The sequence below is a fragment of the Rhinatrema bivittatum genome, chromosome 11 (genome assembly GCF_901001135.1).
Source record: "Rhinatrema bivittatum chromosome 11, aRhiBiv1.1, whole genome shotgun sequence".
In the NCBI taxonomy this organism is placed as follows: Eukaryota; Metazoa; Chordata; class Amphibia; order Gymnophiona; family Rhinatrematidae; genus Rhinatrema; species Rhinatrema bivittatum.
This window is the reverse complement of record NC_042625.1, coordinates 76,655,147-76,876,048: the sequence shown is the minus strand read 5'-3', so window position 1 is coordinate 76,876,048 and position 220,902 is coordinate 76,655,147. Positions and strand designations below refer to the sequence as shown.

The 220,902-nt window shown below is 45.3% G+C and overlaps 7 protein-coding genes, 1 long non-coding RNA gene and 1 pseudogene across 16 annotated transcripts; 5 read left to right on the top strand and 4 right to left on the bottom strand.

Annotated features, from left to right (window-relative positions):
* Nucleotides 1-15,324: 15,324 nt before the first annotated feature.
* Nucleotides 15,325-17,152, bottom strand: LOC115073423 (annotated as a pseudogene).
* A 54,302-nt stretch (nucleotides 17,153-71,454) lies between these two features.
* On the bottom strand, nucleotides 71,455-96,605 carry LOC115073038 (KICSTOR complex protein kaptin-like). Its single transcript, XM_029571170.1, has 13 exons — nucleotides 96,450-96,605; nucleotides 82,569-83,118; nucleotides 81,785-81,867; nucleotides 81,129-81,213; nucleotides 80,877-80,931; nucleotides 80,487-80,562; nucleotides 79,258-79,331; nucleotides 75,256-75,365; nucleotides 73,708-73,818; nucleotides 73,510-73,585; nucleotides 73,161-73,296; nucleotides 72,650-72,859; nucleotides 71,455-71,953 (listed from the first exon to the last, which is right to left on the bottom strand). The coding sequence occupies exons 2-13, from the start codon at nucleotides 82,792-82,794 to the stop codon at nucleotides 71,795-71,797; spliced, it is 1,401 nt and encodes a 466-aa protein (XP_029427030.1). The 5' UTR covers nucleotides 82,795-83,118; nucleotides 96,450-96,605; the 3' UTR covers nucleotides 71,455-71,794.
* Nucleotides 96,606-96,781: 176 nt separating this feature from the next.
* On the top strand, nucleotides 96,782-108,827 carry LOC115073041 (40S ribosomal protein S5). Its single transcript, XM_029571173.1, has 6 exons — nucleotides 96,782-96,933; nucleotides 101,378-101,483; nucleotides 105,472-105,681; nucleotides 106,610-106,738; nucleotides 108,136-108,234; nucleotides 108,705-108,827. The coding sequence occupies exons 2-6, from the start codon at nucleotides 101,379-101,381 to the stop codon at nucleotides 108,771-108,773; spliced, it is 612 nt and encodes a 203-aa protein (XP_029427033.1). The 5' UTR covers nucleotides 96,782-96,933; nucleotide 101,378; the 3' UTR covers nucleotides 108,774-108,827.
* Nucleotides 108,828-109,721: 894 nt separating this feature from the next.
* Nucleotides 109,722-148,838, bottom strand: LOC115073042 (40S ribosomal protein S5-like). 4 transcript variants are annotated; one of them, XM_029571175.1, is made up of 5 exons: nucleotides 148,701-148,838; nucleotides 144,228-144,333; nucleotides 140,029-140,238; nucleotides 138,967-139,102; nucleotides 109,722-109,840 (listed from the first exon to the last, which is right to left on the bottom strand). In XM_029571175.1, exons 2-5 carry the CDS (start codon nucleotides 144,330-144,332, stop codon nucleotides 109,737-109,739), a joined length of 555 nt encoding a protein of 184 aa, XP_029427035.1. In that variant the 5' UTR covers nucleotide 144,333; nucleotides 148,701-148,838; the 3' UTR covers nucleotides 109,722-109,736. The 4 variants fall into 4 exon arrangements, with proteins under 4 accessions (XP_029427035.1, XP_029427037.1, XP_029427036.1 ...); XM_029571177.1 differs by having other exon boundaries at nucleotides 109,778-109,840; nucleotides 138,974-139,102; XM_029571176.1 differs by lacking the exon at nucleotides 109,722-109,840 and adding an exon at nucleotides 132,263-132,467.
* On the top strand, nucleotides 127,656-137,554 carry LOC115073039 (KICSTOR complex protein kaptin-like). Its single transcript, XM_029571171.1, has 8 exons — nucleotides 127,656-128,231; nucleotides 128,933-129,015; nucleotides 129,587-129,671; nucleotides 129,869-129,923; nucleotides 130,239-130,314; nucleotides 131,468-131,541; nucleotides 136,160-136,269; nucleotides 137,510-137,554. The coding sequence occupies exons 1-8, from the start codon at nucleotides 128,006-128,008 to the stop codon at nucleotides 137,518-137,520; spliced, it is 720 nt and encodes a 239-aa protein (XP_029427031.1). The 5' UTR covers nucleotides 127,656-128,005; the 3' UTR covers nucleotides 137,521-137,554.
* LOC115073043 lies at nucleotides 140,158-141,566 on the top strand. The gene is made up of 2 exons (XR_003851924.1): nucleotides 140,158-140,267; nucleotides 140,546-141,566. It is a non-coding gene; the product is annotated as an uncharacterized LOC115073043 (long non-coding RNA).
* Nucleotides 148,839-149,027: 189 nt separating the features above from the next.
* Nucleotides 149,028-159,629, top strand: LOC115073040 (40S ribosomal protein S5-like). Its single transcript, XM_029571172.1, has 6 exons — nucleotides 149,028-149,183; nucleotides 153,020-153,125; nucleotides 157,644-157,853; nucleotides 158,058-158,186; nucleotides 158,939-159,037; nucleotides 159,508-159,629. Exons 2-6 carry the CDS (start codon nucleotides 153,021-153,023, stop codon nucleotides 159,574-159,576), a joined length of 612 nt encoding a protein of 203 aa, XP_029427032.1. The 5' UTR covers nucleotides 149,028-149,183; nucleotide 153,020; the 3' UTR covers nucleotides 159,577-159,629.
* Nucleotides 159,630-166,295: 6,666 nt separating this feature from the next.
* On the bottom strand, nucleotides 166,296-195,812 carry NAPA (NSF attachment protein alpha). The gene is made up of 11 exons (XM_029619867.1): nucleotides 195,584-195,812; nucleotides 184,759-184,838; nucleotides 179,491-179,607; nucleotides 179,170-179,216; nucleotides 178,496-178,573; nucleotides 177,930-177,985; nucleotides 177,494-177,578; nucleotides 176,462-176,566; nucleotides 176,313-176,381; nucleotides 169,039-169,089; nucleotides 166,296-168,655 (listed from the first exon to the last, which is right to left on the bottom strand). The coding sequence occupies exons 1-11, from the start codon at nucleotides 195,679-195,681 to the stop codon at nucleotides 168,554-168,556; spliced, it is 888 nt and encodes a 295-aa protein (XP_029475727.1). The 5' UTR covers nucleotides 195,682-195,812; the 3' UTR covers nucleotides 166,296-168,553.
* Nucleotides 195,813-196,373: 561 nt separating this feature from the next.
* Nucleotides 196,374-219,584, top strand: LOC115073523 (zinc finger BED domain-containing protein 1-like). 6 transcript variants are annotated; one of them, XM_029572020.1, is made up of 4 exons: nucleotides 196,374-196,578; nucleotides 200,417-200,681; nucleotides 202,551-202,707; nucleotides 210,775-219,584. In XM_029572020.1, the coding sequence occupies exons 2-4, from the start codon at nucleotides 200,478-200,480 to the stop codon at nucleotides 212,778-212,780; spliced, it is 2,367 nt and encodes a 788-aa protein (XP_029427880.1). In that variant the 5' UTR covers nucleotides 196,374-196,578; nucleotides 200,417-200,477; the 3' UTR covers nucleotides 212,781-219,584. The 6 variants fall into 6 exon arrangements, with proteins under 6 accessions (XP_029427880.1, XP_029427882.1, XP_029427883.1 ...); XM_029572022.1 differs by lacking the exon at nucleotides 200,417-200,681 and having other exon boundaries at nucleotides 196,375-196,578; XM_029572021.1 differs by lacking the exons at nucleotides 196,374-196,578; nucleotides 200,417-200,681 and adding an exon at nucleotides 201,721-202,037.
* Nucleotides 219,585-220,902: the final 1,318 nt, after the last annotated feature.

Below are 220,902 nucleotides of genomic sequence, written 5' to 3'. Positions count from 1 at the left end.
AGTAGAAATGTAGATACCTGGGTGACTGGTGGGCTTGCTTGGAAGTTGCCTGCCTGACACAAAGATAGTAGACCTCATGTGTCACCTAGATAAGATTTTTGAGAGTGCTGGGAAAAAGCCAACTGTTAGTGGTACATGTAAATACTAATGACAAAGGAAGGTGCACAAGTGAGGTTCTGGAGGCTAACTTTAGATGGGAAACTGAAATCCAGAACCTCCAGGATTGCATTCTCAGAAATGTTCCCCATTCTATGCACAGGAAACCAGAGGCAGGCTGAGCTCAAGTGACTCAGTGCATGGATGAGCAAATGGTGCAAGGAATATGGTTTCAGATTTGTTAGGAACTGGTGAACATTCTGGGGAATGGGGAGCCTTTTCCAACAGGACAGGCTCCACCTTAACCAGAATGGAACCAGGCTGCTGGCACTAACCTTTAAAAAAGAGACAGAGCAGTTTTTAAACTAGATGATGGGGGACAGCTGACAGCCACTCAGAAGCACATGGTTTGGAATGATGTAGTTTTGAAGAATACTAACAAAACAGTGAAATTAGGGCATGCTGATAGAGAGGTTGCAATAAATGCCAAATTGGAACAGGTGCCTTTAAGTAAAGAACAGACAGGGCAGAAAGATTCCAAATTACCCTTGTCAACTGATAAGCCGGTCCTTAATACAAGCAAAAAACAAACAGTTTACTTTTAAATGTCTGTATACAAATGCTAGACGTCTAAAAACAGGGATGAGAGAATTAGAATGCATAGCACTCAATGAAGAGGTAGATATAATAGACATTTCAGAGATCTGGTGGAAGGAGGATAACCAATGAGACACTCTGATACTACGGTACAAATTCTATCACAATGATAGGTGGATCAAATTGGTGGAGGGCTGGCGCTAAATGTTAAAGAGGGCAAAGAGTCAACCAGGATAAAAGTTTGGCAGAAAACAGAATGCACTGTAAAATCTTTATGGGTAGAAATTCCATGTGAGAAGGGGAATAGAATAGCAGTGGGGGTGTACTATCCATCTGGCTAGAATGAACAAACAGACAACGAAATGCTAAGAGAAACTAGCATTTCACAGTAACAAAATTAGCAACATAGTAATAATGGGTGATTTAAATTACCCCAGTATTGACTGGGTAAATATTCAGTCAGGACATGCTAAGAAGGTAAAGTTTCTAATGAAATAAATGACTGCTTCATAGAGCTGCTGGCACAAGAACTGACAAGAGGAGGAGCTATTTTAGATCAAATCATTAGTGGAACACATGATTTGGTGCAAGAGGTAACGGTACTGGGGCTGCTTTGTAAAAGTGATCACAAAATGATCAAATTTGACTTGATAACTGGAGGGAGGACACTAAAGAAATCTATTTGTGATAGCATTTAATTTTCAAAATGGAGACTATGATAAAATGAGAAATATGGTTAGGAAAAAACTGAAAGAAACAACTGTAAAAGTTAAGGGTTTACATCAGTCATAGATGTTGTTTAAAAATACCATCTTGGATGCCCAGATCAGATGACGTCCACAAATTAAAAAAGGTGGAAAGAAGGCCAAACAACTGCTGGCATTGTTAAAAGGTGAAGTGAGAAAGGCAAGTCTAGCCAAAAGAACATCTTTCAAACCATGGAAAAGGGATCTGAATGAAAAAAAGCAGGAAATAGCATAAGCACTACCAAGTTAGACGTAAAGCATTAACAAGGAAGGCAAAAGCAGAATTTGAAAAGAAGATTGCCATGGAAGCAATGTTGTGGGCCTACCCGTGGACAGGCGCGGGCAGTCCCCCTACCTTTCTTAACCCGGAACGCGGCCATCCAGGCTGCTGCCGACGGCAGGCAAAGCTGTGATGCTCCAGGCTTCCCCCCGGTCCTAGAGCCGCCGGCGGGAGTCTCTTCTTCGCGGCACAAAGCCGCTCTTGCAGCCTGTATCTTCTCCCACCTTTGTGGCAGGTCTGCCGTCGACAATGCCGCTGTTCTTTGGGACTCCCGTGCAGCAGGGACACCACCGACATGCCTGTCCTCTTCCCAGCCCCACCATAGGCGCGGGTACGTGCCTCTCGCCGGTATTTAAAGGGCCAGTGGCGGGGAAAGCACCGCGACCCTCATCGATGATGTCATCCACCTGTTCCTGCTTCAGCCCTATAAAAGGGCCCCGCTGCCATTTCTCAGGGCCTTCGGATCAGGTTTGCACAGTGTCTGTGATCTTCCTTCTGATCCAGGTCTTCCGTGGTCTTCCTGTGCCTTGATGGATCTTCGTTCCATGTCCTTCATGTTCCTGATGTCCCTGGTCTCGTCCCTCATTGGAGCTCCCTCGTCGCCTGTCTTCTGTTCCTGATGTTCCAGTGTTCCGTGTCCAGATGTCCTGATATCCCGTCTCCTGAGGTGCCATATTCCTTGTTCCTGATGTTCCTGTCTTGACTCGTCCATCTCATATTCAGCTCTTGGTCCAGTTCCCAGGTCCCTCGTATGTCCACCTCTCTTGGTGTGCCATGTCATGGTCCGTGACCAGCCTGTGGGATGGCTGTGTAAGGTGCTTCGTGGTACAAGGCCCTTCTTCTCATCTGCAGCGCTAGCCCCTGGGAGACTTCTGTTTTAAAGCCTTGCTCCTGAGTATCTTGTTCCGGTCTACGGAGTTCCCTTGTGTCTGCATCCATCCATGCCTAAGACTCTGCCAGAACCTGCTCTGCTCCAGCGTGGTCTGCGACCAGCCACAGGCGGCTGTGTAGGGCATGCCCCGGTGCAGGCCTCTACTGAATCTTCGTCATGTTCCAGTCTCAAGTTCCACGTCTTTAACTGGAGTCTGTTTCGCGTTCAGCGTGGTCCGTGACCAGCCATGGGTGGCTGTTTAGGGCTCGCTGCGATGCAGTTCTCACCCAGTACTTTCACCTGACTCTTGAATCCTTGCCTGAAACTTCCAAGCAACTTGAATCCTTGTCTAAGTCTTCTTCCGAGTCTCCTGAGTATCCAAGTCTTCTTCTAGTATCCAAGTCTACGTTGTATTCTCCGAGTATCCTGAGTCTTCGTCCGAGTCTTCATGTTTCTGCCCTCAGCCTCCGTCTGGCCTCAAGCACTCGTCATTCCCCAGCCATGGGTCCGGAAGGGCTATCGAGTGGCTGGAGGGCTACTCTCGAGATTAGCATTGCGTTGCTGGATCTCATTGATGTGTGTAGGTCCAGCGGAGGCCTGAGCCTGCCTTGTTCCTGTTCCAGAATCCTCGCCTTGTCTTCACTCCAGCCTCACTCCTGCTCCACCCGTGCTCGTATCAGCTCACCTCCCACAGTGTGTCTTAGGGCTCCTCCCTGAGCCGTGCCGCGGCCCAAGAGCTCACATCCTACCTTAGATGGGACCGTGCCTCCGAGCTCCTAACAGGGCCTGAGGGCGTGCTCCACAACAAGCAAAACTCATAATAAAAGCATTTTCAGGGACATATGAAGCAAAAATCTTTCCAGAAAGTCAGTTGGACCATTAAATGATTGATTGGTAAAAGGGGCACTAAGGGAGCACAAGGCCATTGCAGAGATTAAATGAATTCTTTGCTTCGGTCTTTACTGAGGAAGATGGAGATACCCATGCCAGAAGTGATATGTAAAGGTGATGATTCACAGGAACTGAAACAAATCTCAATGAACCTGGAAGATGTAATAGGACAAATTGACAAACTAAAGAGTAGCAAATCACCTGGACCAGATGATATACATCCCAGAATGCTGAAAGAACTGAAAAATGAAATTGTAGAATTACTATTAGTAATCTGTAAACTATCATTAAATTCAGCTATGGTATCTGAAGGTTGGAGGGTGGCCAATGCAGGTTTTTTTAAACGGTTCCAGGGGTGATCCAGGAAACTACAAACCAGTGAAGCTGACATTAGTGCTGGGAAAATGATTGAAACTATTATAAAGAACAGAATTACTGAACATATAGCTAGCCATAATTTATTGGGATAAAGCCAATACTGATTTAGCCAAGGGAAGTTTTGCCTCACCAAATTGCTACATTTTTTTTGAAGGCATGAATAACCATGTGGATAAAGATGAACCAGGTGATATAGTGTTTCTGGATTTTCTGAAAGCATTTGAAAAAGTCCTTCATGAGAGGCTTCTTAGGAAATTAAAACGTCATGGGATAGGGGGCTGGTTAAAAGATAGAAAGCAGAGACTAGGAATGATTCCTCATGAGGTAAGGCTCAAAAGGTTATGACTCTTCAGCTTGGAGAAGAGAAAGCCAAGGGGAGATATGATAGTCTATAAAATAATGAGTGACGTGGAACAGGTAAACACAGATCGGTTGTTTACTCTTTCAAAAAGTACAAAGACTTGGCAACAGACAATGAAGTTACTAGGTAATACATTTTAAACAAATAGGAGAACATTTTTTTTTTATTCAATGCATAATTAAACTCTGGAATTCATTGCAGGAGGATGTGGTGAAAGCTGATAGTGTAGCTGTATTGTAATGTAGTGTAAAAAAGGTTTGGACAAATTCCTGGAGGAGAAGTCAATAAACCATTATTAAAGTGGAATTGCAGAAATCCACTTCTTATTCCTGAGATAAGCAGCTTGGAATGTGTCTACCCCATGGGATCCTGCCAGGTACTTGTGTCCTAGCTTGGCCATTGTTGGAAACAGGATACTTGACTTGATGGATCTTTGGTCTGACCCAGTATGGCAAGTCTTCTTTTCTTATGAGTGAAGTGTATGGAGGTGTGTGGGGGGTCTCAGTACTGGGATAGCAGGAGGTATTGCAGGGACAGGATTGAGGTGCACTGGGCTGGCAGAGTCGGGTCTGACTTCACTCTTTCATGAGCTATCCAGCCCAGATGCATACCTTCATGCAATCATTAAAGATGAGCATCATTTGAAACAAAACAAGACATTTTAATGAGATTTCCCATTTTATTTCAATTTGATTTTAATGTAAAATGAAAGAAAAACAAATTGAATTTAATTTGTTTTGCTTCTTTTTGTTAGAAAAAAATGAATGCCCTCACTGCCAACAAGAAAAAATACTTCTGCCCTATGCCCCATCCCCTGATGCTCTTACCCTGTAGTTGGAAAAAGTCTTCACAAGGCAGGAGTGATCTCCATTCATTCCCGCCCTGCCTCTGCCACTACTGGAAATGATGCTGGCAGAATGAAGCCAAACACCATTGCTAATTTTTACCATAGCCGGGCTCAGGCCAGCAGCTGTGGCACCTGCCTTGGTCTGCTGGAGCCATTTCCAAAAGTGAAAGCAGTGGGAGAGGAGGGACCAGGGATTCCTCCTGCCCCATGAAGACATTTTCAACTACAGGGTAAGAGATTCTGGGGGTGGAGAGGGAGCAGAATGGGGAAGAGCCTGGGAGTGGGGGGGGGGGGTGTGAGGCTTGGCTGCCAACTCATCAACGTTTTTAGTTTAGATTTTCATTTTGTTTTAAAAATGTTGTTTGTTGTTTGTTTTTATTTATTTCAAAGGAAAACAAAATGAAAACCAAAATGAAACAAACAAAAAGGTCTGTGCATATCCCTAGCAAACATTCGTTTACCTTTTGTTGCAAAAAGGAAACATTTCCACAGTTATGGATAATTAGGTAAAGACATCTGTTTTCTCCTTCAGAGCTCTCTCTCCTTGTTTGCAGTGCATGCTACATACATATGTGTGCATCTGCGTGCATCTGTGCATGCCTGCATGCGTGTGTCTATGTGTCTGAGCATGCATGTGTGTCTGAGTTGTGTGGGTATATGCACCACTGCTTTTCAAAGGGGGAAATGGTGGCAGAGAGTGTAGCAGAGGTTTCTCTGCTCCTCACTTTCTTCTTCCCTCTGTAAGTTTTCACTAATGCAGACAGAGGTGATCTCTGCCAGTTTTGATAGTTCTTTGCCCTCTCCTGAATTATTGAGATCATACTGTCTTTACCACTTTCCCCAGTGGCAGCAGATCTGTCTTTGATTTGACAGAGTTCTCTTTTAATCTTGGTTTTGTATTTATGTTCTTGTGAAAGTGAGAGGCTTCAAGTACTATGCACAGGCAATATAATTCAGGGAAATCAAATCATTGCTTGCACTTTTGTAACTTGGTTTAACCCAGAACTCTGTAGTGGACCCCGCACACCCTCAATCCTACTACTATTCCGGTACTGAGAACCCTCCTTCCTCTCCCCCCTCCCCACACACTGCTCAATCCTGCCCTGCAGCACCTCCTGCTATTGCAATCCTGAGCACCCCCCACCTCACAACTCTGCTCTCTCTCTCTCTTTCTCTTTCATACACAGCTTGGCTAATGCCCTTCAGTTTTTCCATTGTTCTCCTGAGTATGAATCCCTCATGACCTGACAACTTTACTGGATCTCACTTCACATGTTGGAAGCCCATTTGCCTGGGTTTTCATACCATAAAATCTGATATCCTAATTCCAGCCAAACAAATCAATAGCAATTTGTTATCTACTGTCACAGGCTTCCAAGCAGCCACAAATCTGTCTGGGCATTCATCGTAAATGATGGAGAGTGAGGAAGGGAAGGGGAGCTGAAAGACTCTGCTTCAACAGCTGCAGCACAGAGTCAAGACAACCATAATAAGATAAAAGCTGAAAATGAGATGCCTGCCTCATAAAAGCTGTTCCCACTCCAACTGCACTATCAGGGCTCACCTAAATTTAGATTTCAGCGCTGGTTTGTTTGAGTCTAGCTAATCCTATTGAAACCGCCGGATCCCTGAAGTTGCAGGACTGGGTGCTTAGACATTGCCTTCAAAGTTCTCCCTTCTATCAGGTAGTGCCCCCTCCACCCCCCCCCCCCCTATTTCTGTGAGTGCAAAGGTTCCTTGTGCTTTAATAAGTCATTGCTTTCCGGGGGCTGTCTGTAGAGCCAGATTAGTCTGAGGGAGCAGCAGCGGTAGCTGGAGCACCAAAGCAGGAAACTGATGACATCAGGAAAAATGGCAAAACTTCCAGGTGCTTCACACATGCTCAGTCAGTATCTTCGGGGACAGTTTTAAATAGCCAGTTCGCAGTGTGTGGGGGACCCTGACGCTGTAGCCAGTTTTGAAAGGGAAACCTCTGTAGGTTGTTTCCCTTTAAAAATCAGCAGCTGCAGAGTAGGCATGCTAAAAGCAATGGCATACTTTACACTAGCTGTTTGATTGGCAGGCCATGGGAGGAGAGTGTAGGGGGCAAAATAGCACACATACATTTGAATATCAAATGAATACATGCTGTTTTACTCCGCTGACTTAAACACCCACCCCCACTTCCTTTTTAACCCGGATAAAACTAAGCATGCAGTGCTGGGCAGAAGAGGACAATTGTCCATCATCCCGTTTTAGCCAAGTAAATCTCTATTTACCCAGGGAAATGACTTTGAACATTGTCCTCCTAGGGACAGAGTTGTAAAGCAGGTGGGTGCTTTTAAACATGCACATTATGCTAATTTTCAAAGACAAAACTGCTTTGGTAGTTTATTTTTGAAAGTGATTAGAAAGTGCCTGCGTTGAGGGTGCCCACAGTTTGCACCTGCTGTTTCATACAGGCAGCCCAGAGGGATAAAAGAGTGCAATGGGACTCTTGAAAATGTCATGCAGTGCCTGACATTCCTCCCCAGACCTAAACACTCAAGCCAATGTTTGTTTCACTGCGTGACGGTCTTTTCAGAGAAGGTGGATCAATGAAATATCATTCTATAACCCCCCCCCCCCCCCCCATTCCCTCATACACAGTTCGGTTAAAAGTGACTTTTCTCTGAGATTTGTCAGCCCGCCTGGAGAAATGCTTTTGATTTCTGATGCACTGGTCTGGGCCACATCCAGTAGGGTAACTCATGTTTCCAAGGTAGATGAAACCAGTTCTATAGCCTTGGATGGGTAATGTAGCATCTTATTGTATTATGTGAACATGAATTTTATCATTGTTGCAGAAGAAAGGTGCTGGAGATCAGAAAATAGGGACCTTTGTCTGTATCTTACACACACACACACATATAATCTTATGCCCTTTTCTATGCTGTAACTTTATTTTGCCATTTCCCCGTGTTTTTAACGGTATTAGTGTGGCCTGCACTGTCCCTGACTGCCCGAGACGCTAGAACTTTAGTGCAGGACCCTGGACAGCTCCCCGGACCACGGCCGCTTCCCATTGCTTTCAGCTCCTTCGGACTTCACCTTCTTTTAACGCCCTCTTTTCTTTTCGCAGATAAAGCTCTGTATTAGGGATGTGAATCGTTTTTCAACGATTAAAATTATCGTCCGATAATGTTTATATCGTCTTAAATCGTTATAGAACACGATACAATAGAAATTCTAACGATTTATCGTTAAAAATCGTTAAATCGTGTTAGTGCGCACTAACTCGAGTTAGTGCGCACTAACTCGATTTAGTGCGCACTAACTGAAAATGATACAAATAAACACTTTCCAGGTCACTGAAGGTCAGTTAGGAATGAATATGTGTTCCTATTGGCTGGCTGCCCTCTTATCTATTGATGTTACCAAGGTTACCACTGAGGTGATGGTTGGGGGGATGGGAAATGGAACTGGAAACTAACGAACACCAACAGAAAATGAAACAAAGTGTTCACACTTCCCAGGTCAGTAAAGGTCACTTAGGAATGAATATGTATGTATGTATTCCTATTGGCTGGCTGTGCTCTTATCTATTGATGTTACCAATATGGTTGGGGGGATGTGAAATGGAAACAGTTGGAAGCTTGACAAAAAAAGTAATGTAATGATCAGCACTCACGTGACTAGAACTTGTTTGTTTATTATTTTTGTTAGCAGGCACCTGAAATGCTAGTGCATGTTGAATTTGCCAATCACTGTGCATTTTAGAAAGGTGGTCCTGGCTGGAACTGTACACAGTTCAAATATATGTAATTGATTGTTGGTAAGTGTATTTTTTAAGTAGCCACACTGGCACCAGTATGTTTACTTTTCCTCCTACTTAACTCACTAGCTCAGCTTTGTAAGAAGGGCTTCTCTGCTTGTGTGTTGTTTTTGTTTGGTGTGAGGAGAGCAGAAACATCAGATCTTTATTCAATCTACTACAGTCATCTCTTACAGTGCCCTATCCCTATTAATACCAGGAGTGTTGTGATCTTCCTGCACACAGTGCCCTAACCCTGATACCAGTCTGAGACAGCTCCCTCCCTGCATTACTAGTGAGAGGCTGGCTTCACAGACAGGGGGGAGCTGCCTGACCCTCACTCCTGACTTCCCCCATGTCCCAGCTAGTGAATGGTGTGTGGGTGAGGGGGGGGGGGAGGATGGTGAAGTCTGAGACAGCTCCCTCCCTGCATTACTAGTGAGAGGCTGGCTTCACAGACAGGGGGGAGTTGCCTGACCCTCACTCCTGACTTCCCCCATGTCCCAGCTAGTGAATGGTGTGTGGGTGAGGGGGGGGGAGGATGGTGAAGTCTGAGACAGCTCCCTCCCTGCATTACTAGTGAGAGGCTGGCTTCGCAGACAGGGGGGAGCTGCCTGACCCTCACTCCTGACTTCCCCCATGTCCCAGCTAGTGAATGGTGTGTGGGTGAGGGGGGGGGAGGATGGTGAAGTCTGAGACAGCTCCCTCCCTGCATTACTAGTGAGAGGCTGGCTTCACAGACAGGGGGGAGCTGCCTGACCCTCACTCCTGACTTCCCCCATGTCCCAGCTAGTGAATGGTGTGTGGGTGAGGGGGGGGGGGAGGATGGTGAAGTCTGAGACAGCTCCCTCCCTGCATTACTAGTGAGCGGCTGGCCTCACAGACGGGGGGGAGCTGTCTGTCCCTCACTCCTGACTTCCCCCATGTCCCAGCTAGTGAATGGTGTGTGGGTGAGGGGGGGGGGGGGTGGATGGTGAAGTCTGAGACAGCTCCCTCCCTGCATTACTAGTGAGAGGCTGGCTTCACAGACAGGGGGGAGCTGCCTGACCCTCACTCCTGACTTCCCCCATGTTCCAGCTAGTGAATGGTGTGTGGGTAAGGGGGGGGGGGAGGATGGTGAAGTCTGAGACAGCTCCCTCCCTGCATTACTAGTGAGAGGCTGGCTTCACAGACAGGGGGGAGCTGCCTGACCCTCACTCCTCCGGGGTATTGTGATCTTCCTGCACACAGTGCCCTATCCCTGATACCAGGGGTGTTGTGATCTTCCTGCATGCAGTGCCCTATCCCTATTAATACCAGGAGTGTTGTGATCTTCCTGCATGCAGTGCCCTATCCCTATTAATACCAGGAGTGTTGTGATCTTCCTGCATGCAGTGCCCTATCCCTGATACCGGGATGTGTGCAAGAAGATCACAACACCCCCGGTATCAGGAATAGGGCACTGTGTGCAGGAAGATCACAACACCCCCAGTATCAGGAATAGGGCACTGTGTGCAGGAAGATCACAACACCCCTGGTATTAGGGATAGGGCACTGTGTGCAGGAAGATCACAACACTCCTGGTATTAATAGGGATAGGGCACTGTGTGCAGGAAGATCACAATACCCCTGGTATCAGGGTTAGGGCACAAGTTCTAGTCACATTGACTGATCACATTACTTGTTTTGTCAAGCTACCAACTGTTTCCATTTCCCATCCCCCATATACTGTCAGTAGGAAACTTGGTAACATGAATAAATAAGAGGGCAGCCAATAGGAATACATATTCATTCCTAAACTGACCTTAACTGACCTGAAAAGTGTCAAATTGTATCATTTTCAGTTAGTGCGCACTAACTCCCAGTTAGTGCGCACTAACTCCCAGTTAGTGCGCACTAACTCCCGTTAGTGCGCACTAACTCGAGTTAGTGCGCACTAATCGGAAAAAACGATTTTTAACGATTTTTTAACTAAAAAATCGTGCCTAAGACGATTTTCTTGCCCTGCCACACAATTTCTATCGTTAAGACGATATGGAAAATGATTCACATCCCTACTCTGTATTGCCCTGGGGAGACCAGGAGAAACAGTAGCAAAATATGTGGTATCCCGCCACATAATCTGACCAGGGACAATATGGAGCAGCACCTTGTCCCTGCAAGTGACCTTTCTGTATTCTGTAATTTTACTTAACTGTTATTATTTTGTAACTTTTTTCTTCCTCTTTATTTTAAATATTTTATGTATTACTTTGGCAACACATATAAGATTGTCATGCCAATAAAGATATCCGACTCTGAATCTTTTTTTATTTGAAATAAGCAGGCAGTATGTGCTCGTGAAAGACAGCATGTCCAGTTGTCTCTCTCCTTTTAGCTTTTGTTTAGCTGGCAGTGCTAGAGAACAGCTTGGAGATTCTTGCTGTCTGTCCATCTGGAGAGCTCTCTCTGCAGCTGGCATAGGCTCCAGCTCTTAGTTCTGCTCTACAAAGCAATAGTTGAGCTTTTAGGTATTCAGAGCATGGAAAGGTTGGAAGGAGGGAGAGAGGGGGGCCTTAAATACAAAGCCTACTCACTCGCCAGGACCACCACCGAGCACATTAAAATTAAGAGTAGGGCTGAAATAATTCAATGCACCAATAAAGTCAATGCTTTGCTTTATCTTGTCTAATATTTGGGTCTCTTCAGTACAGATCTCCCTAATACCTGCATTGCCCAGTGAGATGGTCTAACTTTGCCTCTCTGGAAGCCACTTCAGCAGCATGTCAAGTCTCAAGAAGTCTCGTTTATTTTATATGCTGCAAATCCAGGCTACTAGCCCTTCTAAACAGGTTACAACAATACATAACCAGTTTACTAAGACATCTTTTAACCTTAAAATGCTCCTTGTGGTTAAGCATCTACATTTTAAGAGCAGTAGAGAGATGAAGAACCAGTGTGACTCTTTGGCCTCTGAGTTAAGTGAGATTGCATTTTCCTGTACCTGCACAGGTGTGCTTGCAGTAATTAAACCATAGCTTACAAGATTGTGCTAACAGCTGGAATGGCTCAAACTACTATGGAACAGGCATCTTAACTGCAATTTCTCCTCTTCTTTAATAGCAGGAATCTAGTCACGGTTCCAATGCTCAACAGTAAAATGCTGAGTGGAGAGCAGTAAAATGCCTCTGTGCATGACTGGTTGCTATGAGGTAAGATCAATAGCGATTCACATCTAAGTCCAGCTATCAGTGTAGTCACCAGCTGCCAGGGTCCAGAATTCCTTCTCTTCTATTTATACTCATGCCACATCCCCTATCTCTATCCCTAACTTATAGTCTGTTGGGGAGGGTTCATCAGTGCCAAGAAAGAACAGCTAGCTTCTCCCCTTTTTATTACATCTGGAAGGATTAAAGATCATTTAACAACTTGGAAGGTTTGCCGATAATCCCATCATGCTCCTCATTCATTCCACAGCCCTGCTTTGGTGTTCCATTTCAGTAATGACTCTTGTCTCAAGGTAAGAATCTTTGTCACATGTACAGACACAGAATTATTACCCAGGGGGCAACAGAAAATGGGGCTGCTCAGCCTAAAATCAGGGGATTCCTTCAGAGTGCGAAATAATGAAGCCTCCTTGTCAGGGTTTCTATGGTTTCTGAATTATCTCTTAAAGCAGCTCCACATCCACGTTTTCTCAGGCTGCAAAATGCTTAAGCTTAGAGCAGGGATTCCCAAACCTATTCTGGAAATCCCACAGCCAGTCAGGTTTTCAGCATATCCACAATGAATATGCATGATAAATTTGCATGCATTTCAAACCCAGGATATGCAAATTTATCTCATACGTATTGATTGTGGATATTCCAAGAACCCGACTAGTGGTGGAGACACCAGGACAGGTTTGGAAAGCCATGGCTTACTATATGTGAAAGGTTCAACCTGGCAGCAGTGAGTATGGTGGCCCCTGGAGAAGAGCAGATTTCTCATTAAGCAGAGCAGGCACCTGCCTAGGAGCGGCTTCTATCTGGAGCGGGTGATGTGCCTTTAAAGAAGGTAGGGCCCTCTAGAGGAAGCATTGCAATAGCTTCCCTCCTTCCCCCAGGTTCTGGGACATCACTTCCTCTATCCCCCAACACACCTTTGCCTAAGGGAGCACAAGAGGTAAATCTGGCCCTGTCCTTGAGGTTGTAGGCATTTGATGTGACTCATTGAGAACAAAATCCATGAGACTGTGTAAGGAGAAGGGAGGGCTCAGCCAGGTGGTTGTGTAGGAGGAAGGAAGGGTTCCACTCTATCAGAATAAGTATGGAAACCTAAGCGGCACTGCATGGAGAAAGGGAGGGCTGCGCTTGATCAGATGAGTACAGAAACCTACGAGAATGGCATGGAGAAGGTAGGGCTCCGTTTGGTGGCAGTGAGCGTGGGACCCACAAAGCTGTGTATAGGGAGAGTGCAACTTGATGACAGTTAGTGCAGATTAATAAATAAATACCCATAGGACTGTACCACTTGCTGGGTTCAGAGTGAGAGCATTTGGCTGGGTTCGGCTGGCATAAAACCTGCACATCATGGAAGGAGATCGTTACAGCTCACTCTGAAGTCCTGCCACTAGAGGAAATAAACAGACCTCCTGCACTATATTAGCCAAGCACAGCAGGATGTGGTGGGCTGTAATTATCAGCATTCAGATGTAATGTAAATAGTATAGCACCCCAAGGCCAATCAATAAAATAGAGGGGTGGGGGTGGGGAGCGAGAGGGTGCTTCTGTTTTCAGCTTGATAAATGTGGCTTCTAATTTGTTTATCCTCAGGGCTGTACCTTGGTGGGTTGGGATGAGGGGGATAAGGGGCCTGGGATGAATCAGTTGGAGCAGGCACTCCTCCCCCCTCAAGATTGAAGAATAGGGGCCCTCTCTGGACCACCTGCCATTGTACCTGCCTCCCATTATTAGCAGAGCTGCTGGCCTGGCCAGTGCTCAGGAACAAGAAGTGATCTCAAGTGTCAAGCAGTGCAACAGGGAATGGGGCTACCAAAGCACATGGCCTGGGATGGTTTCCCTGAATCCCATTCCCCCCTTCCTCCACCTAGGATAGCCCTGCCCAGGGCCAGCTTTTGGGATGTGCGACCTGTGCAGCTGCACAGGGTGCCACCATGCTGGCACCCCTCTTCCCTCCTCCATACCCTTCCACATCATGAAGGCAGAGGGAAAAAGAGAGGGGGAATGATACTGGATAAAAAGGTGGGGGGAAGGGAATAAAGAGGATGCTGGGTAGGAGAGAGAGAGAGAGTGAGAGAGAAAGGCTGATCACTGTGCTAGAGCCATTGCTAAAAGGAGGGAGCACTGTGCCAGAGCTGCCATCACTGAAGGGGGGAGGGGGGGGGGAGGATTTCACACAGGGCGCTGGTTATCCTAGAACTGGCCCTGGTCCTGTAGTCTAAAAGGAGGTGGATGACTTGGATTTAAAGCTATTGTTAAGCTCCACTAGGCATTCAGAGAACAGAAACAATTTAAATAAATTCCCCTGTCTATGGGGGAAAGAAAAAAAAACTTAGTGGATCAGCCCTAGGTGTCAATGATGAAGAGCAGATGTGCAGTCCCAGGACATGGACCAGGTGAAAAAGTAATCCAGTAACCTAAAACAAACACACTCATCACTTCTTGAAGAGGAAACCAAACCACAGTCTTTTCTACAATATGATTGCCTGAACAGAACTGACTGGCAGTGTCTCCAACCCTTTGAAACACCCAGCACTTTTCTCTCTTTTCTAAATGTTTGCTGCACTCACATCATGAAACCTTTCACAACGGGTGGCTACCATGGCAGATTCCCTGCTATAACAACATTTCTGAAGCCTCGTTTGCTTGTACATGTATTTCACTAAAGCAAACCCCCCATTATACTAAAGAGTCCCCCTTTATGAATTGCCACTGGGTTATCTCAGGCAAATTCTGCAGTCTAAATACAAACACCCTTCCCCACCCCACCCTGCTAATCACAGTCACATAACAACAAAATAAAACAGGAGCAATTTATGAGATGCCTGTGCAATATGTTTGTTCTGTGCAATTTCACATCTGGTATATTTGTTTTTTCTGCCACCGACACGGATTGGTGGGGAGCTGCTCACTCTTCATATGGAAAATGTTTTATAAAAATAAAACAAGAGTTTCTGGTAAGAGGGCTTCATTGTTCATTGATATGACCTTATAATGAATGCAAAGCAGGAAGATTTGAAAGATTGCACTAAAACAGAATCTGTAAATTGTAACAAGTATCAATACATAAATAAAATTAAACAAAGAAAGAACAGAAAGTAAATTATTTCATGTAGAGTGGCCAACTGTCCTACATTTTGAGGGTCAGCCTAGGTTTGGATTAAACATGAAATATTTTTTCACACTCTCTTACAAAGGACTTTAACTATTCCAATGCATTTAATTGATATTTTAAGACATTTCTCTTATCTTTGTAGACCCCAAAATGTCCTAAAAAAATAGAATTTCAAAGTTAGCTACCCCTAACCAGGTTTTGTTTACTTACACTGTTTCATCATTTTTAAACTCCAGTTCTCCATACGTATCCTCATAATCAATGCCTCCTCCTCTGGCTGTGCCCTCCATTGACCTGTAGGGCACGATCACTGTACCCCGAGCACCTGAGTTCCGCACCACTTTCACTTCCAGGATTCCCACGCTCTCACTGACATGAATTGTCTTGTCCTCAAAAGTAAAGATTCCAGCGTGGTCATCATCTAAGATGGTGACTGTGGCAATCAGGGGAGACACCAGGCGTCCCTTGGGATAGGCATTGGGGTCTGACTCAAACATTCCCTCAGCATCTCCAATCCGGAGGTTCAGCAGTCTAACAAAAAAATGTTCATCCTCTTCAAAGATGTCATCATCTATGATGCCAACCTTCAGCTCTTTCTGTGTCTCTCCCGGTTTGAAGATAAGAGTGCCTTCACTGTACTCATAGTCAGACCCAGCATTGGCTGAGCCATCTTCAGTTTTGTAGTCCACATAGAAAGTGCTGTTGCCATCTCCCCCTTGGCAAGTCACATTAAGAGTCACAAAGCCACAGTTCTCCAGGCACTGATAGTTGCATGGCTCAAAAAATATCTTACTAACGACTTCCTCTTCTGACTCACATTCAATCTCTTGAAGGTTGGCTGATTTTTTGGAATAATCAGCAGCATGTTTCTTTAGAACATTGCCAGCACCAATCATCATCCTAGTGGCCTGGATGCGATAGAATGCCCTGCTCTTCTGCTGATGAAGGAGTGCATAATAGTTTGCCATCTCCACAAGCTGGTCCAGTTCCCGATCTGGATATTTCTGCTTTAGTTCCTTCAGGATCTTGATAACTTCCTTACGGCTCTCATCCAGCTCTTTGGCTTCTATGGCAGCTATCGCTCCATCAGCAAAAACATTGTCCCTATCAGTTTCAATTTTTCCATCCATTTCAATCCCTTTTGGAAACTCCCCTTCAGTCTCAATGATGATGCCCCTGCGCTTGTCAGCTCGGTACCTCTTGTAGACATATTTGTAGAAGAGCAATCTTTTGTCAGCAATCCAAGCAAAAACAACACAGACGGGGAAAAACATTAACGTCACTAGGCCCTCCCAAACCTGGACTACACCTGGAGAAATCACAGCCAGAATAAGGTAAAGCCAAATGTAGGCAAAGATGCTCCAAGATGCAGTCATGAAGAAGACTCTTAAGTGCTTTATCTTCTTGGCCTCACCATTGGGAATGACGTACACACAGACAGCAATGATGACAAACATATTGAAGGCAGCACTGCCAACAATTGTACCAGGCCCCAGTTCTCCAGCTTGAAAATTATGCCCACACACCTCAATGACAGAAAGGAGAATTTCCGGTGCTGAGGATCCCAGGGCCATCAGAGTGAGGTTGGAGACAGTCTCATTCCAGATCCTTACTGTTGTGATGCTGGTCTCCCCATTTGACTTAGTCATGGTGATCTCCTTCTCCTGTGAGGTTATGACTTCTATGGAAGCCATGAAGCGGTCTGCGATGATGGAAACACCCAGGAACATGTACAGCATTGCAACAAAATAGACTATGGCTCTAGCAGCCTTGTCCCCAAAGGATGGGTTGTCTGGTTGCCACACGGGGAGGATTATGCCCGACTGGCAGGAGATTAATTCCTTACCACATGTTGAATTTTCAGATTCTCCTGACTCAGTCCCTGAGGCTTCTGCCCAGTGGAAATCTTTTGCAATGACAAACAACAGAAATAGAGCCTTTGTGAATACTGAAGACAAAAGCTTCTCCACTAGTAACATCATTTGGGCCATTTCAGTTCACTCCTCTAGTCAAATGTTACAGAACCTAGCCAGACAAAAAAAAAAAAGAGAAAGAAAACAAAAAGTTAATTTACATTGACATGGTCAAGACAAAGATTGGACAGGGGTTAAAGACTGTGTATAATGGCTTCCTGATGAGACCTGAATGGGAATGATTAAGGCCTTACTGTGGAAGTTAAGCAAAAATCAAACAAACAAACAAACAAAAAACAACACAGTCTACCACAACTCAAGTATCCATCTCATGCCATAACAGAACAATGCATTGTTTCTGAGATGTGTGTAGAGCTAACTAAGGGCCTGATTTACTAAAGCTTTTTCCCCATTCTATGACTGTGGGGAAAATGCTTACTAATTGAGGCCCTTAGTGATCAGATTGGCTGAAAAATCCTCAGTTCTTTATAATGGATTTTATAAATTTACAGTCACTCTGGTCCATACTAACAGCAACAACAACAATGTTTCTCTGCTTTTTATGGCACAGGTGGGACAGAAAATGTCATTCTAAGATGCATGAGCTTAGCTGGGTTTATCTTGGATTTCCCATATGTGCATATATACTTCATGCATATTCACTGTGGATATCCTGAATACCTGTTCTGGTTGTGGGACCGCCAGGATAGGCTTGGCAAGCTCTGGTCTATAATACAGGGTTCCATTCTACAACTAGCATTTCGTCCATGGTACTCAATGGGCACTGCAGTTAACAAGACTTACACTTCATGAGAGATTTTCTGAAGGGGGATGCTGTAGCAGGACAAAAAATCCCAAGCAAACAGAGTTAATACATTGTGATTCTTGTACATAGAGAATATAATACCAAAAAAGATCCTGACACAGATACATCCAGAGGGGAGGAAAAATCAACCCTTCCCCAGGCAAAAGAGCAAAAAATCCTTCTAGTGCCACACCATCTCCCTACATACACCATACTAGAGTCATTAAAATGTTTTCCTTCCTCCTCTTCCTCCCAATTCCACATGCACTAGTAAGCTATTACAGTACTTGATATAAAATATTTTGAGTGACTGATCTACAACCTACTTGCCTTGCGTTTTTGTTATTCTGGATTTGACTGCAGCTCAGTCTGACTGAGGAATTACTTTTATACCTACAGGACCTTGTAATAAAGCTAAGATTCACCTTGACCAGTGAGCTTTCCCACTGAGAATTCAAATCAAGCTCTGATCAAAACAATATGACATGTCAGAGTAGGAGCTGAAAAACTGCTAGAGAAATATTATTAACCACTTCATGTATTTAAGAGGCCGAATGAGTGAAATCTTGTGGGCTGGAGCTGGACCCACACTGACTCCAGGCTTTTCTCATGCAATTTCAACTTTTATTAATAAAATCAGCAAATAATACTAGCAATAACTGCCTGTCTTTGCAGTATACTCCCAGCACTTCTCAGAGAGGATCAGGAGTTCCTACTCCTGCAGAGATGGGGAGACCTCCTGATCCCAGCTGGGCTTGGCATTTTAACCTGCCCAGTAGGGTCCCGCTCACAGAGCCCTCCCTCTCTATGGGATGTAAGGTGGACCGGGTATCCACTCCTTCACAAACTGCCCCCTCACACATCTTCCACATATATTCATTATTCCATCATCTTTAATATAATCTCTCCTAAGAGGAGAGTCTACAGTATCTCATGTTTACTTGCCTCATGCTTGGATTGGTAATGACTGAGCAGCATTTTAGGCAGCAACTCTGAAGGAGTTTCTTTGGTAAATATTAAGAGGTGAACAAGGAAACTCCTTCAAAGTTTACAGCCTGTATTTCTGATGCAAACATGAGGAAAGTAAATGTGAGATACACACTCCACTTTACATCAGTCTTTTTAAAGATGATTGCGCGCATGATGATATGAAAAGATAGCAAAGATACATGAATGGACAGTAGCCAGGGCTGAAGCCTTAAGAATTGGTGTTACTGCTCACAAGTTATAAACTTGTTTTATTTTTATTTATTTAAAATCTTTTCTATACCGTCGCTAAGTTATACACCATCGCAACGGTTTACATGTAGGCACAAATTTAATGTAGGTAAAAGTGTACTATAGTACATTCTAACAGGTGCCATCAAAGGTTCGGTTACAATATATCATTAGACAAAATAATTTTTAGAGAAGTGTGTCATGATTTGTGCTAATTCAGATCCTTTTTGTGTATGTTACCATGTGTCCAACCTATGTGTATGGATTTTTCTGTTAAATCTGAACAAAAGACAGTTTCCCCTGTCTCTCATTCCTGGTGCTGCGATCCATAACCTAAGAGGAATTTGCAGTGAGTGACAGAGGGACTTTAGTGTGCATGGGCATATCATGCTATGTAGAAAGTGTCTCTCCTGACCTCCTGGATCTAGATCTGTGTCTAATACATATCTGAGCCAGACCACAGTGAGTTAAGTACAAACAGTGTCTCACACACACACACACATATATACATTCTTATTGCAGAAGCAGTTCATGACATCAACATGCTTGTCAGTTATAGATATAATTACATTGCTGGTCAGGTACAAAAGAGAACAGAGGTTCACAGATTCCAATCATCTTTTAATCGCTTAAAAGTACTCTCACGCTTCCTCCCACCACACTGTCTCTCTCTCTCTCTCCCTCCCTTTCCTATATCTCTCTCCCCTCTCTCTTGCTATCCTCCCCTCCCCCTCTCTCTATGTGGCAATCCAGTGGAAGACAAAAAAATTCCATTGCACATCTGTAGCCAATTATACAGTAAAAAAACAAAATAATAATTCCTGCACAATCCTAGCTAGAGTATTCATCTAGTCCGCAGAGCAGCACATTTCCCTAAACTCTATATCACCAAATTCATTAATTCCCTTTTCAATAGATAAATAACCCTGTAGGTATGGCCATCTCTGATGGAAAAATGTCCCATTTCTTCACCACTCCTTGAAACAAAACATCTCTTGCTCTTAAAGAAAGACATTTTGCCTTAGAGGGTGTCCCCTGGCTTTTGTTGGTTTCCTGTGAAATAAAAATGAACTTTTGCAAGATCCCTGCAGAGTCCATTGATACATTTGCCATGAAATTCCCCTCACCTCCATCAATCATCTTCCCCCCCCCCCCCCCAAGGAAAATAGCCACAGCTCGGACAATGTTTCAACAATCGCCTTGCATCTTTTGACCCCTTTTGGGGCCAGTTGCCCAAAACCATACAACAGAGGAACTGTTTGCTCTAACAAAAGAAATGGTTTACATCAATGAAAAATATGTGAAAATAAATGGACTGTGGTCAAAGCTTCTCATGAGAGCAAGGCTGTGGATAGAACCTTCTGACTCTCTCTCCACACAACTGTCCTCATTACCTCCAAGCATTTGGGAGGAAAGAGAGACTGCCTGGCACCTGCCTCATAAATCTTTCCTCCTCCTGCTTCATGCAGCCTGGGGGACTACCTCCTAATAAAATGAGAAGCTAGGGTTTATCGGGCAGGCTGGTGCAGGTGCTGCCTCTCTGTCTAAGGAAAGCCACAAATAGCCGCTGGGTTGTGACTGCACGTTTTATGTACCAAACCAAATCTTATGGAGCTGGCAACCCTGGCGCACAGAGCCCAAGGCTTGCACTAGGCTGAAATGGCTAATTTGCAGTTACTCTACTCTTTTGGGAGTGAATGTGGGGTTGGGACAAAGGATGTGGAAGTTGGTATTTGTGAGTTTCATTGGAAGATGGAAACACACTGGAGTGGTCACTAACACATGTGTGTTACTCCAGCTACAGTAGTTACTGCAAACAACACCGGGTGGCTCTCATGGCCTCACTATTTTAGCTCTGAGCCTCTTATTTGTTTTTGTCTGCGCGTCTTTCTTGAGCCGATTTTAAGGTCCAGGGAGCAGGGACTGTCTAAAGTGCCACATAAGTCCGGAAGCGCTATAAAACTGACAACACCAATATTAATTTCCTGAAAACCCCACAGACAAGGCTTCTTGTGTGCCACCCCGAATATGGAAGATGAGTAGGTCCATGGGATCACTAATACACAGGAAGAGGCACCCAGCACAAGGCTGTCTGTATCCTTATAACAGTAGGGCAGATGCCATTTCGAGAAGCAGGGTCTTACTTTGAGATATTGGAACAGTCTCAGGAAGAGGTGGTGGAGGGAACAACCCTATTGGTTTCCTTTGCCTTGGAGCCCAATAGGAACTGGACTCTTAGAGCTGGGGTTTGGTTGGTTTTTTTTTAATTAAAAGGTTTCTCTTTCTTGAACAAAAGGTCAGGATCTTTGTAAAGTTACCCAAGATAAGAAAAGGAAGTTATTTTAGATATTGCATTTCTTTTTGCTGTGTCGAGCTATTGCTTGATCTGAATTTTGGAAATTATAATACAAAAATAAAAATAAGACAAAAAAATAACAATAGGGTTTAGGTGGTTTTGGTTCTTTGCAGCCCATCAATATTATTCCAGCCGCCTGGACAAACATGCAGCCTAAGTCTAATTACTAGGCTGAAATTCTCTTCCCCTCAGGGCTGTGAAGGTCACCTCTGCAGTATCCTCAGCACCCACTGGCCAGGGAGCAGAAACCTGGCCCAAGAATCAAATCTGATTCTCAGGCATGGCAGGCCTCATCATAAGTGGTTTTTTTTGGGTTTTTTTTAGACAGTTTTGTACTGGATTTCAGCTTAATTGGAATCCCAGCCTCTGTTAGGCTACCATGAGCTGTCAATCACCACTACCCAGGGGATTTTTTTTTCCCTATCTTTATCCTTTCCAGAATTAATTCAGCCATTGCAGGGACAGAGGCTGTAGCCTGCAGCTCCCTTCCATGACCTTTAGGTGGGGACCTTGAGTCTGGTCACTAGGTATAACCATTAGTCTACGGCTCAGTTTCCCTATCCCCAGGTGCACAGCAGCACCAACACCTTCTGTATGACAGTGCACAGCACTTACTGCTGAGGCAGTGGGCTGGCCTGATAAGAAGTTATTAAAAAAAAAAAAAAATTGCACAAAAATAGTTACCCACTTCCACTGTGAAATAACCCCGAAATACATGTGCAGAGTGCACCAGCCAATTTTATTGTTATTTACTAAAAGTTCTTAATGTCCGCAGCTTCCACAATGTTCAGTGAGGATTACAGTTTTAACATACACATTCAATTAAAACAAAACAATTGATAAAACAGTAAACAATAAAAATAAATATCAAAAACTGCAAAGTTTATGAATTGTCTCAGTAAACAAAATTGCATTTGCCTGTTTGCAAAACGTTTTCACATTTCTTTCCAATTGCAAGTCAGCTGGCAATGCATTCCAGCACTCCTGAGCATCGTATGAGAAAGCACGAGAACGAGCTACCTGCAGTTTATAGGCCCGAACGGAGGGAATCACCAATATTACAGGAGTGTACTTGACGCTGTAAACAACATAGTTCCAAGGTATTACCAGCAAACAAAGTGATTCACTATACAGTTACTTATGCACTAGAAGTGGGATTTGCGCCTAGACGCGCGTCCATTTAAAACTCGCGGCCATGCTGCCCTACAGCATTCGAAGCATATGTGCATGCAATCTACTGTGATGATTTGTGATTTCTTTACAATTTATAGAAGGAAGCATTTTCAAAATTTTCAGCCATTAATCAGATTACTAGGCTGGTTAACTATTCCAAGATCTCTAGTAGAAGATGAAGTTACAGGATCAGTAGGCGACACCAGGACATGGAGCACAGGTTGAGTCTTTCCATAGAATTCTACGGATTGTTAAATCCTGGGGTTCTCAAGGAAACCAGGACTATAGTTCCCAGAATATCTTAGTCTGTTACTGCTAACCAAGGACCTTCTAGTACCCTTACCATAAATGTGCATTCCCTGGACACAGTGTCATAGGAAAAAGAGCAGCTTTAAGAGAGAAAGTGGTCTCAGAAGGCTGCAGCAGGTGAGGCAGCTAATTGAAATCACCTGCAGGGGTGGAGGAGGCAGGGGGCGGAGAGAAAGAAAATGCTGGGCATTATTCACGAGAGGGGCAAGGGTTTTCCAAGACTTAGAAAATAGAAATGTATCTTAATCATACGAAGAAATGCCAGGTGGAAATGCATTGTGAATAGCACAACCCCCAGTTGGGGCTATGGTCACCAAGGACAAACTATCCAGTCCTGAAACAGGTTGGCACTCCGTCTACGGCATCTTTTCTCATGCTTTGTCATCCACAGGGTGGACCAACCCTAGATCCTGAAAGAATGGCAGGAAGGGTAATATAGCAAGGAAAAGCAATGAGAGGAGAAAAAGCGTGCGACTAGGCTACAACAGCCAGGGCAAATGGCTCCTTCTATGCAGTGCCAGAGTCCTTGACTTGGAAGTAAAGGGTTGCAAGTTGGAATCCTAATGGCTATAGTTGGAAAACGAACTTACTGCAGCATGGGAGTGCTGCAGAGAGAGTGGCAGCCAATGCAGACAAGGGACACAGATGTATGGAGCCGGACACTGCTGGAACTGGAGAGCTCAGGTTAATGCACAGTGACATGGAGCCTGTCAGGTTTTGGACTGGCTAGTTCAGAGACTGGCTAGTTCAGGGGATGAGCACAGGATTACAGAGTCTGTCACCCAAAGGACAGGCTGGTTTAGGAGACTGGTACAGGAATACATTGGTTTTCAGTGCGTGCGATGCTTGCTTTGCTATGCCCATTCTGTGAGGGGCGACGTGAATAGGGTTGAAGCTTGAATGGACATTATCCAGGCCATACAGTATTCTGTGGATACATATAGGACCTTAGTGTCCAGGAAACTGGGGCTTTTCCCCAGCAGTAAATTCTGTAGAAAAGCATGAAGGAAGTTTAAAAAAAAAAGTTCCTTCAATCCAATAAATATAGTTTTTCTTTGCATTTGTTAGGGGTGACACTGCATTACTCAAGAGAGAGCAGCAGTGACAAGAGAGGCTGAAATATTCCCTCAGTCAGTGCTCAGCACGTTGCTGGTTAAGTTCGTTCAGGGAATGCATCTCTCCTCCTCGTGAAACTTTAATGCTCCTTTTTCACGTTTGATAAAGCAAGATCTGCACCTGCTGAAAGCAGCTCCGTCTTCTTTATCCCCCCTCCTGTAGATTGGTTTGATATTCATAGAAGGTTGGTCGACGGCACGCGCATTTCCCCAGCGGACTGAACAGATCAAAGAACAGGCAGCGGGGGAGGGGGAGGGGAGATGGCAACTGGAGCCGAGGGAAAAATGCAGAGGGATTTCCCCCTTTCTGAGGCTCGTCTGCCACAATTCTTGCAGCACCGCGAAAGGAGACTCAGAGGGACCGAAACAATAAGGAGGAGGGGGAAGGAAGAGAGAGAAAGCTGCACTTTTATGCTGTGCTTTGTATTGGCGGAGCTGCGGTTTCGTGCAGATGGCCCAGTGCATTTCTTAACCGCTTTGAATGCTCTCTTTGCATAGGAAGGCGGGCGGACTCTACAACATTTCCCATGCAAACACGCAAAGTTATATAAGAGATGCCCGTGTCGCAAAGCTGACGGAGAAATTCAGACTTTCCCACAAAAGAAAGAGCAGGGGGAAACCCCCCCCCAAAACAAACGCTGCACAATCCTGGGGAAATGGCAGCCAGAGCCGCAAATCTGCTGCGGTATCCTGTCAGCGGGCCAGAAATGGACCAGCACCAGAACCCGGGAGCTGTCCTTTCTGTGCCTTGCCTTTTCATGCTCTTATTTCGTTCAGCCCTTGTACAAATCGCCAGACCAAGGCACTTTCCTGAATCTGAACGCTAGAGAGAAGCAGGAAAAAGGGAGAGAGACAGAGTGGGTGAATGAGATGGAAACGCTGGAAAGTGAGGAGGAGGGGCAAAAAAAAAAAAAAAACAGAGGGAAAAGAAACCCAGGGAAGGAAACCAAAAGAGAAAGAACAGATGAGCTGCCTGATCACAGGATTTTCCCATTCTGTTGTTTCACCTTTACAAAAAAGTGGGCTGGCCCGGTGGCAGGACCCGGGCTTGATTCCCAGGCCTGGCTTCCACTCCCTGGGGCCTGGGTTGGAGATGCTGCACAGGGCGGGAGTCTCAGTCATGGCCAGACTAAAGGATGCCCAAGGCGGCAGCTGCAGGCCAGGGCCCCTGGCTAGTGACTGTCACTGTGGGGACTCGGCTAGTTTGGGGAGGGAAACCCCAGGAAGTTGCAAAGAAAGGGTGGTGACGTCAGAGGATCTGGGTCTGGTTGAACTGAAAGCGAAATCTCATCTGTACCAACCTGCTGCTTTCCCACTTCTAATCTACTGTTACAATGGTAATGAAAACGGAAGGTGATGAAAGGAAGACAGAGGATCTTTTCCAGAAAGCCACTGAGGAAAAATGCTTGTGTGTGGATATGCATAGATCAGAAATGCAATTGGAAGGTAACTGCTCATAAATTGTATACATGCCAACAATCATGAAGGGAAGATGCATGTTGCAATGAGCCTGCACCCCCACCTTCAATAAGAACAGGAGACATAGTCACGGGCTATGGTTCTTCCTGGGTGCACGCACACAATTTATTGCCACCGGACTATTGCCTTGGATGAAACCCGCAATGTGAATGGCTGGTGGCACTGCTTGCTGATGTCACATTTGCATCGCACCGCGCTACAATCTCACAAATATTTGCTATCAAATAAATGCTAAATCATGGGGGGGGGGGGGGGTTTGGACACCGTGGCTCATGCTTTCTCTGAGCATCCTAGCAATTCTTTTGTGCCAGACTCACTCAGTTTAACCCTGGCAGCTGAAATGCCCTCCCCCCCCCCCTTCTTCCCATTCATAAGCACAGACACTGAGGCAGGTGTGATATAAATACAGGCGCACAGTTTATTTGACAGCAATCATTATGATATAATATCTCACAGGGAACGCCCCAAGCTAGCCTAGAGAATCCTCTCAAATCCATTTATCTCAAGTATATGTCAGTCAAGTAGCACCCAGGAATCATCTCCTAGTTCCTATTACTCAAAACCAGCTTCTGGTGTGGACCACTCCACTGTCTTTCCTCTCAGCAGCACCAAGGGGACCAAGTCACAGTCCCCACTACTGTGAGCTAGCAACTAGCTTGTTTCCTGTCATGCACCACCTAGTGGTGACCCTCTGTATTGCACAACATCCACTTACACATTAACTCTTTCACCTCACTGCTATCATCCATTCCATGGCACCTGGGGATTACTTTACAGCATCTGCCACCCAGATCCAATGCCTGGTGTGTGCCCCGCTGCATAACCATTGAAGCCATGCTGGTCCAGTGTTACTGGTTTAGGTACCAAATCTCCCCCCACTCCACACACACACAACTGTGACATATAAATAATATAAATCCCAACCATCTACACTAACCACACACATTCTTTTTATTGAAGAGGGTAGGTACTGCATTCAGGGGCAATGGAGAGCAAGACACTTGCCTTGTTCTTCTAAACACATTTACCTAGCCCTCCTCCCCTTCATCACCCAGCTCCACAGGGAGGCAGCAATCACATGGTGAGGTTGGGTGGTTTGGAGAGAGGCCCAGTGTCATTTTAATGATGTTCTCAAGTCACCAGTCCCCAGGAGCTTCCATCCAGTGGACGCTGCACTGGAGGTGCCTTATATCAGACAAGCACGGCCTGAGTTGGAGTGTCTCATTGCTCTTTCCTCAGCCTCGTACATAATTCTATCTTCACAACACTGAGGAGGAATCAGGACAATGACGCTTTCACCAACATCCTGTTACACACATTCAGAGGAAGGGGCACACTGGAGACTCTGAGAGGCTACTCTTCTAAAGTAATATAGTCAGGAATTGCTTCTTAGTCTGCGGAGAGCCTTTTGCTGCTAGCTCTGTGCTTCAACTATATACCTAGCAGAAAAATAACCTGCGGTCCCTGGCTTAGCTCTCCAGTCCTGTACTCCAAGAATGCAATTCATTTATTTGTTTGTGAGTCCTGAGGCAAAACCACATCTCTCATGCAATGATTTTGCTGTTGCTAAGGCAATATGCATATGTGTGTGAGTGTGTGTATGTGTGTATGTATAAATGTAATTAGAGAGATAAACACCAAGGAGCCAGGTCTCTCAAATGTACCATCATTTCTCTATGTTTGCAATTACAGCACTTATTTTTTTTAATGATCAATACATTTTAAATTAATTTTTAATAGTCACTCTTGTATCTTCCTTTCCTGGAGCTCCTGAAAATCAAAGTACAAACAACTAAAATGGTCTGACACAATGCATGGGGTCAGAAGGTTAAAGGATGTCGAGGGAATCCCTATCTACTGTTTTAACGCCCAAGAACGCAGAAGCAGAAAGCAACCTCACAGCCTGGCCGGTCCCTGCCTGCCGCAAGGCCACAGACTCTCACTCCCCGCCTCCGCGCCCGCGCCTGTCTCTGATGCTGTCTTTGCCTTCACCACCTTCACTGGGAGGCTCTTCCATGCATTACCCTTTCCGTTAAGAAATATTTCCTTATGTTGCTCCTGAATCTACCCCTTTCATCCTCATCTAACTAGAGCTTCTTTTCCACTGAAAAAGATGCCTCTTGTACATTCTCCATTCCATTGGAGTATTTTGAATTCACAATAAGAAAGCCTCCTCCACTTTTCCTCCCAGTCTAGGGTGTACCTGTTTAGAGCCTCAGGTCTCATATCACGGGGCTTGTGGCACAGAGTCTGCAACATTCTGGTAATCCTTTGTTGGGGCTGTTTTTGCTCTGTCTAAAGCCTTTTGGAGAAGCTGCCACCTCAGCAAGTCACACAGTGACTGAGGCTGTCTCATTCATTTTTATTAGAGAATGCGTCTTAGATCGTTCACCATTTCTTGGGAATTCTGTATTAAAGGTCCCAAGTCTCTTCTTCCAGTGATCTCTCTGTTCATCATTGCCCTGGGTGCCTTCAGCCCAGAGACGAATGACACACTGTGAACAGGGGCAAACAATAACGGGGTAATTGAAAAAGATGAAGTGGCAGGGATGCTAATATCACACATATTCTATTTCATGGTCACAAACTTTGCAGAGTCATCTGCTTCAAGTATCTGTCTCCTTGAACTAGGGTGCCCCTTTTCCCTTAAAGCATAAAACAAATTAAAGGAACAGAGAGAGAGAGAGACCAGGAAAATCTTTATTTTTAGCACCTTTTCAACTTGCCAGAAAAGCGCTTACACGCTGGTTGAATCTGCCCCTCTGGCCAAAAGCATGATAACGTTCCTCAGAGTGGACCAATCAGGAACAAATTTGGGACAAAGGCCAACTCTGGGCCTGGAATTTCCAGTAGCCAAAATGACTACAATCTGATGCAGTCAAAGTGAAAAGCCCTGTATGAGTTTCACCCACTTCCTTCATCATTTTTCCAGTGTTCAAAGCTGGCTGCAGGAGGCACCAGTGGTTTTCAAAAATCACTATCAAACCACACCACCACAAACTTCAACTAAACCCCTCTAAATCTGAACTCCTCTGCCTCAGCCACCAAGCCACCACCTGCTTTCTCGACCATTTCTATCAGGAGCCCCCTTTCATCCCAAAGAATCAATATGAAGCCCCGGGCTTCAATTGGACAGAAATCTTACACTGGAATCCTACGTCTCTCCAAGGTAGTAAGAGAATTAGAATAATAATAATAATTAAGTAGAATCAGAATTTATATGTTCAGTTGTGTCAACCTAAAAATGTACAAATATGAACTAGATTATATCCTCACCATTATAATGTCCTAGAACTTATATGAATATGAACCATAACATAAATTTATTGTGATTTTAGCCTAGAATGGGAATGTGAACACACAGTATGTGATTGTTGACCAAGAATAGGAATGCTGTTATTGTAAACCATTGTGATCTTCATTTGGAACAACGGTATATAAAATGCCTAAATAAATAAATTAAATTAAATAAAATAGTAAGAGCTTCCTTTATCTATCTTCACCAGATCTGCCAATTATGCAACTATCTTGATCAGCACAATCTCATGCATCAATCACCAGCTGGATTGACCCGTGTAACTCTCTACTGAACGGCATTTCCCAGTACAGTATGAAATGCCTCCGATGCTTGCAAAATACTGCGGCCAGAATCTTGATAGGGGCCAAAGCAACGGACGATGGAACCCCTTTCTTATATAAACTGCACTAGCTCCCAGCAGAAACCAGTATTAAATTCAAGAAACCTTCGCTTGATTTTCAAATGTGTAAATACGCAGGCCCCAGAGTACCTCTCTCTTCTTTAGGCCCCTACACCCCCCCCCCCCCCCCCACCAGAGAACCCTGATCTTCCTTAGAGGCCCTGCTCTCCTCCTCCCCCCTCGCCCCGACTTCTGCAAAACTGGCCTCCCCAAGAACTCTGAGCTTTCAATTGCTTCTGCACCCAAAACCTGGAACGAGATGCCTCCTTCCCTTCACCTCGAACCACCCTGCCTCACTTTCTGGTAAATTTCTGAGGGAGCCTCTCATGGGGGACTTTATTAAATGCCTTCTGAAAATCTAGATACGCTACATCCACCCACTCACCTCTATCTACATGTGTAATCATACTTTCAAAGAATTATAATAGATGGGTAATTCACTTTAGACTCAAAATCTCCCACAACCCTTGGACTGCACACATGGATAACAGTACCAGAGAGCCTCACATTTTCAACAGAGGGGGAACAAAGGGGAGTGTGAAGAGAAGGCCAAGAACTGAGTGCTCTCTCCACCTCCTCCCTTCTCTCTCTCTTCGCTCTCTCAAACCCCCCTTCTTCTCACTTACTGTGCTCCACTTCACCTGCAGACAGCAGCTCTCCTCCTCCTCTTCCTCAGGATTAACTGTAAAGTCATTTCCTCACTTCTGTCTGCTGGGCCACTGACGCCACCTCCCGCTCCTTGGCCCACGTCAGCTGCTCGGGCCGCCTCTGCTGCCGGTATTCAAGGAGCCACATTCTCACTTCAGCAAAGATACTAGGTGCCATGATTCAATTTCTAGGTGCCACGGCAACCTGGTGCCCTGGGTTTGTCCAGCCCTGATCTAGAGAATATTAAAATGTACAAAATGGAACTTTGAAATCAAGGTACGTGATTGGCTGGATGGAGCCAAGGAACCGCAGTGACGTGGATATGACATCAGAAATTCCAGGGCTTAGTTTGTGCACAAAACTGAAGTGGAACTGTGCAGAGGGGGAGGTGGGAGGCAGGCTGGGGGAGCAAAGCCAGGGTAAGGTGTGACCTGTGCTGGGCCTGGGTGAGAACTCTCTCTCCTAAACACACACTCAGACTCTTCCTTATCGCAGTGATCCTTCCAGCGGTAAACCTCCAGCCATTCTTCACCCATCAATGCTCAGTAAGCGTTAGTAGATGAAGGACAACTGGGGACTGAGCACTGTTGGAGGCTGCGAATGGAGGGCCACTGAGGTAAGGAGGAGGAGGAGGAACGTAGCGAGAATGGGGCGCATTTTGTCTACCTTCCTCCTCTCTGCCTCGGTGATCCTGGTTCTCCATCCCAAGCCCCTCCTCCCCAATCCTCCATGATTCATCCAGTGGTCCTAGAGCCCTCAAATCTCATTCCCAATCACTGATGGTTCTCAAGACACCCCCCCCCCCCCCCCCTCCTCTCAATGGCCACTAATTCCTCTTTCCCAGAATATTGTCCTCCCCAGCATCTCTCCTCCTCTCCCTCCTTGATCAGTAAGGTACAGAGCCTCTGAGCTAGAATCAGCTGGCTATCCTTTGCCCTGGGAGTAGGGGCAGACTAGCATACACCACCCATTCTTCCCATCTTCCTCAGGCAGAGGGAGGGAGGGTCTGGAATTCAAAAGCACATCCTGCTCTTTGTGTTCTCAGGGGAGGAAGTAAGGGAGCAGCACCATACGCTATCCTCACTCACTCTCGCCCATCCCTTTCCCTCCCCTCATTCACTTTTTCCCTGCCTCCTCCAATCACCTCATTTACAGATTGTCCCCCCCCAACTCTTATCTCACTCATACCACACACAGTCCCTCTTATTCCCTCCCTCACACCCACAATGGTGATCCCTCACTCACTGTCTCCCCTCCACAACCCACAGCCCCTACAATTCCCTCACTCGCATTCTCTCTCCGATCTCCTGATTCACTCCTCCCCCTCCCGCATCTTCTCACTCGCTTTCTTACGGTTCCCTCACCCTCCCCTCTGCTTTCCTCTGATCCTTCATTCATTCTGCTTCTTCCCTCCCCTCTGCTTTCCTCTGATCCTTCATTCACTCTGCTTCTTCCCTCCCCGCCATCCTCTCTCTTCCCCATTCCTCAGTATGATCACCAGCAGTAGAGGCAGCAAAGCCCAGGAAGCCAGCATGGTAGACAGAAACCTAGCGAGGAAGCCAGCACACCCAGTAGCGACAAAAGCAACGGGGCCGACAGGCATTTATCTTGAGTCTCTTTGACTTTGGCCATTATTATCTCAGAGCCTCCTCAATTGTATCAGGAAATCACACAACAATCAAGGCCACATTTGTTCCATCTCAGGGTAAGCGGCTGCACAACACTCTGCTTCCTCTGGGGCCTGGGAGGCTGCAGAAATGATAGTTGCCTTCACCAGTTCTGCTCTGTTTCCGCAGGGGAGTTGGAAATGATTTGCACCCTCCACCTCTGGTCCATTACTGTGGGGAAGCCAGAACTGAATTACACCCCACCGGCTCTACTCATCTTCCTTGGGGCTTGGGAAAAAAAATGGCAGAACACCATTCAGGGTTCTTCCACCAGTGCCGGTGCAAGGGCGTCCAGCCACCCTAGGCGGTGTCGACATCACGTCGCTACATGATCTCTCTCTCTCCGCACGAGGCAAATCACCCACCACAAACTGCCCCAGCTCCTCCAATAAACGGATACCCAAAACAGGAAAACCAACCGCCAGCCCCGTGCCTCACCCGTGCCTCGTCTCGTCCCTCCCACTCTCCTTTCAAGGCTACCACCCTTGCCTGCTACTCTGCCGCCCCGCCCGCTTCCGGAACCCTAAGTCACCGCCTACCCCGCCTAATGCTTTCGCCAGCCCTGAAGCCCTGGGTAACAGACACAAAAAGGGGTTGAATTAGCCCATTAGAAACTTATGAGCTGTAGCGCCAATCATCAAGGCAAGGTCTGAAGCCATAAGGACTGGCACTATTGCTCATAAATTTCAACCTTGTGCTGATTCAAACGCTTTTCATGTGCTCTTGCCTCTGCGGTTTCTGCCTGAGTAACTCCCCTTCTCCTCCTGTTCCCCGTAGAGGGGAGGGGCTGAATTAGGGAGCAGAGTGCTTGCTCTCTGCTCTGTCCCTTCCTATTTACCACTCCTCCTCCTTGCAGTCTGCCTGAAGGGTAGGGGCCAGAAGCAGCAAACTGCTGCTGCTCTGCCTTTTAAGTCTGAAAGGAAGTGCCAGAACTGTGTAGCCCCACAAACAGGCCGATACAGTAAAGTCCGCGGGAGAGCAGGCAAACACCCACTCTCCCGGCGCGCGCACCGGCCACTTGCCGGTGCACGTGATTCAGTATTTAAATTAGGCCAGGCGGTAAAAATGGGCAAAAGGAGGTGCTAGGGACACTAGCATGTCCCTAGCACCTCCTTTTTGACAGGAGCGGCGGCTGTCAGCGGGTTTGACAGCCGCTCAATTTTGCCGGCATCGGTTCTCAAGCTCGCTGACAGCCACGGGCTCGGAAACCGGATGCCGGCAAAATTGAGTGTCCGGTTTTTCGGCCCGACAGCCGCAAGCCGAATTCAAATTTTTATTTTTATTTTTTAACTTTTTTTACTCTTCGAGACCTCTGACTTAATATCGCTATGATATTAAGTCGGAGGGTGCACAGAAAAGCAGTTTTTACTGCTTTTCTGTGCACTTTCCCGGTGTCGGAAGAAATTAGTGCCTAATGTGCGGCTTGGCTGCACATTTTACTTTCTGAATCGCGCGCAAATACCTAATAGGGCCATCAACATGCATTTGCATTTGTATGTTGCACTTGCATTTGCATGTTGAGGGCGCTATTAGGTGCCGCAGGTTGGACGCGTGTTTTCCTCCCCTTACTGAATAAGGGGTAAGGGAAAACGCGCGTCCCAGAGCAGGCTAACAGTGTGCTCCGTCGGAGCGCACTGTACTGTATTGGCCTGAAAGTAAGCCCCGCGAAATTCCCTCCCGAGGTAAGCAAGTACCCGGCCATCAGATGGAGGAAGGGGATAAGGGAGACAGCACTGAGAAGTGGGCACTGATTAGTGCAGAGGCAATGACGTTTGTTCGTACACCAAGAATAATATCATTCTTCAATAAGGAAGGCCCATCACAGGCACAGGAATTGCAGTCCCACATTTCTGTGTACACAAAGGCAGGATTGCAAATCCCCCAGATTTAAGTTGCTGCTGGCTCTTTTTGCCCTGACCTGAGTTGAGAAGTGGGGGGGGGGGGGGGGGATGGCATGACCTCTCATGTTTTATGCACATCCAGACCCTAAGAGAAAGGAAGCAAAGTCTCCGCTTCACGAGCTGGGATGTCAAACAGTGGCAGGGGAGAGCCGGCGGGGTGAGTGCAGCAGAATCTGAAGAACTTGGCTCTCTTCCTAGGGCTTCCTCAGGAATGGGCGCCGTTATCTCCCCAGCCGAACCGGCCCTCGGGAGAAACACCCCCCCCCCCCCCCCCAAAAAAGGATAATGAGGAATTGAAGCGACTGGGAAGCCCTGGCACAGCAGATACACAAATTAGATCAGCACAGCTGCTGCAGAGGTGGCCACTGGTGAGGATTCCCGCCGCCAGGAAGCGCTGACGGTGTAATTCTGCCGGATTATTCGCAGCTAAGGGCCCCATTAAATCTGAAGCTTTCATTAAAGCCGACAAAATGGGAATCCTGCAGAAGAGCTCATGATCTTTCTTTTCTTTTAGTTTTTTTTTTTTAATATATTTATTTTTGTATAATGCAATTTATTATTTATGCAGCCTTCTTCATGCCAAGAGAAAATCCTTGGAAGTTTTCACTTGCTAGTTTCTAAAAGCTGATTTTTTTTTTTTATTAAAGCACAGTGAATCTACTAACAGTGAGAAAAGAATTGTATCAATTGTTTTTTCGGTACATCTTAAGAGCAAGAGCTAAAGCCCGGTGGGGGTGGGTGACTTCCTTTCGAAAATCTCTGCCTATAGGAGATTTGTCTTGCTCTCTTGGGTTGGTATTTCAGGATCCTTCTCATAGCGGGACTACGGCTTGCCCCGGATGAGGGGGGTGGGAGCTTCGCCAGCTGGTGGATCAATCCGTGCCAGCCTTGGACGACCTGGGAAACCCATTTCTAGTTCAAGTCTCTCATCTCCACTGCAGAGCTCCTCCACGTCCACCTGAGAAAATCTTTCTGGAAAGCAGGATCGTTCTGCAATTCCCTTCACAGGTTTCTCTGTTTGGTTGGTTGGCTGGGGGAAGTTTCCGTAAAGGTGGTACGGCCTTTGGGATCCTGCACTTGGTGCGCCCAGGCCAGGCCTGTTTGAAGGCTGCTTGGAGCCCTTTTAATTGCTTATTACACGTCCAGCCTTGGGCATTCCCTGCACCCCATGCTGCCATGTTGCGTTGCCTTGTCCTGTGCTCTCCTAATTTGTCTCAGGGCCTCGCCCACTGCCCTCTCTTGCTGTTCCAGCCGGGACCTGCAGCAATTAAAGTTCAGTTCCCCTGGTTCTCCTTGCTGGTTACAGAGCCATAGAAGGTTCGGGGGCAAGGGGACAGCCTGGAGCAACTCGTCAGGTACGCTATGAAGTCCAGGGATCCTTTCCCAGGGGAAAGCAAGTCAAGACTTGCCCCCAAGTCCACGCAGGCTTTCAAGAGGGGAATGACAAGGCCACAGTTCTGACCTGCCCCTGTCAACGCATTTTAATAGCTCCCCCATCCCCCCCAGTACCTGGACGCCTTCCTGCTACAGTGCTATTTAAATGGAAAAGAGTCAGCCTAGTGGACCTTTTAAAATCCGGATTCTACACTAATGGTATTCTTTCAACAGGTGACGTTCCTCAAGAAACAGCAGAGAAGAGGGCCTGCAGGGTGATCCTACCCCTCGCCCCGCCAGCCACAGAGGCAACTCTACTCATAACGCGGGATCAATTTGTTTGCAAAGCAATGATTGCTTAAAATGAAACAAAAGAATTAGGTAGAACCGATCCTTTTCTAAGCCAACATATAGCGAAAATCTGTAAGTATAGAATGAGATTGGGTAACTGAGATGGGCCTTCTAGTCTTCTTGCTTGCAGCCTGACCCAGCTCTGTATAAATATTTCACTGGCATGACTGGAAGGGGTGGGGTACTGTGTAGAGCAACCGAGTCATAAAGGCTTGGATAACTGGGGAATGGCTTGAAAGCTGTGATTTGGTTCCAAAAATATCACTCAGATCTTCAGCCTTTCAGCAATGGCAGGAAAACAGAGACGTGACAAGAGCAAACGTTTTCATAATTAATGTTGGCTAGATAACACCTATTAAAAGTCCAAGAGGTTAATTTTTACAAGCAAAACTTAACTCCCCGACTGGATTAATGTTCCTTTCCAGTGATAGATGCCTTAATTAATCTTTCCTTTTTAAAGGAAAATAATAAAGCCCAAGGTGAGGAAGAAAATGCTTATGCACAGGCAAGGGCCGCTAATGCTTTCCTTTTGGAGATGATGTGCCCAGGAAAGCCGGGTGATGCTGAGGTGTGTAGAATTGCATTCATCTTCAGGAGTGTCTCAGGGGCACACAGAACAGTACCATACTTCCACGGAAATTCACCCGTAGGGCCTGAAGAAAACTGGAGGCGGAGGTTGTAATATCTTCTAAAGAATCAACAACAACAAAAATATTAGCAGTAAATGAACTTTTAGGACCACACAGGTCCCTACTTCAGATGTGACTGCAGAGCTGGAGGAGGAAGTTGTTAAATCTGGAAAACTGTATGATGGGAATTCCCTAATCCCACAGGGTCAGGGGTCTTCCAGAGGTGTGCAAGGGAAACTGGACGACTGCCAGTTTAGGGACAATTGGCGGAATTCTTGTGAATAGGGTGTTATGGTAACTCTGCTTCAGGAGAGAGAGCAGAAGATGGGAAGGCTCCCTCTGACAGGCTGACGCAATGAGGTGCACATTAAAACAGGCACTCGTATTTTCATAGTGCGTGCACAGCCACGTCTCCTGGGCACCCCATGCAATATTTTAATGAGCTGCTGCATTAGAAATGAAGCGCTAGGGAAGAATGATGCGTCCCTAATGCTCAAATGCATCAGGGGTGCAGGAGACGCGGCTGCGCACCTACAACTGCAACGGGCGCTCATTTTATCCCGCTTCAGGTCGATTTCACCCAATAGATGCGCACAATAGCAAGGGGCGAAATCGGCCTGAAGCATGTATATTGTGCATCCAGAAATTTTTTTTTTTTACATCAAACCTTCATTCTTGAAGCAGAAGATTTAAGTAGGAGGAAATACAGAGGTCAGTATTTTTTAATTTGTAATGAGCGCTTGGCTTGGGGATTGACTTAACTCCAGCTCCAGGGCTGCAGTTAATTTTGCCACGTTAAAAAGTGTGTGTTGGTGCCCGGTGATTTTCTGCATTAGGATGTAAAATTGCTACATGGAATTTACATGTGATGAGCGCTATTGGCCACATGTTTGTTTGGGCACGCGTTTTGGATGCACTAATCTCCTTATTGCATCGGGTGCTAAGTCTAGCGCATCCAAAACGTGCGTCCAGCTGCACGGAAATCTGTGCGCTAGCCTGGGAGCACTTTATTGCATCGGCCCCTGAGTCGAGCATTCCATGTCCCCAATGGCAACTTTTAAAGCACGCAAGAAAGACAAGCATGGGAAGGGACATACAGTACATCCATGTTTCAGATTCAAATAATCAGGGGTTGAACCCCGTTGATCCTGATATCTAGGGACCTTTATTTTTGAGTTTTTAGTTAATTTTTCATGAGAATTTCAATGCTATAACAAAAAGAGATCAGTGGAAAAATGACCCTTTTTTAATAACAAAACAGGAGAAATTTATTTTTTTTTATAACTGAAATTTCCAGCAAAAATAAAATAAAAACTGAAAATGAAGGTCCCTAAAGATGTCTCAATCTATAATGATTCCTCAGGTTTTAGTGGGAGTTTTACTATAACCAAATTATGAACTCTCCCATTACTATAAAATCTGTACACATATATGTGAAAATTAAGCAGTAAGTCAGCAAGCAATTGGGTTTTATCCAGATATCCACAAAGAATATGCATAAGGTACATTTACATACATTGAAAGCCAAGTTTATGCACATTTATCTCATGCATGCTCATTGTAGATATCTTGAAAACCCAAGTAACTGTTGGGTCACCAGGCTAGATTTTGGAAACCCTGAAGTAAGGTTTTTCAAGGTATCAGGCTCTCTTCACCTAGAAGGGATGACTTAAAGAGAGCATCCTGAAATTGTGGACACCCAAACAAAATGCTTTTTGCAAGAAGCCAAGCTCCAGCTGTGCATATCATATGGTCTGGAAGACTTGCAACCAAATGTGATTCATTATTAAATGAATTCTTGTACCCCACACAGCCTCTCAGAGAAAGACAGACCTAGGAATCAGTTTGTGAATGTTTCTGAGAGCTTCAGGCTCTTTGTAAGACCTGATTAACAAATGTGGATATAGTGAGGATGCCAAAAAAAAAATATCAAGGGTCAGCCAGAAAGAAAGCACTCAACCCTTGCTCATTAACTTTCTTCAGCTCTTCTAATGACCTTGCCATAATCCCTTCTAAAAATGTAATAAATATAGCTTGTGGTTCAGTAGCACAGAGATTTCTGCTCTCATAAAGATTTTTTTTTCCATTCTGAGCATTTAAGAAGCACTTAAAACAGCTAAAGGATAATGATCAAAAATCCAGTTTTGGGCACAGATGTTCTCTTTTTCTGGATAAAGACTGTTTCTTAAAAGAAAAAGTGGAAAACCAAGTGCCCTTGCCAGTGCAAAGTTCTGAAACAATGCAGGGAGCGGCTTTCCATTTGGGCCCTGTCATCTCCAGAAGCTGGTGCCATTATGGAGGAGGGATTATCCCAGTCCAATCGAAAATTCCTGCTCCGGTTTCCAAAAAACAAAACTCGAATGGAAGACCTGAACAGTCCTGACAGAATGGCAGCACAGACTCAGCTCCTGCACACTGCACTGCCCCCCATCCTTCCCAGTCACGCCAGCATGCCTGTGATCACTGCCCTATCCTGGCAAGAGCAGGAACATTCATCTCTTATTCAGAAAAAGCAGCGATTCTGCACGGAAGTGCTGCTGACTGCTTCTCTAACACATCTGCCACTGTACGGAGTCGTTTGTTTTTTGCAGTGTTCTGATTACAAGATAAGGTTATAAAGATGGGAGTTTTTTTGTATAATTGTGGAATGTTGCAGGAATAGAGTCATGAATAACTCTCAGCTGTGGCTCCCCTCCCCCTTCCCACCACCACACACACACACACCTCACATAAATTTACTGTCATGCTGGCTGGAGCGGCTGCATGTTTGAATAAGTTTAGAAGGCACCAACATGCATATCTTCTGTTGACTTTGGGTTAATTAGACATCACCCAGTTGGGTATTAATTGTTCTAGACAGCTGCAGAGAGAGAGAGAGAGAGATTTTGGGGCAAACCATCATCCACAGTGGCAAAGTCTTCTGGGAACGTGTAGGATTTCATCAGAATTCCCAGGTTTTGGGAGGACAGGCTTTAGCAATGTGGACACCTGTCCACTGGGATTTTGGCTGGACCTGTCAACTGGCTTTCGGGTGTTAAATAGTGCTGACTTTCATTAACTACTGACCTATTTAGGGATAGGCACAGTTAAATTGAACACGCAAGGCCAGCCCAGTGTCTCAGAGGCCAACACTGTGCACTGCCATGTGGAAGACCTGGGTTCAATTCCTGGGCTAGGCTTCCGCACCCCAGACCGGCAGGGACAATGTTTACAGCCTCTGGCATTAGGGAGCTCTTAGCCATCGCTCAGTGGTGACATCTGGTGGGTTCTGAAGTGAACCACAGTTTGTGGTCACCCCTGCCCAAGGACTGTTGATGTGATGGGTGTCCTGAGCTGGTAGAAGGATAGAACAAAGCAAGGGGACCCCTCCTAGGAAGTTGTGACTATGGCACTGTGGCTTAACAGAGGCTGGATCCAGCTGAGCTGGAACCCCAAAAGGAAGAGGAGGTGGAAACTGATGAGCCAAACAAAAAAAGTAATACATATATTACTATTAGATGGTTTTCACTCATATTTTGACCAGGCTTGTTTCACCAGTGGATGTTTTTATTCTTGTTGTTTAACTGTATCTCTTGCTGCCAAGCAGTTCTCTGGCTTCTGAAGCTGGTGACACGTTACTCTGTTCAAAACTTCCCGGTATGAGTCACTGGCATTTAATTATCTCACAGTGACATCACAAGGGGAGTCATGCAGGTCCCGGGGCCAAGGCATGATGTCGGAGGCGGTCTGTAGGCGCTCCAGGCACAGGAAAGAATCATCCTTAGCAGCAATTCCCAGAAAGCTGTGCCCACTGCATTGAGCCCATCTTCAAATATTTATTCTGTTATTTTAAAAGCACGACTGATCACAGTTAAAAATGTAGCCATCATGAAGGCTATCCACCCACCAATGAAAATCAGGGCTGGATGACCGAGTGCCACATTTTGTGCTCTTGTTGCTCTAGAAACCTCAGTTGTGGAAGGATCAGAGAGGACCCCGCTAAGCTCCCCAAACTTTGCTTTCATTAAAGAAGCTTCCGGTGTGGAAAGATTATTTAAGCAATAAGAGGGTTGGAAGAGAAGTGCAAAATCAAAGTTCTCTGACCAGCAATGGGGTAAAGTTAAGGAAGAGCCAGAGCAGAGATTCAGGGGCCACATCTCCGGCTCTTGCCTAGGCCTTCACCAGCAGCCCACCACCCCCCCTATGACCCTGCAGCACTGAATGCCGTTTTCAAGAAGCCTTCGCAATCCTGGTGAAGCTGCCGTGAGTGGGGTGGGCTGATGGTCCTGCCCACGGGATGAAACTATAATCAAAGAATGTTCCCGCCCTGTCAGGCCCGGAAAAGCTGGGAGACTGAGGTCAGAGACGCACGCTTGTGGACATTTGACCGGATCTTCACTTCTAAAATTGTGACTCCAGTTTTAAGAAGAAAGTGGGGAAGGCATACAAGAATTACCACAGAAAAGTAAGCAGTCTCTTGTACTAATCATAAACGGCCAAAAAACAATAAGAGACCTGTGTGAAATTAGTGTCACATATTTGTTTTTTGTTATTTTTAAAAAAAAGAAGGAAACGTGGTGTCAGGTTAACCCCCTGTCTCCTGCCCACAATGGGCTTCAATCGGGATTCAGACAAGGGCAATGGCTGTAAAATCATCTTCCATTTTCTTCATACTAATTCATTTGTTTTTTTGCTCATTTTATGACTTGCTACTAAAGTCCCCACTCTGAAAAATTAATTAAATAGTGAAACCTTCACCAACACTATAAATGGTAACAATTGATTACTTATCTTATTAAAAACAAAAAAAAAAACATATGGCTGTGCAGCTTTTAGTTGAAAAACCAGTGCTATCCACCCCAATTGCCCAACATGGCCAATGTTTCGGCAGTCTCCCGCCTTCCTCAGAGGTCAGGATTCACAGTTTTTTTACAACAGTTCATTGCTGTAAAAAACTATGAATCCGGACAATGAACTGTTGTAGAAAACTGTGAAGCTTCCTCTAGGCCACAATCAAGAGGGATGAGCTGGGGAGACCTAAGGAAGGCGTTAAGGCCCATGGGGAAGGAAGTGAGTGCGTGCAGGGAGGGAGAGCGCACAGTCCAAGGGACTGGGGAGGTAACAAAGCCGTATAGAAGGGAAGGGTCGAGCCTTTGCTCTTAGGAAGGTAGATGCTCATTGCATGACCAGTAACTATTTTGTGGTTTAAAGGTCCTGCTAGCTGCTGGTCTTTCATAATTAAAACCACTGGATGGCCACTCTAGGCTGGACCCCTGCCTCCCACATCTGGCAGGATGTTTCTTGCTCTCATGCAGAAGACTTGGCAGGTCTGCAGGCCCCGCCTAGACTTTGGGCCTTTATGCATGTGCCTCGAGGACACCGATGTGCTAAGCAGGAGCTGCTCTGCCAAGTCTTTCATCTCCTCAGTGTGAATGCAATAAAATAGATATTTATATATATATATATTTTTTTTAATCCTCTTAGATGAAGACTTTGGGGGATGGTGTAGTTGGCAGGACTGCAGAGACTTGCTTGACTGTCAATGGTGCATCTTCTATATCATTATAATACGTCCCGTTCTCTATTCCTGGCACTTCTTCCTCTGTCACTCCACCTCGACAGCTGCTGGCAGATAGAACATCACTACAGGGGTGGGGGTGGAAAGTTTTGCATGACTTGCTTTGCTTATGGACGTGGCCGTAGAAGTAGTCCTGTGTTTTTCCCTTAATATTGTATATATTAATATCTCCCCTGTTTATTGTAAACCGGCATGATGTGACACTCTCACGAATGCCGGTATAGAAAAAAACTAAAATAATAATAATATCCGAGCATCAGTACCCCAGACTGTAAAACGTCAGGGCTTCTATTGGTTGTCCCTGAATCCACAATTACTCTTTCCTTTCAGCCCCCACCCCCTCCCCCCTTCGAAGCAAAGAGAAAGTACTTGGAAAAAAATAATAACTCCATCATCTCAAGAGCATAGGGCGCCTTATCCTATACTGGCCATGGTGGTAGCAATGGTAATAATAAGGCACATTTATCTAACAGCTGCCAGCCAAAGAGGATCCCCAACACACTTAACAGGCCGCCAGGCAGCCACCTCCAAGGTGAAAGGTCGGCCGCACTAGCTTCCCACGTAATCTGGGCAAGCTCTTGGATTAGGCTGCAATGGATTTCCGAGTTAAAATTGATTGTCCCTACTGTGGCACTCAGGGGCCTGTGGGGGGAGAATAAGGCAAGTGTGGCACTGGTGCCATTAGATGGCGCATGAAGAATAGCCAGAAAATTGAAGCCTGTTCTTACGATGACAAGTGATTAACATTATTGCTTATCATTTCAGGAGAGGCCACACAGAAGGCTCCTATTCCTTATAATGGGGAATGCTCTAGAGAGGAAAGTCATTTTCAGGGCAAGGCTTTCAGAAAAAGGGAGAGTTTTCTAGCAGAGGCGAATGTGGGCGATTAAGATGACAGACATTAAGGGCAATGGTTTAAGAGAAAATATGAAAGGGTGCTCCCCCGTATAGAGTTTCAGAAGCTAGAAAGGGAAGAGATTAAGACATAGGGAGAGTCCATAGCAGGTCCCCACCCACCGCGGTGCCTCTGCTCCTAATAGATGTAGCCTGAGTTGTTTACCTGCCAGAGCTTCGAGCAAGGGAAAAAGAACTGCAACAGTGAGTTGCTCTGTCTGGATCCAACCCACGCAGCGGCGACTACAGAATTCATGCTTGCAAAGAGATTCTCAGTAGTGTAGAGACAGTTCATTTACACCTGGGGCCGTAGAGGGCCTGGGAAGAAGGGTGAGAGAGTGAAGTGGGACAAAGAGATCTGGCCCAGGAGAAGGTGACCTGTGAGTCAGATCCTGAATTGCCTTTTGTGAGGTGTCGCTAATCCCCTATCATGACCAGGGATTGTTAAGAGCTCGCAAGTGTGAGAACCATTCCTTGCCAAACCAAGAGGGTAAAAGGGGGTTTAATTATTGTTCCCAGGGCATAGAAGGCCTGAGGGAATACCAGAAGAATTGTAGTATTTTGCTGTCAATTTGGAAACTGTTCTTACCGTGCTGACCATATCTAAGAACTGTGATTTACTGAACTTGGAGATACGACAAAGTATTGAGATTTTTCTACTGACCTAATTCCAGAACTGTATGTTGTTATCTATTTACTGCTTGACTAATTCTTCAGTAAACTTTATTTTATTTTTGAAGCACAAGTATCATGTGGACTATGTGGTTTTTGAAAGTGTCTTTGGCTGAGTTTGGCCCTGCAGAAGGTTCTGCCTCCAGCCTATGCCCTGAGAGAGCTAACCCAGTGGTCAGAAGCTTTCTCCCTGCAAAGGTGAGGTTACACAAGTATCTCACGCAGAGACCTAGCGGCAGTGAGAAAACTGTGGGAAGAGATGCATTCTGCTTTTTCTGCCACAGGAGGGCGCTGCAGTGTGTGTGTGTGTGTGTGAGTGTGACCTGTACAGGAGAGAATTTTAGTTTAAATCAAGCGCCACACACAGGTTTGGGTTTTCAGGATATCCACAATGACTATGCATGAGATAAATCTGCATACAATGGAAGCAGTGCATGCAAATATACTACATGCATATTCATTGTGGATATCCTGAAAACCAGACCTATTTGTAACGCTTGAGGACTGGAGGATGGAAACAGTCCAGAGGAAGGTGACCAAAATGGTGTAGGGTTTGTTTCAGAAAACCTATGAGGAGAGGCTGAAGGATCTGAATATGTATAATCCCAGAGGAGAGGAGGTGCAGTGGAGACAGGATACAGACCTTCAGATACCTGACAGATATTAAAATGCACAAACTTCAAACTTTTTCCATTAGAAAGAAAACAGTAGAACTAGGGTTCACGATTTAAAGCTCCGGGGGGGGGGGGGGGGGGGAATGACTCAGAACAAATGTCAGGAAATATTTCTTCATGGAGAGGGTGGTGGATGCCTGGAATGCCCTCCCAGAAGAAGTGGTGAGGATGAGAACAATAAATGAATTAAAAAAGGCCTGGGATAAACACCACGGATCCCTAAAGGCTTGAGGTTGGAAATGAGGAGAGGGGGTGGTGTAACATTTCTGCATGGGGGTAACCTGCACAGAGGGGCAATTACTACCTTAACAGAAGGTATGGAGGTAACCTGCACAGAGAGGCACTTACTACCCATAACAGAATATATGGGGGTAACCTGCACAGAGCAGCAGTTACTACCTTAACAGAACCTATGGGGGTAACCTGCACAGAGCAGCAGTTACTACCCATAACAGAACATATGGGGGTAACCTGCACAGAGCGGCAGTTACTACCCATAACAGAACATATGGGGGTAACCTGTACAGAGCAGCAGTACCTACACTTAAAAGAAGGCTTGGGGTAACCTGCACAGAGCGGCAATAACTACCCATAACAGAAGGTATGAAGGTAACCTGCATAGAGCAGCAGTTACTACCCATAACAGAAGGTATGAAGGTAACCTGCATAGAGCAGCAGTTACTACCCATAACAGAAGGTATGAAGGTAACCTGCATAGAGCAGCAGTTACTACCCATAACAGAAGGCATGGGGGTAATCTGCACGGAGCGGCAGTTTCTATCATAAGCAAATTGCTGGGCAGACTGGATGGACCATTTGGTCTTTTTCTGCTGTCATTACTATGTTACTATATATGCTGCTATGGAGTTGGCCACCCCTGGGATAGCGTATGTCAGCTCATGAGAAGTAAGGAACAAGGCCACAGAGGGGAAGATAAACAGAACGGATGGATAAATAGATTGCCTGATTAATTGACAGATTTATCTTTCTTTGCCTTTTCAATTTACTCCATTCCAAGCATTATTCCTAGCCCTGTCTGCTTGCCTACTGTTAATCCATTTTACTGAAAATAACATTCCTCCGACTAGCTTTGCAGGGGAAAAAGCCTCTTTAGACCACACGACATTTTCTTAAAATAAATATGAAGAAAATAATAATAATGAAAAGACGTGTTGCCTGTAAGCTGAGCTAAAACATGCAACTGACCTGCAAAGCACAAGATTCCCTTGAGGAAAGTGACAGGACAGAGAACAGGAAAGGACATTTCTAATCATGAGGAAACTAAGCCGTGCCCTGCACCATCGGACGCAGGCACAGCTCAGACTGTACCAGGAGGATGCTGGCGCTCATTAACTCACAGGCTCTCAGGGAAGCCATGCATCAGATGAGCCAAATAAGTGGCAGAAAAGCACCTTCCCTGTAGATCAGTGGTTCTTCCTTCCGGTCCACTAGGGCCAGAGGTGGCTCAGGGTTTCAGGCTATCCCCTTAATGAACATTCACAATGCAGAGTCGCATACAATTGAGGCAGAGCACATGCAAATTTGTTTCTTGTGTGCTTATCAGGGATATCCTGAAAACCCGAGTCATTTGTGTTCCTCAAGCACTGGAAGGGAATAGCACTGCCCTAGTTTGGGATCTCTCAGCTTTGGTCTTCCGCATGCAGCTTGTCAAAGGATAAGACATGCAATGCAGTCAGTAAGAAGAACAATAATAGAAAAAGCTGGGGGGGGGGGGGAGGGGAATAATCAAAGCTGAATAAAGCTGGTGTTTTCATGTGCGCCTGTGAAAATTTCTTCCGTCCCTCCCCCACCAAGAAAAATAACCCTGCACTGCTTATCAAATATTCCAACTACGCAGGCTGCGACCTAATAGTCTACTACTTAAACTCACAGTTTGGAGAGTTAAGAAAACCACAAGCAGGAGAGAGGCAAGCAAAGTCCTTAACATGTGCAGAGCAAAGATGTGGAGACAAAAAAAAAAAAAAAGAAGTGAAGCCTCTAGCAGGCAGGGTCGGCCGTCTCCACTTCTAACTGTTTAGGATGCATGCAAAGGCTGGCTTAGTGCTCTCAAAGAGCAAAATCCCTAACTAGAAACGTGATGGAAATTTAAGCCGCAGTGCCCACCAAGGTTGAATTCAAGTCTTATTTATTTATTTAATTTATTTATTTAAAATATTTTCTATACCGACTTTCACAGACAAAGTCTGACCAAGACGGTTCACAACTTCAAATATAAGAGAATAAAAGAAAATAACTAAACGAAACAACTACACAATAAAACAAAACCAATAAAATATAAATAAACAAAGTAAAGTAATAGATGGAAAAATAATACAATATATATTTATAATCCCTAATTCTTTACCATAACTATACTAGTTTTATAAAAACAAGAAAAGTCGGAAAATGTGAAAGAATGTCTTGCCTTTCATTTCAAAGGATGCTTTCTCAACTGGGTCTTTTTCAGCAGTACAGGGGGAGGGAAATGCATCTGATTGTCTGAAATGGAAGTTCTCAAACAGGTCCTCAGACCTCCCCCCCCCCCCCCCCCCCCCCCCCTTAGCCAGCTGGGTTTTTAAGCTATCCCTAATGAATAGATAGATTTGCACACATCAATCTAGGTCACAAATTCAATGTATGAACATTTACCTCCGGCATATTCATTAGGGATAGCCTGAAAACCAGTCTGGTTAACAGGGATCCCCAGTGCTAGTTTGCAAGCCACTGGTCTAAAACAAGGTCCCTTGTAAGCAGTAAATGCCCTGTAACAAACTCTGAAAAAACCATATGCCCAGTTCTGAACTCCCTTTTCGTCTAGACTTTTATCTTGGCTAAACCAGGATTTCCCCCTTGCCCAATCAGGCTTTCAGAATATTGAGAATGAATATGCATGAGATATTTGCATACACCGGAGGCCTAATATATATTTACTTATTTGAAAGATTTATATTTCCTCACATTCAGGCCGGATTACATTATAACGTAAGCATCTTTCATTCTTTAATAATAGATAAAATAAAAAACCATACAAAAATAAAATTACATTAAAATTAAATAAAATAAGATTTCATAAAATAAGATTTCAATAAATAGCTATAGTTGCTGTCTCTGCTCATCATGTCAGGAAAGAGAAGGCCTATTTAAATGAATGTTTTTACTGTTTTCTTAAATGTTGCTAATTCAGGCTCATCCTTAATCACTAGTGGACTTCCTAAAATGGCTGTTCTCAAACAGGTCCTTAGGCAGGGCCAGTGCAAGGGTCTGTAGCACCTTAAGGCAGACCAATGTAACACCATCCCCCCCCCCCCCCCAACCCACCCTGACTTGAATGTGCCCTCCAACAGTGGTAGATATAAAGAGTTAGGGGTCTCTCTCTCTCTCTCTCTCTCTCCCCCAAATGCTCCATGACTGTTACCCATTCTTTCACATCTTGAAAATGGTACCCCCCCCCCCCCCCCAATGTACCCCAGCAACACGCTGCCCTGGGTGACAGCCTAGTCCCGCCTAATGGTCACTCCAGCCCTCTCCTCAGGACACTCCCTCCTTAGCCAATCAGGTTTTCAAGCTATTCCTAATGAATATGCATGAGATATGCTGTACTTCACACAATATAGTTCACAAACTCAGTGTACGGAAATTTCTGTCATGCAGATGTTTTAGCAGGTGTAACTTGGTGAGTAGATTTAATGGGATTATTGTCAATGCAGGCCCAGTCCTGGCCCTCAAAGGCAACTTTCACCCCATCTATGCACATCAGATCATTACCACTCCAATCTTAGCCCCATCCCCTTCCTCCCTGCCTCCCTCTTCTCTTCTTTTCCCATGTTCTCTGTGGAAAGCCACTCTTTCCAACAAGCTTGCCTACATTCATGACTCTTTCTCTCTCACTCATTTTGAATGAGACCTGGCTTTCTCCTGAAGGCTTAGCTTCAGTCGCTTCTCTCTTTCATGGAGGTTCTCTTTTCTCCCATCCACCTCGCACAGTAGGCCACGAAGGTGGTCCTGGACTGCTGCTCTCCCACTTCTGTGGGTTTGAACTCCTCCTTCCACCTCAATCCCACTCCTTTTCTTTCTTTGTGGTCACTTCCATCAGCCTGTTCACTCCACTGCCTCTCCGAATAGCTGATAAATCCCCCCACCTTTCTCACTGACTTTGATTTCTGGCTTTCCTTCTTCCTTGAAATATCTTCCCCTTCCCTTATTCTTGGGGACTTTAACCTCCACGCTGACTCTTATGCCTCAAAACCCCTTGTCTTAATCTCCTCATTTTATGCTCCACCAGCCCTAGTCTCCAGCATGGCCACTGCCTTGATCTAGTCCTTTCTTCCTACTGCTGTTTCTTAGACTTCTTCACCACAGTTCTTCCCCTTTCAGACCCCTCCCTTCCTCCACCCCCCACCTCCAACAGCCTCATCCAGTCACCACCAACACCTTCAGGCTATCAACCCTGTCTCATCTCTCCTCTCCTCCACTATATTGTCTACAGTTGATGAGGAGGTTTCTTCTTACAATACTCCTCTGCTTTAGACACTCTTTACCTATCCTGTAAGGCACATCAAACCCCAGCCTATGCTTACCTCCAGAATTGGCTTCCTACATTCCTGTGCCCACTCCGCAGAGCATCTCTGGCCAAAATACCATGCCCATGCTGGCTTCATACACTTCATATTCATGCTGACCTCCTTCCAGTCTGCTATTGCACTTGCCGAGCAAGACTACTCTGCCCATCTGACGAACTTTCTTGCATCCAACCCTTGCTGTCTCTTTACCACACTCAATTCCCTCCTCAAACTTCCTTTGCCTCCCTCCCCTACCTCACTTCACTCTCTGCCCAGACTATGTCTGACTACTTCCATGAAGGTTCACAAAATTAGGATTGAGGTCTCCACCTCCCTGTCCCCCACTTTCCTCCTTTTCTGAAATCACAGTGGAGGAAACTGCTCATCTCCTCTCCTCCTCCAAACTCATTACTTGTTCCTCTGACCCTCGTTCCCACCCAGTTCCTCAGCTCCATCTCCACTGCAGTCATCCCTTCCATCTGTCAAATCCTCAATCATTTTCCACTGCTACTGTTTCTGCTGCCTTCAAACATTCCGTGTCACACCCCTCCTCAAAACACTATCACTGGTCCCTACCTGCTGCGCGAGCTACTGTCCCATCTCCATCCTAACCTTTTGCATTCAAACTACTTGAACTTGCTGTTCACCTTCATGGTCTTGACTTTTTTCCTCTCAAGCTATTCTCAGCCCACTCCAGTCTGGTTTTCACCCTCTACAGCCTTTGCCAAAGTCTTCATGATCTGTTTATGGCTAAAACCAAAGGCCTTCATTTGACCCTTGATCCTTATCCTATTTTTGACACTGTTGATCACCACCTACTTCTTGATATTCTTCTATCTTCACTTGAATTTCAGGACTCCATCCTGACTTGGTTCTTTTTCTTCCTCTCCCATTGTACTTTTAGTTTGTCCTCTGGTGAATTCTCCTCTGTCTCCATCCCACTGTCAATTGGTGTGCCTCTGAGATCTGTCTTGGGCCCTCTTCTCTTCTTTTCTCTTTATATACTAATTCCCTTGGGATTCTGATCCCCTTCAATAGCTTTCAATACCATTTTTATGCTGATGGCTCCCAGATTTACCACTCTACACCAGAAATTTCATCAAGAATCCAGGTCCCAAATTGCAGCCTTCTGGCTTGAGATTAGATTAGTTTAATTTATTCATGTCCTTAATATACTGCCTTTCTATATTAATGAAAGCAGTTTTCAACAAAATCAACAATCAAAAAATCATATAAAATAGTTTCTAAAATTACAAAAATGGTTGCATTCCACAAAACATAATATCATGTCAGTCACATCAATTAAACTCAATCTAATAAAAAATAACATTCACTATAAGCATGCAAGTCACAAATAATAAAAACAATTATAACAAAACCACAAATACAAACAAACAAGTCAATAATAATATGCAAAACATGGTCTTATTTGTCTTAAGTAGAAACCCAACACGAATGCTGGAATAGAGTGATACAGTCCCAACTCTTTAATTAGGTGTATAAATGCATAGTTTCTTTTATTCAAAAATTGGCAACTCCATTGTTATAATGCAAAGTCTTTCATGCACACGGGGTCCCCCTTATTTGTCTTAAAACATTAAATAAGAATCTTACATAAACAGCACCAGAAATTAATAACAAAACCCAATAACAATATACACACATAAAACAGATATTCCATTATTCTAAAACCCTTCCTGCTTGGATATCCCTCCACCAGCTTAAACTCAACATGGTCTAGCCAGAACTCATTTTTCTCCTCAAACCCACTTCCCATCTTCTTCCTTTCTCTATTTCTGTACAGCCCCCTCAGCACGTTACCTCAGGATCATCTTTGACTCTTCTCTCTCCTTCTCTACAAATACCCAAAACACTGCAAAAAATGTCTTTTCTTTCTTTATATCATCATCAAAATCTGTCCTTTCTTTCAGAACCCTTAACCACTCTCTTATTACCTTCCACTTGCAGATCTCCCAGTAAATCATCTCTCTCCCCTACAATCCATCCAAAATTCAGCCATGTGATTTATCTTTCAGCAAAGTTGCTGTACCCATAGAGCCCCTCTTCTTAGCTCATTACATTGGCTCCCTATCCATTTCCATATACAGTTCAAGTTCCTCTTACTCACCTACAAGAGCTTCATTCTGCAACTCCTCACTACTTCTCTCTTATCTCTCCCTTCACCCCTCCTTGTGCATTCTGCTCATCAGCAAATCACTCTTATCTATGCTCTTCTCCCCTACTGCGAATTCCCGACTCTGGGGCCAATGCAATAATATGCACATGCAGCCACATCCCCTGGGCACACAATGCAATATTTAAATGAGAGACAGCATTAAAAAAGGGCACACTAATGGAGAATTGAGCATCCATAGTGCTCAATAGTTTATTGCATTGGGCGCCTAATTGTAACAGGTGCTCAATACGAGCATCTGTTTTCATCCTGCTTCTATTTTTGCTATAATTCACTTCGGCAGCCTCAGCAAAATTGTATGTGCCCCTTGCTATGGATGTCCAAATTGGGTGGCAATAAGAAAAGTGCTTTTTTTTAATTAAGTGAAAATAAACAATTATTTTTCTCACCAAAAGCAGTAAATTAAAGTATCACAATGATACTAAGAGGGAGGACACTTTTATCACAATACATAGAACCTTTTTTTTTTTTTAATGTTTTTCATGAGCCTTGACTGCAAGCTGACTTTACTCCATCTCCGAGACTGGAATTAAATTTGCCATGTTAAAAAGTGTGCGTGGATGCCCAGCACGTTACTGCATTGGGGGCTTATAGCTCATGTCCCCATCCAAATGCAATGAACATCTGACGGGCGCTATTGGGTTTGCGTTTTTTAGGGCTTGCATTTTGGACATCCTAATCTTCTTACTGCATCTGGCACTAGTCTAGCACATCCAAAACATGCATGCAACAGCGTGTAAACCTGTGCACTAAGCTGGGGGCACTTTATTGCTTCGGCCCCTCTGTTTTCTACCTTGCAGGACCATATGCTTGGAATAGTCTTCCTGGGTGTCATGCTCTCTTTTTTGCCTTATTGAAATCCTGTCTAAAAAACAACCTTTTTGAGCCTGCTTTTACACCTTAACCCCTGATTATTCTGCTTACAGTCTTATCGATTTTAATCATTTTCTTACTAAATTACATTTCCAAAGTCCCTTTTGCTCTGAATGTTTGTCATGATTAGATTGTAAGCTGTATTGTGCAGTGTCTCGTATGTGATTTTGTACAGTCCTGCTTACATCAGGTAGCGCTATAGCAGTGATAAATATTATCAATAGTAGTAGCTATGAAAACTGGTGTAACATGTATATTTGCTGGGGAGGTGGGGTTATGCACGATAAATATTACAAAATGACCCCCAGTCTGTCCACTATAAGTGACAAGGGCTGCAAAACCAACGGTTAAAGAGGAAACAGCTGTAAAACCAATTGTCTCATATAAGCTGAGTGCCTTGAATCCCACCCATTAACTGTGAGTGTTTGTTTCTGCATGCAATGGGGCAAAACCAGACAGCAAATCCTCCAGAAAAGTCTCCCCAGAAAAGGGATTTGCTCAGAACACCTCTGGATCCTTTGCTGGTTATTCTGGGATCCGGCCAGGTACTTGTGACCTGGATTGGCACCTGATGGAAATAGGATATTGGGCTCGATGGACATTTGGTCTTACCTAGTATGGTAAATCTTATGTTCTAAAAGCAGTGACAGCAAAATCTATGGCCCATTTCCCCAATCAAACATTCCCTCCAGCACATGCCAGCCAGCAAATGGCAAGATACCTACCTAGGACTGCACTTCATCCCAGGTCATCTGAGTAGGCTCATCTAGGACTGGTTCTTTCCCATTGCATGCATGGATATGTAGTTCTGTTTTTCCCACTGATTGCCCTAAGAAACTTCTTTGTTGGGAGAGTGAGCTGATACTCCTCTCCTAGGATATACTTGAATGGTCTGAAATAGGCCCTAAGAAACTTAGAACTACAAATCCCTGCATGCAATGGGGCAAACCAGGACAGGATCGGCCTGCTCAGTTGATCTGGGATGAGGTGGCAGCCCTTTAATCAGCAGAGATCCTGGAAGCAGGTGATGAGAGAAACCATTAGTATGACATACAAGATGTAGCGTAAAAGCATGCAGAATAATTCAATAAACTAGAGCAGTGGTGGCCAACTTTGGTCCTCTAGAGCCACAGACAGGCCAGGTTTTCATATACATGAAATAGATTTGCATACAGTGGAGACAGTACATGTAAATCTCATGCATGTTCATTGTGGATATCCTGAAAACCTGGCTTGTTTGTGGCTATAGAGGACCGAAGTTGGCCACCCCAAACTAGAGCCTTGCTTTCTAGGGAAGTGGGGAGATTATGAAATCTAATAACTGACTCACAGCCACCTCTTCCTCTATCTCCAGCCCAATGGAAACACTATGTGCTCTCGGATTAGCTCAGTTCCCAGTCCAGATTCTTGTGTCTTGGCCCCAGCCAGGTCAAAGTGTGCTACAGATGCAAATTGTTTATATCCCCTAGGGATTTAGATCTTATCATCCTTCACATCGGGAACTTGAGGCCAAATGAAGAGCAGCACTAGTGGATGGGCAACCAGTCTGGGGTGAAAGGCTCAGGCACAATCAAGGGGAGCTGACTTTAACACAGCAGAGGAGGATGCTTCATACAACCTGCTGTTCTGCCTTTTATTCTGACTCGGCCACTAATACAGAATTATAGTAGTCCAATCAAGAGAGAATTTTTGGACCTCCCAAGGCCTTACAATAAACACAAAATTCAGCAGCTCGCTTGATTTCTGGGTGTGCTAGGAATGATCATATCTCACCTGTATTGATCACCTTTCATTGCTTACCAATATATTGGCTTATTAAGTTCAAAAATCTAAGTCCTAGTCTTTGGGGCTATTCACGGGCTGGCTCCCCAGTGTTTGTCAGATGAACTGGTGGATTATTGTGGTCATCCTTGTAATTTACATTCCTCTGAGAAACATCTATGGAGGTACCATCCCATAAGTTAGTAAGAATAAAAGAAGCACAGGAATGTATTTTTGGGATGGCAGGGCCTGCTCTTCAGAACAAACTTCCTGAGGCTTTTAAAAAGGGGGCAGGATCTGCTGAAGGTCAGGAAACAACTGAAGACCCATCTCTTTCCCTTGGCCTTTGCTACCTCTTGGGTCGGGATGATGGGATGGTTGGCATGGGTGACACTTTAAGCAACACATGCTGTTTTCTGTGATTTGTTGAGTCTGGTATACTGGACATGTTATTATGGATGTTTACCTGTACCTCGCTGAGACTGGGGGATCAGCAGGTCATACGTTTTCATAAATAAATAAATACTTCTTTTGTCTTGTCTTGAATTAAGATTGTCACAGGCTTTACTAAACAAGCTGTGACATGGCATCTGGGCAGAAGGCACAGAGATGTTGGAAGGTCAGCGTGCAGCAGGGAACGGAATGAATCCGTGAGAGAAGGAAAAAGGGCAGCAGGGCCCCTCTGTCTACACTGCAGAAAGAATGCATCGTGCTTGTTTGTTTACTGAATCCTATACTATTGAACTGTAAATTGAACGCTTGCCTGTTGGCACAGTAAAAAGTAGACGTGTTGGCACAGAGTCAGGACAGAGAAAAATATCAAGCTGAGAAGAGTGAAGAAAAAGGGGACAGGGACTTTATTGGAAATGAAGCACAGGGAGATAAAACTAATTCACCCCAAGGTCACACAGAAGGTCAGTGACAGAGCCCAGATATGAAGTAGGGTGCACACAGAGAGTCAATGCAGGCAGAGTCGATTTGAATTTGCTCCCTAGCTGGTAATCCAGTGTTCTAATCGCTGCATCACACACATCCACTCTCTGTATGGAGTTGCTGCCATTTTGAACTTATGGGAAACATCGTAACTTAGTAAATGATGGCAGAAAAAGACCAAATGACCCATACAGTCTTGTCCACATTGCCATGGGTATATTCCAGCTGCCAGCCACAGCATGATCATTTGTAAGATATTGCTTCTTACTAAAGACAGTTTTTTTATCAATGTCCTCCATTGCCCTTCCCCTTCCTGGGTAGTTCAGCATGCAAGACTCCCTTTATAGTTCACATCTAGCACCCTTTCCCTCCCATCGTCAAGCATAAGGTACAGGTCCCACAATAATCCAAACAGCCAACAATGTTTCTGCTGGGACTTCTAGATTTTACTGTGCTTGCAGCCTGCCAGACCCAGCTACATTAGTGCCTGCATTTCCATTGGGATCCTACCATCCCTCAAGCTCTTGCCACCACCTTCTTGCACTGTTTCACTACCTTGAAATCGTCAGATATGGTCACCCCAAGGTCTTTTTCCTGTTCTGTGGACATCAGTAAGCCTCCAATCCCCACCCACTCTGCATCAATCCCTCGGATTTCTGCATAACTCTGCAGTTTTTATTGAACATTAGCTGTCACGTAGTCAAGCACTCCTCGAGCTTTCTTAGTTCAGTTCTCATACCATCTACACCCTCAGGCATGGCCACTCTGTTGCCAATGTTAGTATCATCACCCCCCAAAAAGTTAGTTCATTATTCCTTTTTTGCAGCCTACCAGACCTAGCTGCTAATTAATTCTTGCACTCTCTCTTCACCTTTTTGCAACTAAGTATCCTCTGTGCTTATCTCAGGCCTTCTTGAAGTCTGTTATCACTTTAACCTCTACCATACAACAAAGTCTAAGGATCCTGAAGTGCCTCGTTGGCTTGAGTTTGTTCGGTGGGATGTGCACTGTGAGAGTAACTTTTGTACCTGCTCGCTGGACCTTCCACCCACCATTTTATTCTTTATTCAAATTATAAATATCTTTTTTAAATGTCTCATGAAATAGCCTTTAAGATTTTTATAAAACGGTCTTATAGCTCTCCTGTATTGAAGCTCTCGTGTTGATAGAGTGAGCACAGTGTATAATGAACTTACATTACTTCAATCTCTCGCGGCTTGCTCTTACTCACTGATTCAGTCCGCGCTCCTCTAATGCCCGACACCGACAGCCGCTGGCGGCTTGAACCTACTCTCTCTCTCCGGCAATAAAATACTCTTGAGCTCCTGAGGCAGGCAGCTGCGACCACCGAAACACTGTCGGTGTCTGGCATTAGAGGAGCGCGGACTGAATCAGTGAGTAAGAGCAAGCCGCGATAGATTGAAGTAATGTAAGTTCATTATACACTGCGCTCACTCTATCAACACGAGAGCTTCAATACAGGAGAGCTATAAGACCGTTTTATAAAAATCTTAAAGGCTATTTCATGAGCCATTTAAAAAAGATATTTATAATTTGATTAAAGAATAAAACGGTGAATGGACAGTTCAGCGAACAGGTATAAAAGTTACTCTCACAGTGCACATCCCAACGAGGCACTTCAGGATCCTCAGTTTGTTGTATGGTATAATATTATTGATAGGGGATCTTTTTCAGGCAAGTGTTTTTCCAGTTATCATTTTAACCTCTTCCACCCACTCTGGGAGGGTGTTCTATACATCCACCGCTCTTTCCATGAAAAAATATTTCCCGATGTTGCCTCTGAGTTTACACCCTTGGAACTTTATATCAAAATCCCTTGTTCTAAAACAGGGATGTCCAATGTCAGCCCTGGATACCCTTAATGAATATGCATGAGATAGATTTGTATGCAAATTTATTTCATGCATATTTGGTAGGAATATCCTGAAAACCTACCTGGTATGCGGTCATTGCGGACCCCATTCTAGAACTTTCTTTCCATTGGAAAAGGTTTACCTCTTGTGCAATATTAATACCTTTCAGACATTTTAATGTCTCTATCATAGCTTCCTTGTTTCACGTCTTCTTTAGGGTATAACATTTAGATCCCTAAGTCTCATCTCACAGGGCTTCTGTTGCAGATCGAACACCATTTTGGTAGTATTTTTCTGTACTGCCTGTATTCTGTCTCTATAACCTTCCAGAGGATATAATACTCCAACTGAAATCTCACCAGTGATCTACTGGTTTCCTTTTATCTATTAGATATGCTTTGCCCTATGTACCCTACCGTCCCTCAAGGTTTGGCCACCATACTATTTTGCTACCTTGAAATCACTGGATATAATCACTCTGAGGTTTATTTTCCTATTCTGTAGATATCAGTAACTCACACCACTATCTCCTCCCCCCATGGTGTAGTCTCCCCTTGGATTTTGGCACTCAAAATGCATAATTCTGCATTTTCGTAGTACTGAAACTTAGCTGATGTCATGGGCTTGGAAAAGTGGACTCTAGGACCACTGACTGATGGCCCAGGCACGTACAGAATCATGAGGCAGAGGTGCAGTCAGGCAGACAAGGATCAGGGCAGGAAGCAGACAGAAGGAAGGTCAGGAAGTAGGCCGGGTCTCAAACACAAGCCGGGATCAGGAACAGTCAGATGCAGAGGAACAAAGAAACAGGCACCTGTCCAGAGCTTCTTTTTATGTTAGAGCAGTACTGATGTCACCAGTTCGCACCACAGAAAATCCTGGGCGCTGGCCCTATTATATAGTAGCATAGTAATGATGGCTGATATAGACCAAATGGTCCATCCAGTCTGCCAGCAAGTTTCTTATGGTAATAACTGTCGTCCTGTGCAGGTTACCCCCATGCAGTAATGTTACACCATCTCTTTCTTCAAGCCGTTAGGAATCCGCAGTGTTTATCCCATACCCTTTTGAATGTATTTACTCTTCTCATCTTCACCACCTCTTTTGGGAGAGCATTCCAGGCAACCCACGCTCTCTCCATGAAGAAGTATTTTCTGTTATTGGTTCTGAGTTGTCCCCCCTGGCGTTTCATATCATGACCCCAAGTTCTATTGTTTCCTTTCCAACAGAAAATGTTTGAAGTTTGTGCATCATTAATACCCGTCATGTACCTGAAGGTCTGTATCACCTCCTCTCTTCCAGAGTATACAAATTCAGATCTTTCAGCCTCTCTTTGTAGATCTTCTGAAACAGGCCCCACACGATTTTGGTCGCCTTCCTCTGGACCACCTCGATCCTGTCTCTATCCTTTTGAGATATGGTCTTCAGAACTGAACACCGTAGCCCAGGTGAAGCCTCACCAAGGATCTGTACAAGGGTATTACACTTCCCTTTTCCTGCTGGTTATTCTTCTCTCTATGCAGCCCAGCATTTTTCTGGCTTTAGCTACCAAAGTGTCACATTGCTTCGCTGCCTTCAGATGACAGACCAAAATTTATCCCAAGGTCTCTCTCTTGGTCCATGCACAATAGTCTTTTGCGCCCACCACATGCAGCTCTTTTGGATTACCGCACCCCAAGGGCATGAGCCTGCACTTCTTAGCATTGAATCACAGTTGCCAAATCTTCAACCACTCTTCAAGTTTTCTTAAATCAATTTTCATTCTCTGTAATCCTTCAGTCATGTCCACTTTGTTGCAGATCTTAGTATCATCTGCAAAAATGCAAACTTGGGCTCTTGCTCAGAGCAGCAGGATGCAGCAGAGGAGTAGGACACCGAGAGCCATGCTGGGAGGCCCCAGCAGGTCCCAGGGCATAGTGCTGAGCTCGGGACCATAGTGCAGCATCCCATGGTTGGTGGCATGTTACAGCTGACAAGCAGTCAACCATTTTTTGAGCTTTCTTAGATCACATTTCATACTGTATACTCCGTCAGCGATGTCCACTCTGTTGCAGGTTTTAGTGTCATCTACAAAAATAGAAGCCTTCCTTCCAAAATCCTCCACAATAACACTTACAAAAACATTGAACAGAACCAATCTCCTGAGCACTCCATTCATTCAACATCTGTATTCCTCAACCAGTTCTTAATCCAGCCCTCCACCTTAGATCCACTATCTCTAGACCACTCAGATTATTTATGAGCCTTCTATGTGGGACAGTATCACCATCTTTGCAAAAATCCAAGTACACCACACCCATTGTGCACCCCTGATTTAATTCTCTGGTCATCCAAAAAAAGGAATCAATTGGATTCATCTGACATGATCTCCCTCTGGTAAAACCCATGCTTCCTCAGATTCTGCAACCTACTGGATCAAAGTATTTCACTGTCCTTTCCTTCAGAAGAGTTTCCATTAATGTCTGTGCTCCTGAAGTCAGACTCACTGGTCTGTAATTTTTAACCTTCTGCCTCTTTCATAAAGAGGGACAATATCCACCCACTGCCAGTTTTTGGATAGGATGAGCAGGGCAGTCAGAGGTACCACAGGCTGGAGTTCACCATCCTCACTGAGATGCCCATAGCAGTCAGAACCCCTTCCAGCTACCCCATGACATGCTACAGTCACTGCGGCTACCATCCATGAAACAAGCACTAGCCCATGTGCCAAAAGGTGGAACTGAATGCCAAGAGCAATAAAGAGCCCCAGAGGAAGCTGTTCCCCACCCCCCCCCCCACCCCCTCCCCAGAGTGGGAGCCCATGCACTAGGGTCCCTCCCCAGGGGAGTGAACCCTGCTCTCTGCCTGCAGAACTGTAAGGAGTTGCAGAACAGGGAGCCCAGAGCCACTCTGCCTCTGTCCAGACAACACCCCCCCCCCCCTCCATTGGGACAGCAACAGGTGAGAAGAGAAGGGAAGGAAGGGGTCTGGGATGTGGAGACTCATAGCAGAGCCCAGGAAAGAAAATCCACTCCCTGCTCGCATCAATTTGGAGGGATGGGAGAAGGGGCAGAGAGAGCCAACATGCACCACTTCCCCCACTAAGTCCCCTCAAGGACCAGCGGTTGGGATCAGCGGGGGGGGGGGGGGGGGGGGGGAGGCACCATCAATGATTCCCACCCAGGATGCCAACTATCCTACATCCACTCTTCTCCATTTCTGCACAGCTATTACCATCTGTAAGGATCCTTCAGTGGATCAACCAGAACCTTTCTGATCTCCCTTGATATCCTGGGATGTATCCCGTCTTGACGCCTGGCTTGGTTCACTTTTGATTTTTCTAGTTTCACACAAATGCTCTCTTCTATAAATGGTGTGCTCTCTCTCCCACTGCCGTATGTACCCTTGCCAACAATCAGCGGCCCTTCTGCATCCTCTTCTGCTGTGAATACTGAACAGAAGGGTTTGTTTAACATTTTTGGTTTCTTCTTGCCCCTGTCCACATATTCCTCCTCACCTCGTCTTAATCTTGCAAACCCACCCCTGTCTTGCCTCCTTTCACTGATATATCTGAAAAAAAAAAAGTCTTCTCACCTGGCTGGCACCTTTGCTATCCTGATTACTTTCCCTGCCTTTCAGTATCACCAGATACTGGGCTCCTGTTTCCGATATCCCCTGTATTATTATTATTTTTTTTTTTTTAATGCTGATTTGTTTTCTGCTCTTGTATTTTTGGTCACCTCATTTGGAAACCATATGCGGTCTCTTTTTCATCTTACATTTCTTAACATATATGGAACTAAAGGTCAACAAATAAGCTGTAGATGAGACCTTTTTATTGGACTAAATTCATCTGTGAGGAGCTTTCCAGAGTTATCCTGACCTTATGAAGGGAGGATAACTCTGGAAATCTAGTCACAGATATATTAAATTAGTCTAATAAAAAGGCCTTACCGACAGCTTGCTTGTTGACCTTTAACTCCAGGTATCTAAGTGGACTAACACGGCAACCACAATTCTTTTTTTTAACATAAAAGCCGTGTTGCTCTTCCTATATTGTTGAGCCTCCCTCCCCATTCGCCGTCTATATCCTCCCATTCTTCTTAAGGAACATGGTCATTTTAACAAAGTTGCTACTTTAGAAATCCGGGACTCAGATATTCGTCCATATTTTGCACGTATGGTTCATAGAAAAGTGATGTTTTGCCAACTTTTCTGGAAGCTTGTTACAGGAAGCGAGTTTCCCCACATCTATCGAAAAGCCATATTAATGTCAATAAATTAAATGAAGGAACAAGAGGAAAAAAACAAAACAGATAAACAATCTGATTACATGACAATTAAACCTGCCAGCTTCCTACAGAGCACCTCTTTCCGACAGAAAAGAGAAATAGTTTTAATTTGGCTTCTCTGCCCTGAAAGATGAAGCTCATAGGTCTGTGCACACTTCATTAGCTATAATTTTTTTTCAAAGAAATCACTCATATCAGCAGATAATTAAAATATAGTGGCAGACATGAAAACATTAATTTTCCCGCAAAATACTTGCAAATTATTTACTTCTGTCTAATCAAACCTGAAAGATGAATGCACCACCTGTTAGTGAGAATCAATTAAATGGAAATCCATTTTTTTTTTTATCAGCTCCCACTTCTTCCATATCCTGCTAAAGCTTGAGATAAAAACCAGTCAGGAAGTGGAGGGGAGGGGGAGTTTAGACGGATATCACTGAGGAAAAGGAGGGGAGGGGAGTCAGAGAGTTAGGGAAACGACAGGTGCAGGGAAGGAGACGTTTTAAGAAAGCCCCCCAGGATCTGCGAGAGGAAGACGATGCGAGATGAAGGAGAAAGGAAGCAGCCGTGGGCACGCAGCAGAGCCCGAGCCCGGGGAGATTCGCGCAGGCGACAGAAGCCCAGGGCACTCCTAATGTTCAGGAAGGAGAGGGCAGCGGGGAGCGCACAGCTCCGGAATGTACAGCGGGAAGAGCGCAGGCCAGGCGAGCGGTGAGCAGCAGCAGCATCTGCCTCCAACATTGCGCGCACACATCAGCCCTCCGCACGCTCGTCAGCAACATCAAGCATTGCTCCGCATGAACACAGGGACGGCGCCTACCTGTTTCTCCCTCGCTGCTCCAGCTCCTCACTCCCCTCCCTCCATGCTGCCGCTCTCCTACCTGCTGGGCCAGGGGTGGAGAGGGGAGAGCCTGCAGTCCCTGCCTGCTGAGCGCCGGGAGACAGAAACACTGAGAGCGGTGCAGCTCCCGCTTCTCCCTCCCTCTCCCTCTCCCGCCTCCTTCTCCTCCTCCTCCCTCCCTCTCTTTTCCCTCCTCCTTCCTCGCCCTCCCTCCTCCCTACATCTTTCTTTCTCCTCATTCTTTCTCTCTCTCTCCTCCTTTTCTCCATCTCTGCCGGGCTGGAGGCAGCTCCAGCGGGAGGAGGAGGAGAAGGGCGAAGGAGCCTCAGCACGGAGGCAGTAGCGCCGGGGCAGCAAGGGGCCTGAACCTTTCAGCACCTGCAGGCTGTGGAGAGAGCCCGGGGCTCGGACAAGAAACTCCCCGGCTAACACCAGTAAACTACACAACCCCACAAGAACAAAAAATAAAACTACACCCAGCAGCAAGCAGCACCCCGAAAACCTCAGCTCTTCCCCCATCTCCAGTCGACAACACCCCTTTACCCCACAAAAGACCCTCCTACAGCTAGCAGCTCCCCGAGCCTCAGCAGTCCCCAGTCTTCAGGCAACAGCGTACCCCAAAATTCCCAGCTGCTCCTATACACCCAACAACCCGCTGATCCCCAGCCAACAGGCACCCCCCTCACAACCCCGAACTCCAGTCAAGAGTGCCCTCCAGCACTAAGCAGTACACCCAGCATCTCTTCCGCCCCCCCCAACCCCCCCAAAAAATAAACCCATGAACCGCTCCCTCCACCTTCAGGAAGTGCTCCCAGATCCCCGGGTTTCTGATTTCCTGCATCAAATTCACCTGAGCCAGGTGAGCAGGCTGGGCCTGGGAGTAGACACCTGGAAAAGGTGCAGGGACTGGCAGCAGCAACCGGTGTCCCGTGTGCCATCCGGCTGTCCGTGCTCTTCTGACATCTTGGCACAGCAGCTAGGGGCAGCCCAGCGGGTACCAGTGACTGTGCACAGCTGCCGCCAGCATGAATGGGGCAGCGCCCGTGGGCACAATAGCAGGATTTGTTTAGCGACACAATCAGGGTCTCTGGAAATTGTTCGAGCCGTGCACCACCATTACCAACATGAAACCCCGGCTGTGAACTCTTTTTCAGAAAAGTGGGAACCGTCTTCCAGTCCTTTTGGTTTGGGTTTTTAACCATTTTCTTAAATTTTCCCCAAATCTCGTTTGTCCTGGATGAGTGTCCTGACTAGATTGTAAACTCTGGGTCTTATGTGTATTTGCACTGCGCTGTAGGGCGTGGACGAACTGTAAGGAAGAGCTGCCCTACCGGAGCAATCCATCATCCCGGATCAGGCCCAGCTGGAGTGTGCAGGATAGGGGAGAACTCGAGTGCACCCTGCATTTGCACAGATTGCCAACTCCAAATGTATTATTTTCAGCTGGTCTTTGCAAATGATAGTCAAAGGGGATTGCAGCTTTATTACAACTCAGGTTCCATAAGAGGTCCTTATTCAGCCACTGGCAGGATTGCAAAGTGAGCTGGATAAACTTATCCGGCTAACTTTGGAGAGATATTCAGTGATGCAGCTGCGCTATTGAATATAGAAGGCTATCTTAAAGATAGCCAGATAAGTTTATCTGGCTAAGTTTAAGGACAGCGCCATGGCATGACCAGAATTATCCAGCTAACCTAACTCCTCCCTTGAATGTCCCTAGAATGCCCTTAATGAGATATCTGGCTAAAGTTTAGCTGAATAAGTGCCAAAATATTCAAAAGCTAGCATTTGGCCGGATAACTTGTGTTATCCGGCTAAATGCCTCTCATAGGCTCTGGCTCAAAGATCTTACAATCTAGCAGGCCGATGCAATACCATGCGCTAGCCACAGCGCACGACTCAACACGCAATTGGACACGTGTTCTGGACGTGCGTCCATAACCCCGGCTGCAAAACGAGGGTTAGCACATCCATTTTCTTAACCTGTGGCTATGCACAGGTTAGGAAAAGGGACACTCTAAAATTGAGCGTCCGTTTACCTAACTGGCTGACAGCCACCTCTCCTGGATGGCTGCTGCCGAAGAAATGCTAAGGGTGCACAATTTCCCCCAGCGCCTCCTTTTTACCACAGCACCCAATGTAAATATTAAATCAGGCACCTGGGAGAGGTGGATTGGCACACATTAAGGGAGCGGGCGCTCAATCATGAGTGTCTCTTTAACGCGCACCAATACTGCATCGGCCTGTAAGTAGGTAGCCAGAGGTAGCCAGAGACTAAAATGATTTGCCCAAGGTCACAAAGAGTGTCAGTAGAGGAAGTGCAATTTGAACCCTGTTTTCCTTAGTTCTCAGCCCCATTGCTCTAATCACTAGGCCACACCTGCCAGCATGGATACTGCATAGCCTGCTAAAATAACACTGCATTCACAATAAAGTACCATAGCAAGACTCACTGCAGTGACGCTGGAAACATCGAGCTGGCAAATGCAACACGATTTTGGAGGATTATGTAAAGAAATTGGTCTAGAGCAACATCTGTATTGGTTCTGAATTTAATGCTGGTTTGTAATATACTGGCCCTGCAATACTGTATGTTGTACACAGGATAGACATGATTGTTTTATTGTGCCATTGCTATATGTGACATGTACCATGTTATGATCTTCAGAGGGATAGCCATGTTAGTCTAGTGGAGCAAAATTGACAAGAGGTGGGTGGCATGAGCTTCAAAAGATTGGTTGGTCTGTAATTTTTGTACCATGTTATGTGGCTGATTTGTGGTTTATTTTGTTTTATTGTATTATGCTTACTATGTAACATTTATAAAGTTGTGTTGATTGTTTTAGAAAGATGGAATATACATTTTTTTTAAACAAACACCAAAGCAGTTCACACAGCCTAATGACACCGAAAAGAGAGGATTTACTCTCGTTTTAGACAGCTACCCTATCCCTACATGCCAAAACAGATCTGAAACGGATCCCTCTGGGTTTTTGTTTTGTTTTTTTCCTGTCTGGCCTGAACATCTGCCTCTTCCATCCTATGATTTGGGACAGCTTTGTGGGAAGGCAGAGCCAAAGCCTTAAGCAGCAAAGGTCTCTCCTGTGTGAAACAGCTCGTAGGTTATCATCCTTGGACAACTTGGAATAGGTCTCTCTGATCTACAGCAAACACTGCCCCCGGAGAATGGCACAGACACTAGAAGCTGCTCGCAGGAGCTCGTGTCACTGTGACATTATTTTATCCCCACGTACAATTTAAAAAAAAACCAAAAAAACCTAAAATCATATTTATTTATTTTCACCCTCAGGCTTTCAACATTTTATAGGTGAAATTTGAGAATACAGTTGCTGTTTCCATGACAACACAGATTAAGCAAAAAAAAAAAAAAACCCTGAAATAAAAGGCATTTATTACACTTGCTGGGGAAGAAGGCCTTAGGGAAGATTTTCCCACAGGCATGGAATGGGGGAAAGTCTTTGATTAAAAGGAAGGACAGAGGGAGCCCCAGGAAAGACGTCTGTCTCTGGAGACAGTTAAGGAGCAGGCTAGGGCAGACAGCTGTACTTCAGACTCCAAAAGCCTGCATGCAGCCCTCTACAGCAACATTCACCAGGCGTCAGGCTAGGGCAAATTGAAGAAGGCAGTGCACATTAATTAGCAGGGGCTGTTCTCTTTGGGGAAGCCTTTTCTGTTGCAATGGAATGACATAATTATTTTAATGTTTTATTTCATTGCTCACTGTGAATTAAATACGAATACCTGGTTTGTAAGAAGAATATTTCTGAGAGTGTGTAATAATGCTATCGTGTTTTTTTTGCTTTTAATATATTTGGTTTTATTATGCTTGTAATCCGCTTAGCATGTGCCATTTAATAGGTGGACTAGAAAAAAAAATTTAAATAAATAAATCTGTGTGCATCTTACAGATGGAAGGGGCTGGTTTAGAGAATCAGAATTAACCTCCTTTCATCCAGCAGAGCGATAACTAAGCCATTGCTTATCCCTGGTCATGAGCAATGAAAAAAAAAAAGGACTCGTTCCTTTGGATTTGCTGCGTACTTCCAAGGAATCCGGTTTTAGCCACCACGAGAGCTGGGCTTTTGGACTGATCCTGCGTGGCACTTCCTGGGTTCTTCTCACCAGATCCCCTCTTGGGAAGATGAGGGTCTGGTGCAAGGCCAGGGCAGCGCCTGATTGGCCAAAGCCTTTCTAAGGCCTGAGAATAAGTAGCCAACGCTCTCCTCGGCCCACTCATAAACTCAGGGCAGAATAAGCTCCCTGCTCTTCTCTAAAACATGATGCCCCATGCCTCTGTGACGTGGAGAGCTCTGACATTTTAGTTTGAAATTATCTACAGGCCAGCATGAGTGGAGCCAGCAGATTACAAAAGGAAAGACAATGCAACATTGTGCTGCCTTTGGACAAGTCAATTAGAGCAGCAAAAAAAAATAAAAAATCTGCAGTACGTATTCAAAGCATCTACACTTTATTGCCTTGCCCAAGACCCTCGTTTTCCCAAGCGTTGTTCTGGTCAGTGTTCATTATCTTGGGAGCACTAGTGGGCTCCAGGTAATCTGTGAAAAACCATGACATGGAAAAACCAACCTTTACATACTGGACGAGGGAAGCAGCAGATTGTGCTCTCCGAGCAAACCATTCCATTAAGAAAAGTTCAAGAAAATAGTTCTCCCCTTGGCTTAAAGTAATAGGCATGACCAATATCACAGCAGACCATTAGGGGTACTCTTTCCTCTGAGCCAGCACTGATGCAATGTTCTGGCAAGGTGTTAGGGATGCTCTCCTATCACTTCCCAGCACAGAGGTCAGGGATTCCCTACAAACTTCTCTTTGTACTAGATCTGCACTGACACGGCTCACGTAGATTGGTGTCCCATCCCCCCCCTCCATAGCAGCACAGTTAACAAGCAACTTAGCTGCTCACAGGCCACTGATTGCAGTAATCAAGAGAGCAGGAAGAGGATGAGAAAGCAAGGCCAATTCCTCAAAAGAGCAGAGTTGGTGTTCCTGTGCATACACTGCTCAATTCCAGCTTTAGGATTCAACAGCTGGAGAGGCTGGGATAACGGAGATTTTTCACATCTCTCAAGTAAAGCATAACAAAGTCACTTCATTACATCTGTGCTTTTCATTCCAGTCCACAAGACACTCCTAGCCAGTCAGAGTTTCAGGATATTTACAATAAATATGCATGAGATAGATTTGCATGCAATGGAGGCAGAGCATGCAAATGTACCTCATGCCCAGCAGCCTGGGTTGAGAAACACTGCATTAGATAAACAGAGAAGATAGAACAAACATGAAGCTGTCTTAACCCTGTTGCTACTGCAGACCCATTAGGAAGTGTGCCTCCCGCACTTGCAGTGCATCCTGCTGGTCATAGGTCTGAGGTTTCAGGGGCTTAAGTATATCTTTTGCACACAAAGAGCGAATATCCTGGCTCAGGCCTCTTCATGGATGGGGGTGAGGGGACTCAGGATTAGCCAGTTCCATGTGCCAGCATGGAGCACCAGCCTAGTATTTAGAGCAGTGGCCAGGGAAGCTGAGGCTCACATCTTGCTGAGCCCACTGATATTCTTGTAACACTGGGCTTACACTTTTAACTTCGCCGGAGGTACAAACGTATGTTTGCACGCCCTTTGGGGCAGGGAAATATCTACCCTACTACTATTGGCTGTAGCTCCTGCTACTCCGTGTAACAAAGTGAGTGACCCTACAGAAAATGAAAACCCAGCAAAAACAATACTCCAGCTGTAGTACAATAAGCAGGAACGAGGTCATCCATAAAGACCTCTCTCAGACATGTCACCTTCCAGCATTGCTTTTCCACTTTTCTCCTTTTTGTTCCCGCCAGGGATGGGACCTGGCCCCATGAGCCATCATTCACAATTACAATTATTGTATTAGACGCCTCCCCGTGTTCTTGATTTGGTCTTTGCAGCGACAGTCTGGAGGCCAGGAACCACGCAGCAGGACGCCTTCCGTAACAGTGCATCAAGGGCTCTAAACGCAGCCAGGGAGGCCGCTTCAGCATTCCCAGCCAACCCAGGGATCAAACTGGGGCCCTCTCCCATAGCATTGCACACAGCACTGGGGCTGAGCCGGCCCAATCACTCTGCGCTTTATACCAGTCATGCACAGGCCCTTCATAAAGTGTGGCAGAAAGTGTGCACGCTGTGGCCAGATGAATGGGGGCCGAGTCAGCACATGCCAGGATAAAACAAACCAACCCTCCCAGCCCCAATGCATTCTGGAGCTTGTAGTCCTGGATTTTGTAGTGCAGGGTGAGCAATGTCCTGATATAGGATACCCTTTCAGTTTCTCTCTGTCTCCATCTGCTGGACAGGACGACTGATCTGGGTACATACAGGAAACCAGCCTACAAATCCTGGGAGCTGGATGGAAGAGAATGAATAAAGACACAAAAATCTTGCCCCTGAAATGGGCCAATGACCCTGTAATCCATGTTCTTACTCCGTCCAGGACAGGATGGGTATGAAGTTTGCATACACAGCCAATGGCAGTGTGATGTGGCTGGGGCGGGGGGGGGGGGGGGGGGGTCCTCTCGATCATTGCCCTGGGCTTACAAGGAGGAGGAGAGCTGGTCCTGCCCATCAAGGCAGCAGCTTCGGGTGTCAGCGCATAGCCGGGCTTCACTGCTTCCATTCCTAAGTCTCCTTTCCATCTTACACGTAGAAAGTCAGACTTCAGCAGCAGTCTGTCCAGTTTTCTTCCTAGTGCAATACCACCGTCCCCAGCTTTCCTTTCACTTCTCTGCAATGACGTATCATTTTAATAATCCATTTATTTAAAATTATTTATGTACCATTTTATATGGTAAACGTAGTCAAAACCATTTACAATAAAGCATACATAATAAGATACTACATTTGTGAAAATAAATAGTTAAAAGCACCCCTCCTTGGCTTCGGTTAGCTGGGAGGCAGTTCCATACAGTCAGCACCCTTTTTCTGAAGAAATATTTTCTAATGTTAATCCTGCAAAAACCCCTCTTTGACCCTCCTATCATGACTTCTTCTACAGCTGCTAGCCGTCTGCAAACCGTTTCCTTCCTGTGCATTATTTGCACCTTTGAGGTATCTGCATGGTCTCCATATTGTTCCTCTCCCACAGGGTATGCTAAGGTCCTTAAGTCTCATTTCATAGGACTTTTAGTAGCCCTTCTCCGGCCTGTGGATTCCAGAACGGAACACCATACTCTAGCTGACCTGTACAGAGCCATTACTGCCTCCCTTTTCCTACTGATGCTAGCTCTCCCTGTGCAACCCAGCATCCTTCTGGCTTTAGCCACCACCTTGTCACAGTGATTTGCTGTCTTGAGATCACTCGGTACCATCACTCCGATGCCTCCCTCCTGAGTGGTACCTGCCCCTATCTCACCCCCCCCCCCCCCCCCCAATCAACCACTGCTCCCTCTCCACCCCAAATGCATGACTGCACTTCTTTGCATTGAATCTTAGCTGCTAAGCACAGAACTACTCCTCCTATTGTTTACCCAGGCAGCAGTGTCCATTCTGATGCAGGTTTCAGCATTATCTACAAAAGGACAAGCCTTCCCTATAGTTATTTAATTAAAATTGTATTAATTGCTTCATCAATAAAATCTCCTTAAGCAATGTACAACATAAAACAAACAATAAAATACAAAAAAAACCCCAAGAAAATACAGAAACATTAAAACATTGCCTTCACATTATATCCAGTCTTGTTATTCCACCTACAATCAGATTAAATATTACAAATTAATGACATTAACCATGTTTTCAATTGCTTCTGGTACATGAATAAATCCTATTAATCCCTTTGCAATATTCTTTAAGAAAATATTGAACAGAACTGATCCCCCAAGGCACATTACTAATCACCCCTCACTCCTCAGTATGAACTCCAATTACCACTAACCTCCCCCGTCATTCACGCAACTCACTCAACCAGCTTGAAGCCAACCCCCAGCCTTCTCAGATTATTTATGTGTTTTCTGAGTCTTTGTCAAAAGCTTTGTTGAAATCCAAGCACAGCACATCCAGCGCATGCCCTTGATCTAATTCTCCGGTCACCCAAAGTTAAGAACATAAGAAAATGCCATACTGGGTCAGACCAAGGGTCCATCAAGCCCAGCATCCTGTTTCCAACAGTGGTCAATCCAGGCCATAAGAACCTGGCAAGTACCCAAAAACTAAGTCTATTCCATGTTACCATTGCTAATGGCAGTGGCTATTCTCTAAGTGAACTTAATAGCAGGTAATGGACTTCTCCTCCAAGAACTTATCCAATCCTTTTTTTAAACACAGCTATACTAACTGCACTAACCACATCCTCTGGCAACAAATTCCAGAGTTTAATTGAGCGTTGAGTAAAAAAGAACTTTCTCCAATTAGTTTTAAATGTGCCCCATGTTAACTTCATGAAGTGCCCCCTACTCTTTCTATTATCCGAAAGAGTAAATAACCGATTCACATCTACCCGTTCTAGACCTCTCATAATTTTAAACATCTCTATCATATCCCCCCTCAACCGTCTCTTCTCCAAGCTGAAAAGTCCTAACCTTTTTAGTCTTTCCTCATAGGGGAGCTGTTCCATTCCCCTTATCATTTTGGTAGCCCTTCTCTGTACCTTCTCCATCGCAATTATATCTTTTTTGAGATGCGGCGACCAAAATTGTACACAGTATTCAAGGTGCGGTCTTACCATGGAGCGATACAGAGGCATTATGACATTTTCCATTTTATTCACCATTCCCTTTCTAATAATTCCCAACATTGTTTGCTTTTTTGACTGCCGCAGCACACTGAACCGATGATTTCAATGTGTTATCCACTATGACGCCTAGATCTCTTTCTTGGGTTGTAGCACCTAATATGGAACCCAACATTGTGTAATTATAGCATGGGTTATTTTTCCCTATATGCATCACCTTGCACTTATCCACATTAAATTTCATCTGCCATTTGGATGCCCAATTTTCCAGTCTCACAAGTTCTTCCTGCAATTTATCACAATCGGCTTGTGATTTAACTACTCTGAACAATTTTGTGTCATCTGCAAATTTGATTATCTCACTCGTCGTATTTCTTTCCAGATCATTTATATATATATTGAAAAGTAAGGGTCCCAATACAGATCCCTGAGGCACTCGCCTGCCCACTCCCTTCCACTGAGAAAATTGTCCATTTAATCCTACTCTCTGTTTCCTGTCGTTTAGCCAGTTTGCAATCCACGAAAGGACATTGCCACCTATCCCATGACTTTTTACTTTTCCTAGAAGCCTCTCATGAGGAACTTTGTCAAACGCCTTCTGAAAATCCAAGTATACTATATCTACCGGTTCACCTTTATCCACGTGTTTATTAACTCCTTCAAAAAAGTGAAGCAGATTTGTAAGGCAAGACTTGCCATGGGTAAAGCCATGCTGACTTTGTTCCATTAAACCATGTCTTTCTAGATGTTCTGTGATTTTGATGTTTAGAACACTTTCCACTATTTTTCCTGGCACTGAAGTCAGGCTAACCGGTCTGTAGTTTCCTGGATCAGATTTGTTTGACATACCTGCTTCTGCTGAACCATGCTGCCTTGGATCCTGTAACCCACTGGATTCAAGACACACTTAGCTATCTCCATTAATTTACCCACCACATCAGATTAACTGGCCTGCAGTTACCACCTTCCTCCCTATTCCCATTTTTAATGAAGCGGGACAGTGCCTGCACTTCTCCTGTGCACCTGACCCCACTCATCTCCAAAGAGCAATTGACCAGAGATGTCAGCACAGCTGCCAGAACCACCCTGAGCTCTCTTGCTATCCTAGGAGGAATCCAATCTGACCCTACTGTCTTGTCCATGTTGTTTTGTCAGTTCTAAACCAACCATCTCCTTCTGTAACTGCCCTAATATCTATCACTAGCGCATGTTCTCCTGTGAAATTTCAGTGCTCCTTCTCCAATCTCTTCTTCAGTTACCCCTAACAAAAACGTATTTATTTGGTGTTTCTGCTTTTAACTCATCACCACCCACACATTCCTCCTTTGCACCTCGTAAATCTTGCAATCCCATCTCTAATTTGTTCCAGACCTCTAGGTCTTGATTTTTTTTCTCGAAATACAAAGCGGCATACTCTTGCTTCTGATCTCCCTCATGGTCACTTTTACCTCCTCCCATATGTCAGCTTTTCCACTCAGTGCTGCTAGCACACTAATGACGAGCAGCACAGCACCACCATAATTTATTTGCTAACGTTTCATTATAAAACATAACATAAAATTAATACTTTGGTAGCCAACTGGCTCCAGATTGATCCAGTCCTGGCTTTAGCACACGGCATGCATGAACATGGAGCCTTGCATTTCTTAAGGAATAAATACGTAAATCAAGTCCCTGCATGCGATGGGGAAAATTAGGACTGGATCTACCTTTTCAGAAAATATGGAGCCAGATGGCATCCCTAAAAATTACAGGGGGTGAGGGGAAATTCTGGGTTTTAACCTGCCTCCACGACTGGAGCGGCACAGGATTTGGGAGCATAAAACTCTGCAGGAGGCAGCAGGGAGTTTACCTGAAAGACACTTTATTAGAACATCCTAAGAAATATACCCAAGTTTGCTTTGGGTGAGAGATACAGGTGGCACCTCCCCTCTTAGTATAATAATAGTCTGCTTTGGTACCGGGGGAAGGTGGCACAGCCTCCGACTCCCCCAGCTTTATCCCTTACACCTCCAAAGTTCAATCTGCGCAGAGTTTGGTAAGGAAGCAGCTGCATTTTCCAGATCTGAGAAGGGGCAAGAATCCACTTTGCAGACTAAGGGAGTGCAGCGGGTTTCCAAGAGCCGGCCTGCAGCACGCTCAGAAAGCCCAAAAGCAGAACGGAGAAATGGGGCCGACGTCTCCTATTCTTCCTGGTTCTTCTCAGCACGTGCTGCGCCTGCACCCTCCTTCTCCTGCTCTGCTGTGATGAGCGACGCGGGGGTTGAGTCTTGCTTCCCCAGCTGTGCCATCTTTCGACTGAGCCTCTGCAGAACACACTGAGCTGCCTGTGCTAGGCTGTGCTGTGAGGAGACACAAAGAAGTCACATCAGCACTCTCCCCGCACCCAGGAGCAAGGGACACACTGCCTGCGGTTCAGCTTGGCACACACAGCAGGGAGAATGAGGTGCTGATGCAGCGCAGTTCCCTCATTATCTCCAGGGGCAGCCAATGTACTAAAAAAGTGTTGCAAATGATGTCACACACATGCATACTACAGCACGGGACCATGGTTTATTCTGATCAGCTGGGTCTCTCCCACTCTCACCCCGATATCACAACTATACAACACAAAATGTCTGCAGCGCCAGCTAAGACAAAATCTACCAGGCAAAGACCAGTCTGTTTAAGCAGGCATTACAAACAGCAGGACCTGTATGCTGAGGAATTACATAACATAGTAGATGATGTTAGATAAGGACCAAATTGACCATCCAGTCTGAGGGTTATATACTCTTCTAGCTATCTCCTAGCTGTCAGCTGTACAAATTTAATCCCCTGCAGCATATCATTCCTTATCCAAGTCAGTTTGTTGTTTTCTGTCCTTGGTTCTTCACCATTCTGGATAGATGAGCACCCAAATTCCCATAGGATAAGCAGAGAGGGTCAGTTTAGATGAGCAGGCATTAATTACATAGAGGAGAACTCTGTTGTAAGGGGTCACCTGCAGGCCATGCAGAGAGCACCACTCAGTACGGACAGTCACGCTTCAGGGTTACCTGCAGAATATGCATCCCTTTCAGACATACGACTGCCAGCTCACACAGCCCATCACAGGTCAGGTCCAGATAGGCCATGGATAGCACTGGGCTGGGGAAACTGCGCTTCCAAAGCATCCGAAACTCCCCATCAGATGGGCACAGCGTCAGAGGGTCTGCCGCCCCCAGAGCTGGGCCCGATGGATTCCAGTACTTGTAACACAGCAGTTCCTGCAAACAGAAAGGAAAGCAGCAGCAGGGGAGAGGCAGAGAGAGAGGAGAGATGGCTCAGCACCAGGACATGCAAACAACTAAATGTTTAACTGATGCCCTCAGACGCCTGCCTGTGCTCCTTAGAGAACGACCAATAGGCTTTTTCCCCTCCTTGAAGGATGGGGGCCGAGAAACGGACAGTCACATACACACCCCCTCAACCAATCCAAAAGCTCCCTCCATCCTGCCACAGAAGACCATGTGCAGCGAGGGGCTGAGGCGTGAGATGTGCAGAGCAGGATTAAAGAAACTCCAGCACCTGTCCGTATGTTCCCAGGAGAATTTCCTGCATCCCGTCGAAGTCCACATCAATGACAAGTGCACACAGGACGCAGTCGTACTGGTCACTCTCTGGCAGCAGCAACTGCTCCTGCAGCCCTCTTTTCAAAACATTCCTATAAGGGTCAAACACAAAGAAAGGCAATCACCAGCAGAAAGTGCTGGGAGGGTTCTAAGTGACTGCTACACACCATATAGCTCCAGCCATGGCACAGGAAGAGGGAGGAGAGCCCATAGATAGAGAGAGAGAGAGTGCCTAGCGGGTGAGGGGGCACAGGAAGACAGAGAGCGAGTGATGGTGGGAACAGGGCGAGAGCACAGAGACACACCTGTACACTACGGACAGCTCAATGGTGCTGGTCACCAGCAGATTGTAATCCTGAGCCTGATACTTCCCTTCCCCAGCTGCAAGAAAAAGCACAGAGATCCTCGTTACAAAAAGGGAAGGGTGCCATGCAAAGAGAAATGCCCGGAGAAAGCAACGCAGAAAACAGGATCGTGAATGACGCAGCCAAAGCCACCCTTACCCTCCAGCGTGGAGCTCCTGGTTTCCTCTCTCACACAGCAGGAAGCCAGGCAGAAGACAAGAACTCTGGAAATGGGTCCGTCCTGCTGAACCGTCCAGCTCTGGAGAACCACTGCAGCGAGAAAGAGAGCACCGGGCTTCTGCCGCATCAGTAGGCACAGAAGCCCAGGAAGTGATCCGGTAACTTCAGCTCAGTCTCTGCTTTCCAGGACGGAGGTTCTCATACACAGTCCTGCCAATAGGGACGTGCATTCACTTCTTCCATTTCGGCGGGTACGCGCGGAGAAACGGATATTACGCACATAACTCATTATTAAAAATACGTGCATAATATCCAATTTTTTTTTTCACGCGCGCTATAAAGTCGGGGAGGTAGGCGCGTACCCGCTGAAACGGAAGAAAGGAATGCACATCCCCACCTGCCAATGCTGTTCAAACCTAACAGCACCCCCTGCTATACCAGCACTGAGGCCATCCCTCCCCCACAGAGAGCTCTGCCAGTGTACCTCACCCCTGCCCTGCAGTACCCCCTGCTACTCCAGTATCAAGAACCACACCCAAAGCTCTGCCGATGCTCCTCAGCAATTCCACTATGGAGCCCTCCCCCCCCCCCCCCCACGACACAGGTCTGCCAGGGCATCTCACATTCGCCAAGCAGCTCCACTGAGAGAAGGGCACGCAAGTTCATTCATTTATTTATTTAAAAGGGTTTATATACCGCTTTTACAAATGGTCAAAACGATTTACAACTGTTAATATACATAATAAAATAACAAAGAGACATACCATAAAACATTAAAATACAAAGGTTATAGGGAATAATCTAGAACCTTATGGAGCCTGGGGATATGAGGATGCAAATAAGTCGGTGAAGGTTGAGTGCTAATGAAGAGCAAAGAAGTCTAATGAGAAACGGAGGGCGATCTGAAGGTTAGTGAAAATAAGTACATCTTTAGATTTTTTTTTTTTTTAATTCCTTGTGCGATGTTATATGCCTTAAGTGATCTGGGATGGAATCCCAGAGCGAGGGTCCGGCAACTGAGAAGACGCGCCTTGCCAGACGGACAGTAGGTATTTCTAGAAGGTAGAGAGCGTATTTGCCTGCTGGGTTGGTAAATGCAAAGTAGTATACAAAGCCAGGTAGAGTAATCTTTATGAATTAGATTGTGTATGATGGAAAGAACTTTATATTGCATTCTGTAGTGAACCAGAAGCCAGTATAACGACTGTAAGATTGGAGTAATATGATCTTCCTAAGAGATACCAGTTAAGATGCGTGCTGCACTATTTTGGATTAGTTGTAGAGGGCAAAGTGAACTGTGATGAAGACCAAGTTAGAGCGCGTTGCAATAGTCTATGCCTGTGAGAATGAGGGATTGTAGGACAGTGCCAAAGTCATCAGCAAACACTAGGGGGGCGAAGGCGTTTTAGCACGTGGAGTTTAAATAAAGAATTACCAACAGTGGTAGAGATGGGATGAGACATCTAAAGGTTACATGCTTTAGAGACGATAGGAATGGATATTCTGTAGTGGCAACACCAGACTCACCTTGGCTGGCCTGATCCACATGGGAGAGACTCACAAACCCGCTCTGGCAGCCAAAAGCTGTGATACGGCAGGTGGAGTTGGGGAGGTTATACACATCCATCCACAGCACACTGCAAAACACAGAGAGGAAGAAAGCTGCAGGATACATCAGCCTGTACCCCTGCATCCATTTTATACTTACTTCTCTACTCAAACTCCTGTCATACCAAAAGGTTTTAGTGTAGTTTATTAAAAATTGGTATACTGTGTATTTCATATAAATGTAATAGTGGTTTACAAGCATAAAACGTACATAATCAACTAAAAGAACAAACCCAAATTGTACTCATAATCATCGAAAATTAAACCTGAAAATTAAGATAATACAGATCAGCCTCCAGTATGCTTTAAATAAGATTCAACAGATCTCTCGGTAGGCTCTCTTAAACAAACAGGTCTTAAGTGATCTTTTAAAAGATTTTACACAAGACAGATCTTAGCTCGTCTGGGAGTGAATTCCAAAATAGTGGTCCAGCTACAGAAAAGGCCCGGTATCTAGTGATATTTAAATCTGCCAAGAAATTTTTTTGTGCTGATCTTAGTGGCCTGGGGAGGTCTGTAGATGTTCAGCTTATCCAGCTATGATAGTCTAATTTGAATAAATTAAAGATGATAATGTCTAATTTATAAAGCATCCTCGAATTAGTGGGGAGCCAATGTAACTCTGCCAGTATTGGTGTTATGTGGTCTCGCATTTTTGGACTGGACAGTATCTGAGCTGCCATGTTTTGTACTACTTGGAGAGGATGAATTGAATAATATGGTAGGCAGACATAAATGGCATTACAATAATCAAGACCACCGAGTACCAGTCCGAAAATCTTTACGGTTTTAATAATGGAAGCAATTTTTTCACCATCTGAAACTTAAAGAATGTTTTCACAACAGATTTTATAAGAGCTTGAAAGGATAATTCAGTCCAAGGTTCCGCACTTGCCGATTTATAGGGAAGTTATGACTGCCGAATGACAAATGAGAAGGTGAGTCTGTCGATGGAAACTTACTAAGAATTAGAATTTCTGTCTTTTAAACGTTCAGTGATAGATGATAGGATGCTTCGGTATTCAACATGAAAATGGTCTTTCACCCATTCAACGAGAATTCACATGTAGAAGCATTTAAAAACAAAATGAAACATGATGGCATAACTAATTAAATCACACTGTGATAGGACTCCCCACATAGGGACATCAAGCTTTGAAATAAGGAGTACCAAGGACATTACCATCCCAGCTTTATTATACTCTGTCGATAATGTGGCCGCTTTCATGCTCGGCCAAGTTTTTAGAAAAACAGTTGCATAATGCAGGTGTCCCACTCTCCTTCTGCCTAAAAAGTAATGCCCTTCCCTGCTAAAAACAAATTCAAAATCTGATGTTCGTGCCCCTGTTTCACAGGGCATAAGACCTAGTATAATTAATCTGTGCCCCTTTCAATATAGGATATTAGTGACCAGCAGTCTGAATCTCCCTGGCAATCAGGACAGGAAACCAATCATCCAGCAGGCTCCCAGCAAACACAGACACTTTCATTTTTAATAAATGTACTGGGTTTTAGTACGTGCCAGTGACTATTGACTGTGAAGCAATTTGCTTCAGAGCACTCCAATACAGAGAACACACACAAGGCTTCCTGCTTCTCTTATGAATTAATCATGAAAAAGAAAGACTCTCTGAAGCATTGAGCGTGGGGGGGGGGGGAAGATATTAGCCGTGTATTTTTAATAATGAGTTACGTGCATAATATCCATTTGTTTGTGTGTACTAGAAAGTCGGCAAGGTAAGTAAGTACCCGCCGAAACAGAAGAAATGAATGCATTATTAAAAGATGTGCACATGAAATTAGGCAGGGATTTTTTTTCTGGTCAAATAAGAAGTGTCATCAACCAACCAAAAACTTTTGGGAAGCATCCAGAGTTTGATTATGAAAGGTTTAGCCACTTTTTTTCCACAAGAAAGGTGAAAAGCTGCAGGAAGCACTACCAATTTTGCCAGCCTTAAATGCAGTGATGACATAACACTGACTGGTGGGGTATCAGCGTGGTCCCAATATATTTTTGGAAAAGCATCCTTGAATTAATTACTTGAGTTAGGTTCACAACACTCTCCACTGGATCGGTTCCCTTCTCAGGATAATACACAGTTTGTCCACTGAAAGGTTTGTTTTTATAGCCGAGATAATAAATAAATCTATTTCAGGAGGGGGTGCGTGCTGGACCTTTGTTATGCGCCAGCATCTCGTCTGTACATATGAACTCCTTTCAAAGAGAGCCTCGGTCCAGCCAATTCAAAAGGACTCTGGATTATCTCATTTGGAATTTTCTTTCACCTGATTTCTAATGACCTATCCATTGCAAAATTTAGGAAAAGTAGAAGTTAGAAGCATACTTGGATGAAAATGCCATCCTGGATAAATAGCAACAAGAGTTTAGGAAATAAACATTGCACCAAGACACTATTTGTGTCATCAGTCGATTTCTTACAGCAGGAGATCGATAAAGGGCAATCTGGAGTTGCTTGCACAGGTAGACTTTGCTGCTGCATTTGACCCAGTAAATCATGACACACTGCTGGCAAGCCTTCAAGCAATTGGACTATTATGGTTTAAATCTTTCCTGTCTGGAAGAAAATTAATTGGACTTGGCCATTTCCATTCTTCCTGGGAATCTTTAACATCAGGAGTCCCGCAAAGGTCAGCATGATCATCCATCCTTTTTCATGTGTATATCCAACCACTCGGGAAAGTTGTGGCCGCTCTAAGACTGGAATATTGCAATTATACAGATGATTCACAGTTTTACTTACATGGGAATAACAATGGCAGGCTCCCTGTCCAACAATTTAATCATTGTTTAGGAACTGTAAAAGCCTGGCTGGAAGTGAATATAGTCTTAAATTTAAAAAACAAACAAACCGCGATTCTCAAGATTGTGAAGCAGCCAGTGTTAAGAAGAGAATTTAAGCCACAAAATCTTTTGGGACTGTCTCATTCCTATTGTCTCAGAGGTTCGGGACATGGGGGTGTTCCTAGACTTAGGGCTGATCTGGAAACTGCAAATATGGAAGGTTGCCTTCCTTAAACTCAGGATGGTTCGATAATTAAAATATGAGATACCAGAAATGGATCTGCGCCCAGGCATGCAAACATTAGTCCGAAGTTGGACTATTGCAATGCTCTTTATCTTGGTTCACCCAAGGTTTTGATTAGTTCTCTATAATTAATATATAATTGTACAAATAGAGTTTTAACTGGTGCAAAATATAAAGATCATATTTCCCCCATGTGGTGAAACTAGATTGCCTATCTTTAGTAGAAAGATCTCAGTTTAAAATGTTGGCCCTGCTGCATCAAGCTGTCTGCTCAGAAAATTTCCCATTGTTCAAGTGACTGTTCCCTTTGTTTCACAAAGCAGGAACTGTTAATAAATACCCTTCTGTAAGGATTTTAGATTACAGGAGACAAGGAATAGAGCATCGCTGGCCCAGCCAAGTGCAATGCATTGGAGGCTCAACTTAGGAAGGTAAAAGACCATTTCCATTTCAGGAAGAAATCGAGAGTGAAGTTTTTTTTTTAGACAGGTGTATAACTTAGGAAGTATTTTATATAGCTTTTATGATGTGTTTTGATTATTATGCATTGTGTTGTTATGTAGTTTGTTTTTGAAATTGCGTATGTGCCATTGGGAGCCGCAATGAACAAATGTAGTTTTGGAACAGGCAGCTTACGAAGGTTATCAGTGTGGTAAATCAATAAAAATAAAATGTGGAAAATAGAAATGTGCTTCCACCGAGGGCCTGTTCTGTGGCACCCCAGCTAGCAGCAGAAGGGGTCATGCAATCGGACATTCGGCCTCTCCAAGCCCTGAAAATATCACCTACAGCCTTTGCATGGGGTGTTGGGAGTCAAGCTAAACATTCCTTTCACCAGTACACCCCACTGTAAGATAAGCAGGTGACTTCTTACTTGCTGGGCAGGTCCTTCAGTTCTGGGAAGAGGTTCTCCACAGGCTGTTCCTCAAACTGATGCAGGCCTTCATTCTGTGGGAGGGGACAGGGACACAGACTTAACTCATTCAACAGGGAATAGGCCTGCCTTCCTTTATAGCTGATTACGGAAGATACATCACATCAGTTAGGTTAACCCCAGGCGCAGTATAAAGGTCACGGGGCAGGGAGATAAAGGCAGGCACTGCAACGTCAAACCAAGATTCTACAGGAGACGAGAGATTAGAAACCGGCTGCCGCTCACTCTCACCCCATAAGCTGTTTCCTCACGCTTCTCTCAGTCCTAACACAAAGATATGAACCATCCTTATTTAACTATTCCACCCCACTCGTGATTTAATAAACCTCTGCCATATCCCCTCTCATTCATCGCTTGTCCAAGCTGAAGAGCTCTAACCTCTTTAGCCTTTCCTCATAGGGGAGCCGTTCCATCCCTTTTTTTCATTTTGGTTCACGTTCTCTGTACCTCTTCTACTTCTGCTATGTCTTTTTTGAGATGGGGTCGATCAAAACTGCACACAATACCCAAGATGCGGTCACACCATGGATCGATGCAGAGGCATAGTGAAATTCTCGCTTTTATTCTCCACTCCTCTCCAAATAATTTCTAACATTCTATTTGTTTTTTTGACTGCCGTCGTGCACTGAGCTGACGATTTAATGTATTGTCCACAGTGACAAAGATCCTTTGCCTGGCTGGTGACTACGTTGTTGGGATTGTTTTTCCCATCACTTTGCCACATTAGGCATCTGAATGGCAAATGAAATGTAGTCTCGCAAGGTCCTTCTGCAGTTCTTCACAATCTGGTGCTGTTTTAACAACTTTGAATAATTTTGCATCATCTGAAAATGTGGTCACCTCATTCATTGTTCCCTATTCCAGATCATTAATGAATATGTCAAACAGCTCAGATCCTGTGGCACTACACTACTGACCTTTCTGCTTTTGTAAAGAACTGGTCATTTAATCCTGTCCTCTATTTCCTGTCTTGTAATCACTTACCAATCTATAGCAGGACACTACCTCCTACCCTATGACTTTGTAATTTTCTGAGGAGTCTCATATGAGAGACTTTATCAAATGCTTTCTGAAAACTGAAATGCCCTCTCTCATGTGGCTCACCTTTATCCACATTTATTTACACCTTCAAAAAAAATCTACTAAAAAGATGGCACTGCTAAGAATACCTCTTTATAAAGGTGAATTTGCTGATCGTTGCCACTCAGTAAAAACACAGTTTCCTGCTTGTTCCCATCTTGTACCCTATAAGATAAATGAATTATTGGGGAAGAATATATAAAGAAGCATCACATGAGACGTAATGGGCCCTACAGCAAAATCCTCATTCAGAGAGGATGACCTAGGGGAAGGGAAAAAGACAAGGAGTCCTAGAGGCAAGAGGCTCCGTATCTCTGTGCCCATTCCCTGAGCCATCCAGTGCTAGAGATGATAGCCCTCCAACCTATCCAAGGGAAAGGAGATAATAAGAGCTCCCACATATAGGATTTAATGAGTTTATGTCAACAAGTGCTCTATATAAGAACAAAATGAAGCTGAAAACTGGAAATGTGACTCACTCTGCATGATATAGCTGGAAGGGGGTGAACTGCAGCTCCAGATTCAAACAGCTTTCTAATAATAAAGATAATACAATGAGAGCGCAAACCTGCCAAAAAATCACCCTCCTCCTTGCGTCACTCTTCCCCACTCCTACTAAGGTACATTGGATAGAAAGCAGTGAACCAGCCAACATATACAATCTTCTCTTCCACTGTGAGAGAGGTACTGGCCCCTCCGTTTTCAGACAGGGAGTCCAGGATTCAACTCACGTGCTATTGAGTCCAGGTTATACTCTGATCCAGGCTCATAGTCACAGTATATATTGAGGAAAGGGCTGGCTTTGTCACCTGAATCCTAAGAAGAAACAGAAAGCAAACTCAGGCAATAAATCTGCCGTCCCACTGAACATTCCTCCCAGGAGCACCACGTGGCTCTAAGGCATCGATGACAGGCTACGCCAGTCCTGATTCTGCTACATCACATCTACGAGCTCATAGATCCACTTTCTCACAGAAGAGCAAGACTGTAAACCCACAGAGACATTAAGGCAAAGCAAGGAGTGTTCAGCTCTTCTGCTAAGGCACCTTTACCTACTGCAGGTACATAAGACTAACAAAGAGGCCCCTCAAAACAAACTTTTTTACCATGCTATTTCCTATTGGGTGCGGGGGAGGGGGGTGGCGGTTCTATCTTTGAGCATTTGATCTGCTTGCTGCCCAACCACTGCCATTCAAAGAAAGTCTAGGAGATGGCTGTATCAGAGCTGCTTCTTTTAATGGCACACAATATGAAAAATGCCCTTGACCAATGAGGCTCAAATCTTTATAAAACATGCGGCCCACTTGGAAAAAAGTAAGACGCACATGGGGAAAGGGAGGACTGTATATGATAGATGATTTAAATCATAAAACTCCTTCTCCCTTACCTTAATGAAGGTGATTCCAACCACCAAACCCCTTTTGGGAAAAGACTTGTTGAAAGTGTCAATAGAAACAATCTCAGCATCCACTGTAAGAAAAAAACAGCAAAGTCAATTTATTGCCCCTCCTAAATACATATGCTTTCATCCTTCAAACTACTCCCCTGAAAGCAGATATATGTCACAAATTACCTCACACATCCCCTACCCTATTGATTCACACTGGTTATGTCACAGCACACGCCCAAAGCTCCACATGAACTAATCAGATCCAATTCCATGTGAGCTAAGTTGACACTCCTCTTGGCAGGGTGCTTTGTGCTCCCTGTCATGCCCCAATGGATACCTTCTGCTAGAATTGCCACCTAGTTTTATGTCATAAGGAACAGGCTAATCCAATTCTGGCTTTACTTTATTATAGTCCAGTATATCACTGGAGCAAAGATGCACTCTGCAATTGTTTATTATATACCAAAAGTGCAAAGAAGGCTTTACTTTTACCGTGATAAAATAAAAGAACTTTGAAATGTTATGCTATGACCAAGTAAAGTCTTCTTTTTACTTTATTATATACATGGATTTACAAAGCCATACAAAAGAATAAAACCAGAACTAGATTAATTTGCTGTTTAAGATATGACTTGCAACCCTACCTCCTGTTGCTGGGGTCCTGACTGCTATGGGGTGCCTGAGGGCTATGCATCATCTGGGAAGCGGAAGCAAGAAAGCATCCTCCTTATCTGGGATGTCCCTTGCTACCCCAGGAGACCCCTCGCCACATATTCCTCACCTGGGATATAGGTGAACTGCAGCTCCCGAGCCACAGGCCGGATTTTCTGTCGGAGGTCCTGGTACTTGAAACAAATAACCTTGCCTTTAAGGGTAGCCAACAGCAGTTCGGGAGCCCCGGGACCCCGACAGCCTGCTAACCCATATATATTACTCTGCGACGGCAAGCGGCTGAAACTGTCCTCGGCGAAGGGACATCCGCGGCGGCACTCCTCTCCCGCTGCCATTCCGAATGCAGGACCTTTCTTGGGTCGGCGCTGCTTCAATACGTCACCGGCAGAGCTTCGTCGCCAGCATCCAAGATGGCGACCGAGCAGGCAGCTTCCGGCTGCAATACCAAGGATTAGGCGCCCGCCTCCTCTGATCACATTGCTGCGCCTCCTGCCTTTCTAGCGCGTCGCTTCCTTGTAACTCTTCCGGGAAGGTAGGAGTGCATGGAGAAGGCAAGGAGGTCTCTCTACTGAATACACAAAGATGTTGAGCTAGCACCCAGATCCAGTCTCTCTGCGCTTATTTTTTTCTAAATAAAGAAGCATGGTTCTCGTGGTAATCTACGGCACAAGAATGAGGATAAAGGATTGAATTAGTACAGATTTGGAACTATTATCAAAGCTTTAAATCTGGCAATTATCCCTTCCTACATCTTTCATATCCATTCAAAATTCAGTCACTTTAAAAAAAAAATGCAGCTACTGCTCGGAAGAGAGCTGTGTGTTAGTGTTGACTACTCTACATCTACTGCCCACCCTCCACCAATTCCGATTTCTACCCCCATCTCCTTTTTATGTTTTCCAACATGAGGAAGTTTGGAAAGAATTCTAGAAAAGGGATTTATATCCTTATGTAGATACAATGATGCTCCAAAAAGGGACAGAAATTCACATTTGGTCTGCAGAAAGAAAAATGTAAAAATATTTACTATTTTCATTTATAAAACTGCCCTTCCAACCAGTGCTTTCACACAAGTTTAAAAACTACAAACAGCAGCTCAGTATTTTCAGAGACCCGAGTCACTAAAAATATTCCAGTATCGTTCTATGGGAACATTATTAAAAGATTTTGAATTATTAGAATGTAAACCAGCACTCCACACCAGTTGCCTGCCAGCAGCCCTCTCCTCCCCTCAAGCACTTTACCACTGAGCACCACAGACAGAGATGCACAAGAAAATAACTGAAGCAAATGGCACAAAAAGCACATCCACGGCTGCACTGCCACCCCTATAGATCCCTTCTCCCATACAACTAACATTCCTATACCACCACCCTTACATAAAAAATACTTGTTCCTAACTGTAGGAAGTATGAAAATACACTTTTCCCTCTCAGGAGGACCGGAAACGCACGCCGTTAATATCAAACCCTTCCATTAACCGAGTGAAGATTAATTTAACGATGGTTAAAGAGGATTGGTAAGTATAGCTTTCAGAAATGTTTGGGCTTATAAAAGTTTGGTGAAAGGTGAAATTAAGGGATATATTCTTTAGAGTTTGTGTGTGTCTAAGGTAATAAGCAATCCAGAGATAGTTAATTCTGATGTCTGTCTTTCCCACCCACTCAACACTTGCTTTTTAGGCACAAGACACTTTCTCATTAAAAATCAATCAGGGTCTTATCTAAATCATACTATTGTACCAGCCCTTATTGAAAGTTTAATCATCCCCTTGTAGGACACTAGCTGATTAATTACTAAATTCACCTGTAAATTTAAAGTACTCTCATTCCAACTCCCTTAGTATCCTAAACTTAACTAGGAATTCAATAACACTAAGATGAAGGCAGCAGTCCAGCAGCAAGAGGGGGGCTTTCCAGTCTTTTGCATTGAGTATCACATGTATGATTTTTTACCTGCCGGTGAGAGATTGTATGTGTACACTCGGTGCAAAGAGCTCCTGGCTCTCAGGGAACGAGTCCGATCTCTGGAGGCTAGAGTAGCAGACTTGGAGGAGCTGAGGCAGACAGAGAGGTATAGTGAAGAGACCTTCAGGGACATAGTAGCCAAGTCCCAAATCCAGTCTGGCAGCCCCAGTGCTGCCTTGGATCAGAAAGGACTCCCAGTAGGAGAACATCTCCCTGGTGTAGCAGGAAGTGATCCTGTAGCAAGGACCTGCTCTCCAGGTGAGGTATTGTCCTCTCGCACTGAGGACAAGTCTCCCAGGGCTACTGCCCAGGAGGGAAGGGTTAGGCCGGCCATCATAGTTGGTGATTCGATTATTAGAAATGTAGATAGCAGGGTGGCTGGTGGACGTGAGGACCGCCTGGTAACTTGCCTGCCTGGTGTGAAGGTGGCAGACCTCACACGTCACCTAGATAGGATTATAGACAGTGCTGGGGAGGAGCCGGTTGTCGTGGTACAGGTGGGAGAGAGGTTCTGGAAGCCAAATTTAGGATTGTAGGTAGGAAGCTGAAATCCAGAACCTCCTGGGTGGCATTCTCTGAAATGCTTCCTGTTCCACGTGCAGGTCCCCAGAGGCAGGCAGAGCTCCAGAGTTTCAATGCATGGATGAGACGATGGTGCAGGGAAGAGGGATTCAGCTTTGTAAGGAACTGGGGAAACTTTTGGGGAAAGGGGAGACTTTTCCGAAAGGATGAGCTCCACCTTAACCAGAGTGGAACCAAGCTGCTGACACTAACTTTCAGAAAGGAGATAGAGCAGCTTTTAAACTAGAACAAGGGGGAAAGCCGACAGTCACTCAGCAGTGCATGGTTCAGAGAAATGTATCCTTGAAGGATACTAATGAAACAGGAGAGTTAGGGCATCCCAACAGAGAGGTTCCATTAAAAGCAAAACATAGTCCATATGCCTATATGTAAAAATCACCAAAGCTAACGATTTCCGAATTATCCCAAACAACTGAAAAGCAGGTTGTTAAAACAAACAAAAAACACACTTTGAAATGTCTGTATGCCAATGCCAGAAGTCTAAGAAGTAAGATGGGAGAATTAGAGCGTATAGCAGCAAATGAGATTGACATAATTGGCATCACAGAGAATTGGTGGAAGGAGGATAACCAATGGGACAGTGCTATATCAGGGTACAAATTATATCGCAATGATAGGGAGGATCAACTTGGTGGGGGTGTGGCACTTGATGTCCGGGAGGGTATAGAGTAGAACAGGATAAAGATCATACAAGAGACTAAATGCTCAGTAGAATCTATATGGGTAGAAATCCCATGTGTGTTGGGTAAGAGTATAGTGATAGGAGTATACTACCGTCCCCCTGGACAAAATGGTCAGACAGGTGATGAAATGCTAAGAGAAATCAGGGACGCAAACCAATTTAGCAGTGCACTAATAATGGGAGATTTCAATTACCCCAATATTGACTGGGTAAATGTAACATCAGGACTTGCTAGAGACAAAGTTCCTGGATGTAATAAATGACTGCTTCATGGAGCAATTGGTTCAGGAACCAACAAGAGAGGGAGCTATTTTAGATTTAATTCTTAGTGGAATGCAGGATTTGGTGAGAGAGGTAACGGTGGTGGGGCCACTTGGCAACAGTGATCATAACATGATCAAATTTAAACTAATAACTGGAAGGGGGACAATAAGTAAATCTGCAGCTCTAACACTAAATTTTCAAAAGGGAAACTTTGATAAAATGAGGAAAATAGTTAGAAAAAAACTGAAAGGTGCAGCTGCAAAGGTTAAAAGTGTTCAACAGGCTTGGACATTGTTTAAAAATATAATCCTAGAGGCACAGTCCATATGTATTCCACGCATTAAGAAAGGTGGAAGGAAGGCAAAACGATTACAGTCATGGTTAAAAGGTGAGGTGAAAGAGGCTATTTTAGCCAAAAAAAAAATCCTTCAAAAATTGGAAGGATCCATCTGAAGAAAATAGGATAAAACAAAAGCATTGTCAAGTTAAGTGTAAAACATTGATAAGACAGGCGAAGAGAGAATTTGAAATGAAGTTGACCATAGAGGCAAAAACTCATAATAAAAACTTTTTAAAATATATCCAAAGCAAGAAACCTGTGAGGGACTCGGTTGGACCATTAGATGACTGAGGGGTTAAAAGGGGCTCTTAGGGAAGATAAGGCCATTGCAGAAAGACTAAATGAATTCTTTGCCTCCGTGTTTACTAATGAGGATGTTGGGGAGATACCGGTTCCGGAGATGGTTTTCAGGGATGATGAGTCAGACGAACTGAATGAAATCACTGTGAACCTGGAAGATGTAGTAGGCCAGACTGACAAACTAAAGAGTAGCAAATCACCTGGACCGGATGGTATGCATCCTAGGGTACTGAAGGAACTCAAAAATGAAATTTCTGATCTATTAGTTCAAATTTGTAACCTATCATTAAAATCATCCATTGTACCTGAAGACTGGACGGTGGCCAATGTAACCCCAATATTTAAAAAAGGCTCCAAGGGCGATCCGGGTAACTATAGACCAGTAAGCCTGACTTCAGTACCGGAAAAAATAGTGGAAACTATTCTCAAGATCAAAATCGTAGAGCATAGAGAAAGACATGATTTAATGGAACACAGTCAACATGGATTTACCCAAGGGAAGTCTTGCCTAACAAATCTGCTTCATTTTTTTGAAGGGGTTAATAAACATGTGGATAAAGGTGAACTGGTAGATGTAATGTATTTAGATTTTCAGAAGGCATTTGACAAAGTACCTCATGAGAGGCTTCAACGAAAACTAAAAAGTCATGGGATAGGAGGCGATGTCCTTTCATATATATATAAATCTGGAAAGGAATACGAGTGAGGTTATCAAATTTGCGGATGATACAAAATTATTCAGAGTAGTTAAATCACAAGCAGACTGTGTTACATTACAGGAGGACCTTGCAAGGCTGGAAGATTGGGCATCCAAATTTATTTATTTATTATTTTTATATACCGACATTCATCTCAATTGAGATATCACACCGGTTTACATTCAGGTACTGTAGGTATTTCTCTATCCCCAGAGGGCTAACAATTTAAGTTTTTGTACCTGAGGCAATGTAGGGTAAAGTGACTTGCCCAAGGTCACAAGGAGCGACAGCAGGACTTGAACCTTGGTCTCCTGGTTCATAGTCCACTGCTCTAACCACTAGGCTATTCCTCCTCCCACATGGCAGATGAAATTTAATGTGGACAAGTGCAAGATGTTGCATATAGGGAAAAATAACCCTTGCTGTAGTTAAGGAAAATTAGTTCTTACCTGTTAATTTTCATTCCTGTAGTACCACGGATCAGTCCAGACCGTGGGTTGAGCCTCCTGTCCAGCAGATGGAGACAGACCAAAACTGAAAGGGTATCCTATATCAGGACAGAGCCTACCCTGCAGCCCTTCAGTATAACAATTGTCAAAGCAGAAAAACAACAAACTTAAACAGGATCAAGCAAGTAACCAAAAAGCTCAATTGAGCAACTCAATAACAGTGTAGAGAACATGGTAGAACTAAGCGCTCTTGCATATACTTGGTTCACAACAACCAGGACTTCCACTGTAATCGTCCGGTGTTCAACAGAAAATGAAATATTGACTTCTGAGAATCTGCAATAACAAGCTTCGAGTGGACAGTAAGAAATGAAAAAACAGGGAAGGGTGTCTAGACTGATCCGTGGTACTAACAGGTAATTAACAGGTAAGAACTAATTTTCCTTTCCCTGTACGGACCCGGATCAGTCCAGACCGTGGGATGTACCAAAGCTTCCCTAAACCGGGGGGGACTGAGACAGTCCAGCTCAAAGCACTTGCCGGCCAAAGGACCCAAAAACCAGCACTTGCACATCCAGGCGGTAGTGTCGAGCAAAAGTATGCAGAGACGTCCATGTAGCTGCCCTGAAAATTCCTTGCGGAGAAACAGATTGGCTCTCCACCCAGGAAGTAGCTTGAACGCAACGAATGAGCCTTTAGGCCCTCAGGAACCGCCCGACCTTGACAAATATAGGCCGAGGAAATCGCCTCCTTCAACCACTGCTCGATAGTCTTAGAAGCCGGTTTGCCCCGATTAGGACCACTCCAGAGGACAAAAAGATGGTCCGAGACCCGAAAGTCATTGGTGACCTGGAGATAGAGTAGAACTCGTTTGACATCGTCTGCGAAGGTCGCCTCCGGCGGTACCCGCAATCTCCTCGGGGCAGAATGCTGGAAGCTCCACCGACTGGTTGACATGGAAATTGGAGACAACCTTCGGCAGAAAGGAAGGCACCGTCTTGAGAGAAACTCCTGAATCAGAAAAACGCAAAAAAGGTTCCCGACAGGACAATGCTTGAATCACGGGAACACATCGAGCAGAAGAGAGACTTAGAAAAACTGTCTTGAGCGTGAGGTCCTTTACCGTAGAGCGATGGAGAGGCTCGAAAGGGGCCACACAGAGAGCCCGGAGGATGAGATTAAGACTCCACGAGGGGCAAGTAGAACGAGCGGGTGGTCGCAGATGCTTGACTCCCTTCAAGAAACGAACCATGTCCGGGTGGCCCGCCAAGGGATGACCCTCGACCCGTCCAAGGAGAGAGCCAAGAGCGGAAACTTGCACGCGCAGGGAACTGAAGGAAAAGCTCTTGGAGAGTTCCTTCTGTAGAAAAGAAAGAACCAACGAGACTGGAGCTGAGCATGCCAAGACACTAGACTCCGCACAAACAGTCTCAAAAGCCTTCCAGACACGACCGTAAGCCAGGGAAGTCGACTGTTTCTGAGCTTGCAGCAAAGTGGAGATAACCTCCTCCTTATAGCCTTTACGCCTCAGGCGTCTCTGTTCAAAAACCAGGCCGCTAGACAAAAGCGATCGGCTTGGTCAAAAAATACGGGCCTCTGCTGAAGCAGATGAGGAAGATGGCCTAGCTGGAAAGGTCCGTCCGTTGCCAGGTTGACGAGATCCGCGAACCATGGTCTGCGAGGCCATTCGGGAGCTACCAGGATCACTGGCCCTCGGTGGAGTTCTATTCTTCGGAGAACTTTTCCAACCAGAGGCCACTGAGGGAACACGTACAGAAGAATGTCCGCAGGCCAGGGAAGAGCCAGAGCATCCACTTCCTCCGAGCTGTGCTCTCTCCAGCAGCTGAAGAACTGGTTGGCCTTTGCATTGCGCAAGGTCGCCATGAGGTGCAGGTGAGAGGGACCCCACCTGTCGACGATCAGAGCCATGGCTGCTTCTGAGAGTTCCCACTCCCCCGGATCGAGAGACTGACTACTAAGAAAATCGGCCTGTACATTCTCCTTGCCCACTAAGTGGGAGGCCGCCAGGCACTCCAAATGCTGTTCCGCCCAGTCGAAGAGATGGCTGGCTTCCAGGGCCACAAGACGACTGCCTCCCTGACGGTTGATATAAGCCACGGTGGTGTAGTTGTCGGAAAGAACCCGTACCGCTTTGCCGCGTATCAGGGGCAGGAACTCTTGCAGAACCAGACGCACCGCTCGGGCCTCCAACCGATTGATGTGCCAACGAGACTGAACCGGAGACCAGATCCCCTGGCTGGACTGGGACTGGCAGACTGCACCTCAGCCCAAGAGACTGGCGTCTGTAGTTACTATCGTCCACTGTGGGGCTTGAAGAGGCATTCCCCGGCGCAGGTGAGGAAGCGAAAGCCACCACTGCAAGGCTGCGATGGTAGAGGCCAAAACCGGGAGAACTACGTGAAACTGTTCAGACACTGGCTGCCAATGGGATAGCAAAGCTCTCTGTAACAGTCGCATATGAGCAAATGCCCAGGGGATGAGGTCGATGGTGGAAGCCATCGAGCCCAAGATCTGAAGGTAGTCCCAGGCGGTCGGAAGAGGCAGCGAGAGCAGATTCCGAACCTGGTCGATCAACTTGAGAGCCCACGCCCGAGGTAGGAACACCTTGCCTATCCGAGTGTCGAAGTGGGCTCCCAGGAACTCAAACACCTGGGAAGGCTGAAGATTGCTTTTGAGAAAATTCACTATCCAGCCGAGAGATGCAAGGAGAGCTAGAACCTGATCCACCGCCTGTCTGCATAGAGTCTCCGACTTGGCCCTTACGAGCCAGTTGTCCAGATAGGGGTGGACTAGGACTCCTGCACAGCGGAGGGCCGCCACCACCACCATGACCTTGGTAAAGGTTCGTGGTGAGGCCAAAAGGCAGCGCCCGAAACTGAAAGTCCCAGTTGAGGATGTGGAAGCAAAGATACTTCTAGTAATCACGGTGAATCGGAATGTGGAAGTAGGCCTCTGTCAAATTGAGATAAGCGAGGAACTCGCCGGGGTGAACCGCCGCTATGACCGCTCTCAAGATTTCCATGCGAAAATGTGGGATCTTGAAGGCTCCGGTTGACCCTCTTGAGGTCTAAGATCGGCCGAAAAGCCCCGTCCTTCTTGGGGACCACGAAGTAAATAGAATACTGGCCTGCGCTGAGCTCCTCCTTCGGAACTGGGACAACTGCACCCAGACTCAGAAGCCTGGTGAGGGTTTGCTCCACCGCCTCCCGCTTGAGACGACTGCATGGGGAGAATAGAGGTAGATCGCGAACAAATTCTAAGACGTAACTGTCTCAGACAATGTCGAGGACCCACTGGTCCGACGTCATTTTGACCCATTCCTCGAAAAACAGGGAGACACAACCGCCCAAGAAAGGGAACCGAGGAATGGGTCAACCGAACTTCATTGTGTGGCAGGCTTTGGGGTGGCGTGCCGAGACTGTCCCTTGCGGAAGGAGCAACGCCCACAAAAAGGCTGAGACCAAGATTGAGACCAGGAAGAATAACCTCTAGAGGAGCCACCTTGTCCGCGGGACGTATATCTCCACTGACCCCAGAAGCGAGGACAGGAGGGCGTAAAGGATCGAGCTTGTTTCGGACGGTCCTCCGGTAGCTTATAAACCTTGTTTCCCCCCAAGGAATTAATAAGCTGCTCAAGGTCCTCTCCAAAAAGCAGCTTACCTTTGAAGGGCAACGTGCCCAGCCATGCCTTGGAGGACGGGTCAGCGGACCAATTGTGCAGCCAGAGGAGTCGTCTAGCGGAGACCGACGAGACCATCGCCTTCTCCTGGACGCGGAGGAGGTCGTAGAGCGCATCAGCCCCATATGCTATGACGCCTTCCAAACATTCAGCCTGCTCCACCTCTGCAGATGGGAGGTCCTGGATGCCGAGTAATTGTTGAACCCACCTAAGACCTGCCCGCTGCATGAGACTGCTGCAGATAGTCGCCCAGATTCCCAAGGCCAAGACCTCAAAGATACGCTTCAGATGGGCTTCGAGCTTACAATCCTGTCCGTCCTTCAAAGCCGTCGATCCCACCACAGGGATAGTAGTGTGCTTGGTGACCGCTGAAACGGAAGAGTCCACGGTGGGAATTTTCAACATGTCCAAGCATTCCTCCGGGAGGGGATAGAGCTTGTCCATAGCTCGCCCCACCCGGAGTCCCGCTTTGGGAGCCTCCCATTCCCGCAGGAGCAACAACTTATGCATAGGATGAAAGGGAAAAGCGCTTGCCGGAGCCCTGAGTCCCGCCAGGACTGGGTCCATATCCTTGGGCAAAGAGGCCGTAAGCGTGTCCGCAGGGGGCCCCTCCAACCCCAGCTCCTGAAGGACAAAAGGGATGAGGGGCTCCAACTCCTCCATTTGAAACATGCGGACGACTCTGGGATCATCCCCCTCCAGGGGTGGGAGCTCGCTTGCCAAATCCGCCGTGGGATCGGGTCTGGAAGAATTGGGGCCACCAGGGGTCAGGAATAGGGGCCACCCCCGGGACCAGCCGCACCCTAACAGACCCCTGGGACAGGGAGAGTGGGCTTCGGTGTCAGGCGTGGGATTTTCGGCGGGGGGGTGGGGGCTGGGATAGGGTCCTCCTCCTGCAAGCTGGCCAAATATGATTTATGCAGGAGGACAAAATCGGAAGAAAATGGGACCTGGATTTCCCAGGGGGGGGGGCGGAGGGGGAGGCGGGGAGGGTAGGGACCTCATCCTGGGGGGGCTCGGGGCTTAAATCGGGGGGAAACGCCCTTAAATTTTGCTCCCCAGCCAGCTCCGAATTGGGAGCTGCCAAAATCCCCAAGATGGCCGCCGTTCCTACGGTCTGGCGACCCAGGAATGGCCTGGCCATGGTCTGTGATTCCATCCCTGGGGTAAATTTGCTTGCCCTGCCGAGGAGGGGCCTTCCTCACCCGGCAGAGCAGAGCCCCTCACGCGATAGTCGCAACGAGGGCTCCCCACAGGCTACGCAGGCTTTTGGCCATGGCATCCTCAGTGAAGAGGAGCCGCGAGCAGAAGAAAAAAAGCAGCTGAAAGCTAAAAATAGCTGACAGCTCTGCCGGCAGGAGCGGAGGCAGGGGAGTGAAGCCTGCACGCTCCTCTGTATATGGCTGCCGGTAGACTCTAGCAGGGAAAAAGTCAAAATTTACTTAATTTTTTTTTTTTTTTTTTTTTTTTTTTTTTTTTAAGGATCCAACCTGAGAGCAAAAGAAAGCAATGGAGCACTAATCTCCCTAGGCAGCCAGGGGGGGGAGACGAAAGACTGGACCACCAGCCTCGGTGCCCACACCAGGAAGCAAACACAGACTTAGGCTATGCCTCGCACAAGGGGCGAAGCCCCCCTAAGTCCGGCAAGAGCCAGAAGACGGGACTGTCTCCTGCAAATCAATTAAACTGAAAAGGTCTTTTAATTTTTTTCCAATTTTTTTTTTTTTTAATTGAAAATCCCACAAGATTCCCTAAGGAAATAAGTACTTGCTTGATCCAAAAGAAAGAAAAAGGAAGAAAGGCTGACTAGCCCAAATCAGGAGACCGCAGGGTGAGCTGATCCATCTGCTGGAGACAGACAAATACTGAAGGGCTGCAGGATAGGCTCTGTCCCGATATAGGATACCCTTTCAGTTTTGGTCTGTCTCCATCTGCTGGACAGGAACCTCAACCCACGGTCTGGACTGATCCGGGTACGTACAGGGAACGTGATGTTAGGTTCCATACTAGGAACTACCACCCAGGAAAAAGATCTAGGCATCAGTGGATATTTTAAAATCACTGGCTCAGTGTGCTGCGGCAGTCAAAAAAGCAAACAATGTTAGGAATTATTAGGAAGGGAATGGTTAATAAAACAGAAAATGTCATAATGCCTCTATCGCTCCATGGTGAGACCACACCTTGAATACTGTGTACACTTCTGGTTTCTGCATCTCAAAAATATAGATGCACTGGAGAAGGTACACAGAAGGGTGACCAAAATGATAAAGGAAAGCCTATGAGGAAAGGCTGAAGATGTTAGGGATGTTCAGCTTGGAGAAGAGACCTCTGAGGGGGGATTTGATAGAGGTCTTTAAGATCATGAGAGGACTTGAACAAGAAGATGTGATTCGGTTATTTACACTTTTGAATAATAGAAGGACTAGGGGGCATTCCATGACTTTAGCAAGTAGCACATTTAAGACTAATCGGAGAAAATTATTTTTCACTCAACGCACAATAAAGCTCTGGAATTTGTTGCCAGAGGATGTGGTTAGTGCAGGTGGGTTAAAAAAAAAGGTTTGGATAAGTTCTTGGAGGAGAAGTCCATTAACTGCTATTAATCAAGTTTACTTAGGGAATAGCCACTGCGATTAATTGCATCAGTAGCATGGGATCTTCTTAGTGTTTGGGTACTTGCTCGGATCTTGTGGCCTGGTTTGGCCTCTATTGAAACAGGATGCTGGGCTTGATGGACCCCTGGTCTGACCCAGCATGGCAATTTCTTATGTTCTTATAAGACAGTGAACAAATAAATGATTCAGCGAAACAAAGTCTTTACTATATCATTTGCAAATGGATGCCAACAGAGCCAACACACGCATGTGCTACCAATGCTGGCATAAGCTTGCTATTAAAATACAGGGGTTTATATACCCAATTTAGTTGCTTTTTTTTTGCCTTGCGGTTAACTTGTTCTTCTGTGTCCTGGTACATTTCGGGGGGGGGGGGGGGGCTGCTCTCTCTACTTCCCTCAGTCTAGCAACTTGCACCTGTTTCCTCTGGAACAAGAGAAAAGGGGGGGGGGTATGGGGACTGCTTTCAACATTTTCTCTCTTAATGTCTCTTAATATCATTGCTTACAGTTTCACAGAAGCTGTACTGACAATTATGCACTTTGGCTCATTACTTAGGCTCCTATCATGGTCTTAATGACAAGGGGGTTTTACTCAGGTCTTGTGTTTCCATAAGAGGGGATTCTGGAGAATGTGGTTTTAATACTGTTATCTTTCTGTTATAATGAAGCCTTCTGGTTAGCCGGTTTCCAGCAGTTTTTGCGCAGCTTAAGTTCCCCTTTTTCTGCAATGACTGTGTCAGCCAGATTCTAACAGTTTCTAACAAAGATTATGTTTATACTTATAACTTCTATATAAAAGGTTACAATTTTCACTGTTCTTTAGCTCTATCTACTATGTTTTAGCAAAGCTTTGAGTATAATCCTAGCAGTCAAACTAACTCTAGGCATATGGCAGCCTAGAGTAGGCCACACAAGGCATTTCATATTCATCATTATTAATGTAATAGCAACATTCAAATTCCATTTTACACTAACACACGCATTTCTGCCAGATAAGAAAAAATAAATGTAATTCGCTTTGAAGTGGCTGAAAGACAGAAATCAAATAAATGACAGCTTAATTCACCCCTTTCCCCACATACAACATACACATGTGCCCCACACGCTCTACACCCACCTCAGACAGAAAACATCTCTCTCAATTCACTCCTCTCCCCCCCCAATACACACATTCCAAACATACCTCCCCACCCTATCCAACTTACACACAAGCCCCACTACCATCTTAATATTCCTTGTTGTAAGGAAGCCTTTTTAGTCTATCACAGTCCTTTTTTGTGCTCCTTTCCAGCCCGGTGGAATTCACATCCAGAGATTACAGCTGGAAGATCAGATTTGAAATTCAGGTGGCAGCTGAAAGTGCATTTGTATAATTTATTTCCTGATTTTTCTTAAATTTAAGTTACCAGGTTATTGCACTATTTCCTGCTGTGATGGAAGAACTGTATTCTACCACTGGAGTTGTTTGGATTAGTACTAGGTGGGTTTATTAAATAAAACATTTTTATTTGGATTTAGCTGATTCTGTTTTAGTTTTACTATGTATAGTACAGCACATGGAGCTGGGGCCAGGTGATGCATTTTAATAAATGAAATGAAAATAAAATTAAATGATCTGCTGTCATTTTCTGTATTTCTTTGAGAGAGAGGAAGGCATTGTAAAGCTGAGTAGAAGGGGTACAGCAGGTGGATGGGCTGTGTATCTGGTCACATGTTATAACCTATTTATTTAATATAACAACTCAATTACATCAAATTGGTGTTCCTGCAAATATTTAAAAAGATATACAATATCAAATATATAAGCCAGCATAAAAAATATGTATACGATAAAATTTAAGTGGCCGCTTCAGCATATGGAAGGAAAGCAAACCAGGAATATCCCACCCTAATGCATGAAGTACTGCTTTGGCATAACCCAGGAGATCAAAGAAAGGAATGTTTCCTATCTAGCTTTTCCCTTTTCACGTTATTGCAGTGGCAGCAGCCATTAAATGAGGGAGAGCCAGGAAATGCTCATTCCCTCAGACCAGGAAGACTGGAAAGGAACAAGCAGCATTTTCTGCAGTCTCATTTCCCATCTCTTACAGTTTTCCCCCTGAACTCTCACAGAAAGTAAATGTGAACTACAAAGAAGTTAGCTACACTGAAGTTCCTGCTAAATTGTTTCCTTACATTACTTTGTGTCTATCCACCTGTGGAAAAATTCAATAAAAAACACACACAAGCTGGTGGAGCAGCCATAGGGAGGCTATGAGGATTGACAGACACGTGAGGAAGCAACTGCCACTAACCAACACATCAGTCATTCCTATTGGTCCAAACCACATTCGTCAGTCTCTCTCCTTGAATCATCGTTTGAATTTAAAAGTTAAAGCACTGGACACTCACGCGGCAGCGACCCCAGTTTCAGGTCCTCCTCACGATGCGGCGGCCCAGGAGAAAAGAGAACCAACCAGCGCCTTCCGGCCTTCATAACCAGGGGTAGTACTTCCGGGTTAGGAGAACACTAAGGCCAGAAAAGCACCTTCCATGTCTGTTTTGAGCGTTATCCACTTCCAGACATGCGTAGTACTATACGTTGAAGCCTGGCAAGCCCGCTCAGTGATGTATTTTCTACGCATGCATCAAATTATCATCTGCCTCCGGAAACGTGTCATTGAAAGGGCGAACGTGGCTTCAACTTGCATGTAAGCATGCCTGGAAGTGGAGAACGCCCAAAACAGACATGGAAGATGCTTTTTCTGGCCTTAATGTCCTCCTCTTACCCCGGAAGCACTACTCCTGGTTATGAAAGCCGGAGAGCGCTGGTTGGTTCTCTTTTCTCCTCGGCCGCCGCATCGTGAGGAGGACCTGGAACTGGGGTTGCTCCCGCGTGAGTGTTCAGCGCTTTAACTTTTACATTCAAACGATGATTTAAGGAGGGAGATTGGCAGTGGAACTCGGGGAGAGAAGGAGTTTGTTGCAGTGGCTTTCTTACTGTGTGTTACTGTGTTATTGTGCTCTGGATATGCAAATTCCTGCAGCTGGCGAGCAGATGAAGCAGCGACTGAGTGCCTAGCATTTGCACCATCCATGTCCGACGCGGTCTCGAGCTCGATAGGTGCTTCTGCCGCTGGCCCCAGCTCCAGGAAAGATGTGGCTACTTTTGCGGCAACTAGTTCGGGTCAAGCGAAAGTAGGGGAATGGGCAGGGAGAGAGAACAGAAGCGAAAAATATGAGAAAACTTTATCAAAATAAAAAAAAATTAGCAAAAAAATGTAGACAAAAGTAAAAGCAAAAGGGGCAGAGTGAAATGTCCTCTGCTCTGGGCAATACAGTTACTAACAGGTCTATCCTGTAAAGTGCGGCCGTGTTTACCCTGCTTCTAAGTCGCGTTCTACTCACTTTCTGGCAGCGTTATCCCTTCCTGCGATCCCGAATCCACTTTAACCGACTCCTACCGCGTCCTAAAATCCCCGGCCAACCCCTTCCGCACGCGGCATGTATATTGCATGCAAACGAGCGAATTGGCTATTCCCTAGCATCCCGTAACCCGTGCCCCGACTATCGCTATCTTTCCCTGCCGTTTTGTCACGCGTTTAACCTGCTAACTTACCGCCTACCCTTACCCCTGCGGTAGAGGCAGGGGTAAGGGTAGGTGGCAAGCTTTCCCCCAGCCCCCGCTCACCTGCCCCGGCTGCGATCATGGGTGCCGGTCTCGGGGGCAGCCCCAGTCCTCTCCCCTCCTCCTGAAGCAAAAAAAAAAAAAAAGCGGAAAAAAAGTTAAAAGCAAAAAGTAAGTCGCTTCACCGCTTCACTGTCAGTGTCTCTTCTTCCCTCCTCCAGGAGCAAGGCTGCTTTTCGCGCCCTGCTCCGGGAGGAGGGGAGAAGAGACGCTGACAGCGGCGAAGCAACTTATTTTTTGCAACCCCAATCGGACCTCTCCTGCCTCCCGCTGCGCGACTTACTTTTTTTGCAGCCGTCCGGCCATCTGGAAGAAGGTATCGTGCCTCCCCTGCCTCCCGAGGAAGATGGATGCCAGCACGGGGGAAAGCGGCCCCTGTGCATGCAATTGGCTGCTCAAGACGTGACGTCACGACGTTTGGCGTCACGACATGTGGCGTCACGTCTTGAGCAGCCAATTGCATGCACAGGGGCCGCTTTCCCCCGTGCTGGCATCCATTTTCCCCGGGAGGCATGGGAGGCACGATACCTTTTTCCAGATGGCCGGACGGCTGCAAAAAAAGTAAGTACTTTTATTCAGCTGAAATTAACCGGATAAGAAGAGACACTCAGGTGGGCTAGCACTGAATGTCGGCGTTTATCCGGATAACCAACAGACCCTTGGGTTCTTTAAGCCGAATAAAAAGTTAGCCGGATATATGCCGACTACTCAAGCGTTCGGATAGCCGTACAGCGCTGTTTTCTCCCAGTATGTCCGAACCTAGCCGGACAAATGGCACTGATTATCCGGCTTGCAACCCGGTTATATTTCTGACCTTGTTTTTGTATTCCTTTCCTCAGACTTCAGGCCTGACTGCAGGGTCTCAACAGAAGAGCTGTGGATTTATTTTACAGTTTGAGCCACTGCTTTGTTTCGCTTTTTTTTTTTTTTTGCTTCGGGAGGAGGGGAAAGGTATCTGTCATTTCAAATGACATTTGAAATGACAGATACCAGCGTGGCGTGAAGCGTTAGGCCCGCGCACCCAGGATACTGTATAGGCGCTCTATCCAGTAAAATGGGTTGCGCGGGCCTAAGGCTTCACGGACCCTTCTTAGACGCGGTTTTCATTTGCATAAAATTATTGTTCAGGATCGAGCGGTAGGTGAGCTGCACTGTGCGTGCGGCAACCGCGGGTGCCCTGGGCACTAACGCGGCTCTTCTTACCGCTCGGTACTGGATAGACCTGTAAGTGAGCCAGGCCTATGCTAGGCAACTTGTTCTTTTAGACAAATTTGATGACATAGCAAACACGTTTTACACTCAATTACAATTATTTAATAAATCTACATTTAAAATTCATATTGGTGAATGACTGGAAGATGTATTTGTGTGCTGTAGTAGCTCTTTCATTTTGGCTGGTGCCTTGGTTAGTGGCTGTTGACATTGGGGTTACTTTTCAAAAGGTTTTGCTTGCTTACAACTGGATTGTATGCATGGAAGTGCGCTTTTGAAAATTGCTACGATATCCTGAAAATGTTTGTGGCACTCCAAAACCAGGCTTACCTACCCATGTTATAGCTAGATGTAAGTTGTCACATGGAATGACATTAGTAAACGTTTATATAGTATTTTTAATAATAAGATACACACATACTATCCATTTTCCCGTATATACTAGAAAGTTGGCAAGGTATGTGCGTACCTGCCGAATCAACAAATGCACATCCCTAAACTATCCTTACCCCTACTATTAGGAGAGGATATTGGACAAACTACTTTTATGTACCAAGGCCCCATGTTGTGGAACTTGCTTCCAGTGGAGATCATGTGGAAATCAACTATATAAAAAAAACAGTAAAAACATGGCTTTTTAATCAGGCTTTTAATGATTAGTGTATATTTTTCTGCTCTTAACTCTTGACTAATCTGCCTTGTAGGATTCAATTTTAAGTCCTGTTGATAGTATTACTTGTAGTCACTGAGATGAGTGGTTTGTACTGCCATTTATAATATTTTATTCTGTTTGACTGTTGCTTTGTTATGATTATTTTATTCGATACCCTGTTTTTCAACAAACATTACTACTCTGCATCCAAGGCTCCAAGGTGACAGCACTTGCTTGCTTCTTCATTTTCTGTTCCTGCCCGTTGGCTGCTTTCATGGCTGCCAGTGACACTTCCTGGGCTGGGGTGCCTTGTTCTCATCCCTTGGGGGTTGGGCCCAGCCAGCAGCTGCTACAACTGCTCATTGGCAGGGTAAAAACTACTGGATAGTACCCTCAGAAAAATGCACCTGGAGAGAACATTTCAACCTATTTTTCTTTTTTACCTTTACCCACTGCACCCACCTTCATAAAGGCACTGAAGAGCTTTACTATGTATGTTTCACTGCTCCTGCAAGAGGAGGAGAAAAATGAAAGGGGTACCTTGGAAGTGGGTGACTTGAGTTCTGGCTGCCCCCTCTCTGAGGGGGATTCTGGTACCTTTGCCATCTGCTTTTCTCGCCATCACTGATCTTCCCCCACCCATCAGTTTGACAACAGCTAGGTTAGTTACCCTTCTCCATTCCTAGGTACCAGGAATACTGCAGTAATCCAGGTAGGAAATCACATAGGCCTGGATGACCGTGGCAAATGCAGTCCATATACACTTGGTGTAACTGGAAGAATGATTTGGAAAGTGCCAAGATTTGAGCTTCAGTAATGAGCTTAGCATTCAGCACAAAATCCAGAAGGCAACAGTGAAAGAAAACTGTCTCTTCAAGGATCAACTATTCTGTATTCTGCAGTACATTAGAGGTTTAATTTCTCCCTGTTCTGGGCTGGGAAGAGAGGGCTTATATGCAGGACTCCTGGTCTTATGTGATGCAGTGGCAACAGCCCCCAAATTCCTCCCTTGCCACAGACTTGTTGACCTCTCCCTCTGAATCTCCACCAACCTCCAATTTCTTTTCTCATTCTCCACTTACTTTCACTAACTGGAGCTGGTGAAAAGAGGAGGACAGTGACTGTGCCTTGGCTTATAATGTGTCTTCCTACACCCAGAATCCTAATGTCGTCCTTTGAACCATGTGGCACTATGGTGTCCTGCGCATTTCAAAGTGCAATTGCACCTCCCAGTGGCAGAAAAGGATGACGCAGCCTGAGGTGTCTGCTGTTATTCAGGGGAAGGGAGAAGGGAGGCACCTGGTTCCAGTGTGTGTGTGAGGAGATCTGTGCCAGGTTACATCAGGGGGTATGAGAGGATGCACAGGATCAGAGGGGGTGAGAGGAGCAGAGATGAGGGGAGTAAGGGAGAGAGGTTCTCTCTCTCCTTCCCTCCTCTGTGAAACCACCTATCCCTCTCCTCCATTATCACTGAAATCCTATGCTGATTCCTCACTTCCTTCCCCATAATGAAACCTACTCCCTTTCCTCACCACAATAGGCCACACGGTCTTTTTTTTTTTTTTTTCTGCCATTTTGTTTCTAAATGTGGTGTTGATTTGTGTAGAATTTTCTAAACCTTGCTACAGAATTTACCATTAAGCTGCTCTAGGAAACTAGAGACCTTGCCTGTATGCTTTGGTATATACAGGGTTAACCTCTCTCTCTTTTTTTTTTTTTTTTTTTGCTATGATAGAAAAGAGTGGCATGCTGTGGAATATTCAGTAACGTCTCTCTTGTTTTTTGTAGAATGACTGACTGGGAAACGGTGCCCGCTGGTGCAGAAACGCCAGAAATTAAACTTTTTGGGAAATGGAGTACAGACGACGTGCAAATCAACGACATTTCATTGCAGGTATGCGTGTGCACGGGGGCCGCGGGCCCAAACTCAGCCCTCCGAGCAGGGGTGGAAAATGAGTGCATAGCCAGAAACCAAAGTCTGGCCTGGAACCCAGGAAGAGCCTCTGCAACCTGTGGCTGTGCCACACAAACGAAAGCTGGAGGAAAAAGGCACAAACCTGTTAATACTTAGAGGCAAGAATGGGGAAAAAAAATAACTAACAGGAAACAAAAAAGGTTTTAAGGAAATAAAACATTTTGGGCCCTGGCTCCTAAAATTATTGGCTTGTTGCCCAGGTTTAATTGCTTGAGCTGGAGAAGGACTGCTTATGGCTATAAAGAGATGCAAATATCTGAAAGTGTTTTGTACTAAATTCCTGGTAGCTACAATGTATTGGGGGTGGGGAAAGAAAAACCTGCCCTGCATTCACGGAAGGACTGAATTGGGGTTGCCTTTCCCAGGGTAAGGATTATAGCAGGTACTAAGTTTACTTAAACAGAAAAAGGTTACGTTTTTTTTTAGATGAGATTCCCCACCAAAATATAGTATGTGTTGAAGGCAGAAGCCTTTCCCTCCTGGTGTGCACGTCTGTGGCGGGGGGAACCGGTAATCCCTTGGGTACTTGTAGGAGTTTTGCAGTCCTAGTTTCAACTAATCCTTTGTAGTCCTCGTCCATTTCGAGGTCCAGAATCGTCATTTCTTAGGAATAAGCCTAAGAAAAATTAGCAAAAACGTGTAGTGAATTTACTTTTTAGGTCCGGTCTTCAGGTAATCGTTAAGTTACTCGCTGCCTTCCAGGGCAGTTAGTCATGGCTGTTGGATAAGCGAGAGAGAAAAGGGTCCCACAGGTTCAATGGCCCCAACCCTACCCATGTTTACAGCAGCTAGCTCGTCCCATTGGCTCCTACAACTGGTCGCCAGTGACCCCCACTATGATTCTATATCCAGTTTTACAATTCTGCAATCATTGTGGGATTCATTGGCTATCTTGTTTTAGAATTGTATTCATTGTAGTTGAAAAAATGTGGGCAGGAGGCTTGAAAGTTACATTGGTAAATTGGACAGATTTATCTGCTCATGCACAAAGGAAAATGGAGGCTTAATGGCGATCCCTGAAACAGTAACATGGTAACATGAAATGGTGACCACAATAAAAAGTACTTTTATCACTCTGAATCTTGCATTATTTATCTAAAGATGGAATACGTGTATCCAGTGGTCGCACATCAGATGTCATTCTATATATATAGCTGTGAAATTTGTCACTCTCTGCTTCTGTGCTTGTCTGAATATTTTGAACCTTTTTAAATTTTCTCCTCTTGTGAGTATCGGTGTATTGGATCCAGATGAAGAAAATAGGAAAGCATAAGCATTGTCAACTTAAGTGTAAAACATTAAGGTAGACTAAGAGAGAATTTGAAAAGAAGTTTGCTGTAGAGGCAAAAACTCATAATAAAAAACTTTTTTAAATATATCCGAAGCAAGAAACCTGTGAAGGAGTTGGTTGCACTGTTAGATGTCTGAGGGGTTAGAGGGGCTCTTAGTGAAGATAAGGCCATTGCAGAAAGACTAAATGAATTCTTTGCTTCTGTGTTTTCTAATGAGGATGTTGGGGAGATACCGGTTCCAGAGATGGTTTTCAAGGGTGATGAGTCAGATGAATTGAACCAAATTGCTGTGAACCTGGAAGATGTAGTAGGCCAGATCTACAAACTAAAGAGTAGCAAATCACCTGGACCGGATGGTATGCACCCCAGTGTTCTGAAGGAACTAAAAAATGAAATTTCAGATCTATTAGTTAAAATTTGTAACCTATCATTAAAATCATCCATTGTACCTGAAGACTGGAGGGTGGCCAATGTAACCCCAGTATTTTAAAAGGGGCTCCAGGGGTGATCCAGGAAACTAAGAGACCAGTGAGCCTGACTACAGAGCCGGGAAAAATAGTGGAAACTATTCTAAAGATAAAAATCACAAAGCATATAGAAAGTCATGGTTTAATGAAACACAGGATGGATTTACCAAAGGCAAATCTTGCCTCACAAATCTTCATTTTTTGAAGGTGTTAATAAACGTGGATAAAGGTGAACCAGTAGATGTAGTGTATTTAGATTTTCAGAAGGTATTTGACAAAGTCCCTCATGAGAGGCTGCTAAGAACTAAAAGGTCATGGGATAGGAGGTGATGTCCTTTTGTGGATTACAAACTGGTTAAAAGACAGGAAACAGAGAGTAGGATTAAATAGTCAATTTTCTTAGTGGAAAAGGGTAAACATCGGAGTACCTCAGGGATCTGTAATTGAACCGGTGCATTTCAATATATTTATAAATGATCTGCATTGGAATACAATGAGTGAGGGTATTAAATTTGCATACAATACTAAATTATTCAGAGTAGTTAAATCGCAAGTGGAATGCAATAAATTGTAGGAGGACCTTGCAAAACTGGAAGATTGGGCATCCAAATGGCAGATGAAATTTAATATGGACAAGTGCAAGGTGATGCATATAGGGAAAAATAACCCATGCTGTAGATACACTGTAGTTATGCTGTAGTGGCCTGAATTGGCCACTGTTGGAAACAGGTTTTCTGGTAGCCCCATGACTCCCAACAGTGCGTCGGCTGCTCAAAAAATAATCTATTTCCTGCTTTTCCAATTAGAGAGTTCAAGGCATGTTATAGCAAATCAACATTTATGTTCGTAGTATCTCAAGTCAGAAAATATATTTGAGAAGGCACTGTGAGGTACAGTAATAGAGAACCTAAATGGTCTGTTTTCAGATGCTTGGAGACTTCTGTAGCAGATTGCTTGTTATCAGCCTGCATGCAGCATAGTGTGTCATTCTGGAGGCTTTGATTATGGGGCATCCAGTTTCTTTGCTTGTCTTCTGTGTTGTCTGTTTTCAGATGGAGCAATGGAAAGGCACACAAGGTGACCTGTCTGAAGTGCCTCACATGACCAGAGTTAAAACTAATATCAAAAAGATCATATCATCTGGTGGTGACATTATCGAGCATGGATTAATTCAAGCATTCTTATTGGCTTGTTATGATTGCATTTGTAATGACAGAGTACAGGTTTCTAGAAGCTCGTGCAATTAGAATTTTCAGTCTAGCAGTTGTTACATAGAACAGGATCCGTAAAACCGCTTCATCTTTCTCTTAATGGAAAGAGAGCAGGGCTGCTGTGGCGTGTGGGCAGGATATGAACACTGCCGTTGTTGTTAGCCAACGAATGGCCATCACACCTGAGCCACCGGCATACAGGTCTGTGAAAAGGCAGTTCTAGAGTTCTCCTCCATCTGTGCCAGTGGCCTCTACCCCGTCACCACAGGACTTTTACTGAGAATCCAGCACAGCTGGCATACCTTCAGTGAATGGATTTAAGTGAGAGCTGCATGGGTAACAGCTTCCATTCTATTTCCTCACATTCGGGGATGACCTTGGGGACTAGTAAGTGTAAGCACAGCAAGCTGGCCAGGGCTAATGTCATAATAATCTCGGAACCTCCCATCTAGCCATACGGCTCAAAGCTAATAGCAGAGTGTGTTGGTTATCTGAATCAGAGGAGCATTTGTACTTCTCCTTTTAAGTTGAGTAAACACGCCTTTTCTGCCTGGTTTGCCACCATTTTCCAGGTTCTCTCTGGATTCATTCAACTTGTGTGATGTCAGTTTTCTCTTTTGGGTAGCGTTTCTGTTGGATAAGAAAGAGGCAGAATTAACCAGACTTCCTTTAGCCAGAATCATGGATTGCAGGTGAAAGCTAGATTGGTGAGTTTCCTCTGTATTTGTGATTTAGGAATCTAAATCACTATAAAGAGATTGGTCCTTAAATTACTGAATAAGGAAGCTCCATGCAGGTTGGTAGTGTGGCCTTGTCTTAGATTCCCAGATCATGTGATGTTATTTTGCACTTATAAATAGTAAAACCTAGGTGAAGACTAGAAATGTATCAGGCTACACACACTTTACCTAGCTCCCTTTCTTTCTCTCCCCACTAGGATTACATTGCTGTGAAGGAGAAATATGCCAAGTACCTGCCCCACAGTGCTGGGCGCTACGCCGCCAAGCGCTTCCGCAAGGCCCAGTGCCCCATCGTGGAACGTCTCACCAGCTCCATGATGATGCACGGCCGGAACAACGGAAAGAAACTGATGACTGTCCGGCTTGTGAAGCACGCCTTTGAGATTATCCACCTGCTGACAGGAGAGGTATGGTAGGTGTGAGACAGAGGTCAGGGGGACTTTACCAAATGATAGATTATGGAGGACACCTGCGCTTCCACAGCAGAGAGATGAGATTCCTTTATTTACAAATATTTTTATGTTGTGCTGCTCACAAAAAAAGCATACATCGCATCACATACAACTAAGATACAGCTGTGATACATTTTTAAACATCTTTTTCCCTGAATAGATTTTCCTGCAATTGCTCTTTAAAAGCTTTCTTAAAGCCAAGTTTTTAATTCAGCTTTAAACCTTTGTGTTATCAGTCATTATCTGTAATGACGCAGGCATGGAATTCCAAAACTGATATTGCCCTGCCCCACATTGCCATCAATTCATTTGGATACACTTCTAACAGGCCAATGTTTTTTGATCTGAGAATTGTGTAGAGTGTACAGATGTAAATTGAAACCCATCCAAACTGTGTCTGAACTATACATGATCCGATGTAACAACAATAGTACTTGTTAATGGATTCTATATTGAATTTGGAGATGGTGCAATTCAGAGTACTGGGGTGATATGATCATATCTGGCAATCCCTTTCAATACCCTTTCCGCTGAATTCTGAAACGGCTGTATTGCCCTCAAGTGTATCAAAGGGACCTCTAAAACAAGTGCATTACAATAGTTGGTGACATTAAACAGTTTGCAAAACCAGGCAGAAATCATTAAATTCCAAAAATGGCTTCAGTTTCCTTAACAGCCATAATTTAAAGTAGCCTTCTTTACTAAACTTTGAATAAGTAGGCAAAATTTCAGTTTTCATCCTATGAGAGAGAGAGAATTTCTGTTTTGCTTAAATTCAATAGAAGCTGATTGTGATGAAGCCGATTTTATGTAACCGCTGCCCTTGGTGATGGCTCGGATGACGTGCCACCCACCAAACCTTTGTTCTTTACTCTTTCTGCAGAACCCCTTGCAGGTCCTGGTGAATGCCATCATCAACAGCGGGCCCCGGGAGGACTCCACCCGTATTGGCAGAGCCGGCACAGTGAGGAGGCAGGCCGTGGATGTGTCCCCTCTACGCCGCGTTAACCAGGTACCAGTCTGGCATTAATGCGCAGCAGCTTGTATCACTGGCTGTTGCATGGAAGTGTGAGAGTATAACTGAGGGCTGAGATGTAGGGCAGGTTGCTGCACGGATGGATTGATTTAATGTTCTGATGGTGTCGGAAGAGTGTGTGCCTTTGTAACAAGGACCTGAGATTGGCAGAAACTTGCTGCACTGCAAGTCAGAGCACAGTGTTTGTAACAAGGAGCTGATACTATGAGAATACCACTCTGGTGCAGAACGAATAGGGACCACTTGTTTACTCTTTCAAATGTTGCTAGGAGACACTCCATAAAACTATAACTAGTGGTAGATTTAAAACAAATTTAAGACATGATTTTGCAGTTAACATGATATTAAGCTGTAAAATTTGCTCCTCAAAAATGTGGTCGTTAATGGAGCTGGAGTTAAGATTTGGACAGGGTTCTGGAGGATGGGACCATTACCAATTAGTTATTAGGCAGGTAGACTTATTTATTGATTTACACTTACATTCTGCAAATTCCCCTAGTGTTTCAATGCAGATAGCATTTATTCATTCATAAAGTGGGATCACCGGCTCTTTACTTTTGGCCATGAGCAACGTGGAATAGACATTCTCCAATATGATCTGCTGTGTACTTTCAAGGGATCCAGATTGGCCACAGGATGTTGAGCATAATGGACCATTGGTCTAATCCAGTGGTGCTTCTGTTCACTTCACTGCTGGCACTGCTCAAAGCTGGGGATAAGGGAGACCTCATATATCGTGGCGGGCTTATGATGTGGGTGCCTCAACGCGCCACTATCAGCAGTATGCGGTGATCGATTCACTAGTACACCGTCTTGATATTCTAATCATTGGTCTCTCTGTCAAATTGATCAAAGTTTGGTAATGACAACTTATGTCAGTTTACACAATATTAAAGGCAGTGAAAAAACACTTATCGTAGCGCGGTATGCAGCAGGGATATAACTCTGGCGTTGGCCCGACACGGCTCGTGTTTCTGTGAACTTTCTTCAGGGGCCGCGCTATGCCAATAGATTCCCAAAACTGCCTACTAGTTCTGCTACTCACTGCCTTTAATATTGTGTAAACTGACATAAGTTGTCATTACCAAACTTTGATCAATTTGACAGAGAGACCAATGATTAGAATATCAAGACGGTATACTAGTGAATCGATCACCGCATACTTCTGATAGTGGCACGTTGAGGCACCCACATCATAAGCCCGCCACGATATGAGGTCTCCCTGTCTATAAATCATACAGGCCTGGCAAGCACCTTCGGGTTAATGTGATGGTATTTAGAAGTAAATCAGTATAAGATTACATCATAATTTAGCAGTTCTTCTTCAGAAGTGCAAAGCTGGGGATAGTCATGCTCCTTTGCTTGTATTGCAGGCTATCTGGCTGTTGTGCACCGGAGCCCGTGAAGCTGCTTTCCGTAATATCAAGACCATTGCTGAATGTTTGGCTGATGAGCTCATCAATGCTGCCAAGGTGAGAGCAGCTGGTACCTGACTTACTGGCCAGGCCCTGTAGGCCAGTGGTAGGGTCCAGGGGTGCCACTTTGGTAGATTTAGAAGAAACATTAGAAAATATTTCTTCATAAAACGGATGGTGGATGGAATGGCCTCCCAGTGAAAGTGGTAACACCAAGGCTTAAGTGCAGAGTATCCTTAATTATGAAGACGTGAAGAGAGCCAGAGAATAACTCTTTATGTATGACATTGCAGGAAAAAGTGAATTGGGTAGCCCGGATGGGCCTTACTGCAGTCGTATTCTGTGTTTGTTACCCACTACACCCGTGTTCCCTTTGTGCCTTACACAGATGACTTAAGAATGAGGTTTTTCCTTGTCATGGTCTGCACAGAACACTAACTCTGGCTCTGTGACTGCGCTTAGTCTATAGCCAGAATGATTGTGTAATGAGGAGGGATGATCCTTGCATTTCTCTGTCTTCTCTTTAGGGCTCCTCTAACTCGTATGCCATTAAGAAGAAGGATGAGCTGGAACGAGTGGCCAAGTCCAATCGCTAAATTTTTTTCAGATATTCATTCTTTTCAAATAAATTGGTTAATTGAGTTCAGTAATGCCGTGTCTGGTCTGTAATTCATTATGGGGACTCTTCCCCTTGCACCAGAATTGCTTCTCTTCTGTCAATCCTCATAGCCTCCCTATGGCTGCTCCACCAGCTTGTGTGTGTGTTTTATTGAATTTTTCCACAGGTGCATAGACACAAAGTAATGTAAGGAAACAATTTAGCAGGAACTTCAGTGTAGTTCACATTTACTTTGTGAGAGTTCAGGGGGAAAACTGTAAGAGATGGGAAATGAGACTGCAGAAAATGCTGCTTGTTCCTTTCCAGTCTTCCTGGTCTGAGGGAATGAGCATTTCCTGGCTCTCCCTCATTTAATGGCTGCTGCCACTGCAATAACGTGAAAAGGGAGAAAGCTAGATAGGAGACATTCCTTTCTTTGATCTCCTGGGTTATGCCAAAGCAGTACTTAATCCATTAGGGTGGGATATTCCTGGTTTGCTTTCCTTCCATATGCTGAAGCGGCCACTTAAGTTTTATCGCATACATATTTTTTATGCTGGCTTATATATTTGATATTGTATATCTTTTTAAATATTTGCAGGAACACCAATTTGATGTAATTGAGTTGTTATATTACATAAATTGGTTACAACATGTGACCAGATACACAGCCCATCCACCTGCTGTACCCCTTCTACTCAGCTTTACAATGCCTTCCTCTCTCTCAAAGAAATACAGAAAATGACAGCAGATCATTTAATTTTATTTTTCATTTATTAAAATGCATCAACTGGCCCCAGCTCCATGTGCTGTACTATACATAGTAAAACTAAAACAGAATCAGCTAAATCCAAATGTTTTATTTAATAAACCCACCTAGTACTAATCCAAACAACTCCAGTGGTAGAATACAGTTCTTCCATCACAGCAGGAAATAGTGCTATAACCTGGTAACTTAAATTTAAGAAAAATCAGGAAATAAATTATACAAATGCACTTTCAGCTGCCACCTGAATTTCAAATCCGATCTTCCAGCTGTAATCTCTGGATGTGAATTCCACCGGGCTGGAAAGGAGCACAAAAAAGGACTGTGATAGACTAAAAAGGCTTCCTTACAACAAGGAATATTAAGATGGTAGTGGGGCTTGTGTGTAAGTTGGATAGGGTGGGGAGGTATGTTTGGAATGTGTGTATTGGGGGGGGAGAGGAGTGAATTGAGAGAGATGTTTTCTGTCTGAGGTGGGTGTAGAGCGTGTGGGGCACATGTGTATGTTGTATGTGGGGAAAGGGGTGAATTAAGCTGTCATTTATTTGATTTGTGTCTTTCAGCCACTTCAAAGCGAATTACATTTATTTTTTCTTGTCTGACAGAAATGCGTGTGTTAGTGTAAAATGGAATTTGAATGTTGCTATTACATTAATAATGATGAATATGAAATGCCTTGTGTGGCCTACTCTAGGCTGCCATATGCCTAGAGTTAGTTTGACTGCTAGGATTATACTCAAAGCTTTGCTAAAACATAGTAGATAGAGCTAAAGAACAGTGAAAATTGTAACCTTTTATATAGAAGTTATAAGTATAAACATAATCTTTGTTAGAAACTGTTAGAATCTGGCTGACACAGTCATTGCAGAAAAAGGGGAACTTAAGCTGCGCAAAAACTGCTGGAAACCGGCTAAACAGAAGGCTTCATTATAACAGAAAGATAACAGTATTAAAACCACATTCTCCAGAATCCCCTCTTATGGAAACACAAGACCTGAGTAAAACCCCCTTGTCATTAAGACCATGATAGGAGCCTAAGTAATGAGCCAAAGTGCATAATTGTCAGTACAGCTTCTGTGAAACTGTAAGCAATGATATTAAGAGACATTAAGAGAGAAAATGTTGAAAGCAGTCCCCATACCCCCCCCCCCCCTTTTCTCTTGTTCCAGAGGAAACAGGTGCAAGTTGCTAGACTGAGGGAAGTAGAGAGAGCAGTCCTCCCCCCAGAAATGTACCAGGACACAGAAGAACAAGTTAACCGCAAGGCAAAAAAAAAGCAACTAAATTGGGTATATAAACCCCTGTATTTTAATAGCAAGCTTATGCCAGCATTGGTAGCACATGCGTGTGTTGGCTCTGTTGGCATCCATTTGCAAATGATATAGTAAAGACTTTGTTTCGCTGAATCATTTATTTGTTCACTGTCTTATAAGAACATAAGAAATTGCCATGCTGGGTCAGACCAAGGGTCCATCAAGCCCAGCATCCTGTTTCCAACAGAGGCCAAACCAGGCCACAAGATCCGAGCAAGTACCCAAACACTAAGAAGATCCCATGCTACTGATGCAATTAATAGCAGTGGCTATTCCCTAAGTAAACTTGATTAATAGCAGTTAATGGACTTCTCCTCCAAGAACTTATCCAAACCTTTTTTTTTTTAACCCACCTGCACTAACCCCATCCTCTGGCAACAAATTCCAGAGCTTTATTGTGCGTTGAGTGAAAAATAATTTTCTCCGATTAGTCTTAAATGTGCTACTTGCTAAAGTCATGGAATGCCCCCTAGTCCTTCTATTATTCAAAAGTGTAAATAACCGAATCACATCTTCTTGTTCAAGTCCTCTCATGATCTTAAAGACCTCTATCAAATCCCCCCTCAGAGGTCTCTTCTCCAAGCTGAACATCCCTAACATCTTCAGCCTTTCCTCATAGGCTTTCCTTTATCATTTTGGTCACCCTTCTGTGTACCTTCTCCAGTGCATCTATATTTTTGAGATGCAGAAACCAGAAGTGTACACAGTATTCAAGGTGTGGTCTCACCATGGAGCGATAGAGGCATTATGACATTTTCTGTTTTATTAACCATTCCCTTCCTAATAATTCCTAACATTGTTTGCTTTTTTGACTGCCGCAGCACACTGAGCCAGTGATTTTAAAATATCCACTATGATGCCTAGATCTTTTTCCTGGGTGGTAGTTCCTAGTATGGAACCTAACATCACGTTCCCTGTACGTACCCGGATCAGTCCAGACCGTGGGTTGAGGTTCCTGTCCAGCAGATGGAGACAGACCAAAACTGAAAGGGTATCCTATATCGGGACAGAGCCTATCCTGCAGCCCTTCAGTATTTGTCTGTCTCCAGCAGATGGATCAGCTCACCCTGCGGTCTCCTGATTTGGGCTAGTCAGCCTTTCTTCCTTTTGGATCAAGCAAGTACTTATTTCCTTAGGGAATCTTGTAGGATTTTCAATTAAAAAAAAAAATTGGAAAAAAATTAAAAGACCTTTTCAGTTTAATTGATTTGCAGGAGACAGTCCCGTCTTCTGGCTCTTGCCGGACTTAGGGGGGCTTCGCCCCTTGTGCGGGGCATAGCCTAAGTCTGTGTTTGCTTCCTGGTGTGGGGACAGAGGCTGGTGGTCCAGTCTTTCGTCTCCCCCCCTCTGGCTGCCTAGGGAGCTTAGTGCTCCATTGCTTTCTTTTGCTCTCAGGTTGGATCCTTAAAAAAATAAATAAATAAATAATTAAGTAAATTTTGTCTACCGGCAGCCATATACAGAGGAGCGTGCAGGCTTCACTCCCCTGCCTCCGCTCCTGCCGGCAGAGCTGTCAGTCAGCTATTTTTAGCTTTCAGCTGCTTTTTTTTCTTCAGCTCGCGGCTCCTCTTCACTGAGGATGCCATGGCCAAAAGCCTGCGTAGCCTGTGGGGAGCCCTCGTTGCGACTATCGCGTGAGGGGCTCTGCTCTGCCGGGTGAGGAAGGCCCCTCCTCGGCAGGGCAAGCAAATTTACCCCAGGGACGGAATCACAGACAATGGCCAGGCCATTCCTGGGTCGCCAGACCGTAGGAACGGTGGCCATCTTGGGGATTTTGGCAGCTCCCAATTCGGAGCTGGCTGGGGAGCAAAATTTAAGGGCGTTGCCCCCCGATTTAAGCCCCGAGCCCCCCCAGGATGAGGTCCCTACCCTCCCCGCCTCCCCCCTCCACCCCCCCCTGGGAAATCCAGGTCCCATTTTCTTCCGATTTTGTCCTGCATAAATCATATTTGGCCAGCTTGCAGGAGGAGGACCCTACCCCAGCCCCCACCCCCCCGCAGAAAATCCCATGCCTGACACCGAAGCCCGCTCTCCCTGTCTCAGGGGTCTGTTAGGGTGCGGTTGGTCCCGGGGGTGGCCCCTATTCCTGACCCCTGGTGGCCCCAATTCTTCCAGACCCGATCCCACGGCGGATTTGGCAAGCGAGCTCCCACCCCTGGAGGGGGATGATCCCAGAGTCGTCCGCATGTTTCAAATGGAGGAGTTGGAGCCCCTCATCCCTTTGTCCTTCAGGAGCTGGGGTTGGAGGGGCCCCCTGCGGACACGCGTACGGCCTCTTTGCCCAAGGATATGGACCCAGTCCTGGCGGGACTCAGGGCTCCGGCAAGCGCTTTTCCCTTTCATCCTATGCATAAGTTGTTGCTCCTGCGGGAATGGGAGGCTCCCAAAGCGGGACTCCGGGTGGGGCGAGCTATGGACAAGCTCTATCCCCTCCCGGAGGAATGCTTGGACATGTTGAAAATTCCCACCGTGGACTCTTCCGTTTCAGCGGTCACCAAGCACACTACTATCCCTGTGGTGGGATCGACGGCTTTGAAGGACGGACAGGATTGTAAGCTCGAAGCCCATCTGAAGCGTATCTTTGAGGTCTTGGCCTTGGGAATCTGGGCGACTATCTGCAGCAGTCTCATGCAGCGGGCAGGTCTTAGGTGGGTTCAACAATTACTCGGCATCCAGGACCTCCCATCTGCAGAGGTGGAGCAGGCTGAATGTTTGGAAGGCGTCATAGCATATGGGGCTGATGCGCTCTACGACCTCCTCCGCGTCCAGGAGAAGGCGATGGTCTCGTCGGTCTCCGCTAGACGACTCTGGCTGCACAATTGGTCCGCCGACCCGTCCTCCAAGGCATGGCTGGGCACGTTGCCCTTCAAAGGTAAGCTGCTTTTTGGAGAGGACCTTGAGCAGCTTATTAATTCCTTGGGGGGAAACAAGGTTCATAAGCTACCGGAGGACCGTCCGAAACAAGCTCGATCCTTTACGCCCTCCTGTCCTCGCGTCTGGGGTCAGTGGAGATATACGTCCCGCGGACAAGGTGGCTCCTCTAGAGGTTATTCTTCCTGGTCTCAAGCTTGGTCTCAGCCTTTTTGTGGGCGTCGCTCCTTCCGTAAGGGACAGTCTCGGCATGCCACCCCAAAGCCTGCCACACAATGAAGTTCGGTTGACCCATTCCTCGGTTCCCTTTCTGGGCGGTTGTGTCTCCCTGTTTTTCGAGGAATGGGTCAAAATGACGTCGGACCAGTGGGTCCTCGACATTGCCTGAGACAGTTACGTCTTAGAATTTGTTCGCGATCTACCTCTATTCTCCCCATGCAGTCGTCTCAAGCGGGAGGCGGTGGAGCAAACCCTCACCAGGCTTCTGAGTCTGGGTGCAGTTGTCCCAGTTCCGAAGGAGGAGCTCAGCGCAGGCCAGTATTCTATTTACTTCGTGGTCCCCAAGAAGGACGGGGCTTTTCGGCCGATCTTAGACCTCAAGAGGGTCAACCGGAGCCTTCAAGATCCCACATTTTCGCATGGAAATCTTGAGAGCGGTCATAGCGGCCATTCACCCCGGCGAGTTCCTCGCTTATCTCAATTTGACAGAGGCCTACTTCCACATTCCGATTCACCGTGATTACTAGAAGTATCTTTGCTTCCACATCCTCAACTGGGACTTTCAGTTTCGGGCGCTGCCTTTTGGCCTCACCACGAACCTTTACTAAGGTCATGGTGGTGGTGGCGGCCCTCAGCTGTGCAGGAGTCCTAGTCCACCCCTATCTGGACAACTGGCTCGTAAGGGCCAAGTTGGAGACTCTATGCAGACAGGCGGTGGATCAGGTTCTAGCTCTCCTTGCATCTCTCGGCTGGATAGTGAATTTTCTCAAAAGCAATCTTCAGCCTTCCCAGGTGTTTGAGTTCCTGGGAGCCCACTTCGACACTCGGATAGGCAAGGTGTTCCTACCTCGGGCGTGGGCTCTCAAGTTGATCGACCAGGTTCGGAATCTGCTCTCGCTGCCTCTTCCGACCGCCTGGGACTACCTTCAGATCTTGGGCTCGATGGCTTCCACCATCGATCTCATCCCCTGGGCATTTGCTCATATGCGACTGTTACAGAGAGCTTTGCTATCCCATTGGCAGCCAGTGTCGGAACAGTTTCACGTAGTTCTCCCGGTTTTGGCCTCTACCATCGCAGCCTTGCAGTGGTGGCTTTCGCTTCCTCACCTGCTCCGGGGAATGCCTCTTCAATCCCCACAGTGGACGATAGTAACTACAGACGCCAGTCTCTCGGGCTGGGGTGCAGTCTGCCCGTCCCAGTCCAGCCAGGGGATCTGGTCTCCGGTTCAGTCTCGTTGGCACATCAATCGGTTGGAGGCCCGAGCGGTGCGTCTGGCTCTGCAAGAGTTCCTGCCCCTGATACGCGGCAAAGCGGTACAAATTCTTTCCGACAACTACATCACCGTGGCTTATATCAACCGTCAGGGAGGCAGTCGTCTTGTGGCCCTGGAAGCCAGCCATCTCTTCGACTGGGCGGAACAGCATTTGGAGTGCCTGGCGGCCTCCCACTTAGTGGGCAAGGAGAATGTACAGGCCGATTTTCTTAGTCGTCAGTCTCTCGATTCGGGGGAGTGGGAACTCTCAGAAGCAGCCATGGCTCTGATCGTCGACAGGTGGGGTCCCTCTCACCTGGACCTCATGGCGACCTTGCGCAATGCAAAGGCCAACCAGTTCTTCAGCTGCTGGAGAGAGCACAGCTCGGAGGAAGTGGATGCTCTGGCTCTTCCCTGGCCTGCGGACATTCTTCTGTACGTGTTCCCTCAGTGGCCTCTGGTTGGAAAAGTTCTCCGAAGAATAGAACTCCACTGAGGGCCAGTAATCCTGGTAGCTCCCGAATGGTCTCGCAGACCATGGTTCGCGGATTTCATCAACCTGGCAACGGACGGACCTTTCCAGCTAGGCCATCTTCCTCATCTGCTTCAGCAGAGGCCCGTATTTTTTGACCAGGCTGATCGCTTTTGTCTAGCGGCCTGGTTTTTGAACTGAGACGCCTGAGGCGTAAAGGCTATAAGGAGGAGGTTATCTCCACTTTGCTGCAAGCTCAGAAACAGTCGACTTCCCTGGTTTACGGTCGTGTCGGGAAGGCTTTTGAGACTGTTTGTGCGGAGTCGAGTGTCTTGGCATGCTCAGCTCCAGTCTCTTTGGTTCTTTCTTTTCTACAGAAGGAACTTTCCAAGAGCTTTTCCTTCAGTTCCCTGCGCGTGCAAGTTTCCGCTCTTGGCTCTCTCCTTGGACGGGTCGAGGGTCATCCCTTGGCGGGCCACCCGGACATGGTTCGTTTCTTGAAGGGAGTCAAGCATCTGCGACCACCCGCTCGTTCTACTTGCCCCTCGTGGAGTCTTAATCTTGTCCCCCGGGCTCTCTGTGTGGCCCCTTTCGAGCCTCTCCGTTGGTCTACGGTAAAGGACCTCACGCTCAAGACAGTTTTTTTTTTTCTAAGTCTCTCTTTCTTCTGCTCGACGTGTTCCCGTGATTCAAGCATTGTCCTGTCGGGAACCTTTTTTGCGTTTTTCTGATTCAGGAGTTTCTCTCAAGACGGTGCCTTCCTTTCTGCCGAAGGTTGTCTCCACTTTCCATGTCAACCAGTCGGTGGAGCTTCCAGCATTCTGCCCAGAGGAGATTGCGGGTACCGCCGGAGGCGACCTTCGCAGACTTGATGTCAAACGAGTTCTACTCTGATATCTCCAGGTCACCAATGACTTTCGGGTCTCGGACCATCTTTTTGTCCTCTGGAGTGGTCCTAATCGGAGCAAACCGGCTTCTAAGACTATCGAGCGGTGGTTGAAGGAGGCGATTACCTCGGCCTATATTTGTCAAGATCGGGCGGTTCCTGAGGGCCTAAAGGCTCATTCGTTGCGTTCAAGCTACTTCCTGGGTGGAGAGCCAATCTGTTTCTCCGCAAGGAATTTTCAGGGGAGCTACATGGACGTCTCTGCATACTTTTGCTCGACACTACCGCTTGGATGTGCAAGTGCTGGTTTTTGGGTCCTTTGGCCGGCAAGTGCTTTGAGCGGGACTGTCTCAGTCCCACCCGGTTTAGGGAAGCTTTGGTACATCCCACGGTCTGGACTGATCCGGGTCCGTACAGGGAAAGGAAAATTAGTTCTTACCTGTTAATTACCTGTTAGTACCACGGATCAGTCTAGACACCCTTCCCTGTTTTTTCATTTCTTACTGTCCACTCGAAGCTTGTTATTGCAGATTCTCAGAAGTCAATATTTCATTTTCTATTGAACACCGGACGATTACAGTGGAAGTCCTGGTTGTTGTGAACCAAGTATATGCAAGAGCGCTTAGTTCTACCATGTTCTCTACACTGTTATTGAGTTGCTCAATTGAGCTTTTTGGTTACTTGCTTGATCCTGTTTAAGTTTGTTGTTTTTCTGCTTTGACAATTGTTATACTGAAGGGCTGCAGGGTAGGCTCTGTCCTGATATAGGATACCCTTTCAGTTTTGGTCTGTCTCCATCTGCTGGACAGGAGGCTCAACCCACGGTCTGGACTGATCCGTGGTACTACAGGAATGAAAATTAACAGGTAAGAACTAATTTTCCTTAACTACAGCAAGGGTTATTTTTCCCTATATGCAACATCTTGCACTTGTCCACATTAAATTTCATCTGCCATGTGGGAGGAGGAATAGCCTAGTGGTTAGAGCAGTGGACTATGAACCAGGAGACCAAGGTTCAAGTCCTGCTGTCGCTCCTTGTGACCTTGGGCAAGTCACTTTACCCTACATTGCCTCAGGTACAAAAACTTAGATTGTTAGCCCTCTGGGGATAGAGAAATACCTACAGTACCTGAATGTAAAGCGGTGTGATATCTCAATTGAGATTAATGTCGGTATATAAAAATAATAAATAAATAAATTTGGATGCCCAATCTTCCAGCCTTGCAAGGTCCTCCTGTAATGTAACACAGTCTGCTTGTGATTTAACTACTCTGAATAATTTTGTATCATCCGCAAATTTGATAACCTCACTCGTATTCCTTTCCAGATATATATATAAAGCACCGGTCCAAGTACAGATCCCTGAGGCACTCCACTGTTTACCCTTTTCCACTGAGAAAATTGACCATTTAATCCTACTCTCTGTTTCCTGTCTTTTAACCAGTTTGTAATCCATGAAAGGACATCGCCTCCTATCCCATGACTTTTTAGTTTTCGTTGAAGCCTCTCATGAGGTACTTTGTCAAATGCCTTCTGAAAATCTAAATACATTACATCTACCAGTTCACCTTTATCCACATGTTTATTAACCCCTTCAAAAAAATGAAGCAGATTTGTTAGGCAAGACTTCCCTTGGGTAAATCCATGTTGACTGTGTTCCATTAAATCATGTCTTTCTCTATGCTCTACGATTTTGATCTTGAGAATAGTTTCCACTATTTTTTCCAGTACTGAAGTCAGGCTTACTGGTCTATAGTTACCCGGATCGCCCTTGGAGCCTTTTTTAAATATTGGGGTTACATTGGCCACCGTCCAGTCTTCAGGTACAATGGATGATTTTAATGATAGGTTACAAATTTGAACTAATAGATCAGAAATTTCATTTTTGAGTTCCTTCAGTACCCTAGGATGCATACCATCCGGTCCAGGTGATTTGCTACTCTTTAGTTTCTCAATCTGGCCTACATCATCTTCCAGGTTCACAGTGATTTCATTCAGTTCGTCTGACTCATCATCCCTGAAAACCATCTCCGGAACCGGTATCTCCCCAACATCCTCATTAGTAAACACGGAGGCAAAGAATTCATTTAGTCTTTCTGCAATGGCCTTATCTTCCCTAAGAGCCCCTTTTAACCCCTCAGTCATCTAATGGTCCAACCGAGTCCCTCACAGGTTTCTTGCTTTGGATATATTTTAAAAAGTTTTTATTATGAGTTTTTGCCTCTATGGTCAACTTCATTTCAAATTCTCTCTTCGCCTGTCTTATCAATGTTTTACACTTAACTTGACAATGCTTTTGTTTTATCCTATTTTCTTCAGATGGATCCTTCCAATTTTTGAAGGATTTTTTTTTGGCTAAAATAGCTTCTTTCACCTCACCTTTTAACCATGACGGTAATCGTTTTGCCTTCCTTCCACCTTTCTTAATGCATGGAATACATATGGACTGTGCCTCTAGGATTATATTTTTAAACAATGTCCAAGCCTGTTGAACACTTTTAACCTTTGCAGCTGCACCTTTCAGTTTTTTTCTAACTATTTTCCTCATTTTATCAAAGTTTCCCTTTTGAAAATTTAGTGTTAGAGCTGCAGATTTACTTATTGTCCCCCTTCCAGTTATTAGTTTAAATTTGATCATGTTATGATCACTGTTGCCAAGTGGCCCCACCACCGTTACCTCTCTCACCAAATCCTGCATTCCACTAAGAATTAAATCTAAAATAGCTCCCTCTCTTGTTGGTTCCTGAACCAATTGCTCCATGAAGCAGTCATTTATTACATCCAGGAACTTTGTCTCTAGCAAGTCCTGATGTTACATTTACCCAGTCAATATTGGGGTAATTGAAATCTCCCATTATTAGTGCACTGCTAAATTGGTTTGCGTCCCTGATTTCTCTTAGCATTTCATCACCTGTCTGCCCATTTTGTCCAGGTGGACGGTAGTATACTCCTATCACTATACTCTTACCCAACACACATGGGATTTCTACCCATATAGATTCTACTGAGCATTTAGTCTCTTGTATGATCTTTATCCTGTTCTACTCTATACCCTCCCGGACATCAAGTGCCACACCCCCACCAAGTTGATCCTCCCTATCATTGCGATATAATTTGTACCCTGATATAGCACTGTCCCATTGGTTATCCTCCTTCCACCAATTCTCTGTGATGCCAATTATGTCAATCTCATTTGCTGCTATACGCTCTAATTCTCCCATCTTACTTCTTAGACTTCTGGCATTGGCATACAGACATTTCAAAGTGTGTTTTTTGTTTGTTTTAACAACCTGCTTTTCAGTTGTTTGGGATAATTCGGAAATCGTTAGCTTTGGTGATTTTTACATATAGGCATATGGACTATGTTTTGCTTTTAATGGAACCTCTCTGTTGGGATGCCCTTACTCTCCTGTTTCATTAGTATCCTTCAAGGATACATTTCTCTGAACCATGCACTGCTGAGTGACTGTCGGCTTTCCCCCTTGTTCTAGTTTAAAAGCTGCTCTATCTCCTTTCTGAAAGTTAGTGTCAGCAGCTTGGTTCCACTCTGGTTAAGGTGGAGCCCATCCTTTCGGAAAAGTCTCCCCTTTCCCCAAAAGTTTCCCCAGTTCCTTACAAAGCTGAATCCCTCTTCCCTGCACCATCGTCTCATCCATGCATTGAAACTCTGGAGCTCTGCCTGCCTCTGGGGACCTGCACGTGGAACAGGAAGCATTTCAGAGAATGCCACCCAGGAGGTTCTGGATTTCAGCTTCCTACCTACAATCCTAAATTTGGCTTCCAGAACCTCTCTCCCACCTGTACCACGACAGCCGGCTCCTCCCCAGCACTGTCTATAATCCTATCTAGGTGACGTGTGAGGTCTGCCACCTTCACACCAGGCAGGCAAGTTACCAGGCGGTCCTCACGTCCACCAGCCACCCTGCTATCTACATTTCTAATAATCGAATCACCAACTATGATGGCCGGCCTAACCCTTCCCTCCTGGGCAGTAGCCCTGGGAGACTTGTCCTCAGTGCGAGAGGACAATACCTCACCTGGAGAGCAGGTCCTTGCTACAGGATCACTTCCTGCTACACCAGGGTGATGTTCTCCTACTGGGAGTCCTTTCTGATCCAAGGCAGCACTGGGGCTGCCAGACTGGATTTGGGACTTGGCTACTATGTCCCTGAAGGTCTCTTCACTATACCTCTCTGTCTGCCTCAGCTCCTCCAAGTCTGCTACTCTAGCCTCCAGAGATCGGACTCGTTCCCTGAGAGCCAGGAGCTCTTTGCACCGAGTGTACACATACAATCTCTCACCGGCAGGTAAAAAATCATACATGTGACACTCAATGCAAAAGACTGGAAAGCCCCCCTCTTGCTGCTGGACTGCTGCCTTCATCTTAGTGTTATTGAATTCCTAGTTAAGTTTAGGATACTAAGGGAGTTGGAATGAGAGTACTTTAAATTTACAGGTGAATTTAGTAATTAATCAGCTAGTGTCCTACAAGGGGATGATTAAACTTTCAATAAGGGCTGGTACAATAGTATGATTTAGATAAGACCCTGATTGATTTTTAATGAGAAAGTGTCTTGTGCCTAAAAAGCAAGTGTTGAGTGGGTGGGAAAGACAGACATCAGAATTAACTATCTCTGGATTGCTTATTACCTTAGACACACACAAACTCTAAAGAATATATCCCTTAATTTCACCTTTCACCAAACTTTTATAAGCCCAAACATTTCTGAAAGCTATACTTACCAATCCTCTTTAACCACTGTTAAATTAATCTTCACTCGGTTAATGGAAGGGTTTGATATTAACGGCGTGCATTTCCAGTCCTCCTGAGAGGGAAAAGTGTATTTTCATACTTCCCACAGTTAGGAAAGGAAAATTAGTTCTTACCTGATAATTTTCGTTCCTGTAGTACCACGAATCAGTCCAGACACCTGGGTTGTGACTCCGCACCAGCAGATGGAGACAGAGCAAAACTTGACGGGCTCCCTACATATAGTAAGGTGCCACCCACAGCCCCTCAGTCGAACGAACTGTCAAAGCAAAACAAGTGCCCGACTAACTAACTAGAAACTCTAAAATTAAGCCAATTCAAAAAACACAGCCCTGGCTGAAAACAGAAAGCATCAGCACCAGAGGAAAACGTCCTTACGCCAAGAGAAAAACTCGAAACAATGCAGCCTGAATATCAGAAACGAGCGGACTCTCTCACTCTTCATCGCAATCAGAACAGACGGGCGGGAGCCTGGACTGATCCGTGGTACTACAGGAACGAAAATTATCAGGTAAGAACTAATTTTCCTTTCCCTGTATGTACCCGGATCAGTCCAGACACCTGGGATGTACCAGAGCTAAGCTACCGAGGGTGAGAAGCAGAGAGTCCCGCTCGGAGAACACTCGCCCCAAACCTCTGAGACTCAGCAGCCTGGACATCAAGTCTGTAATGCCTAGTAAAAGTATGCAACGACTTCCACGTCGCCGCTCTGCAGATCTCCTGCGGGGACACCCGAGAAACCTCCGCCCAGGACGTGGCTTGCGCCCGAGTAGAATGGGCACGAAGGCCCCCCGGTGCCAACTTACACCGCAGAAGATACGCCAAACTAATCGCCTCCTTGAGCCATCGCGCAATCGTGGCCCGCGAAGCCACAGACCCCCTGCGAGGCCCGAAGCAGAGAACAAACAGATGGTCAGAAACCCGAAAAGGATTCGTAACCTCCAGATAACGAATTAGAATCCTCCGAACATCAAGTTTCCGTAACTCCGCCGACCCCTTGTCCATCCGATCCATGACCGAAAATCCCGGAAGGTCCACAGACTGATTCAAATGAAAAGAGGACACCACCTTGGGCAAGAACGACGGAACAGTCCGCAGGGAGACCCCGGTCTCCGAAAAACGCAAAAACGGTCCCCTACAAGACAAAGCCTGGAACTCCGAGACCCGACGAGCAGACGTAATGGCGACCAGAAACACCGTCTTCAAAGTAAGATCCTTCAGAGTCGCCCGCTTGATTGGTTCAAACGGCGCACCACAGAGAGCAGATAGCACGCAATTTAAATTCCAAGACGGACAAGGATTCCGTACAGGAGGGCGTAAATGCTTAGCCCCACGAAGAAAACGAACCACATCCGGATGACAAGCCAAGGACACCCCTTGGACCTTACCTCTAAGACAACCAAGCGCCGCTATCTGGACCTTCAGGGTACTCCAGGACAGCCCCTTCGAGAGGCCCTCTTGGAGAAAAGTGAGAACCCCCGGCACAGTAGGCCGTATAGGATCCACCGCGTGAGTACTACACCAGTCCTCAAAAACAGTCCACACCCGCATATAAGTCAAGGACGTAGACTGTTTCCGAGCCCTTAACAAAGTAGCAATCACTGCCTCGGAGTACCCCTTAGTCCTCAAGCGCGCCCTTTCAAAAGCCAGGCCGCGAGACAAAAGTGATCCGCATCCTCCAAACAGACGGGCCCCTGTCGAAGGAGGGCCGCGTCTCCGTGAAATCGAATTGGAGGCTCCGCCGCCAACTGAATGAGGTCCGCGAACCACAGGCGCCTTGGCCACTCTGGCGCCACCAAGATCACTTCCGCCGGATGCAACTCGATTCGTCGAAGAACCTTGCCTATCAGGGGCCACGGAGGGAATACATACAGTAACACGTCCGTGGGCCAGGGAAGCACCAGTGCATCGACTCCTTCTGCGCCCCGCTCCCTCAGACGGCTGAAGAACCGTGGAGTCTTTGAGTTGAGAGCGGTGGCCATCAGATCCAGGCGTGGCAGTCCCCACCTGGCACAGATGAGGCGATACGCTACCTCCGGTAACTCCCATTCCCCTGGATCCAGCCGATGTCGGCTGAGGAAGTCCGCTTGAATGTTGTCTACTCCTGCGATGTGAGAAGCCGCTATACTGCTGAGGTGTTGCTCCGCCCAGTTCATTAAGTGACTGGCTTCCTCCGCCACTTGCTGGCTCCTCGTGCCTCCCTGGCGATTGATATAGGCCACTGTGGTCACGTTGTCCGAGAGAACCCGGACCGCCTGGCCCCGAATCCACGGGAGGAAGGCTTGTAACGCTAACGATACCGCCCTGGTCTCTAAGCGGTTGATGGACCACAGTGACTGCTGGCTCGACCACTGCCCTGTACCGAGCGGCCTCCACAGACCGCCCCCCAACCGGAAAGACTGGCATCCGTCATCACCACCGTCCAAGTGGGGATGAGCAGGGACACCCCGCACGTCAGGTGGTCGGGGAAGAGCCACCATTGCAGACTGGCCCTGGCACGGACCGTGAGGGGCAACGGACGATGAAACTCTTCCGAAACCGGCTTCCAGCGGGAAAGTAACGCTGATTGTAACAGTCGCAGGTGAGCGAATGCCCAGGGGACCAGGGCGAGGGTCGATGCCATGGAACCTAAAACCATCAGGTAATCGCAAACCAGCGGGCACCGCATGGCCAAAAGGTGTCGGACCTGACGCTGGAGCTTGACCACTCTCTCCTGAGTCAGAGACACCCGGGCCCTCTCGGTGTCGAACAGGGCTCCCAGGTACTCCAACCGCTGCGTAGGCTGAAGATGACTCTTGGCCAGGTTGACCACCCAGCCGAGGGACCGCAAGAGCTGTAGGACCCTGGCAATCGCCTGTCGACACTCGGCCTCTGACTTGGCCCGGATGAGCCAATCGTCCAGGTAAGGGTGCACCAGAAGCCCTTCCCTCCGGAGCTGGGCAGCCACCACCACCATAACCTTGGTGAAGGTGCGTGGAGCCGTGGCGAGACCAAAGGGAAGAGCCCTTAACTGATAATGACGTCCCAGGATGCAGAACCTCAAGTACCTGTGATACGCCGGCTGGATTCCGAAATGGAGGTACGCCTCCGTAAGGTCCAGAGAAGCAAGGAACTCGCCCGGACGAACCGCGGCCACGACCGAGCGGATAGTCTCCATCTTGAACCGCGGTACGCGTAGGCACCGGTTGACGCCCTTGAGGTCGAGAATGGGCCGGAACGCTCCGTCCTTCTTTGGAACCACGAAGTAAATGGAGTACCTTCCCGCGCCCCGCTGACGCGGAGGAACAGGGGTAATGGCGCCCAGATCTTCCAACCACCGAAGGGTGGTCCTGACAGCGGCGCGCTTGATAATGGCCTTGCAGGGAGAGACGAGGAACTTGTCCCCCGGGAGCCGAACAAAATCTAACGCGTAACCGTCTCTTATCACGCCGAGGACCCACTGGTCGGAAGTTATTTTGGTCCACTCCTCGTAAAACAATGTGAGCCTCGCACCCACGTTTGGTACGAGGGTAGGAGGTAACGAGGAATGGACCCTTCTCGTTTCATTGGGCCGGCTTGGACCCCGAGCCGGACGAGGGTCCACCGGTTCTGTTGAACTTCTTCCCTCGAAAGGACTAAGACCAGGAGGACGATCTAGTTGATCCAGACCGGTAGGCCTGGGCCGACCCCGTCGACCTCTGCGGTCTTTGGCGTCGGTTGATCCGGAACCGGTTCCTCGAGGAAAAAGACGACCGGGGCCTGGGCCTATCCTTCGGCAACTTGAACGCCTTGTTCTCGCTTAGGAACTGCATCAGATCGTCCAACTGCTTACCGAACAGAAGCTTCCCCTTAAAGGGCAAGGAACCCAGGTGGGCGTTGGACGCCCCATCCGCAGCCCAGTTGCGCAGCCAGAGGAGACTACGAGCAGAGACCGCCGACACCATCGCTCTGGCCGAGGTTCTGAGTAAATCGTACATCGCATCTGCTCTGTAGGCAATCACCGCTTCCAAGTTATCCGCCTGAGAAGCCTCCCCAGCGGAAAGGCCGGCGTTTGCTTGCAGCATTTGGGCCCACCGGAGTCCCGCTCGCAGCGCAAAGTTGCTACATATAGCCGCTCGCGCTCCCAGCGCGGACACTTCGAAGACCTTCTTCAACTGCACCTCCAGCTTCCTATCCTGGATATCCCTGAGCGCAGTAGCACCCGTAACTGGGATGGTGGACCTCTTCGTCACGGCGGACACCGCCGCGTCCACCCGCGGGAGACGCAGCAGCTCCAGAACATCCTCTGGGAGTGGATACAGCTTGTCCATGGCCTTACTCACCTTCAGCCCCAGTTCCAGGGTATCCCATTCCCGGAACAAGATATCGGAGGCCGAGAAGTGAAAAGGAAAAGCAAGCGAAGGGCCCGCCAGGCCCAACAACACCGGATCCATCTTGGCCCCTTGACGGGACTCCACTGGCGGAGCTTCCACACCGAGCTCGTCCAGAATAGCCGGGATAAGGGGAGAGAGCTCTTCCCTGCGAAACAAGCGGACAACTTTGGGATCATCTCCCTCTGCCGCTTGCGGCACCTTGCCGGCTCCCGGCTGGGCTGGCCCCTCGTCCTCGGGGCCTTCAGGGTCTTCTGGGGCTCCCGGATCCGCGTCCTCCCCAGAGGAGGCGGCGGAATCAGTCTCCGACTCCTGCGGGTTGCCTCGCGGCGGCCTCTTCTCCCGAGGAGCCCCTCGGGCGCCCCGGGTCCGAGCGGTCCTCTTCCGGGGCTGGGAGCGGCCTTCCCTGCCCACTGAAGCCTTTCCAGCCTTTCCCCGCGATTTTCTGTACTTTGCCAACTTCTGCAATAACAGCGCGAAATCGTTGGAAAAGGACCCCTCCGATCCGGAGGAGCCCTCCGCAGCACTCGGGCCTCCTGATCCACGGGGTCCCGGGGCCTCACCCCCCGAATGCCTAGCCTGTGGCGACAGCGAGGGAGGTTGGGCGCCATCTTGAAGCGCCCTCCTCGTGGCCTCCCGCACGCTAACCAAAATGGCTTCCGTTCCCGCGCTAAGCGGGAACGGATCAACAGACGCGGCCTCCGATGTGCCGGCGCGCGGCAGCGATAGGGGCACCCCGCGATCGACCCCGGGCAACCGCCGCCGACCCCTCGCCCCCCGAGACGCAGTTAGCACAGACCCCGTCCCAGGACAGCCGCTGTCCGAGGTACTGCAGTCTTCTGCTCCAGGGGTGAGTGAACCGGGCTCCCCGGTGTCACCCCCGACGCTGCTGCCCGCAGTGGCCGGGTCTTCGACCCTCAGCAGCGGCCTCGACCTGGAGGAGATGGCCCCTTCGGGACCTTCCAACCCTCCTGGGAGGCTCCCCCGACGGGAGCTTCTCTTTCTTCTTTCTTGACAAAAACTCCCTTTTTTTTTTTTTTTTTTTTTTTAAATCCCTGACTGACTACACAAAGCCACAAAACTACCAAGGATCACCGAGACTGTGGGTGGACCTGCCCCATCTTCTGGAGACAGAGAAAGACTGAGGGGCTGTGGGTGGCACCTTACTATATGTAGGGAGCCCGTCAAGTTTTGCTCTGTCTCCATCTGCTGGTGCGGAGTCACAACCCAGGTGTCTGGACTGATCCAGGTACGTACAGGGAACAAGTATTTTTTATGTAAGGGTGGTGGTATAGGAATGTTAGTTGTATGGGAGAAGGGATCTATAGGGGTGGCAGTGCAGCCGTGGATGTGCTTTTTGTGCCATTTGCTTCAGTTATTTTCTTGTGCATCTCTGCCTGTGGTGCTCAGTGGTAAAGTGCTTGAGGGGAGGAGAGGGCTGCTGGCAGGCAACTGGTGTGGAGTGCTGGTTTACATTCTAATAATTCAAAATCTTTTAATAATGTTCCCATAGAACGATACTGGAATATTTTTAGTGACTCGGGTCTCTGAAAATACTGAGCTGCTGTTTGTAGTTTTTAAACTTGTGTGAAAGCACTGGTTGGAAGGGCAGTTTTATAAATGAAAATAGTAAATATTTTTACATTTTTCTTTCTGCAGACCAAATGTGAATTTCTGTCCCTTTTTGGAGCATCATTGTATCTACATAAGGATATAAATCCCTTTTCTAGAATTCTTTCCAACCTTCCTCATGTTGGAAAACATAAAAAGGAGATGGGGGGTAGAAATCGGAATTGGTGGAGGGTGGGCAGTAGATGTAGAGTAGTCAACACTAACACACAGCTCTCTTCCGAGCAGTAGCTGCATTTTTTTTTTTTTTTTTAAGGTGACTGAATTTTGAATGGATATGAAAGATGTAGGAAGGGATAATTGCCAGATTTAAAGCTTTGATAATAGTTCCAAATCTGTACTAATTCAATCCTTTATCCTCATTCTTGTGCCGTAGATTACCACGAGAACCATGCTTCTTTATTTAGAAAAAAATAAGCGCAGAGAGACTGGATCTGGGTGCTAGCTCAACATCTTTGTGCATTCAGTAGAGAGACCTCCTTGCCTTCTCCATGCACTCCTACCTTCCCGGAAGAGTTACAAGGAAGCGACGCACTAGAAAGGCAGGAGGCGCAGCAATGTGATCAGAGGAGGCGGGGCGCCTAATCCTTGGTATTGCAGCCGGAAGCTGCCTGCTCGGTCGCCATCTTGGATGCTGGCGACGAAGCTCTGCCGGTGACGTATTGAAGCAGCGCCGACCCAAGAAAGGTCCTGCATTCGGGATGGCAGCGGGAGAGGAGTGCCGCCGCGGATGTCCCTTCGCCGAGGACAGTTTCAGCTGCTTGCCGTCGCAGAGTAATATATATGGGTTAGCAGGCTGTCGGGGTCCCGGGGCTCCCGAACTGCTGTTGGCTACCCTTAAAGGCAAGGTTATTTGTTTCAAGTACCAGGACCTCCGACAGAAAATCCGGCCTGTGGCTCGGGAGCTGCAGTTCACCTATATCCCAGGTGAGGAATATGTGGCGAGGGGTCTCCTGGGGTAGCAAGGGACATCCCAGATAAGGAGGATGCTTTCTTGCTTCCGCTTCCCAGATGATGCATAGCCCTCAGGCACCCCATAGCAGTCAGGACCCCAGCAACAGGAGGTAGGGTTGCAAGTCATATCTTAAACAGCAAATTAATCTAGTTCTGGTTTTATTCTTTTGTATGGCTTTGTAAATCCATGTATATAATAAAGTAAAAAGAAGACTTTACTTGGTCATAGCATAACATTTCAAAGTTCTTTTATTTTATCACGGTAAAAGTAAAGTCTTCTTTGCGCTTTTGGTATATAATATACAATTGCAGAGTGCATCTTTGCTCCAGTGATATACTGGACTATAATAAAGTAAAGCCAGAATTGGATTAGCCTGTTCCTTAGGACATAAAACTAGGTGGCAATTCTAGCAGAAGGTATCCATTGGGGCATGACAGGGAGCACAAAGCACCCTGCCAAGAGGAGTGTCAACTTAGCTCACATGGAATTGGATCTGATTAGTTCATGTGGAGCTTTGGGCGTGTGCTGTGACATAACCAGTGTGAATCAATAGGGTAGGGGATGTGTGAGGTAATTTGTGACACATATCTGCTTTCAGGGGAGTAGTTTGAAGGATGAAAGCATATGTATTTAGGAGGGGCAATAAATTGACTTTGCTGTTTTTTTCTTACAGTGGATGCTGAGATTGTTTCTATTGACACTTTCAACAAGTCTTTTCCCAAAAGGGGTTTGGTGGTTGGAATCACCTTCATTAAGGTAAGGGAGAAGGAGTTTTATGATTTAAATCATCTATCATATACAGTCCTCCCTTTCCCCATGTGCGTCTTACATGCGGCCCACTTGGAAAAAAGTTTTATAAAGATTTGAGCCTCATTTGTCAAGGGCATTTTTCATATTGTGTGCCATTAAAAGAAGCAGCTCTGATACAACCATCTCCTAGACTTTCTTTGAATGGCAGTTGTTGGGCAGCAAGCAGATCAAATGCTCACAGATAGAGCCGCCACCCCCCTCCCCCGCACCCAATAGGAAATAGCATGGTAAAAAAGTTTGTTTTGAGGGGCCTCTTTGTTAGTCTTATGTACCTGCAGTAGGTAAAGGTGCCTTAGCAGAAGAGCTGAACACTCCTTGCTTTGCCTTAATGTCTCTGTGGGTTTACAGTCTTGCTCTTCTGTGAGAAAGTGGATCTATGAGCTCGTAGATGTGATGAAGCAGAATCAGGACTGGCTTAGCCTGTCATCGATGCCTTAGAGCCACGTGGTGCTCCTGGGAGGAATGTTCAGTGGGACGGCAGATTTATTGCCTGAGTTTGCTTTCTGTTTCTTCTTAGGATTCAGGTGACAAAGCCAGCCCTTTCCTCAATATATACTGTGACTATGAGCCTGGATCAGAGTATAACCTGGACTCAATAGCACGTGAGTTGAATCCTGGACTCCCTGTCTGAAAACGGAGGGGCCAGTACCTCTCTCACAGTGGAAGAGAAGATTGTATATGTTGGCTGGTTCACTGCTTTCTATCCAATGTACCTTAGTAGGAGTGGGGAAGAGTGACGCAAGGAGGAGGGTGATTTTTTGGCAGGTTTGCGCTCTCATTGTATTATCTTTATTATTAGAAAGCTGTTTGAATCTGGAGCTGCAGTTCACCCCCTTCCAGCTATATCATGCAGAGTGAGTCTCATTTTCCAGTTTTCAGCTTCATTTTGTTCTTATATAGAGCACTTGTTGACATAAACTCATTAAATCCTATATGTGGGAGCTCTTATTATCTCCTTTCCCTTGGATAGCTTGGAGGGCTATCATCTCTAGCATTGGATGGCTCAGGGAATGGGCACAGAGATACGGAGCCTCTTGCCTCTAGGACTCCTTGTCTTTTTCCCTTCCCCTAGGTCATCCTCTCTGAATGAGGATTTTGCTGTAGGGCCCATTACGTCTCATGTGATGCTTCTTTATATATTCTTCCCCAATAATTCATTTATCTTATAGGGTACAAGATGGGAACAAGCAGGAAACTGTGTTTTTACTGAGTGGCAACGATCAGCAAATTCACCTTTATAAAGAGGTATTCTTAGCAGTGCCATCTTTTTAGTAGATTTTTTTTGAAGGTGTAAATAAAGGTGGATAAAGGTGAGCCACATGAGAGAGGGCATTTCAGTTTTCAGAAAGCATTTGATAAAGTCTCTCATATGAGACTCCTCAAAAAATTACAAAGTCATAGGGTAGGAGGTAGTGTTCTGCTATAGATAGGTAAGTGATTACAAGACAGGAAATAGAGGACAGGATTAAATGACCAGTTTTTTACAAAAGCAGAAAGGTCAGTAGTGTAGTGCCACAGGATCTGAGCTGTTTGACATTCATTAATGATCTGGAATAGGGAACAATGAATGAGGTGACCACATTTTCAGATGATGCAAAATTATTCAAAGTTGTTAAAACAGCACCAGATTGTGAAGAACTGCAGAAGGACCTTGCGAGACTAGGCATCTGAATGGCAAATGAAATGTAATGTGGCAAAGTGATGGGAAAAACAATCCCAACAACGTAGTCACCAGCCAGGCAAAGGATCTTTGTCACTGTGGACAATACATTAAATCGTCAGCTCAGTGCACGACGGCAGTTAAAAAAACAAATAGAATGTTAGAAATTATTTGGAGAGGAGTGGAGAATAAAAGCGAGAATTTCACTATGCCTCTGCATCGATCCATGGTGTGACCGCATCTTGGGTATTGTGTGCAGTTTTGATCGACCCCATCTCAAAAAAGACATAGCAGAAGTAGAAGAGGTACAGAGAACGTGAACCAAAATGAAAAAAAGGGATGGAACGGCTCCCCTATGAGGAAAGGCTAAAGAGGTTAGGGCTCTTCAGCTTGGACAAGCGATGAATGAGAGGGGATATGGCAGAGGTTTATTAAATCACGAGTGGGGTGGAATAGTTAAATAAGGATGGTTCATATCTTTGTGTTAGGACTGAGAGAAGCGTGAGGAAACAGCTTATGGGGTGAGAGTGAGCGGCAGCCGGTTTCTAATCTCTCGTCTCCTGTAGAATCTTGGTTTGACGTTGCAGTACCTGCCTTTATCTCCCTGCCCCGTGACCTTTATACTGCGCCTGGGGTTAACCTAACTGATGTGATGTATCTTCCGTAATCAGCTATAAAGGAAGGCAGGCCTATTCCCTGTTGAATGAGTTAAGTCTGTGTCCCTGTCCCCTCCCACAGAATGAAGGCCTGCATCAGTTTGAGGAACAGCCTGTGGAGAACCTCTTCCCAGAACTGAAGGACCTGCCCAGCAAGTAAGAAGTCACCTGCTTATCTTACAGTGGGGTGTACTGGTGAAAGGAATGTTTTAGCTTGACTCCCAACACCCCATGCAAGGCTGTAGGTGATATTTTCAGGGCTTGGAGAGGCCGAATGTCCGATTGCATGACCCCTTCTGCTGCTAGCTGGGGTGCTACAGAACAGGCCCTCGGTGGAAGCACATTTCTATTTTCCTGTTCCAAAACTACATTTTTTCATTGCGGCTCCCAATGGCACATACGCAATTTCAAAAACAAACTACATAACACAATGCATAATATAATATTAATATAAAATATACAAAGATAACAACTGTCCACTTGATTGCATGATTAAACTACACAAACCTCCACGGTCAACAAGAATCTCTAATAAATTGCAACTAATCATTCCCCCTCTATCAGATGCAAGATTATCTAGCACCAGGAATCGAGCTTTCTCTATAGCTGGCCCTATAGAATGGAACTCCTTACCATCTTATCTAAGCTCAATAACGGATACCAAATCCTTCAAAAAAGAACTTAAAACCTGGCTATTTAAGCAAGCATTCACAGCCTAAATTAATGTCCACCCTCAGTCTTTGATTTCTCCACTTGTAAGAACCCCTTACCCTCTCATACTATCTCAACTTCCTTCTACTTAACTCTTCCCATTCTGTCCACTCTCTCTTTTCTCCCATTTTTCACCTTGAACCTTACCACTATAATTTCCACAACCCCTTCACTTTTATTTCTCTTTCTTTTTTTTTTTTCATCACTCTTCCTCTCCTTTCTGACTTCTCCGTATTCTTAACTAATATTCACCTTTTCTTAAGAAAACCCAAATTTGATACTTACTATAGTTACGTTTTCTAATAATGTTTCTTATCACTCTGCTGTTGCTGAGATGTTATTGATAACACTGATGTTTAAGTTTATATTCTCTGTTAAAAAAAAAAAAAATGTTTAATGTATGAAGTTGTTCATTGTACACCGGAGTGAAGGCTCCTCGCTATACTTCGGTATAAAAAAGAATCTAAATAAATAAATAAATAAATAATAATCAAAACACATCATAAAAGCTATATAAAATACTTCCTAAGTTATACACCTGTCTAAAAAAAACAACTTCACTCTCGATTTCTTCCTGAAATGGAAATGGTCTTTTACCTTCCTAAGTTGAGCCTCCAATGCATTGCACTTGGCTGGGCCAGCGATGCTCTATTCCTTGTCTCCTGTAATCTAAAATCCTTACAGAAGGGTATTTATTAACAGTTCCTGCTTTGTGAAACAAAGGGAACAGTCACTTGAACAATGGGAAATTTTCTGAGCAGACAGCTTGTTGCAGCAGGGCCAACATTTTAAACTGAGATCTTTCTACTAAAGATAGGCAATCTAGTTTCACCACATGGGGGAAATATGATCTTTATATTTTGCACCAGTTAAAACTCTATTTGTACAATTTTATATTAATTATAGAGAACTAATCAAAACCTTGGGTGAACCAAGATAAAGAGCATTGCAATAGTCCAACTTCGGACTAATGTTTGCATGCCTGGGCGCAGATCCATTTCTGGTATCTCATATTTTAATTATCGAACCATCCTGAGTTTAAGGAAGGCAACCTTTGCAACCTTCCATATTTGCAGTTTCCAGATCAGCCCTAAGTCTAGGAACACCCCCATGTCCCGAACCTCTGAGACAATAGGAATGAGACAGTCCCAAAAGATTTTGTGGCTTAAATTCTCTTCTTAACACTGGCTGCTTCACAATCTTGAGAATCGCGGTTTGTTTGTTTTTTAAATTTAAGACTATATTCACTTCCAGCCAGGCTTTTACAGTTCCTAAACAATGATTAAATTGTTGGACAGGGAGCCTGCCATTGTTATTCCCATGTAAGTAAAACTGTGAATCATCTGTATAATTGCAATATTCCAGTCTTAGAGCGGCCACAACTTTCCCGAGTGGTTGGATATACACATGAAAAAGGATGGATTATCATGCTGACCTTTGCGGGACTCCTGATGTTAAAGATTCCCAGGAAGAATGGAAATGGCCAAGTCCAATTAATTTTCTTCCAGACAGGAAAGATTTAAACCATAATAGTCCAATTGCTTGAAGGCGTGCCAGCAGTGTGTCATGATTTACTGGGTCAAACGCAGCAGCAAAGTCTACCTGTGCAAGCAACTCCAGATTGCCCTTTATCGATCTCCTGCTGTAAGAAATTGACTGATGACACAAATAGTGTCTTGGTGCAATGTTGATTTCCTAAACTCATGTTGCTATTTATCCAGGATGGCATTTTCATCCAAGTATGCTTCTAACTTCTACTTTTCCTAAATTTTGCAATGGATAGGTCATTAGAAATCAGGTGAAAGAAAATTCCAAATGAGATAATCCAGAGTCCTTTTGAATTGGCTGGACCGAGGCTCTCTTTGAAAGGAGTTCATGTGTACAGACGAGATGCTGGCGCATAACAAAGGTCCAGCACGCACCCCCTCCTGAAATAGATTTATTTATTATCTCGGCTATAAAAACAAACCTTTCAGTGGACAAACTGTGTATTATCCTGAGAAGGGAACCGATCCAGTGGAGAGTGTTGTGAACCTAACTCAAGTAATTAATTCAAGGATGCTTTTCCAAAAATATATTGGGACCACGCTGATACCCCACCAGTCAGTGTTATGTCATCACTGCATTTAAGGCTGGCAAAAATTGGTAGTGCTTCCTGCAGCTTTTCACCTTTCTTGTGGAAAAAAAGTGGCTAAACCTTTCATAATCAAACTCTGGATGCTTCCCAAAAGTTTTTGGTTGGTTGATGACACTTCTTATTTGACCAGAAAAAAAAATCCCTGCCTAATTTCATGTGCACATCTTTTAATAATGCATTCATTTCTTCTGTTTCGGCGGGTACTTACTTACCTTGCCGACTTTCTAGTACACACAAACAAATGGATATTATGCACGTAACTCATTATTAAAAATACACGGCTAATATCTTTTGCCCCCCCCCCCCACGCTCAATGCTTCAGAGAGTCTTTCTTTTTCATGATTAATTCATAAGAGAAGCAGGAAGCCTTGTGTGTGTTCTCTGTATTGGAGTGCTCTGAAGCAAATTGCTTCACAGTCAATAGTCACTGGCACGTACTAAAACCCAGTACATTTATTAAAAATGAAAGTGTCTGTGTTTGCTGGGAGCCTGCTGGATGATTGGTTTCCTGTCCTGATTGCCAGGGAGATTCAGACTGCTGGTCACTAATATCCTATATTGAAAGGGGCACAGATTAATTTATACTAGGTCTTATGCCCTGTGAAACAGGGGCACGAACATCAGATTTTAAATTTGTTTTTAGCAGGGAAGGGCATTACTTTTTAGGCAGAAGGAGAGTGGGACACCTGCATTATGCAACTGTTTTTCTAAAAACTTGGCAGAGCATGAAAGCGGCCACATTATCGACAGAGTATAATAAAGCTGGGATGGTAATGTCCTTGGTACTCCTTATTTCAAAGCTTGATGTCCCTATGTGGGGAGTCCTATCACAGTGTGATTTAATTAGTTATGCCATCATGTTTCATTTTGGTTTTAAATGCTTCTACATGTGAATTCTCGTTGAATGGGTGAAAGACCATTTTCATGTTGAATACCGAAGCATCCTATCATCTATCACTGAACGTTTAAAAGACAGAAATTCTAATTCTTAGTAAGTTTCCATCGACAGACTCACCTTCTCATTTGTCATTCGGCAGTCATAACTTCCCTATAAATCGGCAAGTGCGGAACCTTGGACTGAATTATCCTTTCAAGCTCTTATAAAATCTGTTGTGAAAACATTCTTTAAGTTTCAGATGGTGAAAAAAATTGCTTCCATTATTAAAACCGTAAAGATTTTCGGACTGGTACTCGGTGGTCTTGATTATTGTAATGCCATTTATGTCTGCCTACCATATTATTCAATTCATCCTCTCCAAGTAGTACAAAACATGGCAGCTCAGATACTGTCCAGTCCAAAAATGCGAGACCACATAACACCAATACTGGCAGAGTTACATTGGCTCCCCACTAATTCGAGGATGCTTTATAAATTAGACATTATCATCTTTAATTTATTCAAATTAGACTATCATAGCTGGATAAGCTGAACATCTACAGACCACCCCAGGCCACTAAGATCAGCACAAAAAAATTTCTTGGCAGATTTAAATATCACTAGATACCGGGCCTTTTCTGTAGCTGGACCACTATTTTGGAATTCACTCCCAGATGAGCTAAGATCTGTCTTGTGTAAAATCTTTTAAAAGATCACTTAAGACCTGTTTGTTTAAGAGAGCCTACCCAGAGATCTGTTGAGTCTTATTTAAAGCATACTGGAGCCTGATCTGTATTATCTTAATTTTCAGGTTTAATTTTCGATGATTATGAGTACAATTTGGGTTTGTTCTTTTAGTTGATTATGTACGTTTTATGCTTGTAAACCACTATTACATTTATATGAAATACACAGTATACCAATTTTTAATAAACTACACTAAAACCTTTTGGTATGACAGGAGTTTGAGTAGAGAAGTAAGTATAAAATGGATGCAGGGGTACAGGCTGATGTATCCTGCAGCTTTCTTTCCTCTCTGTGTTTTGCAGTGTGCTGTGGATGGATGTGTATAACCTCCCCAACTCCACCTGCCGTATCACAGCTTTTGGCTGCCAGAGCAGGTTTGTGAGTCTCTCCCATGTGGATCAGGCCAGCCAAGGTGAGTCTGGTGTTGCCACTACAGAATATCCATTCCTATCGTCTCTAAAGCATGTAACCTTTAGATGTCTCATCCCATCCCATCTCTACCACTGTTGGTAATTCTTTATTTAAACTCCACGTGCTAAAACGCCTTCGCCCCCCTAGTGTTTGCGGATGACTTTGGCACTGTCCTACAATCCCTCATTCTCACAGGCATAGACTATTGCAACGCGCTCTAACTTGGTCTTCATCACAGTTCACTTTGCCCTCTACAACTAATCCAAAATAGTGCAGCACGCATCTTAACTGGTATCTCTTAGGAAGATCATATTACTCCAATCTTACAGTCGTTATACTGGCTTCTGGTTCACTACAGAATGCAATATAAAGTTCTTTCCATCATACACAATCTAATTCATAAAGATTCCTCTACCTGCCTTTGTATACTACTTTGCATTTACCAACCCAGCAGGCAAATACGCTCTCTACCTTCTAGAAATACCTACTGTCCGTCTGGCAAGGCGCGTCTTCTCAGTTGCCAGACCCTCGCTCTGGGATTCCATCCCAGATCACTTAAGGCATATAACATCGCACAAGGAATTAAAAATAAAAAAAATCTAAAGATGTACTTATTTTCACTAACCTTCAGATCGCCCTCCGTTTCTCGTTAGACTTCTTTGCTGTTCATTAGCACTCAACCTTCACCGACTTATTTGCATCCTCATATCCCCAGGCTCCATAAGGTTCTAGATTATTCCCTATAACCTTTGTATTTTAATGTTTTATGGTATGTCTCTTTGTTGTTTTATTATGTATATTAACAGTTGTAAATCGTTTTGACCATTTGTAAAAGCGGTATATAAACCCTTTTAAATAAATAAATGAGTGAACTTGCGTGCCCTTCTCTCAGTGGAGCTGCTTGGCGAATGTGAGATGCCCTGGCAGACCTGTGTCTTGGGGGGGGGGGGGGGGAGGGCTCCATAGTGGAATTGCTGAGGAGCATCGGCAGAGCTTTGGGTGTGGTTCTTGATACTGGAGTAGCAGGGGGTACTGCAGGGCAGGGGTGAGGTACACTGGCAGAGCTCTCTGTGGGGGAGTGATGGCCTCAGTGCTGGTATAGCAGGGGGTGCTGTTAGGTTTTTCCTTGTCATGGTCTGCACAGAACACTAACTCTGGCTCTGTGACTGCGCTTAGTCTATAGCCACGATGATTGTGTAATGAGGAGGGATGATCCTTGCATTTCTCTGTCTTCTCTTTAGGGCTCCTCTAACTCGTATGCCATTAAGAAGAAGGATGAGCTGGAACGAGTGGCCAAGTCCAATCGTTAAATTTTTTTGAGATATTCATTCTTTTCAAATAAATTGGTTAATTGAGTTCAGTAATGCCGTGTCTGGTCTGTAATTCATTATGGGGACTCTTCCCCTTGCACCAGAATTGCAAGAGGAAAAACCTCATTCTTAAGTCATCTGTGTAAGGCACAAAGGGAACACGGGTGTAGTGGGTAACAAACACAGAATACGACTGCAGTAAGGCCCATCCGGGCTACCCAATTCACTTTTTCCTGCAATGTCATACATAAAGAGTTATTCTCTGGCTCTCTTCACGTCTTCCTAATTAAGGATACTCTGCACTTAAGCCTTGGTGTTACTACTTGGCTGAGTACAGCCAAGTAGCAGAACTAGTAGGCAGTTTTGGGAATCTATTGGCATAGCGCGGCCCCTGAAGAAGGTTCACAGAAACACGAGCCGTGTCGGGCCAACGCCAGAGTTATATCCCTGCTGCATACCGCGCTACGATAAGTGTTTTTTCACTGCCTTTAATATTGTGTAAACTGACATAAGTTGTCATTACCAAACTTTGATCAATTTGACAGAGAGACCAATGATTAGAATATCAAGACGGTGTACAAGTGAATCGATCACCGCATACTTCTGATAGTGGCGCGTTGAGGCACCCACATCATAAGCCCGCCACGATATATGAGGTCTCCCTTATCCCCAGCTTTGAGCAGTGCCAGCAGTGAAGTGAACAGAAGCACCACTGGATTAGACCAATGGTCCATTATGCTCAACATCCTGTGGCCAATCTGGATCCCTTGAAAGTACACAGCAGATCATATTGGAGAATGTCTATTCCACGTTGCTCATGGCCAAAAGTAAGAGCCGGTGATCCCACTTTATGAATGAATAAATGCTATCTGCATTGAAACACTAGGGGAATTTGCAGAATGTAAGTGTAAATCAATAAATAAGTCTACCTGCCTAATAACTAATTGGTAATGGTCCCATCCTCCAGAACCCTGTCCAAATCTTAACTCCAGCTCCATTAACGACCACATTTTTGAGGAGCAAATTTTACAGCTTAATATCATGTTAACTGCAAAATCATGTCTTAAATTTGTTTTAAATCTACCACCAGTTATAGTTTTATGGAGTGTCTCCTAGCAACATTTGAAAGAGTAAACAAGTGGTCCCTATTCGTTCTGCACCAGAGTGGTATTCTCATAGTATCAGCTCCTTGTTACAAACACTGTGCTCTGACTTGCAGTGCAGCAAGTTTCTGCCAATCTCAGGTCCTTGTTACAAAGGCACACACTCTTCCGACACCATCAGAACATTAAATCAATCCATCAGTGCAGCAGCCTGCCCTACATCTCAGCCCTTAGTTATACTCTCACACTTCCATGCAACAGCCAGTGATACAAGCTGCTGCACACCTGGTACCTGGTTAACGCGGCGTAGAGGGGACACATCCACGGCCTGCCTTCTCACTGTGCCGGCTCTGCCAATACGGGTGGAGTCCTCCCGGGGCCCGCTGTTGATGATGGCATTCACCAGGACCTGCAAGGGGTTCTGCAGAAAGAGTAAAGAACAAAGGTTTGGTGGGTGGCACGTCATCCGAGCCATCACCAAGGGCAGCGGTTACATAAAATCGGCTTCATCACAATCAGCTTCTATTGAATTTAAGCAAAACAGAAATTCTCTCTCTCTCATAGGATGAAAACTGAAATTTTGCCTACTTATTCAAAGTTTAGTAAAGAAGGCTACTTTAAATTATGGCTGTTAAGGAAACTGAAGCCATTTTTGGAATTTAATGATTTCTGCCTGGTTTTGCAAACTGTTTAATGTCACCAACTATTGTAATGCACTTGTTTTAGAGGTCCCTTTGATACACTTGAGGGCAATACAGCCGTTTCAGAATTCAGCGGAAAGGGTATTGAAAGGGATTGCCAGATATGATCATATCACCCCAGTACTCTGAATTGCACCATCTCCAAATTCAATATAGAATCCATTAACAAGTACTATTGTTGTTACATCGGATCATGTATAGTTCAGACACAGTTTGGATGGGTTTCAATTTACATCTGTACACTCTACACAATTCTCAGATCAAAAAACATTGGCCTGTTAGAAGTGTATCCAAATGAATTGATGGCAATGTGGGGCAGGGCAATATCAGTTTTGGAATTCCATGCCTGCGTCATTACAGATAATGACTGAACACAAAAGTTTAAAGCTGAATTAAAAACTTGGCTTTAAGAAAGCTTTTAAAGAGCAATTGCAGGAAAAACTATTCAGGGAAAAAGATGTTTAAAAATGTATCACAGCTGTATCTTAGTTGTATGTGATGCGATGTATGCTTTTTTTGTGAGCAGCACAACATAAAAATATTTGTAAATAAAGGAATCTCATCTCTCTGCTGTGGAAGCGCAGGTGTCCTCCATAATCTATCATTTGGTAAAGTCCCCCTGACCTCTGTCTCACACCTACCATACCTCTCCTGTCAGCAGGTGGATAATCTCAAAGGCGTGCTTCACAAGCCGGACAGTCATCAGTTTCTTTCCGTTGTTCCGGCCGTGCATCATCATGGAGCTGGTGAGACGTTCCACGATGGGGCACTGGGCCTTGCGGAAGCGCTTGGCGGCGTAGCGCCCAGCACTGTGGGGCAGGTACTTGGCATATTTCTCCTTCACAGCAATGTAATCCTAGTGGGGAGAGAAAGAAAGGGAGCTAGGTAAAGGGTGTGTAGCCTGATACATTTCTAGTCTTCACCTAGGTTTTACTATTTATAAGTGCAAAATAACGTCACATGATCTGGGAATCTAAGACAAGGCCACACTACCAACCTGCATGGAGCTTCCTTATTCAGTAATTTAAGGACCAATCTCTTTATAGTGATTTAGATTCCTAAATCACAAATACAGAGGAAACTCACCAATCTAGCTTTCACCTGCAATCCATGATTCTGGCTAAAGGAAGTCTGGTTAATTCTGCCTCTTTCTTATCCAACAGAAACGCTACCCAAAAGAGAAAACTGACATCACACAAGTTGAATGAATCCAGAGAGAACCTGGAAAATGGTGGCAAACCAGGCAGAAAAGGCGTGTTTACTCAACTTAAAAGGAGAAGTACAAATGCTCCTCTGATTCAGATAACCAACACACTCTGCTATTAGCTTTGAGCCGTATGGCTAGATGGGAGGTTCCGAGATTATTATGACATTAGCCCTGGCCAGCTTGCTGTGCTTACACTTACTAGTCCCCAAGGTCATCCCCGAATGTGAGGAAATAGAATGGAAGCTGTTACCCATGCAGCTCTCACTTAAATCCATTCACTGAAGGTATGCCAGCTGTGCTGGATTCTCAGTAAAAGTCCTGTGGTGACGGGGTAGAGGCCACTGGCACAGATGGAGGAGAACTCTAGAACTGCCTTTTCACAGACCTGTATGCCGGTGGCTCAGGTGTGATGGCCATTCGTTGGCTAACAACAACGGCAGTGTTCATATCCTGCCCACACGCCACAGCAGCCCTGCTCTCTTTCCATTAAGAGAAAGATGAAGCGGTTTTACGGATCCTGTTCTATGTAACAACTGCTAGACTGAAAATTCTAATTGCACGAGCTTCTAGAAACCTGTACTCTGTCATTACAAATGCAATCATAACAAGCCAATAAGAATGCTTGAATTAATCCATGCTCGATAATGTCACCACCAGATGATATGATCTTTTTGATATTAGTTTTAACTCTGGTCATGTGAGGCACTTCAGACAGGTCACCTTGTGTGCCTTTCCATTGCTCCATCTGAAAACAGACAACACAGAAGACAAGCAAAGAAACTGGATGCCCCAAAATCAAAGCCTCCAGAATGACACACTATGCTGCACTGCAGGCTGATAACAAGCAATCTGCTACAGAAGTCTCCAAGCATCTGAAAACAGACCATTTAGGTTCTCTATTACTGTACCTCACAGTGCCTTCTCAAATATATTTTCTGACTTGAGATATTACGAACATAAATGTTGATTTGCTATAACATGCCTTGAACTCTCTAATTGGAAAAGCAGGAAATAGATTATTTTTTGAGCAGCCGACGCACTGTTGGGAGTCATGGGGCTACCAGAAAACCTGTTTCCAACAGTGGCCAATTCAGGCCACTACAGCATAACTACAGTGTATCTACAGCATGGGTTATTTTTCCCTATATGCATCACCTTGCACTTGTCCATATTAAATTTCATCTGCCATTTGGATGCCCAATCTTCCAGTTTTGCAAGGTCCTCCTACAATTTATTGCATTCCACTTGCGATTTAACTACTCTGAATAATTTAGTATTGTATGCAAATTTAATACCCTCACTCATTGTATTCCAATGCAGATCATTTATAAATATATTGAAATGCACCGGTTCAATTACAGATCCCTGAGGTACTCCGATGTTTACCCTTTTCCACTAAGAAAATTGACTATTTAATCCTACTCTCTGTTTCCTGTCTTTTAACCAGTTTGTAATCCACAAAAGGACATCACCTCCTATCCCATGACCTTTTAGTTCTTAGCAGCCTCTCATGAGGGACTTTGTCAAATACCTTCTGAAAATCTAAATACACTACATCTACTGGTTCACCTTTATCCACGTTTATTAACACCTTCAAAAAATGAAGATTTGTGAGGCAAGATTTGCCTTGGGTAAATCCATCCTGTGTTTCATTAAACCATGACTTTCTATATGCTTTGTGATTTTTATCTTTAGAATAGTTTCCACTATTTTTCCCGGCTCTGTAGTCAGGCTCACTGGTCTCTTAGTTTCCTGGATCACCCCTGGAGCCCCTTTTAAAATACTGGGGTTACATTGGCCACCCTCCAGTCTTCAGGTACAATGGATGATTTTAATGATAGGTTACAAATTTTAACTAATAGATCTGAAATTTCATTTTTTAGTTCCTTCAGAACACTGGGGTGCATACCATCCGGTCCAGGTGATTTGCTACTCTTTAGTTTGTAGATCTGGCCTACTACATCTTCCAGGTTCACAGCAATTTGGTTCAATTCATCTGACTCATCACCCTTGAAAACCATCTCTGGAACCGGTATCTCCCCAACATCCTCATTAGAAAACACAGAAGCAAAGAATTCATTTAGTCTTTCTGCAATGGCCTTATCTTCACTAAGAGCCCCTCTAACCCCTCAGACATCTAACAGTGCAACCAACTCCTTCACAGGTTTCTTGCTTCGGATATATTTAAAAAAGTTTTTTATTATGAGTTTTTGCCTCTACAGCAAACTTCTTTTCAAATTCTCTCTTAGTCTACCTTAATGTTTTACACTTAAGTTGACAATGCTTATGCTTTCCTATTTTCTTCATCTGGATCCAATACACCGATACTCACAAGAGGAGAAAATTTAAAAAGGTTCAAAATATTCAGACAAGCACAGAAGCAGAGAGTGACAAATTTCACAGCTATATATATAGAATGACATCTGATGTGCGACCACTGGATACACGTATTCCATCTTTAGATAAATAATGCAAGATTCAGAGTGATAAAAGTACTTTTTATTGTGGTCACCATTTCATGTTACCATGTTACTGTTTCAGGGATCGCCATTAAGCCTCCATTTTCCTTTGTGCATGAGCAGATAAATCTGTCCAATTTACCAATGTAACTTTCAAGCCTCCTGCCCACATTTTTTCAACTACAATGAATACAATTCTAAAACAAGATAGCCAATGAATCCCACAATGATTGCAGAATTGTAAAACTGGATATAGAATCATAGTGGGGGTCACTGGCGACCAGTTGTAGGAGCCAATGGGACGAGCTAGCTGCTGTAAACATGGGTAGGGTTGGGGCCATTGAACCTGTGGGACCCTTTTCTCTCTCGCTTATCCAACAGCCATGACTAACTGCCCTGGAAGGCAGCGAGTAACTTAACGATTACCTGAAGACCGGACCTAAAAAGTAAATTCACTACACGTTTTTGCTAATTTTTCTTAGGCTTATTCCTAAGAAATGACGATTCTGGACCTCGAAATGGACGAGGACTACAAAGGATTAGTTGAAACTAGGACTGCAAAACTCCTACAAGTACCCAAGGGATTACCGGTTCCCCCCGCCACAGACGTGCACACCAGGAGGGAAAGGCTTCTGCCTTCAACACATACTATATTTTGGTGGGGAATCTCATCTAAAAAAAAACATAACCTTTTTCTGTTTAAGTAAACTTAGTACCTGCTATAATCCTTACCCTGGGAAAGGCAACCCCAATTCAGTCCTTCCGTGAATGCAGGGCAGGTTTTTCTTTCCCCACCCCCAATACATTGTAGCTACCAGGAATTTAGTACAAAACACTTTCAGATATTTGCATCTCTTTATAGCCATAAGCAGTCCTTCTCCAGCTCAAGCAATTAAACCTGGGCAACAAGCCAATAATTTTAGGAGCCAGGGCCCAAAATGTTTTATTTCCTTAAAACCTTTTTTGTTTCCTGTTAGTTATTTTTTTTCCCCATTCTTGCCTCTAAGTATTAACAGGTTTGTGCCTTTTTCCTCCAGCTTTCGTTTGTGTGGCACAGCCACAGGTTGCAGAGGCTCTTCCTGGGTTCCAGGCCAGACTTTGGTTTCTGGCTATGCACTCATTTTCCACCCCTGCTCGGAGGGCTGAGTTTGGGCCCGCGGCCCCCGTGCACACGCATACCTGCAATGAAATGTCGTTGATTTGCACGTCGTCTGTACTCCATTTCCCAAAAAGTTTAATTTCTGGCGTTTCTGCACCAGCGGGCACTGTTTCCCAGTCAGTCATTCTACAAAAAACAAGAGAGACATTACTGAATATTCCACAGCATGCCACTCTTTTCTATCATAGCAAAAAAAAAAAAAGAGAGAGAGGTTAACCCTGTATATACCAAAGCATACAGGCAAGGTCTCTAGTTTCCTAGAGCAGCTTAATGGTAAATTCTGTAGCAAGGTTTAGAAAATTCTACACAAATCAACACCACATTTAGAAACAAAATGGCAGAAAAAAAAAAAAAAAGACCGTGTGGCCTATTGTGGTGAGGAAAGGGAGTAGGTTTCATTATGGGGAAGGAAGTGAGGAATCAGCATAGGATTTCAGTGATAATGGAGGAGAGGGATAGGTGGTTTCACAGAGGAGGGAAGGAGAGGGAGAACCTCTCTCCCTTACTCCCCTCATCTCTGCTCCTGTGCATCCTCTCATACCCCCTGATGTAACCTGGCACAGATCTCCTCACACACACACTGGAACCAGGTGCCTCCCTTCTCCCTTCCCCTGAATAACAGCAGACACCTCAGGCTGCGTCATCCTTTTCTGCCACTGGGAGGTGCAATTGCACTTTGAAATGCGCAGGACACCATAGTGCCACATGGTTCAAAGGACGACATTAGGATTCTGGGTGTAGGAAGACACGTTATGAGCCAAGGCACAGTCACTGTCCTCCTCTTTTCACCAGCTCGTTAGTGAAAGTAAGTGGAGAATGAGAAAAGAAATTGGAGGTTGGTGGAGATTCAGAGGGAGAGGTCAACAAGTCTGTGGCAAGGGAGGAATTTGGGGGCTGTTGCCACTGCATCACATAAGACCAGGAGTCCTGCATACAAGCCCTCTCTTCCCAGCCCAGAACAGGGAGAAATTAAACCTCTAATGTACTGCAGAATACAGAATAGTTGATCCTTGAAGAGACAGTTTTCTTTCACTGTTGCCTTCTGGATTTTGTGCTGAATGCTAAGCTCATTACTGAAGCTCAAATCTTGGCACTTTACAAATCATTCTTCCAGTTACACCAAGTGTATATGGACTGCATTTGCCACGGTCATCCAGGCCTATGTGATTTCCTACCTGGATTACTGCAGTATTCCTGGTACCTAGGAATGGAGAAGGGTAACTAACCTAGCTGTTCTCAAACTGATGCGTGGGGGAAGATCAGTGATGACGAGAAAAGCAGATGGTAAAGGTACCAGAATCCCCCTCAGAGAGGGGGCAGCCAGAACTCAAGTCACCCACTTCATTTTTCTCCTCCTCTTGCAGGAGCAGTGAAACATACATAGTAAAGCTCTTCAGTGCCTTTATGAAGGTGGGTGCAGTGGGTAAAGGTAAAAAAGAAAAATAGGTTGAAATGTTCTCTCCAGGTGCATTTTTCTGAGGGTACTATCCAGTAGTTTTTACCCTGCCAATGAGCAGTTGTAGCAGCTGCTGGCTGGGCCCAACCCCCAAGGGATGAGAACAAGGCACCCCAGCCCAGGAAGTGTCACTGGCAGCCATGAAAGCAGCCAACGGGCAGGAACAGAAAATGAAGAAGCAAGCAAGTGCTGTCACCTTGGAGCCTTGGATGCAGAGTAGTAATGTTTGTTGAAAAACAGGGTATCAAATAAAATAATCATAACAAAGCAACAGTCAAACAGAATAAAATATTATAAATGGCAGTACAAACCACTCATCTCAGTGACTACAAGTAATACTATCAACAGGACTTAAAATTGAATCCTACAAGGCAGATTACAGTCAAGAGTTAAGAGCAGAAAAATATACACTAATCATTAAAAGCCTGATTAAAAAGCCATGTTTTTACTGGTTTTTTTATATAGTTGATTTCCACATGATCTCCACTGGAAGCAAGTTCCACAACATGGGGCCTTGGTACATAAAAGTAGTTTGTCCAATATCCTCTCCTAATAGTAGGGGTAAGGATAGTTTAGGGATGTGCATTTGTTGATTCGGCAGGTACGCACATACCTTGCCAACTTTCTAGTATATACGGGAAAATGGATAGTATGTGTGTATCTTATTATTAAAAATACTATATAAACGTTTACCAATGTCATGTGACAACTTACATCTAGCTATAACATGGGTAGGTAAGCCTGGTTTTGGAGTGCCACAAACATTTTCAGGATATCGTAGCAATTTTCAAAAGCGCACATCCATGCATACAATCCAGTTGTAAGCAAGCAAAACCTTTTGAAAAGTAACCCCAATGGCAACAGCCACTAACCAATGCACCAGCCAAAATGAAAGAGCTACTACAGCACACAAATACATCTTCCAGTCATTCACCAATATGAATTTTAAAATGTAGATTTATTAAATAATTGTAATTGAGTGTAAAACGTGTTTGCTATGTCATCAAATTTGTCTAAAAGAACAAGTTGCCTAGCATAGGCCTGGCTCACTTACAGGTCTATCCAGTACCGAGCGGTAAGAAGAGCCGCGTTAGTGCCCAGGGCACCCGCGGTTGCCGCACGCACAGTGCAGCTCACCTACCGCTCGATCCTGAACAATAATTTTATGCAAATGAAAACCGCGTCTAAGAAGGGTCCGTGAAGCCTTAGGCCCGCGCAACCCATTTTACTGGATAGAGCGCCTATACAGTATCCTGGGTGCGCGGGCCTAACGCTTCACGCCACGCTGGTATCTGTCATTTCAAATGTCATTTGAAATGACAGATACCTTTCCCCTCCTCCCGAAGCAAAAAAAAAAAAAAAGCGAAACAAAGCAGTGGCTCAAACTGTGAAATAAATCCACAGCTCTTCTGTTGAGACCCTACAGTCAGGCCTGAAGTCTGAGGAAAGGAATACAAAAACAAGGTCAGAAATATAACCGGGTTGCAAGCCGGATAATCAGTGCCATTTGTCCGGCTAGGTTCGGACATACTGGGAGAAACAGCGCTGTACGGCTATCCGAACGCTTGAGTAGTCGGCATATATCCGGCTAACTTTTTATTCGGCTTAAAGAACCCAAGGGTCTGTTGGTTATCCGGATAAACGCCGACATTCAGTGCTAGCCCACCTGAGTGTCTCTTCTTATCCGGTTAATTTCAGCTGAATAAAAGTACTTACTTTTTTTGCAGCCGTCCGGCCATCTGGAAGATGGTATCGTACCTCCCGGGGAAGATGGATGCCAGCACGGGGGAAAGCGGCCCCTGTGCATGCAATTGGCTGCTCAAGACGTGACGTCACATGTCGTGACGCCAAACGTCGTGACGTCACGTCTTGAGCAGCCAATTGCATGCACAGGGGCCGCTTTCCCCCGTGCTGGCATCCATCTTCCCCGGGAGGCAGGGGAGGCACGATACCTTCTTCCAGATGGCCGGACGGCTGCAAAAAAAGTAAGTCGCGCAGCAGGAGAGGTCCGATCGGGGTTGCAAAAAGTAAGTTGCTTCGCCGCTGTCAGTGTCTCTTCTCCCCTCCTCCCGGAGCAGGGCGCGAAAAGCAGCCTTGCTCCTGGAGGAGGGAAGAAGAGACACTGACAGTGAAGCGGCGAAGCGACTTACTTTTTGCTTTTAACTTTTGTTTTGCTTTTTTTTTTTTTTGCTTCAGGAGAAGGGGAGAGGACTGGGGCTGCCCCGGAGACCGGCACCCATGATCGCAGCCGGGGCAGGTGAGCGGGGGCTGGGGGAAAGCTTGCCACCTACCCTTACCCCTGCCTCTACCGCAGGGGTAAGGGTAGGCGGTAAGTTAGCAGGTTAAACGCGTGACAAAACGGCAGGGAAAGATAGCGATAGTCGGGGCGCGGGTTACGGGATGCTAGGGAATAGCCAATTCGCTCGTTTGCATGCAATATACATGCCGCGTGCGGAAGGGGTTGGCCGGGGATTTTAGGACGTGGTAGGAGTAGGTTAAAGTGGATTCGGGATCGCAGGAAGGGATAACGCGGCCGGAAAGTGAGTAGAACGCGACTTAGGAGCAGGGTAAACGCGGCCGCACTTTACAGGATAGACCTGTTAGTAACTGTATTGCCCAGAGCAAAGGACATTTCACTCTGCCCCTTTTGCTTTTGTCTACATTTTTTGCTAATTTTTTTTTATTTTGATAAAGTTTTCTCATATTTTTCGCTTCTGTTCTCTCTCCCTGCCCATTCCCCTACTTTCGCTTGACCCGAACTAGTTGCCGCAAAAGTAGCCACATCTTTCCTGGAACTGGGGCCAGCGGCAGAAGCACCTATCGAGCTCGAGACCGCGTCGGACATGGATGGTGCAAATGCTAGGCACTCAGTCGCTGCTTCATCTGCTCGCCAGCTGCAGGAATTTGCATATCCAGAGCACAGTAACACATGCACGTAAGAAAGCCACTGCAGCAAACTCCTCTCCCCGAGTTCCGCTGCCAATCTCCCTCCTTAAATCATCGTTTGAATGTAAAAGTTAAAGCGCTGAACACTCACGCGGGAGCAACCCCAGTTCCAGGTCCTCCTCACGATGCGGCGGCCGAGGAGAAATGAGAACCAACCAGCGCTCTCCGGCGTTCATAACCAGGAGTAGTGCTTCCGGGGTAAGAGGAGGACATTAAGGCCAGAAAAGCATCTTCCATGTCTGTTTTGGGCGTTCTCCACTTCCAGGCATGCTTACATGCAAGTTGAAGCCACGTTCGCCCTTTCAATGACACGTTTCCGGAGGCAGATGATAATTTGATGCATGCGTACTAAATACATCACTGAGCGGGCTAGCCAGGCTTCAACGTACAGTACTACGCATGTCTGGAAGTGGAGAACGCCCAAAACAGACATGGAAGGCGCTTTTCTGCCCTTAGTGTTCTCCTACTCCGGAAGTACTACCCCTGGTTATGAAGGCCGGAAGGCGCTGGTTGGTTCTCTTTTCTCCTGGGCCGCCGCATCGTGAGGAGGACCTGAAACTGGGGTCGCTGCCGCGTGAGTGTCCAGTGCTTTAACTTTTAAATTCAAACGATGATTCAAGGAGAGAGACTGGCGAATGTGGTTTGGACCCCCCCGATGAGGGCGGGGGAAGGGGTTTGCTGCAGTTGCTTCCTCACGTGTCTGTGTTACTGTGGGGTACGCAAACTCCGGCCACCGGCGGGCAGACGAAGCGGCGGCTGAGGGCCTAGAATTTGCACCCTTCGTGTTCGACAGGTGCTTCTGCCGCTGGCTCGAGCAGAGAGGCTGGAGAAAGATCCGGAAGGGGAGCGAGCAGCGAGGGTGGGTGGTGGGAGAGGCTTGAAGAAGAACACAAGCAAAAATGAGAAGGGGTGAGAGAAACGTAAAAGAAATAAAGATAGACTTTAGGTAATACGGTTTTTAGGGGGCCAGGTCTATGGTACTCAACTTGTTCTTCAAGACAGATTTTATGACATAGGAAACAATTTTATACTCAAGTAAATGCAATCATCCAGTAAATCTGTGTGACAAGGTGAGAGCTAAAGCGAGAAGAATGTTGCCTACGTAGAGAGAGGAATAACTAGTAAGAAAAAGGTGATAATACCCTTGTACAGGTCCTTGATGAGGCCTAACCTGGATTACTGTGTTCAGTTCTGGAGACCGGATCTCAAAAGGGACAGAGACAGGATGGAGGCAGTCCAGAGAAGAGCCATCAGAATGGTGGGGGCATCTCCATTAAATGACTTATGAGGTTGAAGGACCTAAATATGTATACCCTGGAGGAGAGGAGGTGCAGGGGAAATAAGATACAGACCTTCAGATACCTGAAAGGTTTTAATGATTCCCAATTGACAAAACTTTTCCATTGGAAAGTAATCAATATAACTAGGATCACAAAATGAAACCACAGGGAGGACAACTCAGAACCAACATCAGGAAATATTTCTTCACAGAGAGGGTGATGGATGCCTGAATGCCCTTCCAGAGGAGGTGGTGAACACAAAAACAGCGAGAGAATTCAAAGGGGCATGGTATAAACACTGGATCCCTAAAGACTAGAGGCTGGAAATAAAGAAAAGAGTGCATGGGGGTAACTTGCTAGTGTGGTTACTACCCTTAACCAATAAGCCTTGATACTGTTAATGCAACTCCGACATTGCTCTCTGCTTCAACTGCAAAAGTTAATGGGAAATTGGAATCAGACAGCAACCAACAAGGGCCCTGGATTTTACGGTCTGGGAAACTAAGTATGGGGGGGTGATCTGTACAACATGGCAGATACTACCATAAGCTTGCTGGGCATTCTGGATGGACTGGGCTTTTTCTGCCATCGTTTCTATATTGTAAAATTCATATTGGTGAATGACTGATGTGTTGGTTAGTGGCTGCTGCCATTGTTTGCAGTTGATGGGATGGCATCTTTCGTGTTGATCAGTTCTGCTTCTTTGGCTACTTAAGCAAAGAAGATATGCCTGGGGGTAGAAACATTTTTAGAAAACTTAAGCACTAGCCAAAAGTTGTGGGGACTACAATAGGGAAAAATGCTGTATAGTGGGGTTTGGGTTTTTTTTACTGGTTTATGTAATTTTTTTAACTTATTTTTTATATTTGATATCCCTTCAGCCTTTCTCCCCATTAGCCTTTTTCACGCTTACCTTCCCTCCTCTTTCCACCGCCAGGTAATGGCACTGCCACCTCCTTCACCCTCACCCCAGTAGCTATTTCTTTTTCCCAGGCCCAATGGCAGTTTCTGAATTTTAGCTGATGGCATTTGGATGCTTTCTAGCCCTAAATGCCTGATTTTTAGCAGTAGTTTAAGTGACAACTTACATTAGGCTATGAGCATAAACCTTCCACTTTCCTTTTCTTACATGGCTTCCTTAATCAATTTGGCACCTTCTGCTTGGAACTGCCTTGTCATGAGCAGACCTGACTTGCCCTGCTGCTTCTCAAGTTCCCATCCATTCAGCAAGGAGCTGAAGGAAGGCCAGTAGCCTAAGTCCTGCTGTGTGGCCATGGAGTGCATAGTAGAACAAATTCTCTTTTTTTGTGCAAGCCCAGTATTTTCTCTGGAAGATAATTGAAAGTGAGTTAGGAAATATGCAGTCTGAGGGTACAGAAGGTAATGTTTTTGGGGCTGTTGGGGGATGTGAGGTTTGGCATGCTTATAGCTGCAATTCTTGAAAATGCTTGTAATTAAATGTGCTTTAGATCTTATGTCCCAGCCCCACACAATATTTCACACTTCTCCTAGCTGTAATGGTTCAACTGCTTAACATCCAAGACAATACATTTCAGACTTGTATTTGACCTTTTGTCTTCCCTCTGTAGCCCTATCCTATCTCCTCCTACTTCCTTCCGATTAACTCTTCTCTATAGCCCTACCCTCCCCTCCCCCTTTTTTTTTTTTTATACGTAAGCACTTTTTTACCAGCTCAGCATCCAAGGCATCAGGGCAGCAGCAATTGTCTCTTTCTCCTGCCTTCTCTGGCCCTGTCTAGTGGCTGCCTTTTTTCTTGGGCTGGTTCCATGGTCGCTATTGCTGCTTCCTGGGCCGGGATGCCATAAGGGCCTTGTTTTTTTCTTATGAGGGTTGGACCTAGCCAGCAGCTGTCAGCGGTACTGGTTGGCAGAGTAAAAATAACTAAATAGAGCAAACAGCAAGACTCACCTGGAGAAGACAATTAGGGCCTTAAAAAAAACCCAGACTTTCCCTTGCTACACCCACCATTGAACTCCTGCAGGCGGATGAGAAAAGTGAAGGAGAACCTGGGATGTGGGCTTCTTGAGTGGTGCTGGCAGCTTCCTCTTTGAGGAGGATGCTGGTGCGTTTGCCATCTGCTCTTCTCGCCAATTCATATCCTTTACATACTGATCAGTTGAGAGCAGCTGGGTTAGTTAGTTTTCATCGTTCAGAGGGAATGAAGACACACATGTAGCATACTGATCAGGGCGTTAATGTCTTCCTGTTCTGGGATGGGAAGAGAGGACTGTATGCAGGATCCCCTGGTCTTCTGTGATGCTATGGCAACAGCCAAAAACTTCCTCCCTTGCCACAGACTTGCTGATCCCACAGAATCATGGGAACCAGGAGCTTCTCTCCCTCCAACCTGAATTGATCCCCAATTTCTTTCCTCATCTCCTGCTTACCACTGCTGATTGGAGCCAGCAAGAAAAGGACAATGACAGCGGTTTGGCCAACGATGTCATCTTTTTTGCTGCAGAGAATTGGAGCATCAGCCTTTGAACCATGAGGCACTACAGTGTCCATGTTTCAAAGTGTGACTGCACTCCCCAATGGCAGAAGAGGATGCCACGGCCTGCTTTATCTCAGCTGTTGTCCAGAGGAGGTGGTGAGGGAGTATCAGAGGGGGAGCAGTTGAAATACAAAAGGGAGGATTCTGTGAGAGAGAGATCAGTGTCAGGAGCATGTTTGAAAGACAAGAGGTTACATAGTGAGAGGGTACACAACATGGGGTGAGAGAGACCTTTTCTCCATCTCAAGGCACATGTTCCCTCTCCTTTCCTCCTCTGTGAGTTCACCTGTCCCTATCCTCCCCTGTCACTGAAATCCCTCTGCTTATTACCAATACCAATGCCCATGTCCTTTCAGAATAAGTTAAAAAGACATGAGCAAGGTTGAGAAAACAATTTATAATATTAAGTAACATTTATATTTAATATGCAACAAGATGCAGATTCATGCAACTGTGCTGCTGATTTGCTGTAGAATCTACTCCTGAGTTTCTGCAGGAAACTAGAGACCTTGGCTGTATGCTTTGGTATATTCAAGGTTAACCTCTAGTTTTTTCTTATGATAGAAAAGAGTGGCATGCCGTGGTATATTCAGTAATGTCTCTTGTTTTTTGTAGAATGACTGACTGGGAAACGGTGCCCGCAGGTTCAGAAACGCCAGAAATTAAACTTTTTGGAAAGTGGAGTACAGATGACGTGCAAATCAATGACATTTCATTGCAGGTATGTGTGTGCATGGGGGCCGCGGGCCTGAATTCAGCCCTCCGAGCAGGGGTGGAAAAGGCACGGATAGCCAGAATGTGGCCTGCACCCCAGGAAGCGCCTCTGTCTGCACAGAAGAGGCTGGAGGAGAGAGAGAGAGAGACAAAACTAAAAAGAAAAAAAGCAAACCTGACAGAACCAAAATAAGAAGACCTAAAATGTGGCAGGGAGGAAGTGGTAATAAAGAACCTAAAGAGGAATGCAAGGAGAGAGGGCATTTTATCGCACTATCTTAGAGTTTGAGAAGGAGTTTTTATAGCACCAAAGAGGTGCAAATATCTGAAAGTGTTTGTGCTACATTTCTGGTAGATGCAATGTACAGGGAGTTGAGGGATGGAAACTGATCTTAAAATCATTTGGAGCGACTTCGTGGGGTTGTCTTTCCCGGTTAAGGCTTATAAGAAATACTAAGCTTTATTTAATTTTTTTTTTTAAGTGGAAGAAAGGATGGGGGTCAGTACTCGGCAGCATTTAGCTGGATAGCTCCCAAGTTACTCAGCTAAAAGCCGACTTTTCAACATTTGTACCACTTGTCTGGCTAAAATGTATCCAGATTACTTAGGAGTGTTCAAGGGTGGAGTTAATTACTGAATAACAGACTTAGTTTTTGGAATAGACTTAGTTTTTGGGTACTTGCCAGGTTCTTATGGCCTGGATTGGCCACTGTTGGAAACAGGATGCTGGGCTTGATGGACCCTTTTACAATTCTGCAATCATTGTGGGATTCATTGGCTTTCTTGTTTTAGAATTGTATTCATTGTAGTTGAAAAATGTGGGCAGGAGGCTTGAAAGTTACATTGTTAAATTGGACAGATTTATCTGCTCATGCACAAAGGAAAATGGAGATCACTAAAACAGTAACATGGTAACATGAAATGGTGGCCACAATAAAAAGTACTTTTATCCCTCTGAATCTTGCATTATTTATCTAAAGATGGAATACGTGTGTCCAGTGGTCGCACATCAGATGTCATTCTATATATATATATATATATATATATATAGCTGTGAATTTATCACTCTCTGCTTCTGTGCTAGTCTGAATATTTTGAACCCTTTAAAATTTTCTCCTCTTGTGAGTAACGGTGTATTGGATCTGCTACCTATTTTGTGGTCCAGCAGAAGGTTAGCTCTGGCTTTTATTTTGGCTTTGTGATAAACTGTTTAATACAGCTTGCAATTTTCAAGGTGATGTAGTTTTAAATATAAATGTTTTAAAAAGCACATGGATGTTGACAAACAAGAAGCTACCGAGATAAATTAATTTGTCAGCAGCTAACTTTGTGTCTGGCAAAGCTGGGTTCAGGGTTAGTGGAGACTGTTGCCTGGGCTTAGTCGGTCATAAACACTGAGGGGATGACATACAACAGTCATGCTGCATGAAGTTCAACGGATGCGCCTGCGTTTTGTCTTTCAAGATCTACAATTAGTCTTGGTGTTGCTCACATTTTCTCCTGTAATTGTCGAGCTATAGATATTATAAACCGTAGTTCCTCTACCTATGGAAGCCACATTGGTTCTCATGAATGATATTGGTCATCGCGTGCTTTGCAACCTATTGAGTAGGGCACATGCCAGGATTTTGGCTGGTATGGACAGCAACGTGCTCCATCACCTTTTTGCTTGAAGCACTCCTTGCCACAGAATTAATTAAATAAGCTGTTCTTCATAAATGATTGCAGAATTAGTTGAATAAGCTTTTCTTTCTATTCTCAACTATTGTTCTTAGTAAATCATGCCTGTTGTATGAACAGGCATGCAAAATGCTTGTCATATTTCTCCTAATGCTGTGAACTTATAAAGCATACATTTGACTAACCACCCACTATGTTATCTGGTTTGGAGTGGCTGACCAACTACCAAATTAAACATTTAAAGAAAAAGCTTAGTCGAGCCAGCTGGTGATCACAGAATTTAATTGCTTTAGGTGGCAGACTGTCCCCACCAAGGGAGTATTGAAAGTGCAAGTGTAAGGAGTGATGGAAGGAGGCAGGCTAGTTGAGCACCATCCAACTTGCAGTTTCTTTGCTCGCTTTCCCTGCCTATGTTCAGATGGGGCAATGATCAGACCAGTCAGCAGGGCTTTGCATGCCATGATTCATCCTAACATCAAAAAGATCATATGTGGTAGTGAGGGCATCCTGTATGTATTGGTGTTTGGAGCATAGATTAATTCAAGTGTTCTTTTTGGCTTATTGGAAGACTGCATTAGTATTGACCAATTCACACTGAATACAGGTTTCTAGAAGTGGTGTCGTCAGATTTTTCATTACCAACACCATGGTGCTCAATTACTCCTGCCACATTTGTAATGTTGTGCAATGCAGACAGAATCTCAGAACATGAACAGCTTGTGTGTTAGATAGAAGAGCAATGATTTTCTGCAGATCATTGGCTTTAATTTCATCAAGGGCCAGCTTGGTTAGAGCATAGGCATGGATAAGAGTGGCACATCTTCCATAGGACAGGTTAAGTTGACCAATAGTATGCAGTGAAAATTACAACTTCCCTAGTGTGTAGCCAGATGGACTCAGGACCAGTGGGTGATGTGCTCTTCTGCTAGCAGATGGGAGACAGCGTCAGATTTCAAAGCTGATGTCACCCTAGATATACCTCTGCAGTGACCTCAGCTCCTCAGTATCTCTCCGTTTCCTAGGAGATGCGGACACTATCCTACACACTAGCACAGTGTTAGGAAAATTACAGCAAGAAGATACAATTACCTTAAAGAAGATCGAGCCCTGCTCTCCTGCGGTGATACCTAAGGGTCGCTCCCCCAGTTGAGAATTCCTGAGGTGATCTCTGATATCTCTCAGAGGTGTGCCTTGGTCCAGTAGCCGGTTGCCGGTGTAGACTTAGCCCCCAGAGTGGCTGAAAGGCAGCGGGTGCATAGCTGAGCACGGCGGTGAAGGAAAAACCCTCTCCCCTCACAGCTGGAGACCGTCCGGCACAAGATCGGTAAACGCCGAGACCAGGTAAGAAAACAATCTTTAAATTCAGGTCTCCAGTCTCCAGAGCTCGAATCGCCATACCGATTACTCCTCCTTCCGGCAAGGTAAAAGGTAGCACCAATCGGGTTGAGGAGCCTTGGTTGGGCTAGGCACCGATCCGGTGCAAGAGTCCACACATGTGGAGACCCTCGGGGGACGCCATCTTCCCTTCTCGACCGGCGGTATGCGTGGGGCAGGCCGGATGGCCGATGCACCTAACTTGTGTGCATCCAACACAGATGTGGGCATAACTGTGCGCACAACTGAGCCGAGCACACACTGCGCGCACAGTGACAATTCCAACCTATGCTACAGTGAAAATTTGATGGCAAAACAGACTTCTGTTTGCCAAGGTAAATATTCTGTTGGCTCCAGCTTCACTCTGTGACACGCCAGATGTCAGTGATCACCGAGGGCTGCTCTGTGAGTATTGTAGTGCTGCAGTTCCCTAGTTATGATGGCAGTTCATGGTGCGTGCATGCGCTGCAGGACACAAGACAGTATCTCTAGTGCGGTGCTTTAAATATTGTGACCAAGTCTAGATACGCATTTGGCGGCAGCTATCCAGCAGGTATTAAATAAAGGCAATTTTTGTAGGGATCTTTCCCTTCCTTTGTGCAGAGAGAGCATGGCTCTTCCTGAATTAGGGTTACTTTGGTGTCCAGACAGAATATGGTCATTGCCGCTGTTCTTGGTCAGTAGCGCGTGGCCGTCACAACTGTGCCACCTGCATTGAGGGTCTGTGACGAGGCCGTTCTGGTGTTATCCTCTTCCTGTGCCGGTTTCCTCTCACCCATTGCTGTAGGACTTGTACTAAGAATCTGACCCCACTGGCGTGTATGCGTAATAACTTCTACGCTGTGTGGGAATAGCTGGATGCTGATTGCAGATACTGTTTTGTCACTTAGCCACTTGAGAGGAGCATTTGTACTTCTCTCAAAGACGATCCAATGTGTCTTTTCTGCCTTGTCAGCTACTGATTTTCAGGTTCTCTAGAGTGACACCAGTTCTTCTCTTGACTAAAGCACGGGGGCTCTGGGGAATGGGTTGCTTCTCTCTGTTGGGTAAGAAAAAGCACTGGTTAACCAGGCTTCCTCTAGCCAGAATCATGGATTTTGAATGCGCATTTTTGTGCTGAAATTGCAGGTGCAAAGTAGTTGAGGGGGTTTCCTTTGTATTTGGTAAGAATCTAAATCCATTATATGAAAATTGGTTTTTGAAAAAATTACTGAAAAATGAAAGGTGAACTGAAAGTCTTCAGAGAGGAGATGCCCTCATTAAGTCATTTAATTTCATATTGCTTTTAATTCATGAGCTCCATCTCCTGGAGTCGGGAAGCTCCATGCAGGTTGGTAGTGTGGCCTTGTCTTAGATTCCCAGATCATGTGACGTTATTTTGCACTTATAAATAGTAAAACCTAGGTGAAGACTAGAAATGTATCAGGCTACACACCCTTTACCTAGCTCCCTTTCTTTCTCGCCCTGCTAGGATTACATTGCTGTGAAGGAGAAATATGCCAAGTACCTGCCCCACAGTGCTGGGCGCTACGCCGCCAAGCGCTTCCGCAAGGCCCAGTGCCCCATCGTGGAACGTCTCACCAGCTCCATGATGATGCACGGCCGGAACAACGGAAAGAAGCTGATGACTGTGCGGATTGTGAAGCACGCCTTTGAGATTATCCACCTGCTGACAGGAGAGGTGAGGAAGGCGCAAGGCTGTATATGTGCACACTGAAGGTATACCTCCAAGACGGAGGCTGGGGCACTTCCTAAATGTGAGATTAGGGAGAACACCAGTGCTTCCACAGCAGAGACGTGAGACTCCTTTCTGTAACCGCTGCCCTTGGTGATGGCTCGGATGACGTCCCACCCACCAAACCTTTGTTCTTTACTCTTTCTGCAGAACCCCTTGCAGGTCCTGGTGAATGCCATCATTAACAGCGGGCCCCGGGAGGACTCCACCCGTATTGGCAGAGCCGGCACAGTGAGGAGGCAGGCTGTGGATGTGTCCCCTCTACGCCGCGTTAACCAGGTACCAGTCTGGCATTAATGCAGCAGCTTTTATCACTGGGTGTTGCATGGAGGTGTGAGAGTATAACTGAGGGCTGAGATGTGGGGCAGGCTGCTGCACGGATGGATTGATTTAATGTTCTGATGGTGTCGGAAGAGTGTGTGCCTTTGTAACAAGGACCTGAGATTGGCAGAAACTTGCTGCACTGCAAGTCAGAGCACAGTGTTTGTAACAAGGAGCTGATACTATGAGAATACCACTCTGGTGCAGAACGAATAGGGACCACTTGTTTATTCTTTCAAATGTTGCTAGGAGACACTCCATAAAACTATAACTGGTGGTAGATTTAAAACAAATTTAAGACATGATTTTGCAGTTAACATGTGGTCCTCGAAAATGTGGTCGTTTAATGGAGCTGGAGTTAAGATTTGGACAGGGTTCTGGAGGATGGGACCATTACCAATTAGTTATTAGGCAGGTAGACTTATTTATTGATTTACACTTATGTTCTGCAAATTCCCCTAGTGTTTCAATGCAGATACCATGTATTCATTCATAAAGTGGGATCACCGGCTCTTACTTTTGGCCATGAGCAACGTGGAATAGACATTCTCCAATATGATCTGCTGTGTACTTTCAAGGGATCCAGATTGGCCACAGGATGTTGAGCATAATGGACCATTGGTCTAATCCAGTGGTTCTTCTGTTCACGACCCTGGTGGCACAGCTGAGCTGGTGCTAGAGATAGTCATGCTCCTTTGCTTGTATTGCAGGCTATCTGGCTGTTGTGCACCGGAGCCCGTGAAGCTGCTTTCCGTAATATCAAGACCATTGCTGAATGTTTGGCTGATGAGCTCATCAATGCTGCCAAGGTGAGAGCAGCTGGTACCTGACTTACTGGCCAGGCCCTGTAGGCCAGTGGTAGGGTCCAGGGGTGCCACTTTGGTAGATTTAGAAGAAACATTAGAAAATATTTCTTCATAAAGCGGATGGTGGATGGAATGGCCTCCCAGTGAAAGTGGTAACACCAAGGCTTAAGTGCAGAGTATCCTTAATTATGAAGAAGTGAAGAGAGCCAGAGAATAACTCTTTATGTATGACATTGCAGGAAAAAGTGAATTGGGTAGCCCGGATGGGCCTTAGTGCAGTCGTATTCTGTGTTTGTTACCCACTACACCCGTGTTCCCTTTGTGCCTTACACAGAGGACTTAAGAATGAGGTTTTTCCTTGTCATGGTCTGCACAGAACACTAACTCTGGCTCTGTGACTGCGCTTAGTCTATAGCCACGATGATTGTGTAATGAGGAGGGATGATCCTTTCATTTCTCTGTCTTCTCTTTAGGGCTCCTCTAACTCGTATGCCATTAAGAAGAAGGATGAGCTGGAACGAGTGGCCAAGTCCAATCGTTAAAGTTTTTCAGATATTCATTCTTTTCAAATAAATTGGTTAATTGAGTTCAGTAATGCCGTGTCTGGTCTATAATTCATTATGGGGACTCTTCCCCTTGCACCAGAATTGCTTCTCTTCTGTCTATCCTCATCGCCTCCCTATGGCTGCTCCACCAGCTTGTCTGTGTTTTTATTGAACTTTTCCACAGGTGGATAGACAGAAAGTAATGTAAGGAAACAATGTAGCAGGAACTTCAGTGTAGCTAACTTCTTTTTAGTTCACATTCTCTTTCTGTAAGAGATGGGAAATGAGACTGCAGAAAATGCTGCTTGTTCCTCTCCAGTCTCCCGGTCCGAGGGAATGAGCATGCACTCCTCTTCCTGGATCTCCCTCCTTTAATGGCTGCTGCCACAGTGCCATGAAAAGGGAGAAAGATAGATAGTCCACCTGACAGCCAAGATGGCTCGGATTTGCCAAAGAGGTACTTAATACAGTAGGGTGGGATATTCCTGTGTCACTTTCCTTCCAAATGCAGCATCTGCTGACGCTGCCACTTTACATTTCCCTAGTGGAGAAGAAGCTTCTCTGTGCCCAAGAAGTTGCCATATTAAAATGAAGTGTGGAGGAGCCAGCCGAGTCCCACAGTCCCATTGTACATGCTTGCTACACACACACTCGCTATCTGCCATGCTTAATCAATCACATGTCTGTCTTCAAACAGACACGTGTGTATATATAGATATAGATATATATATAGAGAGAGAGAGATACACATACACACACACTCTGCCATACTTACTCACATACACTTTGATTATACTTGTTTTCCCCCTCTGGAAGCAAAAGGAGCAGGAACAGCAGCTGCCTTCTTAAGTAGCATGGCTTACTCTTCCTCCTAGCCTCGTGGCTACACTGCTGTTTGTGACTGAGGGGAGGTGGATGCTGCATGTGGCTGTGCTTCTGCTCCTGACTGGGAGAAGAGGGAAGACTATTACTCTTCTGGTGTCTCTGCAGGCTGCGGCTGCACTGCTCCTTCTGCTGAGTGCCAGGTGGGAGATGCATACTGCTCCGACTACAGCTTGAGGGGGCATTGACCATTTCAGCTTCTTCCAGCCGAATGGCCACACTGCTCTTCCTGCACCTGATTGAAGCAATCCTGTGCGGGCTGGGGCAACATGCCTTGCTTACTTCCTGCTGCTTAAGGTGAGACTGGAAGTGCTGAGTCTCTGCTGAAACATTTCATTTACTGATGCTTGGAAGCCAATGAAGCTGCACTCCGAATGTCATAAGCTCCTGAGAATCTCTAGTGCTGCTTTTTGTAAACAAGCAGATGGAGGCTCGGAAGCCAGGGAGCCAAAATTCAGAAGTAGGATTGTAAATGGAAAAGTTTAAAAAAAAAAACAAAACTCCCAACTACAGCAGGAAGATGGGCAGCATTATTGGTGTTTTTGCCCCTGTTTACATAGTTTTGTGACTTGTTAAAAAAAAACAAAACAAAAAACTATTGATGCACAATAACTTCAGTGTTCTTACAGTGCCTTAAGTCTTCATCCCCTTGTGCATTTTTGACATTCTGTTGTGTGAAAAATACAAATCAAAATGCATTAAAGTAGTGTTTTTCGTGGTCTTTCAGAACATTAAAGTGCATCTATACCTCTGATGTCTTACAGGATCCTTGGGGGCTGCTGCTGGCATTAGGGTTGAGAGTGGACGAGGAGGGAAAGGCCCATGGTATCTCCTTCCCCTACCTGGGCTGGGGTGAGCGCTGAGCCCTGGCAGTAGCACTTGCTGCCTTCTGCAGTGGTTCACTGGGTAGCATGCTCGTAACTAGTTACTGGATGTTCAGTATCCTCTGCAGCTGAAAATAGAACCATAAAACATGAGAACAGAGAAAGACCATGCAGCCTATCCACATCTGTTAAGCTTTACAGTCCCTTTCTATCCCTCAGTGAACCTCTGTACTTGGCCCATGTTCGTCTTCATCTCCCCTTCCACAGGGAGGCTGGGCCATGTGTCATCTTTTCTGTAAAGAAATTTTTCCTTAGATTACTCCTGAGTCTTCCCTCTTTCTTCCTCCTCACTTAATAGTTTATTCCAGACTCTCCACTGGAAAAAAGCACCTTTATTCCTTGGAGGGATTTAAATTTCTCTAGCACATCATCTCTTTCTTCCACAGGTTTATAATGGTAAGTCTGTCACCCATATTCTTTATGATTAAGACCAGTGACCATTTTCATAGCTGCCCTCTGGACAAACTCTAGCTGGTCTATATCCTTTTGAAGCTGAGAGAATTATATACAATACTCCAAAGGAGGTCTCACCAGAGACTTAGATGGAGGCAGTGGCTATTCCTCCCCCTACACCTAAAAAGCCTGGTGCTTGCTGTCACCTTGTCAACATTTGGCTACTGCTCATCAGTTATGATCAGCCCCAGATCCCGCTTGTTTTGTGTATGCCCTATAAATAGGGTATCGCTCCCTTGGCCCTTTGTAACCCAAATCCAAGACATGTGCCACGTGAATCAGTAACAGACATAGGAAGTTGAGTTAGGACAAAGTATGGAACTTGTGAGCAGTAGCAGCAATCATCAAGGCTTCAGCTGATTAGCTGGTGCAGCAGGATAATAAAGTTAGCCCTTAGTACCAACATCGGACCTTGCAGAAGCTCCCTCTGACTTAAGTTATGCCTCTGTCCTTTGCGATGTAAGACCAATCCTTCACCTACAAATAAGACCACAGCTGAAAACTGCCATCCATGGCATTGCAGAGTTGAACTTTCTTTTCTCATTCTTTTGATTTTATGCTCGCATTTTCTTAGTTTACACAATGTAGGGTGGCCATGGGCTAGAGCTGCCTGTCGCCCTTTGACCCTGTAAAAGGCCTTGGCCCTCCAAGTGTTTAAGCTTTGCTTCACAAATTATAAGGCATCCTTGAAGCTAGGCATGGTCTTCACTGTGATCTGTGCCTGCTTTCCAGTTAGCCACAGAATAGAGATTTGGGCATGCTCGAGTCCTCCATCAGCCCACAGCCCACCTCCTGGCACTAAGGCTTCAGCACCACCTCTTCCATGCTGGAAAATTGGCACCTTTTACAAATTTTGTTTATATTTATATTACACATGGATCTCAGATGGCATCAAAGAAACTGCTCCAGTTTCCTAATGTGTTTACAGCATAGCTTCCAGCCCTGTAGAAGGTACTAGCCCCCTCCTCTTTTGATCATAGCTGGCATGCTCACCCCTTTCTTATCCCACATAACCGATATACAAATTGCTCAATTACAATCTAGGGCACTTCATGTGGCAGATCATTGCCTGTTGGAAATGTCAGCTTTTACAAAGGTTCATCTTACTGACGCATGGCAAAGGGCATTCTCTAGGGTCAGCCCCACCTAAAACTTTGGCTGCCTGACCTAGTCCTTAGTCATTTAAGAAGGCAGAAAGATGCATTGTTTCATGAAGGGCTTTGGCAATGGCCTCCAAGCCAGGGTACAGCCCTTAGACCTGCTGCCTTGGTCTTTTCTTCTGGATTAAGGGAGTCAGATAAGATCTACTACTTGTACTTTTCCATTTACTGCCTTTTTATTATGGATGTTTTTTTTGTAGTCAGGGATGGATGGTGGATATGTTTTTTTAATATCAACACCAGTTGCACACATTTTACAGTTGTAGCTGCACCTTTCATTTTTTTTTTTTTTTAAACTTTTTCTCATTTTATCAAAGTTTAGCTTTGGAAAGTTTAGGGCTAGAGCTGTGGATTTACTTACTCTCCCTCTTCCAGTCATTAATTCAAATTTGCCCAGCCTTCTTCGTTATGTAGAAATAAAAGGTCAAATAGATTGTATACAACATCTTTTTATACTGGATTAACTTTGATCTGATTCAAAACAGTTAATTCTAAAAGTTAACTTTTTGGACACTACAGCCTCCATCACTAATGGATTTAATAAGCAGATGCAGACAGAAAAACCAACATTCAATTATCCTGTTTCCATCCTTCACATGTGAAAAGCCTGTTGTACACAACCAAGCCACATGGTACCACCATATAAAGCATGCTGTCCTCCACAAGATAAACACAGATCATAGTACTAACCCAATAAGAAAGAACATAAGAACTTGCCATCCTGGGTCAGACCAAGGGTCCATCAAGCCCAGCATCCTGTTTCCAACAAAGGCCAAACCAGGCCACAAGACCCAAGCACCAAGAAGATCCCATGCTACTGCTGCAATTAATAGCAGTGGCTATTCCCTAAGTAAACTTGATTAATAGCCGTTAATGGACTTCTCCTCCAAGAACTTAGCCAATCCTTTTTTGAACCCAGCTACACTACCCTAACCACATCCTCTGCCAATAAAGTCCAGAGCTTAATGGTCCGTTGAGTGAAAAAGAATTTTCTCCGATTAGTCTTAAATGTGCTACTTGCTAACTTCATGGAGTGCCCTCTAGACCTTCTATTATCCAAAAAGTGTAAATAACCGAGTCACATCTACTCGTTCAAGATCTCTCCTGATTTTAAACACCTCTATCATATCCCCCTCAGCCGTCTCTTCTCCAAGCTGAACAGCCCTAATCTCTTCAGCCTTTCCTCATAGGGGAGCTGTTCCATCCCCTTTATCATTTTGGTTGCCCTTCTCTGTACCTTCTCCATCACAACTATATCCTTTTGAGATGTGGCGACCAGAATTGTACACCAAAGCTAGAACCCTAAAACTCATCTTCAATAAAGCTGCATCTTCACTTAACATATCCAGGGAGAACTACTGCAATATAATAGAGGAAGACCACAGAATGGTACCACTTATAGTAAGAGGTCAGCGCTTGAAAGACTGATAAAGATTATGAAACAGTCACAGGGAGGAATTACTTCAAGAAATAGTCCCTGCTCTTCAAAATGTAACTTTCTAGCAGCTACCTAATCTGAAGCAAAGAAACAAGAAAGAAGACAATGGCACCACTGCAAGATAGCACATATTGCAAGCCCTTACAATTACCAACATGGCTAAGCCATGCCCCTAAAGGGATCACATTCATGCTCCTCCACTAATGGAGTATTTATTATCCACTGCTGAAACTAACAAATGCTGCATCACTGAAACAGGTCAGAATTTTAAAAGGCAAGAATAAACCTTTACATATAAGATAAACATCACAGAGAAGTACAAGGGGTGACAATCCTAGAGGCAGATATTCCTCTAGGTCAGACCATTGTCATCACCGACCTTACAATCAAAGCAACTTGAAGACTAGCCAAGAGCATTTAATGTTCCAAATGAAAATAATCAAACATTCTGAGACAAACCACAAGAGACTTATTAGGGATACTGGTTTCTGCACACATTACCAGAGAGGCTGCTTGATTATTGAGGTCTTTCACAGGTACAGAAAAAGCTCAGTGAAGCAGAGGCACAATCCTATAGCTGCAAACACATCACCCTCTTATCCTTTTACTTTAAAGCTCTGGAAACCACCACCATCGTAATGCAACCTGTACATTACAACATCCTTTGGTTATTCTCTACTGACCTGACGCCACTCTTAAAAGCTCATGAATTAAGTTAGTGCACTAAGAAGGGATCACTTACAACTTGTCCGTTCATCTTTATTTCTCTGTAAATAAGAGTGCGAAGGGATATGCCATTCTTTATCAGATTGAGATCTCCCTTGCGATGAGGCATTGTTGCCAATAACCCCCTTGTGAGACCCATAAAGCAAATGTAGAAACGACAGGCCACGTACGAGCGCTGCACATGGAGGGGTTTGGGGAAATGGTACTAAAAATGCTTCGTTGGCAAGCAGGGACAATATGCTTTGGCCACCTTGGGGCAGACGCTCATCTTGCTCATGATGTGCACGGTGCTTTCCAGAACTCAGCTGCTCACCAGCAAGTAAGCAAGCAAGCATCTAGAATGAGAACCAAAGGCCCTTGTGGTCAGGATTAGAAAAACAGGCACACCTGAGGGCAGAACCAATGACAACATACATGAGATGGTAGAGCAGCCTGCTATGTAGGATATGGACTAGAATCACTTAAGGAGCAGGTTAAGCCAGTTCTGTTTCAGTACAGGCTGCGATTTCTTGGATTCCCCCAAGGGACATCACAAAAGCATTGGCTTAGAGCAGAAGCTGCTAAACGAGGACCAAGTCAGTCTGCCTCTAACACCACGGAGCTATCTAACAACCTTAATCCTGCTCTTCTGTTACCCAATTTCTTTCAATATCTGGGGTAAAGGGGGAAAATCTAGAAAGAAAGCCCATGGCCAACAGAGTGAATTCCACAGATTCTCTGGCGCACTGATTTATTGCACAAAGTCCTTAAAAGAGGTTATTTCACAATACAACAGGAAGCAAAAGCATCAAAATAAACAACTATTACTAGCTTCTCTGTGCTGCGTTACAAAGACCAACTTATGGCCAAAAGCTGTATTAGAATCACTCAAGAAGTCCTACTTAGAACTTGAGTACAAGTCCAACGAGATCAAAACACGTGGGAGAAAACTGAAAGGCAAACATACGCCATATTCCCAGGAGATATTTTGCATGCAGGCGGATATCTACAAGCACACAGCTTTTAGCTGCCAAGTTTTCTTTTTCTGTCCAGAAACATTCCTTAAATTCAGCTTCTCCTGTCACCATATCAGATACAGAAAAGGAGTCACTTTAAAAACTCACCCACTCCCAATATTAATTTTTACAGGTGATAGTTTTAGTAAGGTAAGGCAGGGCAGTAATCAGGAGGCTGGAAGTACATTATGGTATCATTGTGTATGCTTTTTTTTTTTTTCTTTTTTTTTTAAATTGTTCCACTCTTACACACAGAGACTGTGGAATAATAAACTAAACTAAAAACCTTTTTATTTTTCAAATGAGCCTTAAAAGGCTGCATTGGAGTACAATAAGCATCACAGACACTTTTTGCTCCTTCGTGCGTGCCTGCTCTTCCACTTCCCAGTTTTCTCAGGGTCACACATCAAAGTAGAACTTCGTCTTAAACGATTACCTAGAAACTAAGGGCAGAAAGCTGCTAGGATCGCTCACCAGACGGATGCCTTCGTTTGCTGGCAAGCGGTGCATATACACACAGAATTGGCACCTGGAAAAGGGTCATCAGCACCAGCATCCCCCACCCCATTTTAGTGCAGACAGGGCTATTACTGGTCAGCCCAGGAAGTGCACATCCATCTGGTAAGGGGGATCTCTTTATAAACTGATTAGAGTCTAAAAGAAAAAAAACAACACACCACCACCACAGCCTTGGCATCAGGTATGCATGAAGAAAAAAAAAAAACCCATCACTGCAGACACTACCCGAAAAGAATCTATAAATACCCCCCCCTTGTAAAACCTGGCTCCTATTTAACTGCAGCGTAATGCAAAGGACAGCCATCTTGGGGGGGGTAGTTGCTCACTGGAGTCAGGGGTTGCGGTTTGTTTTTATTGCTTTTCTCAGACATTTGGAAACAATTCCTGACCACACAATTTGAACGGGAGGGTCTCACTATACGGAAGTGGGTTTCTGACACAGAGAGTGGGTAGAGGATCCAGCAAGAAATACTACCCTTATGGGTCACTACAGGTGCCTCCTGAACCACCACTCTCACACACACAGAGCCTGCAGTAACCTGCCGGGACCACTCTTGCAGCATCCCTCTGTGTGCTTACAGCATGCATTCCCTATTCAAGGAGCACACCCTCTGGGCCAGTTTCTCTCTTCTCCCCTTCCGCTGCCATGCTTGGCTCTGTTCATCAGAGTCCTGAGGACAGAGGCATGCACGGGGGGGGGGGGGGGGGGGGGGGGGGGGTTGCAACTTTGGGATGGCTGCTGAAGGTGAAGCGGACGATTCAGGCCCAGGAGGCTGCAATTGTTTTGTTTTTAAACAGGCAGCTGTTTTACCCAAATAAAGGTTTTGATTTTATTTTTAAATGTCAGGCTTAATATGTATTTTCTCAGGGTAAAATCAGACTGTTTAAAAAAAAACAAAAACCCCACCTATGTAAAGGGAGGTAGTAAAGATCTGCAGCCAGCTCACTTGTTCTAGCTAAAGGAACGTATTTGAATGTCACACCCTCCTGTCCCTCAATCATCTCCAGACGAGGGAAAGAACTTTACCAAGAGGTTCTTAATCATTTTGGAGCCATCGGAAAATCCTTTACAGGGTTCTTCTTCTGGAAACGTTAAAAACTTCATCTGTTCATTTTCTTAATGCTCTCCAACTTGTGCCTTCAAATTTCACAAAAAGATTTCCTTTCATGGTCACTAGTGATGTGTAAATACAATTCCATTTATTTCAGTCCAGGTTTAGCACTTGCCCTTAAGTGCCCATACTGCACAGCTATATATATATAATTTATTTTTTTTTACAGACCCAATAGATCAGACAACAGGCATAGCTCAGAATGGTAGGGGCTGGGGAGCACAGCTGATACTGCTTTGGTGTCATCTTGTGGTTAGTTGGGGAACTGCAGCACAGCCGGGGCCAAACATATTGGGATTAGTGGCCATGAAAGCACTCATTTGCAAGTTTGGTCTCCCTTGCTGTGTCGATGGTAAGAGGCCTCCATGACGAGTGCCTTCAGGACAAAGGTTAAAAAGGGAATTTAAGAACAGAGTTCTAGTGAGGGTTACAGAATGGATCTCATGCACAACATGATTTACCATTGGACCATGAATTCAAGATGCCTGACTCAGTGTGTGTACCCTTTCTAGAGGATGCTGTAGTTGGGCAGGTAGGATACTTGCTCTCTTAAAGTAGCTTTGGTGCGAGGGAACAGCAGGGCTGCAGCATAGGGAACACCATCTCCCTTCCTGAGCAGATCCTCTCTGGTGCTTTTTTTCTAAACATGCATTGGGTTTTGCGTGGCGTTAGGTTAATGGGTTTTGTAAGAGTTAAGATACTTTGTTTAAATCTTTCTGTCCTACCCCCCTCCCCATGTCCCATATCCATGCAGAGTCCCATAGCTGAAAGTGCTGGGCTAGTGGGAGGGGCTTCCCTGCCCAGGTTAGCGCAGGTCCTCGCCCTCTCCTTGTATAGTCTTCTTGATGCGAAGCAGCATGGTGGTGGTCCATTGATCCAACCTGGAGATGGCATCATATTCCTTCACCTATGGGAGAGGGCAGGGAGAAGAGAACGAACATGTGAGCAAGGAAGTAAAAGCCACTGGCCTACTAATCCCTAGGAAGGAGCAGTGGCATGTCTGCCAGAGGTGGGGAAAACGTAGGTATAGCTGTACCCTTCAGTTTAGAGACCCCTTCAGTGTTCCGATGGGATTCCAATACTCTTCTAGCCCCAGGCACGCTGCTCTCTCTCATAAGCCCCTTCCAAGTCAATATTTTTTATTGCAATTGTTCAAAGACAAAACACACAAATTACTCAGATCTGCAGAGTTGCCCTTTCACTACCCTGTCAGGCTAAGATGACTGGGGGCATGGCCTGTCCCACCCATGCTAAGCACAATGATACAGGCATCACAGGCTCTGCACTTACTGCATCTGTATAGTTGTCAATGTTTTGCTCTTCATGAGCTTCCAGCAATTTCTATGAAGAGAAAGAAAATTAAAGTATTTACTCTCCGGATTTAGTCAGTCCTGTGACTAATTGTTAGGGTCTGTGCCCTGAGCTTTGCTGGCTCAAGACCTGCTACTCCTTACATTTATTTATTTACAATGTCTTGTATTTCACAGGTTCCAATAAATGTTCAATGTAGATTACAGTAAAACAATATGCATAATTTAAAACAGTGTATATAAGAAAGAATCATCCAAACTATAGGTGCACAATGCAGGGTTCCAATTTAGGCATCACCAGGCAGGAGAAGGATCTGGGACAGGCCGAGAACCATGGAAGCCAGGGTCCAAAACCCATTGCAGTGCTTTCTGATCCTGGGCATTACCTCAGGTTCAAATTCAGGGGACTAGTCACTAACCCTTACTGCTAGCCTCCTGGGGACAGGGAAATACCTGGAATATAAGTTATAACCCTATAAATAATACCCAGTGCTCCACAAAGCAATCATAAGGTGTCAGAAACAGACCAAGGGTGGGTACTGGGAAGTTAAGACATTCACTCAAGGTCATAAGATGGTACTAATAGCAGCAGTGGAAGAGAAAGCAGAGTCTGAACCTATAGCAGCACTCTGACTCGTGTAAAAACTAATTCTTTACTACAAATCAGGAGGAAGGTGCCATCTAAGCTGCAGCCCGACCCTCTCTTTCCCACCCCAGTAAGAGGATCTGACTCATTTTTTTTGTTTGTTTTTAAACGGTGGATTCTTGTGTGTTTTCAGCCCTCAACTCAGAGCAGCTTACCCATGCCTTAAATTCTAAAAGGCCCATAAAATCTATGTCAAACCTCACAAGGGTAACCAACATCTTTGAGGGTCAAAGACCATCCCAATTTTTAAAGAAAATAGACGTTTTGGATGTCAAATCCTTCTCATTTTGGCATTTGTGTTTTGTTTCTAAGCAGTAAAGTATCTGTACATGGAGGCAAACAAAACAATAAGGAAGCAGGAAGGCAGCAGATCAGTGGGGGGAGGGGCATGGGGGCCTGTATTTGATAATGTAGTTAGGATTTATATGATGCATTTATATTTTGTTGTTAACATGCTTTGATTAATGAAATAAGTCTAACAGATAAGATAAATGGTAACTTAACATACTGGCTTCCCACAGACAGTGCAAACATCATTGCTACATAGGAAAATTGGTTATCTGCTAATTTTCGTTCCTGTAGTACCACAGATCAGTCCAGACAGCTGGGTTATGCCTCCCTTCCAGCAGGTGGAGTCAGAGAACAAACTGAAAAGGCACCCCCTGATAACCTAGTGTGCCATCTGCAATCCCTCAGTATAATCAATATCCAAGCAGAAAGAAAACACAATTTAACCACTGAACAATTTAACAGCCAATGACTAGACCAAAAACTAATAACAAATGGTCCCAACTTTCGAAACTATGTAGCTGTAAGGAGTGTAGATTCTTCCATTCCTTACACCCTAATCAACATCTTCGCATCTGCAAATCTTCTGTGTAGGAAGCAAAGGAAAGAAAAAAATCAACGGACTTACAGGCGTCTGGAGTGATCCATGGTACTACAGGAATGAAAATTAACAGATAAGAACCACTTTTCTTTTCCCTGTACATACCCTGATCAGTCCAGACAACTGGGATGTACCCAAGCCGCCTTAACTAGGGTGGGACCCAGTAAGTCCCGCTTGGAGCACTCCGCTTCCAAAACAATCCGTATCTGGAGCCCGGACGTCCAAGCGATAGCGCCTAGCAAAAGTGTGCAGAGATTTCCAAGTTGCCACTCGACAAATCTCTTGAGGAGAAACATTTTGACTCTCCGCCCAAGACGCCGACTGAGATCTGATAGATTGAACCTTAAGACCATCAGGTACCGGACAGCCCTTACATATGTACGCCGAGGCAATGGCTTCTTTCAACCATCGGGCGATAGTAGTCTTGGACGCATTCTGCCCTTTCTTAGGGCCACTCCATGGAACAAACAGATGGTCCAACAACCGAAAAGTATTAGTCACTTCCAAGTATCTGAGAAGGACCTGACGAACGTCTAACTTTCGCAACTCCTGAGCCTGAGAGGAATCGCGATCCAAATCTGAAATGGCCGGTAACTCAATGGCACAGTCCGAATCGAAACTCCAGAGGATGAAAACCGCAAGAACGGCTCCCGGCACGGCAACACCTGAAGCTCTGATATCCGTCTCGCCGAACAAATAGCCACGAGAAATACCGCTTTAAGTATCAAATCCTTTAACGTGGCCCGCTTAAGGGGCTGAAAGGGCAAGTCACATAGTGCCCGCAGAACCAAGTTCAAACTCCACGAAGGGCAGACCTATCGTACTGGAGGATTCAAATGTTTGGCTCCTTTCAGAAAACGTGCCACATCTGGATATCCCGCAAGGGAAGTACCGTCCACCTGGCCACGCAAGCAGCCCAAGGCCGCTACCTGAACACGAAGAGAACTGTACGCCAAACCTTTCTTCAGGCCTTCCTGTAAGAACTCGAGAATATGAACTACTTTGCCCCTTCGCGGGGAAACTTGAAAACCGCTACACCAGGAATCAAAAACCTTCCAAACCCGTGCGTAAGTAAGCGACGTGGAAGTCTTACGCGCGCGAAGCAGAATAGAAAGTCTTACGCGCGCGAAGCAGAATAGAAATCCTCAGCTGGTGCCTCTCATAAGCCAAGCCGCTAGACAGAAGCGATCCGCCTGATCGAAAAATACTGGACCTTGACGGAGAAGGTTCGGAAGGTGTCCGAGACGCAAGGGACCCTCGACCACCAAGTTGATTAGGTCCGCGAACCAGGGTCTTTGCGGCCACTCTGGAGCTACGAGAACTACCAGTCCCCAGTGCGACTCTATCCGTCTGAGCACTTTGCCCACCAGAGGCCAAGGAGGGAACACAGAGAAGCACTAGAGCATCTACCCCTTCTGCTCTATGCTCCTGTCTGCGGTTGAAAAAACCGTACCGCTTTAGCGTTTGTTCGCATTGCCATCAAGTCCAGGTGGGGAACACCCACCGCCAGATCAAGAGATGCATCGCCTCCTCGGATAGCTCCCACTCCCCAGGGTCTAGCTGCTGACGACTGAGAAAGTCTGCTTGGACGTTGTCGACCCCGGCTATGTGAGACGCCGCCAGACGACGCAGATTGAACTCCGCCCATACCATAAGCTTGCCTGCTTCGACGGCCACCAGCCGACTCAGTGTTCCTCCCTGTTGGTTGATGTAGGCCACCGTGGTGGCATTGTCGGATAGGATCCTTACCGACTGATGGCGGACCAGGGGAAGGAAGCTGCGCAATGCCAGACGAACTGCTCTGGTTTACAAACGATTGATGGACCACTTTGACTCTGGAACCAACTGCTGACCTTGAGCAGAATGCAACTGGCAAACTGCCCTAACCAGAAAGGCTGGCATCCGTTGTCACAATCAGCCACTGTGGATTCTCCAAATCCATCCCCTGCTGTAAGTGCTCCAGTACTAGCCACCACTGGAGACTGCTCCTGGCTGAATCTAGGAGAGGCAATTGAAGGTGAAACTCCTCGGACTTGGGATCCCAGCAGGAAAGCAACGCTCTTTGCAAAGGCCTCAAATGAGCGAATGCCCAGGGGACCAATTCAAGAGTAGAAGCCATAAAACCAAGAACTTGTAAATAGTCCCAGACGATGGGCAATGGGAGAGTCAGCAGCCGCTGAACCTGAGACATCAACTTGGCCATTCTCTGCACGGGAAGGAAAACCTTGCCCACCACCGTGTCGAATTGGGCTCCTAGAAATTCCAACTCTTGCAACGGAACCAGCTGGCTCTTGGGAAAGTTGACCACCCAGCTGAGGGACTGAAGACGCAGTACCACCGACTGAACTGCCTGCTCACAGAGGTGCTGTGACTTCACCCGAATGAGCCAGTCATCCAAATAGGATGAACCAGAATCCCTTCTTTCCACAGAGATGCTGCTACCACTACCATGACCTTGGTGAATACGCGCGGTGCCGTCGCCAGACCGAACGGAAGCGCTTGAAACTGGTAATGTTCCCCTAGCACCATGAACCGGAGAAACATTTGATGTTGCTCCTGTATACCGATGTGCAGGTAAGCCTCTTTCAGATCCAAAGGGGCCAAATATTCTACTTTGTGTTCGGCCGCAATGACGGATCTCAAGGTTTCCATGTGAAAACGGGGAACCTGAAGGGCTCTATTGACCCTCTTCAAGTCCAGGATGGGATGGAATGAGCCCTTCTTTTTTGGAACTACAACGTAAATGGAATATCTGCCTGTCTAGCACTCCCCCAGGCAGGACTGGAATGATCGCTCCCAGGGCCTTCAAGCAAGCCAGGGTCTGGAGTACCACTTGCCTTTTCACTAGAGACCCGCAAGGGGACTCCAGGAAAAGGTCCCGCAGAGGGAGAGCAAAATCTAAAGCGTAACCGCGACTTACAATGTCTAAGACCCATTGATCCGACGTGATCTTGAGCCATTCCTCTCGAAAAAGAGAGAGATGGCCCCCTATCACCGGAATGGAGGAATGGGCCGGCGTACCTTCATTGTGCCCCCTTGGTGTTGGAGAACCCCTGGGAAGTACCATCTCGGGGAGGCCGCCTACCTCAAAAGGAGCGTGCCCAAGCCTGCGATCTCGACGGAGCTTGCCAAGAAGGAAAAGGCAGGGCCCTAGCTGAACGAAAACACCGCTGGCCCCGGAAACAAACCCTATAGGAATTGAAAGGACGAATAGACCTGGGCTTGTCCTCCGGCAATTTGTAAACCTTGTTCTCTCCCAAATCCTTGATAAGCTGCTCCAGATAGTCTCCAAACAGAAGCTTCCCTTTAAAAGGGAAGTATCCCAACTGAGACTTGGAAGAAGAATCCGCAGACCAATGGCGCAGCCAAAGGAATCTCCTTGCTGCCACCGCGGAGGACATTGCTTGGGAGGAGGTCCTCAGCAGATCATACAGAGCATCCTCCGTATAAGAGATGGCTGCTTCCAGGCGGTCTGACTGTTCCGCCTCAGCCGGGGGTAGCTCCTATGCAGTAAGCAGTTGCTGAATCCATCGAAGGGTGGCTCTCTGCATGAAACTACTGCAGACCGCTGCCCTCATTCCGAGAGCAGACACTTCCAAAATTCTTTTAAGAAGTATCTCAAGTTTCCTGTCTTGCAGATCTTTCAGGGCGGTGCCGCCGGTCACTGGAATGGTAGTGTGCTTGGCAATGGCCGCTTCGGCGGAATCTACTTTCGAAATCTTAAGGTGGTCCAAATATTCGTCTGGAAGCGGGTAGAGCTTCTCCATGGTTCTGCTAACGCGAAGAGTGGCTTCCGAACATCCCACTCTCGAGTCATGAGCTGTAAGAGGCTTAGGTGGAATGGAAAGGATTGAGGAAGAGCGTGGAGACCGGACAATACAGGATCCCCCGGGTGTCGATCCGTCACTAATTGCGGAACTGGTAAATCCAGCTCCGTAAGCACATGTGGAATTAGAGGATCCAGCTCTTTTCTCCTAAACAAGTGAAGCACCCGCGGATCATCCCCTTAGCGGCAGAATCCACATCATCGCCCAGATCCTGAAAGGGGTCCTGGGGTGCAGGGTCAACTGACAGATCTGGCAGTGTCCCTTCATCAGGTACTGGCCGAGGTAATGAAGCACAAGGTGCTGCCTGAGGGTCAGGCGGAGGTTGCTGTAAAATATCAGCCTCTCCTCCATGTAAGCTTTGTGCAAGAGCAGCACAAATTGGGATGAAAAAGAGTGCTGCCTCTTTAAGGCCCCCTCCGTTGGAGCAGAGGAAGGGGGAGGAGGCAGAGGCTCACATGTGTCATCGGGGGGCGGTACAGGACTTAAACGAGGAGGTGGAGGAAAGTCTCTCCACCGGAGCCCTGAATATCCTCTGAGGGGGAATTACTCAAGATGGCCGCCGTTCCCACGCTTCGCGAGGACGGAGCCTACTGATAGGGAACATCCAGCCCCCTTTTTGCAACCCCTCGTGGCCGCGGGAGAGATCTGCTGCCTGGTAGAGGCAGCTGAGAAGGGCCCTCGCCCCCCGGCAAGCAGCGTGAACACAATCTGTCGTGGGAGAGTCGGGCTGCCGACTCTCCATATGCCGAGCACTGCACTCCCCGCGACATGACAGATAGTACCGCGAAAAAATAAACTGCCTGGGTAAGAGTCCACCCCTTCTGGAGGCCCAGGAAGGAAGCAGACTGTCTCGTTTACTTTAAAAAAAAAAACGAGCAGGGGAATGGAAATGTCCCTGAACAGAGAGGAATGAAACTTCTCTGACACGTAGGGGAGAGGGACCGGCCCACCGGTAAATCTCCCCTACTCACTGGGCTGCCACTGGCTCTCCAGGTAAGTACGCTGAAAGACCACAAGGCTCAGCTATGCCTGCATTGAGAGGAAAACTTTATACTAAAGTAAATAGGAGAATCCAAACCTTTTTTTTTTATACTCACTACGCTGTTGATCTAGTCATTAGGCCACTGAAAGTATATAAAGAAAGTACGTTTGAATCAATAAGAATTAATTTAGTAAGACTAGGATCGCAGGTTATGCTGTCTTCCACCTGCTGGAGTCAGAGAAATACTGAGGGATCGCAGATGGCACACTAGGTTATCAGGGGGTGCCTTTTCAGTTCGTTCTGACTCCACCTGCTGGAAGGGAGGCATAACCCAGTTATTGCCATTAGCAATGGTAACATGGAATAGACTTAGTTTTTGGGTACTTGCCAGGTTCTTGTGGCCTGGATTCGCCACTATTGAAAGCAGGATGCTGGGCTTGATGGACCCTTGGTCTGACCCAGTATGGCATTTTCTTATGTTCTTATCTGGACTGATCCGGGTACATACAGGGAATTGTGTGTTAGTCACTATCAGTCACCAAACCCCCCCCCCCCCCCCCCCCATTTCTACTGACTTTCTGGGGTGTTTAATGATTGATTCTGTTTTTATAGGGTCCCTTAACTGAACATGAAAACAGTAAAAATGATTTTTTCTCACAGGCACATAAAGATGGCAATTGTCTATGTTTCACAAGGGTAAAAACATGGTCATGTGCCCAGCTCTGGTGCCCTTAAAAGTACCTGCATTGTATAAGTACTTTTACTTTCGTCTGCCGGGAGAAGTACGTGCATGCTTTCAACCCAGGTCAGAGGAAGACGCATGTGTGAACTTTCCCCCCCTGTCGTTTACAATGGGCCCTTACACAAGTTTCATGTAACTGCAAAATGCAAAAGTAACTCTCCTCCTTACTTTCACCAGCTTGCACTCCCTGGCATCCGAGAAGGCAGGGAACATTTCTTCATACTTCTGTACCGCCAGCTACAAGATAAGAGTAAGAAAAGCTGCAGTGGCCGAGACAAAGGAAGAAATCACAATGGGCCTATTCCCCCACAACCCACCTTGGCATTCAGCATGTCCACAGAGAAGTGGCAGAGCGCAGCTTTGAAGAAATACTCTTTGGCGCTGTATTTCAGTAGAGGGCTGTCCATGGCATTGGTGCCCACCTAGAAGCAAAACAAACCGAAGTGTGAGCATGGCCATATCTGAGCCCTTCCCTTATAGGGCTGGGATCTGTCCCTCTGTACTCAACTTTCAATTAGCTCATTTACTACTGGGCCAAGAACAAAGCACAGATTCCTGACTGTGCCAGGGACCCCCTCCAACCCCCAACGTTTATGCTATTTCTGCAACCCATGCAGACCTGCTTCTCTTCCAATTCCTCTGCAATAAGCAGAATCTGATCTGCCATAAATACAGATACTTAGGGAGAACACATCCCCATGTGGAGACAAAGAGGCATAGCTCTGTATTATATTGCAGTAATGCAGGAGGCAGGGTCACTGAAGGCTAAAGATCCTCTTGCTGTACTGCTGTAGATGAGTATGAAAGGAGGCAGAGCCAGGGGCATAACATTTGCTATGCTAAATATACTACAGGGTGTGGAGCCCAGGGCAAATCAACCGCAGTGGGGCAATGCGGGGCCTAGGGTGGTCACCCCTATTTGCCTCCTCCTAAGGACAGCCCTACTTCCACACGAGTTTACCACCTACACTGAAGCCCAGGACACTGTTCAAAAGTTGGAGGGTAAGTGACCTTGGCAGAATTGGAACCTTAATCTCTGAATGTCACAGCAGCAGGGTCTCGCTGCTACCTTATGATTTGATTTTTTTTTTAAATTCTGCTTGTCAGCATTTCAAAGCAAATTAAATTCAGGTACTGTAGGTATTTCCCTATCCCCAGAGGGCTCACAATCTTAAGTCTGAATGTGAGGCAAAGGAGGAAAGTGTGACTTGCCCAAGGTCACAAGGAGCGGCAGTGGGATTTGAACCCTGGTTCACAGCCCGCTGCTTTAGCCACTAGGCTACTTCTCCTCTCACATCCCACCCCATCCACCCTTGGAGCAAAGATCCAAATGAGTGGTACAAGCTGACCTGTTCATATATCTCGATGGCCTTCTGGTACTGCTCCAGCTGGGCTGCGTAAGTGGCTACCTTCAGTAAACACTTGTTAGCAGCGCTGTGGAGAAGAGAAATAAGAGGACCTTCAGTATGCCATACCTTACAAGACCTAGGGTCTGCATCCTTCCTTCCCTCACAGGACACAGGGGGCACCGAGTCGCAAAACCTGTACAGCTTTTCAAGCTTGGGATGAGGCAGCTGATACCACCCCCTCCTCACTCCCCACACATTTGCCAGCTGTGTGCTTCATACAGAGGCATTACAGTCAGTTGTGCTACACACAAGGGGGGTGGGCAGGACTTCCACACACCCCCAAGGGGGTGAAAGAACCCAGGAGATGGAAGCACGTGGATGAGGGTAGGTGCGAGTTACTGCATTGTAACTAGGAGTCTGCATTCAGGAGATTTACCTGTTGGATTCCTCGCCCTTGTAGTAATCTGCAGCCTGCTCATAATGGGCTATGGCCTAGGAGAGAGGGTGGCAAAAACAGCACCTGAGAAGATAATCGGGGGGGGGGGGGGGGGGGGGAGAGAAAAGATGCAATACCTTCCCCTCTCCCCAACATGCACACCCACCATATCCAAAATCTCCACTGGGCCCAGTCGTATATAGCAGAGATATTCATTAAGGAATGACTGACAAACCCTAGACAGCATGGAGGCAGCCACCCTGAAAAATCAGGAGCCTAAACTCGCCAATCCAGCCTTGACATTCAACTCAGGACCTTCTCGGCTGCACATGATCCAGTTTTTATGAATGTTTTGTTACTCGTCTTAAAACAGTGGATGAAGTGGGATATAAATACTTTTAAATAAAAATAACCAATAAACATGTTGCCTTATGTTTTCATTATTTCCTTTTAATATTAGGCATGCACGCTTACGTTCCCAAATAAAGAGCTAATGAAACAGAGCAGAGAGCCTCCTTGCATGTTCCCAGCACCATTGGGATACACACACAGCCACGTGCTCTTACCTTCTCAATATCCACCAGCTCCGTTTCATATATCTCTGCTATCGTTATGTGGTGCTTTGCTGCGATGGTGAACCGGCCCTAAGGATTTAGAAACACAAGACATTTCCAGGAGAAAGAAAGCTTTCTGGATGGACAATCCCTGTTGGAAACACCCAGCTCTGGATCTTCAGATGCACACTCAGGAGGTGGTGTTAACAACTGGAGTCCAAAATCACCTCTTCTCCTTCCAAGGCGTAGCAAGGAGCACAGCCCCCAGGCTGGGGGTTAGGAGAACTGCAAGTCCCTTTAGGAGGCAGAAAGGTGGACATCGGAGGGTGGGGGAGCGAGGCCAGAAAAAGGATCCCCGAGGGGAAGATTTCTTCCTTTGCAGAGGGTGCTTGCAAAGGAGGACGAGCAGAAATTGCACTGACTACAGAGTCTGCGTTCCTCAGGACCAAACGATTTAAGGAGATCATGCCCCCTCCCATCAAAATCATCTCATGCCTGGACAACAGACCCCCAGAAAGCTCAGAAGGTGGGAAACAAAAAGAAGTGGAAACTTTTCCTTTAATGAATCAGAGCCAAGTGAACACACCATGAGCCCTCCATCCCCTACATAACAAACAAGGAAAACGCCAGCTGAGGTTGGAGCAATTCCTGCACCTCCCCTGCCACAGAGCTCGTCTCGGACTTACCATGTCTGTGTAGATCTCTATGGCTCGACTCAAGCAGTTAATGGCCTCTGTGAAGGATAAGAGCCAAGAGAAACCATGTGATGGCAGACAGCAGAGGTACAGCAGCCCAGAAGGATGACATGCCCCACTAAACAGGAGCACTACAAATCATGCTGCTTCTCCTTCAAAGAACCAAAACAAAACCAGCATTTTGGGGATAACACGGACCTGAAATCTGTTTCAACCCCAGCACTGCACTGAATGCTGTTGGACTACATGCAAGGCCTTTGAGAGAGCCAAGAGCCAAGAAGACACCTAGGAAATCAGAAGCAAAGTTCTCACCTTGCGGGTCAGCTTTCTTGAAGGCATTTCCTGCATCCACAAAGTTGGTGGCGGCATCATGCTTGCTCTGCACTTGCAGGTGCAGCTGTGCCGCCCGGCAAAAGGCATTCCCTGCAGCTGGTGGGGAGAGACACACGGGATGGAAGTCAGAAAGGGTGCCCCAAATCCACTCCAGAGCCTCAGCTTAAATCTCTGAAATGAAACTGCGAAAGCAAGTTGCAGTGTGGTGTGCGGGTTACATTTACATGGGTTGCCTTGACTGAGGGGGGACCATAAGACAAGGGGCAGGCCAATATTGTGCTCTGGTTGGCAGCATGGTGACATAGGATACCAGGTAACCTCGGGTCTTCTATTCAGCACCGGCAATCTCAAGCACTTTAACGCTTCACATTCCATTTATCCAATTCTGTGGCACTAAAGCAGGCCGAGATCACATAATAGAATTTCAAAGTGCTGCCATTTATCACTCTGTCAAGAAACTCATCACAGGGGGGTCAAAGGCTCCCAGGTACTATCAGAGCAATTTAGAGGGATTGATGCCATGGTCTTGTGATTTACATGATTTTCTCCTATGCATTAATGAAACAGAGAGCAGGTGGATGAGAAAACTGATAAAGCAAAGTTGCCTTATTGTAACAGTTATTCTCTGAAGACAACAATTCCCCAGTCACACACGAGCGACATCATCCAACTGCACCAACATGGAGATGTATTTTAGATCTTTCGATGGGCTTTTTCTAAGACCTCTCTGGATATGGATGTAAGTGTCTCTCAGTTCTGTAATTTAGCAAATGAGCTCAACTTCAGGAGGGAGGGAGAGACTGTGTGACTGGTGAACTGCTGTCTTCCAAGAACACCTGTTCAGGAGAGCGACTCTGGTTTCTCTAAAGACACGCAGGTCATCATGGTCACACACGTGGGACTCCCTAGCTAAGGGTTGTCTAGCAAAAAGGTGTGGATAAGGACAATGATCCTATCAACAGAACAGTGAAAGAAACCTTTGCAACAGGAAGACACCATAACTAGTGGGGGCTGGAGTCTGCATGTAAATAATGGTTTGTGAAAGTATGGCCTGACCTCCATGTCACAGTTTTTCAAGCTATTTTTATTTGCAATCGTATGTTTATGTAGTGGATTCCTTCTCTGAAGCCAGATCTGTGAGACGCAGAGTCAGAGACCACAAGAGCATCTTACTTCCCTCTCAATGTAAAGGCAATTACGGTGAGGAACTGAAGATTGGGGTGATGCAACATTCCTTGATTCTGTAAAATTACAATAAAAAAAAAAATCCCCAACTTAATTAGTTTCCTGATAGATTTGGTTTCCAGTCCTCTGTCTATTTCAGCCAAGATTAGAGCTATGAGAATCACAGTTCCCTGGTCTCTTCTGAATCTTGCTAAGGTTTTTGCTATTGAAGGTACTGGAGAATATGCGCACAGAAGTTCCTTTTCATACTAATCTGCTTTCTGATCTCCTTCTAAAGCAGAAAACCAGTACCTTCCTGTTATGTGCTGTCAGGAACAGATCTCTGACACAGGAACCAATCAAGGGTCTAACTGGCAGTTCAATCTGTCTTCCAGAAAAACTTGCCTCAAAAATAAGCGATTCTTATTTAAAAATCATGTTAATCGCCCAACTGATAAAAATCTTTCTAAGCAACGTACAACATGGAGCAAAACAAAATCAACACAATAACTCAGCCTTCAGAAACATTTCTCATGAACCAGGTTTTTGGCAGTTTCCAAAATCTGAAAAGATCTCGCTTCCTTTAAGGCTAATGGAAGATCATTTCAAGACTGGAATGGTCAAAGAGAAAGATCTACTTCTTAAATGTGGCTCATCTTGTTATTCCAGGCCCTTAGATCTCGGATGGAGCGGTATCAATGAGATTTCTTGGGAACCAGAAATACCTGGTGCAAACTCTTTTCCTGCTGTGGAACAGGTTTGATTACTTTGGCCTCCATGAGGGAAGTGATTTATAACCTAAGTAGATCTTGGTGTGACTCGAAAGTTAATTCATACACAGGTCTCAGAAGTTATAATGAATCACAATTAGTTTGGCATATAGTGTGTCTCTATTAGGGTTTGTGTGTCTACACTCTAAGGGTAATAATGTATAACACACTGCAGGTAGTTTTGACGCCACATGGTGTGCACCAATAAAGTAAAACTATGAATAGTTTTGCTTTGATGATTACTACAGGTTAAAGTACCTAACCTAGTGAATGATAGCAGATAAAGACCACAATGGTCCATCCAATCTGCCCAGTAAGTTTTAAAAACAAAAAAGGGCAGTAGCAACTGCTGCTCCATGCAGGCCACCCCCAAGCTAAACTGTAATCTTTAGGTGCAACAGAAAAAAGTTACCCCATTTCTTTATATCCTTTCTCTAGCCATTAGGGATCCTCTGTGCTTGTCCCAAGCTCTTCTGAATTCCCTTACTGTTCTAGTCTTCACCACCTCTTCTGGGAGAGTATTCCAGGCACCCACCACCCTTTCTGTGAAGAAATATTTCCTGACATTGATCCTGAGGTCTTCCCCCTTGGAGTTTCATATCCTGACCCCTAGTTTTATAGCTTCCTTTTCACTGGAAAGGATTTGAGTTTTGTGCATCATTAATTCCTTTCAGGCATTTGAAAGTCTGTATCATATCTCCGCTGTCTCTCCTCTCTTCCAGGGTATACACATTAAGCTTCTTCAGTCTTATTTCATTTGGCTTTCTGTACAGACCCCACATTATTCTGGTCGCCTTTCTCTGGACCACTTCCATTCTGTCCTTATCCTTTTTGACAGGAGGTCTCCAGAACTGAACACAGCATTCCAGGTGCGGCCTCACCAAGGATCTTTTCAGTGGCATTATCACCTCCTTTCTTCCTGCTGGTTATGTCTCTTTCGATGCAGCCCGGCATTCCTCTAGGCTTAGCCATGGCCTTGTCACACTGCTTTGCCACTTTCAGATCAGGCGGCACTCTCACCCCTAGGTCCCTCTCCCAGTTTCTGAACATCAGTCTTTCGCCTCCCAACACACACAACTCCCTCAGGTTGCCATACCCCATATGCATGACTGCACTTCTTGAAGCTGGATCCCAATTGCCAAACCTTCGACCATGCCTCAAGCTTTCCTAGGTCACTTCTCATTCTCTCTCTACTTCTTCAGGCATGTCCACTCTTCTGCAGATCTTTGTGTTGTCTGCAAGAAGAAACTTTTCCTTCTAACTCTTCTGCAATATTGCTCACAAAGATATTGAACAATACCGATTCCAGAACCGTTCCTTGAGGAACTCCACTTATCACTCTTCTTTCTTCAGAATAGGTTCCATTTATTACTTGCTGTAATCCATTCCATCACCTTGAGACCCCACTCTCGGGGCTTCTCATTTTATTCATGAGCCTCCCATGCGGGACCGTATCAAAAGCCTTGCTCAATTCCAAGTAAATCACATTGAGCGGTCTTCATTGATACAATTCTCTAGTCGCCCAATCAAACAAATCAGATTTGTTTGACAGGACCTCCTGTAACCCATTGTACTGCAGACAGGTCATTATCCTGCTGAGGATTTGCACCCGTGCTTTTCTGCAGGTGCTTTTCCAGGGCCAAACCACGTGCAAGGTTGCCTCTCCTGACCTAATTCCGCCTCTGCATCATGCAGGTAAAAAGTAAGTGCATTGTGGGACAACATGTGCATTTTTCTCTACGTAGAAGGGAAGCAATTTTCCAAAAGCCCAGTTCTATGGGGAAAACAATGTTTTCCCCATAAAAATTACTTTGAAAATTGCCCTAAGGGGGCGTAATTTTCAAAAGGTGGGAAACTCTGCCGATACTTTTTGCCTGCAAACTTTCCACAAATTTTCAAAGCTAAAATCATGCACACAAAGTTACCACCTGCTCCTGGCGTAACTTGCGTATGTGGATTCATCCGCACACTTTTTAAAAATCAAAAGTATGCGTGTAAATCTGAACTCTACCCCTACTCAGTCCCCTCCACCCATGCCTCTCTCTTGCATGCACAAAATTATACATGAAACTGAGTTATATGCATACTTTTTGCATGCAAAGACTGGCGAATTTTCTAATGAGCGATTTATGCATGAAAATATCTTGGATAACGACTCCCTATATGTATGCATGTATCATATGTATTTGTATGTGGGAGGGAATATATTAATATTAGTGTGCGAGATGTGGCTCAGAATATTTTGGTCAAAAACAAAAATTAAAAAAAAACAAACAAAAAAAACAACCTTCTTTGAAAGGTTGCAGACCCCTGAGCTAACAGGAGCCACAAAGCCTGCAGTAAGGGAAGACCAGTCTCAATTTTCAGACCTAACCATGAGCTTCAAGTCAGAGGCAGTCAATTCTTTCTTCACGAATGCCTTGCCTCAGTGGCAAAGCTCCCTTGTCCTTCGATGGTGTCTTTGGTGCCAGTTCAGTGGACCTGGACTTTTCTTCAAGATGAGACACCAGTCTCATGTTGTGGATCGTGATGACCATCAGTGACATCCTTGAGCAAATGCTGCAGTGGACAAATTATTCTCACCTAGACATTTGTAGCTAGTCTTGTGATGGTCTGTTATGGACATTTTTTTTTTTTTTATCTGCAGTCCAGGCAAAACTTAAAGCTGCTGGCCCTCTCTTGCAATCATCTGAAAAACTGATGAGACAAAATCAAAAGAAGAAATTCTCAGGCAAGAATAAACTGAGGAACCGCGATTAGAGGCCTGTCGGATGCTGTGACCTAAGTGGGCCTGCTGACAGAGAAAGTGAAAAATAAGAAAAAAAAACTTCTACAACATCAAGAAATCTAACTAATTTGAATAGAGGTAAGGCACAATGACCTATAATAAGAGAGAAATGAATCAAATATGCAAAGCTGTAGCACTAACACAGGAAAACGACTGCAGTGACATTAACTGATCACCGCCGAAAAAACCCCAATGACTTGAGGCATACCGCGTGGAGACAGGAGCATGAGAACGTCTACACATGCCCAAGAAAAGCAAGAACCTTTCCTGAAAAGCTCGGGTAAACGTTTACACGTTGGTGCAGTCGGCCTGTGAGTGTGTGTGATTATGGTGAACTGCTTTGTCTCCAGGGAAAAAAAAAAAACTTTGCCAAAAGAAAATAGAGGAGAGGTTTTCTGACTCCAAACAAAAATGCATCAGGAGGTTATGTGGTGAATAAACTCAGCAAAAGGTGACAGAGGCAGATGGGACGTGTGCAGCTACTGAAGACCAGAAGCTGTACTACTACAGCGACACAATACATACCACTCCAGTTCTTCGCCATCTTAAACATGTTTGCGGCTCTGGCATACAAATCACAGGCCTCTTCAACTTTGGAGGAACCCCTGGTATGGCAATTTAAAAAAAACCAACAAAAAAAAAAGGGGGATTTACACACACACACTCCATCCCAAATAGTAGCAATAACTATCTGCAGAAGCATTAGAAGGCCATTCGTAGTAAGCATTTAAGCAATAGAAACAGGAAGAAACCAATTCAAAAGCTTCTGAAAATATATATTAAAAAAAAAAAAAAAAGTGGCTACTCAGGTGGATCAGCAGCAAGGGCTGTCCTCTTATGCAGAAGACCCAAGTTTGATTCCTAGGACTGGCTTTTGTTTCCTGGATAGACCAGGCTGGGGGATGCTGTGGATGTAGGACTCAACTCCTTGAGGCAGGAGGACAGGTAGTCCCAGTCACTGCTCAATAGCGACACCTGCTGGCTGGACTTAGGAATACATGTGTATCAGGTTCTTGGGGGAGCTACAGCCTGTGGTCCCTAGCCCAAGGACTAACTGCACTGGCTGAACTCAGAGTGTGTTATAAAAATAGCAGCAAAACCCTGGAAAATTGTAAAGGAAGATCATGGTGCTCCCTATGGGCGAGGATACCCTTTGCTGGGCCAACATAAGAATGATCCAAGGTTGCTACTGCAGAGGCACTTCAAAGTCCCTTCATTTCATTTTTGGTTCACCGCCTAGGGCTATAAATAATAATAAATTGAACTAAATCAATTTATGGACAAAGCGGTACACCCAGTATTTTAACAAAGCATAAACATGAAACATATACTCATCCCTACTAAAACAAATGATTGTCCAGGCACTGCAGGCCTTTATGCACAGCTTTGCAACCACTACTTGGAGCTGCTCAGCCCAAGAATAATTTCTACTTGTAATAACACTCCCGACCCTGCCCCCCCCCCCTCCCCAACACCGCCACCACAAACCGAAATCAGCCCCATCTATAATTCATTCAAGTGCTCCTCCCATCTAGTTGAAATAAAATAAATTACACTTTTTCCTGAAAAAGAGTCAGTTGGTTTCTCTTCTAATCTCCTTAGTCAATGGAGAAATTAATTCTTACCTGATAATTGTCTTCCCTTGAGTTCAGCCAGACCAGTCCAGATGCATGGGTATATGCCTACCAACCAGCAGATGGAAATTAATAGACTTGATGATGTCACCCAATATAGGCTCCCATGCTGACCTCTAAGTAACAAGCCAAGAAACATTTTTAATATACTAAACCTTTCCCTCACCCCCAGGCAAAAAACAGAGGGTTTCCCCCATGGAGAACAAACAGAAACAAGAAATGGGACAGACATGTCCTGCATTCCTCAATAAAGTTTATTACTTTAAATACCCATTGCACCAAATAGTGCAGAAAAGCATTTTTTTCTGAAAATCAATCAGGAGAATACACTTGGCAGAACACAAAGTCAAAATGAATTCATCAGAATCCAAACCAATCCCCCTTCCACATGGCGTCCCCCAAGGCTCCTCCCTCTTCAATATTTACATCCTCCCCCTCTGCACTCTCCTAACCAAACTAGGACTATAATATTACATATACGCAGATGATATTCAAATCCTGCTCCCTCTGAATGAAACCCTTGAAACCACTGTAAAAATCTGGAACACACACCTGCAGAAGATAACCCAACTACTCTCACAAATGTCACTTTCCCTCAACCATAAAAAAAAACTGAGATCCTACATATAAAAAAAACAATTACACCACACTAAACTTCACAGTACCCAAAACAAAGAAGCAAATAGTTTCCACAGTCAAAGACCTGAGCATTATCCTCAATGACGACCTAAACTACAAAAAGCATATTAACACAATACTACGAGACGGATTCTTCAAACTACAAATCCTAAAGAGAATCAAACCACTACTATACATCCATGATTTCCGAACGATCCTCCAAGTGCTTTTGTTCTCCAAACTGGGCTACTGTAACACCCTCCTGCTTGGCCTCCCAACAACCACTCTCAGACTGCTACAGCTACTCCAAAGCGCAGCAGCAAGACTACTCACAAACAGCAAAAGATCGGACCACATCTCACCTATCCTCAAAAACCTACACTGGCTACCCATTCAATTCAGACTTCAATATAAAGTCCTCACCCTCATCCACAAAGCTCTCTACACTGACAACTTCAACTGGATGAACATATCCCTCTACTTCTGCGACCCACAAAGTAACCTCCGCTCCAACAACACCGGACTCATCCCAATCCCTTCTCCAAAAACAATTCACCTGAACACGATAAGAGAACGCACTCTATCCGTAGCCGGACCTACCCTCTGGAATAACTTACCAACACAGCTAAGGCTGGAAACAACAACGCAAACCTTCAAAACAAAACTAAAAACATGGCTTTTCCAAAAAGCCTTCACAACATCCGCCTAATACCCATTTCCAATGCCACCATACGATAAGATACTCCGTAGGACATACAGCTAAAATTCAATATTCAAGTTACTATACGACAAGACACTCCACAAGATATACTGTCGTGACTGTTTCCATTTAATGTCCTTTTGTAAGAATTCAATTTCAGAGTCATAACAACAAAACTCTATGTAGGACATGCTGTCATTACTGTTACAGTTTAATCTCCTATGTAAGAAATAATTAAGTTTAAAGTTACAATGCTAAATAAGAATTGAAAACAATACTAAATAAGAACTATTTACAATGTTAAATTATGAATTAATTACAATGTTAAATAAGAATTTAATGAAGTTATAATGTAAAGCAAGACAACCTCTACGTCTTGAACACAGTTACAATGTAAACCGATGTGATATTCTAAATCGAACACTGGATTATAAAAAACCAATAAATAAATAAATATTAATTTCTACTTCCTCTTCATCCAGCCAGACCAGTCCAGGTGCATGGGATGAACCCAAGCTACTGAGACACTGCCAATTCAAGACTTCCAAACCAAACCTGGCTCCAAAGTCAAGATGCTAGTGCTGACAAACCAGTCCAGACAAATGGGAATACACTCACTCACAGCTAGCTGGAGGCAGAGAATTTCTTCTGATCAGCCTAAATTTTCTGAGATAGCAGGGTGCACAGTCAGTAGCCTATTGCCCCAGCTCATTTTACCTGTATTACTGTACTTTGCTCCTCCTCTGTAAGGATGGAATATCTGCCTTTAATGGTGCAATTCCTATTTCTTGACAATATGCCTCAAGCAGCATCCAAACTCTTGACGTAAGTCGGTGAAGTTGAAACCTTACGGGCCTTCAGCATGGTGGCCACTACCACCTGTGAATGTCCCCTGTTTCACAGTCGTGACCTTTAAAGGGCCAGGTCATAAGACAGAATGGAGCTGGATCTTCCCATCAGTATTGGCCCCTGCCAAAGCAATTGATGTTCACTGGGAAACCATAGGGGGAGCCTATAGTTCACATACCAAGGCCTCCTTGGCCAATCCAGAGCTATCTATTACTTTCAAGGGGTGATTTTCCACCCTCTTTATTACCTTGCCTATCAATGGCCAAAGTGGCCAGGAGGATTAAGGCATCTATACCCCTGCAGCGACTGAAGAACCAGTTTGTTTTGGTACTGATTCGGGTTGCCATCAGATCCACCACCAGGCACCCCCAGTGCTCCACTATCATATGGAATGCTTCTTGGCCGAGTTCCCATTCCCCTGTGTCCAGCCTGTTTCCTTTGAGAAAATCTTCTTGCCCATTTTCCCTTTCTACAATATGCACCTCTGATAACTGGGAGAGATTTCTCTCTGCCCAGATGAGTATCTCGCTCAGTTCCTCTGCCAGCTGAGGCTGCGAGCCTTCCTTGTTTGTACATGTATGCCACTGCCGTGGTGCTATCAGAGTATTCTGACTGCCTTCCCTTCTAACACTGGATGGAAGGTCTGCAAGGCCAGGCTGATGCTCTTTGTTCTAGCCTGCTAATTGGCCAAAGTACCTTTTCCTTTGGCCAGGTGCCTTGCACCAGCTGGCCATGATAATGAGCATCTCATCTGCTTATACTGGTATCTGTGATTAGCATGATCCAGACTGGTGGCTCCAGCTCTACGCCTTTTGTGAGGTTGCCAGGGTCTGTCAACCAAACTCTCTTGCTGTTTCTCAGGGCACCGGTAGGCAACAATAATTGTGGGAAGCTGGGGACTAGCGAGCTACTACCACATGCTGCAATGGACATATATGTGTCCTGGTCCACGGGATCATATCTACGGTTGCTGCCATGAGTCCCAGCAATTGTAGATAATCCACTTTCACTTGTTCCATTAACTTGGCAATTCTCTTGAGGGGAAGGGATACCCGGCCTTCTCTGGTGTCATACAGTGTTCCTAAGAATGCTAGATTTTGCAAAGGCTTAAGGTTGCTCTTCATGTCGTTTATTACCCAGCCCACTCTTTCCAAGAACTGGGAATGGTCAGCTTTGACAAAAGTTAAGTATTCAGATATATCTTTTAAGCCCAACAATCTTGTTTCTCCAAGGATTCCGTTACATTTTTATGTGCAATACTGGAAAATTCTTAAAAGCATACAGGACCAAGTGATTGAAATTTGCCATAAACCAGTCATAACAGCATAGGCTTGTTATCTGAGGCACAATTCTGATGGTCTACATTTACTTATTTATAATCATTTATTATAGTACATTCAGTTTGCTTGTAATTGAATGATCAATCTGTTCCAACATGTCACTAACATTTTACTTCATATTTGCCTCTTGTAAAAGCCTATATAGGTTGACATCAGCAAGCCTGTTAAGGTCTTGTCTTCATCTGCTGGGTGGGAGGCACAACCCATGCATCTGGGCTGTTCTGGCTGGCTGAAGAGGAATTGCTCCTTATCTTCAGATGTCAACCTTTTTGGAAAAAAACCTCTTAAGTTGGGTCAATAAAGGGTATCACGGCCTGCAGATAATCCACTATCAGACTGCTGCACTTGTAAAATAGCCCACATATTAAAACAAGGTTGAAGTATAGGGGAGCAGAGGATCAATGACTGACGCATAAGACAGTAGTAGGCAGAAAATGCCTACTACCGATCTCTTGCATCATCACAGACAGGTGACTGTGGTCCTATTCATACTACCTAACAGTCCCAAAATGGTTCTCATGAGAGATTCAACTAAACTGTTTCAGCAGATGCATGCCAATATTTAACACCACACCCATTCTCATGAGGGGGTGGCAAGTTATTAGCAGATAAACCTCTCAACAAGTTCTATGGTTGTCAAACTGCTACTGTCAAATTAATGCTAGATGTCAATTCAGGCCTGAGTCAAATGCTGCTGCTAGTTCACGCCACTCCTGCCGCTCTCTCCTGACCTTTAGAGGTCAAAGATAAAAAAGATCCAATTTAGTACAACCCCTCTGACTACCTTGAAATAGGCTAGACTCAGCATTTCCAGCAGTAACCATAGACACCACAACTCTGCAATATTGCAAATATTTCCTTATCACAAACCTTGAAAGCAGAGTGCATTTTAAGGCCTCTGCTAGCTGGCATTGATACCACAATTGCCATGGGCAGGTATAAACCATCATCAGCAAGGGCACTGGTTATCTATTTAAGGTACTGTTGCACCAGAAAATCTGCTACTGTTATGTGGCTCAAAAAAAAAAAAAATTGAAGATGCTCCAGTATACATCAGCCTGACATGCATTGCATCTGTGAGCCCTACATTATGGAATACACTTCCCCAGCAGCTAAAAAAATGAAGCCCTATTAACAAAATTTTGAAAGATGCTGAAGGCATTTCTGTTTCAGCAAGCTTTTAATCTATAACCTTCAAGTTGCTTACGATTACATTGTCACTATCTTTGAGCCAGCTGCTTCCTAAAGAGAACTGATCGAGACAGCAGTTCTATTTTGTATGTTATTGCTTTTTATTGTTTATAATTTGTGTTTTTGATTTCTATTTTATGAAGAATTGTGAATGTTTTGTTGTAAATTGCTTAGTAATGTGGTTTTTAAATAAAGTTGATTATAGAAGACACTACAAGAAAAAGCTCCTTTTATACAATACAGAAACCCCTGGCCAGTTTGACCCCATCAGTAAATCTGCAATTAAAGACTATTGGATAGCATCACTCAACCAAGTCTTCTGGTACGGATGTGAAAGCTGGTGGCCATCATTAATCCACAACTATACAGAATGGAACAAAAACCTCCAATTGAATTACCTCCAGTTCTATATCAAGCCCTCCGTGGCCACAGAAATTCTCCCAAGAATGAGTGCAAAGGTAAAGTAAGACATTTTCCCTTACTACTTACCATACAAAAAAAAAACACAATGAAACATCACCCTGTACCAGCTAAAAAATAAAGACAAATATAGTATGTTGTCAATTTGTATTCTAAATATTAAGCGCAGAACAAAGAACTGGCAGGAAGAGAGCTGCGTCATGTGTTGATTCTTACACAGATAGTGCTGTGTTGCTAATTTCTTTTCAAGGGCCTCTTACCAACAATGTTCCATTTGGTGAGACTCATTTTTGTAAGATTATTTCACCTTCCACCACATCTTTCCACATAACAAAAAATAAACTGTACATATAACTTACAATACTGAAAATCAGTCCAGTCACAGGATTCTTGGTAGATTCCGAAACCTCTAAATCAATGTAATCCTCATCCAAAAACAGTGTATATGATCTTCTGAGACCGCATAGATGTCAGATATTATTTACATCTGAAGAAGGAACCTATGTCATCTTGACAGCTCATGTACAACAGTTTTGGATAATTTGTACATTGAGACATCACAGCCTGATGTGAATCTAGTTTACTCTAGCAGTCATGCAGCTGCCAACTCACTACAATACATATTCCAATCACTAACCTGAAAATAAAATATTTCTCTCAGTCTTCTTCTATTTCATTTTCCAAGCAATCCTTTCCAGTTTTTTCTTCTCTCCTGTCTCACTTCCTCTCTGACATTAATCTTTCCCTTTCATTTGTCTCCATTTCCTTTTTCTCTGCCTCTAGATCTATCCTTTCCCTGAACTTTTCACTCTATCCACTCATACCTGAATCTAACCCCTCCTCTTCCCTTTTCACCCTCTTAAGCTCTCTCACATCCCAGTTCTCCCTGTCCCAATCCTTCACCTCCCAGCCCTCTATCTTCCATTCAATGCGTTGCTCCATCCACAAATCTACTGTATCTGGCTCCCATTCCCCCCAACAGCCATCCCTTCTCTGGCTCTATCCCCACTCCCATCATTCCCACACCATCTCATCCTTTTACTCTAATCCCCTCTCAACTATTTCATTTCACTCACCCACCTTTTCCATCCACTCCAATCTAACTTCTTCGTCCATCATCCCCATTCTGCCTCACTCCCAATCATTTCCTCTCATATTTCATATTCTCAAGTCCAATTACCCCTTCTTAAACTCTCTTATACTCCCATTATCTCCTCTCATGCTCGTCTCAGCCCCCCCATACTTACTCTCTGGCTCTCTCTCTCTCTTTTACACACCCTCCCTCAATCGCACCTTCTGCTTCTACACCCATCCGCCTCCGTGGTTCTCTCTCAAATCCTGCTCCTTTCCAATCACCGTCTGTTCCTCTAGCATGCTCCATCCTCTCCCATCATCACCATCTATGGCTGTCTCACATACCTCCCCCCCTCCTGTCCCATTCCCACCTGGTTATCACCTCTTGCTTTCTTTCACACATCCTCCTCCCTCTTGCTGTCTCTCTCATATCCCTCTACCCCACTGCAACTCTCACCCCTCCCAGCTTTCGCACCCTCCATTTAATCCCCTTTCTTTTTTAAACCCCCTTCTACTCCTTAGACACCTATTCCCCCAAGTTAGCTTCTCTCTACCTGCTGTAGAACACAAACAGGGACAGGTTCAAACTGTGCGACAGCTGGCCCGGTGGATAGGAGGTTGACTGAACCACACACAGCTTAGAATGCACAGTCGTACGGACTTTGGGTAGGAAAGATGTGCCAGATAGCCCATGCTTGCAATACTGACTTCAGGAAGAAAGGGGGGGGGGGGGAAGACCACCATGTATCTCCTCTACCCTATCACCATTCAGTTCTTCACCCTCTTCCCGCTCCATTCACCTACTCCTCACCTCCAAAATACAATAATGGCTCACATCAGGTCTCCAGACCCATGATCCCCCCAGCCCCCCACATACACACACAACCAAATTGCGATCAGGCTTCCATGGCCCATGATCGCTCACCACCAAAAACTGAAATCAAGCTGCTAAGGCTTGTGAAAACCCACCCATTCTGGCCAGCAAGAGGAAGTTGGTTTCTCTCCATAGCTGACCATGGTGCTAAATCCAAAATGGTGCCAATGACATACTGTTCCACATGCAAAGCACAAGTGAGTCAAAGCATCAGCAGCACACCCAGCAGGAAGAAAACGAGCCCTTTCCTGCAGGCAAAAAATGTGTGTGGGTGGGGGAGGGGGAAGAGAAGAACACTAATCTGTAACTGTGGGTGGGAGAGGAGGAGATCATGGGCCCAGAGACCTGACTGAAGAGGGCAGGAACTTAATGGGAAAGGAATTCTACAGGTGCATATTTGAGTTTGGGGTGAAGGGTAGGTTCCCTCATGTTAACTGGTTGTTTCACTTTGACCCAATTAGAAAAACCCTGATGTTCTGAGCATGGCAGTGTTTCCATGCACACTGTCTAATACGTTCTGATATAACTGCTTTAGTACTTTGGTCATTAAAGTTCAACATCCCACTGGCATTAAAACCAGCAAATAGGTCACATTACCATGCCAATTTTAATATTTATTAGAATGTAGACCCTATTATTTATGAGAATGATCACAAGGGGGCTAACTTCTGTAACAAAAAACTTTATGTTGCTAGATTATAAATATTCACCTTCCTCCCTCATTTCTTAGTGTAATATATCTGAGTGAAAAGAGCAGCAGTTCTCTCTCCATCCCACCCCTACGTGGCACATCTATTGCTAGAATGGAAATTCATCCAACTGCATCAAATCAGCTAGCCAACACTGCCAGATATTATAGCACATTCTAAATCATATGATTTAGAAAGATGAATAGAGGAATGATTTTGCAGTTTCAGTTCATATGATGATGAAATATAGGGAACAGGCCAACACGATCTCATCATCCCAAAACAATGCAATAACTGATCTCCAGAATTATGCAAACAACCTGAAGACTGGACAAAGGAGAAAAGCCTGATTCTCTGATAACCTGATGAGAATAGTAGGTAAACAGTGGCGCACACCCTTGTTTTGCAGCAGGCATCTTGTCTGACACCACACAAGGACATATGATAATAAGGAAGGATCTGAGTGGTCTGCTCTATGACCTGGGGTGGAGGAGAATCCAGCAGACTGGATAAATATTAATCATTTTCCTCCCCCAGCAAGCTTGGAGGGAAGGCAGCAGAGGGACTCAATCTGGCCAACTGATCATAGTAACTGTACAAATATATTATACTTTGTTCCTTGGTTTCTGGATCTACTTCTTGGGTGGTGTTGCCTAAGGAATAAATACTGCAATGGGTTTTTATAATAAAGTTACTAGAATTTGGTAACTGTTTTGTAGTTCTTTATAGTTGTGTGTGTTGTAATTACATTTGGTTATAAACTAGTATTTTTGATCTCCAAGTCACATTTCCTTTCCTTTTTATGTTCTCTGCTTCCTCTCATGTGATTTCCCCACACTGTGGCTTCTAACCAGCAGATAATCCCCTATAGGCAAAGGGTTTTAAGTGACAGTTGTGATAAAGAGTTTATCTACAAGCTGCCTCCTCACACTCCCTTATTCCACTGATCTAGAAGACAAATAAATGGAGCATCCCCCAAATCCTGCCACAAACCCTTTGGCTTTTCATTATCTGACTCAACACACGTGTCCCAAGCCCTGCAAGCACCTTCACCCAGTGACTCCCAACACAAGCATTGCACCATAATGTTTTTCCACTGCAGGGTGAATGGCTCCCACCCAGATGCCTACCCATATAGCAATAAAATACCACAACTCCCACCACCCAAGTTAAAACTCCTGCCAACTTCTGTCTACTGGATGTCCTCCTGGAGATTAGTCAAAACAGAAAAGATGGGAACAAACCTAGTTAGGTACCAAACAAAGATCAAATGAGACAGCTGATAATATCTGTCAGCAATCTCCATGACCCCCAAATGAGAACCAAGAATCCCCTGAACAAAAAGTAGGTATCAGAATGGTGTACATTTTACAATCAATGCAAAGGGGGTAGGTCTAGATGACAACTTCATCCCAAAATACAATATCTAAAAAATTACAAAAGCAGATTTCAGCCCTATAAAAGCTCTACTCAGTTTTTGTGTCAGTGTTATCAATTGAGGAGGTTGTGCCGTTCATCTTCTGCATCTCCAGGACAAAACTAGATAGCTCCATATCATCCTCCCCCTTCAATCCTTCTGGTATAGAAACAAAACAAAAAAATAACCTGGGCGAACCGTGTTTAAGGGCAGCCTGGTAGAGAAGGAAGCCGAGCTCCAGCAAGCTATAACATCCCCAACCCCCACCCCTGGACGGTAAGCTCTTTGGGGAAAGAGGTCTATCACATTTCAAACTATGGCAGACAAAAGCCAAAATGTTAAAACATTTACGAAATATTCCAAGCACCCAAAACGTATCTCCTGGGAGTAAGAACCCCCTCGCCTCTATTTTACGTGGTCGAGGATGCGGTCCAGAAATACTTTAAATACATAAATAAAAAATAATAGACTTCCTCGCCCTGGGGTCACCGTTTGCTCCAATCTTCCCTTCCAGGGCCCCCGACTCCGGCGCCTACTCGCTCACCCGAACAGCCCAGAGAAAAACGACTGTGAGGACTTGAGTTTCTTCTCTGCTTCGGCCACCAGCTGCCGCGCCTCCATCTCCTTGCCCGAGTTATCCATGGCGGGCTCCGGAGAGATCCCAGTTGGCGAACAACGAGAACCCGGAGCGGATGACACAGCGCAGCCCAGGCCGCGCAAGACCTTCCCTATCACGTGACCCACTCAACAGCACTAAACCCTCGCCACGTGATCTGATGACCAACTTAGAGCTCCTCCTGTTGTATGATACGACTGAAGATTTTTTTTGGTGGGGGGGGGGGGGCCTTAGCCCTATCACGTGACCCCCTTTAACCCTACAGTGGTTGCCTTCCCCCGGCACGTGTCTGAGGAAGACATGCCGGGGACGGGGCGTGTAGCTGGCATGTGGTTATTGCCTCTATCTTCCAGCCAATCGCTGGCTTAGCCCTAAACTCCGGGTTCATTTTGTTTTTCCGCGAATGAAGGGATCGTGTCGCAGTAAATCTTTGTATATATATATATATATATAAAAAACCCTCGGCCTTAAGTGTTGTAAATCTGTATTTTAAATAGTTAAAAAATATCCACGATAGGCTCCTTCATGTGGTTAAGGACTATATACATCCCTTCCCCTTGTCTCTAACACAATCGACATCGGAACAGAGCCACCTTTCCAGCCTTTTTTTAAAACTCTTTTATTTATAGCAAGTTTTTGTAGAACATTTATAAAACATCGAATACAAAAAACAAAATTCAGCATACATGCGCACTGATATTTCTGTTTCCAATGTTTCTCCTTCTAAGGAAGTTAGCTGATATCCCAGGGTCCTTGTGCTAGAAAAAATAGAACTGTAACAAAGAAAAGCTTTTTAGTCAGAGCAGATGATCTGTGCGGTTCGGAGGAGGTGGGGACATTGTACAATGTCCTGGCAGGAGAGCAGGGACGAGAACGGACAGAGTGCGTAAAGAGCAAAAGCGTACAGTTCTCCAGTTCTCCAGGTTTGTGACAGTTCTCCAGGTTTGTTAAGCAAATACTGATATTTCAGCTTTACTCAGCAGCAAATACATTTCTATCTTTGGTTGGGGGGAAGGGGAACTGTTTAGGGACGTTCTTGCTCGCGTTTGTTCTAATTAAATGCCTACATACACTTACCCGATGCCCTTAAAAGTATTTAAAAAATTGAAGGAAGATCACTTGAAATCTAATTATCCAAGCTTAATGCCTATAACTGTCAAGGAAAAATAGAACTCATTTCTGAAATATTCCTGGGTCACATGAATGTCTGAACATCTGGAGATAATTGTCTTGAGGCTTTTATATTTTTTCTCCTGCTCGCAAAAAAAGATGTTCAAGCTGGTTTAGGGGAGATACTGGACTTCGGCAGACTCTTTGTATATAGATCATAAGAGAAGTGAACTTAAGATCTTATCGGATGTATTCTGTAAATGCATATTAGTGCATAAATACAGTGGCTTGCAAAAGTATTCGACCAGCCTAAAATGTCAGCAGATTTGTGTGGATTACAAATGACACACAGATTCTTCCAGACAATATGTTTATTGCAAGCCAGCATGCTCTTAAAATAAATGTTCAAAGTCATAATTCATTATTTCTCTGCATTTTTTGTAAAATAGAAGTAAAAACTGAAAACTGCTGCTTGCATAAGTATTTCATTCCTTCAGACTAGTATTTGGTAAAACCACCTTTTGCTGCAATAACAACTTTAAGTTTGGGTAAGTTTCTACCAGCTTTACATACTGTTTGGAAGTGATTTCAGCCCATTGCCCTGCTAAAAGGTGAACTTTCTCCCAAATTTTAGTTTTTTTTGCAGACTGAAACAGGTTGTCTTGCAGTATCTCCCTGTATATTGCACCATCTAACAAGATGGCCAGTCCCCACTGAGGAAAAACATTCTCACAACATGATGCTGTCACCCCCATACTTTACTGTTGGGATAATGTTTGCCGAGGAATGGGCAGTGTTAGGTTTGTGCCACACATAGAGGTAGATTTCAAAAACATACACGCGCGCGTACTTTTGTTCGCAACCAGGCGCGAACAAAAGTATGCTGGATTTTATAAGATACGCGCGTAGCCGCGCGTATCTTATAAAATCCAGGGTCAGCGCGCGCAAGGGGGTGCACATTTGTGCAACTTGCGCGCACCGAGCCCTGCGCGCGCTGCCCGTTCCCTCCGAGTCCACTCTGAAATCGGAGCGGCCTCGGAGGGAACTTTCTTTCTACCCCCCGCACCTTCCCTTCCCTTCCCCTACCTAACCCACCCCCCCGGCCCTATCTAGACCCCCCATACCTTTATCGGAGAAGTTACTACTGCCTCTGGGCAGTAGTAACTTACGCGCGCCGGCACAGCAGGCCCTGACACAGGCCGCTGTGTCGGGGCACTCGGCCACGCCCCCGGATCGCCCACATGCCCCAGACACGCCCTCGATCCCTAACTACGCCCCCTGGCCACGCCCCCCAACCGCCCCTTTTTGCAAGCCCCGGGACTTACGCGCGTCCCGGGGCTTGCGCGTGCCGCCGAGCCTATGCAAAATAGGCTCGGCACGCGCAGGGGGGGTTTGGGGTAGGTTTTCGGGGGGTACGCGCATACCCCTTTGAAAATCTACCCTATAGCGTTTTGAATTTTGGCCAAAAAGCTCAGTTTTTTCTCATCTGACCACAAAAGCTTATTCCACATTTTAGCTCAGTAACTCTGATGCTTTCTGGCAAATTCCAGATGTGCTTTGATGTGGTTTTTCTTCAGTAATGGCTTCTTTCTAGCCACCCTCCCATGCAGGCCAGTGGTTGACTGGTGCACCTCCACTCCAGTCCACTCCAGTCCCACTCCAGGCCTACACCTAAATCACCCTTTAAACCCCCCCTATGTTCCCCTCCTGCCCCCCCCCCCGCTATAAACCCCCTCGTACCCCCCCCCCTGTAAATAAGCTAGGCCAAAATGCCCCTGTGATATGATCCATGCATATACTTCTTAGTCCCCCTGTAAATTCCTTCCCTCTTTTGCAGTTAATTTACCTTATACTGTTTATATCCCCCCTGTAAATTCTCTCCCCCCCCCCCCCCGCAATTAAACGACCCAATATTCAGTATCACTTTGTTACACCTTGTTACTTCTTCGCTGTAAAGCTCCTTGCTGTTTTAGTTGCCTGTAAACCGAGATGATGTTCCTAACATATCCCGGTATATAAAAACACTTAAATAAATAAACAAATAAAATAAACTCTAGTTCCTTCAAAGTGATTGTTGCCCTCTCCTTGGCTTCCGTCAGAAGTCTCTTGCACTGATGCTGAGTTTTGAGGGATGGCCTTGTTCTCAGGCTTTCTATTTCGGTTTTGTTTGTGTGTTTCTGTTTCTAATTTGTAGTCTGTCTCTGTTTTGCCTGTGTAGAAATGAAGTGCAGTATTTCTGCTCGCATGTAGTTTCTCTGTAGCAGTCCAGCTTGTTCTGTTACACCAGTAGGTGATGTATTAATGTTTTAGGGCCTGGTGTAGTATTTGCATTGCTGTTTTTTCATAAGGTTGCTGTTATTTGAGACCTGAGAGTCAGTTCTGTGACTTTATGGTTATGGCAAGGTTCTAGACGTCTCTTTCTTTACAGGAGTTTATGTTACTTCACAAAATAGCAGTGGAGGGATAATTTTTGCTGAGGTGACACCAGAATTTGATTTCTTTTCTTGTTGGTTGTAATGTGAATTGTCCTAGCTCTGCTCTACACCTGTTCTGATGATTAATGCTAGTTTATTGTAGTTACGATGATTTCTGTCTTTCTGCAAAGAGAATACATTCATTTTTGTTTTATTACATGATTGATTGGATCGATTTGTTTTCCTTGCTTTTTACAGGATATTCTTGTGCATTTATAAACTGCAATAAATACAAAATAAATTAATACTGATTAATAAGGAATTTTTAATTCTGTACAGTGCTTGAAATAATTGAGGTAAAATGTTTTAAAGTTTCACACATGATGCAGAATGGTTGTTGCAAACTACTTAGAAAGCCATTGTAGGATGCAGTATATAGCATTTATCAATAAGAATACAACTAGTAGGTCTCAAACTTGCATGTCTACAACCCACACGTTAACCTTGTGCGCATCCAAAAAATCAGGCCTGGCTATGCCACTGCATCAGGCCCCTTGCTTGCTGCTTGTTTCCCATGTCAGCAGCGTCTTCTCTCACATTGGCCTATTTCAGAGACAGCCCCTGCTCTGACAGCAGCCCCTCTCTGTTCAGCTCCAGCAGCAGATTGTGCTCAGGCCTTCAGCGGCAGCAGAAAACACATGGCCCACCTCAGTTCACTGGCTCTGCTGCTCTTCCTGCTCCTGCTACTACAAGGCTTTCCTGCGCTAGTGCTGTCACTGACCCCCTCATTGTTGAACTGCGACAAAAACGAGTTATTTAAAACAGCATCAGGGCCTTGCAGGTTGCTCCTTTCCCCAAGCCAAGGAAAATATCGAACTCTCCCAGAGCATTAATAAGCTTCCCACCCAGAGGAGGGGCGGATAGGCCTATCCGGGCTTCGGGCATGCCCAGGTGGGCTGGTCAGGGCAGTCATGTGACACTGGTGTTGCTTGCAGCTGTCCCATGTCTGCGGAGCCACTGCGATTAACATGGGCCCCACAGCAGCTGTTCTGACAGAGCGGGAGCCTCCACCGAGGCTCTTCACTCATTTCTGTTTTGTTTTTTTTTTGCTTTTTCCATGGCTGTAGCTGCGGTTTCAGGGGCCTATTCTTCTCTTTTATTTATTTTTTTGTCCTCGCAGCTTCAACCGCAGCTCAATAGGCCTGCATTTTTATTTTTTTTTATCCTTTCCCTGCAGTGTTGCTGATCTCTGTGGGACTGCTTTCCCCCTTCACTACTGTGGCAGTGGAAAAGCTCCCATGGTCTTCTCTTGCATGACTCCGTCTCTCTCTGCCACAGGAGGCAGCCAGCAGACATCCCGCTGCAGCCTCACCACAGCCGATGGCCCCCCTCTTATGCTGGAGCCACTGCAAAAAATAACCCTATCCCACTGCATCATGCCGATCTGCCTACCTTTTCCCACATCAGGGCCAACCCTGCCTGGATCTCTCCTGACCACCAATGTAAGTATAAATTTTTTTTTGTACATATTCAGAGACAGCAGGAGAGACTAGAGAGAGAGGGCGTGTGCGAAGGAGCATGCATGGATGTGTAGGTGTCAGCAGGTGCAAGGGAATGTGGGGGTTTTACAACGCGCCCTTGACCTTCACGCCAGTCCCGGGCTGGAGTAAAATTTTCGCATTGCACGTGGGAAATCTTTTGCAGCACGGGGATTAGCTAATAGCGCTCGTTTTGGACCCATTTTGCATCTGGGGTTATGGACACGTGTGCAATCACGTGTTGAGCTGTGTGCTGGCCGCAGTGCAAGGTATTGAATCGGCCTGTTTGTGTGTGTCTGACACTGGCTGGCAGTGTGGTTGTCACATTACTTGGCAACTGGTTCAAGAGCTGATTGGTTGACAAAAGACTTTGATACTGGACCAGGTTTCCAAGATATAATTATGAGAGATATAACCAGACATGGGACAGATGGCAATCGATTGGTAATATTCTACTTGGGCGACAGGGTGACACCAACAGTGCCTAGTGGTGATAAAAACCTAAATCCGTCCCTGGGTCCAATTCTTTTGCAAGCCATTTTTACATCCTTTCCATTCGAAATTCGCGTCAGGCAACGTGTGTACTCTTGTCTACACAAAACTTTTACAATTTTAAAAATTACATATTTTAAAAGCTATATATTGCAATGATTAAATCCTCAGCGTGTGACTTTGTTTATTGGAAATTATAGTTACTAATGTATGTAGTTTAAAAAAAGAAAGCAATGAACGGTGGTAAACTTTATTATAATCTTATTTTTTCATTATAACTCTTGGACAACATGCGAAACTAACCAGTGCATCTCTGGAATGATTTGTGACATAGTGAAAAATAAAAACAAAAATAGTTAATTTTCCTTTAATTCTTTAACACAAAGTTATTGTTTTATGTTTAATTTTCTATACAAAAAAAAGTACAATCTGTATTATAACATAAATCACGGTGACCTGAGTGCAGAGGGTTTCTTTTTTTTTATTGCAACATGAAAGTAACGTACTTGGGCAGAGGAGGCGGATACAGTATCAGAAGTGAGGGGAGTTTTGAGAGGAACCCTAACGAGAGGACTTCCAGAGGAAAGGTTAGGCGCTGCCGGGCACCGCAGGAGGGCGGTGACGTAACTCTACACCTTCCCCCGCAGTTGCTGAGATCCTACGGAACGTTGACCACTGATGGAAACAGGATCCTGGGTTTGATGGACCTTTGGTCTGACCCAGTATGGCAGATCTTCTGTTCTTACGTTTCCAGGCTCGAATGTGTAGGCGGTGATTGTCAACACACTCCTCTTCCCACACCCCCAAATCTAACAGCGGTATATAGGTGTAAGTCTGGCCTGTTTTCTCCTGGCTTTTATCTGGTATCTGGCCTTGCTCTTGCAAAATTCCCGAGTGCATATATGATGCGATATTTAGAGAGGCGTTCTTTCTGCATGTTTTTAGGCCGCAGTAAAAGGGATTCGGGGTAAGTTGGTGAGGTGGTCGCTCTCTCTCATCCAGTGCATGCTGAGATTTTTGCATGCCTCTGAATTTAACCAGGTGTCAGTTGAAAAGGATGTAAATTTAAAAATAATAATAATTAAAAAAAAGAAACAAAATGTAGTGTCTGAGCAGCAGAAATCAGAGTAGCACTTAAAAATATATCCTTCGATCCTGGCAAAATAGAGGGCCCTGTGATTTCATTGCTGTTATGAAAGCTCCTGGACAAAAGCACTTGTACTATCTTGAGAAATGTGAGTTTCAGTATCATGAATTATTTTCTCAGGCTTTTAGATATATATCTTGTGTATATATCTGCCTACAACCTGTCAACGTTTTTCCTCTTATGAATACCATTAGGTGAAAATGGCAGATCTCAGTACTCAAAGAGTGTCCGAGTTCCTGCACAAAGGAGTCAAATGTGGGGAGAATGGAGCAAGCCAGGAGCTATTGGAAGGACTTCCAGAAGAGCATCAGCTTTCCTTGCTCTCCCAGCCCTACTTGCAAACAGTAGAAGGTACAGCAGTTCCTAGGTGTCATCCTTTCATGTGGATAGAATGCTTCTGTCGCAGGAAAAGCACAAAATATAAACCCCCCTCCTCACATTCTATTCAGTGTTATAATTTTTGTGAGATTTAAGTACTCATGCCAGTATTGAGATATCCCTCCCTTCAACACGCACACAGTGACGTGGCAATCCATGTCAGTCCTGAACTGCAGCTCAAGGCAGTAGGCTGTCTGAAGTATGGAGAGAGTTAGTTCTTCCTAAGGCGCGGTGCAGGTCAGGTCGGTGAAAGTGTAAAAGCAGGGTTCCCTGTGGCATCTAATCCTTTTGGCTGTTTGAAATGCTTGGGAATGGAGGCGGGATCAGGATTCCCAGAGCAGTGGCAGATAGAGTGCTAATGATATTTGTAGGAAGCTGGCAGCCCTGTCACTCCCAGGAACTCTTCCTCAGCGTTTGCCCCCTGGGAAAGTGGGAGATGGGTGAATAGTGTGGGTCTGTGTGTGACGCACACTCAGGGCTGGTGCAAGCCCTTCCCATGTATTTTTTTTATTTATTTACAAATCTTCTATACCGCAATCTACTGCTTTTATGTAGCTTACAAAATGATTTAAAAAAAATTATGTATTTGTAACAGATTTCATGTGAAAACGTGTAATCTGAGGTAAACTTATCTGTAACGTTTGGCTGGCCGCAGGAAGAGCCCACAACTGGCCACCCTCTGCCTCGAGCATCGCCAACGTGGTGGAACGCCACCATGCCTCCCCTACTCCGGGCCTCTCTAGGTGCACCCACGAGCGGCGGGAAAGTGCTTTGCTGGAGCACACTGAGGACGTCACGCAGTCGGCTATTTAAACCCCAGCCACACTTCAAGAGGACGCCTCAGCAACAGGTCCTCCTGCCTGCCAATGTGTGTCGCTGACTCCGTGTCCTAGCCTCACTGTATTATGCCTGTCTGTTTGCTCCATGCCTTGCCTTATTCCCCTGCCTTGCCCAGCTTTCCTTGTCCGGCTCCCAGTGTCTTGTCTCCTTTCATCTTGCCTGTCCATGGTCTGTTTCCTGGGCCTGACTTCTGCTACATATCTGACTACTCTCCTGCCTGCCGCCTGATTTTGATCTCCGCTATGGACACTGACCGCCCCTCTGGACTGCTGCCTGCCTCAACCTTGGCCTATACCCGGATTCTGTCTCTTGCTGTCAGCCCAGACTTCAGCTTGTATCCTGACACCATCTGACCGTCTCTTACTGGACTCTCATCTAAGTCCTGCTGGCCTCTGGAACACAACTGCTCAGCCTGAGGGGAACGCGACTGATATAGGGAAGCTCCAGTCTCAATCCTAGTAAAGGTGTGTCCACCAGTTGTCAGCGTGGGCCTTGTAGGTTCACCCACTAGGCTGCATCAAACCATGCTATAACACAACGTGACAGCATCACTTACAACATGTATATTATACTTACACATGCTGTTGTGATGCCAGCCAGAAAACCCTGCAAATAAACAAAAACAAAAAGACATGGAACCCATAAGGTATTAAACCTATTTTAAAATGTGTTAGGTGTGCGCTTGATCTTCAGAAAGCCATAAGTAAACTAAATTACAATATAGTAAAGCATGAACTATCAGCACAATAACAGTGCTACCTATGAAAAGTAACACTGCAAATATTGCACCATGCCCTACAATACCAATACACCTCCTATTAGGAAAACAATACAAGTCAGGCTGCTATAGATTATTTCCCTGTACGTACTAGGATCAGTCCAGACTGCTGGGTTATGCCTCCCTTCCAGCAGATGGAATCAGAGAAAAGCACCCTCCAGATATACTGGTGTGCCACCTGCTATCCCTCAGTATTTCTGACTCCAGTAGATTTCAGAGGGGCATAACCTGCGGTCCTGATCCTTATCACCTTTTCCAGTTATTCATTTGTTGAACAGGTCTGGAAGTACCACCTTTGACTAGACCAACTTCTTTACAAAAAAAAAAAAAAAGGGATTAACTTAAATTACTCAGGTTTTCTTTCTGACTTTGGGCTGAGCGATGGCATATTTAAGGGAAGGCTAGGCAGTTTGCTTGGCTCTACGTCAATTTCTTCCCTTGGTCCATCGCAGGGCAGTACGGATTCTTTCCAACAATGCGACAACAGTGGTTTACATAAACCGACAAGGGGGTACAAGAAGTCACCTGGTGGCCTCCGAAACGGATTTGTTGATGGGAGCATCGCAGGCATGGACAATGTCCAGGCGGATTTTCTCAGCCGACAGCGCCTGGATCCAGGAGAGTGGGAGCTGTCATCCAAGGCGATGCGACTCGTAACTTGCCGCTGGGGGACCCTGCGCTTGGATTTGATGGCGATTCGGCTGAACGCTAAAGCGGCTCGCTTCTTCAGTCACAGGAGAGAGCACGGGTCAGAAGGGGTAGATGCTCTGGTGCTTCTGTGGCCTCCAGACATTCTTCTTTATGTGTTCCTTTCTTGGCCACTGGTGGGAAAGGTTCTAAGACGCATAGAATCCCACGGGAGTCTGGTCATTCTAGTGGCTCCGGAGTGGCCGCGAAGACCGTGGTTCGCGGATCTAATTAACCTAGTGGTAGATGGTCCCTTACGTCTGTGCCATATCCCGAATCTTCTGAGGCAGGGTCCCGTATTTTTCGATCAAGTGGATCGCTTTTGTCTAGTGGCTTGGCTTATGAAAGGAGACAACTGAGAAAGAAAGGTCACCCAGAAGCCATGGTTTCCACTTTTCTTAGGGCCTGCAAGACTTCCACTTCCCTTGCCTATGTTAGGGTCTGGAAGGTTTTTGACTCATGGTGCAGTGGGTTGAAGGTGTCCCCACGGCAGACCTCTATAGTACATATTCTCGCGTTTTTGCAAGACGGCTTGAAAAAGGGCCTGGCCTACAGTTCGCTTCGAGTGCAGGTGGCGGCCTTGGGCTGTCTGCGGGGTAAGATTGAAGGTTCTTCCATTGCGGGTCATCTGGATGTTGCTTGTTTTTTGCGCGGTGTCAAACATTTATGCCCTCCGGTATGGGCACTTTGTCCATCCTGGAGCTTGAATTTGGTTCTCCATGGTCTCTGCACTTTGCCGTTTGAGCCTATCAAGCGGGCCACCTTGAAAGATTTAACTCTCAAAACAGTTTTTCTCGTGGCCATTTGTACGGCGCATCGTGTTTCCGAAATACAGGTATTGTCATGTAGGGAACCATTTTTACGTATAACAGAGTCGGGAGGGTCCCTGCGGACAGTACCCTCCTTCTTGCCTAAGGTGGTCTCGGCTTTTCATGTCAATCAGTCGGTGGAATTATCAGCCTTTTCGGAGGAGGATACCCGCTCTTCTCATGGTCGAGACCTGCGGCGATTAGATGTCCAACAGACCCTTTTAAGGTATTTGGAAGTAACTAATGATTTTCGTCGGTCAGATCATCTTTTTATCTTGTGGAATGGTCCCAAGAAGGGACATAAGGTTTACAAAACTACCATTGCCCACTGGTTGAAGGACGCTATTGCTTCCACGTACATATGTCATGGACGTCCGGTCCCTGACGGTCTTAAGGCTCACTCTCTCCACTCTCAGGCGGGATCATGGGCTGAAAGCCAATGTGTTTCGCCCCAGGAAATTTGCAGAGGGGCTACTTGGAAGTCATTGCACACGTTTGCTAGACATTATCGGTTGGATGTCTGGGATCTGGCTGCGGATTCTTTTGGCAGCAGTGTGCTTCGAGCGGGACTCTCTGGGTCCCACCCTATTTAAGGCGGCTTAGGTACATCCCAGCAGTCTGGACTGATCCTGGTACCCGAAAGGAAAATTAGTTTCTTACCTGATAATTTTCATTCCTGTAGTACCAAGGATCAGTCCAGACGCCCCCCCAAGTATGTATATTGCAGGAGAGTCCGCTCGTATTCTTGTTGTTTTCTCTTTACAGTTGTTTTCAGCAAGTTCTTGTTTTACAAAAAACAGAAGACAAGTTTTCTTGTATTTTTAGAGTTTCCTTACTTGATCTAGTCATTGGTTGTTTTTAAAAAAAAAAAAACAAATAAAAATACAGGATGAGATATATGTTTCATTCTGCTTTGATATTGATTATACTGAGGGATCGCAGGTGGCACACCAGCTCCCGGCTCTTGTCGGCTGTCTGGGCTTGCTCAGTCTCCATCCTACTCTCCACACCTGAGCAGGCACCTCATCTCTCTGGTCTCCGGTCTACACCAAGGCATCAGACATTATCAATCCAAAGCCTTTCTTGTTCATACCATCTCTCCACCATATATCACATACTGCTCTCATGGATTTCTGCATCCTAAATGCAGGACTCTGTACTTTTTCACATTGAATCTAAATTGCAAGCATTCAACTACTCCTCAAGCTTTCTTAGTTCTACAGTTGTGCTCATACGTTTACATACCCCTGGCAGAATTTGTAAGATGTGTAGCATTTTAAGAAGACATGAGTGATCAGACAAAACACGTCTGTATTTTTAATGTTTCAGATTAAACTATTATGCATCACAGAATAGCACAATCATTTAGCAAACCATAGAAATAAGGGAAATAATAAAATGGTCCTGTTCAAAAGTTTGCATACCCTTAGTTCTTAATTTTCCCTTTTGTATCAATGACGGATTGCAGTCTTTTGTGATAATTGTGAATGAAGCCCTTTATTTTCTCATGTGGTAAAGCTGCCCATTCCTCCTGGCAAAAAGCCTCCAGATCCTGTAAATTCTTTGCTTGTTTAGCATGAACTGCATGTTTGAGTTCTCCCCAAAGTGGCTCAATGATGCTGAGGTCAGGAGATTGTGATGGCTTACTATTTTTTCCTTCGAGAGTCTTAGTCAGTTTTCCCACCGCTGAAGTAAGGCTAACTGGCCTGTAGCTTCCATCATTAGCACATTTATTTATTTACTAGTAGTAAAAGTCCATCCAAGGACTGGGAAATGCTGTGAGGTACAGGAAGTGCGTAACTGAGATATATAGTAGTAGAATTACACCCCCTACCCCTCACACTCCAATTTTCACTTCCTTTCACCCAATCCCCTCACTCTTGTTATCTCCCTCTCCCCATGAACCCTCTCTCCTTCAGCCAGGTTTACTTCCTCTTCCCAAAGCACTCATTCACCCTCGTTGACTATTTCCTTTTTCCCACAAACCCCTCATTCACTCTGGTTAACTCCCACTCCCCACCCAAGAGCCTCTCGCTTACTTTGGATCCCTCCTCCATCCCCATTTCACTCGCTTCCCTACTTCCCCAAATTCACTCGTTCCAACTCCCCACCCCACCCCCCAATCACTCTCCCTTTTTCAATTCCTCCTCTTAGCTGATCCCCCTTCTCATCCTGGTTTCCCCATGAACCCCTCATTCACCGTAGTTCACTATCCTCCTCCCCATCTCATGACCACCTCACTTACCAGTCCCCCCAACCTTTCAATCCCTGGTCGGGTTGTTCTTCTTTCCCCCCCCCCCCCCCCTGCTCAGATGGGCATCTACCTTGATATTAGAGACACTGTCTGCCTTTGTAAGTACCAGGTCTGGTAATATCCTTCATGGGTTTCATCACCATTTGTTTGAGTAAAGCCCTGAAGGGAGTTTAGGGTTTCTCTACATCTAACCATATCCACTGATGGGATAATTCAGTCCCTATCTGGCAGATTAAAATCTCCCTCCCACAGCTGTGGGCTGTATTAGAAAGGAGCGCCGCCTCCTTTACCCATACTCCATGCCTTTCTGTTGCTCTCATTTTATTATTATTTTTTTTTTACATAAGAGCTGCTACTCCCCCTTTTCTGCTAACCCTATTTTTCCTAAACAGCTTGATGAGGCCATGTCCCATTCATGGGATTTATTGAACCACATTGCTGCAACAGTAACTGTATCCACGTCTGCCTTTACCATTAAGGCAGGCAGATGTGAAATGTTATTGCCTAGATTATGGGTATTTGTGCTCATAATCATCCAGCTATTTCTCTTTGGGTTGCTATACTCCATATCGCCTTGTACCTGCTCACTTCTGTCATTCAGTAGACTAGAGGAGACAGGGAACTGCAGACCAATCAGTCTGACCTCTGTGGTACAATTCAGTGAATTACAAGATCTGATCAATATCTTTGATTGGGTGACCAGAGAATTGGATCGAGGGAGAGTGATAGATGTAGTGTACTTGCATTTTAGTAAGACCTTTGACATAGTTATTTATTAGGTCACTTATGAATAAATTGATCACCCTTGGTATGGGATCTAAAGTGACTGGGTTAGAAGTGTCTGAGTAAGAAGCGACCAAGGAGTTTACTCTGAAGAAGGGAATGTTGGTAGCGGTGTGCCTCAGGGATTAGTCCTTGGACCACTTCTTTTTAACACTTTCATGACCGACAAAGCAAAAGGATTGTTGGGAAAGGTTTGTCTTTATGCCAATGATACCAAAATCTGTAACAGGGTAGATAGGAAAGTGTGGAAAATGTGATGAGAGATCTAGCAAAACTTGAGGTGTGGTCTAAAGTCTGGCAGTTAAGATTTAATGCTTAAAAAATGCAGAGTAATGCATTTAAGATGCAAACACCCAAGGGAGAGCTGAAATTTTTCTAAGCAGAAAAGAAGAGTGGGATCCTGGGGGTGATTGTATCTAATGATCATAAAGTGGCCAAATAGGTGGGTAAAGCAACAGCAAAAGCCAGAAAGATGCTTGGCTGCATAGGGAGAGGAATGGTCAGCAGAAAAAGGGAGATGATATTGCCTCTGTATAAGTCACTGGTGAGGCTTTATTTAGAATACTTGTACAATTCTGGAAACTGCACTTTCAAAAGGATATCAATCAATTGGAGTCGGTCCAGAGGGTGGCTACTAAAATGTTCAGTGGTCTTTATTCTGAAGCATATGGAGATAGACTTAAAGAACTAAACAGGTATGTCCTAGAGGAAAGACGAGATAGGGGAGCTATGATGGACATTTACATATCTCAAAAGGTATTCATGCGCAAGTGGTGAGCCTCTTTCAATGGAAAGGAGGCTCTAGAACGAGGGGGTCATGAGATGAGGGTAAAAGGGGGTAGATTCAGGAGTAATCTTAGGAAATATTTCTTTACACAGAGCATAGTGGATGCATGGAACGGCCTCGCAGTGGAAGTGGTGGAGTCAAAATAAATATCTGAATGCAGGAAAGCATGAGATAAATACAGGGGATCTCTGAAGGAGTGATTGGAATTTTAAAGCTAAATTAGGTGGGCAGACTAGATGGAAAATACTGTCTTTCTCTGCTGTCCTGCTTCTAAGTTTCTGTATCTGGAGAGCTTGTATTGTAAATAATCCTCAGAATCCCTTAGATTACCAATTAATTTAATTGACCTATGCCCTTGGAGGACTATTTATGAAAAGCAGGCACTGGGGTGGGCAGATGAGGGGTAGGGTGTGCAGGATTAAAGTCCACACAGCAAAGTTACTATTGTCCGATGTTCTCTTGTTTGACAATAATAAAAAAAGATTTTTCATAAAGGCCACACAGCGGAAAATCTGGAAATAAACTCAGGATTTACTCCCTGTCCCTCTCTTTGTTTACTTTCCCAAGAGACAGAGCACTGAGCTGTAGTGACTGCTCACACTGAGCTCCAGCTGCTGATCACACTAGATCTCACAGCTTTATGTACAAATTGGCCCCTGCCCTCATCCAGAGGAAGCACACAGCACCCACATAGCACTTTTCTAACTGCAGCTAGGCTCTTGCTTCAGATAGCAGAACATCTTTATGCGGAGAGGATGGTGAAACGGGATAGATTTGAGTAACATAAGGAGATATGTCCTCAAGACAATGAATAAAGACAGGCAAACCCAGTATCAGAATTCAGGTATGGGTTAAGCACAGATAACCATTTGTTGCAGGAAAACAAGACGGAGACTATGTAGGGTCTGCAGAACTGTGATTGGAAAAGAATATGAGCAGGCTAGATGGGCATTTTGCTCTGCCATCAAGGTCTCTATTTCTGCCCTTGATAGATCATATTACATTCTTCCTTGGTCCTTAATCTGGACAAACCTAAGGAAGTCTCTGTCAAGTGTACGGTGTTAGTTGCTAACCTGGTTTTGTCTATCTGTACTTTTCACAGAGGAGATATCCATGGCATTCCATACCTACAACATGACGGCCACCTTGGGTCCTTCCCAACGCAGGAAACGAGAGCGAGGAACTAACACTAACACTACCCTATCCGTGGATCGGCGAAAATCTAAGGTCTGGAATTATTACACTAAGCTGGGGGATGCATATGTAGAGTGTAATGTGTGCAAAAAGCAACTATCATTCCACAACAGCACGACCACCATGCGGGAGCACCTGGTGAGGAAGCACAGCATCCAGGATACGGCCCTATCGCAGCTGAAGGAGGAACCCGCCTCAGAGCCTGACTGCCTGGGCCAAGAGAGCCTTGGAAAACGGGCTCGGCAAACAACTCCAGAAAACAGCCTTTACCAGCCCGCAGTGCCTTCCTGCTCCGAGCCACGCACAGAGATAGTTCTGGATCTGGTGCTTGAGATGATTTTTCGTGACCTTCACCCTCTGTCTGTTGTGGAAGACAAAGGCTTTAGGCTTCTTATGGGCTACTTGGAACCTAGTTTTAGCATCCCTTCCCCTGTGCAATTGGCAAGCATGTTATGGCATAAATACAATGTGGTTAAGCAACATCTGGAGCACTATCTGCACACAGCCCAGGCTATCGTCCTTTCACTGGATTTTTGGACTTCTCAGCTCAACCAAACTTACCTGACCATTAGTGCCAATTTTATTGACTGCAATTGGCACTTGGCTAAGTGTATCTTGGAGACGCAACTGGTGCCTGGACATAAAGGGGAGGATTTGCTTGGAGAGAAGTTGTGTTCTGTTTTAGCAGAGTTTGAGTTGTCTGCCCGGTCAGTGTTCTGTGTGACACACGACCAACTGTCTCATATGCTGTCCAACTCCCCAGTTCTGAAAGATGCCTATGGATGGTCAAGCCTGTGCTGCACGGCACATTTGCTGCATCTGTGCATCAGTGACGCCCTGCAAGTGGAGCCAGTGCAAGAGGCCCTGGCTGCAGCCAGAGACATTATCAGCTATTTTCAGCAGGATGCAAAGGCCACATGCTCCTTGAACACAAAGCTGGAAGCCATGAACAAGACAAAGCTGAAACTGATGCTTGACATATCATCCCACTGGATAACCACGCTGGAAATGTGCGAGAGCCTGCTGGACCTGAAATGGGCCATTATGTCTGTTTTGGAAGAGCACACCAAGGGCACAGTAGTGATACAGAATATGGCCGACCACCAGTGGAAACTTCTGCAGGATTTGCTTCCAGTGATGCGGACCATCAAGATTGCCACGTCTTTCTTACGGGAGGAACAGAATGCATCCACATCTTCCCTGATGCCCTGCATGCATGGTATCATGACAGCCATTGAACACCAGAGCCAAGAGACTAGCAGCATCATCAAGGCAGTGGTGAGCAACATTAGGTCTGAGATCAACCAGCACTGGGACTTGTCGGATGAGGAAAAGTTGCTGGAGAGTCCTGCTGTTGTAGCTTCATTTCTGGATCCTCGTTTTAAAGAAGTAAGGTTTCTTAGCCCTGCTGCCCGGAGTCTGCTCCACAACAAAGTTAAAAACATACTGTCACAGTTATTTAATCCCCAACCCCTTACTACCAGCCAGTCTTGGTTGCCCTCAGAATGTAAGGTGGAAGCCGGTGAAGCAAGCAGCCAGGTTCTTAATGACAGGGGTACATGTGAACATCCCCAGAATATATATGACATCCTACTTGGCAAAGACCCAACAGAGAACATGCCAGAAATACACCAGCAACTAGAAAACTACATTGTGGAACCTCTCTGTAAGCGCAGTACTAACCCCCTCTGCTGGTGGCGCAACAACGAAAACCGCTTTCCTGCTGTTGCCAAGTTAGCACGGCAGTACCTTGCAATCCCTGCCACCGCTGTGGCACCAGAACGGGCCTTTGCAGCTGCTAACACGTGGCTTGAGCACCGGAGGGCGGTCCTCATGCCAGAACACTTGGACCAAATTCTCTTCTTGAATCAAAATCTGGACTTTTTGGAGTCCATGAAAAATAACAGGACATAAGACTTTGGATGGAAATGGAGGAGCTATGAGAAGTTATCTAGGACAGTCTATCAGTTTCACCTAAGGCACTGTCCACAGCTTCTCTCAGTGAGGGTGATCAAGGACTGGAACAAGTTATTTAAGGAGATGTTTAACAGCAGGTTATTCACATAACTTTCTGGGATGGTTTGGTTATAGTAGATCTTGCCTAGAAACAGGGATGAGCTAGATCAGTATTTTCAAGCTTTTGTATGCCAGAGACTGGCTAGTTAGCTTCCTTAGATTGTGAACCAGTTGTAGTGCTAATGGAAGGAGGTCTTTTTATCTTGCCAGACCAGTTCAGATGCATGGGGTTAAGCCCCTGCACCAACAGGTGGAGACAGAGATTAACAGAGTTGCTGACATAGATCCCCCCCCATATGGACCTCAGTCTGCCAGTATTCTGTTTCCAGCAGATGGTAGACGAGGATATCTCATAATGTGAGCTGAGGCCTAGTTAGACTGAAAAAATATGAATTTAAGTTACAGGACTGCTCCTGCAGTGAAAGCCTCGTGCTCTCTCTCCCCCGGTAGAGCATAGCTTTAGACCAAGGGCTTTCAAGAGTTGGTTCTGGGCTCCAGATTTTATCTGAGGTCACTTCCTTCCCCTCTTCCCCCTTCCCTCTGTTTCTTCAGCAGGATCTCCTCTGAAAAATAAAGAAACCTTTATCTGTGGGGTTTATTTTTTTATTTCTACTTCTATTCCCTCTGCCTTGTCTGCATGTTAAGTTTATTGAAAAAAACAAACAAAAAAACACTAGATTTTATTTTCAAAAGGCATTGAGTCTGTCTACTTGTTCTGAATTATATTTGTGGTGAGTGTATCTTCTATTTGTACTGGGTAGTTTTTCTTTTCAGGCAGTGCAAGGAAGGGAACAATGTTGGCTCCCTTAGAATGTAGGTAAAAGGCTGTGCTCTGCTTACGGTTGGCTCTCACAGGCAGCTGGGGGGATGAGGAGGAGGTTCCTTTTACCATGGTGTGTGGAGAAAGGGGAATTCGGGATGCAGGGTACATTTCCTGAGTCGGGGGAGAATGTGTTGGCAGAGTCGATATTGTAACGGGTTCTTGCTGGTGTTTTGTCTGCCGCTGTGGCCAGTTTGGGAGTGCTACAGATGCAATGTGACCTGGGCCCTTCTCCGCTGGATCCCACAATTCAGGAACTGGCTGGCAGCTTCTCTAGGGCCACAATAGCAGCAGCAGTTAAAGGTGCAGCTCCTTATATTCCAATTCCAAATTCCTCTTTTAATTCGTCTTCAGTGTCTATAGTTTTTGAGATGTCTGTACCAAGCCATTTGCATGGGATAAAGTACTGCTGCAGTTTCTTTTCAGTTGGTTGCTAGGGATATGCGTTTGTTTCATCTGTTTTGGGGATATGCACGTACCTTGCAAACTTTATAGGACACGGGTAAAAACGGATAGTATGTGTGTATTTTAAATAACAAATTGTGTGCATACTACAGTACTATAAAGTCCATGAGGTACACGCACTCCCCCAAAACAGTTGAAACAAATGCATATCCTTACTGGTTGCTGTTCATCAGGAAGAGGATCCTGGCGGTTTGGGACACAAGAGATTGAGAAAGTAGTATGAAGAGGAGGTTCAGGAAGTCAGGTCAGGGGGTTTGCCCTGGGACTTGAATTGTTTGAAGGATGCTGGCAACAAGGAGGAATGAGAAGAGGGGCAGATCTAGCGTGACCAGGTGTGCATACTGTGCATTTACATAGGGTGGCCTGCTGTGCAGATAGAGGAGAGCATAAACTCACTGTGACACCGGCGGCCGAAAAAGAGGCGAGACCATGGAGCTGCCAATAGAGCCCAACCCCAGATGCTTCCTTTTGATTTGGTATATACTTTGGCTAGACAAAGGCGTACATCATGGTGGCCATGTTTGCTATGGCTTAGAAATTAATCAGCAGACTTGATATCTGTCTAAGAGTCAGCTGACCAACCTACCATTTAAGGCAGGATTCTGTTTGGCAAAGAGCTGGAGAAGTTGGCCAAAGCCTGAGGGGAATCTAAGGTTCTCAGGCTACAGAAGATAAGCAGAAAGGACCTTCACAAACACTGTCTTCTAGAGGTCAGTATAGGGACTCTAGGAAATTTAGACCTGGAGATCTTTTGGAGGTCAAAGTTTAGACCTCATAGAAGATTTCAGTCATTTCAAGATTCCAAGAGGAGGTAAGGATAGGAATTCAGGAAGTGTAGGGACCTTCCGAAACTCCCAATTAAGGTGTGAGGGCCCAGTCTCTGGTTCAGAGGATAGGTTGTTTATCAGAATGTTTCTGGAGATGGGTCCAAATTACTTCAGATGAGTGTAGTTCAGAGAAGTTACTCCTGGAGTTCGCCTGTCTGGTTTTAGACTCTTTTATGGTTTCTCCTTGCTGGTCCTTTCTAAAGTGGGAGGTGTTTCAGGTGAAGCTTGATCACCTTCTAAGTTTAGGGGTGGCTGCACTGGTGCCCTTAGCACAGTGGGAACAAAGACGATATTCGATTTAGTTCCCAAGAAGGAGGGAATGTTTTGACTTATTTTGGATCTGAAACAGGTTGAGAGTGCTGAGAGTCCTTCACTTCAGGATAGAAACATTGAGATGTATGATAGTGGTGGTAGGGCAAGGAGAATTCCTAATGTCCTTACATTTGATGGCAGCATATCTACTATACATATTCCCATAAGGGTGTAGACCATAAGTATCTGCATTTCTCAGTTCTGTGGGAGGGGGGGGGGGCACTATCAGTTTTGATCTCTTCATTTTGGATTAGCCACTGATCCTAGGACCTTTTCCAAGATGATGGTAGTGGTAGCGGCCTTTTTGTGTCAAAGGTTATATGGTCCATCTTTATCTGGACAGTTGGTTAATCAGGATAAAGTTGGCCCAGGAAAGCAGGTTGGCTGCCAACAAAATGGTTAGCTTGCTACAGGAGCTAGAATGGGTGATAAACATTAGAACCATTACAATCTCTAGAATATCTAGGGGCTCATTTCAACACAAGAGCAAGTTAAGTGCAGCTGACAGAACAAATAATCCAGAAGCTGCAAACACGATTGAGAGACTCCAGGAGACCCACAATGTCGTGTTACCTTCAAGTCTTGGTTCAATGGCAACAGCTTCAGATTTGGTTACTTTGGCAAGGGCTCAAATGAGACCTTTGCAGAGAGCACTGCTGTCCAGGTGGGACCCTTGATCTTAGGATTATGCAATCAGACTTTCGAATCCAGGTCAGGCAATAGCAAGCTTAAATTAATGGCTCCAACCTAGGAACTTAAAGAAGGGAGTAGAGCTGGAACCTCCTTCCTGGGTGGTAGTGATGATAGATGCCAGCTTGTTGGGTTGAGGAGCTCATTGTCGAGGCAGAGTGACTCAAGGGACTAGGTTAGCAGAGTCATCCAGGTGGTCATCAGTCAGTTGGAGACCAAGGCAATTTGGTTGGGTGATTTGTCAGGATTTTATCGGACAGTGCCACAGCAGTGGCAATCAAGGAGGAACTAAAAGCTCTCAAGTGTCAGTAGAAGCAATCCCACTGTTGACCTGGGTAGAAGAACACCTAAGGACGTTATTGGTGCCTCACATAGCAGGAGTAGAGAATGTTCAGGCAGACTTTCTCAGCCTTGACATACTAAATCCCGGGGAGTGGGAACTGTCAGAGGAAGCCTTTGGTCACCTTGTAGAACAATGGAGGAAACCTGTGTGGGATGTAATGGCACCCAACAAGAACACCAAAGTAGAGAGGTTTTACAGCAGGGGAAAGGAAATTAGATTGTCCAGGCTAAATGCCTTGATCCGGTCATAGCTGGAGCAATTCTCCTCTGATTGACAGGGTTCTACAAAAGATCTCCGGGCATCAAGGGTGCGTTGTCCTAATAACTTCCAATTGGCCCAGGTTTCCTTGTTATTCGGATCTAGTCCAGATGTTGGACATGAGTCCCATTCTATTGCCACTAAGTCCAAAGGCTATTTCATGAAGATCTGTTTCAATACTATCTTATAGCCTGGCTCCTGAGAGGTCTCGTTTGAGCAAAAAATGGTAATCATGAGAGGAGTAGATGTTTTTGTTGCGTTTGCAGAAGAGCTCTATTTCTTTGGCTTATGTCAGGGTATGGCAGACATTTGAGGACTGGTGCACTTCTAATCAGACTTTCGCTAAAAGTGTATCTGTTCTTTATATCTTGCAGGTTTTGCAGGAGGGTTTGAATAAAGATTTAGCCTTAAATTCCTTGAAGGTGCAAGTAGCAGCTATTGCGTGTTACAGGGGACTTATACAGGGCTGGCTACTATCATCTTATCCAGATGTATTTCATTTCCTTAAGGAAGCAAAGCACATTAGGCTTCTGGCGAGAGATCTAGTTCCCTCCTGAAATCTGAATTTGTTTTTGTCATTTTTGGCAGGCTCTACCTTTGAACTTTTAAAGAGGATTTCAGTGAAGCTTATCACTCTCGTAAGGTGGTGTTTTTGGTGGTGATCTGTTCAACTAGGTATATTTCAGAGTTGCAGGCTCTTTCATGCAGAGAATCCTTCTTGGTGTTTCCCGAGGAGATAGTTTTATAGTCCAATCATTCCTCCAGAAGGTGGTTTTGTCATTTCATCTTAGTCAGATAGTGTGTCTTCCATAGGGAGTTGTGCAGCAAGGAGTATATACAACTTCATTCCATCAGTGTGAGATGAATCCTTTTGTGGTATTTGAAGGTCACAAATCGATTTAGGAAGCAAGACCATCTTTTTGTCCTTTTTTGCTGGGGCCAGGAAAGAAGTGGCTTCTAAGGGGTCTTTGGTGCACTGGATTAAGGAGGTCATAAGTGCAACCTATGTATAGAAAGGGCTGTCACTACCCAAAATGGTAAGAGCTCACACCACTAGGACACAAGCAGCTTTATGAGCGGAGCTCCAGTTGGTGTTGCTATTGGAGATTTGTAAGGCAGTGACCTGGTTGTCTTTGCATTCATTTGCTAAGCATTATCATCTGGATATTTTGAGCCAGGAAAGAGGCAGCTTTTGGTTCAGAGGTCTTGAGAGCAGATTTGGCAGTATCCCATCCATTTGAAGGATAGTTTGGGTACATCCCTTGAATTTGGATTTGTTGGGTTGGATTAAAAAGGAGAAATTTGTTCTTACCTGCTAATTTCCTTTCCTTGAGTTCAACCAAACTAGTCCAGAATCCTCTTGATGCTGCCAAATGTATAGTTTTCTGTAAACATTTACTTTTCAGGAAGAATGTTAATCTTAGGATCTGCTTGAGTTTAGGTATGCACATATTAAGCTGTAAGTTTACTCTCCGATGTTCTTGTTTACTTGTGATTCTCCCTTGGAAATTCCCTGGTTAGAGGGAGGGAGACTATTTTTTGGAGTAATATTCTTAGCTGAGGTCAGCACATGAATCTCAATATAGTATAACATCAGCAAGTCTGTTAAACTTTCTTCATTTGCTTGTTGGGGGGCATAACCCACATGTGTCTGGACTGGTCTGGCCGACCTGAAGGGAAAGTAAATTATCAGGTAAGAACAAATGTCTCTGAGGGAGGTGGGTGGAAGATATATTCCCGCTTTCATCCAGTGTTTAATTTCATAGGTCAACCCTGCAACGGATGTGTCATTGTAAGAAGGTAACTAGCCAGTTTAAGAAAGTTGTGGTGTTTTTCTAAAATAAAAAAAAAATGTAATTGCTATTTAAAAAAAGAGGGAAACTCCCCCCCCCCCCCTCCCTCTCCCATACAGCCAACAGCATTTTTCTCAGAAAAATAAATACCCGTTTCCTTACCAGCCAGCCATCAATTGATTTTGGGGGGGGGGGGGGATCCCTCCCTTTTCCCCCTCATCCATCCAGTTAGGCAGCAGTTGGTCATTTAAAAAAAAAAAAAAAAAAAGATATCACTCGTTTTCTTTCCCTCCCCCTGTCAGCTATTACAATTAACACCATATCACCTGGAATTTTTTCCCATTCGGGACCAGTTTCAAGGCCCGAACTCTAGAAGGGAAGCGACTGCAGCTGAATACTAACAAGTCAGCATGAGACCAAGTCAGCATCTGTTCTACTCTTAGGCCCCATGGTAGCCGCCTCCTCTCCTGGCTTTTGTAGAAGGCCTGAGAGCAAAGCAAATGCCGACTCGGTCTCACACTACCTTATTAATATTGAGCTGCAGCTGTTTCACTCTTAGATGGGGCCTCAGGATTAGCCCCAGTTGGAAAAAGCAAATAATGTCCACAGGGCAGGGGGGGGGGGGGGGGGGGGGGGGGGGGGTGAGGCTTATGGAACAAGTCTCTCTATTGACTGCTACAGGATACAGTACAGCATCCTTTTTAACCTCTTCCAATGACAGTTGCTCTGCAGATCAGCAGAAATGCTGCCAGGGACTGGTACTAGTCCACTTACCAGTGGTTGAGAAACATTGAGTAAGATGACGTCTTGAGGTCACTTCCAGTTACTTTTGTGCAGCTCTTGCTTCCTTCAGATCACAATCTAGTGAGTGTTTGGAGCATTCAGAAAGATACTAAACATGAAAGACATTTGCTTATGTAATTTCAGCATTGCAAATATAAGCTATCAGCCATTTTAGGGTAAAGATCTTGATTGTATATATGGAGGTAAAGCTATTTTGAAGCCAGCCATTTCAACAGCATGTTTTGCTACCTTTCTGTGATGAACACCCAGTGCCTGATGCAGACCCTGGCAACAATCTTGGACAGAGGAAGACTGAAGCACCCATAAAAGCAAAATTGATCAGTTTGATTTATTTTATTTTACATTATTGCTTGTCATGCATTAAAAGGTGCTAGGTTGCTGAACTGTAAAGAGGATTTATGTCTGACCTGAATAAGCTCTGTGGAACAATTCTGGACTTTGTTTTTTCCATTTCAAGCAGGGAATTGTCAAAGTCCCTTTTGTGTATTCTACTGTTGAGATGGTTCCTTAGAGAAATGTGTGAAAATCAAATGGATATTTTAAGGACACTGTCATAAGTTCTTCGTCCTCCAGGTTCACAACCTAAGAACCGTATATACATTTTTTTTCCAGTAGTAAGAATGACACTGTGCTTCTAGTGGTCGCTGGCAGCTTGGTGATCACTGCAGTTTACTGGTTTAAAAATCACTTTTTACTTTCAGCATACAGTTACTGCAAAGAAGAAATAGAACAGTTTACTATATGTTTCTGCTGAACTTAATACTATTCCCCTGAATTGCTACCCATGGTCCAGGTTTGACACACACACACTTAGCAGACTTGGTTGTTACAGATTTTAACAATTAAGTATGTCTGGAAAAATTCTATGGGCAGGCATGTTTAAGTTTATACTCTTCTCTAGTACATTACACCATAGTATAGCGGTTATGGCACTGAAGCCATGACCTGATGTAGTGTATTTATTACGCTATCCATCTATGTGGGGATGGTAGTGGTGATAACTATTAGAGATGTGATTCGGTGCCGCGGGAAATTTCGTTTTCCTGCGGTTTGGGCCAATTTTTTTTCCGCCGCCCCAAATTTTGGGGTTAGTGTGCACTAACCCCGAAAAATGAATTTTCCTGAAATTTCAGGAAAATCCGCTTCATTTTTCGGGGTGGCCGAACCAGAACAAATGCACATCCCTAATAACTATACAGCTGTAGTAGTGGAGGAACTTTTTAAACAAAGAGACCAGCTGTTTTTTGTACTTGCACCCAAGGATACCAAAAGCACTTACCATGAACCCTGCCACTCAGATTACTGAACTGGCTAAGAAAGTTCTGCACTCTTATTTCTAACCATGTGCTCTCATACATGGGAAAGGCTGTTCTCCATCAGGGTAGGAATGGATGACTCATGTTCATATGTACAGTGCTGTATCATAAGTTAATAGGGTGCTACTGTAGATATTGCTCATCAGATGAAGTTGCTTATGCTTGTGCTTCTCTTTCCTGCTGATTGATGTAATGCTTGTACATATAACTGAACTCTGCCCTGTGGCATCTGCCTTTTCTCCTGGCTGCATGTTTGGGCAGTACTTGCTACACTACATTGTTTCTGTTCTGCTCCCTAAGCTAGTCACACTTTTCTGTTTGTACTTAGTTAACATTTAAGAAAAGAATGGAGACTGGACATGGCCTTCAGTCTGCTACACGTAACTTGGCTA

What these genes read in the sequence shown, in the direction of transcription:
- LOC115073042 (XM_029571175.1), bottom strand. Translation starts at nt 144,332, where the DNA reads ATGACTGACTGGGAAACAGTGCCCGCTGGTGCAGAAACGCCAGAAATT. An exon ending in TCAACGACATTTCATTGCAG is followed by an intron (nt 140,239 to 144,227) that starts GTATGCGTGTGC and finishes TCTCCCCACTAG; the next exon opens with GATTACATTGCTGTGAAGGA. An exon ending in CCGCGTTAACCAGGTACCAG is followed by an intron (nt 109,841 to 138,966) that starts GTGTGCAGCAGC and finishes GCTCCTTTCCAG; the next exon opens with CCCGGTGGAATTCACATCCA.
- LOC115073038 (XM_029571170.1), bottom strand. Translation starts at nt 82,794, where the DNA reads ATGGCAGCGGGAGAGGAGTGCCGCCGCGGATGTCCCTTCGCCGAGGAC. An exon ending in TGTGGATCAGGCCAGCCAAG is followed by an intron (nt 73,819 to 75,255) that starts GTGAGTCTGGTG and finishes TTCTCGCTGCAG; the next exon opens with TGGTTCTCCAGAGCTGGACG. An exon ending in TCCTGGGAACATACGGACAG is followed by an intron (nt 72,860 to 73,160) that starts GTGCTGGAGTTT and finishes TTCTGTTTGCAG; the next exon opens with GAACTGCTGTGTTACAAGTA.
- LOC115073041 (XM_029571173.1), top strand. Translation starts at nt 101,379, where the DNA reads ATGACTGACTGGGAAACGGTGCCCGCTGGTGCAGAAACGCCAGAAATT. An exon ending in TCCACCTGCTGACAGGAGAG is followed by an intron (nt 105,682 to 106,609) that starts GTATGGTAGGTG and finishes CTCTTTCTGCAG; the next exon opens with AACCCCTTGCAGGTCCTGGT. An exon ending in CTCTACGCCGCGTTAACCAG is followed by an intron (nt 106,739 to 108,135) that starts GTACCAGTCTGG and finishes CTTGTATTGCAG; the next exon opens with GCTATCTGGCTGTTGTGCAC.
- NAPA (XM_029619867.1), bottom strand. Translation starts at nt 195,681, where the DNA reads ATGGATAACTCGGGCAAGGAGATGGAGGCGCGGCAGCTGGTGGCCGAA. An exon ending in TTTTTCTCTGGGCTGTTCGG is followed by an intron (nt 184,839 to 195,583) that starts GTGAGCGAGTAG and finishes TTGCCATACCAG; the next exon opens with GGGTTCCTCCAAAGTTGAAG. An exon ending in AGCTGGTGGATATTGAGAAG is followed by an intron (nt 177,986 to 178,495) that starts GTAAGAGCACGT and finishes CCTCTCTCCTAG; the next exon opens with GCCATAGCCCATTATGAGCA.
- LOC115073523 (XM_029572020.1), top strand. Translation starts at nt 200,478, where the DNA reads ATGGTCTTCTCTTGCATGACTCCGTCTCTCTCTGCCACAGGAGGCAGC. An exon ending in GATCTCTCCTGACCACCAAT is followed by an intron (nt 200,682 to 202,550) that starts GTAAGTATAAAT and finishes GAATACCATTAG; the next exon opens with GTGAAAATGGCAGATCTCAG. An exon ending in CTACTTGCAAACAGTAGAAG is followed by an intron (nt 202,708 to 210,774) that starts GTACAGCAGTTC and finishes TACTTTTCACAG; the next exon opens with AGGAGATATCCATGGCATTC.
- LOC115073040 (XM_029571172.1), top strand. Translation starts at nt 153,021, where the DNA reads ATGACTGACTGGGAAACGGTGCCCGCAGGTTCAGAAACGCCAGAAATT. An exon ending in TCCACCTGCTGACAGGAGAG is followed by an intron (nt 157,854 to 158,057) that starts GTGAGGAAGGCG and finishes CTCTTTCTGCAG; the next exon opens with AACCCCTTGCAGGTCCTGGT. An exon ending in AGCTCATCAATGCTGCCAAG is followed by an intron (nt 159,038 to 159,507) that starts GTGAGAGCAGCT and finishes TCTTCTCTTTAG; the next exon opens with GGCTCCTCTAACTCGTATGC.
- LOC115073039 (XM_029571171.1), top strand. Translation starts at nt 128,006, where the DNA reads ATGGCAGCGGGAGAGGAGTGCCGCCGCGGATGTCCCTTCGCCGAGGAC. An exon ending in GCAGTTCACCTATATCCCAG is followed by an intron (nt 128,232 to 128,932) that starts GTGAGGAATATG and finishes TTTTTCTTACAG; the next exon opens with TGGATGCTGAGATTGTTTCT. An exon ending in TTGGAATCACCTTCATTAAG is followed by an intron (nt 129,016 to 129,586) that starts GTAAGGGAGAAG and finishes GTTTCTTCTTAG; the next exon opens with GATTCAGGTGACAAAGCCAG.